This window comes from Strix aluco, chromosome 13 (assembly GCF_031877795.1).
Source record: "Strix aluco isolate bStrAlu1 chromosome 13, bStrAlu1.hap1, whole genome shotgun sequence".
Classification (NCBI taxonomy): domain Eukaryota; kingdom Metazoa; phylum Chordata; class Aves; order Strigiformes; family Strigidae; genus Strix; species Strix aluco.
The window spans coordinates 1236803-1521424 of NC_133943.1; the positions used below are offsets into that span (position 1 = coordinate 1236803).

Here is a 284622-nt window from a genome sequence, read left to right on the forward strand (position 1 = left end):
GTACCGGTTGTCTCCACTCCCTCTCCACGTCGGGGAGGCGGGGGAAGGGAGGGAGGAGGAGGAGGCGGCCGCCGCCGTCCTCCATTTTGTGGCGGGGGCAGAGCACTGCCGAGCGCGGCGCTGCCCGGCGAGGGACGGGGCGGGGAGGCGCGAAGGGAAGGCAGGACGAGGAAGGGGGAGAGGAGGAGGAGGGCGAAGTCCGCGGAGGCAATTAGCGCTAATTAACGGAGGGGGCGCCGCGGTGGTGGGGGCGGGCGGGGCGGGGATTAGGTCAGGGTCTCGGGCTCGGCGGGAGGAGGAGGAGGAGGAGGAGGAGGAGGAAAGCAGCGGGGGGAGCGGTGCTGGCTGCCGTCGCCGCGGCCCCCGGAGGGGCGGCTGTTGACTCCCTCACTCCTTCCAGCCGGCTGCTGGCCCCCACCGCCGGGCGCGATGGCAGTTGGCGGCTGAAGGAGCCCCAGCGCCCTCCCCTGGACGAGGTAAGGGCGGCGGGGGGCGGCGGGGGACCGGGGCCGAGCCGTGCTGCGGGGCCGGCGCCGCGGCTTCGCCCCGGGACGTTCCCGGGAGGCGGCCGGGGGGGCGCTCGGGGTGCCCCGAGCGCGGGGAGAGTGGCAGCGGGGGAGCCGAGCCGCCCCCGGAAGGATCCCGGGGTGGGACGGTGCCGGCGGTGGAGCCCCCCCCCCCCCCACCGCCCCGACCCCGAGGTGGGTGCCCGGGGCGGCGGGGCCGCGGAGGGACCGTCCCGGGACACCCCCCTCCCCGTTCCCGTCCCGGCCCTTCGTGCGCCCCTCGGCCGGCCGGGTGTTTGCCCGGGGTGTGCTCGACCGGGGGGCGAGGAAGGGGGTGAGGAGCGAGGAGGGGGAGCCGAGCCCCGAATGCAGCCTCGCAGCCATGGGCTGGTCTTATTTTGCAGAAGTGGGTGTGCCAGGGAGACAGCTCAACAGGTCTCGACACATTTCTCTGAAAACTATACTTTACAAGGGAGAATTTATTGTAATCCGGCAGTTTTAAGTGTTCGCAGCTTTTTCCTCCTTTGGGCAGACTTGTATCTGATTTTTGACACGTTTCCTACGCTGGATGATTCGCTGTTTTTTTTTGACGTTGGGGAAATTGTCAAATGGAATAACTACATTTTTCCTCCCCTTCACGTAAAGAAAAAAAAAAAAGGCAGAACTGGAGGTAGATAGCTATAATTTTTTTTTCCAGTGGCTGTTGCGGTGTCCACCTTAAACGGCCCAGCAATATTTCCGTGCTGTTGGCAGTCCGTGAGATTTCGGGGGGCTGCCCCCTTCCCGTGCGGGGCCGCGGGCCCGGCTGACGGCGCTCCCCGGGCGTGACCCCCGGCGCCTCGGGAAGCCCGGCCGAGCGACCCTCGGCTGGGGCACACGAAAGGCCGGACGAGGAGGTGTCGAAGGACCAAGAAGGGTTTTTGCGTCGGGCTTCTCCCGCTCGGGACGCTTTGCCCAGGCCAAAGCTCGCTGGGGCCACCTTAAAATTTTTTACACGTGGGGACTTTTTGTTGATCGCAGCCTTAACTTTGGCATACAGAAAGCAGCGGCGGTCGTCGGCAGTCTGGAGAAAATGGGCGACAGAGACGGCGGGTTTATAATTAAGACGACCGTAAACTTGTTGTGAGCACTCTTGGGTCGCTCTGCTTAATGGGTAATTCCGCGGCCAGGCTTTCACCGGGGCATTGCTGCCTCTTACGGGCTGGGGGGAGTGCGAGCCGATGGCTGTTTGCTGTTGGTGTTAGGCCATAGACAAACAGTATAGAAAGTTTGCGTAAGAATTTACAGTTATTCTCCAAATATTTATGCTGTGTGCCAAAGATAAATGTAGTAAATACAAACAGATGAAATTTAGGAGATTTGTTAGATGTGTTTGGAGAATAGCTGTGAGCTGGTAAAATGAAGCTAATAAAAATTCTGCTTTATCTTTAGTTAGCTTTTATTTATAAATTCGAATTTTATTTAAAGAATTGCGCTGAGTTTGCTTCAAGAGTCACGAGTTGCATTTTAAGCTGAACTTATGCGAAGATGGCAAACTTCATGTTTTGTGGTGGGGAGGTTGCGTGGACAATAACAAACCCCTGAGATTTCGTCTGGCTGGTAGGACCGCGTTTGCGCGGGCTCGGGAGGCTGCGGTACCTGTTGTGGCAGATGTGTCCGAACCTGCAGGGAGAGAAGTGAATTCGGGAAAGGTGATAAATGCCCTGCTTAAGATGTAACTCAATACCAGGGAAAGTTGCCTTCCAAAATTTGTAAATTGGGTACTTTTAACAATTCTTATGCCTTCTTACGTGCTAGGATGGGCAACAGAGCTAGAGAGGGTGTTCAGAAAGATGTCTTGTGCTGTTGTCTGATTCTGAGTTGCGTGCAGGCAAACTTACCACTTCACTCAGGTTTAGCAGTGCTTTAAAAAATATACTTCCTTGTTACCGATCAGAAATAAAAACAAGCAAACAAAACCCCAAAACCAGTGGGTTTGAGAGAGACGTGACACATGTCAGTCAGTTCGTAGCTCGATCTGCTGTGCTTTCATTCTCAGAGCAGCTAAACCAGGTTCACCGGGCTAATGATTTAGACTTTTTTTTTTTTAAGCTGTTATTAAAATATCCTTGCTGTGCTAACTTTGAATGCTTCTGATCTTTTTATAGCTAATGTTACAGTAATGGATTCCAAAGAATTGCTTAACTCGTCGGATCAAGACGAAACAAGGAAAAATGCGCTCATCAGTACCAAAGGAGGGATCGTGATGGACTTTCATCCACCCTTCAGGGGTGGAGCTACTGTACAAGCCCCTGTGTCTACATCTCCTCTCCCCACGTCTTCTCAGTCGGATTCCAATCAGCAACCTGCTTTGGCTGACTTTTCAAAAGGATTAGTAAACAATGTGCCTCAGCCAGACCTTTCCAAGGCAGTGTCGCTCTCGATGGGACTGTACATGGGTGAAACAGATGCGAAAGTGATGGGAAACGACCTTGGATTTTCGCAGCAGGGCCAAATCGGCATCTCTTCTGGAGAAACGGACTTCAGGCTCCTGGAAGAAAGTATTGCGAGCTTGAACAAGTCCTCGAGCCTGGCCGAGGACGCAAAGGGAGCAGTATCTTCTGAGGTGCCGCTTGAGCCAGATTTCCCAGGCATGGCTGGCCGCAACGTCCCTTCAGAGTCAGGAACTGGAGTCCAAAGCCAGGTTGGCTCGAATGGTGGCAACTTGAAGTTATTCTCTGAAGACCAAAGCACCCTGGATATTCTCCAGGATTTAGAATTGCCACCAGTATCGCCTGGCAAAGAGCCCAATGGGAGCCCGTGGAGGCTTGACCCGTTGCTAGATGAGGGTGGCTTGCTGTCCCCTATATCTGCAGATGATGCGTTTCTCCTGGAAGGAAATCTCAGTGAAGACTGCAAGCCTCCTGTTTTATCTGACACTAAACCTAAAATTAATGACCGTGGTGACCTTTTACCCAGTTCCAAAATGCCAATGCCTCAAGTGAAAACAGAAAAGGAAGACTTCATTGAACTCTGTACTCCTGGCATAAAGCAAGAAAACATGGGCCCAATTTATTGTCAGGCAAACTTCTCTGGGTCTAATCTGCTGGGTACTAAAGTCTCTGCCATTTCTATCCACGGTGTCAGTACCTCTGGGGGACAAATGTATCACTATGACTTAAATACTGCATCACTCTCTCAGCAGCAGGATCAGAAACCAATTTTTAATATCATTCCATCTCTTCCTGCCAGTTCAGAAAATTGGAATAGGTGCCAGGGATCAGGGGATGAGACGTTAGCTCCTTTGGGAACGCTCAACCTTTCTGGCAGACCTGCTTTCTCTAATGGCTATTCAAGGTAATTAGTTTTTGTTGCTCTTTATTAAAATACTACAAGTATGTTTAGTACAACTGCATGCATGCTGGTGTGTTGGGTTTTTTCTTTTGAAGTCAGTCGTCCCTTTTACATTTGTCGGTGTGACTGATCAGACATAGTTATTCTGCAGTACAACGGGAGCTTTAACCAAGTACTCAACTGTTGGCATTAAAGGGAAGAAAAGACGAGGGGAGCTGGCATGCTTTAAAAAAGAAATAAAAATAAAAATTCTGAGATACAACCTAGAGGGAAAATTGAGTACGTGGTAGAAGGATCCATACACAAGGCAGTATAGAAGGAGGACGGTATGGAAGGAAGTATTTAAGTGTATACAAAAGCTGCTTCGTTCTCAAGGGTTAGAGGATCAATCACTGTGGGTTTTTTTTTTTCTTCCTAGTGTTACTTAAATGTTATGCACAAAAATAACTTGGTTGCTGGGTAAATTTCTAGAATTACATTGAAGCTGAACTAGAGTTTTAGCTTTGCTTGGTATTGCATTTACCTTACATGGACAAGAAGATTCCGAGTAGGAAATACTCAGAGGTTTGTTTAATAACTGCATTTAAAGAGAGAATATCTGCCGTAAGATGTAAACATACCTGGAATTTAACTCTTAAATAGGACTGCAGGTGGGCTTGCTTTACAGGTGTTTTTTTGGGAGCAGGGTCTGTTAGGGGAGCTGGTCAGTATGCGTTTCAAGTGACTTCATAGTAGTGTTTTCTACAAGTAATTCAGAGGTGCAGATATTCATGTAAAACACTTTTCCTCTGCCCTTCAGGAGGAAGTGCGATGGTGGCGGCTTTCTCAAGGAGTAGCTGTGTAGGTCTCCTCGCAGCTGGGGACGGGTTCTGGTTTCAGTACAAACACCCCACAGTCTCTGGCCTCAGTGGAGGAAGAGGTTTTTACTGTGTTTCTGTGGAGTCTGAGTTAGAAAATGGCTCTTCAAGTCTATATACGTAACACCAGTAATTGTAGCTTTTCGTGAAGTATCTGTTTTAGCTTTCTTTTTTTATTGCCCCACTGACAATTGATCCCCTGAGTGTTAGCTGCCAGTCCCGGGGCTCTCCCTACACGTTATTTGTTCCATTTTCCCATGGTTGGAATGAAGTGTGTCAGAGTTCCTCCTTTGTTTCAGGAAGACAACTTTTAACTTGCTTTCATTCTAGATTTCTTCCATAGTTTCTGATTTTTGTAGTGAAGATGTGGATTTTTTTTCTTTGAAATGTTTAAAGCAATTTGTAATGTAAGGAATTCGGAAAAGAAAATTGGAATTTGTGGATAAATTCCACTTTGGTGTATGAATATTGAACGTGCCTTATCATTTATTTTGACAGAGTAGAAATCCTTTGTGCTAACCTTTTGCATAATCAGTCCAACTTCCATGTTGTTTTTAGTTTGTTTCATGGGGGATTTTTGTTTTTTTGGGGTTTTTTTATTTTGCTCCTGCTATATATTTAATGGCAATAATTATAAAATCTGTATCAAAGCAAGAAGTATTTCTGGGTTTGGGAGGTGATTTTTTGGTGACTGAGTAAGCAGATTGCTCACAGATAATGGAAACACCACTTCTGAGAATACTTCTGTAAAGTTGATGCATTGTTTTTATTTTACAGAACTATTTAGGTAGAACCAAGTGCATTCCTATGTGAATGGGTCACACGTGGATGTTTGTCCGGCTTTTGGGGCATCTCATAAATACTCTTTTTTTATATACTGTGCTGTGGTGAAAAACCCACTCAAGCTGCTAATGTGTACGGAGTGTGTCTGATCCTAGAGTAAGGAGGACAGCAGTGCTAGATGTTATCGTTGCTTTTATGAAGCAATGTTGAGGAGTGTGCTGGGTGTGTTTGTGTTGGAGCTGCGCGGGCAGCGCTGGGCGGGCGTGCGGGGAGAGCTGCGGAAGCCCTCGGCGGAGCTCCCGCTGCAGGCGGTGGAGCATCCTCGGCAAACGTCTGCCTCCGCCACGGGACAGCGTTAGCAACGGGGTGCTGCAAGTGTTTATGTTCTTGCTTCCTGCAAGGTTGTCTTATATTGCTTGCTTTTGCCTTAAGATAATGGACTTTTTTTTCTTAATTTAAGGAATGTGTAAAGAAGTTTAGGGCAGCCTCTCGTTGAGCTTTGCATAAAAATTCATTATTTCTAGCCTTTGTGGAAGCTCTTCTTACTTCCCGAGGATTTTTACACACTAAAACTACAAAGTCCGATTCTAAAAACAGTGTTGCTTGGGTTTGCTTTATTTATTTTTTTTTTCCATAAAATAGAGGCCACTCCATCTCCTTTTTAAAATGCCTGAGATACTAATGTATCCTGAATTTGAAGCAAGAATTCTCTTTCTTCCTGAACCTTGTCAGAAATATTTGGTCTAAACTGGGTTAGTTTAAGGTGATGTATTGTGGATTTGTTTGTTTGTCTTACAGAAGACTTAACAAAATTGGCATTTGTTCTAGAAACAAAGGAAGGACTCTCTTGCCAGGTTCCTGTGGTCTTTTTTCTTTTAGTACTGATTGAGGTGAAGGCTGGGATTTTGAGAATTCAGAACTGCTAAACTTTAATCTCCAATAGGAAATATTTCTTGGTGTTGGTACAATTATTTGAGTATTCACAACATTAATTATATATGAAACATATGCAAAGAAAAGCTGCAGTTCTGGCCTGGCGTTTAATCTGTCCGTTTTAACAGAAAGCATGTAATGTCTCTTTATAGACACGCAGTCTTGAATTGGTGTCATGCAATTTTTGAGTGATTTTGCTTCTAAGGATAGCACAGCATGCTGCCTTTAATGAGACAAGTGATAATCAGGACTGAGAAAGCTAATCAATTTTCCTATGAGTGGTAGGAGTTATTCTGAAGTTAATAAGCAGAATACAAACAAATTCCGAAATTTGTTCGATGTGAAGGAATCGGCAATAGTCAATAAATTACTGTCGGTATCTCGGGGTTGTAGAAGAGCCTGCCAGTGCTTGTGCTGGTGTGCAACACTTGGAGCTGCAGCTCGGCGTTTCGGCAGCTAACGCTCAAAATCTCCCTGAGCAGCAGCGAAACTCCGAAGAGGGCAGGACGGCTTCGTTCAGGGTTGCCTTGGCGAGGTGTCCCCTCAGAGCGAGCGAGCTGCCGAGCAATCGCAGTGGAGCGACTGAAGGGGAAGGTGCATAGAATCAGAGGGAGGAAAAAAGTAAGCTAACTGAGAAAACTTGCCTTAGATTTTCTTTAACAGAAGAAGTGAGGCAGCATCTGGAAGAGGAGTGAAACAGGCTGGAAGCATTTGGTAAACGCTTCACTGAAGAATTAGGGGGTTTGATGGTGCCTGTCTCTGATGGGATATTATTTGTGATTTATTACACCGGTGAAAACTGTTAAAATTCAAGGAAATTATTTTAGCAACACACACTTGTAGGATTCTTGCGTGGTATATACATTAAATCCATCGCTCAACATTTTTAATTCCTCTGAGTTCCTGGAGATGTGGCTTGTTGTGGGGGGAGTGAAGGACGATGAGAAACAACACAGCGACGCAGGGGTTTCTGTGTGCCTTTTCTCTTAGCCTGCAGCCAGAATTTACAAGAACTGGGCCCCACTGGCAGTGTTACGGCTTCTCTTATTACATTTGAAATCATTCCTAGTACTTAAGCTTGTGGTGGGGGATAAGGATCATTAAGGAAGTTTAAGAAAGGACAAGAGCTGAGAGAAGCCATGAAAGAGGAGGAGAATCTGGAAGGGGGAAGAAGTTTTGCTGATCGGTCACAGTCCAGAGCCTTGCTTTCAGGAGCAGTTACCTTTCTGCTGTCACTCTTTAATGGGGATTCTTCTTGGGAAGGAAGGGGGGAAAAAAGTTTGCTAGAAATGGTTAAAGGTCAGTTGTCCGTCTGTCTTACTGCATTGTTTCAGCTTGGCTTTTGGCCAAGGCCCGTGGCTTGGCACGGTTGGATGTAGTACTTTAAATGTTGTCTGACTCAGCAGTATATAATGTATGGTACATTTGGAAATGAGTCTTTTTTAATAATTCTATTTTGATATAAAAAACAGACCTGTTATTTGGAGGGAGTGCTCAGGGTTTCGATAGTCTATGTTGTGATTTGTCAGCTTAATGTAATACTGTACTTGGGTTTTGAGTCTTGGAAATACACGACAAAAAATCTAATTGTTTTGGCAGAAAGGGATGAATCAGGAATGTCCTGCAGCGTGTGCTGTAAGGCGCTACGAAAAGAGAGCTAGATAAATGATCGGTCATGTAAGATGTAATCCACTTTTTCCAATTTTAGCTGATCCATTCAGCTAGCTGATAGCTGAGTAGGTTTTTGGGAGTCCAACACAAATTGTTAATTTCTGCTAATTTATTTCCCCCTAAAATGATCTCTATTTTAAACCTAGTTTTAACTTACAAAGCATTGATTTTTGTTGCCCATTACGTATTTTTTTTTTAATCCATCTTAAATGATGGTTGAACCCCATTGTGCTCTTCTGCAGTGAAAGCAAAACTACAGTTGAAGCATCTCTACTCATGAGTCTTCTCACAAATGTGAAATATATGTATTATACAACTCCTACATCATCTGTTTACTGTGTAAAAGCAAATTGTCTTGGAGATGCAAACGTCCCCTCTTACTTTGACTGTTACTGCTCATTCTGGAAATGAAGAAGTGGTAACTATTCTATACATATATGTAACTGCAAATGGGAATTATTTTTTATGTTTTAAGAGGTTACCAAGGCCTTCTGTCTTCCTAGGTTCCCTTTTATTGCCACCACCTAGCAAGTGGGCCTTTGGGAGCTTTCTCTATTGTTTTAATTCTTCTGGTTTTTTTAAATGTTGCCTAACCTCAGGTAGTGAAAATCAGAGGAAGAACCTGGCACTGCTGTCTTGGATGTCACGCTCGTACCAAAGTTTGACTGTTTACGTTTGTTACGCTTTGCAAAATTAGATCTGTTGTTTCTCTCATTTCCACACCAGATTCAGCATCTCTGGCCACAAGCACTCTTCACCTGTGCATATGCTTGACCTAGTTGCATTTCCAGGGCAGATACTGTTGTTCTAGTGATCAAAACTCTGCAGTTAGTCTGGAGTGTGATGGGAAAGGCTCCCACCAGCATGGCTTTGGGCTCAAGTGAGGATACCTTTACAACTCTTCGCTGCCTCATTCGTAAGATGTAGTTCAGTGGGATCGATCCTGTACTGACTAGTTTGACTCCTCTGATATGTTGGTCACAAAAGTTTTAGCCACGCTCCTTTATATTTTGTTCTTTATTGATCTACAATATTCAGTCAAGAAAGCAAACTTTTAACTCATTGTCCTCTTATTGTAAGCTGGTCACAAAAAGAAGCTAATAGATTTATTTTTAAAATTTTTTTAGTAGTGTGTGGCTTCTGAGTCTCTTTGGAGTGCTTCTTGGAGCAAATGAGGGATCCAGTGTTGGCACTTCAGTGCAAAATGTGATTTGGAGCCTTTTTCTGAGGCCATTTTGTTAAAGCTCTTTACCACTGGCCTGAGAAGCATTCGTTCCCGTGCCACTGGGTGTTGTGATCAGAAACTTCACAAGCCTTACAAGAGGAGAGCAACTCAGCACTCGGAAATTTGCCTGGGAGAAAATGAACATACGTTTCTTGGTAGTAACTCTTCTCCTCGCAGAACCCTTGCTTGTGGAGTTCTGCAAGACACAGTTATATCTCCATTCATTTTCTGGGGTAGATGGGGACTGCCTAAGCAGGTGTCCTACCACCGGTGTGCTGGTGTAGCATAACGTAGGCATTCTGCAAATGGTTCCAGTGTCATTATTCTTGAGACAAATAACATACCAATAAAACCCTGTTTTCAGTCCAAGTTATAAGCAGTGGGAAACACTTTGCAGAGCTGTAGTTACAATTATCTTGGGTTTGTGCTATTAAAATAACTGAAAGCGTGTCGCCGCTGGCGTACAGAAATGAACTTTAAAATGTGTTCGTAAAGTGATCAACTTCTAACTGTTCTTAGAAACACAGAAACAAGCGTGTGTGCAGCAGTTTCTGGGAAGAATATTGAGCTGTACAGTGTGCGGCGCAGCAGACCCGGGGAGCTCGTTCTGTTAAGCTCTCTTTGGTTTTATAGTCTTTGTCTCCCAGAGTCTGGCAGTATACACAGATTTTAATCTTATTTACTGAAGTATTAATGTATTGCATTGTTGCATGTACAGATTATTCATGTTCCCATCACAGCGGTTTTCTGCCTGATTCACTATAGTATGATATCCACTTATAATACAGCCCTTGCTTGAATAACCAAGACACTTGTAGACCAGGAGTTAATCCTGTTCTTAATGCTGGGTTCTGGAAATACTGGGCAGATACTGTCAGTGGATGGCCTCATCCCCACGGGACAGAAGTGAATCAATACAGCTGGAACAGATGACACACAAAAAAAGAAAGAAAAAAAAAAAAAGTTCAGCTCATTGTCTTGGCACTGACTTGACATCAACTAGTTTCAAATATATGCAGGAAAAAAACAAAATGCAAAAATGAGTTAACGTTGTCCATATGTGAGGGGAGAGAAATGGTGACTACAGCTTTGCTGGTCACCTGCAAAGGAATCTAAGCAGAGGGTAACCTGCACAGAGCGTGCTCCATCCGTGTGGTGGAGCACTTAAGCGTCTCAGACTTAATTAAAAGGAAACTGAAAGGCTGTGGACGTGCAAGTCTTGCTACCTCGCGGCAGAAGTGCGAGGAGGTGTGGGTTGTCCCCTGTGCGTCGCAAGGCCAGCATCTTGAATTATGGTAGTTACTGGAGAGGTGAGTAATTGTGCTTCCAGAAGTAGTGTGTTGGGTTGGGAAAACAATTCAGTGTAATTACTTTGTCACTCCTGAAGGTTTTTCTTCTTACCTCATCTTCACTACAAAGAAGGTGTAATGTTGTGCACATGCCTCCTACGTCCTTACCTGATTCAGCTTACACTAACCTCGACCGTGACGTTTTCTGCTAGAAGTATTTTCCTGGCTGAAACGATGTCTTCCTGTGTGCGAGCTGAGCCCTGCATTGCTTGAAATAGAACTATATGTACTGTTGCAAAAGCACATCCCTTCTCCTTCTGTGGCCCGCACCGCTGGATTTATCACATGGCCACTTCACGTGTCCCAGAGGTGCGTTTTGGCAGTAGCAGTGAGGTGTAACTGCAGCTTCCCCAGCTCCTGCTCAGGCAGAGGTAATGCTGGCGAGCACCTCCGCTTCGATTTTGTAATGCAGATGATGTCGGTTTTTCTCGCTGCGCTTATGTGAGACTTAAGTTTAGATTCCAGGACACAGTGTTACTTATCCAGGATATCATGTAGAGTTTTATAATAATGGTTCCTTAAATCAATAATCACTACAATTGTGTGGATTTCTGGAGGAAATCGTGCTCCTCAGAAGTCATTTGACACCTTCTGTGGAGTACACTTCTCTACCAGCCAGCTGCATTCTTAGTATAGTCCATATCAACTGGTTATCACTAAAACTCTGTATTCCATCTGCACCTATAGAGCTTTCACTCCATGTTAAGTCTTCCTAGAAAATTATAATTCTGATGCACTTTGAGAATTAATATCCAACTGCTAATATTTTGTTGTGGAGATGTGATGTTATATGCAACTTCCACTTTTTGATCAAATATCTCAATTTTCCTGAGATTGCAAAGGCAAAATGCTGTTGGGGAAGGACTTCCAATATAGTAATAATGTCTGTCTTGAATTCAATTCACTACTACTGTAATTTAGTTAAGAAACTGAGTTTCATATTAGATTTTACAGTAATGCGTTCTTCATACTATTTGTAATAGGTTTGTACAGTTACTGTGTGTCAGAAAACAGCTGGAGATCATGAACATATTTATGCATCACAGTCACACAAGATTTAATATGAAAGTTCTGAGCAGCAGGGCACAACTTACTCTTGCTTTATTCAGATACTTCATATTTCCGGTTGCTTTCATTTGCATAACTAAATTTTAAGTACATAAAGGATGCTAGTTTTCTTTTAAAAAAAAAAAATCAGGTCACAAATGAGTAGTTTACCTCAAAATACTACCTGGGAAACTCGGGAAACTTGCTGTACTGTCAGGTAAGAGTAAGTAAATGAGTATCAATGAAGTATGTAGTTTATTCAAATAAGCAAATAATGGAAGTGATTTTATAGCTTTGCAGTTGGTTTTCTTTGGTTTGGTTTTATTTTGGAGGATCTGAGATCCGATGCTTTGATTGTCAGTCTCTCAAGAGAGCCGTGAGAAGTGCTGTAATGGTCCTTGTCTAAAGGATCTGCTGTGGCGGGCTTCTGGCTGCGCCGGGGACTTCCGCCTTGTCTTGTATTAGAAACTTGGAGCGTGGGGCGTGGTGTTTTGGGGTTTGCTAGGGTGTGTTCCTGTCACCGAGTATTTGAATACCCACTTCTCCTGGAAGTACTTGTTGAGAAGAGGAGGTTGAAGGTGGATGGCCTTTTTGTTCACAAGTGGGCAGGCAGTAGCTTGGCTGCGTCTCTCTGGTGGCGTGAGAAGGGCGTGAAAACAGGACGTCTGTGGTTGGAAGTTCTGTGAAATTTTTTGAAAATGAGTTTTTGGTCTTGGATGAGAATTCTCCAGCCATTTTACAGCTCCTTTCCAGCTGTGTGAATTGTGTATGACAGGAGAGGCCTTCGTTCGCTCTCTTCCTTCCCAGCTGGATGTTTGAAGAGGACAGTGCTGCTTGGGGCGTGTGGGCGTCTGGCCTTGCTTTGGGCTTCAGCACATCTGGGAGTTCTCTAAACCTGCATGCTGTGTCTCTAAACCATGCCTTCCCGTGCCGTCATAACCTGCTTTTCAGAGCACAAGTGTGAAGTTCTGGGGTTCTTCATGTTTTTTGTTGCTAAGCTTCAGAAGAGCGGCTCTGCTGCATGCTGGTCTCTCCTGAGCTGAGAGTCTGGTGTCTGTGACAGAAAAGAGCAGCTGATGCAGTTTATTTTTGTTGTCATCGCTTGGAGAACCTGCTTGCCTGGTGTGTGTGCGATCGTATGTAATGATGTAGTAATAGGGTCTGGTAGGGCTTCGTGTGGACGGGGAGCTCCGCCAGGAGAGCGCTGCCAGAACACGTCAAGCGCCGCACATGGCGGTTGCTTCACGGTGGAGCCTCTCCACAAAGCAGGAGTCACACGCTTGGGGTGTTTCTGGTGGCACGTGGAGCGTGGTGTGCTGCTGGACCTCCGCAGGCCGTGCTGCGGCCTGGGTCTCTGCTGCTCTCCTAAGCAGTCCTTAATGAGTCCTCGTTCATTCACTGACGCTTTTAAGAGCTGGGACACAGGGCACGGCTTTGAAGGAGGTTGACTGTTAAATCGATGTGTTGTCAGGAAGGCATTGTGTGATCTGTCATACCACTTAAAAATGAGGTGTGTGTATGAATACGGTTATAATGTGCTATTGTAAATAAAACATACAGTTTTTCTGTAGCTTTTCACTTGATCAGATGATGTAAATCGGTAACAATATATTGTAAATCAACACATCTACTCCATAGGCACGTTATGTATTGATGTGTGCCTGTGTATGTTTTCCCCTTGCTTATTTTTGTTTCTAAGAATTTTCTGTTACCTTAAAGCCGTTGGCTAAAGGTTTTTAATAAATCGGTGCTGAAAACATCCATGTGCTGCATGCACACATGTGGATCAGTTATGCAAGAATGCAACCGATGCATGTTAACTTAAAAAAAAACAACACTTTGCACACTCTGTAGCTTCATGTCCTGATTTCAGTTTGCATATTACCTGGCTGTTCTCTCGCAGATATTTTTCATGGGTTACTTTTGCTGCCAGGTACTTTGATGGTTTGTTTTGCCTGTTGAATTTCTGCTATATGAATCGCTAGACAATGAAGTGCATTGTCCCAGTATGAGGGTGATGTAGATATAATTAGACTTGTTTTTAAAGAACTCTGCATCTTGGTTCTCTTAAAACTTGGAGTAGATCAGAGTATAAGCCGATATAAAATATTTAAGAAAAACAGCCTTATCTGAAAAGAGGCATTTAAAAACATTTTCAAAGTTAGAGATCCTGGACTTGGTATCCAGAAAAGCTTTTGGATGCTGGAGATGAGTGAAGAAGTATGGAATTTCACTTCACAGTTTAATTGTAGTAAGATGATAAATGTTTATTGAGATAATAGCAGACTGCCTATGAAATGGCCGGTTCAGATTCTTTCTGAATGCTAGAATTCCTTATAATTGGTCTTTAATGAGTGGGAAAAACTTTACTTAAAGATTAAATCAGCAGGTGAGTTGGATGAAAGCAGTTGGCGCAGGTCGCGGGAGCAGAGGGAGCTGGCAGCAGGCGAAGGAGCCCTCTCCTTGGGGCAGGTGCTGGCGTCTCAGGCAGGGATGGGCAGTTTGTGGAAGGCAGGTAATGCAGACGCCGAATACGTAAGCTGATAGCTGGAAGAGGAAGAGGGGGGAGAATATATTTGTAAGCGGTTGCAGTAACGCTAGTGATGGGATTGGAGGGGCCTTTGGGGACCCTCAATCCCAGCCCGTTCTGTCATTGTACCTTGTAGGAAATGCAGCTTGCAAACCATCCTGACGTGCTTCGTGGTGACACGTGGTGACACGCGACTTGCACCAAACAGAAATCTCCTCCTGTCCAGTGTAGCGGCCTTACTCACCGCAGGCTTTTAAATCTACTGCAGGCTTTAGTATCATGGCCTTACAGAGAAGCTACGTAGAGGTTGACACTTGCTGGCGCGTTGCTGGTGAGAGTCCTGTGAGTAGGTGTCAGGGCCGGCGCTGCCTGGCGAGGTGCTTCCGTTTCATACAGCTCACATCAAGCTGCAGGTCTGCACCGCTTGTACACCCAGAAGTTTCTGGGGTAGCCGTGCTGTCCTTCTATAGCACAAGTGAAAATCAAATACGGAGGGTAATTGAATTATGTAATATATGGGGCTGCACCTCATGTATTCAAAAAGAAACTGAAAGTGGGAAGAACAGACATATGCTGTTGGGACTTCCTTTGCAAACATTTAGGGCCTTAGGTGCTTACACAGCCTGTCACGGTGCGGAGAGGCCGACGGGCGCAGCCCTGGGCGGTACGTGATGCACACCCCCGCCTCGGGGAAACAGCAGGGTTGTGAAGGAGCGGGGCTGGGGGTCGGAACGTGTGCTCATGAAACAGGAGATAGAGAAGTAAAGACTGTCCTGAGTTATATCTGAAAGCTGGGGGATCGTTTAAAATAGCCTCAAGAAACCAGCTTTTTTTGACCGTAAGTACCACTAGAAACTGATTCACCTCAGTGTAACAGTTTTCTCATGAACGCAAAAAACTGTTATCAAATTTTAACTTTTAAAATGTTAAAATCTTGATGAGGAAATTCTAAAGAGATATTAGCGAATTATTTTTAGTATGCTGTTTTCACTTATTTCAACAATCACCTCTGGTAGATTCCAGAGGAAAACAACTATGATGAGGCTGAAGGGCTGCACCACTTTTTCTTAATTCTTGAAATTCAGTAAAAGAAATTACTGTGTTTTCATTTAGCCCAGTAGGATTAGGTCTTAGGAATATGCTAAATTATTGTATTGAAGAGATACTTGCTATGAAAAGAGTGGTTTAAAATGGAATAAAATATAAAGAAAGAAAGGTAGTATGTTACACTCACCTGAAAATAAATTAAGCAAGTTTGTTTTCGCTACCTTACTGCAATTTCCAATTGTAGATTAAAATCAAATTTGTAAAGAATGTGTGCTGGTTTTGACTGGGATAGAGTTAATTTTCTTCAGAGTAGCCAAGCCAGTATGGGGCTGTGTTCTGGATCTGTGCTGAAAACAGTATTGATGTTTTCCTTACTGCTGAGCAACGCACACAGAGCCAAGGGCTCTTCTGCCTTGGGGGGGCTGGGGGTACACAGGGATTTGGGGGGGACACAGCCAGGACAGCTGACCCCAACTGACCCAAGGGTGTCCCAGACCCTGTGGCGTCCTGCTCAGCACATGGAGCTGGGGAAAGGAGGAGGAAGGGCGGGATGTTTGGAGTCATGGTGTTTGTGTCCCCAAGTCAGCGTTGTGCGTGACAGAGCCCGGCTGTCCTGGGGACGCTGAGCACCCGCCTGCCCATGGGGGGGGGGTGAATGGATCCCTCGCTTTGCTTTGCTTGTGTGCGCGGCTGTTGCTTTACCTATTAAACTGTCTTTATCTCAACCCACAAGTTTTCTCACTTTTACTCTTCCGCTTCTCTCCCTCATCCCACTGGGGGAGGGTGAGCTAGCAGCTGTGCGGTGCTTAGTTGCTGACCGGGGTTAAACCACGACAATCCTTTTTGGTGCCCAGTGTGGGGCTCAAAGGGTTCGAGATAATGACAGATTTGATTGGAACGTGCTAGATCGAATTTATAGCTGTTACAGCTGTTTAGCTATTAATTGGCAGGCTCCTGTGCTTGCCATGGGGCTTGCTTGCTGTACTGTATTTTAGAGTCTGGTGCTCATTAGTGACTGCTTTTCACTTTCACTGCTTGCTGTACTGCTTATCGTCTGGCTCTGCCGTGCCTGGGCGTGTTCTGATAACGGCAGTGGCCATGTGCCTGGGCTGGGGGGTGGCCAGAGCATCGCTGTGTTCTGTGCTGCTGCACTGGGCAGGCTGGAGCTCCAGTGGGAGCTGGAGTCGAAGGGCCCGTGACCTGTGGATGAGTCCACATGGGAGCAGGACCCCCTGTGAAGGGTCTGTGGCCGTGGATAAGGCCATGCCAGAGCAGGTACATCCTGAAGCCTCTGAAGGGGTTGTGGCTGTGTCTGTGCCTCTGAAGGGGTTGTGGCCGTGTCTGTGCCTCTGAAGGGGTTGTGGCCGTGTCTGTGCCTCTGAAGGGGTTGTGGCCGTGTCTGTGCCTCTGAAGGGGTTGTGGCCGTGTCTGTGCCTCTGAAGGGGTTGTGGCCGTGTCTGTGCCTCTGAAGGGGTTGTGGCCATGTCTGTGCCTCTGAAGGGGTTGTGGCCGTGTCTGTGCCTCTGAAGGGGTTGTGGCCGTGTCTGTGCCTCTGAAGGGGTTGTGGCCGTGTCTGTGCCTCTGAAGGGGTTGTGGCCGTGTCTGTGCCTCTGAAGGGGTTGTGGCCGTGTCTGTGCCTCTGAAGGGGTTGTGGCCGTGTCTGTGCCTCTGAAGGGGTTGTGGCTGTGTCTGTGCCTCTGAAGGGGTTGTGGCCTGAGGAAGAGTCCACGCTGCAGCAGGTACACCTCGGAGCATCAGCAGCTGTGCACAAGGTTGTGCTGGAGCATATCAAAGTGTGTGGCCATGGACAAGTCCGTGCCGCAGCAGGTATCTCCCTGGAGAGACTGTGGCTGGGACGGCGGGCTGTGGGTGCGCCCAAGCCGGAGCAGGGCAAGGGGAGGAGTTTGCAGCAGTGTTAAACCCGAAGGTCTGGTCCAGAGAGACCAGGGCTGGAGATTATAATGGAAATACCTTTAAATGGTTGTAACCTGGGATTTGAGTTGCATGTTACAGGAATTCCTACAGCAGGAACCTCGTATGGAACCCTTGGCCAGTTTGCATGCCATCCCCGCGCAGGGGCCTTGCTAGTCTTCTCTGTATCCTTCCAATTTTAGTAGATGTGCTCGCTTCGGCAGTATATCTACTAAAATAGGAACGATACAGCGATTATGTCTTTTTTGAGAAGAGTATGTCTTTTTTGCCTATTAATTTTATAAATTATATAATCCCTTTTGGAAGGAATGGGGGGACTTGTAATGCTTTTTGTGTTACTTGCTTTGACCAAATGGTGCTGATAAAAGGTTTAAAAGAAAAATGAACATTAAATTGTATGTTCCCTCTCTATTATTTGAAGTAGCACAAAGTATGGAAGAGATCCTCTATCACGACTAGAGTGTCCCTTGGTGCTGTCTATAGACAAGACAGCTGCTACTTCAATACATATTTCAGAAAAAGCATCTTCTCTGACCTGTTCTACTTTGTTACAGACCAGACCAGGCTTCTTAAAGGTCGTTTGACCACACTGATTTCAGTGGGAGGTAATCTTTTCTAAAATCTGAGTCCTGGTCTGTGTGTAGGTCCCTTGGTTTCATTTGCATATAGCTTTATGAATTCTGCCCTTCCCGAACATGTATTTCTACTAAGCCCCACGCATCTGCCATTTTCTAAAGTGACAAGGAAGCTATTCTGACACCTTCAGTTTTAACAAAACCAATCTAACAAGTTTTGTAATGAATTAGCTTTCCATAGTTGGAGAAGACAAGTCTGTTCAAATGAAGTGCCAGGTTATTTGCAAGTTATGTGCATGATTTAATAAAAATGAAATTTAGTGCTAAAACTCCTCGTATAAAATGTAAATGTAAAAATCCGAATGCTCGGAATTCTTTATTTTGAGTAGCAGAGCGTTCTTTTTTTATTTTTTATTTAAGCAAGCAGTTAATATTAGGATGCCTGCAAGATTATATTCTTAGTCACGCTAGATATTTGACAGCTACTTTCCAACCAGAGCGACTGGTTTGACAAATGAGATTGGACCTATTTTATCACTTTAAAGATCCTTCTTTAGAGACTCTTTTAAGACGTTAAAGGTTGGAAAGTCTGATATTTTATTAAATAACAATTAGGAGGTTGGAATATTGCTAATAGTCTGCTTGATTTTGTGACTTAGTTTGTTCCATCTTGCAGATCAAAACTATATGGTGAAGTTGCGCAGCATACCAGCGGGGAGGGAGGAAGTGACTTGTGTTTCTATTCCTGGCTGACCCCAGCCTATAAACCGAGGAAGAGCTTTAAAGGAAATGCAGCATTTAGCTCTTTGAATCTTTCCAAGCATTCGTAAGTGCTACCAACGCTGCCTTCCTGTATGCAGCGTTTCAAGGCATGGATGTCTTAAACTGCCGTCCTCATTTAAAAATGAAGCAGAACACATACCTGACAAGGGACGTCCTAAAACTTCCTGGAAAGAGATGGCAAAACTGCAATTCCAGATTTTATTCAAAACATCCTATTTCAACAATCACAAAGATGTTTATTTCCTAAATTGTTACTGCTGTTGGCTTGAGGGGGATGCCTATTCTTTTGGCCCATTCTTTGTTTAAGAGCAAACTTGGGCTCCTTGTTTGGATCAGGGAGTCTCTTTCTAGGTTCTGTATGAAAAAAGGGAAATGAATGCAACAAAGCTTCTTGCTCACTCCTGTTTTTCCTACTTGAAGCTGTTTGTAATGGTTCTGCTTTTGTGCAGATGGCGTAACTCCTTGTTCGAGCATTGGAAGTTGAAATAGTATCTCTGAAAACGTGGTCTGAGCATTACGGGGTGTGTCCGTGCTCTGGTAGAAGCCACTGTCACAGGACAGCATTTCTTCTGCAGAATGGGGACAGATTTTTGGATTTGGTTGTGTATTCAAAATATCTGTATTAAAAACCCTTGAGGATGCAAAAGGTGGTTGGGTGCCACATACGACTACTTGTGACTTCGGGGTATCCTTTCTAAACACAAATAATGTGCTTACTAAATGCTGCCTGTCGGTTGGGTGCTAATTGTAAGGTAGATTTTTCTTCCAGATCGTGTGTTTAAAATCTGGTGGTTCAGCAATGATGATTCGCCATCATATTGTAAGAAACCCCATAACTAAACAGTGAACTGTGTCGGGATATTTATGGAATTGGGAGGTTAACAGCCGTCCACAGGCGCACGGGTTGCTCGGTATGTCTGGGAAGTTTCGGTCCGTACGGATACAGCCGTCTTACCCCAGTGTTACGTCACCAGCTGCATCGCTCCGTGCTGGAGGTGGCACGGCCGTGCTTGGTGCTGCTTGCTCGAGGTGTCCTGAAGGCCTGTGTGTGGTGCAGCGAGGAGAGGTGGTGCTCTCAAGTGATGCCGTGAGCTGGCTAAAGAGGGTCCTGGTGCAAGGGCTGCTTTGAGGTAGCCGTCACAAGGCTGCGGAGTTCGGCACTGCTGGTGGAGAGTGAGCCCAGTCCAGCGTGCAGACAATTGCAAAAGAGGGAACTACATGTGAATGGGGCAATTGGCTTAAACAAAGCCCCCCCGAAAAGCCAAAACCTAAAGAGGCAGCACCACCACTGAGAAACCCGTAAAGAGCTCGGAGACTGGCTAACAAAACTGAATACCAGAAACGTATCACTTTGTGGTGCACTGATAGCTCCAAGTAGCTTGATTTAATTTAAAAAAATAAAAAATAAATTTAAAATCACCATTTTAAAACGGGGAAAATCACAAACATGGTGAACAAAAATCCCATAAAAGATGTAATTTCAACTCTAAATAGCAAATTGAGAGGGATTAAAACCAGGGATTTATGAAGTGCCTTGTGAGAGGTGCTCGACGTGGCGGGGTGGGGGGCAGCGGAGGGACGTGGGGCACAGGGGGGCTCCCGGTGTCCCTCCCGTTAAAAATGTGGCTCTGTGGGACCTGGAGCGCTGTGAATGAGTCAGTCTGACTTCTGCCCTTGGCAAGGTGGTGGATTGTAAAGCCGTAAGGTCGCTGGGCCCGGGAGTCTCTTGGGAAAGAGCCGTCCTTGCTCCTGGAAGGAAAACACCGCCTCATCTGACGTCCTGGGTTTCTGTGAGGCTGTCAGTGAGCCTGTGGACAGGGGAAATCCAATTGACCTGAATATATTTGAATATTTATTTATTTCCTTTTAAGTCTTTGACATGCTTCCTTGCCAGAGGCCATTTAAAAAGAAAGAAACCAACAAAAAAGCCCAAGTTGTCATGGAACTGGAAGAGTGGCTCTTTTGTGGGCTTGAGAGCTGGTTAGAGAATAGGAAGCGAAGGGTAAGATTTAGCGGTTGCTTTTCAGGAGGAGAAGTCGACTGCCTGGTTCCCTGCGGGTCAGTGCCGAGACAGGGCCTGAAAAGGGAGCGTGTGAGGAGGTTTCTGGGTTAGCTGATACGAAGCTATTTTGGGTAGTTGAGTGCAGGGTAGAAAGCTCTCTGCAAGCGCAGCGAGCCGGCGGGGAGCCTCTGCCTAGAGAATGTGAGGTTCTGTGTCTGGGGAATACTATCTGTATGTTGCATATACAGCTCGGAGCTGGCAGCTGGGACTCGGGAAGGGGTTCACGGTTGGCACTGATGGTTTCATGAAATCCTTAGCTCAGTCTGCAACAGCAGCCCAAGAGGTAAACCAGGGGTTTTATTACCAAGAAGGATGAAGGGAATGGCCTCTGGTTGTGCTTTGGAGCCTTGGTGTGCTCGCATCCCCAGCGCTGTGCTCATCCATTCCAGGCTGCTTGTTCAGGAGGAGGGTTGGATAAGTTTTTAATTTGTAACAAGAAGATTTTTGTCGGATGTGTTTGTCTCCAGTGCTTAAGAAATCGTCCCCAAAAGTCAACAAGCTAAACAGACAAAATGAGGGGAAAAGTGTCAGCAAAGAGAATGCAGCGTATGACAGTGCTAAGAATTAGTGCAATCTGTGGTGGTTGTAGTGATGTCTTCCTGCACAGCAGGGTTTTTTTTTCCCTTGTCATTAATAATGGTATATTCACGTGTGAGTGTGTTCCCCCCACCCCATGTGTTAAATTTCATACTTCATTTTATCTTTAAAATTGCAAATAAATCTAGGTAACAGGAAGCAGGCTATTCAAACTGCTGCCTGGGGAAATTCCTGCATGCTTGAAAGCTATCCTTCACTTGTTCCACACAGTAGTCAGTTCCAAAGACATCTAAGAAATTAAAATCTTCTATTATAAAGATAGGTTACTCTGTCATATCTATTGTCAGTAGTTTTCCCAAGCTGTTCCTGTTGTGTGTCCCCACACACACACACTTCAGATTGCTGTAGTGGCGCTGCGGAACGTTGTTTTGAGTCCTGTGCCGCTGCCACAGACACGCCACCAAAAGCAGTCAGACCCCCAGCTTTGCAAAAATCAAAATTCTTTTCACTTACACCGCTGCTTTCTCTCCAACTTAACTGCAATGCTCGTATAGTATTAGAATAAATATAAATTTAATAGAATTAATACAAATTTTTACAAATCTAAATGTAAAGCTTAGAAGTATTTTCTACAAATACAGCATATGTTGTCATCCAAGAAAACTTAGAAATTGGCAATGTTTTAGCCATTCCAGTAATTTATTTATATTTATTTTCTAATACCAAAGGATAGAACTCAGTGCTCAGGCATGATTATATTTGTTCCTTTGTTAGCAATGCTTTCTGGTACTGTAAACTCCTAGTTTTGAAGATTCATTAAATCTGGGGGTTCTGCAAGGTGAGAAAATTGGCTGTTGGGAAGGAGCTCGTACTCATTGCAGTTGTACAGTTGTGTGTGGTTGGAAAAGGGCTTGGCCGGGGTCTGGAGGGGCAGTCGGTGCTGTCGGGCAGGTCGGCAGCAGCGTGTTGCCATGGGATCCTGACTCGTCCTTCCCTTCCTGGCGCTGATGGAGAGGACTGGCCAGGCCCCTCTGCCCACGGCTCCTCGTGTGCGGTCCCTTGCGTTACTTCTGTACGTTTCCCATGATGATGAATCTGTAACAGTTTTCCCAGAACTGTAATTTTGGTGAGTAAAGCCGTTCTTGATGCAGAAGCAGGGAATGGCGTTGCAAATTCTTGGTGTATTTCTTCCCTGAGGGTTTTTCCTAATTCTTTCTAAGCGGAAAGAGTCATCATGCAGGTACTGCAAAGTATTAATTGCTTGGACTTACCTTACATAACATGTGAAAAGTTAAGAATAATACAAACAAGCTGACTAGACATTGTGCTGGTAGACGTTGCTGTTAAAAGGAGAATTAGCAGCGTTTGCAGCTTGTGTTTTGAAGAACTTTTCATGCAGTAAATGAGACCAGGCTGGGGGCAGCTGATGGCAGTGCCCTCGCTGGCTGCTGCTTCACTCCCGTGAGCGCTGCTTTGCTCTCTTGCTCTTACTTCTGGAGCTCAGTCAAGTAGTAGTTTCGAATTTTTTTGTTTAAGTTAGTCTTTGAGCAGTCTTTACTGTAATATGTCACAATTTGTTCATAAAATGTAAAAACAAAGCTGTGTACCTGCACTTTGTACAGCAGTTTCTCGAGGAAGAGCTGGTTTTACCTTTCTCACTGCCCGGGACTACCCGAGATCCTTCTTTTCACAGCCCCCGGTCTGTGCATCTGAATTTCTTTTGCCTTCTCCAGCAGTAGGTGTTCATGTTCACGTGTCTCCATTATTTTCTATTTACATTGCTGAATGAGATGATTGTAAACTGGGGAACAGTATTGCTGTCCTCTTCTGCAGGTGTCTGTTGTCATCTGCTTTTATTAATACTTTTGTAGCATCACGTCCACTGAAATGTTGACATTTGGGAGGGTTCCTATAGTTATTGCCATTCTGCATCTCAAAATCTGAATCAGCTGTTTGGTTGTATTTTGTAACACTCATTAACGTTGACACATTCACCTTTTGGTTTGGATCTATGAGTTAGTCAAGTCTCTGCTTCCTTTTTGTATTATCGGCGACACAGTGAAGACAAGATCACTCTCGATGTATATGTACACTGTACCTTTTGCAGGCGGGGGGATACTTTTAGTTCAGTGCTTTTTTAATCCTTCTGGAAGCTATTGACATAAAAATAGTATGAATAAACAAAGGTGCAGAAAAATGTAAAAATATATACATATACTTGCAAAAGGATATTGCTGTTCCTTACAGATGGTGATATTTTAGACATCTTTACCATTGATGAGTTCAGCCACATTTAGAAGATGACTAAAGTTCTGTATTTTTCATCCTCGTGGTACTGCTGAGAAAGACAAATGGAAATTGAGATTAATTGTAGCTGGTTTTATGCACTCATGAAAACTAGATAAATATATTTCTAATAAATCCTTTCTTGCACTGGCCTTCAGAAGGTCTTTGAAAGTGGGTTCGGTACAGGGCATGTGTGTTTCTCAACCTGAATTTGCCTGTTGGTAGCAGCACAGATAATGGGGAGAAAAAAACGTTGTTAGGAGGTATGATCCAGGTGTGTATCGGCCAGTATTTTAAGGTCAAGACAAAAATATAATGATTTGATGGAGGAAGGGGAGAAGAAATTAAGTTGGTAACTGTGGGGAAATGGACCCAAACCACGAGTTGTACATGGTTTCTGTTCTGCCAGGCATGCAGGCAGGTGAGTCCTCGGTGGGACGCAGGGAATTCTCGTAGAAGACCAACCTTAGATTTTTAAAAATTACGGTGATCGTTAATTCAGAAAGTTAGAGCTATATTGAGCATTCAGACAACATAATTTTTGCATATTCAACTTCCTGTGTCTCTTATTTATGCATAAATGCAAATAATAAGGAACCAAGCAGCCATTCTGTGTATAAACTCTCCGCTGGGTCTCTGGACGTGCTGCTGATCAACCACCCAGCCGCTGCGGGCGACAGCCCGTCCCGGGGTCACCTCCTGGGCTTGAACCAAAACCTTTCTGCTCCCTGTACTTCTGGATTTAGTATCTGTTGTTCTGAGCTGGCGCATATTGAGGCATCCAGCTTGACCTCTTCCTCTTGTCTTGGCATCTTTTTTGTTACCTGTTGGAATTCACTTGAAGTATTTTGGCCAGTGAAAACTATTTTGTTCCTGTCCTAGTGATGCTTGTCTCCATTATATCACCAACTGGCAGTTACTGAAACTATCTGCAAGTACATTTTAAAATTTTCAGAATGAAATTGATATTGAATTAGATTAGAAGGTACATATAGAAAGGTGATATTTGATACTATTATTTAGAGAAGTAACATGCCAGTTTTGTCTCAGTGTAGACATGCAAATGTAAGACAAACATTTTGAGTCATGGGTTTGAAGTCTGTTGGTCAGTCCCAGCATGTGGGACAAGATTAGAGTGTCTTGTTATGAAAGATGGTTTAGAATAAAGTCATCTTCTGCAACAAACTGATTTTTGTAGCTGTCCATCTAAAGCAAGAGGATATCTAAGCGGATATTGCCTGTCAGCTCCTTACCACCTCTGCAGCAAGCCGTGGTCCCTGGCTGCAGCCACAGGAGTGGGATCAGGGTGTGCTGACTGACATCAAATGCAGATGTGGACTCAGCACGGCAGCACCTGCTGTTCTGTGAATGAGTAACAGAGTCAGGATCAAACCTCTACTCACTGGCTCTTGTATCTGTGATGCCTTTTAGGCTTATCAACAGAATATCCATACGTTGGTAATATATGTTTTTGAATGTGCGGTGGTTTTACACAGTAACTCTGCGTTTGCCTTGAGACCAGCGGGATGGGTCGCTGGTTTGAGCTGTCGGTCGCCGTGGGCAGAGAGTGCCCGTCCCCAGGACGCTTCCACGGCTGCTCTTCCCAAAAGAGTCCTTAGGGCACGTTGGAGCAGCAGCCACTACCCCAGTGCCTACAGGGTCAGTGCATGGCTCAGACCTCAAAGCTTTGTCCGCTTTATGCTAGAAGAAGGGAGGAGGAGCTGCGTGGACAGCCCTTGGGCTGCTGCTCGCTGGTTGGGAGGGAGCGCGGCGCGGGACGGCACGTGCAGGCCCTGGGCGACGCCGCGACGCCAGGACTTCGTGTTCAGTAAAACAGCCATGAAGGCATTGCGTGTATGGTCAGTTCTACTTGCCTTTCGGCATTTGGAATATTTACGAACACCCGTCAGCAGTTTTTTTCTCTTTAATCACAAGGTTAAACTTAAATAACTGAGAGCTCTTAGAAAGAATTAACTGTCTGTGACGTGCACATCTTCTCCAGTTTTGCACACGCTTTGTACTTTACTTGCTCAAGGAGCACAGAGCCCTGAAAGCTAGAGTTTTAAATGGGGAACACGTGCATGGCATCATTGTTTCTCTTTAATAATACAGTTCCTGCTTATGTCTAAATGTTTTTGCCTCATTTGATACATAAGGGTTTTAATTCTACATTAAATTTTTTTAATCATATTTAAAAAAAAAAAAAAGCTGTACTGATTCAGAAGGGACTGTAATAGCCATCGGTGGTGAATATTTTTATCGTTGTTTGCTTTGTTCTTCCTTCCTTTCTGCACAGAAAAGTTCTTTTTTGGATTCGTGGATCCACTCTCCATAGTTATCAGCGGTTAGACAACAAGTAAACAACTTACTGTAAATGGGCCGCGCGCCAGCTGGCCTCCAGCTATCCTGCAACTTGTGACTTGCATTCAGGCTCAGAAGAATGCCTTTTTACTTGGTCATTTCCTTTCCTTTCAAATAGAAAAAATAAAACTTTTTTTTCTTCCCAATTAAATAGCTTTCCTGGCCTAAATATTAAAATCAGGGGAAGATAGCAGAGCTGCTCGGATACTGGCTCGTATGCATTTTGGAAGGGAGCTTTTGACCTTTGCTTAGAAGCCTTCAAGAAACAATCTTGCAAATGCTGGGTGGGGAAGTGGCTGGTCTTGAAATTCATCTCTTTTTTTTTTTTAAACTGTGGAGCGGTGTTACACTAATTTTCTTTCCCTAGTTGAGACATTCGTTGTTTGTGGCAGCTGTGCCTGCCGCAGAGGGAGGTGCTCGGGCACACGCAGCCTCTTGGCCGGTCGCAGTGTAGAAGGTGCCGGGGGAGCACAGCTCCTCGGGGCCAGTGCCTTACTGCTTGCCTTCCGTGTACCTGAAACCGAGAGCTTGCTCTACTTGGAAAATCACCTTTCACAATAGTATTTTCTGCATATTTTGAACTACAAGTCAGGGGAAGGTGACTCAGAACGTTAAATGAAGCACTCCAGGTACCAGGACACATCTGGCCAGGATAACCCAGCGTTTCGCACTTGCGTGGCTAGATTTCTTCCGATATTTGAGCGATCTAATTTGTGTAATGTTAAGTTAAATATGTCTATGCTGTAAGTTGGAGAATAATTAGTCTGAATGAATGCCTGTAATTGATCTTTTTGCTGGTGTAATTATGCTAAAGATCTGCCAGGAAACTTGCCTCCTTTCCCGTGTCTCTTTCCTTCCCCCCTCAAAATATGCTCACATCTTCCAAAAGAAAATACTTATGCTAGGAAGGCTTCAGCACATGGTTTGAGGCTCATGGTTGTGGCTCTCTTTGAACTGCAAAGGATTTTTTCAAAGGCACCAACACAATGTATATATTATTCATTCCAGTGCATTCATTCTTCAGTCTGGGATAAATATATGGGCAGGTTATTTCAATGGCATCCTTTCACCTGATGTTATATATACCAAGGAATTATGACTGTTGGGATGTTAAAGCAAATCTGCTTTTACAGGGAACTTTACAGTAATTGTTTATTAAACAGCAGTCTGAGATGTAATCTCTCTTCTTGGCCTTTAGTTTGAGGTCAAAAAGAAATCAGAGGATGCCTTGGCAATACAGCTGAAACAGCAACACACGTATTCCTGTGGTTAATTTACTTATCCTATAGAACCCTGCTTCCAACTTCATTTTATCTCTTTCTATGATCTGCATAGGTGTATATCCATTTTAAAACAGACTATCTCCATTGCAGTAATGCTGGATTGTAACAGCAGTTGCACTTCTGGCAACTACTGGGCAGGTTTGGCCTTCTTGGGGGTGGCGGAGCTGACTACGAAGGCGGGCGGTCGCGCTGGCAGGCGGCGAGGATGGTGAGGGAGCGAGCGGCTGGGTAGTGACAAACGGGCACGCTTTCTGACTTTCTGGCAAGGCTTTAGAAATCTAAGGAAGAGACCCAGCATTCTGTATCTTGGAAAATCAAAATAGTGGACATTTTTAGAACAGTGAAGATTGATTATAGGAGCTGCCTTCTCTTCCAGTTACCTCAAACAAATGTGAGGTAAAATGCTGATTTTACTGAGAAGGGTGTGAGGAGCTCTCCTGTAAACTTGTGTGTGAAAACTTTCTTTTCACATTGTAATTGAGGACTGAATTTAAAGGCTGCTTTTGAAAACAATAATACTTGGTAGAAACTGGTTTTGAGTATTTTGAATGGTTTTCCTCGTTACTAATTTTCCATTTTAACACTTCAACACTTCAAAGCATATCCAGTCTGTTTCCAGTCTCCACGATCAAGTTAAGATTACTTAGTGGTTTTGCTGGCCTTTTCAAGGCCTTGGTTTGTGTAAATGACAGTCCCTGTAATATTTATAAAACTATGGTTTTTGCTTGGTGGCTTTATTAAAAAATGTTGAACAGGAAAAGTCAGTCTGAAAGGAATTAATTCCATTATTTCTGACTTTACAGTGCTCTCAAGTGACTCCCAGCTAGGGTAAGGAAGCTACTGGTACTGCAGTAGGAGAGAAGTGAAGATTGGTTTATTCTGTGCCTTTAGAGGTTTCAGGGGAAGAAAGCTGAAGATGAGCACACACGTTACTGGATGCAGTTAAGGCTGTAATTAGGCCTCTGCCAGGCTCTGCAATATGTAATCTCCGTAGGGCTTCAGGCATCTGAATGCGTTCTATTCCCATAACACACAGTTTGGAAAATACCTGCACGTATATCTAGGGTGTGTGCACGTGTACACGGCCACATGTACATGCCCTCAAGTCTGGTCATTAACCACTTGCGGTCCGTTAACAACGGGCTCTGTCGTGAGGAGCTGGAATTTCTCACACCCTGTTAGCAGGGACCCGTGGAATTTGTTTCCTCCTTCATCAAAGTCCTTGAAATATTTCAAGTTTTTCTTTTAAAGCTTAAAACCACTACCAGCGCCATGGTTTGAGGCTCAACTTTGTCATGAGATGCTGGAAAATACTCAAGTGGACTGCTGCCTTGCTTTTTTAACCCTTCGGTGCATACGTTTTTCAGCTCAGTACAGATTTTCCGAGGAAAAAGATTCTCACAATTGTAAGCCCTTAAGCGGGGCTAAAGGAAAAGTGCCAGATGCTGCAAGACTTGTGATTAAAATTGCAAGAATAAGCAATACAGGGAAACACTTATCATTCTCTCCTTGAAAAGGCTGGCCTGCTTATCTCCAGTTCTTGGCCTCGCTCAAGCCATCTACAACTAAGATGAAAAAACTACAGACCTTTGGCTCTATTTGTTATTTCTTTATGGATTGTCACAGTGGAAAAATGGTTTAAGTTGTGACTGTTCCAAGCATTTTGAAACACCACAGCTTCCAAAATACAGAGAAGTAGCATAAATAATGGAAGTTGGTGGTTTTGTTATTTTAGTGTTAGCAGTTAGAGACAATTGGTATATTTCTCTCAGAGTGTTTGCTTTGTTTTTCTTCTGGAACTGGGGAAACCTCAGCGTCTGTAGCTTTAGAAGCCACTGGGAAGTGACAGTAGGTCAACACCTTGGAGAATCAATTCTTATGTCTTGAATAACAGAATAGGGGTTAACAGGAAAATCTATACTGTGGGTAGGAAAAGCTGTATCTATAATGATTATGCATTCAGCATCAGAAACAAGAAAATATGAAACTTAAGAAAATAATTCCTTCATATCAATTTGAGTATAACTTATATTCAGGCCTTGGTTAATCTCATCCATATTTAGGTGTGCTGAGGTCTCAAATTGAAGAGCGTAATTACCTAAAGTTCAGTTTTGTGCATTGGGCAGTGGAAGAGAGAAACAGGCTTGAATTACTCTTTGCTGTTAAGTGTCCCTCTGTATTGACTGGGTGAGTGTTCATTGTAGTGATGCTTCTAAAATTAGTACCTCCTTTGGTTCCTGAAGTTAGGTGAAATTAATTCAGACCCTAAATTTTATTTTTTAAAAATTTTATTCTTAGGATGTGTTAGTTCTTGGTTATTTTTATTTTTCATTTTCTGTGGTGGTGGTTTATTTGATGATACCATCTCAGTTATATTTTAAAAATCAGTCATTTGAGACACTGAAACATGAAGACTGTATCCATCTTGCACGATTCAGGTATTACTTTGACCTTTAAAATCTGGTTTGCCTCTCTCGACTAGATCCCATTATTACATTGTCACAAGTACATTAGATTGAGGCAGCTTCCCTAGGCAGGGCGAAAACTAAAAATGCCATGTGTGCCGTGGGATGGCTCCATAAAAACGAGAGGCTCCTTTTCTCCCGGGAAGGGCCAGCGCAGCGCAGATTCACAACTGACACCTCGTTGTGGAACGGCAGTGGCACTGCGTGTACAGTCATATAAACTTGTGCAAAGTGAATCCCTTTTTAAACATGGGCTTAACCACAGGCTGTAAGAGCTTACTGAAACAAAGAGTTAAGTGTGCAATCAATGTTCAGTTTGTTCCTATTAGCAAACTTTCTTGTTTGTCAATTTGACCTTTGTTTAATGTTTCTCAGATGGAACATGTAAGTGACATAACAGAAATGCTGGGCTTGGTCCTTACTTCAAAGACTATATAGCCTAACATATTTTAGTGCAAACTGGAAATAACGCGAGTCTTTGATCATGCAGTTATTTATTTCACCCTAAAAACAGTCCTGTGGTAATTACCTGTAATCAGGGGCTACTGAGAGTCTGGCCTGAGCACGAGCAGCGCTGGAAGAACCAGGCTGATCCCAGCTGCTCTCAGGTTTTGTTGACATGTCTGGAAGCTGCTGTGCTGCTTCGGTCTCAGCCTCCGTTAAAAATAAGCAAAGATTAACCACTTTCCTGGTTCATAAAGAAGTTTTGTTATTGAATTAATTTCTCCGAAGCTCCATGAATCTGAGAAGAGCTTTACAAGGGTAAAATAAGCTTTTGTGTGAGAGAGGATCTCATACAGTGTTGAAGTTTGCAGAACCATTTGATCAATGTCTCTTGAAGATGCATTAACGGTGCAAGTTATTGTTACTGCAATAGGAGAAACACTTATTTAAAACCAGAATGTTGCGGTTTAGATAAAAGAAAAGCACCATAATGTGCTTTTTATTTGAAAAATTAAGACTTTCTGAATGTCAGCATCTCTTCTCTATTAAACTCTGTCAGTATGTTTAAGTATCAGTTATGGACTTTACTTACAAACCCAAGCCAGACTTGGACAACTGGTGCTGAGGGCAGCAAGAGGTTCAGGTGCTCTCTTGGCCATGGCCCAGGGCTCCTGGCACACCTTGCTTTAGCACCCTCGGGAGCAGGGTGCTGGTACGCGCTGAGGAGCGCTGCTCGCTGCTGGGGTGTCCCTCAGAGCAGGAAACGTCAGTGCGTCCACTGCCTTTGTCTTAGGTGCTGTGCTCCACTATCTGAAACCATAACAGTAAATTATTTGGAGTAAAAAGCTTGTTCCTGTGTGCGCCGTGGGAATTTGAATGCTGCTTTGTTTTGTTTCTGTAGTATTCATTACTGAAAATGCTGATTATGAAGCTAGGACTTATGCAAATGGAAGTTGTGCCACAATGGGGTCTTCTCAATAATGTCTGATTGAAATGGATCTTTTTTCTTCCTCCCGTTGCTTTATGTAAATATTTTTAAAAGATAGGATTGATTGATTGACTGTTCATCTGACAGGTAACAGAGATGTTTGAAGGAATTGGCAGAAAAACCTTCTTTTTTTTTTCCTCCCTATCCTCTGTCTTTGGCTCTGCCAGATTTTCGTCTCTTGCATGCTCTTTGCAGGTTCTTATAGCACCTTCTGTGCTTTGAAACCCTTCCTAGCTGCAGCTCAAAAAGCAGTATTTTTATATGGTTTGGCTTCATGAAATATATGGAGAACAGATGAAATACCTGTTTTGTCAGTAGCCTTTATAATTAGACTTTTGTAGGGAAGTAAGGACCTGGGTGGCTAATACATAGTCTTTAAAAGTGGAATTAAACACTGTTTTCTTCAGGTGGTGAGTAGGATGATCTCTAGCCTCTTCTGAAATCATCATGCAGTGAATTCTGCCTTACATATTTCAGTAGTAAAGAGCTTCCCATTTTTGCACAAGGAATAATGCAACTCTTACTGGAACAGACTTTGTAAACTAAACAGCAGTGGCTTAACTTGTTGCAGATGTGAACACACTATATACTGCATTAAGTAAATCTTGAACAATGACCATAGTTAAAACTTTCTATTTGAGATACCAAACCTGAGAGACCAAATTGTTAGTGAAAGATAGTGATAGGGAGTGATGGGTTGTAAAAGACTCATAGTGGCCATCAGGACTTTTATAAGAGTGCATCTAGTTGTAATGAACACTGAAATTCGGGAGAAGAAAACCAGTTTCCCACCAGGAAAGTTTCTAGTGCTTTTCTGACAGAATATTGGAGTCCCCACTGTTTCAAACTTGAAATGAGTACACAATGCACGGAATGTCCTTAAGACACAGGAGATGCTCTCAGAGGAGAGCGATGGTGTGGAGATAGGTGTGTACAGACTCTGGGATGATCTGACTAGTCACCTTCGTGATAGTTATGTGAGAGAGGTAAACAGCCTCTTAATGAAGTTTACAGATGGAGTTTAAATTGGGAGGGGTTCCCAGGGCTGCTCAGGAAGAGAAAATATACAAAGAGGCAGAGATGAACAATGTGGCCAGGAAACCCTGTGAGGTTCAGCAAGGAAGGAATTAAGAGCTTCCTTCATCTGATGGGGAGGGGTAGAGGAAGAGGACAGAGGAAAGTGGATAAAATAATAGGAGAAATCCAGGAGAGAGAGAGAGAAGGCAAGACCTAAATGTACTGTGGGGACAAAAACCCAAGACAAGAAGAGCGTGTAAAGTCTGGGAGTACACAGCAAGGGGCATGTGATGAAACATCTTGATAGTCTCGAGTGTGTGACCTGGATGCCAAGTGGAAATAAAAGCAGATACTGACCTACTGCATGTGCATGTTAGAGCAGAAATCGTAATTGCCTAACAGTGTTGACAAAAGTGATTATAGCGCTTTACTAGATAATTCAATAAAGTTGACTTAAAAGTGCCATGAAAATTACATACGGTAGCTGTAAACATCTTACAGGTCTATGGTACTACTTGATGCTCATCCTTCTGAAAAGATTACACAAGTTTAGATAGCTGATTTTGTGTCAATAAACTTATTACATCCTTTTCTTCCTGTTCATGTGTGGGGAAGAGTGGCTTCATATATATTCTTTGCGTCAAACATGTCAGAGGCCAGTTAAAATTAAATGAAATAGTGTTCTTAAGGGCATCAGAATTGTTTGTAAGACTTTGGAGAACACCTTTCAGACAGGTTTGCTCAGTTTTAAGCTCTGTTGTGTACACACACTGGTCTGGATATGAAGGATAGAATGCACCAAAAACTGAATGTACAGCATGTTCAGAGCGGGAGGTCTCAGCCTGTCCCGTGGGGAACCTTGCAGCGTGCATCACGGTGTTTTGTCCTTCAGCAACTTTCTGATTTTTAAGTCACAAAGAATTGTGAATTTGCTCCCTATCTTTCCCTCAAGAATTACTGTTCTCTCTCGAATGTGATAAAAAAGAATCTCTACCCTTTCAAGTGAAGTTATTGCTCATCGCTAAGTGGGGAACATAATCCACACGCGTCGGGGGTAGCCCCTTACACAGTTCTTTATACTAAGTTGGCGCTGAACCTCAAGTCTGGCCTTTAGCACGGAGAAGAACATCTTGCAGTCATCCTCCTCTGTGACTAAGATCTCAAAATCATCAGAAGTATTTTTGTATTCCAGCAAAGTACTCAAGATACAATGTTTTTATTGGGTTTGTTTGTTTTTCATGCTCTTGGAAGTTATGAAAGCTGATTCCCTCCTTGTTAGATTGTTGTAACAAAGCCCAGTCTCCCTTCACACTGCATTTCTCTTATTAAAGATAGCTCAAGTTCTTCCTCTGCTTGTTTCTTTAGCTGCTGATCAGTTTTCTGAAAACAAGTGGATATAACATTGAATTTCCCTCACAGGAGGTCAAAAACTACTGAAAACATACTGGCTGCCTGAAATTGGGGAAAATGAGTCAAGTAGACATGTTCAAAATAAGAAGAATTGAACCCTCGCTAAAAATTTCTGTTGTTAAATTCAGTGCATTTCTGATCCCATCCATGTGAAACACATCTATGTTTTTAAAGCAGAAACCAATAGTGTTTGAGGACTTCTCTGACCCCAAATAGAAGTCTACCTTCAGTACTGAAACAGTAACTTTTGGGGTTTAAATTTTTTCATTTTGTTTTAGATTGAGTGTTGGCTGAAGTGAATTAACAGTATACACGATGATCTAATATATCAGGAACCGATTACTGTTATATCTGTTAAAAATACAGTACCCATTCACTGATTTATTTATTTTGGAGGGGAAAAGGTTTGCTTCTCCTTCCCACTTCTGTGTTAATGGGGGGAGGAGGATATCTCAGAACTTCTTCAGTAATTTTGAAGTTAATATTATGTGTTACAAATATTTGGTAATATAACAGAAATTTTTTAAGTTGTGAGGTAAATTTTGGCTTTTTAGCTGTCTCTGCTAAAAGTAGATGTCATTTAAGGAGAGTATTTTTCTTGCTTAAGAATCTTGTTTAAACTCTGCTTTAGCCCCTTTTTGGTTCACTGGTGTTTTTTGAGCTTCTGGACTCCTGTTCAAAGTTTAAAGAACAATAACTAGTCAAATGTAAAATAATGTCAATTGAACCAACCTATGACTCAACAGTCAACCAAGTCATCCTGGACCTGCATCAAATGGACTGAGGCCAAAACCTAAAATTGGCATGCGTCCCCGTCCCTCTTCTCCATATATTTCCACTGAAGCAGAGCCCAGAATGCAACACGTTGGTTAATGTTCCATAATAAACTGCTCCATATGTAAATGTATTATTTTCATTGACAAAAAAGTGTGAAAGCCTATGCCAAGGGTAAAGACACATTGTGCAAGGCTTCATACAGACCAACAAGGAAATGGAGTTTGTGTTCTGAAGAATTCACCATCTTGCCTTTCTTTTAGTATCTGTTCCACTTCTAAACAGAGCTTCCTTGAAGGGCTGTAGAAAGAATTAAGGAAGAAACATTCCTTTCTGCTTCTCTTGCCCTGTTTCCATCTTTCCCTCCTCCTCTTCCTCCTCCTCCTCCCAAGTTAAGGTTTTATTTCTACTTCTTATTTGTGTTTATTGATTTGTTTGTCTTTTAAGTGGTTTGTTTTTTGGTTTTGGGGTTTGGTTTTTTTTTTGGCAAAGCAGAAAATAGTTTTGCAGTGCTGGTAAAAGCACAAACTGTGTTTGAATAAGTGTGTGTGTATGCATTCATAAAAATTGGTGTCCGGATTACTGTTAGAGGGTTACACTGGCAGCAGAAGAGTCTTGATTTTTTTTCTCAAAATAGCAGAAGTGAACTTTCTAATTACCAGTCTAAATTTATTTATAGCTTTATGACTCAATTTGACTATGCAAGCATTATCCTGCAGCTTTTAAAATATCTGTTCTGTGACTATTACAGTTTAGTTTAATCTTTGCATTTCTTACAGTACCATTAATATTTTCCCCTGTACGTTAGAGTCAGCTTTCCAGATGTCTCTTGCCTTCTATCCTAGCAACACCATTTTGGCAGCCTGCGACTGCAGTCCTGTGATCGGCACAAGCGTTGACGTTGAGACCACCAGAGCAATGTACATAGCTCATGCTGAGGTCACTAATGGAGCAAATCCTCTTTAATATTTTAAGTTCGGTTCCTCTGGTACCACATTAACAAGGGTGCTGTCATAAGTAAAATACTTTTCTGCTATATGCTGACTCCATAGGATAAGCTAAAATGCTGTGACTGATCAAAGCTCATGGGTCTGTGCTAATAACAACAGAGTATCTCTGTGCAAGAGCTCTGCTGTCTTGTTGAATTCGGTGTGCAAACGTAAGGAAGCAAATGTATGTAAGGAAGGAAATTAAATTAGTGTGGTAAAGGACCTATGTTAAGATAATAAATTTTTGGTGAGTGCATTGGTTAGTTCACAAGGTTCAGAAACTAAGAAATTGCTTCCAAGAAAGTGTCACACAGGTAGAACATACCTCTGTGGCTGCTGAGATCGGAAACGGTGCTTGCAGCGTTCAGAGATTGAATGGGCTAGGAACAATTTTGTGTATTGTGCTTAAAATGAAAAAAAAAAAATTCTAATTCTGTTTAGATTTTTGAGCTTTCTTTTACCGAGTGCATATTAGTTTTGCAGCCTTCCTAATTAGGGTCTCTTTTTGCAGACACACCTGCTTGCACCTTAGTTTGTAAATGCAGGGTGCGTACGTGCACATATAAGGCTGGATCTGTCTGCAAGACTGAGTTCTTGAAAGTCAAGTTTTCAGATGATCCACAACCTGTCTGTAAATATATGTAGATCAAATGCATATTTTGTTATCCAGCAAAGCATAAAGAATTAGGATGGCCCAGGATGATTTGATTCTCTGTTTTTGTGTAAGGTTTTTATTTAAATTTAAAGGTACTGGCTTCTGTCTTATTCTTTTTTTTTTTTTTGCTGCCTCTTTATGTAAGGAAGCAAGGATACACAATGAAATTTCAAAAAAAGACCTTTGGGAAAAATATGCATAAATTGATTCATATAGAAATTAAGTCCTACCCTTGAAGGTAAGACTTTTTGGCTGCTTTACTGGAGCACTGTAATAAATGTAAAAGTTTAGAACATATAATTTAATTATCATATTCTGGTCATAAATACTTCAGGGCTGTAGTACATTTGAAATCCCAAGAGCTCTAGCTAAGGTTGCAGCTGCAACATCAATTACCATTTATCCATTCCAAGAAAGCTTTGCCTGTGCCCTTGAAACCTTTACGTTCTGGAGAGTATCCAAAAGGGGAAAAAAAAGTCGCGTCGCTCCCTTGCGTTAGTGTTTCTTTCTCACTCCTGTGTGAGCTCTAAAATGGTAGCGGACGCCATTTCGGAGCGGGGAGAAGGGGTGTCTTTGGTGCCAGGGGCTTTGGAGCTGCCGGAGGCTCCTCCGAGCCGCCCGGCGCTGGCGACTTCGTTAAAGAGTGCGCGGAGTCACCTGCGCTGGGATGCGCGTCCCCAGGTTGTGGAGTAAACCTGGTGCAGGCTTTGAGAGAGAGAAAAGGGCCCGATGCCACGGGGAACCTGCGCCGCTCGACAGCGGGGTTTGCTTCCCTTGCGCCGTGTGGGGAATCTCTGCGAAGTATTGTTCTGTTAACGTGCTATTGGTATCTGCCTGTTTATTTTTATTTAATAGAGTGTAATTTATGAGAAACGAAAGAGCAGAGCTTGCAATGGCAGTCCCTGCCACCTCTGCCTAGCACAGAGAAACACAAGCTCCCTCTGAAGCCTGTTCTTAACAACACGAGTTCGTCACTGGAGCTCTGCTCCGCACAGAATGATGTATCCGCTTGTCCAGAGCGGCAGATCTGTCCGCTGGCGTGTGGGGTTGGAGGGGGTGCAGCATTCCCGTGTCAGGGCGTGTGCGTGTCCCGTGCCCATGGCCGTGGTGCCGGCGCTCCTGCCAGCTTCCAGAGAGGCGTGGGCTTGGGACGGGCGAGGGAAGGCAGGGCTTCCTGCACAGGCAGAGCCTGCGTGTACTGGGTTTCTAATTAAATACTGTTTCTTCATATGCTTATGGAGAATAGCACTTAGGTTTGCAATTCAGGTTCTTCTTCAGACCTCTGGACTCTACAGCGATCATAAACCTTGCCAGCACCAAGGTTTGACTGGGCCTGTACAGCAACACTTAGGGGAAAGGTATTCGTTCCAATTTATTTTGTTTGCCAATAGTAATTGTAATTTTATACATAAAATCTTTCATAATGGATGTATGTAAAGCCTTTTCTCAGTGTGAACTGAAGTCACTTTGCTTTGGACTCAGTCTGGATACTTTGGTCGTGTCCTTGTTATGCTGCACCTGAGTTGTTGAAAATATAAGCAAAAACATTTATGGTATTTGAGGTGTCTTTGTACAAAACAATGAATCCTACAGTCTGCTTCGGTTGTATTAAAGGGATGGTAAAGTGTATGTTGTTCTGCAGATGGAGAGGTTGATTCTGAGACTTTGCTGCTTCAGGTAGGTCTCATATTTTCAATTTTTCTGTGAATTAGAATCCCAGTACTCCATTGTCAGTTAGTGCTAAAATTTATCCTGATGCAGAGACAATGTCAGGAGGAGGCACGATGGTACCTGCCAACCTGGTTGTAAGATAACCTGTTTCTCTGTCACGAGTTTCTGTATCCAGCAGTGAAGCAAATTTGGCCACATCCTTTCTGGGTGACCCGTTCCTCATGTTGCTGTTATCTTGGTAGTTACAGGCGTGTGCACAGAACTAGACTGTTAGTTCAGAATCTGGTTTCCTGGTTTATCAAGTCATGATATGGTGTTTATCTGGATGCGCGATAAAGGAAATGGTGTTAATCATCTTGGCTGTAAGGGGTCTCTAAAACAGTAATACTGGGTGCTTTTATTCACAGGCTTTGGTTAAATACTGTAATCTGTAGTAGATTTTTAATTTATTATGGCATCGTTGGGGACATGCTTGTAATCAAGAACAGTGCTTTTACCAGAGCAATTCAATTCTCTGTTTTAAGTACAAAGCAGGAAGGAAAACTTTTATACAGAACCTACCTACTTTTAAGTTATTTGGAAGGCTTTCTGGTTTGTTTTGTGGGTTTGCGGGTGTGTTGTACATTCAGGCAGCTGGCAGAGGTGTTTGAGCCCTGGCTTTGGGTAACTCGCCGTGCGTTTAATGCCCGCTGACAGGGGTTGAGCTGCGTGTGCCCTCGGTGGTGGCTGGACAGACCGAAGCCTCTGTGTGTCTGCGTGGAGTTTGCAGGCAGCCTGGGGGGGAAAACATTGGTTCTTACCAATTTTCAGTCTCTTTAAACTTAAGTGAGTATGTTAGAAGAGACAGAAGAGACCGTTGTAACCCGTGGTTCAGGTTCTCGGCAAAACGCACTTTTGAAATAATTTTCAGTTGGCAAATACACATTTAATATGATAATGAAAAGTATAGTGTCAGTAGCCTTGTTTTAAAATTTTTTCCTGCTTGAACTGAAAACTACCTTCCTGCCGAAGAGGGTATATAAAATAATTAATAGTTTCTCTAATTAATAAAGAAATAAGCAAGCAATTCAAAAAATGTACTCAGTTGGTGTGTGCAGCTGAGTGTTTACATTGTTCTCATTGCTGGAAGATAAGCACGAGGCCCAGATGGCATTGACATTGAAAATCATTTCTTCACTGTTGGTTTGGTGACACTACTTAAGCAGATAAGTAACTCGCTTTTAAGAATATGTTAGCTCAGTACTAAGGTGACTTATGCTGGAGAAGCAGGACTTAGAGTGTGCAGTATTTTGTGGCTGTATCATGCAGAGTAAATGCAACTCCTATTTGTAAAGCAGTAGATTAGAAGTAGGAGCAAAAATAATAGTCTTTTTACCCTGCTTTAAACTTAAATATAGTCAAATTTTGAGCTGTCTCTTCCCACCCTAGACATATTGCATCCATTTCTTTCCTTGGAGTTGGCAGTTGGACATGAATCACATTTCCTTACAGATTTTCAGGAGCCATTTGCAAGTGTTCTGGTTTTATAATTCGTAATAGCACCAGGAATACCTTAGTTGTACCTATGTCTGAAAAAAAACTTGTATTATGCATTTCCCCTGAACTTTTCTTCAGGGTAGATTTTTTCTTAAAAAGGTGAAAATAGCTAAGCTGGCAGCTGCTGCTTTGCCTAGCAGCCCCACGGATTTCCTGAGGTGCTGCTTCTCCTGGACGGTAGCTTGCAGCCGTTCTCCTTAAATGCAGTTAGTTTTTAAATGGTTAACCAAGTTCTTTTCTCATTGCATGTGTGTAACTTGCTATTGGTGCTAATTTAATAAGTATTTTTTAAAAGGATTTACCCTTCAGCAGAACTGTACTAGGGCTGGGTATGGTTTTGGGTAAAATGGGATCAAGGTTGATCATCCTGAGCTTTGGTGTGCTGGTAGAGTTGCAAGTTGGAGACTGGAAATGAGTAGGAGTTTTAGTAGCTGAAAGTATTCATCTCTTCATTATCTCACTAGAGGGTTTTTTCCATTTATTAATGTAAAGTAACAGGAAGGTAGTATATTTTTTAAATAATGTTTTAGCGTTAGGTTCAGCGTATGGGAGCGTGCACGTTCTGTGTTGTTATTGGGGAGGTTTTATATTCTTCACAGTAAAGATAGAAGGAGGAAAAAACAAACAATTTCTTCAGTAATGAACAAGTGTGCCGGAGGAAGGTTTCTTCAGAAGAGCGAATTAACTTTCTCTGCCACATCTTTCTGCCCAAACGTCCACAGCCGACTGCAGGGCTGTGGCTTTGCTGGTGGCCCATGGCCCATGTCCCGGCTGGAGGAGCGCGGCGCTGCCGTGACCGGCAAGCATGTCCCCCGGCCCCGACCTCCGCGGGAGGACAGCGTGACCCACGGTGGTCGGGGACCCCGAGGAAGGAAAACTGCACGCTGCCATGAACGTTACCACACCCGACTTCAGTGAGGTTTGAACCTTGAGCCTGGTTTGAAAGTCTCTGGTAAATGATTAACACAGAAATGGCTTTGGTTAAACAACTTGATCTCCACAGAGCTCGTTACTGTGGCTGCATCTTCTTGTCTTTAAGTCTTTCCATTTTACCCCCATATGTTTCCTTGACTGGAAACAATAAATGTATCTACACAAACGAATAAAAATAGATTATATATAAATAGTTTCTGAAAGTATGTGGGAATGGTGCTCATACCCTTAAGCAAACAATACCTTCCCTCCCAAAATAAAATTTAATTAAAGTTTTTACAAATTGGAACCCTTAAAAGTTGGATTTTTTTTTTTTCCTGACCCATCTATGCTTCTCAACTTTTTCTTTTATTTAGATAAGAATCATAGTTTATTAGGTTTCTTTTGAGTTTAAAAACATTTCTGCAAATAACTGCAAGGTAGCTTTTTTATTATTGTATTATTTCGGAGTGTAATTTCCCTCCCTTACCTCTTCCTTAGGAAGTGGTTGTTTGTCTTTGACTACGTATAACTATAGGTAAAAGATTTATATTAAACCTCAAGCCGGTTTGTTGTAGCTCTTGCAGGAGTCCTTATGCACTATAATCCCTCCTGTTCTCCGTGTTTCAGGCAAGCAAAATTGTGTTTTACACAACCAGGGCACTGTCAGTGTCTGGCAGCTCTCCACGCAGTTAGTAAATATTGGCCTTATCTGATACAGCCAGGCTTGAAAAGATATGCCAGAAGCCCAGATTAGATTGCTGGCTACTGCTTTATTAATCAATGTAATAATTTATTTTTAGTTTTGTAAGTCATATCATCTGTTTTCTTTCTCATATTACATTTTCTGTGGTACTGGTACAGAAAATGAGCCCTGTTTAAAAATTAAAGGTGATTGAAAAGTTTCAGTGGAATATGTTTGGTGCTACCATAGTTTCTATGACAGTTGATGAATGTTTCCTTAAAAATGCTTTTGTCAGAAATTTGTAAGGTATAAAGAGTGTAATTTTTGTATCTAAATCAGCTGTCTTCAAAACTACGCATAGAAAGATGTTTCCATCTTTTTCTGGTTTTAATCATTTTAATGAAATGAAGTTCTCAAGTTATATATTCCTTATTGAAAATCACAGACTCCCAGCCTATATTTCAATGTTTAAACTGAGATTTTTAGTATGAGAAAAGGAGCCACTGGGCCTAAAACCTTAGAGAAAAGGAAGCCACTTACAGTAGCTTTTGACTGTCCAGTGATTACTGCTTTTAATAGGGGGCTTTGTTTGGTTTTGAGGTAAGTGTTGATTTTACTTATTTTTATTTAATATGACACTATAAAGTGGAGATACAATTTAATTCCTTTTTCCAAATGGGTCAGTAAGCTGGGGGGAAAAAAGAAAACAAACATAAAAAACCACCATGACAAACCAAACAACAGAAGAAAGTAGAATGTGTTGCATGAAAGGAAGCAAAGCATTGTAGTCAAAATTATTTGTCTCATCAGCCAGGAAAGCTGTGAGGGAGCAGAAGCCAGTGCAGGGTCTCCAGCCCGGGTTGCACTCTGGTCTGTGATTCCCTCTGCAGTCCTGGTGGAAGAGCAGCCCTGCCCCGGGGCGCAGGCGGTGGCCTGGGAAGACGGGGCTGTGCTGCTGGGGCGGCTCGGCCAGCGCTGGGCTCTGCTCTGTGCCAGCTCAGACAGCCCCGACCTCCCCTGCCAGTAACGCTGGGTGGGATCTGCCGGGCACAGCAGGAGCACCCAGAACACGACCCGTGTCGAAGGCGTGCGCCCGTGCCACTGGCGTGGTGAGGAAGCGATGCTCCAAGCAGAGGAGCTGGGTATCACCCAGCTCCGCTGAGCTGGGATTGCAGCGTGCCTTTCCTCAAAGTACGTGCCGGGTCTCGAGCTGGGTGTTAAGAAGGCAGGATTTCTGAAAAGGCTGGCTTGTAGTAACCAAATACAGTCACACACAATAAGAGACAGAAGTAGACGTGAATCCTCAGCTTCCTTAACTGTGAGGTTTCTCTTCCTGCAGACCCACAGCCATCACCACTTTCTTCCTCAGAGGGGATGGGGCCGTGCAGATGGCAGCTGCCATCCTTACAGTATTCATTCCGAGAGCGCCTCTGCACTGGGGGAGGCAGGCGTGCTGTGCAGAAGTTAGGATGAGTGTGTAATTAAAGATGTGTGTGTGTAAGGACATCACATAAATGTAACTGGGTGGAATTACATTCAGCCATTACTTGGCTGTTGAGCACTGGGTTGTGCAACCTTAGTATTTTATTATAGCTTCCTGCTCTTTAAAGAAGACAAATTAATTAGAAAACACAGAAAAGCCATCATACGGATCATAAACAGGATTACAACCTATGGGTGACCGCCACTTGACAGACTAGCTGATGATGGCTGTCAGCCTCTTTGCAGAGTAATAGAGTAAAAGTGTTGCAGCATTTCACAAATACTTCCTGAACACAAAGGAGTGATGTGATGGATTTGAGTTTTCCCAGGTTCTGGAAAGAAGTGGTCTTTCCTGGGTGGGCTTTTTCCTTCCCTTTTCCCTGAGGGTTGACTCATTCTAATTCCCACTGCCAGCCTTTCCTGTTGGAGCCTCTGCACCACCCTTGTTCTGGTCTTATTCTTTTTTCCTTCCCACATTTATTCCAGCATGTTTGAGCTGTTGCTGTGTTCTTGTCGGTTTTTGGTTATCTGCTCAGCCCTCTCTGCTCTGGCTTAGATACAGGTCACCTTCTCCCTAGCTCATATCAGACTCTGGTTTTTAGGGGGGTCTTTGCATGCCTGTACTACCTCATTTTTTTTCCCTAACACAAGTAATTTTCACTTTTCTCTGCCCTCTGGTTCCCTATCTGTCAAAGCGTGGACTTCATTGACACGTTTATTCTGGTTTGACTCTTATCCCTCTGTATTTGAGCGGTAGGATTCCCACTCCTTGTCTGCTTTTATTATCAAACTCCCTCTTGGTGAGAGCAAACGCAACAGCAGAATCCTTTGACTCTCTGGACGGGCCATTTCTCAGTTGATCTCTGGGGATGGGGCCTATGGAATCGACCTGTTTGAAAGTAAAGCCTCCCAGCTGTTGGAGTGTTTTGATTTGGGCTGGAGTTTTTGTGAATGTTTGAGAACTACGGTGTTTTTTGGGTTTTGTTTTGTTTTTTAAATGTGTGACCAAATCTGGTCAGACTTTCTTGAGGAGAGGAAAAGGAATTTTCCATGCAAAAGCCAGTCCACATACAAATGTTAAGCCCACATCAGAGAACGTGGATGTCCTGGAGAGTTTCCGAGTAAAGGCACCAAAGCCTTAAAAAAAAAAGTGTTATTTTCTACCTTCATCTGGAAAGTGGCTGGAACCCTGTTGGACAAAACTTTCTGTGAAAATCACTTTAAGTCAAGCATACAGTATAGAAATTGCATATTAAAAGTTTAAAACTTTGTGAAAATAAACTCAACAAAATGGGCCTTATAAGAGGAGGTGTCGAGGCAGCCTTCAACAGGTGATGCATCGGGTCTGGGCCGTACTGTTTACACGTGCCGAATAAGATTAGCCTCTGAACTTTGGCACAGCTGCTGTTGGTTCAGCCCTTATGATTTAGAAGCAGCTCGAAGGTGATTACGGTGGATTGTTTATTGTTCTAACAATGATTTATTTTTTTTGTTGAAGAACTAGCCATTCATTTGTAGATGGTTGGTATGTTTATGAAGGAAAACCAGATCCTAAAAATAGGAATATATATTCCTCTCCTAAAATGCTGGGGTGAAATGATCATTTATTACTGTGACTGTATGTCAATATATGGCTTAATTTGCACATCTTCTTGCATATTAATATCCCAGTAGAAGACTGTGATGATACTGGAAATGAAGCTCTTGTAGGACTCGATGCAGACTGCAGGGAATGTGTCAGTAATGACAACAGCAACAGTATGAAATATTATTTGAGTCAGTTTTAAAGGCTAGAATAATTGTGCAAGAAACTTGGCTTCAGAAATGTGTAAGGGAAGTAATCTTGACCTAGTCAAATAGGCCATGAAAAATCCATGCAGTTTTACTTAAGTTTTACAAAATTCCTTGTTTAACTGTTTCAGAGTCTAGTGAACTTGGTGTGCAAAACTGTAGTACTTGAGGATGAGGGCAGTCCGTTTCCTGCAGTTATGAATATTATGTTTGCCTGTATCCCATAGATCTTAATTAAAAACGTTTTTATGCTTTTTTTTTTTTTAGCCCTGGAATGAGATCAGATGTAAGCTCTTCTCCATCCACAACCTCAGCAACTACGGGACCACCTCCCAAGCTCTGTCTTGTTTGCTCTGACGAGGCCTCTGGGTGTCATTATGGTGTTCTTACTTGTGGCAGCTGCAAAGTGTTCTTCAAAAGAGCTGTGGAAGGTAAGACTGGTTTGATGAATTTGCTGTTCAAACATATAAAATCCACATACATATCATCCACATTCAAAACCAGTCTGTTTAATCTTATGGGAATCGATGTTTTTGCTGAAATCCTACTGGAAAATCCCATCCATTATATCACTGATCTTTTCATAGTAAATAAGATTGATAATGGTGTATTATCTGAAGCATAGATTCCATTTACATTTATAAAATGCTCCCATTCACTCACAGAGCAAAAGGATGTATTGTTGTCTTGGCTTTTTGTTTCTTTCATTTGCTTTCACTGTTGTTTTTGTTTATTTGTCCTATTTATATACAGATATTGGTCTGTGTGCATTAGATTTGTAAAGCTTGTGATTTTTATGTTTAATGTTAGCTGGTTTGTGTATAAAACTGTACATGAAGCTTGATACATCTGTTGTATGCAGGATTATAATAGTTCTACAATTTTTCCTATAAGCAATATTGGTTAAATCCCATACATGTCCGTGTGTTGTTTGCAGGGGTAACTAGGTAACAGGAACATGTGTGTGAGTTTGGATCATCGAGATTTCTCTCTCATCACAGGAAGAAAATCATTCTGGAAAATGGGGAAGATGGAAAACCAAATGTGAATCTGTAGTGTGTCTAGCACAATAAGTAATCTGTGATTTTAGGGCTGCATAAGGAGCCGTTTTGTAGTGAACCTCAATGTCTGACTCTTGGTTTCGGTATCAGAGAGATACAGAAAAGTTGGAGTATATTCTCGGTGTCTCAAAGGACAGCAATTCCTCTATCCTGAAATCATGTCGTTCTTAGACACAACCTTACAGGGTTTCCTGTCTCGTACCTCCTTCACGCAGCCATTACTGGTATTTTGAAGTGAATCAGACTTACCATTTTTTGCTAATGTTTTTGCAAGTTGGGTTTCAGTGGAGAAGAGGGAAGGCTGTTTTGACAGAGACGAGCCACCATTCGGTCTTTCAGAAGCAGCACTTTCTCCCAGCTCTCTGGATGCAGCAGGGAGCTCTGTGGAAATGCAGAGTCTCTCGGAGGGATTGGAAAAGTCAAGTTCATATCGCAGTTTTTGCTAGTCGCGGGGAAAGGATGTCGGTTCTGTGGGAAGCTGAAGCTGTTTCTGAAATCTAAGAAGAGACAATACGAGCTCAAGTGCAAAGCACTGAGCTGCTCGGGCTCTCCGTGACTCCCAGCCAGTCCTGTCTGGGGTTGTGCTCCCATTTAGAGCCAGGCTCTTTATTTGAAGCAAATACTCATCTGTATCTTTGATTAAAATAAGGTCACCGGGTGTGCCTCAGAAGAAGTACTATATTGCAGCTGGATAAATGTCATAGCAATGGTTTTGCCCGTCCTCAAGCTTAGATAAATCACAAAAGTATTGATAGATGAAGAAATCAACCCAGTAATTCCTTTTGATCAGCAATGTGACTTGCTGCATCTTACCTGTATTAACGTTAAATATATAAGCAGGCTTGTAGCTGAAAAATTGCAGTAATTCCTCAAGGCTTACCTCCACTTTCATTTTTATTGTTCCACAGGTAATCCCAACCTTAATCCTTCCAATAGATACTGTGGATGTTTTCAGGAGCTCTTCCAGGATCTCTTAGTTCTAGTATTCACTTTAAGGAATGAATAATTTGCTTTTGTCTCTTATAGGCATTTTTCTTACTAGGAACATATGTAAGAAGAATTTGTTTCTGCAGTATCCTTTTTATTAATAGCTGCCTGTTAGGCACCTGTTAGTATACAGATCAAGCTGACTCTGCACATTTGTTATCCAGCCTCTAGCCTGAAACCCTTTTTCGTACCTTTGTCTACAGGCATGTGTACTGTGACAGAAATAGTCACAGAAACTGAAAGTATCGGTATCTAGAAAATCAATATAAAGTGTATTTCTTCCAGCGAAGAGCAGAACTAGGGGAGAAGAGGAAGGATGAAAGTGGGACAACAACTGTGTGTGTATACGCAGTTCTGCACGTAAACGGACCTTTCCTCAGGAACTCGCGGTGGCCAGAGCCACCTTGTTCTCGTTCTTATTTTCCTGGTGCTTCAGAGCCCTCGTGATTTGGTTTCTCCGGTCCCAGAACCAACCCCGCTCACCTCCCAGCGCGTTACCCCCGCCCTGCTGCCAACCCAGCTCTTCACCACTCCCCACCTCCGCTTCCTCGCTTTGCTTCAGATCCTCACACCTCCCCTCCGCTTCAGATTCCCCCAACACCTCTGCCTCCTGCTGTGCTCCAGATTGTCCTTATTCTTCAGCATTTTTAATTCCCATCTTCCAAACCCCTTTGTCTGCAATTTCTAACCTTTTTACATGGCAGTGTGCTCAAATGAGCAAAGACTTGTTCAGTCTCACAGTGCTTCAGAGCCCCGGGCGCCGGCTTGTGCTGCCGGCTGCTCTGTAAAATGCCTCCGTCTGCCGTAAATCCCCTTGGAAATGTCTCCGTTTGCTCACTACCAGTTTTTATCAGTGTATTGTTTGTGAAGTATCTGGTTTTTGAGCAGCAAAGATAAGTGAAATGCATTCCTTTGTACAGCTGGCATGTCCCCGGGCGGCAGTCAGACATGAAGCAGAAGGTGGCATCAGCTTCCCTTCATTTTTCCACAAAATGTTCATGTGACAAGAAGGCTTTAATATAATATAATGCAAAGAAATAGAGTAGCTTTCACCTAAAAAAGTCAAGAATAGGGATGTAGTAAGTACAAGAAACCAAACAGTACATTCACAGAGATGAAGCTCTTTGTTAGGAAAAAAATGGAACAGCTCAGGAAAATCTATACCTGAAGCCTCTGTATTGACTGTGTGAAACCCCGGTCTCACGGAACGTCTGTGTGAGACGTGAAATTGTAGTCTCTGTTCTACAGCAATGACAGGTAGTCACTGGTTTGTGTTTCGTGTGTGCGTGCATTTGTATTCGTTCTGTGCGTATTAGTACACTAATGGCAAACAGAACGTTAATCCTGGATCTATTTTCTAGGTTATCTTAAATACAAAGATTATGCAGGGGTCAGTCAGGCTTCCTCTTCCTCTCCTTCAAATGAAAAAGGTAGGAGGGTTAATTCAGAAAAAGGTTCAGGGCTTCCTTGGAATATCACGTTGAAACACTTCATTGGAGAAGTTTGACTAAAGTCATAGCAATGGACTCTGCATACCCATAATTTTCACAGCTGACCTGAAAGAAATTCCTTAAGCTTTTTTCCTGTGAGAAGACTCTCAGACTCCATTGTTAATAACTCACTATTTGGAAAATGTATTTGTTTTTAGCAATATTATACTGTCAGGACTTTGAAATGGTGTAAAAGCCTAGGCTGCAGCTTTCTGCCCTCCAAAGAAACAGCTTTCTTGATCCCCATCTGGGAGAAGGATGTATCTTTTAGTAATACCTTTCTCTAAATAAGTTAGATTAAGAAATTTATTCATATAATTCAAATAATTAAGAAGAGATACTACTCTTCTGTTGTCCTGCCCATAACAGCTAAGAAATAGTTATTTTATGTAGTTCAAGTTTCCATGTTTCTAGGATCAGTTTTGCTCGGAATCTGTGAATCCATAAAAATGGAACTTGGTTTGTCCAATTCAGACTCTTAAGTTAAACAAGGAGGAGGTTTCATGACTTTCAAGATGAGGAAAGCTGTGTCTGTGTATCTCTGGAAATGTTTACATGCATACTCTCAAAATGTGTTCATGAACATTATTTACATCTCTGTCAAACTGTTTAGGGGAATTGGAAATGTGCTGTAGAAGATAGCTTTGAGAAACATAAGAGGAAAAATAGTTTTAAAAATAGAATTTGCCTGATATTAACAAATAGAAAATAGGATTACTACATAAATTTATTGGCTTTAGTGTCTAAGTACGAGAAGACTGTCTGGTGTATAGATACGTGAAATCATATGGGGACTGATCTTTTGCAAGGGATGAAGTACGATAAGTAAAGGTATTATATAGTCCCCAGATCCTTAACGTTACTGAAAGAATGAATGACTTCATTTATTACTCTAATTGTAGAGCTTATGGTTCTTTTGTTTGTCTCTGTGAATACAGGGCAGCACAACTATCTGTGCGCTGGGAGAAACGATTGCATTATTGACAAAATTCGGAGGAAAAACTGCCCAGCGTGCCGCTACCGGAAATGTCTCCAGGCTGGCATGAACCTCGAAGGTAACTTAAAATGTTCAAATTCCTTTTTTATTTTTGAGTCCTAGACAGTAAAGGTCATGCTGCTAAGGAAATTATTTGAGCAGAACTTTAATATGTTAAAAGCGAGTACTGCATTTTACGGCATGTATGAGAATTTTAATGAAAAGGAAGGGGTTTTTACAGGAAAATTTCTCCTGTGCTTTCCTATCATAATCAGTTGCTCTATCTCTCAGTATGTTCAGCAGAAGTGAGTCATACACACAAAACAGGGTTATTTTTTATTCCTGTCAGCACATATATCTTGTTGCTTTTTTACTGAATCTGAGACAGCAGAACTCTAGGAGAACTCCTGCAGGGAAGTGTGATGCCTGCCTGTCCTTACTCAGGAGAGTGACCTGACACTGAAACCACAGATGAGAGGGAAAGCCCAGAGACACAGATCTAAAGTTGGAGTAGGGCTTGTATCTTCAAACTGAAGAAAAGGAAATTATTTTTATTCATGCTGTGGATTTTTCTTAAACGTCCGTGTAAGAATCTCTCTAAAAAAAATAGGTTAAATAAATAAATTTGAATGTACCAGTACATATTTCTTCTCTGCTAAGTCCTGGATGGCTTATGAGAAACTGAAGACCACATCAACTAGAGATTTAGCAGCAGCTGTAAAATGACATAAAACATTTTTATTAGTGTCAGCTATGTTTTATGCTTGATACTTTTTCCTTGAGCTGTAGAGATTAATACAGTACTTGCTAGCATAGTTATCATGGTGATACTTCTATAATCAAAATTGTCAGATAAAATAAAAATGTCAAAAATGTATTTGTAAGATACAAATATGAACAGAGTTTCATTTCAGTCAGTGATAATATCCTTTGGTAAAATGTAAGTGGTGAATTATGTTGGAGAGGTGGGTGATACACATATCGGAGTCTATGTTAGCACGTCCCTTCCTCCTCTTCGCCTTCCAGCCTCTCTCCGGAGGGCGAATCACCAGTTTTCCTGCCCTGCAGGTGGCTCTACATGCCCCTTCCTCCAGAGCAAAGGGAAAACCCATCGCTCTGAAATGCTTCCCCCCCTCTGACATGCTTACAAATATATCCCACCCCCTGTGGCAGAGGCTGGCAGGGAAGCGAGGAGGTCGCTGGTCGGTTTGTTGAGGTGCTGTTGCGATCTGTGTGCAGGATGCGAGGGAAGGTCTCAGCAGCCAAAATCTGCAACAGCGGGTTCTACAATAAATCCTTAAAGTACGTGAGGTTGTCAGCGAGTGTCTCCCCGGAGCTGGAGTTAGCTTTTAGACGCTGCCAGTGGGTTGAACCTTGCAACTCCAGAGGTAATGGCAGCGTAGTCTGCTTGCCTGCTCCTGGTGCCCAGGGTGAGAAGATGCAATGCCCTGCTGGGGCTGGCGTGGCAAGGAGAGGTAACAGCAAACCCTAAAGAAAGTTTAGAGTAATGCGAAAAACCACGATTTTCATTTTGAGTTGGAAAATAATACATTTGGTGTTAAGAATTGTTTCTATTTTTTCTCTCCATAGTTGTTTTCAAAATACATACATGGTATTCATACATTTATCAATGTGACTAAATACCTTATTATGTATATTACTCTAGTAGTGAGCCTTTCCCTTCCTGCACCAATTTATTTGAACTCTTTTTGAAGCAGACCCCAATGTAGCTATCTCAGGCTCTAGGACGTGTTATCTGAGTTGCCTTTCTGCACCAAAGAAAATTAAAACTGAATGACGTCTGATACTTGCCACTTTTCCACATGTAGTTTGGAGCCCTTCCAGCTATAGTTTGTTTGCCTGAATTTTGGCACAGAGAATCCTAGAGAATAGTGGCTTTCTGGAGGATGGATATTGTTACATAAGTTGTTGGAAAAAGGAGGGGGGGAGGAAGTTTTTATGACTGAGAGGGAAAAGAGATCTAGAAAGTCGGCAATGCAAAAATGGAAGAACCCAAGGTAGTGTGAAGCAGTGAAAAACAACCATGAAAACGATGATTTATCGGACAGATCTGAACAGATGGTGAATTGGTCATAGAGAAGAACTCATAGAAAAGAAAACTGGAAGACAGCATAAAGAGCAGAAGAGACTAAAAAAGAGTTCCTTTTATCCTGGCTATTTTGGGGTCACAGTTCAGGAATTACTGTTGTTTAAAAGATAATTAAATTTGCATACTTTTTAGACAGTAATTTCTTTTTGAAAAGTCATCAGGTGTATCCTCAGTGCATGAATGATGGTTATAAGCAAAGCAGGAAATGAATGGCAAGAGATCAAAACTCCCTATAGCATGTCAGTCTGACTTAGCCTTGCTGTCTGGCGGGCTGCTTCATGAATCTGGGCAGTCACATTTTGAATAGCTCTGGATTTTAATACCTGCAGTGAATTTCACTGTTAGGGTTGGGTAGAAGACTAATTTATTTTTAAATAAATAAATGAATAGAATCTACTGTGCAGTATTTTAATTCTTACCTGCTCTTGTGCTGAGACAAAAGTGGCTCCTTGTACATTAGGAACGTGGTACTTGATCATTTTCTGTAATAGTCGGGTTTATCATCAGTCATACCTTTGACCCTATCTGTCACCCTCTTCTGGAACTTTCTTGTTTCTATGGCATGCTTTCTTTGGGTGTAGAGGACTGGAGAAATATAAAATTAACAAGCTGCAGGTACCAGAGATTTATAAAGTAGAATAATGATACTTTGCATTATAGCCTTTATTTCTTTGAATTCTCATTTCCGCTTTCATTGTTAATTGACCCTAGGCATTCCTTGGCACCCTTTCTCTTTCTGATGTGTTTGGAAAAAAAGATTTGTTGTTGGATTTTGTGCCTGTAAAAAGTCATCTCATAATTTTTTTGGCCTTTCCGACTGCATTTCATAGTTAAACTGTTGGCAATTTATGGATTTTTTTCTGTCATCTTCATTTTGAATTTATTTCAATTTTTTGAAGGATCTCTTCCTCTTTCTAACAATATTGGTTGCCCTGCTCTGTGACTGCAGTGGGTTTTGTAATTATAAATCCCATTTTAGAAGTGCATGGTCTCTGTGTCTATCTGGCAGCGTTTGGTTTTCAGCGTGGTGGTGGGAGCGTTTCACCACCTCCCGGGACGGCGACCTGCCTGCGTGGTTCGGGCGCACAGGCCATCTGCCGACGGCAGGAAATGTGTGTGGTCAAATAGGAAGCCCGTAAGACCTCACTGGATGCCAAACTGCAGGGGTTTTGAGGGGAGGAGTTGTTTGTTTTAAACAGAAAATCTTGGATGCTTTTATTTCCATGCCGCGTTTCTCTGTATGGATCATCTTCTGTAATTTGCCCTAAGGAGCTGGTTTTAAATTTGTGGTATTTTTAGATTTGAAAAGAAATTGTAAAGAAATACATTATTTCAACCTTCTTTTTTGTGAGTTACAACTATATATCTAAGTCGGGTCTAGTAGCATAGCCTAATAAAAATTCTTGCATAATACTTTGTCTTATCAGATCTATTTCTTTTGATTATAATTTTACGAGACTTTCTGGGCTGGAAATACCCCGTACCAGGTGTCTGCATTACGCTGAAGGCATGTGCATGTAAATTTAAGTCAAAGCAGTTCCTTTGCTTTTGAGAACAAGGACAGCGGGGCAAAAAATGCCAGAATGTTGAAACGATTTTGGAGCAGCCATTTCAAAATTTAGCTGAGAATAACAAGAAGCCCTTTGCTCCAAGGAAATAACTGTTGCTATTCCCCCATGACAGTCTTGGCAAATGTGGCCGGTGTATAAGCCTTTGGGAAACTGCAGTTTATACAAGGTCCGTGGAGAATTTCAGATCTTTAGCAGTTAGTTTCTGAAGTCTGTCCTCGCCAGTGGGAGAAGTGGGGTCAGGAGGGGGATTTTCTGGGTTGGTAAGCTCCAGAGTTGGTGCATTTCTGATGATCAGAGATTTTGAATAGGTCAGTAGAAGCTTTGAATGTGACAACACATTACACGATGTTTTTATGTGCTACTGATTTATCTCAGAAGTTCCAGAACAGAAATCAATTAATTAATTGAGACACAGGAACAGAACTGGGTTGCATTTTGGTCTCTGTTAAATAGTGTGTTTGGTGTAGCAGTCTGCATCCGGGAGAGCTGAAAGCCGAGTAGGAGACTCCATTACTGACAATATGCTAATAAAATCGTTGCTCCAACTTTTTTTAGTCTACAGTTAACATCTCTGTGTGATATTTTATTTATTTGGCGAATGAGTTTTATGGTTTAATTACGCAGCAATGATTTATATGCAAGAGAGTTGGCAAGAGAAAAATCTCCTCCTGCCCAGCATTTTCAAAAAATGTTTTCCCTGGCTCAAGAGGTTGAGTAACTCCTTAACCATTAAATACATTTTTTTTTTTCCTTTCATCTGTATGGTTTCTATGCTTAATCTTTTAAGGAACTTATAAAGTGCACAGTCCTGCAAGGATTTCCAAACAGGTGTCATGCTGTCACACGAAGTTTCACTGAAATTTTGCATATAAGAGAAATTCTAGGATCAGGGCTTGTATTTGTACTGCCTGCAGACATTATTTACCATTTTGAAACATTAACATAAATGTTTAATTAAAACGTAAAATAAACTTATTTGCACAGGCAGCTTAATTAGAATTAATGCGAAATTATTTACAAATTGATGAAAAAATGCTTTTCAAGTTTCAACTGCCTGATCTACAACTGCAGGAAAACAAAAGCAGCATTTCCTCCATTACGTTTTTATAGCCGTGCGGTCGCTTTCCATTATCTAACCTGTGACTCACCAAAACTTTCCTAGCTCGAAAAACAAAGAAGAAGATAAAAGGAATTCAGCAGACGAGCGCAACGGGAACGCGGGAGGCTTCTGAAACGCCTGGAAACAAGAGCATCGTCCCAGCGTCGCTGCCGCAGCTGACGCCAACGCTGGTTTCGCTGCTGGAGGTGATCGAGCCCGAGGTGCTGTACTCGGGCTACGACAGCACCCTGCCCGACTCCAGCTGGCGCATCCTCTCCACCCTCAACATGCTGGGCGGGCGGCAGGTCGTGGCTGCAGTGAAGTGGGCAAAGGCAATTCCAGGTAACGGGCAAAGGCATTCGTTACAAAGCACAGTTTTTGTATTTGGTATCCTTCAAAGCCTTCGCGGGTAAAGTTTTAGTAATATCCGAGCTAATTTGTGTCCCAGATACATCTGGAGTGGAAAAGCAGAAAAAACACAGATGCAAAAATTTCTTTCCTAGGATTACAAGTTAGGACATTTTACTCGAGCCCTTTGACCACTGAGTGTTAAAATTCATAGTAAAATAGAGATTTGTTTTTAAAAGTAATACAGAGAACTATTTCTGTTAGCTCTAGCTCCACCTCTTCAATAATTATTTCTTGAATATTTTTAGCAATGAGGTTCTCTTGACTTCTGCACACTGGTGCTGCTGTACTGGCTTGGCTGGGTCTGCATTCATGGGTGGTTCTTTTTTTTTTTTTTTACTACCCCTCACCTCACCTTATCTGTAGTTTTTTTTTCTTGCCTGGGAATAGGCATTTGAGCATCCAGTTCCAGGGTGGAAGTCAGGATGTTCATTTTCTCTCAAGCACTGTAGCTACACGTGTGATCAAACTGTCACCTGGGGCGTGTGGAAGGCTTGTTGCTCTTCTGGCTCCCACCTGAAGACCCAGGGAGCAGTTACAGGAGAAGCAGTGTCCAATCTCAGCAGTATGTCCTCAGGAGAGGCCAGAGCCAGAACTAAAGCTGGAGGCGTGTTTATTCCTGACCGAACAAAAACTAGTGGTTTTCTCCCTTTCCCTGCTACTCAGTACCGTTAGCTACCTGTTCTCAGAAACCCGAGCAAAAACACTTCCAGAATGCATGTGTTGCCCAAGAATAACATCACACAACAGGTCTGCCAAAAAAAACAAGAAGTCTGATAATGAAATGTGTGAGTCATAATGGTGTCTCTCTTGAGGGAGGAGAAATAAATTAACAGTGGGAAAGAAGGAATAGTAAACTCAAATCTGCATGTCCAGCAGAGATGTGGACAGATCTGTACGTCTGTCAGGCTTCTCTGCGGTGGGGCATTGCGCTGAATTCACCCAGGTCTGCGTTAGGAGAAGTTCCCATGCACACACTTTCTTCTGGGGCAAGGCTTTAGGAGACCATCTGGTACTCTCAAACACAAATTTAGATACCATTTTTATAAAGCGGTTCTGTGTTCATAATCTCTTGTGAACAGTTTCCCTAATTAGACAAACCCTTCAGGTTAGAATATATGCTCTTAATGAAAATGCCAGTCTTCTCTTTAATAATTACATTAATAGGAACTACTCTTATCATTTTTTTATCTTCTTTTTTTTGTTTGCTAAGGTGGTTCTTCATGAGTATTTAATTTGTATGTACTACTGCTGGCTGTACACCATCAGACACACTAACAATAAGCCAGCACTGGTTGCCAAACCCTTTAGTTGGGATTTCAAAATAACCTTTTCCTGAGGAGGGTTTGAGAAAAGATTTCAAGATTTGACCCAGTAAGTTTGAAGTAACTTTGAAACACTTTGCTTGCATTTTAGAAGTAGTAAATGGTAGTTACTGCTGTCTCCAAAGCCAGAAGCTTTTTCGGAAGCTGTCAGGCATACCGAGTTTTGTTATGTATTAGCCTACTGAATGCTATCGGCACGTCTTCAGGAAGCAGCACTGTTGCGAGCTCTTTAGATGTCAGATGCTTAATAAAATTAAATAAAATCAACTTGAATGCGGGCTTTAATAATGATTCAATATGGCACAGTATTTTCTCGCTAAATGTAGGCGGGATCTAATAGAAACTAGTGTTGCAAATTAAAAGCTGCCTGCATTGTAAGGCTGTTTAAGGGGCCAATTTTCAGATTCTATACATTTCCTCATTGTCTGATTGGCTCTGTTCGTGCTACATGTTCTTAAAAGATTAGAAGCAGTTAAAGATGGTAACTAATGCAATACAGATTTTGTAAATTCAGTGTACAATTGTTGTTGAATAAGAACAAAATTTGACATTAAACCATTTATTGTCTAGTGGACTGCTCTCACAAAAAGTAAAATATACTGTTATTTTTGGAAGATAGCCCAATGAATTATAGTGTGTATTAAATGGAACTGCTGTCTGTTGTAATCTATCTAACTGACCATCAGTTCCAGATAAGCACATGCATATATTCTGATTATTTTTTTTTTTTTTTTTTTTACATATTACATCCCATTTTAATACTTGTAGTACCTGTTGAGACTTACCCCTCTGGTACTCTGTCTGTCCAGAACACCCCTGACATCGTGTCTGTCAGGGCCTCCAGGGTGCATGCGCTTTTGTAGATGGGTGCTGAGAACTTATTTTGAAATGTATATGTGTAAGTATGAATATAATGTATAATGCAAAGTTCCAGACTTACTCTTTCTGTTGCTCTCTTTTGCCTATTTTCTGTGTTATGTATGTTTTGTGTGGTTGAGAGTTACACGTTCAAGCCAGCTCAAGGTTGAGTTGTACTGGAGCTTTCTGCTCCAACCTTTCACAACTCGTGCGTAGCCATGTTGTCCAGAAGACATAACTGGAGTGCTGTGGTCACAAAAGCTTAATTTCTACATATGCAAAGTTTTGCACCTTAACGGTATACCAAGTATTTGAATGTAGCTGTAGGAGCTGGAACATGGCATTGAAGTTTTACACCCATGTTAAAGAGCATTTTTTTCATCCAGCAAGAACGTCCTCATAAGAAACCTCTTACTGTTCTAATTTATTTCTTTCTTCCACCAAAGATCTAATCTAAAATACTTGACTGAATCAGATTAATGTAATATGGTAAAAAATCTTGTGTTATTTCAGGTTACAGTCATCACAGATACAGAAATTGTTATCAAATACACTTTTAAAAGTGGTAATTACACTGATAATACAGAAGTTGTACTGACGATAACCATGGTCCTTTTCCAAGGTATGGGAGTTTTTTCTTTTTTTTGCAACTGATACCATCACACCTCCACTGTTATTCTTCCAGGTTTCCGAAATTTACATCTGGATGACCAAATGACCCTTCTGCAGTACTCATGGATGTTCCTAATGGCTTTTGCTTTGGGATGGAGATCATATAAACAATCAAACGGAAATCTCCTGTGCTTCGCACCAGATCTGATTATTAATGAGTAAGTAAGACATGAGTCGTTCTCCAGGTTTCTCGGGGTGATTTTAGACTCCACGTAGTATTTCTGGGTTTTGCACTTGAGAGGTGAATCACTGGGTAGCAAATTCTTGCAGAGATCACAAATCAGTCTGTCATTTGCAACTTGTTTTTCTTTTAGCAGATTGCTTAGAGTTTTTAAATAAGTCAAATGAAAGAAAGATAGTTTAGATATTAAGTGTATTTATATCAAGAAGTTTTTGTGGGAGGTGTGTTTGTACTAAAACATTCCATATTGTGACTGTTCCTGCACCATTCATTACAATCATTCATTTTATCAGAGCCAACGCGGTTGAAGCTAAAAATATATCTGGGATGGAGTGAAAAGTTTGGCAATTGCATAGTGTTCTGTATGTTTGTTGTATAAAAGTCCTACCAGTTTCACAGAGTTTTTGATCAGTTAAACATTTATATCTGAGCCTGATTAAAATCTGTCTAAAAAGACAAGGTTACAAATGGAAAAACGTCTGATTTATATTTTTTTGTTGAACTTTGTTACCAGTTTTCAAGAAAAGTTGAATTTGCTAGAATATTTGGACATCTTTTTCCTTGCACCTTGCATAATTTTTCCTTCTATTTTTCAAATTCCTGTTGGGCAGTAATTCTGTGTTGTGGAGGAGTGAAAGCAGGAATTCAGGATTGCCGAGGTGATGGGCAGAAGGCTTAATCCAAGGTGTAGTGGGGATAAACTTTTTGCACAGAAATAGGTATAGTTCTGTTACTTTCCGTACGCTGTTTCAAAGGTGTCGTAGCAGCTGAGGTTAGGTTATGCCTTTCTGCCTCCAGTCTGGAGAGAGAACGCTCCATCCAAACCCTCTCCTGCTGGGTGGATTCGGGAATCAGGCCCCATGCACTGACACACTCTCCTGCCTTTTACTTTGAAGCCATTTCAGCAATTGGGTCCTTCAGCTCATATTTTAAAAACCCACTTCTTCAAGCAGGTGGAAGAGTGTCTGTGTAGTCTGTAACAGACCTTTCCAGGGATCTTTCAGTCTTGCAATTCCAGTGGTGCTAGGAATATTTATAAAGCCTGTCGAGGCATTTTGTCTGTATTTTGAATTATTTGCTGAAAATATTCTGTGGATGTAAATCTTCGAGGCTGTTGGCCAGAGCCATTCAAAACCTAGATTACCCATCTGCAGCTTCCCATTAATATGATGCTCTCACTCTGGATTTGCCATTTCTTTTTTCATGAAATGACATAGTCCATTTGTGGGGGCTAAAACTAATAAATATGATTACACAGCCTTTGACACATATAATCAACATGATTTTTAGCATTGCAGTCTCACTGACAATAATTTACAAATTGATGCAAGTGACAAGGTTTTTTCACATCTGTTTTTCTGTCTGTAAAATGGAGGCAATACTAATCCCTTTGGCATGCTGTGAGACAGTCTTAATGGTTTTGTTCCTATTGCACTTCAGTATCAGATCTCACAAATCTTTTCTCTGTTTAAAAAAAAGTAATTGTTACATTTTTCAATGAGATTAGCCATTTACATTTCAGACTACTTTTTCATGTTTATTTATTCCCTTTATTTTTTCAGTGTAAATATTTGTCCAGGCTTTTATAAACTGTAATTATTTCTTTATAATGGCAATTTTTCAAAAGAAGGTAAGGAGCAGACGACAGGTGAGGGCCCATCTGTGTACTTACGTTTATTAAAGTTCTTAGAATATGTCTCTGGAGTAAAATAGTCTCTATGTGGTAGGATAATTGATGTTGTCCCTAATAGGTGTAATGCCATCTGATTTGCTTTAAGTCAGAGGTCTCCTGCTGCTTTATCTGTGGGTCAAAACCACAGAGCTTTACAGCTAAGTATGTGTTGGTACTCTTAAAAAAAAAAACAAAAACAAAAACAAATGCAAGGGTAATCCTATTAGACTAAATATTAATTCTCAGATTCATTCTAGTTACAGTTTCGGTACATAAATTGTTTATCAGAATGACATTTGTTTTCAATAAAATATGTAGACTGAGAGAACTGCAATTTCTTCTCCAGTGTGCTACAGGTTCCCCATAAAACTCACTGGTCGTAACTTTTTATGTACCATTCATCAATAAAATACAGCCACCTCCGAGTTAAACATGGCAAATACTGAATAATACATAAAAGCAGTGCATGAGTTATTAGAAGCTTCTGAAGCGCAGTACTGCAGGGAGAGCCAGAGGGGCAGCGCCGCTGGGGAGGAGCAAGAGAGACATCAGGGACATCAAGAAAAAAAATCCACTTGGATTTTAACGATCAGGTGTGCCCACTCTCACTGCTTGATATGTCCTTCAAAAGGCAGTACTGCAGCACATAATATCCCCTAAAAACCGTTCTGGGGTTTATTCAGTGCTGCTTTCTGATAGGCGTTTTAGTGATCTGTCACCCAAACAGCTGCGTCCCACCACCACCCCTAAAGCTCTTTCTTAAAGTTAATTTATTACTCTACCTTGGACCTGTTTCTAGTGTATCTAAAAAACATTATTTGATGTAAGGATCATATTTATTAAAACCCATTGACCAATATAAACAGGTAAAATAGCATCCTCTAAAAGTCAAATCTACTCCATTGTTTGGTAATTCTAAAAACAATTGTAATATTTAATAATGTTACAGTGAGTTCTCTGAATAATAGGAAAAAAGCTGAGTTTTCCTCATGAATTTTAAAGCTTGATTCCACTAAATACAGTTAGGCATAGGTGTCATGCGTAACAGAATCAGAACCTTCATTTTGATTGTCTGCAGTCGAGGATCATACTCATTTTTACAGCTAACTTGAAGCTGTCTGCATCAGATTTTTGGCTTCCTGTTCAGTAGTTTCAGATTTATGCATGCAGTTAAAGAGGTATAAGTTGTTCAAACTTGTAATTTTTGAGATCTGCAAATGACATTTCTACAGGTCTGTTCTTTATATGAACATTCTTCATTTGTAACTAAGAATTTGTTCTGGCCTCATATCTATTAACTGCAGTTTCAAAGCATGATTTCAGTGGAGAGCTAGAACAGAATTATGTGTCGTTAAACATACTGTGTTAGAATACAACAATTCCAGGAGGTCTTCCATCTCTTCAAGCCACAGCCTTTAGATTGAGGATGTACTTGTTTTTCTTAAAAACATTATAAACAAGTTGTGGAGTTGGCAAAACCTTCCAAGCCTCCAGTGAGGCTCTCGTGCAGACTTGTGTCAGTTCAGCCTTACAAAACAGTGGCAAATACTCACGTGGATGGGCTTTCAGTTCTGTTGTGTAACTTGAGTCTAAACATCGAACAAAATCAGATGTATCACATTATGCTGTAAGTGATAAACATCTCACTGTGTATATGGAATTACACATATTCAAATCTTAATTAGTCTGATTTTTTAAATATATTTAGCCTACTTTTCACCAAAGACATTCCTTTAATTTACTTGTAAACAATGGACCCTGAGAAGGGTCATAAGAAGAGTATAGGTGTTACTAGGTACAGTGTGAACCAGGAAGTGGAACAGACAGGCATCTTACAATCACATTATTTCTTCACATTCCTGTGTATCTTCATTACAACTATAAACTCGAGTTGGTCTCAAACCACTTCCTTTGTGCCACCATGCCGTGTAGCTTGCAGCAGCGTAACCCAGGTGAAGTTCAGGACCATGAGTGCAGGATGAGTTATCGAGTAGCGGTTGCGGAGGAGTCGGTAATAGTTTGTCTCTGCTGAGAGCTAATGCTCGGGGGGGCGGGGGGCACGGTGTGGAACAACAGAGCATACCGTGCCTCCTGCTGTCTTACTTGTATGGTTACAGCTAAGTGCAATTACTTCCATTTTAGTTTTCTTTGGGGTTTCTGGAAACCATTTATTTTACTCCATTTCTGAGCTTTAAATCTTGTCCTCATATTTGGTACAATTCAGTGTCTTCAGCTTCAGGAAGAGAAACTGTGTCTTTGAAGGGTTCTCCAAGCCTAAGTGTTTTAAATAGACATAACTGCAAAATATTTTTTTTAAGATCTAATTCTTTATGGGGTTAATAAGGCTTTCTTTAGTTTCATGTATCTGCCCAAACATCGAAGCAACATCAGTCTGTCGTGCATTTATCCTTGCACCAACCCTGTCCGGTGTTACTCCTGTGTAGTTACCACTTACATGGAGTAGCAAGATCCACTAGCTCATGTTGACACTCCCCAGGGAGCTGCGTGTAACCGGGCTGTACAGAAAGAACCCGTCTAACCCGTTACGAGATTTGTTGTGCTGTGTTTTCAGCTAAGAGATCCTTAGCATTTATAAATATCTTACCGTGAATGCACAAAAAGCTTCCCAGGAATCAGTGGATTTGTTTTGCTTAGTGCTCAGGTAGCTGTAGCTGTGGTAGTGCAATGCCACTGGGCATTGGTTCTGTTGTAGATTCCGCCATAACTGAATTTTCCAGGTGTCATCGATTCAGTCTGTGGTGGGAAAGAGAATTAAACTCTGTTCTTCTTTAAGTCTTAAGATGGCAGCCTAGTCATTTGACCAGTCTTCTCCTAAAAATTGAATATTTATTGAATATTCCATTTTTATGTCTTTACTCCTGTCATTTATTTGGGGGGGGAATAAAATCATCCAATATATTTGAACAATGTTTATCACATACTAGTCGTAAGTTCATACATCTAACAGGCTTGGGCAGGGTGGATTATAAAGTTGCTGTGGTATGAAAATAAATTATTTCCCATAGCATTTGTTGAGTGCAGAAGGGTTCACCATACGTATGCACGGCAGTTTTCATTTTGTACGCTTATGCTGCACCTGTACAGCTTTTAATTTGTTTGTCTACAAAACCAAAAAGCAGGAAAGATGAGTGTGAAGATCCAGCTGTCATTTCTGCAAGAGTACGGGTCACTTCAGCGTTCCTCCTGCTTCCATTTTTTCAGAACTCCTGCCAGTTCCAGTTGATCCAGGTCTCGAAACAACAGCCGCCTCCTCTCTGTCCCCCTCAGAAGCTGACGAGGGGAGCGGGGCTGGCCGGGCAGCGCCGCAGACCCTCGCCCGCTGCGGTGGCGTTAGCGGTGGCCCCTCAGCCAGCTCCTGCCTCAGCCCACGGCGAGGCAGCGGCACCGGGGGCTCCGGAGCTGAGGAGCAGGCGCTGGCAGCGCTGGGCAGGCAGCGGGGGAGCGTTCGGTGCTCCCCGACGGTCGGTCGGTGAGCTCTTGGGTGCTCCCACCTCAGTCAGCAGAAGAGCTGCCACCGCATGGGCCCACCTTAGTCCTCTAGTGTGTAAAACTGGTATTTGCTGCCCCAGCTGATCCTGCACAGGGAAAAGCTACAGAGCAGCTGTGGGCAGGTTTTCATCTCCAGGCAGGCCGGGGGGAGAGGGGAGTCCTAGTCAGCTCCTCATCAAGGGAGGGGCAAAAATGTAATTCAAGTTATTTTAAGGCTTTGGAGAAATTTTAGATTTACATTTCTATACTTCATTTCTGGGTAGAAATAATATGCTTTAATGAATTAGTGTGTGACTATTTAGTAAGCTCATCATTTTACATTTCAAAACAAGAATTACTTTTTTTTTTTTTTAGAGTTATGTCTGTATCAGCTGGCAATTTCATACATAATATATGTATCCTTTTATATATATACACACACACAAAAAGCCCTCAATTCAAGTTGTTGACAGGTTTGGCAGCTTAATAAATCTTAGGCTTCAGACCATCATTTAGTATTTGGAGATTGTATAAACTTGTGATTTGTAGTCTTGTATAACTGTTTCCACTATTTATGGTTCAAAACCTGCTTTTGTTGGAACTGGCCCTGTTACTGTATCAGCTTTAGGCCTCTGGTTACCTCACAGTGTACATGAACTTACAGTGAGCAACAGTAACTATTGCACAGCTGTGTTCATCAAGTAGCAAAGGCCATTTAATTGCTGCCTAGCTTTAGAAATAAGTTCTTGGAAGTTCCAGGTTTTTGGACTCTGCATGCTCATCGTCTTAGCTCTTTGCTCTTCTTAGGTTTGAGCTCAACTCCTTGGGCTCATGTCTCCTTACAGTATTATTGTATGCTGTACAGAATGGCTGTATTGCTGTTACTTGAATGGAAAGAAAATAACAGGCAATTACAGTTTTAAAAGCAATGTTTTATCTGTTCTCTTATTCCCAGAATTTTTTCTGAACACTCTTTTGCAACTGGTTCTGTGGAGTCGGTATCATCTGTTTTTCAGAATGCCAGCATCTTGTTTACTGATTTTATTCTTTTATAGACTTAGCTGAACTGAATGACTCACAGCAGTGTTGAAAATCATCACATGCTTTTATCATCAACATGCATCCCACACAGAAAGCCCATGTACATCCCGTGTACATGACATGGGCTGTCATCGAGCTCAAACTTGCCGCTAATGCCCGTCGCGTGTTCGTTTCTGAGGTAGCTGGTTACAAAGGCAGAGGAATATTAGACACTTACAGAACAAGAAGGCGATTCAAATGGGATTAGATTTACAATCACTGAAGCAGGATCGCTTCAAAAGTGATAAAATGCTGTTAGTCTCAGTTCAAGTCTCAATTTATGTGAATGGCAATAATTGCAAAAGCACTGAAGTGCCGCGACCTGCCCCGTGTTGCCGGGGTGCTCCCGGGTGCTCCCCTGGGCCTCGGCGCCGGCTCTGCCTCCAGCGGCAGCTGCTCCCCAACTCTTGGGGGGTGCAGGCAGCTGCCAGACCTTTCAGCTTCCCTGGGACTACCAGCCCTGTCCATCACCAGAGCTTGGCTTGAAGACTCCACAAAGTCACTACGGTTCTGTAGATAGTTTCTGCTAAGAAGGAATCACATGTGATGTCATCCCTAAGTATAATACCTTTTTTAATTAGCTGTACACCTAGTTTAAGTATTCCATCTGGTTTGTGTGTGGGTGAATTAGTTCCCAAGTTGCTAAATGCCCTCTGTAGGGAGGGGGACCTGTGACACGGAGCAGGGAGTCAGGCGGGAGCCCGAAGCCCCCGCGGCAGCTGGGATCATCTGGTGCGCTCTGGCCAGGAGATGGGCGGGGGTATGTCTGGGACCTCTTCCAGACCCTTCGCCAGCACCACGGGCTGTGCAGTGAATCAGCTTCCCTCTTGCTCAGATGGGGCCCAGCCCCGCCCCGGGCACGGTGCGGAGCTCACCCCGGCGCTCGGGCTCCTCTGAAGGGAGCGGGGCTGTGCTTTACTCGCGGTTTTTGAGAACCGCAATCTGCGTAGCCTTGGCCTTACTGAAAACGTTCGTGTGGATTCTCAGACTCGCGGATGTGATTGCATTTACAGCAGACAGAAGTAAATGACAGGCTGACCCATTTCATAATGTTTATTTTAACCTTTTGCCCAGAAATGGTAATAGTTTTACATGAGGAAAACTGCTGAGCCTTGTCACAGAATGGGTTTCAATTACTCAATTTGAAATATGTGAGATGCCCTTTGATACAGCCCAGAGGGGTCAGGAGAAAATTTGCCAAATGGCCAAATAGTGGCTTTGTGTCAAGTGCCCTGAGAAACATCCTACAACTGAACATCTTACACTTACTCCTGTTTCATGCAGCTTAACCTCAAGTGCACTCTGTACTCTCACTGTTACTCCTCGATTACTGACGTCCGACATCACCCCGGTGTTTCTGGGTTGCTGTATGTGCCTGCACTCCTGTGGCTGTAGGTACCATTTGTGGACAGTCCTCTCAGTGCAGGAGTTGTCCGGCGACATGCCTTTGGAAATCATGGGCTTGTACTTAATTTGCTTTTAATACAGTTTCAATAGCTTGTATTTCTTTCCGTCTTTCAAAACCCATCTGAATTCCTGTTGTTCTCAGGAATTTTTGCACCTTGAGGAAGGTGTGTCTTCTTGCCTTCACTTGGGGTTTCTTAGGGTGCTCATGAGGGTTCATTAGATAATTCTCTTGCAGGGCTAAGAAAGGGAGAACTGGAAAGTGATAGTAGCTTTAGAGAGGTTGGTGTAGTTTCATAACCAGATCTTAACTTATACTGGGATTCAATTTTATCTGTGTCTTTGTTTAGATTATAATGCTGAATAGATAATGCCTTAGAAAAGATGACACATCATTAATGAAAAATAAATTGCTGGCATTGCTGTAGAGAGGTGATGTAGTCATTGCATTTGAAATGTACTATTTTGCCTGTCTTTTTCTATACAACAGTTTACATGGGAAAAGCATGAATCTCTCTTACACTCTTCAGAATGAATCTGTTCTTGTTTATTTCCCACCCAAAACTGTAATCCTGCCGTATTCACAGTAACCAGCTGTAAAAGCACATGTAAAGAGGATTATTGTGGCAGGTGAGGTACTAAATAAAAGGAGGAGTTCCTGTCCTGATGCAGGGCTTCATTAAAATAGAAAAAATAAAAGGAAAAAAATTTATAAATACATGTTTGTCATTCTGATTCCAAGTAAGTGCTTTCCAAGATTTTCCTGTAGTTGTCAATATGTCTTTCCATTTATGGTTAGAAACCTTATTATTGAGGTTTCTTGTATTTATAATATAATTCTTGTATTATTTCAAAGGTAACAAAATTTAATTGCAATACTAGGCATATTTTTAAGAAGTAAAAGGAGTACAAGAAGTATGAAGTCACTTTGAAAATTGAGCAGTTATGGCCAGTTGATGCGGTCACTAGTGAGCAAATATACAGTAAATTTTGGTGAATTTTTCAAAGCCTCGGAGAAATCTCATCTCATAGTATAATATACCTCTGTGGTTCTTTATACGGATTAAATACTTTGGGACTGCCAGACTTGAGGAAGTTTGTTACACAGTGTCTGAACTTGATTTTTCTGTCAGCTTTGTGAGGAGCTGTTGGGTGTTGTCTGTTGATAACAGCTCACTGATGGGTCCTTGGCAGAGACCGGCCTCCTTTGTGACCCGGGGATCTCGTACGTCGCGCTCCCCGCGGGCTGCAGTTCTAGGCCAGCGTTTACATGCCGTGACGAAGGCAATCGCCCTGAACAGCTTCACTGGAGAAAACCAGCGATTGTTTTGCTGCAAGATAGATCACGAACTCGCTTGTCATCTGCCTCTACGGCCCCCGCTGCTCTTGAATGAAGCGTGGAGAGACTTAGGTTTAGAATTTTTAGATAGGCAGACATTGAACTAACTTTTATGCTCTTATTTCTCAGGCAGAGAATGAACCTACCCTGTATGTACGAACAATGCAAACATATGCTTATGGTTGCCCGAGAGCTATCACGGCTTCAAGTCTCATATGAAGAGTATCTCTGCATGAAAACGTTGCTTCTCCTCTCTACAAGTAGGTGAACAGTTAAATACCTATGTGAACAATGTAAGTTTGACTTGCCAGTGTTACAAGCGTGCATGTGTAGTTTAAAATTGTGTTTAGGTATCTGATAGCAAACACAAGTCAAAATGTTCTGCTTGGCACCTGATCATGCGGGGTTAGTGAAGGCAATTCTGCTTTTAGCAAATACAATACATTCGTGCGAAGATATTGTGGATTGTGTTCAAAACTTCCCAAGTCCAACAGAGGGGCCTAACTCAAAATTGCAATTTGAAATTCTTCGAAAATACATAAATCACAAACTGGCTGAGGAGTTCAGAACTCAGAGAAACTGCCAAAGCTGTGAACTTCATGCCCATAAAATACTTTAAAAAACAAACAAAGAAAAAAAACCCCAAAACTAAAACACTCAAACAAACAAACAAAAAACCCAAGCAAAACACCAACATAACCAAAACAAAAAATCTGCCACCACCTGTGAGGAAGTTCTGATCCAGTGAAGCAGTTTCCCCCCAGAAAAGTTAACAAACTCCCCCAGAATTTATTTCAAAATTGTTAAATACAATTACAGCTTTTTGCATTTGCATCTGAAAAGTATATGGTAGATTTACAATCGATATCATTAGATAGCTTTGGTACATTAGATAAATCTATCTAATCTATCAAAGATCTAATATACTACATGACGGTTTTTATGTCTTTTGACAAGATATGCTGTAGTTAAAACAAGTCACGGCTTAGTAAAATTCTGTGGTCTGTACTGCATGAAATGTCAGTGTCAAAATAGTCCTTTCTAGACCATACAGAAATACACCGATATGCCACACTTACGGGGCTGTTTTCGACGTGTGTTCACACTCACTGGTGTGCAGGTATTTTCTCTTCGTGCCCGGTGGGGCCGTTGCTGCCTGAGGAAGCTCAGTTGTAGCCCTGCCTCTGTTGCAACCCAGGGATTCTCAGTAACAGAGAGCATCCGTGTGCGTGTCAGCGTGAGCGGGCACCTCGCCTGGCACCGCTCGGTCTGTCCTGGAGCAATCCCCTCACAGCGGTACCCGCGGGCCCGCAGGACCTGGAAAGCTGCGTCTCAGGCAGCGACTGTGGTTTTCCCGAAGCCTTTGCTGCTTCTGCTTGACAGGAGGTTATTTTTGGTTCAGTGTAGTGACAGGTACACTAGTATGCTTTAAAAGTATCAGTAAGAGCAGCAATGCCAGTAAAGATTTTTCAGCGTAGTACTTCTACATGATTGAAAATGCATAGTTTTAAACATTTTAGACAGTTCATTAAAAATTGTAGACAGTTTGTTACATCGAGGGCTCAAACATTCCTTATCTTCAATATTTCCGGGGAATAACAGCATTAATTCTTCTAAACAAATGAGAACTCAGTAGCTTTGGGCTTTTCCCCACTGGCAGCAGAAGGGTCTCGTAGCCCCGTGCTGAGGCCCTGCGAAGCCCTGGGGGAGGGCGCGGGCAGGAGAGGTGTCGGGCGCTGGACGCTGCCGTTGCCGGTTCCTCCCCGGGCCCATCACCTCGGCAGCCTGGCAAGGGCCAGCCCAGCCTCGCCTGCCAAGCCCAGAACTGGGACAAGGGCTCTTTTCAGAGGAAACTTTCAGCTCCACGCTGACGTGGGCTTTGTAGGAACTTGAAACTTCCCCAAAACTGCAGATTTAAAGTAGTTTCTGAAATCTCTCCCGAAAATTCCTCAAGTGTTTTGGATGTGGTGTAGGCCAACTTTCCTTACGGGAATTGGAAATTTCCTTAAAGGAGTTTCCATGGCAGAAATGGTGAAGAGGCAACACTCGTAGAATTAAGCCCGTTGACGAGTGACGTATGGCAAGCACTGGGGTTAACCAGCAGAAGGCCTCTTTCTTATATTTACAGTGAAAGACAATATATTTTCACATTTCACATTTCTTTCCGAGTACATACATTGTGTAAGGGGCACATTGTGGAACTTCTGAAAGTTGAATGGCTGAAATTTGTATAGCTTTTTAAGCTGCAACTTCACAATCTTAATTTATGTTTATTGTGTTTCTGTGTAAGTTTTCCAAGAGAAGAGGAGGAGGAGTAAAACAGGAATCCCACGCAGGTCTAGACACGCAGCTCGCACATAGACGTAGCTCACAGACCTTTTCCATGTAAATTGCTGAAGCAGCAGTTGACATGCTGTCATCTCCTGTGTAGGCAAGGCAGGCAAGATACTTGACTCCAGCATCTCTCAGATGCTGACAGTGTAGAGAGGGTTGGATTTTTTAAGCAAGGGAATGTGCTTTAGTGGCCTCTTTCCTCTGTGCTTTCAGTCAGCTTTGTCTCAGCTCTCTTCTGTATCTTCAGCTCTTTCCGTTCACCAAGGTAGTCAAAGGTTTCAGATCAAACATCTTAAGGACCACTGGAGTCCTCGTGCTTGGTCTGTCCTGATTTACTAGTCCTTGGCCTTTAGAAGGACCATCCTAGTAGGAGAGAACGGAGGCACAGGGATTTAACATGGATTTGAGGCTGAATAGAGGCCTCGGTCCCCACGCCTTGGGTTTGTACCCCGCAGCTCCTCGTCTGTCCGGCGCTATCTCCATGTCCCGTCCCTATTCCAAGAAGCTCTGCCCAAGCCCCGAGTCCTCCCTGGCATGGGCAGTCAGTTTGTCGTCCAGACTCTGTTACTGCCTTGCCTAGATGCGTTATTTGATCCATGTTGGGCTTGGAACTAGATGATCTCTCAAGATCCTTCCCAAGCCAGGCCTTCCTGTGATCCTACCCTTGCTCTTCCCTCGGCACACGGAATTTCTGTGGAATCTTTCCAATGTCACATTTCCCCAGACACTGGGAGCACAGGAGCTCCAGCCCTGGTGGTGGTTCTTCAGGGCACCTCCAGGGCTTAGTGTTGTTACCTCCACAGTCCGGTTCCCTTCCCCCTGTTTCTTGCCGGGTTACCTTTGGGGTTTTTTATTTTTATTTTGCCAGCAGTCCTATGCTATTTGTTCAGCTAGTCATCCCTCTCAGTTTCTGCTCTCTTTCTTTCTCTCTCAGCTGTCATTCCATTAAGTCCAAGTCCTTTTTCTTTTGGTCATTTTTGTGTAACTAATGTAATGGAACTTAAATAATAACACAATTCATAGATGTATAATGTCTTAAAGGTTCGTATCAATGTTACAGTTCCTAAGGAAGGCCTGAAGAGTCAATCTTTGTTTGAAGAAATTCGTATGACATACATTAAAGAGCTGGGAAAGGCCATAGTGAAGAGAGAAGGGAACTCGAGCCAGAACTGGCAGCGATTTTATCAACTGACTAAACTGTTGGACTCTATGCATGATGTAAGTTCTTAAAGGAATGCTGCAGATGTTCCAGATAAATGAGGTTGGGATATGACAGTAATCTCCTCGATCCTTTTATTTAAAGGGATAAACGTTGGGGCAGGGCGGGGTGGAGGTGGCGGTCACGCTCCCCTATGTCTAACCAAAGGCTAATTGAAGGAGATGAACGTGGTGCCTTTAGATGACTTTTGCAGTGGACTCTGCAGCAATTATTTTTATAATTAATATAATTTTCAGTCTTTAGTTTTTTAAATGATGTTGCTTTAAAATGGAGGGACTCGGAAATTGTAAATGATTTTGCAGTAGTAGCAGAGATGTGAAGTTTAAAAACCGTATTATCTCAGAGACAAACTACTTAAGAATCTAGAGAATTGTTTGAAACTGTGTTAAAATAATGCATCAGTGCTATTTTTAGTATTAGTAGCAGTCTAATTTTGCAAGGAATTTCAGAATTCAGGCTGTCTCCTTCTGCGGTATGCAGTCTAAATTGTGCATATAGTGCAAAGCAGTCCAAGTAGTCTTTAAGCTGGATAAGGCAAGGGAAACTCTGAGACCTCAAAAAATATTTTTTTCTTGATAGCGTACCAAGCACTTGGAAAGATCTTATGAAGCTTATCCATATGTATGATATTTATATGCTAGAATGGGAATTGATACAGAATCTCTTCGGTATTTGTAAAGAACTTGCACGATCTGCTCCCTTGTTTTATATTAGAATGCCATTTGCAAGACTTACTAATTAAAACGAGGATAACGCGTGTCTGCCCCGCGCCCCAAGCGTTACCCGAGCGCCTGGGAGGTGTGTTCGGCTGGGGGCTGGCCCGGGCCTGGCTGCGGAAGTTAGGAAGAAGGAAGGATGTAGGTTAATAGTTCTTCTGTATGTATTCGTGTGAAAGTAATTCTTTGCTTTATCACTTGTAGGTGGTTGAAAATCTTCTGAGCTTTTGCTTCCAGACATTTTTGGATAAATCCATGAGTATTGAGTTCCCAGAAATGTTGGCAGAAATCATCAGCAATCAGATACCAAAATATTCAAATGGAAATATCAAGAAGCTCTTATTTCATCAAAAGTGACTGCCTTAATACAAAAGGGTTGCCTTAAGAAAACATCAAATGATAGCTTTTTTTTGTAAAGAAAAAACCTACAGAACTTGTTAATTTTGTCCTTTCAGCGGTGTTCCTTTTGTAATTATGCACTACATGTGGTTTACAGAGGGCCAAGATTTAGGCTATAGAAGCAGCGGATTTCTCACATTTGGTAAATAATTGGGGAGAAAGGAAAGGAAAATAAATCTTGCTTGTCAGAAATTATCTCTCCCCTCGTGCAACATCCATGGATGCATCAAAACCACCAGTGACAAGATCTGAGGCTGTTACACGAACATTCTGCTAATTAATTTCTGCAGTTGGCTGGAGACAATTTCCTAGGCTTTTTTTTTTTTTTTTTTTGGTAAAGTGTTCTGGATTTTTTTTTTTTTTAAAGTTAAGGTAGCATTTTGGTTTATGCATGTAACCTGAAGAAAGTTTACAAGTGTATATCAGAAAAGGGAAGTTGTGCCTTTTATAGCTATTACTGTCTGGTTTTAGCAATTTCCTTTAACTTTATATACCGTGAACTAGGCTTGTTCATTTTTTCTTACATAATTTTTTTGTAATACTTCAAGATGCCTATTGTACAGCTGGTTTTTTAAGGTGGGGCAGCTCGTAGCTTTCCTAAATGACCTCTAGACAGTAATCCTTGAGTATATGCGTGTGCAAATGGGTTGGGCTTTTCTAACCTAATAGCTTTGAACTTGTCAAAGTGACCATAAAAGTTTGACATTTTTTAAGGGCCGAGGTGGGTGGGAGAACACTCTCAAATCTAATTTAAATAGATGCGAATGAAACAAATACTTTTGGTATATGTGCAAAAGTGTTGGATATGCAGATTCAAAGAAAATTAACCCAGTCCTAACTGGATGTAAATGAGCAGGTTATTTTATATATTGAAAAAAAAAAAAAAGCCTGATTTTTGCATATAATGCAACAGCCATAACTATAAGAGTCATGGGCTGCATTGATGCCAAGAAGATCAGTCCTGACTGCCCATCAGGAAATTTTCAGGAAAATATGCATAGCTTAAGAAAAGTTTACTTCTGTGTGGAGAAACTCACATTTTCTATACACTTAAATCGATCATCATACAAGTATATATGGAAAAATACCATTGACTTAAGAGGCAGACATGTAATTACGCCCAGCGGTTTGGTTTTGTTCCGTTTCTTGTATCGATTCTCGAGATCTCTCCTTCGGCGCGACGCCCCGTCCCCCCCCGCCGGCCGGCCGCGCCGCGGAGCAGAGCAGGGTGGGGCGGCCGCGCCGCCCGCCCGTCGCTCCGGATGTACAGACTCCGTGTGCTCAGAGCCCCCCTGCCCATCTCCACCTGCCACCGGCTCGCTCACCCCCTTTCCTGGAGAGCAGGAAAGCTCCGCTACTGATTTTGTGGTCTTAGAGTCGTACGTCAAACTCTCTGTCTTTGTAAGGCTGCGTCCCTTCATACGGATTACTGGCGTGCCATGGAACCCCCATAGGTCTTGTGGATTTCTCCTCGTTGCCATCAATAACTATATTTTAAAACGTTTAGAAGCTGTAGTAGCCTTTTCTACGTGCACCTTAACAATTTTCTGTATCTCAAAATTTAAATATTTACTAAGCCACTCTAAAATTTGATTTTTACGCAAAGTGGCCAGATTATTTGTGTAATAGAAAAGAGAAAGATCATCTGATAAAATACAAAACCTAATATATTTTTATATTTAGTTATAGTTTCAAATATGTATAATCGGTATATTCGCTGATCCGAGAAAAGAAGGGAAGGGCTACTGCAGCTTTAAAAGCAATTTATTAAATGATTGTAAAATAGCTTGTATAGTGTATAATAAGGATGATTTTTAGATGACAGATCGCTTTATCATGATACATGTAATTATATTTTTTGTAGGGGTCACAAATATGCTGAATGGTAACCCGTACGAGTTGTGGTTTGTCTGGAGGTAGTGCTGACGGCATCGGTGTTTAGTATCCAAAGAAGTTCTCTGTTTGGAAAGGAAAACCTGTGTTCAGTGGGTGCTTTTAGGGTGGGTTTTCAGTTTATCGAATCACTGTGTAAAAAGGCGAGTTGGAGCTTGGATGGAATACTCCTATCTGTATGGCCGGTCACCATTCGCGAGCCGTCGCTCAGCCGGACTCCGCTGCAAAAAATGTAAACGGGAAAGACGCGTGTGCGCAGGCACGCGTGCGGCTTGGAACACACGGGGTTAATTTCATATACAGCCTCGCCTGCCACAGCAAAAATTTGGCAATAATAGGCATACAGGTACCAGCAATATGTAAATACCGAGCGTAGGTTGTTCACGATACACTAGTGCGTTTCTATTGTTCAGCAAAAGTTTGTTTCCAAGTGAAATGGGAAACTAAATTTTCATCCTTTCTTAAATCTCTTTTTGAATGTTATACCTATTAAGAAAAAAGATATTATATTCAGTACTTTGGAGTAAAATATCATCTTTAATAAAAAAAAAGTAATCATGCTCTTCTCTTTGATCTGTAAAGAACATGTACATTTTGTAACAGTTAAGGTAAAGTTCAGTATTTTAATGATAACTTTGAACCCAACTCAATATTGACGCGACCCGTTTGAGATACAGATAGGAGTTTCATACTCTGTGGTTCCAGGTGGGCTCTTCACTTAAAACTGTTTTGACTTTAGCGAATGTTTTTAAAAATTGCATCCCCAGGTACCTCAATCTGAGCTTGCGTGACAGGGCGGGTGCGTGCGTGTGGGTGCGCGTGGGCAAGAGTCTGTGTGTTTGTATACACAAAGATACAAAACTTTCTTTTTTTTGCCAGCAGAAAAGTAACTACAGTGAACGCGAACAAATTATCACCACCCTGAGAGGACCGATACCGTAGGAGAAGAGAGGCTCTCTACCCCCTTTTTGTCTATATGCCTGTCTATTCATTTTTAGTTTATGGATTTAAGGAAAAAAAAAAAAAAGAGACTGTGATGTTAGAAGAAAGCAATCGTCCTGTACGTGCTGTTGAGTTTTGAACTTCACAATTAAGAATGTGTAGTGCTTTCATAGGGAGTGAGGAGTCCATGTTGTGTGTATCCGTAGTCCTTGTAGCAGTGGGTAGTATCTGCACTCTGGATAAAGCAGGGAGAATTCTGACTTTGTCTCTTCAGTGCCTTATCACAAAGTGCACGTCTCCGAGCGAGGGCCGAGGGCCGGCCGCTCGCCGCCGCCAGCCCGGGCCCCGCCGCTGGGAACGGCCGGAGGGAGGGGAGCGGGGGCGAGCTGGGGGGTAGGAGCTGGGCAGCGGGGGGGGCTGGGCAGAGGTGCCAACCGAAGCCGAAAAACGAGCTCGCCGTTTTCACCAGGAAAGGTAGAAAACGGGAGGAAGTGCCTGGATGACCATCAGCTCAATCCTGTTTCCCGCAGTCGAACTGCAGCGAGTGGGGACTTCAGGGTCAAACCTTGGAGGGAGGTTTTTCTAAAGATCGTATCTATCCTGTACTAGTTCAGCTCCATCCTTAGCCCAGTCTGCAACCAGGTGTTGCTGAGCCATCGATGTTACATAGGAACCAAATTTCCAGGGAAGGATCGGGGCCTCTCGACCAGCACGAGGCACTCGTTTTCCGATGAAAGGCTGTGTGTATGAAAATATCCCCCACCTCCAAACTAACTTGCATAACAGCATAGAGTCAGCGATGTGTCATTATTCTATTTTGTATATTAAACAAAAGATATATACTGGGGACAAATCCTATATCATACCGGTGTATGGCATTATTAAAAAATCATTATTTTTATCACAGTAATTTTAAACAGCATAAAAAAAAATTAAACCAGTGACTCCTGTTTAAAAATAAAAGTTGTAGTTTTTTATTCATGCTGAATAATTCTGTAGTAACAAGTCTGTAGTTTTCACCTACTCAGTGAAATGTTGGACTGTAAAAGCTTGTGTGGAATTGTTGAACATTTATTTTTTCATTTAAATTTGCTGTTCTGGTAATACAAAGCCACACATCTGTACAGAAGTTGCAGTAAATGTGAGCCATTTACAGCAATGCCGAATAATGGACAGAAACCATATAATAAAATTCTGCTTTTTTCATTAAATGGTTCCAAATGGTTTTGTAGAGTTCTTGCTGAGTACCTGGAAGGGATTGGGTCTGACAGCCGAGCCCGTTCATTCACGTTGCTCTCGTCGTTCGCCTCATCTGCGGGAATTCCACTACAGCGAATTGCTGCTGTAGTTCAGTTCCAGAGTGGGAGAATTCCTGACAGTCAAGGTCAGGTTTAACAGTTCAATGGAGGATCAGTCCTTGCCTTTCCCAGACCTCAATGGGTTTGCTGCTGCGTCCGTAACGTCCCTTTTCTGGAGGGGAATCGGCGCCACAGTTTTGTAATCAGATCAAACTCAGGTCTGTGCACCCCAGCAAATGGACTCGAGCACACGTCAGAGAGGCCGAAAGCTGCCGGGGTGGCTGAGCTGGCGAACAGCACAAAGGGCATTTAGAAACAAAAGTTAGAATTGATTTAGAATCTGTTTTGTTCTTACCCATTTGATACTTGTCAGAATGCTGATAAAAGCTCTTTACCAGGGCAGGTGCTGATGCCAAAAAGTTTAGTGGTAGAAGGAAAATACAAAATACAGCACAAAGCGTTGGGTGTTCACGTGGTGAATCTTGGTGTTTCCACACGTGGTGCCTTCGCACCCGCTCTGGTGTCGTTGCACCTCCTGATTTTGGGCCCGTCCCGCCACAGCCCCGGTGGGGCCGCGGCTGCTGGGGTGGTGCTGGGGCTCTGCCTGCATGGGGCTGCCCCTCGTTGATGGTGGGGTACTTGGAACGATGTCATTGCTCTGGTTTTTTTATTATTATTACTATTTTGGGGGTTTTTGGGCGATGTGCACAGGGCGGGCAGAGCCCCGACAGCCTCGGGCAGCGATGCCGGGCCGGGGCGCGGGAATCCACACTGAGGGGTCAAACTGCCCTCGGGCTGCTGGGGCGGGGCCCTGCGGGACAGGGTCTTGGCTTTCCAAAAGCGGAATTTAACCAAACTTGGGAAAAAGTATTTCCTAAATGAGCAGCGCTGAAAAATGCCTCCGCTGGGCTGTGGGTGGGTGGTAAAGACGTTGCACTTGGTATGCAGAAAGTCTCACAGCCCCAGACCAAAAACCACTGCCATAAAATTCCTTTCCTGCCAGGAGGCCAGTTCAGTTTTTAAAAAGCAGCGTATCCTCCAACCGTCAGTAGCTAAAACTGCTGAGTTCTGCTCCTTAACACAGCTCACGCCTTTACCCCCATTGAATAGCAGGGCGAGATTCGTGCTATAATAAAATTTCATTTAATAGCAGCATTAAAAGGCCAACTTCCCAGCAGGGAATGATTTCTTTGAATTGTTTGCAATTAAAACAAAGGCTTGTACAAATTTCACTTTGGTACTTCCCAAGCTAGACGGCCGCAGGTTGGGGTCAGAGGCAACACAGGAACGGGATTTAGGATGACTGCATTTATTCGTGTAACAATTAGGAAAAGATGCTCTAAGGAGATACAGCAGATATGAAGATAAAATAATTGCTTTATGGCTGCGGTACCAGCTCCGGGGCTCCCACGCGCTTCACGGCAGAGTCCGTCGGCTCCTGGCTGTCTTCACGTTCCACCCCAAATCCGATCTGTCCTATTGCATTTACGAAATGATTTACATCAAAAGTATCTGTGAAATGAGCGATACAAAACCCGAATCCATTTCATTGTGGGGTTCCTGCATCTCCCCTGGCCCGTTCAGGGGGTTCAGGGGTTGGGGCTGAGCTGCAGGGAGACGGGCAGCCCCCCTCGCGCCCGCTGTCTTATTTTGCAGTTCTTCCAGGAAATTTGGGTACAACTCAGCATGAGGTTGAAATTTGTGATTTTTGTTTTGTTCATGCTATCCCCATAAAATGATGGCATTTCAGACTGGTTTGGAAAAGATGCCATTAAATGCCATTTTTACAGCTTTGTCCTTTACGATTTCCCAGCTCGAGCACTCTTGACTTTGCGTTTGCCTCTGGGACAGCCCACAACGTGCTGCTTTCTCCTTGGCCGTGGGCAGAGGAGCCGTGGGGCTGAGCCCCCGGGAAGGGGGCTGAGCCTCCCTGCCTGCACGGCCCCTGCCCAGCCCCTGCCCGTGCTGAGCTCCGGAGCATCCTGGCACCACGTGCGAGGGCAGCGCGGACCTTTGCTGGGGCCTTGGCCAGATTCCTGGTAATTCCATTTATTGGTGGGCCTGAAAATATTATATATAGTATATGTACATTTTAAAATAAGGTGTGAATATTCAACTTGTCAAAGTGTGACTGGAGGAGCGGTAACTAGAGAAACCCACTGAAGGGGATTAAAAGTTCATCAATCTCAAACGCCCGAGCGCATGGAACAGTTGATAAACACTCGCTCCGAAGCAAACCTGGAGGAGGGGTGATGGTGGTAAATAGTCTTATTCAATACATCTTGGGCTTGGCACAGCGCCAAAGCATAATTAAGGATATTCTCCGAGGTCACAACAGGGAACTTTAAGTTTAAAAAATAACAAGTAAGTGGAATCCTTCTAATTATAGGCTCTGTTGATTCAAGGTCAAACCGCATGAAAAGATTGAGGGAAAACTGCTGATGCAGCATCTAATATGGCCGCTAATTGCGTTGCTAATGCGACAGGACAGGGGTTATACTTTCTGCTTGATGTGATACATGCTGAAAAAAGTGACCCATCGTGCCCAGTGGAGTGAAGTGGGCACGGCTGGGAGCCGGCGCTCGGTGGCGGAGCTGCAACTGCAGGAGGAGCAGAGCAGGGGGCACTTGGATCCCCTCCCAGCCTGCTCCCAAACGCAGCTTCTGCTCCCCCGGCAGCTCAGAAAAGCCATGCTTGGGGTTTTATTTTTCCTTTCCTAACACTTGCTGGGAGGTTTTTTTTTTTGCTTTTGGGATGTTTCTTTGTTTTAAGAATGAGCGTGAGCGGGCTCTCGGCATCGGGCTGCTGCGGCGCTGCTCACCCCACCATGGCAGCCCCTGGCCAGGCACCCTGCGCTGCCCTGGGCGAAGCTCTGGGGCCTGACGAGCCGCCGTGGGCAGGATTTGTGCTGGCAGGGACGACAAACCCTCTCGGGAGCATCCCGGCGAGAGCCACATGGTGCCTGGGATGCCGGGGCGTGGGGCCAGATCAGCTCCCCCAGCGCCCCTGCAAGGGCAGGCACCCAGCAGGGCCAGGGCATCATTTCTAAACTCTTTTCAAGAGTTTTTTCTTCTCCATTCTTTTCTTTTTTCCTCCTTCCTTTCTTTTTCCTCCCGTTTTCCCCCCATCTTTTTTACTCTCCACTTTAATGAGGCGGCCCAAGTTGCACCCAACACACGGCACTTCCCAGCCCGCCCGTCCACACGCGGCCGCCCAGTTCCTCTTCCATTAGTGGGGACGACTCACAAAGAATTGTGCCGAGCCCGCGCTGCTCGCAGCTGGTGTCTGGGGAGGACGAGGAGGGCAAGGACAGAGCCAGGCTCGAGTGCCTTGCGGTCACAAGGCATTCACACGCAAACCTACGTGTGTGCATACAGATATATATATATGTGTGTGTTGCTCATCATAGCTCTATGTGTGTGTGTCCCGTGACTGTCCCAGGGCTCGGTCCGTCAGTGCTGATAATATTTGCAAGAGGGAGGAGGGGGGAAAAAAAAAAAAATAACAGGAAAACCAGACGCTGGCCTGAGGCACCGTGAACCGAATCCCAGGAGATGTGAATAACGTGGTAAAATCCAGCGGAGCTTTAGCCACATCAAGTCACAGCGAGAAGCCCCCCCCCTCTCTCTCTGCCCCGAGGGCGGTTTATGGGGGGCGTCGCGCTGCTCCTGCCACAGGGACGTGTCCCTGGTCACTGCCAGGGCCAGGAGGGGACAGTGCAGAGGGGGGACGTGCAGGTAAAGGGCAGGTACCAGCAACATCCTCTTGCTGGTCACACCATGTAGCATATGCTCCTGCTTGCTCGGTGTGTATGTAAAATATTTATTGCTAAAGAATAATATTAATGTCTTGTATGCAGCACATATCCAGATTATGTTATATACATCTCAGAACTCTGTAGGTGTGCAGGTAGCAGGTTCCTGGAGACCCGCAGGGGAGGCCCCAGCTCTGCACAGTCCCCCAGCCCCCCTGGGAGGGACTTTCCTTCCCGTGGGAGCAGCCGCTGCCTCCCACTGAGACACCCGCACTGAGCCCCAGGTGAGTGCCCGATGTGGTTCGCTACGCAGCCTCTCTAATTAATTACCTTAATAGAAATGTGCCACGTTAATTCGGCGCTGACCCTGAAGAGGCACCTCAAGCCAAGCAGCCGCGCGCAGACACAGGCAGCACGAGGCGAGGGGTGTGGGGGGGCCTCCAGGAGGGGAAATAGCGGTTGGCCCCTTCGGCGAGGTACAGCGACGTGTGGATGGGTGGCTCATCAGACACCTCCCAGACGAGCTCCAGTTCAGGACAGGAGCAAAAAGAAGGGGAAAACCCAGCCCAAAGGAGCTGCCCACCCAGGAGCCTCGGGTCTTGACGCTCTGTCCTGCTGCCGGAGCCCTCCCATGGGAGCAGGTGTTAATCAGCCTCGTGGCTAATGAGACCCTGCCCGAAGGTCCAAGTCCTGGCAAAAGCCCAGGGCTACTGCAGGGAGCTGCTCGCTCCCGGCCAGGCACAGGCTGGGGCCTGGGGGAGCTGTGGGGAGCCCCGGGTGGTTGTAGCTGCTGTGAGGGAGGAGAGGGCTCATCCTGGCCCCATCCCCTCTGCTGAGCCCCGGCTGGGCACTGATGGCTGCGGGTGTGCACCAAGCCCCAGGTGTCCCTGGGGAGGCACCAGCACTGCGGAGCAAACACCGGGCAAATGCTTTACCCACAGGACTCGTGGCCAGGCTGGAGCCATGTCAGGGGATCCCTGTCCCCATGGAGTCACACGGCTCTGCAGCTGCTGCCCGCACGAGGCTGGGGACACAAGTGATAGGACAAGAGGGAATGGCCTCAAGCTGTGCCAGGGCAGGGTCAGACTGGCTCTTAGGAAGGATTTCTTTGCAGAAGGGGTTGTTGGGCGTTGGAATGGGCTGCCCAGGGCAGGGGGGGAGTCCCCATCCCTGGAGGGGTTGAAGAGTCGGGTTGACCCAGCGCTGAGGGATCTGATGGAGTTGGGAACGGTGAGGGTGAGGTTCATGGTTGGACTGGAGGAGCTTCAAGGGCTTTTCCAACCTGGATGATTCTGGGATTCTGTGACATGGACACAGGTCGCCCCAGCGAGAGGGACCAGGATGAAGTCACTGATACAGTGATGAACTGGGAAAAACAGAGGCTGCCGAGGGAATCAGGAGCTCTAAAGCCATAATATTTATCCAATAAGCTATTAAGAAATATTATCTGCCTAAATAATATTCACAGATAATTTGACAAATACTTTTCCCTTGCCAGAAGTACAGTGCTTTTGCTGTCTCCCCTGACAGGTGCTGGTATTAACGCTGCTCGGCAAACGGGCGACTCGTGTTCTTCAAACCACTGAACCATCGGCCACTCTTCAATCGCAGCCGCGTCCGAACCGCTGCCGCCCACAGGAGGGGTGGGGGCAGATCACCCGGCCTCAGCCCCTGGCCCCACCGCATCTGCAGTTGTGCTCCTGCAAGAAGCAATCCTCAATTAAAAACCAGCATTTTTTTAATTCCTCATTTCTCTCATGCTCTTTTCTTCTTTTTTCCTTTCTGGCTTGCAGGCTGTATTCTGTAGCTGAGCTGCAGCAGAACTGTGCGTGTTCCTACCACAAACAAATAAAAGCACCTTTCTACAAGGCTCAAACCACAGCAATTACCAAAAAAATAAAAAAAATCCAACTAACCCAACCCAACGCTTGGCAAACCAAAAGAAACCCGCTCGACGATGCTTTCACACCCTCCCCCTTCTGTGGAGATGCTTCCTCCCAGGTGTGGGTCGGGCCTCTCGCCTGCCCGCACCCCCCAGCCCCCGGGGCCAGACCCTGCCCAGGGCGAGGGGCTGCCAGTGCCGCGGGCTCTGCCCGGCCGGGGGGGTCGGGAGGTTCCCCTGCTGGGGCCGGGGGGCTCCTGGTGTCGGTGCCCTTTGACACCCCCCAGCCCCACGGCCAGCACTTGCTCCATCGCGGCCGCCTGCGGCTGCTGGGATTTGCTGAGCATAATGGGTCTGAAAAAGCTCAAAGCTGTTGGTCTAAATATATCATTGTTGCTGGGGAAATAAATAATAAACAGAGGAGTGATTATGATCTTGTGGTTTAATTGGTTCTCCTTATTGTCGCTGGAGGGCCGTCCCTGGGTGTTTCGGAGGAGCAGACATTTCAGGTACCAGGCCAAGAAGGTTAAAATATTAATTTATTTTTAATATTATAAATAATATTATTAAATTAAATAAAATAATTTATTTAACAACCCAACCAAAACCAAATTTTAAAAAAATAAGCAAAAACAAATATAATAAAGGCAGGCGCAGGCCAGAAGAAGCATGTGCATTTCCCAGTCCCAGAAATATTTATTATAGATTACGGCTGCCGCAGAATTAATAAGCTCTAACAAGGCACGTGCAAAACTCCAGATGAAGCTGGGGCCGGGCGAGGAGGGCACGGCGGGACGCCCTCGGCTGCCGGCCAGGCCGGTGGCTCTGCCCCGGGAGTGAGTTAAACACCATTAGAATCAGCTTGTTTGCACAAGAGCTGCTCTAACAGCGGCTGGAAATGCGAGTTAAAACCAAAACCCACAACCTCTCGCTGCAGCGGCAGGTCCGGGCCGGGCTGCGGGGCCACGGGAGGTCACTGGCCCCACTGGCCCCACCAGCCCCGCCGCAGCCCCAACCGCTCCGGGCTGGCCCCGGGGAACCTCGTGCTGTGGCCCAGCGAGCCACGGCGGCGGCTTTTCTCAACGCTGGCTTCAAAGGAACCCCCTTTGCTGGGTGCCTGGAGAGCAGAAACCAGCCGGGGAGGTTGGTGGTGTTGTCCCATCAACTAGAAATGTTTAGGTGAGGCTCCAGCAGTTTTCTTTCAAACCCCCACTTCTAATAAGTTTTGCATGAAGCTGATTTTTTTGCTTTTGTTAACGGGAGACCTTGCTTCTAATTCTGTTCTAATACTCTCTGAGCCTGCTGCAGCTGTAGCAAGACACAAGTGCACTGGGGTGGTGGGTGCAAAGAGGGAAAGAGCCTTTCCAAGAGTGCTTTGGGACAAGAAAAATCAGGTTTTGGGGTGTTATTTTTTTTCCTTATTTCTCTCTCCTTCTCCTGAAGCAGCAGCTCTAGGTGGGGCGGCTCTTCAAAGCCTGCCTGGCCTTCTCAGTGGTGCTGGGGAGCGGCGGGGGCTCGCTGGGTCTGACGAGCCCGCACGGGCTGGATGTGAAAAGGCTGTGAAAGCTGTGAAATTGGACATTTTTGGTGTGAGGTTGGACATTTCGGGTGTGAAGTTGGAGATTTCTGCTGTGAAGTTGGAGGTTTTGGTGGTGACCGTGCCACCCACCGCAGACTGGACTCACCTGCACCAGGACGGCTGCACCCCCCCACCCCCCCCAGGTAGAACCTCCCGGCGCCCCGAGAGGGATGTTGTCAGAAATTAAAACTGGGATTAAAACGGAGCAGAGCGAAGGGGGCAGGGTGGGCACTGAACCCCCGAGGCCACAGAGACGCTCACAACAGGGAAGGGGGGGGTCTGCCCTCGCTCTGATTCACCTTTCAGCCGTCCTGGTGCTCATTCTCGGTGCCTTTTTCAATGCTTCTTCTCTATCCCCAACTCACAGGTGGTTGGTAACAAAAGCTCTGATCACTTTGTGGGTATTTAATTATCTAATTGTCTCGGGTAACCGAAGGGGGAGCAGCCGGCGGGATGCAAAGCTCTTGCGGAACCGGGGAGCCGTGGGGGGCTCTGGGGGAGACGGGCCACACGTGGGCAGGGACGCAGAAATCCCGCTGTGGAAATGGGTTGATTTAAACTCCGCCGGCACTCCCAGACCACCTTCCCTGCCTTCCCCATAGAATTTGAGCCCCACGGCAGATTTCCAGGGTGCCCGGCTGCTGGAGCTTTTTTTTCCCCTTCCTGAGTGCGTCAGTGAGTTTTAGAGCACAGGTGCGATTTTCTAGACCCCTTTGTCTGAGGTTTAGAAGCAAGAATGAGCTTCATTAACAGAAGGGAGGATTTCTAATAAGTAATAGCTAGGTGCTACCTTGTGAGCTGTCAAACAGTTGTGCTAAATTACAAGCTGCTTTGCCATGCTTGTCTTCAAATAATCAGCTCCTCACCCAGAGAATAGAACTTTAAATGGCTATTTCTTAAAAAAAACCCATTGCTTTTAAACTTTATTTCCCAAAAGCTAAAAATTTGAATTAGCCCAAATGTACAAACTATAATTGCTTTGAGGTTTCTGGTTCGTTAGAATAATTAAAATACCACGCACTTGCTAAGCAGAACACGTCCCTTCAGCACTGGGCTTTCTTTTTTTGCTCAGGTGACTTTCCTCAGCTACAGACCGATCTGACTTCGGTCGATTCTGCATTGAACTGTGATAATTTGACCGATCCCTCTGCTCCCGGCGGGCTGGGGGGGCGGGGAACACGCTGCTTCCTCTCGGACACGGCCGCCTGGGACAGGCCCTGTCGCAGCCACGTCCCCACTGCAAGCTTTGCCTGTGCTTATGGGAGTGAAAAAGCTGGGATTCTTTAGGAGAAAAGCAAGTGAGCAGCGTCCCAGCAGCGATAATCTTCTACCCTGAGCACAGAGAGGCCGCAGCCACAGTGGTGCCTCCTGCCATGTGCTGTCATCACCAGGGTCCCCTCCCGCCCTGCAGGGATGTGGCTCTGCCAGGGCGCTGCCACGGGTGTCGTTTGGGGGATGCTGGGGCTGAGCACCCCCCAGGACCCTGCAGCCCGTCCCGGTGCGGGGTCACCGGGCTGGGTTTGTGTTTTGTCAAGCAGGTCTGGGGGGTGTCACTGCTGCAGCATAAAAAAACCACCTGGGTGCTTCTTTTAGAGTGCGGCCTCCAACCTGAGAGAGGTGACGTTAGACGCTGGGCTCGTTTGGCTTTTAAATATAAACAGCTATTAATACAAAACTCAAAAACCCTCCCAGAAGGATGCTGGAGGACGCTTGTGCCTCTGCCTCAGCCCCGCGGGACGATGCTCCCAGTCCCGCAGCTCCACCGGTGCCCCGGGCCCTGGCGAGGGATCATCGTCCCCCTCCCCAGCTCCGCTCCCTTCTGATCCCCTCCCCAGCCCTCTCTGACCCACTGACATGGACTGTGGGCTGAACAGCCAAATGCCTTTTTTTTTTTTTTTTTTTTTTTCTCCACGCTGGCATCACTTTCCTTGCGTCCGCCTCCATGCCTGTCTCCAGAGCAAGCGACAGTTGAACTGCTGCTGAAAAAAAGATCCTAAAAAAGAAGGGAAGAAGAAGAAGAAGAAGAAGAAGAAGAAGAAGAAGGAGAAGGAGAAGGAGAAGGAGAAGGAGAAGGAGAAGGAGAAGGAGAAGAAGGAGAAGGAGAAGGAGAAGGAGAAGGAGAAGGAGAAGGAGAAGGAGAAGGAGAAGGAGAAGGAGAAGGAGAAGGAGAAGGAGAAGGAGAAGGAGAAGGAGAAGGAGAAGGAGAAGGAGAAGGAGAAGAAGGAGAAGAAGGAGAAGGAGAAGGAGAAGGAGAAGGAGAAGGAGAAGGAGAAGGAGAAGGAGAAGGAGAAGAAAAATGAGAAGAAAAACGAGAAGAAGAAGAGACCAGCATCCCAGGTCCATGGGGCAGATGCCCCCAGGTGCGGATGCCCATGCGAAGGGGACACAGGGCCCTGCTCATGCCCAAGCAAGGCTCCCAAAACGGCCCCAGAAATGCTGAGCAAAAGCCTCCCTGGCCAGTGGAAAAAAGCTTATGTGTAATCAAGCCTGCGCCTGCTTCCAGGGAAATAAAGTTTCCTTGTTTTGAGTAGAAACACAGGTTTGCTTTTCTGTCAGTACCTCAGCCCCTCGCAGGCGGCCCTGCCGGAGGATATTTCTGTGCTCTGTATTTTATTACCAAGTGCTATTCCAGGCTGGCCATGATCTAGTGCTCCAGAGAGCTCTGGAATCACGAGTTTTGTGCTATTTCAATCATTTCTGGAGATCGCACCGAACGCTCTGATAAGAAGCGGGGATCAGGGGCCAGTTTTGGATGGGGAGCAGAGGCCGGGCAGGCCCAGGGCTGTGACAGAGAGACAGGGCTGAGCCTGACGGTGGGAAAAAGGGTTTCCTGGGTGCTGAGGAACTTTTTTTTTTGCCTTTTCAGGAGTATGCACTTGAAGGCTGAAAATATAAATGACATCGCTATAGGAAAGATGTGTCCCTGTGAAACTGCAAAGAGGGAAAGAGCCTTTCCAGGAGTGCTTTGGGACAAGAAAAAACAGGCTTTGGGATGTTATTTTTTTCTTACCCCTCTCTCCTTCTCCTGAAGCAGCAGCTCTGAGCAGGGTGGCTTTGCACAGCCTGTCTGGCCTCAGCGAGGCTGGGGAGCGGCGGGGGCTGGATGAGTCCGGGAGCCCCGGTGGGGTTTGGAGGGGGGAGAGGCCCCTCGCAGCAAAGAGCTCACAAAGGTAAATGCTGCAAGAAAGTGCGGGGCAGAGATCTCTGTGGACATGGGGAGAAGCAGGAGACCCTTTGCATTCTCCCGTGGCAAAGGACGATGCCAATTCTTCACCTTTTGTACGGTGGCCTTGGTCACACGCTTCACACAAAGAGAGGTTCTGCCTTTGGGCATCAAAAATCTCTGTCAAACAGCAACTGGGTCACGTAGTGTGGCTGTCTGGGAAAAAAGCCCTTTCCAGGAGCCCTTCCCCACTGCATCTCCCGTCACCTTGTGTTTCGCTTTTTTGATTTCCTGACATTCCTCCACCAGTTGTGGTCCCCAGCACCAGGGTGGCCGCAGGTCTCGGGGAGAAGGGTGACGTCTGACACGGTGTTTCGGCCGGCTGCAAGGAGCCCACTGACCAAATCCCACCCTTCCCCAAACAGCAGCTCCCAGGGAACTCCCCGCTTCCCCCGGTGCTGCCCTGAGAGGGGTGCAGGCTGGCAGAGGAGCCCCAACACCAAACGAAATCCTCCTGAAAAGTAACCTGAAAGAAAGAGCCGAGGGGAACGCAGCTCCTCGTGCCTGAGCATCACCTGCGGCCCCAGCGCTCCTCAGGGCAGACTGGCCAGAAATAAAGGAAAGGCTCTTGGAGGCACCCCGGGGACTTAAATATTACTTGAAGCTGTTTGGATTTGTGCTGTGAAATCTCTCAGATAACTCAGAATAACTCCTCTTTATTTAAACAGAGCCATCAGCTGGCTGTTGTGGGACCAGCCATGACAGCGCTGCGAGGCTCTAACGAGCATCCCCCTCCCGTCCCTCACTGCCACCCTCTTGTAAGCTGTCAGCAGAAGTGAAACTAAAATAAGCGACATCCTCCTTCGAGGGAAAATTCCAGTGCTTCAATTGCAGTTCACCCCGTAAAGTGCCAGCAGAGCCTGAAATCAGTATCACAAAACTCCTGTGTGGGGATTGGAGCAGCCCACGCCCCAAGGGAAGGTGCTCGTCTTGCCGTGTCCCAGGTGTGCGCATCCACACCCCGGCATCGTGCGGGAAGGTCCGACCCCGCCCCCCCCCAGCGCCCAGAGGAGCCACTGGTGATGTTTTGGTACCTGGTCACAGCACCCAACTCCACCCCGTGTGCGCCGGCCGTTCCGTCTGAGCCCGTGTTAAGCGGCAGCAGGGACCAGCAGGAGCCTGTCTGCAGCCCAAAGCCTCGGCGCTGAGGACAGAGCACCCACGTGCCCCTGTCACAGCACTAATCAAGCACCGCGAGCGGCTATGGAGCACGACTGTAATTAGCTGTAATGGTCCGGGCTGGTATTCAGGCCACCGAGCTCACAGAAGTCTTCTCGAGACAATTACCAGGAGGATGTTTTGTCTGACTGCAGAGCCAGATGGGAATCTGAAAAATTCGTGGAGGGAGTCTGTAATTGTTGCTTTTATTGAGTAATAGCCTGCTTGAAAAAAAACAGCCAAGCCAACCCAAACCCAAGGCAACCCAATCTCAACCCCAACCCAATCCAACCCAACGCCAACCCAACTCAATCCCAACCCAATTGAATCCCAACCCAACCCCAACCCACCCCACCCCACGCCCCTCGCAGGGCATTGGGAGGTGACAGGAGTGCTGGCAGCAGCTTGGGTGCTCCCAAACCATCGAAGGTGCTTCACTTCCTGCTGCAAAACCCTGTGAAATCAGTGAAGAGACAAGGGCCACAACTCACACACAGGTTCGTGGGGACCTCAGAAATGTCACATGTGTCGGTGGCCCCCGGGACATGAGGACCAAGGCTGGTGCATGGTGGCCTGGCTGTGGCCAACTGGTGGGACTTGTGCCATTGACTTGAAACATGGCAAGACTGCACCCCGGGACATCTTTTTCATCAGGTATTACTACACTGTGTCTTTTTTTTTTTTTCATTTAATACGTAAAATGATGGGACAGGGAGTACAGGAGAGACTTTACCTCTCGGCAAGTGTGACTATCCCTGCTTTCTTATAATTTTGACTGATTACTTTAATATTAAGCATCAAATGTCATGTCAAGCTGGTTTAAAAAAATATTTTCTAACTTTAATTTCTCTTAGAATAAACCCGTGTTTACTCCAGTATTAAAGCTGGCCCAAAATGGGAACATTTAATAAGCGTTTCAGCCAAATTTTTCTTTTTGGAAAGTTTTAATTAAAAAAACCCATTCCACTACCTCTGCCGTAAGAGCAATAACTTCTGCTTACGTTTTATTTTCCTTTCCTCCAGACGACATCTTGTAAATACGTTTGCGTGGGACTGTTGTTCCCAATAACTCTCTAGGTGTCCAAAAGCTCCTAAGTGCCGAGGAAGAGGAATTTGCTCCCGTCTCGGAGTAACTCGAGCTCTGAAGAGCCGAAGGGGGACACTGCGCCAGAGGGTTTTGTGGGGATACCACTGGCAGCAGCCTGTGCTGGTGCTCGTGCAGCATTACTGACGAGGTCCCTGACTAACGTATCCCTTAAATATGCCTTTTAAGGTGTTTCTGAGGTGGTTGAAATTCTCATTTGTCCATATTATGCTTTATCTTCAAAGGCTCACAGTCAGGTCCGAGACAGAAGGCCCCGGCTCTGGCCGCACCCCACGAAGGCCGAGGGACCACGCTGGAGGAGCAGCTCAGGCTGGGCAGGTCCGAACACAAGCAAATAGCGCTGACAGATGAAATATTAAGCCTTTTTTAAATTTTTTCTCCTCTCCATTAGCCCCTCAGGTCCCTCTCCTGCACCCCTGGCAGAGGGTTTCTGTACCGCCCGCCCCAGGCCGTGCAGGTGCCAGAGCCAGCTCTGAGCAGCCCCGAGGGCTCGGCACTGGCCGGCAGCACTGGATAAAGCCCAGCCCCATCCTCTGCTTCAGGAAAATCAGCAAACGGTACAAATATTCACTGTTAAATCCAAGGATGAACATGAACCAGCAACTTGCCAGTGAAACACTGGCTTTTAGCCCTCCAAACCTCTTCATCCAACACCATAAAGCAGAAAATACGGGACAGTTTGGGGGCTTCAGCCCTGCCCGAACGGCCCCAGAGAGGTGCTGTGCCCTGCGCGTCCTCAGAGGGGCCAGGGGGTCACTGTCCCCGGGAGATGAGCTGAACCGCACCCGCCCTGGGAATCAGGAAAAAAAAGATCGACTTCTTCCTCTTTTTTTTTTTCTTTTTTTCCCCAAGACAAACGCCCAGGAAGTTTAATGACTGTGACAGAAATGTAAAGAGGTCTGAAATTTCAGTCTCCCTCATTTCTAAGTGACACCACAAAGCGGAGGAAAAGGCAGCCCAGGGCCCCGAGGGTGGGTGTGGATGTGAGTGTGTTTGCGAGCACTTTTCTGTAACTGGTTTCAAATGTCCTTCGCTTCTCTCATTACAGGTCTTCTAAAAATATCAAATATAGATCTTTCCCTCATAATATTTTAAGATACTCTATTTATACATTAATTCTTTCAAAAATAAAAAGTGACACATACAGCAATTCAGTCACTCGGAGTCTTTAAAATTATTACAAAAAGACACGACATCCATCCTCCAGCAGCACGCGACAGCGTCGCTTCTGCACAACAGAGTCTTTCCGCCACCAGGCTGGGGTTTCTGTCACAATTTTCTATCACAAAATAAAATCATTCCAGCTCTCGACATGCCACCCGGCCAGCCTGGCTCTGCAGTCACGCAGGGCTCCTTCTCCCACCCTCCCCCTTAAAAACGACCCAAAATGGTGAGGGATTTGCAAACTCGCCCTGCCGACCCCTCCCTGCACGAGCATCCTCTCCAGGGCGGAAGCAGCGGGGGGCGAAGCTGAAGAGCTCGTCCTTGGTTTTCCGTAGCCCGTAGGTTGGCCACACCAACAATAAACGTCCCGTGAGTATGGAAATAATTTACCTTGCACAATCAGTACTGCACAGACTTGGCACGGACAGACTACACGCCAGGCTGCAAGCAAGGAGACCACCTAAAAAGCAGCGGTGGAGGGTGGCAAACGCAGCTCCAAAATGGCACATCAGCGGCCTGGGCATTGGCGAAAGCATGGATGTCTGTGCAATGTGCATTGGAAATACAAACCAGCCAGTCAAACAAAAGGAGTGCTATCTATCTGGAGCTGCATCTCGTCCTCCAGGAAGGAAACGCAGGCTGCACAGATCACAGATGTTTACCTCACAAAATCTAGATCTTTTCAAAAAAAAAAAAGTTTGAGAGGTTTGGTCTAAAACACTCTCCCCACCACCGTGCCGAGGGCTGCCGAGTCCTGAGAGCTGCCGGGCGGTGCCGTGCCCCGCAGAGCCCGCTGCGCCTCTCGCTCTCGCCTGCAAGAGCTGAGCTCTGCCGTCGGCCTTGCCGGGGCTGCCCCGGGAGCTCAGCCCCACCGACCCCCCGCCGCAGGCACAGCCTGTGGGTCAACGTCCACCAAAAGCACCTCACCCCTTCCCTTGCTGCGCCAGCGGGGCTGGGCTGCTGCACGGGCAGAGCTTCGCTGGGCTGGGTGGAAAGCAGGGAAGGGTCTGGGAGCAAAGGGCTCCTCACTGCCGGCCGCTCTTCCCCCCACGGGTTGGGGTCCCTCAGCGCCCACCGATGCTCCTCACAGCTGCTGAACAGTCTCACCGGAGGGAGCATCAGGCTGGGTGGTTCTCGTGCCGGCTCACAGTTTGCAGGCTGGTCCCCTACGGAGCGCTCAGGCTGCGGCGTGAAGCTGCTGCGTTGCTGGTTTGGTGGTTTTTCTTTTTTTTTGGTGGGGGGGATTGCTGCGAGGTGTCCCAGCTGGGACATGGATGTGTCGGGCATCACCTGCCTCAGCTCAGGGCTGTGGGAGCAGAGCCACTTCCCCAGGACGACTCCCACCGCAGCCCCGGCACCGCGGGAGGAGACACGGTCGTTATGATCCACACAAACATTCAGCGGGCACGGGGGAGCCCTCGCCCCGCGTCGCACAGGGGCAAAGAGCAAAACAGTCTGCAGGACTCCCGCCAGCGGTTGCCATGGATACCATGGAAAGCTCAGCGGTGACGCTCCGCACACCCCGTTATAGGAACTCGACGTAGTTCTCGGGGATCAATCCTGTCTTCCCGTTGAGGGTCCCTTCCAGCCAGCCGGGCTCCTGGGATGGATGGACTTGAGGAGAGAAGGAAAAGGCAGGTTACTACAGGAGGGGGTTACGGTGTAGAGGCCGCTGCTCTTCGTGTGCTGCCAGCGTCAAACTTGCTCTCGGGATAGAGCAAGACCTTTAATTTGGGTTTATTTTAAAATACGGAAACTAATACGTGAGGAGCTCAGAAAGCTGAAGTGCTCTCTCCTGCTCACTCCCAGGACCCCCCCGTGTTCCCTTTCCAGATCAGAGACCACACAGGGAAACCACCTGAAGCCGCACGCTCCGCTGTGGGCTGGTGCTGCAGGGCTGGCCTAAGCAAAGCATTTGGGATAAAAACACTGCAACACAACTTTCCTAATGTAGTATAAAACTTCAGTCTCTGGCAGCAGCAGCTCAGGGGGGCCCCTTGCTTCAGAACAGGGCGTTTTCCGTTTCAGGGGTGATTGCTGGTTAAAAACACATGAGCCTCCCTTCCCCGACCCGTGACTCTCACCTGCCCCAATTTCAGGCCCCCACACACCCAGGACGTTCCCCCCATTTAGCGCCACGACAAGGGCACACAACTATCAAGTGCACAAGATCTGCTGGAAAATCCAGGTTTTGTGTAAGTGAAAGGCCCAGCGCTACGGAGTTTAACTGTGCCTCTCAAAACCCGGGGTTATTTACAACGGGGGCAACAGCAGCCCAATTTCCCCGTCAGACCGAGATGCTGCTCCGCCATGGGCAACCGCAGAGAACCTTAAAGTCAAACAAGAACCTGTCTCTAAGTATTTCCAAGATCCACTTGCTTCACCGGGTTTTATAAAACCCCTTCATCATAACTATATTTCTACCAAGCAGTGCTGTTTCTAACTTGCTTCCCCCAGTTAATGTGAGCCCCTGCTACGCTGCTAAGTGATTAGAACATGCTGTATATTTTTTCCCTTGAATAAACCATTGATTTTTATCTAGCAAACACAATGTATTTAATTCAGACTTGTTCCCCTCCTAGTTGCTCTAATTCCCACGGGCTCTCCAAGGGGAGACCATGTTTATTTATAAGATATCTATGGAGCTGCTTAGGAAAAGTATTTTCTTTAATTCAAATGTATTCCTTCTCTTCTCCCTTCTGCTATATTCTCATATATATCCCAGGGCAAAACCAATGCATGTGGTAGCAGTTTCCCAAATGACAATGCTTAACATATAAAAGCCAAGAACTACTTGGAAAGTAGTAAAAAGTCTTTTCTTTACATTGGGATTATATCTAAACCAGAGCTGCTTACTTCCATGGGGCACAGTCTCTTTCCCTTGGTGCAGGAAACAGAAAATTGATGTTCATTAACATCATCTCCAAAAATCCGACTAACCAGAGCCCACCTAGGCCAGCTCTCAGTATCCAGAGGAAAAAAAGCACACGCTGCTTTTCCACCTCCTGCACGAAACATGATGGCAACTGCATAGAATATTTCTGGTGTCGATACTTGGAAGATGATCTCTCCTACCCAGAAAGCCATCGAGGAACAGCTCTGTATATGGAAAATGTCACTCAACCGCTCACCAGCTCCTCCCTGACAATCAAACCAAGGGTCCGTGCCCACAGCAGGGCCGGGGGGTCCCACCCATCTGGACAAAGGTGGTCACCCAGAGCTGGTCCCCCCATGTGCCCTCACCTCACACCCTGCGGACGTGTGGCCACCTCCACTGCCGGGGCCAAAACATCCGTCGCCCCGTGCCGGCGGCTCCGACACCACGGGCACGGGCAGGGTGGTGAGCGGGACACGGAGCGGGAGGAGCAGAGTGGACACCTCTGCCGGAGAGATCTCCCACGCTCTGCGCCGGGGGAGAGGAGGGGAAGCCCACCCGTGCATCCCTCCTATTTCACAGGTCTCCCTTAGGATTTATTTCCCTTAGGAATAAATTGATTTCCCTTAGGTAGTAAATCAGGATCTTCAAAAGGCAGTTTTCACACTGATCCCAGAGATGATCAGCTGTTTTCAGTGTGGATGCAAGAAGTAAGGCAAGGTACACCTCGGATTTAATGCCTGTGTTTCAGTATTTCTGCTTTCTTCTTTCAGGGGATTTCTAGTGGTGGAAACAGGAGAGTCCTTAAACGGAGGACTGAAAGGAAACCCATGAACTGAGAGGCCAAATCATTCCCTGGGTCACAGGAAGAAACAAACTCAGCAATTTGCAAAACTCAGTGCTAAAATAAGTAACAGCCAAGCGTCCTTCTCCGCAGCATTATCCACCCTGGCGTCACGCCTGCGCCGCTCAAAGGAGAGGTGAGGTGCTGTTATGCTGTTACGGGAGGAAAGTGCCCCTCTGGATGTGGAGGGGAGCGCTCGGCACCGCTTCCTGGCAGCGAGGCTGCCGCCAGCCACGGGCAATGCCACAGCCGTTATCATTTGACGGTGTGTTACGAACGCTCCCAGTACGTGTCCCCCCTCCCACCGCACTCAGCAGCAAACCCCCCTCGGGGCTCGGCGCCGGGCACGGAGCCAGTGCAGCTCCTGTGGCACCGGGCCGGGAACCGCGGCCCAAACACGGCGCTGAAAAATGAGCCCATCTCCTCCCGCTCCCACGAGGTGCCCGGCGCTGCCCCGCGCCCTCCTCGGGTCAGGGACTCACCGTTATCGAACACGGTGCCCGCCGTGAAGGAGAGCTCTGAGTCGTGTTCTGCTTTACAGGCGTACAAAGCTCGGGCTTTCCGCAGCGGCGAGCTGCAAAAAGAAAATATTTATTGGGGTAAGAAATACTCTACTCATACACAACAGCACTCCCCTCCCCGCTGTGCTGAAGGGGGGTCCACGCCAAGGGGTGCCTGTTGAAGAGGCATCCAAGGAGCTCTGCAAGGGTCCAGGGTTACGCTGCTCAGGGGAAGAGTGAGGAAGACGCCAGAGGAGGCTGAAGGCTCCCAGTTTTCACCACAGTGCAAATCCCAGTCCGAGCGCAGGACAGAGCCCATGCCCGGAGCCCAGGAACGGGTAGCCCCGAGCCAGGGGTCCCCGGGAGAGCTCCAGCCGCCAGCCAGGAGGGGTTCAGTGGGGTGTGGGAATGTTTTGTGAGTCTCTGCAGGGCCATAAGCGAGCGGAGGGCGGGCGCGGGGCGCAGGGGGCTGCAGCAGCCAGCACCCACCCTGCCCACCCGCCCGGTCGCTGCCAAGCCCGCGGCTCTCCCAGCACAGCTGCAACAAGGAGAATTTCATGAGGCGTTATCAGCGCTTGGGGAAGGGTATTTCAAAACAAAAAAAACAAGTAGGTCCTTGAAGAATTTGCTGCATTTCTTTAGAGACTGTACCTGAAGATAAAAAAGATTTAACAACCATTAGATTTTACTGGGGAAGAGTCAGCGTGCCTACGCTGTGGGGGAGCGACTCAGAGCAGAGAGAGCCAGAAATGGAGCAAGTCGCCGGCAGACGCAGGGAGCAAAGGCAGCACCTCAGGACACCACCAGCAAAGCGCAGGCAGGCAGGGCTGTCCCCTGCCCCCGGAGCCCCCCACCTCTCTGGGTTTGGGGTCGAGCGAGGCCGGTGGAAAGCTGGGACACTGCCGGCCACGGTGAGGGCAGGCATCCAGCGCTGCCGCAGGCTGCTTGGCCAAGCAAAGCACTGGAAGTGCCCCCAGGAGCTGCTGGGGTCAGGAACAAGGTGTCACTATTTCTCAGGTCAGCAGTTTCCCCAACTTTTATCCTCCCGAGGACTTGAACTTATTCTGAATTGTCTCCTTGCAAGCCCAGGGAAGCGGCACGCTTTCACCTCACGGCAAGAGCGGTTCCCCGTCACACAGCCACCACAAACCAGGGAAGTGGTGAATGGGTTTGGTTTTGCTGTGAAGACAGCCCCGAAGCAGAGGTCTCTCAACTCCTCTCCGAATTCCAGCTGCCTGACACGAGCAGCTGCCAAACACTTTCAAAACCAGGATGAGCAAACACTCCTCCTGCTCGAGAGGGTCCTTCGCTGTTGGGCAGGCACCGCTCACAGTGCCTGGGGAGACTGTCAGATGAAAAACAAAATGTATTTTCAGGCTTACTGCCTTGAGTTATTCACGTTGTTGTTTTTCTCCCCCAAAAACGATCTCTGCAGCCCAGCGTCCCTGCAGCCCCATCCTGCCCCTTTCACCCACCGGTTGCTCTCCAGGCTGCAACTGCACCCATCAGAGCCCGGGGAGCTTTCAGGGACTGAAATGCTGGACCCCAGCGACTGCTCCCATTAGTTTTCTGCCTCCAAGCATGGCACGAGGCCAGCAAAGCACTCAGGAGCTTCACCCATCTGCCCTTGTGCAGTTTCAGGGCTGATGAACCTCTCTCCCCCAGAGGGGGAAGGCTGCTTGGATGGTGTTACTCTGTTGTCAGCCTTTGCAGGCGTGCAGCAAAACAAACAAATAATGCTGCCAGGCAGGCAGCTGTACAGGCAGCATCTGCAGGGCTGTAGGTGCAGGGGAAGAGCTCGGGCTGTGCCTGGAATGAACAAACAGGTTTGACACGTCCCTCAGAGGAGGGATCGGTGCCCTGGCCCTGTGCTGGCGCCTGCCAAGGGGCTAGGAGCCGAGCTCTGCCCGGGACGGCAACGGCCGCTTGCTCCCCTGTGCCAGGGGTGGGCTTGGAGGGGAGAAATCCCGCCCCAGGGCACCCTGCACACAGACCAGAGGCTACCCCGGCTTCCCCGGCAGGAGCATCCCCTGGTACCTGCAGCGCGGGTCCCCAGTGCTGCCCACGGCTGCAGCGCTGGTGCCAAAAGCCCCGAGGACCCCCTGGCAGGGCCCGCTCCCCGGGGGAGATGTGCACAGCCTGACCCGCTGCCCCGGCGTCCCTGGAAACCCTCCCTTAGGCTGTCTGTAACTTTGAGGATTGATTTATTCCGGCGATGCTCAAGAGCCTGAGACACAGGCACCCAGCAGGCAAACGCCTACGTTGCCCCATGTTCTTTACCCTCAAATTGCAGGTAAGAAAAGGAAGTGGCCAGAAAATGGGGTAAGGCAGTGTTTTACAAGGGCTTCTTAGACCTGGCTGCTTGTTAGTCCTACCTGTTGCATAGAGGAGTAAAGCAAACCACAAGAGCCGAAATGGCTGGGCAAAACCACGGCAACCCCCCACCACGCCGAGCACTGCGAGCGCGAGCTGCGAGCGCCGGCTCCGCTGGCCTGACCACAGGGCTCAAAGGGGGGATTCAAGGGGTCCCCCCTGGGGCTGGAGACGTTTGAAAGCTCCTCTCTTGCTGAGTGCAGATATAGCTGTGTTGGGGGAGTTTGAGCAGGATGCAGAGGGAAAAAGGAAAGTGAAGTGGGGGAAATCAAGTAAATTAAACAGAAATATAGCAAAAGCAACAAAAAGCAAAGCGAATTCTGCAACAGACCTGATGGGGGATGAGTCGCTGGACGTAGAGGAGGTGGGCATAGGACTTGATGGCGCGGAGAACATGGGCCAGGACGGTGAGAGGGGTGACGTTGGGCTTGGATTCTGAGGGCTGCAAGACATAACCAGATACCTTATCAACATGCAACCACAGAAACAAACAGCAACTGAGAGACAGTCAGACGACATCCGACGATAGCGAGTGCCTTGGGAATAGTCAGAGCATGAGACACAGCTACGAAATGAAGTGCCAAGACCTTGGGAAATGTTTCAAGGCCAGATCTGCATTTCTCTGGACAACAAGAGCTGGATCTTCCAATTAACCCCTGCTCCATCATCCCGCCCAGTGAGCCCAACACCAGGCAGAGGGTTGTCTTGCTGCTGGCAGCCCAGCCACTTACCTGCCTTGTTTTATTCCCCCCACTGCTGCCTGAAATAGTCAATGGCATTTCTGGATGTTAATGATGCCTGCGAGTAGCCTCCATCCCCCTTTTGTAGGTCAGCTGTTGCGGTGTCAGAGCCTGTGCCCTCATCCACGGTGCCCAGCCACCGCTGCCCACTTAGGTTTCTAAACAAAGGGGTTTGGGAGGCTGGGAGCCCTGAGGAGTTCGTTATCTGCAGGACGGGGATGTCATTTCCATGCTCTCATCTGTCTGAGGACAACGAGCAGGAGAAAATCTCCAGCCCACCCTGTCCCGCAGGCGCCAGCAGCACCCGAGGGCTGTGCTGGGGCCCCTCAGCACTCCCACACACGGTGAGGTAACCGGTGCTCCGGGCTCCTGCCGGGTGCAGACATTCAGCACCACAAACATTTAATTGATTTGTTTTCTGCTGAAGAACTCTTTTTCCCCCCTTGTAAACTGCTCTCGATTCCTCGCTTTCAAGGTACGGCTGTCAACTGAAGTCGAATCAAGTTACTGAACTAGTAAATGCACGCAGAAGCCGGGTGAGAAGTGTTTGGTCCCTTCAAAACTGTTCGATTTAGGTCATTCTCAGGTTCACCAAAAAGCAATTATTGTACTAAAATAACAATGTGAGTCTGATTCATCTGCTGCTGTTTCTGCACTTATCAACTCATCTGTATTCTCTAATTCAGACTGTAAACTCCGTCCCTGATAAAACACCAGAAAAACCTCTCCACACTGAAAATGCCTCTGTAAAAACAAGAAGTTTTGTAAAAGCAACATGATTTCTGTTTTCTGACGGTACCTCTGAGCACATGGGTCTGTGACGAGGTGGGGATACAGTCCAACCACACAGGGACCCCTGGGCTGTCCCCATCCCCGAGCTGGGGGGTCCTGAGGGAGAGGGAAGGGATATGGGGGGGCTCCAGGGCACGTGGGAAAATGTGGCCCACATGCGGAGAGGGGCACAGTCCTCCCTCTCAGCTCCAGGCTGTAAGTATCATTTGTTCCAAATACCTGTCTGGGATTATAAAAACATCTTCTAGTTATGTTTAACTCATACTTCCTCCTGTCACCGCATGGTGTGCAGTGATGTGGCTCCTTCACGCTCGAGGAAAGGCCTCCTGAGGAGCATGGCTTGGACCAGAAGCCAACTTGGAAAAAAAACCCAACTCCAGAAAGGACAAAAGATCCCCCTCCCCTCCAAAACGAACACGATGGGCAGCACCAGCACACACACGGCGGGACAAAGCGCGGGCAGCGGCCAGGAGAGCCTACGCTGCCTCTTAAACCTTTAATAAAAGGACAAAGTCTCTGTAAAAAATGTAACAGGTTAAGCCATGATCATCCAATGATCACAACAGCAGAAGTTCATTGTTTCAGTCCCTGCCTTCTGCTCTTTAAGCCCAGAATGAAATGTTTCATATATTAAGAGAGAAGAGAATATGACAAACATTCTTTCATTTCAAGCTGAATATAAAACCTCAATCTCTATTATTTAAAAGAACCAACCTCCTCCAACATCCAAAGAGGGTCTCCAGGAAATATTTATGATTAATCTTGACTTTGGTGTTTTCTTGTAATTTTCTTCAGGTCAAGTAACAATTTAGCACCTTAAAACGAAAATATCAGTCTTGGCACACCAGCTTCTCCCCAGTTCATGCACCTGCACAACCGACACCCCGACGCCTTCCTCGCCTGCACCAGGTTCACCGCGGGGTATCCGGGTCCTCCTCCGGCCCCGGCACTTGCCGAGAGGCCAGTGACTCTCACCGGCGGATCCTACGTGCCCCTTCCGCGCGCCCGTGAGCGACGCTGCCAGCCAGTGCTCTCTGGCATTCTCTGATGGTGACAACTCAAATGGGAAAGGATACACCTGTGGATTGGGTCCAACGTCCAGGGGGAAAGTGCCCATGTCATAAATATCACCACTGCAATGGCACCTAGAGGACACTAAAGAAGGTTAAATTGTTGGCCTGAACTGCTCTGAGGTCCGTCTCTGCTTAAGGCCAAACTCTTGGCTTCTTTACTCCTCGCAGAAGCTGGATTCAACAGAAACTAATGATTTCCCGTTGTAATTATGGGCAACACCTTTATTACGTCAGAGGATTACATGCATATAGAAATGAGATACAGCAGTGCATTGCAACTTTCACAGGAGGGCTGTAAAAAAGGGAAACTATTAACAGAAATCCTCAAAATGTTCTCCTAATAATTGCCACCATTTAAAAACAATCTGTTTGCATTTCTCTGTCATCAAAACTGTCAGTCTTTCCAAAAAATTAGTAATTACCTGTATTACCTTAACAAATCTGTTAGACATTGGTACTTACCATATATTAAAACTATTTCCAACTTTAAACAGAAGGAGGTGCTACAAAGACCACCAAGTTAGCCCAAATCACAAAAATTAACCCTTGAAGCACCAGTTCTTGCTGCTTCTTTTCCTTTCTAGCAGGTGCAGTTGTCTGGTCATTTGTGATGGTGTCCTACCTCCCCTTAACGCAACAAGCTCTCCAGCACACAGGGCAGGTCATTTTGCTTTATTTTAGCTATGGACAAGCCTGCTTCTGCCCTCTAATGGAGAGCGCATGTTAGACGCATCTGAAGACGTGGAGGGTGCTCTCCTCTGGGCAGCAGGAACTAGAACATTCCCTTCACTGTTAGTGCTGCAGGAGGGGCTGGTATTTTGGAAGCCAGAGCCCGTTGGTTGTAATATCTGTACACAACGGTCTTTGGCTCTGCACAGCGAAGCTACTACAGCGAGCCTCCGAGACGGTACGTGCCTGCACGGCAAATGAATGCATGGGCTTATCCCCTGGGAGGCAGAGGAGCTGCTAGGTGTGCCTCTCGCCTTACCACGGCCTCTCACCGCTCATGCAGACTCCTCCATCCTGGTGATCTCAAAAAGCTCTTCACCAAATGCCCATCACCTGCTTTGCACATGGATTTTCTGTAGGTGAGGAGCGTTGCCTTGGTAAGCAAATCTCCCGGCCTCCAGCCCCTGGCTCCAGCGAGCTTCCTGTCCACTGAACCGTCTGCAGTGCAGGATGAGTCCTGAGACAGCTTAGGCACCTCCAGCCACCGGCCCGTCTTCTCAGTGGTCACACCCCTGTGGGCAGCAGCCTCTAACCGGCCGCAAAGGCCCCACGCTGGGGTAGGAGAGCGCAAACAAATGGCACAGCAACTCCCTTCTCACAGAGGAGCTCGGAAAAGGTGGGACTTGGAGGGGGCGAGGAGCTGGTGACTGAAACGTGGCTGGGCTTGTCCTCCTGAGAGTGGCCACCGACACCCGCCGGCCCTCCCACCGCAGCTCCCACCACCTCTGTGGGCAGCGGGCGTTGGGTGCAAGAGGGCAGTGGGCTCAGGGTGCAAGAGGATGGCTCCTGCCTCCGCTACCAACCCGGTCCTCCTCACTGCACGATGGGAGGAATATCCGACCACATAGGGCTCTGGGACTAGAAATTCCCAATGAGCTTTTTGAGATGAAATCATTTTAAAAGAATGCAGCTCTCGCTACGTGCGAAGTCGGCTCTGTCATCGCTTCACCAACTGCGCGGCCTGCTACACTAATTACAGTGCGTAATGCAATCAATATGATTCTCAGAGAAGAGGATTATTTCTGTGTTGCAGTAAAAAAGCCTCACAGCAAGAGCCAGCACTCGGGCCAGTCTCTATCTAAGAAGCCATTAATAATTTGGGCCAGGATTTTGGTGTCTTTGGATCCTTGGTGGCAAAGAAAACACTCTCCGTGCCCACCAAAACAACTGAGAGAACTATTAATTAATGACAGCACGGGGATTCATAAGTATGAAGACCATCCTGTTTCAATCAGGTTGCTCACAGAAGAGACGAACGTGGGCTTACGATGGCTGAGCTACCCCTGCGCAGCCTTGCGGTCCCGCTCTGTGAGTCTTTCCTGTGATTTCCTCAAGAAGAACAAACGGACATTTCAGGACCCGGCACCTACAGACCGCAGGGCTACGATGTGCATGAAGGGTTCATCTCCCTTCCGTAAAATACAGGTATTCATTTCCAAGATACTACTTGAGTGTCACCTTTCTGAGCTTATGTGACCGCAAGACCCGAGTCCTGTCTCGCTGGAGAAGTCAGTGCACGCGAGCGAACAGACTATTCTGAGGTCTCTGGCATTCTGGAAAATGGTTTTCTTGTAGGATCCAATTTCCTTTCTGTTTCTCATGGAAAGAGCAGAGGTGGTGAGAGGCTTTGGGGAAATGTTGGCTGCTGCCTGCTTTCAGTTCTGCCTGCAGAAAGCAAATGTCATCTGGACTTTTTTTTTTTCCTTCTTCTTACTCTGGAGGACTTTGCGAAGGGCCCTTCCTGTTGGGTGCATAGTGGGAAACAAAACAGAAAAAAATGCTAAGAACCAAAGATACCAGAACCAGGAAAGAAAGAAGTGGCTAAAATTAGAGTCTTCCGAGGCGGGTGTGGATTTTCCCCCACAGAAGCAGCAGAGGGAACTCCACGGGTCCACAGCCCAACACATCCCGAGGCTCTCGCCTTTCCTGCCGCTCCATCTGTGCCCCTCGAACGCAGCGGCCATGACCTGCAACCCAGCGGGGAGGTGAAACTGCCCTGGAACGGGCGGGGAGCAGGAGGACGTTGTGTCGCAGCCAGCAGCCCCCCGGCTGCGGGGGCACCTGCGCCTTCAACTTTGGCAGTCCCACTCTTCCAGCCAACAAGTGCACTTAGAAATAAATTTAGAAGCTAAATCCTCCTCCCTGCTTCCCCTGCCTGCTGCACACTGCTTTTCCCATTCTGATGTTTAGTTTGCTGCCTGAACATGTGAAAAAAGCAGCAATTCTTGTTTCCAGGCTCCAGTCTCCTTTCCAGTTGCTGTAGCTAAAAAATCTCTTTTCTATTCCCTTCTCATAACCTGCCTCTTTTTAATTCCTCTTCCTCTGCAGCCTGCCTACCCAGACTGCCTCTGGCACTTTCTTTACACAGCTCAAGTCCTCAAGGCATCTACAGGTCTGAAGAGTTATTCTCAGCAGGGTTTCCAGACAACTTCTGCTGCTTTGTTCTTCTGGCTGAGAGGACACCAGTTCCACTTCAAAAATGTTTGTAACTTGTTTATTTTTGTGGAACTCGGGGCTGCTTCTGACACAGAACATCTAACAACAATGAATGGGCATAGTCTACTGATGAATTAAAGCCCTTTCAAGAAACCACCTCAAGAATAAATAACAATATTTCCATCCTGACATTATCAATACCTTTACTGATGTATTAAAATACATCAAGAACCACCCAGCCCTTTACCTCCTGATTCGCTCCTATAGACAAAGCTGCACGACATAAGGCTCTTCTCAAAGCTAACCAGAAAAAGCAACTGATCAGAGTATCACTTAACGCTGGGGCACTTAAACTCTGCTAAAACAAGGACAAGATTGCAGCTGACCAGCGGACACGGCTCTGTTGCCTAAATGAAATGGGAGGCAGCCTTGGGTTGAGAAGCTGATGAAGTTCATGCACCGCTGCACGTGCCAGCAAAGCTCCGAGCGCGACGGACGGGCTCTAGCAAGAACTCCCCAGGCGCTGGCACGGGGCACCTTAGAGATGGCACCATGCACGACCCTGTACGTGACCATTGGCTCACAGGGCTTCAGATTGGCAGGACTCTTCCTCTGCTTCGTACTTTAAATGCAAGAAAAATGATGTTAAACTCTCTTCAGTGTTATTCTCTCAGGATTTAGCTTGCTGCATAATCATTCAGGTGGAAAATAATGACACGCTTAGGGAAATAAGCAGCCAAAACGCATTGCAGTCAACACCACTTGACCAAAAAGGTCCAAAAAAGTTCAACTTCTTCATCGGGGACTTTTCCCACACCTCCATTTACTAGTTCCCCTGTCTCCATAAGCAGAGATTACTGAATCTTCTTTTCAATAATATGGACGTGTCCCTCTTTGTAATCTTGAAGATACCCAGCACGCTGGTTTGTCTTGTCACTTTGCTGCTTGGCTTATTTCCCATATGTAGAAATATTTCCCCACCCTAGTAATTTCATAAACCATCTAAAAGCTTTTCCACTTGAATAAGAGAGAGACTGGGAAGAGTTCTGACTTTCGGAAGGAGAGCTGGAGTTTTTGTTGTCCCCCTTAATGGACATTTCCATTTCCAAATCCAGACAGATGATGCTTGATGTTTCAAAGGGATGCGATGACATTGCTGGTTTGGTATAGCCTTCTGGCATGAAGCGGAGAGACTGATGTTAATGCTGGAGAAAGGCTGAGTGAATAAGCAAAGAATCAGAAATGGATGCATGCTCAGCATGAGTAAGCGTTGGAGGCACCGCAGAGAGGGAGCTCGTGGGGCTGGTGCTCATGTCAGTGCAACCGGCGGGTGGGCAACTTCCCCGGCCGGTGAGATCCAGGAAAAAAAATACGGAAAAGCACCTTGTTAACGGTTATACAACTTGTTTAGAACAGAGAATTTGCAGTATCACAACAAGTTACTAAACCATCAGTCACGGCTCTTACAGAAACATCGTACCAGCACTGGAAGTGGGACGGGCAGGACGAAATGGGGCAGGAACAGAGGCAACCACGGGGCCACGCTAACGGGTCTCTGGGTCCTTCACGGCGCCTCGCCTGGACGCGACACGTTCTGCCTCACTCCACCATTTGCTCCGCAGCTGTATTTTCGGCACCCCCCTCCCTGCTTCCTCTCTTCAAAAGGCTCTCAGCAGACTCAAAATCAAGCTGGCGGATTTTATGTTCAACCAAGTGCTTTCAAACTGTGTCAAAGCTCTTAATTATTAATAGAAAAGTTGTAATGTGCCAGTAGGAAGCCAAACGGCAGTTTAGGAGGGAAGCGTTGGTAAATCAGGAGCCAGCATCTTAGTCACATCTTTTCCATTGCGCCACTGCTTCTAATACATGAGGTAATTCTGCAAGTCTGGATGCATTAGTCACCAACAAATTGCATTCACAATTAAGGAGAACTCAACAGTCCTCCAGAAATCTCTCGTTTTGTTCTGGCGTTCAATCCAGTGCTATCTTACATCCCCCAGAAAAGAAAACTATCCCATCTGCCACCCCAGCAACCATATGGGATTCTTGGAAAATGAAGGAAATTAAAGCCCCTGTGGATCACAGCTCCCAGATCAGCTGGGGGGTGTTTGGTAGGATCAAATATTTGAGGTAAACACATCCTGTGCACAGGGTGGCCCTGCTTCGCTGCCGAGCAGGGTTTGCCAACCGTAAGTGGCTCAAACTTGCCATCAGTGGCTGAGGGTGGCCCGGCCACAGGCGCTGCAGGGAAGCTGCCCTTGCTGCCAGCCCCGACCCCCTGCCCGGGGCGGCCACAGGACCTGCATGGCAGCACCAGCCCCGTGTCACCCCGCCTCGGGCTCAGGGCCAGGGAGATCGGTCTTTTATTCTCCAAAAACAAAACTGCTTTTTGCTGGCAGAGCCGTTCAGCTGCAGGGAGCCAACGAGGGGACGACCGGATTGCCTGCAGCCGCGGCAAGGGCAGCCGCAGAGGGAGATGCCGGGAGCTGTTTTGCCCCACATGCTCTCAGACTCCGATGTGAGCCCCAAAGAAGAAGTAACGTTCTGCAAACACCCAAGGAGATTGGTCATTATGGGATGGGCAGCAGCAACCCACCCCGCAAGCTGTTACTGTCAGCTCTCCAAAGGAAGAAAAGTTTCTTTTACTTTTTAAGTAATTTCTGGAAATGGTTAGAAAAGCTACTCCACACCGTAAAAAATTCATTCCTGGCTAAGTAATCTTCCTCGCATAATTTGATAGAGGGCCATTTCCAGACTCAAATCCTAACAAAAAACAAAGGCCGTTTATTTAAGCCTTCATCAGCACCACAAGCTAAAACTCTTATTTTTGTATCGTGCAAATATTCTTCACACTGTGTAAAGAACTAACACCTGCCCACATAAGTCATACACATTGGGAAAAACAATGAGGATTATTTTGGCTTGTAAAAGTGATTTGAGAATAATGGGTGAGTAAAGTCACTGCATAATAATTTTATGCATTTACTTGATTTGCCTGATTTCCTTTTGTATATTTGTTCTTTGTGCTGCTTTGTTTCGCAAGGATTCTGCAAACATCAGTTACAGAGAGCGGATCAGAACACTTCACTCCAAAACCCAAAGACAACAATACTGAAATGATCCAATTTGATCATATTTATCAAAAGAAGTCCTGAATTTGTTCTGTTCTTTCTTTTCTCATCTTTTTTTCACTTGAAAAAACCCAAACTTTGTAATAACACTTTTGCCTCATCAGCTCTCATCAGCAAAATCCTCCTCCTCCAGTTGCACATCCCCCTCCCAGTGCAGCCCAGCTGGGAGGTGTGAGCACAACAACCCTCCCAGTTTACTGGCCCAACCTCAATTCCTCTGCCTGCAATCAAGCTGAGAATGTAGCTTTTTCTCCCTTCCCATTAATCAAATACAGGGAAGATTAATACATTCAATTCTCTTTTTCCGGTTGGCTATTTTTTCACTTCTATTTCTAACATTTCATGTGCTTTCCCAAGTCTCCCTGTGGGCTGCACCCTGTGCTGTGCCCAGAGTCCCTGAGGTGTTTGGGGAGGACCTGGGAGGTCTCTGACCCCCTCAAGAAGGGGGGTGCTGTGAGACTGCAGCAGGTGGATCCACCAGCGCTTGGAAACCTCTGAGGATGGAGACTGGAGGCAACTGATACGACGTTAGTAACACATGGAAGAGCCTAGCCTTGTAAAAGAACTGAAAACCACTTTTCGTCATGTCAAACATAACTAAAGCCATAGTAAAATACATAATTTTAAGTCCCATCTTGGGCTGCCACACTCAAAAGCTACAGATATACTGGACAGAGGTGATACATTGCACAGAGATGATTAGTTGGTGTCATTATTTGAAGAAGCAGCTGTCAGGGACCAAACCAGCATGGTCTGGAAGAGCCCCAACTGCCCTGTGGCCCTCAGTAAACAGCTCAGGCTCAGCCTCAGCTTTGTCGTACAGAGACCTCTTTGCCTCCAAGCTCACGTGAAGGTGCCTGCACAAACCCTTCCTGACTGGGCACCGCTCCTCTGAACCCCGGCAGAGCCACCAGCGAGGCAGGGCGAAGCTCCTGCTGCTGAAGAGCACATGGAAGGTCCACGCTGCTGAGGCCTCCCCACATCCTCTGTCACCATGATGCCACCCGGCAGTCCACAGACGGACGGGCACCCCACAGAATCACAGATTCATCTTGGTTGGAAAAGACCTTGAAAGATCCTCCAGTCCAACCATGAACCTCACCCTGACCGTTCCCAACTCCACCAGATCCCTCAGCGCTGGGTCAACCCGACTCTTCAACCCCTCCAGGGATGGGGACTCCCCCCCTGCCCTGGGCAGCCCATTCCAACGCCCAACAGCCCCTTCTGCAAAGAAATCCTTCCTAAGAGCCAGTCTGACCCTGCCCTGGCGCAGCTTGAGGCCATTCCCTCTTGTCCTGGCGCTGGTTCCTTGGGTCAAGAGACTCATCCCCCCTCTTTGCACCCTCCTTTCAGGGAGTTGCAGAGGGCCATGAGGTCTCCCCTCAGCCTCCTCTTCTCCAGACTAAACCCTCTCAGTTCCCTCAGCCGCTCCCCATCAGACCTGTGCTCTGGCTGCACTGAAAGGGGGGATACATTTTCCCTGCTCCCCAGAGTTCCCCGGCACATTGGGCATTTGTTTCAAGCAGGCAGCTCTGTTTCCGTGCCTGCGGCTCCTTCCCCTCTCCCCCCACTCCCACCCCTTCATCCTGGTGTGGGCAGAAGCCAGAGGGGATTTTCCTCCCCTCCACAGTGGACACGGCTGCTTGCGGCCGTGTTTTTCCAAGTGCCAGTGCAGCCAACAACAAAAGATGAAACACTGCTCCCTCCTCCCATGATTTCTGTCCCTGCCCCACTCCACACCCGGCCGGCCTCGCCGGTGCTGGCTGCCACCGCGTCCAGGTGCCGGCAGCCACGGGGCTGAGCCGCGGCGGGGGGGGCGATGCCAGCACGCGGGGGCAGGCGAATAATTGGCGGCGGTTCTTATGCTACCGATAATTTCCCAGCTTAGCACAGCCCTGTCAACAGTGTCTGCAGAGCGGCTTGTGCACAGCCAACATGCAGCTGGACAGAAAGCGGACAAGGGCAAATTAATCGGCGGGCAGGATCCCTTACAGCGGCAGAAAGGACCGGGGAGATTGGGTTACCTCCATTTTAGGTTAAAGTGGTGGCGTTACAGCTCCAGCTAATTTATGAAGTTAATTAGGCACAAGGATCTTCTTTCAGAGGGAGACAGGATGTCTTTGTGAGCCAGCAGCCCTGTTTTCCTCCTGCTCCTTCGGGGCAAGTTGTCAGCCTTTTGCTGGGAAATCGGATCGCGGGCGAGGAGGGGGTGGCCGGCCCCGGGACAGAGGTGGTCCCCATCTGAACCCCGCTCACGCGCCGCTCCGCCGCCCGCCCCAGCTCATTGCCGGCCCTGGCAGTTGTAGCTGCTGGGCGACTGGGGAGGTTTGGTACGTTTTCAGCATTTTCAGTGCCTGTGTGGTACGGCTGGAAACCAGCACTGCCTTCAGAAAACACTCCCACATTTGTCAAAAGACTTTTACAAGGGAGAGTCTAGGCTACATCCTTGATTTTGAATTAAATCTGCCTGCAGAAAGAATGCATTCGGCCGTTTCTTTAAAATATTTTGACTGTGTTGACATTTATAGGTGGCAGAAAGACCTAATTTACTATCATTTCGCTTTCAGCAGTCTCAGTAAAAATTTTGGCTAGGCTCACACTTGAGAGATTTCTGCCCAAAAGAAACTCCGAAGCAGACTGAGCAGAGTTGCTCGAAGCAGAGCCGGGATGTGGGGGGTGAGCGCTGCACCGCAGCCACGGAGCAAAACCCAGCCCGGGTCCTGCCACCCGGCCCAAATCAAAGGGGAGAAGGGGGATGGCAGGCAGGGAAGGGAACAGCGAGAAAGAAAGGACTGGCCAGCGAGAAGATGAGTCTGAGATCTGCACATCAGCTCCTAACAAAATACAGACTGTTCCGCGGGCTGCCCCAGGGAAGGCTTTGGTGTAGCATCTTTGATTCCCGCATCCATTTCCCCACAATGGCCTTAATGTATTTTCAAATACTGCTTTATTTGAAAGTAAAATTTCCATTAGCCAATATTTGTCCGAGGCAGTTTCTTTGAAGAAAATACAGCTATGCAGCTATCTCCACACTAATTACATGAATTAAGAAAGAAGTGAAAGTGCAATGTCTGTATTTCCTTTCCCGGGCTTTCAAGAAAGCTGGCTTTTAAGCGTATGTGCCGCTGAAGTTTAAGGCACTTTTTTAGATCTTGGAGGGAGATCTAATTTAATTCAACTTGCGAGAAGCACTCTTAGATGTTCCCAGAGCAAATCACACAAACAGAGCAGTGCTGTTCAAAGGCAGAAACTTCTGAAAAGTCTCCTGAGAGGCAGCACTGGGAAAAGCTGCGGTCGGCGGGAGTCGGGCTGGAGGAGCTGCGGGCCGGCCTGGAACACGGCGACTGCAGCGTCCGTCCGTCCGTCCGTCTGCAGCCACCCACACACCCCGCACGGGCGAGAGTGCCCGGAGGAGCACAACCCCCAGGAACGGCAAAGCAGCAGATTCAGAGCAAGCACATAACTCACTCCTGCTGCGAAAGGGAAGAGGCGCCTGATCCCATTAGTGAAAGGGCTCTTAGCCTGACAAATTACCTTTGTTTTAATGGATGAGCCTGTAGAAAATATTTTGATGTATGACTACTAGTTCACATGGGGTTAGCCACAGAACTGGAGACTTATTTTATGAGAATATTTGGTTTAATTTTCAAGTTCAATTTGTGGAAAGTTTCTAGACCAAGAGCCAACTAAAAAGTGAAAGAGCTAAAGCTTTCAGAAGTTGTTGTTCCAAACTCTGGGGGATATGAAAAGCCCACACAGCAGAAAAAAACAGATAAACCATCTGTCTTTGACCTTTTCCTTCTGCGAGCCCAAAGCAACGAGCCCGCCGAGCTGAGGTGCTGGGGGAGGCTGGCATCCCTTCAGCACTGGACTTTTCCTCTTGGCCTGAAATATCTCACCTCAGATGGAAGTTTGTCATTTCCCTCTGCCCTCCCCCAAAGATCACTGCTCTGGTGGCCTACAAGCATCGCTCTTTTTCACATATCTTAAAATACCTCAGAGATGCTTCAAAAATAAATCCAGGATTATTTAAAAGCAACATAGGAGAGAATTATGAAATATATACATGTATATATATGCAAGTTTTAAAATGTATTGCCATCAGCAACTAAGCCTCAAGTATATGTATCTGCAGAGTCTGAGTACGCTGCTTGTGTTTTTCATGAAACAGGTTTAAGGATGTTTGCCAGACCCTCGAATCACTGAAGTTTACTGAGCTTTCTAACTGCAGGCACAATCTAGGACTCCCAAGTTAAAACTGCTTTAAAAAAACCAAGCAGACAGACACCCTTACAACAGTCTGCACCAAAAAAAATAAGTAAATCATAAGATACTTTGAATATTACGTCATGTGGAATAAGCCAAGCAACAGGCTGAGAATTTTAGGATCTTTTCTCAAATAAGAAAAGTAGCAGATAGGTGGTTTCTGTTTTAAGCTGGAAATAATCTCTGCTCCTCTTGAACACAAAGCCAAGCCCATGTCCAAAATACAAAATGCAATGCACCCCTGGAGACGTCTGCCTAAACCCCCCTGCCCGGCCCGGCGCAGAGAAACGCCCCTGGGCCCTCCGGCAGGTAACCGGAGCAGGAAGGTCGCTTTGCCAGCTGCAGTATCTGCCTTTTCAGTGTAGAAATTCGGCATTTTCCCGTTCCCCAGGCCCCAGCCCACCCCACAGTGCCGCCAAGTGCCCTTCAAGCCATGCTCATGGTGAGCCTCTGCAGCAAACTCATTTCTCTTCCTGGCACAGAACCTCACACCTCATTTTTGCTGTGCTGTCCCCAATCTTGCTGTTGTCACCTTTTAATATTTCCTGTGACTCCAAACAGAAGAGGAAACAATTACATTTGGGGTAACTTCACCCTGATCTGCATCAAATGGCACAGGCTGACTTTCTGCTGCTGAGAGCAGCTTCACAGCCGAGAATCCTCTGTCCCTCCAGACAAAATTATGTGCAGATCGGTTATTAGGGGCGTCCCCAGGGCTCTTCCCCATTTCCACGAGCAACGCAGCAGCACGTCGCAGCTCTAATAGGAGACAGAAAAGGTGCAAACCCTGACCAGCTGCACGAGGAGGTACCGAGGGAAGGAAAGACAAAATAATTGTGTGTCGTGACACTGCTTGGAAAGCAATGCTTTGAGCAGCAATTTCCCGGGGTGACCCGGGGTTAGGGACCACCCAGGGCACCTCTCACGCCAGCTCTGGCCATCCCACCCCCCTGGGACCACAGATGCCAAGTGTAAAACCCCCAGTCCCAGCATATGACCGCAGCTGGGAACAGGTCTGCTCGTCTTAAAAAGAAATTTAGATAAGGCTTTTCCCCAGGAGCTATGATTACAAGATTTTACCTAATCCCTAAAAAATGCCATTTTTTGTTTGGCAGTCAGAAGATCCGCCCCTCGTGGCTGGCCTTTGCAATTAAAACCCAGACTAGGCCAAAGCCCAGCGCTTCGGGGTCTGGGCCGAGCTTTGTGTGGCTGCACAGAGCGGGGCTGGCGGGAGAGGCGGCTCTCCAGCCCCAGCAGTTTCCAGCTGTGTGTCACCAAACGGTGCCCAGCACATGCCAGGCGCTCAGGGCTTCACTCCCCCCCCGGCACAGGCAGCAGAGGAGGGTCCTGGTGGGGGGGCCCCGACCCCAAGCTCATGGCCCTGACAACGCCTCTCCCAGCTCTTGGCTTTCGCCGGAGCCGCGGTGGCTCCCAGCCAGCCGGCCACAATGCGGTGGAAGGAAGAAGAAACAGCTTTGTTTTGCCCGAAGCCTCGCAATTAATCAAGTTCCGATTTCCTCGCGGTCTGGCTTTACCTACCCAAAACACACCAGGCAGTTTCTATCACCATGTAAGAGTCCAGGCACCCTGCACCCACCTCAAGGGTTTTTTTACAATTTCGTATGAACAGAGAGAACCAGAAAATGAGGCTCAAGTAAAAAGAAATGTCTTTACTACGGCAAGCACCGCTCGGCTGGCATTAAGAGTTCAATGCAACCCCCCAAGCAGGTTGGCAGCCCCATCCCCGCCAGCTGCTGTCCCCAGGACACCCTCCTGGGCACCAGCTCTCCCACCCAGGAGGAAGAGGACCCCTCTGAGCACAAATTACCCCATTTTTATAGCAACACACGTCAATTAAAAAACCCCACTGCATTTTCCCGGTCTTTTTCCAAATTAAAAGCGGGGCAGAATATTGGGGTGGGCGTAGAGCAGGTGAGAATCCAGGTTCCTCAGGGACAGGAGTACTTGATTTATGAGAAAATTTCTTAAACAGAAGTCCCAGAGATGCCATTTCAGAGAGACATTCTCAAAGTGGCTGACGGGAAGGCAGGATGAGGGTGGGACCCGCTCCTGCGCCTTCTGCACCTCTAATTGCCATTATTCTTCAGGAATATAAACAACATGAGCAAAAGAAAAGAAAGAGAGCCATGAAAGCCTCTGCAAAACAAGGGCAAGTGACAAAAGGGAGAGGAACTGAAGAGGTCGTGCAGGTTAAGGGCTCATTTCTGACACAGCACAACCCCTCTGGATGGCAGACAGATGGGCAGGTGCTGCCTGCTCTCTCCTGCCTGATGGTCTCTGTATGGTTTTACGTTAACCTATAGATAATTTTTTTTCCTTTTAGAAGCACTGCCGGGTTCCTATCTCCTGAACCTCATTCATCCTTCTGAAACAGGCAACATACTTATAGGGAAAATACAGCTCGAAACCATGAAGCGCATCGGTTCTGCACCTCACCTACATCATTTGATAACAGGGGAGGGATTATTTCAGAAATACTCTGACCTGTAAGCCTGACCTCCGAGAAACGCTGGTGCGCAGAGGGAAACAGAAGCTCAAAAGTTCCCTGGCAGGTCCATGCTTGGAGGCTCTTCCACACCCTGGCACTGCCATGCTCCCCACACCCTGCCAAGGGGAACTAGCTGCTGCCCAAACCCAGAGCTGCTCTCAAACCAGTTACCTGTGACCAGTTACACTCCAGGGAGGGCTTTAATGGGCAGAAGAGGAATAAAAAACTCAAAGGGGCTCAGCTGCACATGGACCTTCCTTCCCTCCAGGGGTGAGCACCACCCGCTCCTCCGGCACACAGCGCTCCCGGGCTCTGCAGCCGGCGCTGGCCCCGGGGATGTGGAAGGTGGAGAGGACACGGCTCGACTCTGACGGGAGATCCCACCTTCAACACACAGCAGTACCGGCAAGAAAAGCCAGCTGGGCTTTAAACTGTGCAAATCAGAAAGGGGGAAATGAAATCCTGCACTGCTGTTCACAGAGTGGCGGTTCTGGATCGGGCCGAAGCTCAGACCCCAGCACTAACGGGGCTGTGCAGCTACTGCCAGCATCATTTGTGCAGTCCCAGCAGAAAACAGGAGTGGGCAGTGAAAGAGGGAGAAAAAGAGGGAAGAAGCATTCGACAGGGATGTTACCGAGGTCATACACATAACCTGCCAGCTCCCAAAGCCCTCGTGAGGCCTGGGCCACGCCGAACAGGGCAGCAACAGCCTGAGAGGAACCAAAGCTGCAGGCTGGGGCCGTGGCTCCTGCCCGTGCTGCCGCTGTGGCCTGAGGTGCAAACCGGAGCCCCGAGCCTGCCGGCACCGTACCCGCTTCTTCATCGCATGGGATGACCTCACGGTGCTGCTTCGGGCACCCAGCAGAAGCATTCTGCTGACAAGGATGGTAAATCTTATTGCCAAGTCAGCAAGATGTTATCTGGTGAGTGCAACAGTTCGTTATCTACCAACTTCATTTGCATTTTAAAGGTGTGAAAACTGCAGCAGTGACTAACGAGCATCTCCCTCGCAAGACCGGCTGGTTCCACTTCACCCGACAGCTCATCTAACACCATGTTGGAATTAGTAACTTCAGCTGCAACCGGACATTTTCCTAGCTTGAAACCGAACACTTCTGAGCAGCTGCCATCCCCGCTCTCACTGCTGAATCCGGTGTGATAAAGACGGGATTTACTTAGAGGATGCAAATCCCAAGGCAGGACAGAGGGCACAGGCCAGGCTGCTGCTGCTGCTGCTGCCCCGCGGACAAACCGCCTTGGCCTCTCCAAGTCTATTTACCCAACGAGACATTCAATAGAATATATCACAAACACCCATAAAAAAACCCAAATGAAAGTACAAAGCATCTGAGCATTTCCAGAACTTGGACAAGATGGAAATGACAGTATTTTGTGACAGACCCAGAGATGATCACTGACAGTAACCACAGGTTAATTCTGCGGCCACAAGAAAGCTCAGTTTTGCCAGGACTGCACACGTTTACTGACGTTTTAAAGCACTGTATTCTACAGGAAAATAGATCCAGTCTTGAGCAGAGGTTTCTTCCACTGTACGAGTTAAGCTGGCCTAGAGTCGGGGTGCCAGGACGACTGCCCTATCACCCCCGGGAGCACACATAACCCCTTTGCCGTGCTTTCACCGAGCTCTGCTCAGAGAATGAAATGCCACTGCCTCACAGCTTCTCTGTGCCCAATAAAATAAAAGCTGAATATGGCTGTAAAGAGTTCTTGGGCTTTCACAGCCTGCAAGTAACTCCCCAGACATGCTCTCTATAACAGCCTTCAGGGGGGTCTTTCTATAAATAAAAGAAGTTTATTCTAGCTGCCAACTTCACACGGCATCCAGAAACCAAGAAACTCTCCCCTGAACTCCCAACCAGCACCAGCTTCTGCTGCCCTTTGCACCCGGATAATCTTCCTGCTGACAGTGTAGGGACATGGCTCCTGAAATAAGGATTTGTTCTTACAGGAATGTGGCTAATGAAGCAGGGTACTGTAAAGTTCACATCACTCCTACTACTGACAACTCCACAAAAGCTTTAAAAAAAAAAAGTCAAGCAAAACTAAACAATTTATTTTTGCTGCAGAGATCTGCATTCTGCACAGGCATGGGGAGCAGAGCTGCTGAATAAGGCTGTGTCATGTTTATGTAGTTATTTCTCAGAGTGGAAAAAGTGACTTAAATTCTGCAAGGAACCAGCAGCATTTAAAGGTCTAGTTACTTCTCCTCGTGTGCTTTTGCTTACGTGCATCACAGCTGATCACTGCCGAAGCCATTTACATTTTTAAGAGGTTATTTATTCAAAAAAATACTATCCTGTCCTGTTTGATACATTGATGATGCTACACTGGTTTCTCTGCTGCTAGACATGGATTTGGGATGGCGAGGGACTTCAGAGCAGGGCACTGGGACGGGGCAATGGGGAGAAGGTGCCATTCTTCAAACGGCACATCGTGGCCACTGCTCGGCCCAGGCCCAGTAAGAAGTCACTGAGGGAGGCTGTTTTGCAAATATATAATACTTGAAATGTCTCTCATTTTCAGGCAGGGAAGGAGAAATGTTGCTCAAGTTTTAAGCGGGATGCCTAACGAAGATTTATTCTAGTCCTGTAAATCAAGAGCACATGGGAATAACCTCTCTTCCTTAGATTAACTGGGTTATTTTTTTCATGACCACTAGACCTTAGATCTGCTCCTCATTTCTTTCCATACGCATGGAGGGCAAGAAATAGCCATACTTGGTCAATGAGAAAATAAAGTAAAATGCAAATAGACATGTGATGACTAAATCCAAGTTTCCCAAAGCTATTATTTCCCTGAGGGCAGAGTCCCTGGGGTGCAGGAGGTGCAGCAAACAGGACATGTCGGGGCTGGGTGCTGGAGTGGGGGCTCAGCCTGTCCCGCAGCCCCCAGCGCCTCGGCTCTGGGCACAGCCTCCCCTGGCCAGGTCCTGCTTCCCCATCACCTGGGAAAAGCCCCGACTTTGAAGGTCTCCGCTGCTCCACTGGGATCGCCAACGGGCTCGGAAGGGTGCGGAGAGCGGGAGACACCGTCGAGCACAGGCAGTGGTGTTAGGCTGGTTGTATCTACACAATAAATCGGGCAAAAATGGCCAATAATATTTCATTTTGAGGGAGCAACAGATGATATTTCCTTCATCAAGTGATTTTTTTTTCCTGCATTCATTGTTTTGGACTTGGTTTGCACCCATAAAGCTAATCCCAAGGGCAACCGGCAAAGGCATTGACTTTGTAAAGGGAGCTGCTCTGTAATGACCACACCAGCACAAAACCAAGCAGACACCGACTGCCACGTGATTTTGTCCTACGTTAAAGGGATGTCAAGATTGCCAAGCCACGTACCCCAAAGCTGGGGAATGCTGAAACAAGTCAGCATCAGAGCACTGGGGAAGCTTTGCCCTTTGGCTGCCCGACGGCAGGGCACGCACCGGGCCCCTCCGCCCCCCCGGGGGAAAGCAAGAAGCATTAAAGGACAGATCACGTATGCACCGGGGCAGGGAAATGAAGGCCGTAGGGGCCATACGGCAGCTTTAGTTCTGGCATTTCCTTGTGCGTGAGGAATCCCAACCTCAGGGGATCCCTTCCAAAGTCGGGGGGCTTCTCGGGGCTTTAGAGAGGCCAAGCAGATGCAGCAGGGTCATGCCAGGTCAGCCCTGGGCAGGGCTGAGCCTGCCGGTGCCCGAGGTCTGGGCTATTGAATAGCTCAGTCCCTGCTATTTTTAGAGACACCCACTCACACAGCTGACGCTCGAGTCCCACCCCACAGAAAAAAAAGGTGCATTTCTGTGCCTGCTCTGCAGAGGTAAAACCTTCTCCTGCAACTCATCCCGCTCCCACACCACTGGTGAGCCCTGGGCTCGCCCCAGCCGCTGCTGGGTTCCGAGCACACGCACGGGCCTTGCGCCTGCGGTGCTTTCTCGGGGCGTTAAACCGAAGTCACTCTGCACGGGAAAAACGGGCGAGCTTCTGCCGAGAGCACGAGCAAACGTAGGGAGCCAGCTCTGCTCACAGGGGGACTTGCGGGAAGGTCTCGTCTCTCTAAGCTCAGCCCAGGGCAGCTTGGGAGGCGTGAAGGCAGGCTGAGCCACGGGCAGAGCGCTGCCCGCTCAACCCGCGAGCAGCCAGCAGTGACACGTCACGTACCGCTGGACCTGCGGCGCCGGAGGCAACCAGGCAGGATGGCACAAATCCCTGCCCACCGCCGGGGGAGGAACGGCCGGGCGAGCAGAAATGGCCAGGTTCTCCTGGGGCACCCTGCCACCAAGGCAGCCCAGGAATGGGAGGTTTTTGCCTCTGAGAACACTGCTAAATAAATCTTCCAACAGAGACAGAGGGTCTTATAACTTCAGAAATCAGCCTCTAAGGGAGCATGAGAAACCTGTAAGAAGCAACTGCTCAACGGCTCAGAACCACCCCTGAAGTCCTGTCAGGCTGCGCTTCACTCCAGCAGCGGTAGCAGAGCCGTCCCCCCATGGCAGCAAAAACTAAAAAGCGCTCAGAGCCACCATGGGGAAACATCACTGCAAAGACGTGGCCAAGGACTTCAAAAAAATAAAAGTGTCCAGTTTTCGTATTCTAGTCCCATTTTCTGGGCAGGAAATAGCAGCCAGCCTGTCTTCCCAACAGCCCCCCACCGCCCCTCTCCCTGGGAGCTGCAGCAGGTCATCCCAGCACTTGCCCGTGGCCAGCTGACAGGGGTGCGTGGCTACCACTGAAACAGGGCACCCGCGGGACCTGGGCAACCGTCCCCAGGGCTAGCTGTGAATCTTGGGTGCTCCGCCACCCACCCCAGCCCTTCCTGTGCGCTTCAGATGCTCACTCCCCCTTAAAGAAAAGGCAGGAGTCCCCTGGGTATCGTTCGCACGTTCCTACTCACGAGGCTGGTAATTTTGGGAGACGCAGTGCAAAAATGCAGCTCATCTAGTTACCCTGCTAAACATCACCCGGCCCCACCCTGCCTTCAGAACAGTCCCACACCACAAGATATTAATGGGAGAGGAGAAACTGAAACCCTCGCCACTCCATCTACCTCCTCCAGTTCGGCTGCTGTTTATTTTCCAAACTGTAACACATTAGTTGTTCAGCTTTGCAAACAGCTGTCAAAGCCCCGCAGCAAGTCGCAGGCCGGAGGCCAGCCAGCAGCACCCAGTATTATACCCAACAGCTAATTTCAGACTTATGCTGATTTGAAGCACTAAAAGGTGATTCTAAGGAGGCTGTGGAACGCGGCTACGGCTGCCTGTGTTTGCAGCACCCACCTCCGATTTGGCCTCGGCCAGATTTAAGCACTCGGGGCCCTGCAGGCACCAGAGCTCTTTCAATAATACAGGGGACCCAGGTGAGACTAATAAAGAAATAAACAGAGAAGAAAAATTACAAAGCACAATCAAGGTGTCGGTTATCCACAGCGATAGACCCCACGTCAGAGGCACCACAGGTATGCACTGCAGAGCCACCATAGCAAGGCGCTTTTTTTAAAGGGTTTTAAAACCAGCAATTGTAAATCTTTGCCTTTCATGATCACACAATCTAGCTTGAAAACTTCCCCCACTTCAGCTGAAGCATGTGTCTATGCTAGAAACACTGCACTTTCTGCTTCTTGTTTTGCCATGTTTTCTCAGGAAGACGTTTTCTGGAAGGGCAGGATAAAGAAACCAGACGCTTATTTAAAAACAAATCCCCCTCCCTGGGGCTTTGGTGGCCCCGGGCAGGCAGCCCCGCTCCCTCTGCGCCCTGCCGCCCGCAGTGACAGCTCCTGGCACGGGACAGCAGTCCTGCTGACTCACCGAGTACAACTCCCGCCCAGAGCGGTTTTTCCATAAAAATAAACCCAGTTCTACTAAATAAATGCATTCCCATAGTAAAACCCCGATTGGTGGCTGGGAAGGAAGAGCCTTTGCCCTGCAGCAAAACAATTTCCCTCCTGGCTGGTGAAGGACCACGCTGGAGGGAAGGCAAGTGGGAGAAGGACCATGACACCCATGGGAGGAGGACAGGGGTAAGGGCAGGAGATGGGGGCACCTCGGCCCCGGCACGCACGGGCCGTCGCTGCTGTAACGCTCGTCACAGCCGGGGGCTTGGGGGAGAAGCAGCACACGCTCACGGGGAGGATTTAGGAACCGGCTCAGCCGCCCATGGAGCAGACCCCCGGGATACACGAAGCATTCAGAAGGGAGCTGAGAAGCTTTTGTAAACAAGAGCTCAAACAAATATCTCTAGTTTCAGAGTGTTCATGGTTTTCAGCATCACACATTGAAAGGCAACCTCTGAACGCATCAGCGCTCACTGCAGCAAAAGGAAAACAAGAAATCCCCCAGACTTGCAGTCCTTAACATCTGTAGTCCCAACACGTCTCCCACTGAGATCAACAGGAGTTATTTCCACAAGAACATCAGTTTTCAGCTTAATAAGAAGAACGTCAAAGTCCTTTCCCTGCAGTTTCCCCAAGCGTTTTTGCAGAGGGTGAGTAGCTCCCCCAGCTCCCGTGCAGCTGGGAGCCGCTGTGCCCAACACGAAGTGTCATGTGTGAGGACACCCCACTCGGGCTCTGCCACGGCTGAAAGGATGGAGGTGGCAGCTCTGAACCCCGCTGCGGCCTGTGGGGAGGAGGCAACAAACGACAGGAAGGTGTGACAGTGTCAGGAATGGCACGGGCCCGGCCGCCGGCTCCACGGTGGACATCGCTTGGGGCAACACAACCTCACACCTTCCCCGAGCACAGACCAGAGTTTGGTACCTTGGGACCAGCAGAAAAAAATGTGTTTTCCCCATCAGAGCTGTCACGCTCTGCCTGCTTCAGAGCGCCGGGGTCACCGTGCCTGGCGGGGCCAAGGGCAAGAGACGCAGCAAAAGGCACTAAACCTCAGAATAAAGCAGAAGGCCCTAACTAATGAAGGCATTTCCCCTCGCGGATATCTCCATCAGCCCGTTTTTTTCAGCGATGCATTTAGCAGAAAATAGGAGTAAGTCAAATTCTGGTCTGGAGTAGTTTTTAATTAATTTACTAACCTTTGCTGTTGTCCTGTTAGGGCAGCAGAGGTCCCTTCCTCAAAGGGAAGGAAACACCGAATCCAGGATTCTTTTATATTTGTCCTCTTACCGCGTTTCTTGTTCAGAAAGAAATCCCTTCTTCTTTCAAGGAGGAAAGCAGGACTTCCTGGCCTCCGCACACCTGGAATTTTACAGCTCCTCAGCTGCAGGGTTTGAGTTTTGGCGAGCGCTGGCTCCCAGCTCAGGCAGCTGATCAACTCGTGGGAGGCTGCCCAAAAGCCAACCCCTCCTGAACGGGTCCTTGAACAGGATGGCCTTGGTCCATGGCCAGAAAATTACAGAAAATGGTGAAGAATGCAAGAAAAAAAACAAAGTCCTGAAGCAGAGCTCAAATGTGGGTCTCACAGCACCGGCAGAGAATTTGGTAGAGCAGTTGAAGGAGCGCAAAGGGTAAGGCACCCTGAGACCTTCCCCGCTGCCAATTACCCTGATTGTGGGTCCAGTAATTACAGGGGAGCACCAGAACCCCCTGCACGGCAGTAACAGACACCACAGACCGACCGCAGCGTGCGTAGGCCCAAGGCTTCCCGCAAAGCCCAGATTACTCAGCTGCTTAAAAACCAGAAGCAGCTTTATAGAGATATTATTTGGGTAGTTCTGCAGAGCAGCAATGACAGAGCTGTCGGGATCCCGGCACCGTTCAGACAGGGCTGAGGGACAGACCTGCTGCTGGCAGCCCTCCTCACCCTCCTCATCCTCACCACTGCAAACCAAGACCCCCCCAGAGCACTTCGCCACTGAGAGCAAAGCGCCACGGACCTGCCAAAACCACGGGCACAGACTTGTGCGGGCACAGAGGGGCTGACGTGACATCTATACGTACTGTTTTAAAAGAATAAAATGAAGTCATACGCTTCGTTTCTCATCGAAAGATTGGATTAAAGATATTTGGTTTAAATATTTGGGGTTATACAGAAGAAAATACTTGCTTTGTGGTATTGTTCACCCACCTTAAGACTCACTTTTCAAACTTTAGCTCAGCATTGACTGAGAACTTGTGTATTCCTGTGTGTGTAAACCACATAATCACTGGATTTGAGGAAAAGCACCAAATGCCACAAACGTTGTCAGAGTCACAAGAGCTGCCCTGATAATCACTATTTCACTTCACAAACTTGTAAAGGCCCCTTAACTGGCGGCAAGCAAATGCTTTTGCTGCCAGTCTGCTCACTTAATTCCTCAGTAACAGCAAGATGCCTCCGTTCCCCAAAGCCTCACATAGCTTTAACAGATTTATTCTGCTGAGCTTCTTTATGACTTCCTTTAAAAAAGAAATTATTGGGAAGAGGCAACTCTTGGAATCTGAAAAACTGCAACTTTGGCAAACAACTCCTGTAGGGTCACAGCAAGACTCAGGCCCACAAACCTTGCTCAATTGTAAGTCACATCATTTTTTTCCCTCCTCAAAGGATAAATAAACTAAAAGCATCCTCTGGGGGAATGGTATGTGACCGACTTCCAGAGCTCAACCAACAGTACGGGCATGAGATACCGACGCAACTTTACTCAGTACATAATATACGTCACGCGCAACCTTAATTTAGAGGCGTCCTACCTTTTGGATGCTCTATTCTGCCACCACAACTCTCCCTACAGGCGATTTTCTCGCAGCAGGTAGATCACAGGCAGCAGGCAAGGCAGGGAGCTGAGCCCCACACACCCTGCTCCCGCAGGCAGCACCAGGCAAGGCCAACGAGAGGCCGGGCGGGTCGGGCGCTCATGCAGCTCATGGTTTTAGTGGCAGCAGCGGTGAGGAGAGAGGCAGAGCGGATGGATGGAAGCCAGAGCCTGTCCTCTGTTCGCACGCGCGCCGAGGCAGGCAGCAGTACCGGCTGCCCGCTGGGTACTTACCTTTGTGCCCCTGCAAACCACTGCAGGCAGGGGCCTGAGCTGTCCCCTCAGGCTGACAGTGGGCTCTGCGCCACAGCCCCCCCAAACCCCAGCCCCTGCCACCAGCCGAGCCAACAGCAACAGGTTTCACCATCTCTACCAGCACCCACCCTGGCACTCATCCATTTCAAGCCCTTTGCAATCCTGCTGATAACCAGGAGAAAGCAGTTAAGCAAAAATGTCACTGTCTGCTCCCCGGGGACTGGGGACTTCTACGGTTGAGTGGGAACTGGAAGTGTTTGGGGCCTGTGGGAGGACGGGAGGGGTGGGAAGGAAGGTCTCCCTTAATTGCGAAGGTCGCCGCGTTACAGCGAGGCCATAGAACGCCATGGAGGGAGCAGCATTCCTGCCGGCCGATCCGCAGGGACAGGCAGGGGCGTGCCGAGGAGTGCTGGGGGGGAAACTGGCTTCGGCTTGCAAGGGCTGTGATGGCTCTTGAAGATCTGAGCAGATCTTCACATGTGCGAGAAGGGGAGGTTCTGTGGGAAAATGCTATCGGGCCCGGCAGAGCCGCGGCAGGAAGGAAATTCCCCCAGCAGAGGCGGCCATCGGCGCAAGGGCTCAGCTGTGTCAAGTTCAGGGGACTTCATAAATAACTCAGCCCTCCCCAGGGAGTCATTGCTAAGGTCGCTATTTTTTCCCTTGAACTTTCCAGATGAAGGAAGCAATAGCAGAAGCAATGGCACAGATTTGGCTGGAGATCAACTGTACTGACAGGAGTCATCGAATTTAACTCAGAAGAAAAAAGTCCTTTGTGTTTGCTGGAGTTATCACCAGATGGGTCGAGCAGTTCAAGCAGCAATGAGGAGTTCTGCTTGAAAAATATTCCACATGTGCAAAATAATTAGAGCTGAAACTCACCAGCAGATATAACCCACAGTAACTAATTCCACCACTTAGACCGAGTTAAAAATGCAGGGCACATGCTAGGCACCCATTAAAAATTAAAATGTTAAATTGTATTCTTCAACAAACTGCTGGGATTCAGAGTAAGAAACAGCCGTGATTAAAGATTAAGGACAGAGAGCCTATAAAACACTAATTACCACTGTACTTACAGTGAATTTGGCCTGTTGGGTTTAATTACTTCTAGTTCAAGATCACTTGAGTTCAGGCTGGGCTGGGGAGCGCTGTTGGAGTTGAGGAAGCTGTTTACGTTTGAAGAGATGACGGATTCCAGGCTGGAGTTGATGATGCTGTTCCTGTTCTCCTCTGAAAAAACATCAAAACCCAAGAATCATCAGCCACCACACAGAGCTGCCATCGCACACAAAAGTCACGAGCGTAGTGCTGCAAAGGCATCGAGCGTTCCTGGTAATCACCGCGGCCCTAACACAAATGGGGCAACATCTCACCAGATCTCAGAAGACAGGCAGTCAGCTAACAGAGTTTTATACATTAAACTACAACAAATACCAGGCACTTTTTTTAAAAAAAAAAAAAAAAGATGCAGCTCTATTTTAAATTAATACCTTTTTTAGTAAGAAAATATTCATTTTTCTCAAGGCATTAATATCTTATGTTCCTAAAGGCATCCAAAGTACCACACAACCTGAAAAAAATTAAAATGCAAACTCCATACAGGAATGGATTTCTCTGTGACTGAAATCAGCTGCCACGGGACTGAGCATTTGTGTGACAGCAGGGTAACATTTTAGAACAAGAAAAGGACAGATCACGCAATTGACGTTTATCTCAGCAAAAAATGCTTCAGCCTACGACTTAACGTCAACTGCCATCGATCTGTCCTGGCCAGGTCTATAAGGACAAAGGGGACGGGGTCCCCGCTCCATCTCAGCTCAGCTCTTCTGAAATACAGAGCAGCTGTGGGTCAGAAACTTGGCTTTATATCCAATCTGAAACAGTGCCTCATGCCCGCTCCTGCCGCCGTGCTGCCTGTACTGCGCTGGGCAAACGCCGGCGCTGCTCTGCCGACGGTCTGGAGGTTTCCTGGAGTTTCTTGTTTCCCTTGAGCATATTCTGTTAAGAGACTTCCCCTTATTTGTGTAACTTCAGCAGTGAGGAATGAAAATATTATGCATCCCAAACCGACATCAGCAGCATGGGCTCCCTCCTCAGCTCTACGCCAAATTACCTAAAATCACATTAATTCATTTTCATAAGATGCCTTTTCCGTATAATCAGTAATTGTAATTGTGAGAAGCAATTATCATCACTGATGGCACGGAAAGCAGCCCTGTTGCAGAGAATTGTTACCTCTGTGATGGTGTTTTCCTCAAAGATAGGCACCTGCTGGAAAACATAATGAGTCCTACTTCAATGATAAATCTTTAAAAAATTGTTTTTCCAGTGCACACTAATATGATCAAATTACTACCAAAAAGCACATAGTAACGGGGAATCCCTTATTCTCAATCCCTTTAAATTGTACACCTCGGCCTGTATTAGAAGGAGAATGCGTAGTGCCCACCTGCATCCCATACACATTGAAAGGGTAGAACAGTGCCAGAGGAACTCCTGGCGTATAGGAAAAGTTAATCCTGAACACACAGCAGACAGAAACCACCTACATTTCTGTACAATAGCTTGGCAGGAGTATTGTCTTGGGCGCAGCAGAGCATGACATTGTGGCAACTCTCTGCCACCACTTCAAAGAGAAAAGCCTACGCTGGCAAAAAGTTTGTGGGTGCCGGGGGGAAGAGCAGAGTCTAACGCTCCTTGTCATGCTCTGTCGCCGGAGCTGCAGCATTTTCCTGGTACCTGGACAAAATTGGTGCCTACAGGGCAGCAAGAAAGGGCTAAAACTTGGTTTAGCTCAGGTTGATCTTATCTTCCAGAGATTAGCGAAAGCCAAGGATATGTTAGTTGTGCTGATACACGTCAACATGTTCCTGCAATTGCACTTCATTAATCTTGCTCTCCAATGAACCACCAAGGGAACAAGCACCGCACACACTTCTGTTCCCAGCTGTGTTCCCCCAACATGCCTAGTTGGAGTTTTTGCCCAGCCACGGTTCCCACTCGCCACTGTCTGACATGCCAAAAGGAAAATACAAACAATCTCATCAGCTTTGAGCCATATGGTGGCTCAAACAAGAAGCCAGGTCTTCCCAAAACCACGAAAAGCTCACAAACAAGAGTGATTTCCCCAGAGTGCCCAATTTAAAGACATTTATTGGCCCATTCTTTCCGCCCAGCCCCAGCAGCAGGAGGTGGGGTTGGTGCCGGAGCTGCAGCTGAGCCAGGGGCTGTGGGTGTCACGGGGGGCAGGCTGATGGAGGAGAGCACACCGGGTCCTGCCGCAGCCCCACGTCCTCTCACATGAAGCCCACCTGGGACTCGGAAGACATAAGCATTTTGTGATGAAAAAGATTATCCATGCAGAACGTAAGAAGAGGCAAAAGTGAAGAAAAGCAGAGTGCTGACCTCCACGAATATTGACAGGGAGACGTGGAAGCCAGCAGATGAAATAAGAGAGAAATTAAGCTGCCTACAGACCTCAAAGCCCCAAAAGGCCAACTCAAATCACTCCTCTATTTTCTGCATCTGCCAGGAGAGGTGTTGAGCTGTGCTGTGACAGAGCAGCTCCGTAGTGTGCCGAGGTGGCCGAGCGCAGGGGCTGCCCCCGCTGAGCCCCCCCAGACCCCCCGGCTGGACGGGAGGCTGCGAGGAGTGCGGACCTGAGCCGACGGAGCGTGGTCTAACACCACGTCTTATTATTTCCAAACATTTTCTGCCCAAGGCTGAAGTCTGAAAATAAGCTCTGTAAGCTTAACAAATCAGTGTCAATTGTCTGCCTAATCTCAGAGCTAGCGACCGGCCAAAATTGAATTAAAGCCCCTATCAGCCAAGAAACTGGAAGTGTTTCATCTAAAGAGGAAGGGAGATGAATGGCAGAATCTGAAACTCTTGCTTGATTTTATTTCCTCCTTTTTAAAAGCCTGATACTGTATTTTGCTTTGTTTTTAAAAGCTTCTGTGAAGGATTCTTTGCTGTGAGATTTAATTTGGTCTTACAGCTACACGAGCAGAACTGCCCGTCAGCTAAGGCGTGTTTCCTCTCCGTCACGCGGAAGAGCTGGGTGTGTGGGGGTCACAGCCAGCCCTGCTCGCGCTGCAGAGCACCGACACCCCCCATCGCAGCACAGCCCCAGCCCCGGCCCCCGGCCCCGGCTCCTGGCTGCATCTCCTCTCTGCTGGCACCACAGCCCAGCTCCCGCCAACCAGAGAGCAGATGAGTTAATAACCCAAACCAGCAACTTCTCTCCAAGACCCCCAAAACTACCTTGCCGGTAAGGAGGGGCTTAAGGGAGAGCTGGGCTCACAGATTTTTCTGCAGTCCCCACTTCACTAAACAACAAACTCTCCCATCGCTGAACTGCTCAGCCAGTCTCAGTTCCCCTCTTCCAGCTCAAGAACCAGCAACACGTCGACGTGAGTTTGAGTTTTCACCACTTACCCAAACCCTTGTGAGAACCTTAATGGAAAATAAGTCAAGCAGAGCCGCGGGAGCCTCACCGAAGCCTCCAGCTTCTCCGGGCTCTCCTCCAGCCACGGCCGGAGCGCAGAGCGACTGATAACCTGACCCAGGGCACCTCGGTAACAGCTGTCCACGGGGAGCACAGAAGTGATGACAAAAGCATTCCGCGTAACAAAATACGAGCCAAGGGCCAGAACACTGTTTATAATGACAAACTGATAAGGAACAAAATGGTGTATTTGCTGTGTTAATGACACTTGTTTCACAATACCCAGTTCCTGGGTCAGTTGTGGGCAGAAATGTGAACGTTTAACAACAAAATAATGACTATCATTATCTACTCTGCTCTCTTGCCTGATCCTGTCTGTTGAACATTGTAATCTTTGCTTTTACACAGCTTTGCATGATGAATTTTAGTGAAAATCTTAGAAAGATATTTGACTTCGACAAACAGATTTCAAGTAATGGAAAATTCACTGTCCTACTTAACTTCTTACGGTTAAATTGCTCTCAGTCTTAAAAAATATGCACTCTGTTAATGCTTTGAATGTGTCTAGCTTCAATTTCCAGCTATTAGATCTTACTATGTCTTTGTTTCACAGATGAACGGCTCCTGCAGCATGCCTTCAGTGTTCCCATTGTGCCTGGGGCTCCTCTGAGCCATCTTTACCTCTTTCAATACCTATTTTAAGTCTGACACATGCAGCAGGGATGGCAAACACTGAATAAAAGGGTGGTGACTTCCCATAGACACAGGAGATTATGGACTGTCAGGAGGAAAGGTGAGAAAACATTGCTTCTTGTGGGAATAAATAAATGCAGAAATAAATAAAAGAACTCAGTTCTTCTAGGCAAGGGGAGGACGGTACATGAAGGCTCCGGCAGCCGGGCAACTCTAGAGTCTAACGAGCAACTGCTTAGTTAGCAGCAAATAAATTACTTGGGCTGAATTTTTTCAAAAGCAGCTTTTGATATTTGAGGCTCCACTGACAGCCGTGCGAGACACTATTTCCAGTGCACGCTCTGGGGCTGCCACTGTTTCCTTAAACCCACGTGTATGGTCAGGACATCCTCCGAAATGAGAGTGCCTGATAATTAACAGTAACTCAATCAGAGGCAGACAGGCCCACATGTTTTGAGAGTCAGCAAAGTACACAGCAACCACTCCGTCCACCCCGCAGTTTTAAGTCCCAGGGAGACAGGTTAACTCCAGCCTTCCCCTGCTCCTCGCTCCCAGCGCTCCCCCCAGCCTGAGCAAAGCAGGCTGAGCCCCCGAGCACTTGCTCTGCTCCCCAGGTTAATCTCCTGCTTTTTTAGCAAACTGGGACAGTTCCCTGTGCAACCAGCCAGCTCCAAGAGCAGCCCGGGCAAGGCTTGGGAGCGCGTGGCCAGGAGGGACGGGAAGAGCTGGGACTTGGGCTCATGCTGCAACCTGAAGCAACAGCCTGAGCAGACACATTTCTGCCCCCCCATGAGTAGGGATGGGGCGCTGACTCCTAAATATCTGGAGCATCAATTAGTGACAGAAATGGAAAGATGATCTTCGACATTTTTAAGCTGCCGTGGTACATAATCCTCAGAAAAATGCAGAACCTCCTGGCCGGGTTTTCGTGTCTGTAAAAGGCCAAGTGCCTGAGGGCACCCAAAAAGGGTCGGAGACGTTGGTGGGCGCCCCTGCTGGGCACATGCGCTGTGCCCGCGCGCAGGAGAGCATCTCAGCAGCTGGCGGCAGCAAGAAGGGGATTGAGGAACATGAGAGTGGGGCCCGTCAGGTGGGGAAGGGGCAGCAACACTCTATATCCTGCTAACGCAGCCTCACTGCAAGGCCCTGGCTATGGGCTCGGATGCCAGGCAATCTTCACACTCCACGTCAACGTGACAGAAGAGGAAACCAAAGCCTGATCCGGTTACGGGAGTCGTCTCTTCCACTGACACCAGTAAAATTGCATGGGAATGGCATAGGAATTACAATCCATTAGTCACGACTAGGGCAAAAACTTTGCCAAGTGGGAAAGCCGGGAGCCGTGGCTCGGCACACTTACGCTTCTCGTTGGGCTGTGCCGTGTGGAAGAGCGTCAGCGGTCTCTCGCTGCACGAAGGAGGCTTCGAATCCGTGCTCTTCTTGCGAGATAACAGCAGCTGCGAGTTCGATGGCGGAGTCTCTGGCACCGTGTTAAATATCTGTTAAAAATAATAAACAAGTTGTTCTTTGGCATCACCCCTTCGGACAGAACAGCTGCCTACCTGCCCGGGCTGCACCGCTCCACAGAGCAACATGTAAGGAAGACACATGTTCAACAAGGCAATATTTTGGGTACAATTTCCGAAATTTCACGTTCCCACCCCGCCTCCTTTTTATTCTTCACCCAGGAAGCATGTTGCAAGGTGGGAAGAACCCCGATAACCTGGCCCCAGCAGGTGACGGTGAGAGTGCCCTGGGCACGACGAACCCGCGCGTCCCCACGCTCGCTTCCCCGCAGCGCGGCCCTCGGTGCCCTTGGGGAAGTCTGCACCGCTTCCAGCCACAGCTGTCAGAAAACCGAGTAATCACATTCTTCTTGAGGGGCTGGAATTTTAAAACCACACAAGCCCAAAGGGCAGCGGTTTTGTTTGTTGTTGACGTTTGGTTATTTATTGTGTCGTTGCTGGAACCCCAGGCTCAGATGACAGCGGTGCTGCCCTCTCAAGACCAGCCCTCTCAAGGTCTCCCTTCACTCGAGTATATTTAATACCATCTCCCTGTGTCTTCCCCTGCTCTCCCTGCCCCTGACAGCCCACTGATCGGCACTGCCGGGGGCTGCCAACAGGAAAACCGTATTTCAGAGGCAGCTCGCTGCCCGCCGCGGCGCCAGGGTGGCTCCCAGGGAGCGCTCACCTTGCAGAAAGCCACCAAATGCTGCCCGCCGGCCAGTGCAGCGGCTGCCAGCAGATAATGGCTTTGCCTCGTGTAACAACAACAAAATCCTCACGCGCACACAGAAACCCTCCATGCTGATTTCTACAAATAAACGCTAAAGAGCCAAGAGGCGTTAGACGAAGATTTGAATGCCACATTCCTCCCCAAAAGCGTGAGGAGGCAGGTGGGAAGGGCGGCACTTACAGCCCTCGGAGAGGAACTACGGAACCACGCTCAAGGATTCAAATGCAGAATCACAGAATCATCCAGGTTGGAAAAGCCCTTGAAGATCCTCCAGTCCAACCATGAACCTCACACTGACCGTTCCCAACTCCACCAGATCCCTCAGCACTAAAAATGCCCCGTGGCTGAGGCTGTTGCTCCTCAGCCCTTCTGCCTGCAGGCACCCGGGCGTGGGGTCCAAGGGCGCCGCAGGGCTGAGGTGCGGGGAGCAGCGGGGCGTCGCTGTGCGAAGCCAGGCCCCGGCCCTGCCGAGCGAGCGGCCGTGCATAGCTGGGCACCCCATGCAACAGACGGGGGGATGACGGAGCCCAGCGGCCACCCTGCCCGGGGAGCTCCGTGGAGCTCAGTCACACGTTCCTCCCAGGCTTGCGGCTCCGCGGAGGGAGCAGCAGCCCAAGCCCCGCGTTCTGCAGGCAGCGCCGCTCGTCCTCACCCTGTGTGCACCAGCCCACGGCCATTCCCACCTCCGAGGGGGCTGTTCCACGGGAGTTTGGGGGGCAGCAGCTCCCCGGCTTCTCACATGGCTGTTGCAGCCCTCTCCCTGCTCCCCACCAGCCCTCCCCAACACCAAGAGCCCTCCCTGCACCCCAAGAGCCCTCCCCTGCTCCCCAACAGCCCTCTCCCTGTACCCCAACAGCCCTCCCTGCACCGCAAGAACTGACCCCAGCACCCAGGAGCCCTCCCCAGCACCCCACCAGCCCTTCCCAGCGCCGGCGCTCAGGCCAGCTCGCAGGGCTGTTCGTAGCACATTGCTTACCAAGCTAAAACATCACACAGCTGCACATGCTTCAGGTGCCCATCCCGGCTGCCAGGACCCGTGCCATGAGCCCTTCACTCTGCCAGCTAAAAACAGCTTCTCTGGGGCAGGAACCTCAGCACGGGGGGGCTGAAACTGGTACCGGGGGCACCTCGCCTGACCTGGGCTCCACTGCCCACACCCAGCACGGCCGCTGCCTGCTTTAACATGCTCCTGCTTTCAAATTGTTTTTCGATAGTAAATTGTACTTGGGAAATGTAATGGAATGTATAAATCAAGCAAGATAAAAGTATTGATTTACAAATTGCATTTTATGCGATGATTTCCCACAGCACACTTGAAAATAAACTTCCGGGTTTTTGCTTCGGTTTTTTTGGTCTTTAATAAGAGAAGATATATTGGTTCTTAAATTATGAACTCAGTAACTAAAACCAGCCTCAGCTTACAAGGAGGCTGAATTTTTAAATGCAGCTGGAATGTCGTTATGAAACAATTTTACTAAAAAGCTTCAGCACTTCACATCTTGCACACTCCAGCTCACCGTAACCAACTTTGTATTTCAGTTAAAACGCCTGATGAGCCCCAATAAACCCCCCCAGTGCCCGCGGCCTGCACCGTGCCCTCACGCCGCACGCTCTGCGGCCGCGCTGGCGGAGGCAGGGAGAGGCGCAGGCAGCACAGCAGGCAGGGGACAGGCAGCCTGCGCCCAGCAGCACACGCACCCCACCATCTCCTCCCGCGGGCTCTGACGTGCTCCACTCCCAGCCCTTGGGCTTCCAGCCTGCGCTGCAGGCACCGACACAACTGCAAGGGTTCCGTAAATACGCTTCTGGCTGTGTTATCAACTTCTTTTTTTAAGCCCCAACCTCCTCCCTGAGCGCCCTTCACCCCTCGAGCAGCGAGCTCCCCTGGGGAACGGGCAGGACGGAGAGCCGGGGCTCCAGCCGGCAGGACGTGGCCTCCTGATGGGGCAGAAACATCGGCCTTTCTCCACGATGCTCTGCAACCACGATTCTCCTCGGTGTCCCCAGCCCCCCTCGGCATCCCCACGGAGCTGAAGCTGGAGCGGGGGGAGCGGAGGCGATGTGCAGGAGGGGGCAGGGCTGTTAAAAGCTGCTCTCTCTACCACCTCGGAGCAGCACAAAGCACACAGGCTAAATTTATCCGCTCGCAGTGGAGAAAAGTCAATTAGCAGCTACATTTAAAAAAGCACGGCGCTGATTTTGAAGGTCTAAGGAGAGACCCCCAAGAACTGGCTCACTTTGCCATTATGGTGCACTGGGAAACAGCACAGATCTCTTCCGCACCAAAGGAAACCGGCACTGCTGGACCAAAACCTCCCACCCCATCTCCCTCAGCTCAAACCCCCCACTCTTCTTCACAGGAAAGTTTCTCAGGTTTGTTTCATTTTTTTTAATTTAACAAGAACAGCCGAGACATGCTTCTCACTGCTCAAACCTGTGTTATAGCTCTCCCAGTCACAGAGTCCAATTAACAGGGAGAGAGAGACAGTTTAATAGGCAGAGTAGGAGAGGAGCAGCCAGGATTCATAAATCACATTTACAGCTGGATCGTGTGCGCTCAGCCTGATGCAAGTGGCAATTTCACAGCTCCACACCACCTTCTCCTCTGTCTGCAGAACGGCAAAGACCCGGCAGCACCTTGCCTCAGATGGTAGTTAAAAGGCTTTTTTTGATACCTCTCCCACCTCTGAATGACACACATCTGGGTGCTGCTACACCCTTTATCCTGCACCTCTCCCAGAGCGACCGGCCCATGGAGCTGGAGACGCTGGCGGGGCCGGGGCTGGTGGCCCCTCCGTCAGAGCCCTCCCTCCCAGCACGCGCTGGAGGATCTCCTCCTGCTTGGTGTTAATTACCCCATTATGCCCATTTTATTAGGAGGAAGGTGAAAACCAGAGGGGTTGGGTATCCAGAGGGGTGTGGGGTAACAGCAGAGAAGGGTCCAGCCCTGGTCTCTGCTCCAGCCCACACACAAACCTGCACCTGGACTCGCGCAGGGAACCTGCAGATGAGAAGCTGCTGTGACGTTCAAAATGTCGGCGGTACTAAGTCTTCTACAAAGACCAGCTAAAACTGCCAACAGCATCACTAAACATTTCAGCTAATCACAGAAAAGAATAAAATGAAGACGAGGTGCTGAGGGCTTTGACTTTAGCATTAGTCCTTACCATTTACCGAGGTTAGTGTTTGGGTCTGTGTAATTCCCTGCATGAACTAGTCTCCTATTTGTCATCAATACTGGCTGCATTAACATTTCACCTGGTCAATCTCTTGTCTGGAGGGAACATCATCAAGACAGTAAATCAATCTCTTAATTTTGTAACACTTCAGAACAATGGCCTTTTCCAGAGAGCTATAAAAGTTTAAGCTTTGGAAAAGAAAATGGATGGACATCTGCAATTGTCCAATGTAATAACATTTCTATATTACTTTTGGCTAACATTTAATTTTTAGATCAGAAATATGGTGTTAAATGCCAATCGCTTGAGTAACCAGGCACAGGATACGCTCCTGGTTTGCCTGTCATGGCAACATCCAGAGCCATAGGAGAAAAATCATTTGATCCTTTTAATTATATCCATTTAATATATCATCAGGATACATTTTATAACACATTACCTTAATGCACTGTGTTCACAAGCGTACACAGAAAAGGCTGAGAATCACTAATGGATGTATCTTATTAAGTAGCAATTTGACATTTTGTTGGGTAGTGTTGGGCAGAGTGCCGGGCACCTTGCTCCTGCTCGGCTTTTTCAGGGTTCCTGCCTGTTGTGTTACCTGGCAGGCAAACGGAGCCATCATCCCCTCGTCCCCCAGCCCCAGTGCTACCCTCATCCCACCGCCGTCCCATGTTTCCAGAAGATCTGGTGCCAGTACAACCTGCAGGAGATCACCCAAAGAGCTAATGCAAGTGACAGTTGTAACCGTAAGGACACGTATCAGAATCTTGTATCAGCACTAGCGTGGCCAGCAGGGACAGGGAAGGGATCTCACCCCTGTGCTCAGCACTGGTGAGGCCGCACCTCGATGAGTGGGTTCAGTTTTGGGCCCCTCACTCCAAAAAGGCCATTGAATGACTCGAGCGTGTCCAGAGAAGGGCAACGGAGCTGGTGCAGGGTCTGGAGCACAGGTCTGATGGGGAGCGGCTGAGGGAACTGGGGGGGTTTAGTCTGGAGAAGAGGAGGCTGAGGGGAGACCTCATGGCCCTCTACAACTCCCTGAAAGGAGGGTGCAGAGAGGGGGGATGAGTCTCTTGACCCAAGGAACAAGCGCCAGGACAAGAGGGAATGGCCTCAAGCTGCGCCAGGGCAGGGTCAGACTGGCTCTTAGGAAGGATTTCTTTGCAGAAGGGGCTGTTGGGCGTTGGAATGGGCTGCCCAGGGCAGGGGGGGAGTCCCCATCCCTGGAGGGGTTGAAGAGTCGGGTTGACCCAGCGCTGAGGGATCTGGTGGAGTTGGGAACGGTCAGGGTGAGGTTCATGGTTGGACTGGAGGATCTTCAAGGTCTTTTCCAACCTGGATGATTCTGTGATTCTGTGACATACACAAGGGCTGTGATACCTTGATGTGCAGAGACCTCCTCGAGGAGAACATGTCTGAGAAGCTCTAAAAACCATCTCAGAGTTTACTGCTGTTATTGCGAGTAAAACAAACAATTTGGATCCGAGACCTGGAAACCTGTTAAATCTCCAGAAACAATTTAACTTTTCGGATTACACACAGGGTTTAATGGTCTGTGTCGGATGCTCTGGCAGTAGAGAGCAAACCATAATTTACCAGTTGTTCCGGGAACCTTCAGAAAGGCCCTGTTTTGCTGACTGATTCCAAACTGCACATCGGAAACACCGGGTGTGCAGGGCACACGTTAACCCGGAGGCACCGTGTTAGATCGGCACCACATCCTCCAGCATCCTTCTCTGATACTTTTATGGCTTCAGGGCGAATGTGTTTCCCTGGGGATAATCTCAGGTGGAAGATGAGCTGAATCTCGGGTGGGGCGATGGCAAACGCAAGCAGGAGAGCGGGGGACGCTGAGTAACACCCCCGAAACCCTCTCCCCTGCCCCAGCAGTCAGATAAGCCTACTGAAGCGATCATGTAAACAAGCTGCCAGCAGTTATTCAAACCAAGAGATGTCATCACCAAGCTTGGTTGGTTTTTTTTTTTGGTTACACAATGACAACGGTAATTTTGACGGGAGAGGCATTCCACTTACCTGGGGGAAATATAATGTAATACCAGACAGTTGCTGATTGCCAGGAACCATTCAAATCAATTACATTTTCCCTGCGACTGTACTTAATCATAAACAGTGTCTGTGAGTCACTGGTGTAAAACAATATAAAGCACCAGAAGCACAAGTGCAAGCAACTTGCTTATTGCTAATCACCTACGGCAGCTCCTGCGGGGAACCTTCAATGAGCTCGAATCAATTCAAATTAAGAAATACACTGAAACGAAACAGTCCTAAAGCGGGAGCTGAACCAGCACTAACACCACATTTAAGAGATTTTCCTTTCCCGGAGTTACCTCTTCCCTGTCTCCCTCCTTCCCAGCATCTTTCCCGAGAGCCCTGGAGAAATCGGGACACAGGTTCACAGGGGTTTTGCTCGCAGCATCCTTGGGTGAAGAGGCAGCTGCAGACAGCCCCAGCCCCGTGAGCCCCACAATTCCTGGGAGCCCTGGGAGCCCCACGAGCCCTGGGAGCCCCGGGAGCCCCAGGAGCCCTGTGAAGGCAGCTCATCATCCTGCAACATCAGGCCTGGCTGCAGCCAAGTGCCCTGGGCAGCGGGTACACCCACCCGCAGAATTAATTGGTGATGAATGTATGTAACCAACATGAGGATTCACCCTTCTGCTGGTGCCATAAATTACTTCTAAGGAGAGGGAACCCTCAAAGTGCCAGGACACCCTGGGGTAGGAGCTGTAACGTGGCTGGTGAGCAGAGACGAGCCCCGCAGCCCACCCAGATGTGATCAGTGCAGAAATCTGTCCTCGATTCCCCCACAGATGCCAGCTGACGGAGGACTCGGCTGGCACAGCAAGAGACTCGGTTCAGGAGGAAAAAAACCCAGTGTCTAAAGACATGTTTCTCTACAGGCCCATGAGGGAAGGGCTCCATAAAGCACAGCGAGGGGAAGGGAGATAAAACCCGCTCGTAGCGATGCCGTGACGCTCGTGACGCTGGCGGCACAGCTGAAGAGCTCAGCAGCAGCAGGGAGAGGTGGGGAGCACTCCCCTGCACCGACCCGGAGATGACGGACAGACGGACGGGACCACCGAAGGCCAACACGAGGTTTCATGCTGGTTCCTCCACGCAGGAGCAGGGCTGGGGGAGCTGGGCTTTGCTCACAGCCACAGGTTCCTCCCCGCTGCTCGCACACCCCTCTGCACAGCAGCTCGTCATTAAGCTGTCACTGCCATCACATTCCATGCAGAGGAGAAGAAATTAGCTCCTCTGTCCTAAATAAATACCGTGGCCTTTAAGTGCCCGTGGAAGCAATTTCTCCAAGAACATACAACAACAGACACCATCTCCCCGTCCCCGCCGGCTGCGTGTTTGATGCCCCTTTGCAGCACCATGCAGCCGTGCACCGCGGCTGCTGCCTGCGCCACGTACCAGAGGCTCAGCCCCACACCTCGACCTGCAACAACCCCTTCCAAGATGTCCACAAGCAAAGCCCCACACCAGAGCTGCCACCCTGCCCCGGCCAGGGGCAAGTCTGCCTCTACTTCTTCCTTCGCAGCCTGAATGCACAAATTGGTATTTCTTTCCAGCGGAAACCAAACAAAAGATCATGATCGGGGAACTGTTTGAATTTAGAAGAAAATGGCATTTTTTTAACGCAGCCGGAGGTGGGGGACAACCAGTCCCACCAAGCTGCCTCTGCTCCGCTGACAGACGAGAACATCCTTATGGGCAACCAACACAAATGCACCATAATTTAGGAGATCAATGTTGTGGATGAAGCCACAATTGAACGAACCCAGCTTTAGTCAGAAAAGCAGGAAGCCAGCCTAAGCATGTGTCTCACACTAGTTTCTTTCAGCGCTCATCCCTCCTCAAACTGAGGACAAATTCCTATTAAGCAACGGAAAGGGGAGAAAAAGGGGATTTCTGCGATGAAGACACGGACACGCCAACTCACAATGAGACAACCATAAAAAGGGCTGGTTACCAGCAGCGCTGGTTACACAACCACAGCCCAAGAACCGCCAGTTTTGGAGCCCCTACACCCCATCCTGAGTCGTGCCCATCACTGGGGGTGCGCCTGGGAGGTACCAGCTGCTGCCCTCCCCGGCACAACGCCTCCATCTGTGGTGGCCACGGGGAGCAACAGGGCCCTGGGAGAGGGGGCCGAGACAAATTCGTTGTCATAAATTAACTGCACTGAAAGAAGCAAGTAAAGCCATTACCTTCTCATGGTTTTCTATTAAAATTTCAATCACGATGTTCTGAAACTTGATGTCCATAATGGCAGCGACTGTTTCCTCTTGAGGTCGAAGCAGCGTTGGCCCAAATACCACACCCAGATTAGCAACAGTCATCAGGTTCTGCTTGTGATTATTTGCAACTCTGGAAAAAAAAAAAAAAGAAAAAAGTAGGTGACAGAACTACTCTGCATGAAAACCCCCTCCCTGCCTCATGGCTGGCACAAAGCTTACTCCCCTGTTTACATTTTTTACACTCCTGGTGAGCTCCTTGAAGGCTCAGCCATGTGGAAAAGTACAAATTTAACTATTGTATTACTAGAGACCTTTCAGCCTCAGTGAATTGACTAATCCCATAAAACCCCAACACTATGCTGGCCACTGAGTCTCATGTTGCAAACCACTCCCAGGAAAACATCTTGAATGATTAATGCTTAAAACCCTTCTAAAAACAAATTGTTGGACCTCTGACACACGCTGCTCTCCAACTGAATGAGTGACCTAATATGTTCCAAAATCCCATTCCTTCTCACCCATTTACGCTTTTGCCTGCCCCAGAGGTCAGCCCCATCCAGCCCAATCAAAGCAGGCTGGGAGGCAAAGACGGGGCTTTACCCCCAGGCCCACGTGCATGCACACGTGCCCCTCTCCGCCCTGCCGAGGGATCCACCCAGCATAGACACCCACTCTGCCACGGACCCCCGACACTCGAGCCTTCCCTGCTCTCACCTCTGTCTATTTTTAAGTTCACAAGTGTTGCAGCCCGGTGGGAGCAGATTGGCTCAGCAAAGCGGAACAGCTCGCGCCAAGGCCCTGGCACCCTGGCTAATGTGCATTTTGGGGGTTTATTTTGGAGAAGCTAGAGTCTGGCCCCTGGTCTTAGTGGTGCAAAGCATCAGCAGCCCTAACAGGGCACGTCCTCTGCCCCGGCTCAGCCCAGAGAGCTGACGGGTACCGAGGGCACAGCGTGACGTGGGACGCAGCACCAAGGTCCCCGGACCCAGGGAACCCACACGCTCGGCTGCTCCATGGCAAACGCCTGGGTGAGGCACGGACCAACCTCGCTGGATACCCCGAGCTCCGGTGGAGTCACGTGCCGGAGTCCCACAGCGACACAGAACACCAGGCCACGTGCGTCGGTGACGCAAGGAGGACCTGCGGTGGAAGCCCCACAGCCCTGTCTCTGCGACTCTTTCTTGTGGTTTTCTCCTGACCTCTTCAACCAGGAAACTCGATGACTTCAGGCAGCGCAATCACTAGTTTAGCTTAAGGGGGGTTTTAAGTGCCTTTTCCCTTTACTCTTTCTCTCCCATTTTCCCTGGACAAATGCACTAGGCCAGCACAAAGTGAGGCTGAGATTCAGATCTTGCTGGATTGTCCCAAAAAGTTATTGCCATGAGCTTTTATTATTGATCTCAGAGCCAAGCCACCACAGTGCTCATCTGTGTGCATGCTCAGCTTATTTCAGCACATCGTAAGCTAGGGCTGGCTTAAACAAAAAGATGCTTTCCATCCTTTTTCATCCAAATCTCACTTGATCCAGCAAAAGGAACTCTTCATTCCTCATCCCCATATACAGCTCCTCAGGCAGGAGCCCTTCACTGAGGGGTGCTCAGGGGCTCAGAACTGTTGGCTTCGCTGCCCCCAGCAGCAGCTTCAGCCTTATTTACTGCCCAGGCAAGAAGTCTGTCACCTCCACCAAGTGCTCCGGTTACAATTTCAAAGGTGCAGAGGCCCTGGCGAAAGTCCCTTGGGAGCTTGCGGGAACTCCCTCTTACCCGTAACCTCCCCCGCTGGCAGGAAGCTCTGAATATTTTATCACAAGCATCCGAGAAATCTCCTGTGTCAGTAAACTTCAGCGCTGCAGGAGACGGGCTGCCCCAGAGAAAGGCTCCGGTGACAGAGACGATAACCCGAGGAGGACGGAGCCCTGTGCTGGCGGCGAGGCGACGCTCTGCCCGGCCGGGCTGCTGCCACCCCGCTCGCCCCATCGCCTTCCCCCGGCCCTGGCCCCAGCCCCAGGCGGGCACAGAGCCTCTCCTCATCCTCCATCCCTGGGTGGGCACAAAGTGGAGAGAAAGGCCAGGGAAGTCCAATAGGAAACAAATCCTTACTTAGGAAAAATCCTGCTTACTTACAGGAAGAAGCCTCCTACTTACGTAGGGATTCAAACCTTTTCCCCCCTCCAACCCACCTCCTTATCAAGACATTTGCAAACACCAGTGACACTTTTCCATTGCAACAATATCAGTATTTCAGACACATTTTCACATGCTCCTATTTGGATTTTGAAAAACACAGCTGTAATTCAAATAGGTTTGAAAAGTACTAATAAAATAATAATTTTAACAATCTTCCGTGGTTAGTAAAACAATGTTCATTTATAAAAAAACAACTGAATTGATCTAAGTCTTACAAAATTAGGTCCCTCCATTTCTCATTACCGTTACCCTGTAATACATCACTCTAATAAATTGCACTGTCATTGACTCATTACGGCGAGGCAGCTGTGCACGGTCCTGTTAATTATTTCAGACTAAACTATTAACAGCTTCCCAACCAGGACATGGTCCTGCGGCACCAGCCGCAGCCCTGGCTCTGCCCTTTGCCCGAGGAATGCCCACGCGCCCCGACACGAGCGCTGGCCCTCGCCTCCATCCCGCGGTCGGCACCGGCTCCTCTTCACTCTTACTTGTTTGCTCTGAATTTGTTAAAGCATGGAAGCCATTTTGCAGCTGCGCAAGTCTGGCTCCTTTCTGGAATAAACCCGGGTGGCACATGAACTCCTGGGCTGTACCACGGGTACTTTTCCAGCAGCAGCCTTCACAGTGCTCGGTTACCAAAGCGGCGCTACAAAACACCATTCACCTTTCACATCCTTCAAATTCCACATCCATTACCCACATGATAATTTACTATAAAGTATACCTCTTCATTGTCCTTTCTACTAGGAAATAATGCCACAGTTTCTAAAGATGGGGTGTTCTCATCCCAAAGTGTGCTTAATGTTGGTGCTTTTCGGCAGGCATTGTTAGTGCCGTTCCTGAGCTGCCCTTTAGAAGGTTTCCAAGTATTCGCTGTATTTTCCTTTTAACCTGCTGTTTCTTTCTGGCCCTCTGTGCACTCTGAAAGCAGCTTCACTAATATTAATTTAGATGGGTCCTTCTGCAGTTCTCTCTCCATCCACACTTTGCAGAAGTCACTTCCAGCACAAGCAGGAGGTTGGAAGCAACAACTACCCAAGACATGCGCAGAGCAACCTCTGAACCCCTGCTCGGTGCTTGCAGCGTGCCGGGCAGCTGCTGACTTGTGGACTCTGGGCTGTTCCTCCCCCTCACAGCACACGACAGCTCCCACGGCTCCGCGGGAGATCAGCCCGGCAGCGTGGGACAGGCTGCGGAGCCCCCCGGCTGGGGGAAGAGCTGCACCCACCACCACCGAGCCACCCTGCAAAGGGACCTTAGGCTGAGGGGAGACCTCATGGCCCTCTACAGCTCCTGGAAAGGAGGGTGCAGAGAGGGGGGATGAGTCTCTTGACCCAAGGACCCAGCGCCAGGACAAGAGGGAATGGCCTCAAGCTGCGCCAGGGCAGGGTCAGACTGGCTCTTAGGAAGGATTTCTGTCCAAAAGGGGTTGTTGGGCGTTGGAATGGGCTGCCCAGGGCAGGGGGGGAGTCCCCATCCCTGGAGGGGTTGAAGAGTCGGGTTGACCCAGCGCTGAGGGATCTGGTGGAGTTGAGGACAGTCAGGGTGAGGTTCATGGTTGGACTAGAGGATCTTCAAGGGCTTTTCCAACTGAGATGATTCTGTCCTGCGAGGACCTGACCCACTTGGTGCCAACCCAAGAGGCGTGCTGGCCACGGCGAGCAGCCAGCCAAAGGAGCTGGGGAGCGAGCCCTGTCACCCTGCAGGGACAGCGGGCCGGGAGCCGAGGGCAGCACTGTCCCCGCCGCTGAGCAGGCCGGTCGTCCCTCCTGGGGGTGTCCAGGGACCCCCACTCACTTTGCATTCACTTTCAGAAAAACAAAGGAGGATGGGAGCAGAGTAAATCCATGTTGTGTGTCAAATTAGATTATGCCTAGGTTGCTTGGATACTGTATAATCACCGGCATGACCAAACATAATTTAATACAGAGTAATTGGCAGTCAAGCTTCAGTGCAGAGAAAGCATACAGGAACAGTAAATATTTCTTTGTTGCACTGGCTTGCAGTCAGCATCGGGCAACAGAACTGCAGCGGAGCCGGGGTGCTGCAGGCTGGGGGAAGGGCTGCGCTGGCCCTCTTTGATTTTACAGACACTAATGATTTAAGTTTCTCCAGCCTGGTCAACAGCTCATATTTATTTTCATGGAAATTCAATTAACTCATTTGCTTCTCCAGCGACCTACAGAGAAACCTGTATGGTGGGAGTGGCGGAGAACACTCAGAGGCAACACATGGGAGCTGCCCAGTCCTCCCAGTAACACAGCCAAGACCTGGCACCAGCCCAGCGCTGGGGGCCGAGCAGCAGCTCCAGCGCCGCAGCTTAACACCACGCACAGAGCCAAGGGCGACAGAAAATGTACCAGCTTGAGACTTCAGGGCTGTGAACTGGCACTGGCGGGGTTGTTCAACCGGCACATGCCGTGACCTCCGTGAGCACACTGCTCTGGCCCACTTGCCCAGCAGTGCCGGGCACTAGCCACCACACACCTCCATGGGCAGCAGTGGCCTCTCCAGGGGATGCCACCCAGGGCGCCTGGCTCTGCTCCCCACAAAGCTCTTGCTTTCTGTGCCTGGAATCGCTCTGCATATGTATTTTATATATAAAATGAACATACATAAGCCTCAGCCAGAGAGCATTGTTATTAGTTCAAATATCTTCCCTGATTCAGAGAAAAATCTCTGAGAAAACAAACATCTGAAAGGGAACAAAGGCAGTCTGGAGTGTTTCTATTTCCATGCCTGGGACAAACCTTTGAAAACAAAGTGCTTGTTATGGCTGGCCTAACAAGACCTTGCAGGATGGAAAATAATGCAGCTAATTCATATTGCTACAGGTAAAAATATATTTCATGTCTGCCACCACCATTAGAGCTTCTATTGAACATGAAAAGCCAACCAGGCAGAGGGCTAGCAATCCCCAAAATTATTTAGGCTGCTCTGGGTAGTTTGTTACAAATTAAACACATTTGACTCCGGACGTGAATGAAAGCTAAAAAGCAGAGCGAGCGCAGAGCGAGGCGGGGAGCGGGTCGGTGCGCGGGAGAGCTGCGCTCGCCCACACCGGCAAGACCCAACCAAGGCACCGAGTCCTCGCCAAGAAAACCATGTCTGGGGGGGTACAGCTCCCCGCTCAGGGGGAGGCTCGGCACGATGCAAGCGAAACCCTGCAGTCGTGTCCCTGCCCCCCCAGCTCCCCCCATTTCCATCCATTTCATCTGGAGAGCGCACGCTGCCGGACAGAGAGCAGGCAGCTGCAGCGCACACAATTGGTGGTATTTATCAGATAAAATCTAATGAGTTCTGGGAAATGTTCCTGGGTGCATTCAAGTCATCCCTGCACATTATCGAGTTTAATTGGGCTGCAGCTGATGAGTGTGTAGGTGGGGAGCTGGGTGAGGAGCCGGGCGAGGGCCGGGCTGGCCACCAACACCAGCAGCTCCCCTGCCCGGCTTCCCCGCTCTCCGAGGGGCCGGGGGAGCTGTGCCCCGGGGCTGAGCCCCGCAGCTCCCCGGGGATCCAACCCAGCGCGGGGGACCCACCCCGGCATCCCGGGGACGCCAGCCGATGGGCGGGAGGGCAGCCGGCGTTCTGCGGCAGGCACGGTGTAAAACACTGCAGAGCTCATGCCACCCAGCCGTGCGCGGCCACCAGCTCCTGCTCGGAAGGGAGACGGAATGGCGCTGGCACCCGAGCTGCTCCTGGGACCCGGGAACAGAGGAGCTGAGTTTTGTCAAAAGCAAACGGGTCAGGAAAGGAACAGCTCAAGTTTTAAAATGGCTGATAACAATAGTCATGAAAATATTCCAAGTTACTAAAAAGAGATTTTTAAAAGATCAAAGCTCCTCTCCTGCGATATCAGAATCAGAGGAGACTGGAAATGGAAATTCTCCATCAAGTGCCCTTGCAAACACAAATGCCACCCACCGCTCACAGCTGGAGAACCAAAAGGGCTGTGGCACGGTACAGAGGAATTACACCTGCAGCGCTACGGCAGCTGAGTTGGGCAGTCACGCATCAGGGTAACCGTTCCTAAAGGCACACGTGCACGGGCCGGCGGGGCCAGGAAGGTGGATCCGCAGTGACCCCCGGCAGAGCCGTGCAGCCGTGAACAGCGGCGGGGAGCAGGGAACAGGGGAGCACGACCAGCTCCGCTTCACCTCCCCGGCCGGGCACTCGCGTACGGGAATGACACACTCACAGATTGCGTCACTGTGATTTATCCTGCTGTGTTTATTAAGGCTCTGGATATGCCTGCACTCTTCTGGGCTGCTCTTGGATGCGGGGAGCTCTGCGAGGGCCAGAGGAGTCTGGAGCTGCGTGTTCTGAGCACGCAGGAGCCGGGACGGGGGCACGGGTGAGACACCGCCGTGCGCAGCCCAAGCCTCCCCCAGTGCAGGTTCTGCTGCGCTGCCACTCAAGCGGGGAGAGCCAAGAACCAAGGAACGCAGAGGGAGGCGAACGGAGCCAAAAGGAGGACAGATCACCAGGAAATACAAAACCTCCCAGCCACGACAAGGAGAAACTTTCCAAACGCAGTTGACAAAACCTTCATATGCAACGTCGAGAATTAAAGGGGTTTTCAGCAAGCGGATGCACTGCTCTCAGTTTTCCCTGCTCAGCTGGGACAAAACATGTACCTGCATTGTTGCTGGGCGGTTTGACTTGCTCCAACAAGACTCTCTTTTTCTCCCGGGTGAATCTGGCCACAGCTGGATGCTTGGGTTCACTCCCAGGGAAAAAAAAAAAGCGCTCGTGTCGCACCGAACAGATGCAGAGGCCAAATGTGAAGTTCAGTATCGGTAAGCCTCATCAGCGTGAATACCAGGCATGCTGGGACTTGCAAGGAAAACACATATGGTGCTGCAACGCTCCTCTGAGTCGGGCTTTCCAGACCAAGTTGCCTGGGTGCCCAAAGCCATCCTCTCTGGCTTAGGGCAAGCTGAGCTCGACAGGAGATTGCAGGGGGACGCACTGACAGGGGATCCCGGATGCGCTCACCAGCCCCAGCACGGCGTCGGCACCGCCGCGGGTCTTCCATTGGTGAAAGCCATGGGCACAGCCACGAGTTGATGTTAAAACATCACCGCGGTTCCCACCTGCAGAAGCACAGCCAGCCGAAGGGGACTTCACTCAAACGTCCCCCAGTCATGGAGCCGGACTGGGGGCTGCCAAGGCTGCAAACACCATCCCCTGCACCGCTGCCACCCCACACCAGCAATGCCCGGCTGGAGACCAGCACCCAGCCCACAGCCCGCGGGGCAGCACGCTGGGCACCACCGAGGATCCGCAGCCTTCCCGCAGGGGCCAAACCCCGGTGCCACGCCAGCCAACTTCACCTTCACGGCACACGACCAAGGGGCAGCACCGGGCAAATGCCATTCCCACACCCCCGACCACCAGTCTCGCTTCTTCCCTTAACTCTGGCTGTGTGCGAGCACAGCATTCAGTTACAACTTCAGTCTGCTACACTCAATTATCTTTCCTCTTCGTGATAATAACAGCTATTGTATTCACCGACAGCCGCGGGGCTTTGGCCAGCCCCAGGCAGTGTCTGCAGCCCTGCAAGAGCCAGCCCCTGCCCCGCCAGCCCACACACCCAGCAAAGCCCCCATTTTCCACTGAAAACAGAAATTGCCGACGCTTTCACACTGCAATAGGAAAAGCTACAGAGCCAGCGGGGCAATAAACACCTGAGAGAACAAGTTTATGTTAACAAGAAATCCTGTGAAAGATCCGCCGCAATGGAAAGCAAGGTGCTGAAGCCTACCTGAGAGGTGGAAAACAGCCGAAGGAAAGGGGCTCCCAGAAAGCCTCCCAGCAAGAACCAGCACTGGTTTTAGTGTCCCACTATCCCTCTGGGCTGGCACGGGAAATAATTCACAGCCAAAGGCCAGGCTGCAGGGTAGGGAGCAGAAGTTACCCTCAAGTACACCTCTGTGTTCACACGAGTGCATCAGCCACAGGGCAGAGTAAGAAAGTAGGTTTCTTGACTTTTTTTACTCCCACCTTAGAGGTATTTTGGAGCACGTTTGCTTCACAAATGCAAGGTTAGTGCTCTCCCCTCCAAAACACTGAATTCCTGAAAAGGACTGTTGGAAGGAAAGGGAATATAAAAATAACCAGCTTTGTAGAATAAATTAAAGTCGTGGTTAACAGCAGGTACCATGCTTGTCCCGACTTTGCCAGTGGAACAAGGTTTTGCCCAAGGAATGGAAAAACACCTCCCCCAGATTGTGTGCACCCTGCCACACACACACGGGCAAACCCACTCACCCCACGATGCCCTTCCTACTTTTCATGGCAGCAGATAACCATCAAATTGCAACAGACTTCCACGGAATTGCATTACAGTAACTATTCAATTTGGTAAAACAACAGTCTGTCAATCCCCCACCTCACAGTGGGGCACCCGTGCAGCCGACGGACAGAGCCTCCTCCCACCTCCCTCTGCGGGGTGAGTTAGATCAAGGGAGCAGGAGCCAAGAAAAGCACTTCCAGGGTCCCGTGCCCCCCCTGCATACGTAGGTACGTATGTTAGTCTGGAGAAGAGCAAGCTGAGGGGAGACCTCATTGCCCTCTACAACATACATATATTTTTAAAAATATATGCTTTGAAGTTTGAACGTAGTTACAAAAAGTCTAGGCCTCGACTTGGTGTGCAGTGTAGTCACTGGGAGGCAGAGAGAGGAGACGGGTCCAGGTTGGGCCGGGGATCACTCCCAGCATCCCGGGGAAAACCGCAGCTCAAAGACATCTCGGCGCTGGTGACTTTTATTCTCCTTTCTTCTGTTGAAAAAAGATTTGACTAAAATCTATATAATTGAATTGGTTTAGTACTGGGTCTGTTCAGCACAAAGAGCAATCTAGAGAAGCTCTCATTAAAATGTCTGTGTCCTACTCTGTCTGCGGCGACCGAGCAGACGCCAGCTATTTATTGGAAATCTTTTGCTCATGCTAGATTCAATCTGTTTCTGTACATAGTTTCAGTTTCACTGTGATAAACAATTAAAAAGAATCCAGATAATTACGTGCTATCAACAACCTCTATCCAACAACACAAAGTTCAAACGCAAGCCCACAGGAATTCACGCCCGGGTAATGCAAAAGGCCTGGTGCTTCTCGCGGAGATCCCGGCCGGCCAGCGTGAGCTCGGCAGAGATGTTCAACCACAGAAACTCCAGAGCAAACCCAGCACAGGCCGCGGTACGTGCTGCTAAATGACTGCTCTTGCCAGCGTCGGTGATGTAAGCTTTAGCCTAATTTAAGACACCCGTTATCATGTCTAGAGAGATGACTCTTATGTGTGATGAAGATACAAGAGCTGCGAAGAACCTGATAAGAGAGATGCTGCAGTCTCTGAAGTGCGTTCCTCTCCTGCTAGGAACAGAAATATACAGGTCTTTTGGAGAAGCGTGGAAGAAAAAGCTACCAGAAAATGCAGACAGCTCATCTATTGACAATCCAGGCTAAGGAGGTTAAAAGTTCATTTGCAGAAGCAGAATAAAACCTTTTGCTAATTTACACATTACAGGAAGCCAAGCCCAAAGAAACACAGCAAACACCTACAAGTTTTTTTGTGGGATTTTTTTAAAATTCTGTAGAATCTCATATTAAAAACAAAACCAGAAGAGTAAGAGCGAGCCAGAGCTGGCGAGGCAAGGGGACACGCACCCAGCCTCGTGCTTTGCACCGCACAAGGAGAGGGCAGGGGGAACGCGAAGGTGGTGCTGCTGCCCCGCGAGGCCTCGACGCCTCCTGCTCCTAAAGACCCGCTGCACCACGGCAGAGCTGCCTCCCGCAGAGGGGCTCCAGCGGTGGGCAAGGATCGCCCTCGCCACAAGTCTTGAGCAGAGAAAAGTCCAGGAAAACAAGGGAATGCACTCACAGCGTCATCGTTACCCCAGCTGCTAATTGCAAACAGCTCGGGACCGCGCTCGCTGTGCTGCTGCTGGGTATCTGGTGGCATGTGCTCCAGGAGCCGATCTGCTGGCACGTTATCAATAATCCCGTGGATTATTCTGGGGTAGCAGAAGGAAAATGGACGCAGGCCACTGGCAAACAGAACAAGACCATCTAAGAGACTGCTGTGACGGCCGGGGAGGTCTGAGCCCCATGGACCACGTTCAAGTGCTGCCTCTGGCTTTGTGGGATCTGAAACCACACAGGATTTCTGCAGGGAGGCAGGAGAAGGCACAGGGCAGGCTCCTTCCTCTCTGCAAAGCTCCCTGGTTGAAAAAACTGACCCCTAACAAATTATGTTCAAGGGAAAATTATCTTCGGGAGCCTAATGCAGAAACAGAGAAAACAAGGGAGACGTTACGGCAAAACCAGGCAGATTTCATCACAGCTGGGAAGGCGTGAGAGCGCGGGAGCCCCCACTGGGGGCTCTGCCCGGGGCCTGCGGACCCCCGCGGCCTTTGGCTTTCTGCAGAGCTACCGGTGGTTCCCATTAAATGCTGTAATCCAATTAGCCGGGCAAGACGGGCGCGCTAAGATTTCAAACTGAGCTGCAGAGCAATCTCATCCACCGCCCGCCTCCAACATTAAAAACACCCCAGAATCTGCACAGAGCCCGATCCGATGGAGGAGGGGGACTCGGAGGACGTGGCGCTGCCCCCCCAGAGCCGCACCGAAGCGCTGCCTTCCCCTTCACCCGCCCTCCCAGGCTGCTCCTTCCAAACCCCCTTCTGCCAGGAGCCCGCGGCGCTGCTGCTGCCTTGGTTGGCTTCTCCCACGCAGGAACAGAAAAATAAACAGACAACGGGCTATCCTTGCTAATCATGTCAAAGCATTAAAACAAAAGGGATTTTTATTGATCTGAGTGGGCTTGGCTCCAGTCGGGAAGAGGATGATTTAAAAGAGTCGCTTAGAACTGTATTTTCCAAACCAAGGATGTTCTCGGTTTGGTTTGGTTTAGCACGATCAGCCTAAACTTTCCTTCCTCCATGCCCTGTGCTGGCTCCCAGCTCTGCCCTGTCTGCCCAGGAGGTGTAGGCAATGCACACAGCAGGGCCGGCCTGGGCACACGGACCCGGAGGCACCAGTGCTCCCAGCTGCTGCCGTGGGGATGAAGCTGTGGGGAGATGCGGGCTCACCCCCACGGCACCCCCTCTCTGCCTGTCCCTTAAAACACCCGTTACAATGGCAGAGTGGGGTGGCTGGGGCTGAGGGTGCCTCGGCACAGCGGCTCTGGGGATGCCCAGTGGCTCTGACATGGCACTGGCTGCGGCACAGGACAGGCATGGTGCTCAGCATCCATCCCGGCTCGCCAGCTGCCAGGACCTGGTGCTCCAAAAAGCAGAGAAACAAAACAGGAGAAAAAGAAAAAAAAAGGAAAGAGGGGGGAAAAAAACCCAACCGGTGTGAGCCTGAGCCAGGACAGACGAGCCCGAGGCAGATTCTCCCAGTTCCTGCGAGGCAGAGCGGTGCCTCCAGGAGCCCCCATTTGTGCTCCCGTGGGAGCACCCGGATCCTTTGGGCCACTCGATCTCCCAGCAGTCCCGTGATCCAAAGGGATCAGAAACAGGCACTGGGCAAAAAAATGGCATTTCCGAAGTAGGGCAAGTGGGCGGCAGCATGGGAGAATCACTGCCCAGCCTGGCCAGGCGAGGTCAAGGAGCTTTTGGCAGGCAAATCAGGCGAGGAGCATATGAGAGAAGTGCAGCTCAGAGGCCTCAGTGACAAGTGGAAATTTCCAGAACGTCCTGGACAAGAATGACTTACTGGAAGTAATACATAAATCAAGCAAATGAATAGTTACCAGACAGCAGCATAAACAGCTGCCAGGGGGATGAAATCAGACCTGCTGTGCCAAGAGGCGTCAGCCTCCTCGCCGGCTGCACCTTCGGGGGGAAACAGGGAAAACAGCCCAGGGAAAAGCACATTTCTGGGGAGCAGCCGCCGCCGGCCCCGCACAGACGCCTCGGTGGGTTCCCTGAAGGTGGCGGGCACAGAGCAGGTCCCCGGGGGGGACATCGGCTCCCGCGGGGCTCTGCACGGGCAGCGCGGCCCGGGGAGCACAGCCCGGGGCTGCCAAGGACGGGACTGCTCCGCGCGGAGGAAAACAAGTGCCGGGTTGTATTTTTAGGCAGAAGACTTGGAGGATTTTTTTTCACCTTCTCCTTCCCCAACAATCCCTCGTTCAGCAGGGAGCCCTCCGAAAGGCGCCCAGCTCCCTGCCCAGCCCCGGCCCTGTCCCGCCGAGGGGCCATAACGGAGGGTGGGTTTTGCTGGGGCTGTGGGGCCATGGCCCTGCAGAGCCCATGGCAACCAGCCACGCAGAGAAGTGGAAAACAATTTGTGCTGGAGATAGCAATCACCATCACGTTGGTTAAAACACGTAAATTAGAAAACACCACCACAGCAAAACCAAAGGGAACTAGTCACTGCCGGCCGGGCCGCAACTGTCAACGATTACAGATAATTAATTCTGCTAAACACACGCACACACATTTCTGCTGCAGCCTCCTTCATTGTTTTGACCTTTTGCCAGGAGAGGAGCGGACGCGCGGCAGGGCCAGCCCGGCTCCTCGGGCCGGGGGGATGCACGCAGCAGCGGCGGCGATGCACGGAGCGATGCCAAGCTGCCGGAGGCTCTGGGGAGCTGCTGAAGGGAGAACCTGGAGAACCTGGATCTCACTGCCACAAGAACAAAGCAAGGCTCAGATGTCCAATTAAGTCCACGCAAAAAAAAAAAAATTCCTAAATGCTTCAAACATCATCAGAGTGAAATCCTCCTGGTCTGCACCTCCAAAGCATTTACTCCTTGGAGAGAAAGTACATTAAAAAAGAAGAAAAAACAGGGATGATATCACAGCTCCATTAACAAAAATGGCAGTTTGCTGCCACCAGCTCCGCTCCCGGCAGCATCACCGGCGCAGCCACCACAAGCTCAGCAGCACCGCGCGCACCTCCGCTTCGCTTTCAACTGTTTCAACTTATTTGGCAAGAAAAAAAAAAATTGGTTTAATCAGAGCTGGCACATTCTTCTGATAAAAAAGCATCTAAAACCACAGTGCAGCCATTCTTGGAGACAGGTGCTGGGCCAAAAGCAGATAATCTGCAGCAAAACAAGAAGCAGGCGAGCAGGAGCGAGTTGCTAGGTGATGTGCTGCAGGACAGCCTGCTGCACCCAGGGCGCTCCACAGCACCCAGCAAGGATTGTTTTCCTCCCTTCCCAGCTCGAAACAGTGGGGGAAAATTCCCAGAATAAAGAGAGAGAAAGCCCTGAAGATGGTGTGAGGAGTCCCACAGAGCTTGAGGCTGCTGCCCCGAGGGGTGCGGGGAAGGCTGGGCCCAAACTGCTAAAAAATGCTGCTGGAAAAGGCATTTGGGAGAGCGGGGAGCCACTGCCCTGGGAGAACCCCCCTGCAAACACCAGGAGCTCCAAGGATTAACAGACTGACTAAGCTCTAGGGACTGGTAACTAAAACAGCTACAAGAAACAGGAGAAGATACGTGCGGGTTTGTCTTTCAATTCTTTGACAGACATGGGCTATTCTGGCCCGAGACAAGAAGAACCAGGCGACTTTTAAGATCATCCAGAGTCTCACTAACTTCAGTCTCTGCATCCCCAGACATGTCTGTTGGCAGGGCCAGCAGATGCAGGCATGGGGCTTACTGGGACGGTCCGGCCTGCGGGTTTGAGGCTTTCCTGCAGAGATCCCCTTGGAAAAACACCAGAACAAAGAGATCTCCTCTCTTTCAGGAACAGTAAATCACAGCTGGGTTTATCACAGGAATCCCGACAGCATGAACATGTCCCAAGAAAGAAAATTAAAGGTTTCACCTACTCATGGGTCAAAGAATAACATCATAATAGCAAGTTTCACTGGAACCGGGGTCTGTAGGGCAGAGGAGGGAATTTGCAGCATGACACTCCTGACGCAGGAGCAGGGACAGGGGTTGCTCACGCTCTGTATTTCGCAGCAGATAACTGCCTGGACACCTGAACACGAGACAGGAGGCAGCACAAACAAGCCTAGAGACGCAGTCAGAGGCAGAAATCAACTTCATTTTCTATTTATACACTCCCCTCCCTCCACCCGGCCTGTGCCTGTCACCAGGATCTGTCCTCCCCCCACCTCCAGATCTCCCTTCCCCTCCAGCGTGGGGGGACAAGCCCTGGGACCAGCAGCACTTTGCCCCTGGACCAGCAGCACCAGCATCCCCTCACCTGGCACGAGCCCCTCTCCCCACACGCCGAATTGCAGGGGGGCACCCAACCACCACGGGAAACCCATGACATCTCCCTGCTGCGCAGAAGGAAGGGCACTGCTCACGACCTCAGAGGCACTCATCCCGGCTGGTATTTAATTTGTGTTAATTATTGCTGTTTTTCAAATTATCAGCTGTGTTAGCACGGTTTTATCACTGTTCTTAACCACAGCCCCACGCCACACGAGGAGCCCGGTGTCCCTTTTCATCAAGCAACAGTGAAGATGCAAACCAAGAACCAGGAGATGTAAGGCAACGTGGGACGGCGTCTTTTTCTCTGTTTGACAGATACAGATTGAGTTCTGCTTTTAGTCGAAGAGATCTCCGCAGTAGTACTGTGAGAAATACTTTTTTAGCTCATCTGATAAAAATGCAAATCTTGATTATTCATACATTACTTCAAATAAATAAAAAAGACACAGAAACAGATGAGGCAATCCCCTGCCCGAAGCGCAGCCCCAGCTTGGCAGGGCCAGGAAGGGGCCCTTCGGTTCTGCCCGCGCTGCCTGTGGATGCTGCCGGGTGGCGAGCGCAGCAGAGCAGGCCCTCGCTCCTCGGCTTCCTGCCCTTCTTTGAGATAATTTTTTTCCCATTAAATAACCACTGTGAGCTGTTTCTCTTCCTAATATAGCACACACCACTGCAGCCGTTGTTTGTTTGTGTTTTGGTTTAGTTCCTTCCCTACTAAAGCAGCATGAAACCCATTGTATCACCTGCCTCTCCTCTCCACATCTCACTCAAACACCGCTGGGTTTTCCTTTAAATGAGAAGCACTTCAGTGGTTAGGAGATTCCTCACACATATTTGGCCGACGAGAGAACCTGGAACCGCCTGGCCCTTGGTGTGAGCCCGGAAACGCAGAAGGGTTTGAAACTGAGATCTAAACCAGCTCTTTGGTTTGTAACAGCCTTGCTGGGGAGCCCATGGAACAGACACAAGCCTGGGTCATAAGAAAGCATCTGGAGTCACTGCTAAGCCTATTTCAAGTATCATTTGTTATTTTTTCTCTTAAGCAGATAACTTCAGGTTCTCCCAGACCTTCTTCTAAACAGCCATGCCGATGAACTCCTTCCCCAGGTTTCCAAGCCCTACCTAATCCCTCCTGCTCACGCAGCACTGGTGCGAACAGCGAGGGCAGCTACGACCCCGCAGCCTTGAGGCTGGCACAAACACCTGATGATGCTCTCACTTTTTAAACACTAATCAAAGGTTTCCATGGTAACCAGCAGGAGCAGGAAGATGGGAAATTATAGGTCAGCTCTATCACTGAAAGCAAAAAAATTATTCAATTCCTTTGCCCTCGAAGAGTTTCAAGGTGACCTAGAAGTATTGATTCATCAGGCTGCATAAAGGCAGAAAACACGCCCCAGAGCGGTCTTCTACTGCAGCGAAGAAATAGCTTTTAGTCCTTTAATACCAGGCTTGATCTGAACCCCAGCGAGGAGCTTAACCTCCGCTCTGCCTTCCGGAGAGCCGAACGCCATCCCCACGCCATCCCCAGCAACGCTGCGCTCCCAGCAGCGCAGGGGTTCCTCCTGGTGCCACACAGGCGGGGGCCGGCGGGGCCGGGGGGCAGCAGGAAAGCCCCCTCCCTCCCTCCTGCTCCGCTCCGGCTGCCAGCCCTCGCTTCCCTCGCACACGGGTTTCCAGTTACTCGCCAACCAGATATGACTCAACACCGCGCACACACACACACACACAAGGAAACTTTTCTCCCACTATTAACTTTCAGAGGAAGTGGAAAAAGGAGAGAAAAACATATCAGTCATAAACGTACTTTGCCAAGTGGTTCATCAGCAAGTGCAGCATCTGCCTGTTTTTCTCCGGGAGCCGATGAACGAGGCTGTGGATCTCAGACACCCTCGACTCCTGATTCTCCAGTTCTGCGTTGGAAATAAAAGATGATTTAACTCCGCGTCAGGGGGGTTATGATAGAAAGAGGCGTGCAGGCCTGAACATTACCACTGCCAGACATCCCAGAGACCCAAGGCTCCTATTCCCTACTTCCCTCTATGCCCCGGCACGCTGTGGACCCCTTCCCCAGCACTTCTCCTTTCCACCAACTCCAGCCAGCTGTTCCCAAAAGGAAACTCATGGGCCAAAGTGGCGAGCTGAGCGCAGACACCAGCCGTGGGCAAGGCCGGCTGTGCTCAGGGAAGGGGCTGGCTGTAACCAGAGTGTTTCCCTGATCCCAGCAATGGGAACAGGGGCGCATTCCTGCTCACCGTGCTCCCGAACACCAGCAGGATGTGCCAAACATGGTGCCCGCTGAGGCTGCAGCATCAGTGGCCGGTTGGGCCCGCGGGTGCTGGCAGAGCTGTCCCCACCGCCCGGGGAGGCCACCACCGGCGTGGCCACAGGCCATGTGGGCCCTCCCAGCCCCTTGGTCCCAGTCATGGCTGCGCAGAGCCAGCAGAGAGCTACCTGCTCTCATAGAAAGCACCTTCCCAGGGCAGCCAAAGGCAAGTGGCACAGACATCTGAACTGCAGCTGAGCTCATCAAAAGGCCGTGGGTGGTGTTTGAACAGCGGCCTCCCCCACTCTGGCGCAGGATGGTCACAGTAAGACAGAGCTGCAGCAGCAGCTCCTGCCACCAGCCAGCTCCCTGCTCCCCCTGCACCATCTGTGCTTCCTTTTCATCTGGTTCAGTCCCAAACAACAACATGCCCTGTGTCTCTCTATTCTTATTCTACTTTCCGGGACTTAAGAACAAGGAGGTCGGTGGGGAAGCAGCAGGGCAGAGGTTATGCTCAGCTACTTGCAAATTAGGCTCCTCTTTCAGACGGTGCCGTAAACATCAACAAACTCACTTGCTGCTTTGATGAAGCTCCTTTGAAACTGGTACATCATGAGCGGCCCCGGAAGCATTCTGGAAGATAAAAAGGTAACACACACAAAACACATCTGAGTAACACAATCCACAGAAGTAAAGCTCTGCCCTCACCAGAAATTCAGCTCCATTTTTAAAAGTGCAGAATTAAGCAACAGCAACTCTAATTAATTCTCCCCATCAGAAGGAATAAGATCTATTCTTATATAGACCTACATTCTTATATACAAGACCTTATTCTCATATAAAGAAGTACCTTTGAGTTATTCTTCCTCCCTTTTCTGCACCATTCATTTTTAATTATAGCATTCCTTCAGTAACACAGTAACACAGAGTTTCAGTACATTAGTGAGCCCATGATTTCCAAGTAAGTTTAAAAATAAATTAAAAAGAGAAACAAGCCTAGTCATAAAGCTTGAACAGTCACCATTCCCATTAAATTCCCCGTCCTCCCCTCCCACTTCCACATCCCTTCAGTGGGACATCTTGGTGCTGCCGACATTCTTCAGTGCTTTGCAAACAGTTCGAACTCTGGAGCAAAGGTTGCCAATCATGCAAAATTATGTAGTGTTTTGTGATTTTCTAGGCTGAGATCCACTAAGCTAATTATACTCATCACCCTAATTGGATTTAGCCTCTCTCTTGTGCGCTCTCTCTCTCAAATACAACCCAACGCACAGAACAGCAACAGCAAGCAAGAAGCTGCAGTTGCGACAGGTAGAAGCATGTTGTAGCTAATGAGCTGCTGAGTGCTGCCAACAAACTAACCCTTTGGGAAGAACCCACGACGACAACGGCAGCAACTTGCAGGCAGAAATTATTACTACAATACAGCTCAGCACTCCGTTCTGAAAAAGGACTACAGCCCCAGCCCTGAGAGAAGCAGCGCTCACCTCCTGCCACAGGCTCTTTAGGCAAGAGCCCGTTGTGAAAAGCTTAGGGAAAAATTTAAATCAAGGCAGAGGATGCAAGAATGAGCTTTTAAAATCATGTTTGTATGATACATGCATCTGTCAGAGAGCTGACCGCGTTCCCCAGATCCTACTCAAACGTGGTGGGGGGTCAAGGGAAGAGCCAGAATAAATTCTCTAAGAGCAATCTCTCCTTTGTTTCTATTGAAGTGCTATTGTTAAGGATCTGCAGGAACAGGCAGTAACGCCTCAGACCATCGCCGAATCCATCCTGAAGCCGCATGAGAGATGAGGCTTTTCTGCCTTACCTCAGGTAAGTTTTCAGTGCACTAGTAATGGTCTTTATCTCCCACTCCGCACAGATCTCTGTTTCTGTTTCTGTGGCTGTTTTGGGATCTACAGAAAAAGACAAAAAGGCAAAAAGTGAACCAAAGGGAAGATAATTCCAGTTCATACCAGCTCAGCTGTGTGGGCAGACCATCACATCCCAGTTTATTTGCTATTCCCCAGCGCAGTGACCACAAGCCAATCCCCAACAGACACTTCTGCAGGGAAGCAGAGTGCGTTACACGACACGGGCCACACTCACTTGGACAGGACGAGAAAAAGAAAAGACAAACATTAATCATGAGCGAAGAGATGGGCAGTTTGACTCGAAGCGTGACATTACACGGGGCACAGGAGGCTGTGGCATTCAGCAACAGCGGTGACAGAGCAGGGCACAAACACAACAGGGACCCCGGCACACAGAGACCCCCCAGGCCTCAGCAGAAAACCCCCCGTAGGCTGCGGGCGCTGCCACAGCCCAAAGGAGCACAAGTGGCAGCAGCACCAGGAGGTGGCTTGTTCTCCCACCCGAGGCAAGGGAAGAGTCCGCAGAGCCAGCCCGACCGGCCGTGGAGGGTGCGGGGAGGCAGCTCCACACTCCCTCACCTCTGTGGCTGTTTCATTTGGACGGGAGGGAAGAAGCGGGGCTGCTGCACCCCGTGCTCCGCGGACAGGCTCAGCACAGCTGATGTTGGCACGTTATCTGCCGGGGGACTGGGCTCAGCTCACCGCTCCAGGAACATGTCACCGAGTGTCACCTTCGCCAGCCCAACACCATCTGTGAGGGGGTCTCAGACTGGGAAGGTCCCGTCACCTCGCAGAGCCCGAACACCCGCCGAGCTCCCAAGGACCACCACAACCCTGGAGCCTCTCGCTGCTGCCCAGGTACAAGGGAGGGAGCAGCAACACGGCTTGGTTTGAGCTGCGCCTGCAGCGAAGAGGGGGAGGAGAAGCACCCAGGGTGTTCTGGAGCGCTGCAGGGCACAGGACACAGAGGCAGCTCCGGTTGGGAGGGTCACTGGTGCGGCAGAACGACGCTGCAGTTTGTTTTGACACCTCTGGCCTCTCACTGTCATCCTATTCTGCTTCTCCATCCTCCCCACCGCAGGCTGTTTCTTGCCATCTTTAATTTTTAAATTCCTGATTCACCCTCCTCCACCCCTGCAGCAGACACAGGGCTCCACAGCAGCCCCTGAGCCGCCGTGAGCCTCGAGGAGCATTGGGTATGACAGCAAACCTCCCAGCACAGGGACAACCCAGCCAGGACCCCACAACAAATGAGACGGTGCTGGGCCCTCAGTGGCAGAGATGGAGCTGCCATCCACATGCACCCGCCACAGCCCCTGGCCACGGCTCGTCCTCGCCCTGTCCCCAAGCCCGTGACGCAGCGGAGGGTTGGCTGCCGGCACAGCCGGCGAGCGCAGCTCTCGCAGCACTCCTGAGGGAGGTCTCCAAGCTGCCAGCACCCGGAGAGTCACTGACTGGCAGGAAAGGTGCAAACAGCAATGCTGGGTCACACTTTGTAAGCGTAAGGCCAGGGAGCCTCTGAAGCACCTCTGTTTTTATTGTTGAATACTGCAGCACGCTATTCCCTGTCTCCTCTGGGGCCTTACCTTCCTTTCTGCATTTTTCCCCTCCGATCTTTCCTTTTAAAAACTCCTCTACAGAAATCAAAAAACTGCTGCAGCTGTTCTGGACGATGTAAATCGGAGGCTCCAGACTAGCAGCCCGTCCCTTCCAGCTGCCTGCAAACTCGCAGGACTCTGCAGCTTTCTGCTTCTCCCTGCTTTCTGCAAACCACTGACCCAGGTCTGGAAGACAGACTTGTTTGCACAAACTTCCACAGTGAGATCAATAAGGCGCTATTTTTACTGATTTCTGCAAAAACACCTCAACGCTCTGACAATAAGAGCCCTCGGGAAGCAGAGACCGCTCCCCGCCTCGGCACCTCCACCCATGCCGGGACCCCGTGGCCACGGGGGCCGGAGCCAAGCTGGCCGCACTGGGGGGGGGTGCTCGGTGACCGCTGCCATCTGTGCCCCCGCCCCGAGCAGACAGCACCGCGGATGATGTTTATTTTTGCATCTTTGCCGACAGTTACAGCCAGCCATCAAGAAAGCCACCAGGAGATGGGTGGTAAGTGGCCTGGCCGTGGATACCTCACGCGCGGCGCCGAGGACCGAGACTAAAGATGGCAACTGCTCCAGGCCTGAAGCGAGGAGCACGGCCGAGGAGGAGGGGGAAGCTGGGCACGAACGTGCCCTGTTCACAGGCGTCAGCATGTTGTTTCTCTCCTGCTTGGACGCTGCTTCATGAACGCTCTTTGCTAACTCGCTCCTGGCATCTCTCAGCCTTCAGCCTCATCAGGCTTTGACTGCGCCGAGCCCCAGGGTGAGCAGGACCTGGAAATGCAACAGGGATCCTGCTCCCACCGAAATCCCCGGGAACCCTCTGCGGGGACCTCGGGAGACACGGCCGTGGGTAATTTCAGGGATAGGGCCGTGCCAAGCGTCCCTGGCGAGGCGGAGCAGGCGCAGAGAGGCACTCACCGCGACCAAGGCCAAGCCTGATGCCAGATACAGCTGCCGACGCCATCTGGTCCCACGGAGTCAGCTCAGTGGGTGTTTGTCTTTTCACAGACACATATAATGTGCTTTTGAATTTTAAAGCAATAGGTAAGCAGAGTGTAATTTTAAAACTAATTAAAAGAATGCACTGAATAAGAGTTCGGCTTTCCCTTAGGGCAAAGGGTTTATTTTAATTAAAAAAAAAACATCAAGAGGAGCACTTGAAAAAGTAAACATTTAAGAAATGTATATTCACGCAAAGATCACGTGTGTGTCTCACAGCAATCAGACAAATGAACACCATCCTTCCTCATCAATGCCAAGGCAACTTCCTACTGCACTACCTTTTTAAGGAGGCGATTTTAATAGATTAAAGATAAGCTTGGCATAGTAAAAAAAAAAAACCCAAACAAAAAAAAACCTAAACAAACCCTTTTTAAAAAAAACCCTTTTTAATAGCAAGGCCTTCGCTGAAGTTGAACAAATAACTCAAGACTAGATGTCTTTTCAAAAGCTCATCCAGGAGTTTACAGCCATGATTCATGAAACAGTAGGTGCAACTCTACAGGCGGTCTCACGAAAAGGCTTGGAGCAGATAGTCAGATCCCCCTGACCTTCAAATCTATGAGTCTGCAAAACGTCAGCTTGGGGGTTACAGATGTGGCATCTGTCTCTGCAGCGAGAGACGGCCGCAGCCTGCACCACAGCCAACGCCTGTCTCGCACAAGGACACATTTCCACAGGAACTGGTGTAAATGTGAAACAGGGCCTCTAAAAGCACCCACAGGCCAAATTCAGTATTAACCCTGAAGTTGATAATTGCTCTGAATTACTAATCTGATGTCTCTTAGCAGATACGGAGGAGGCCGGAGTGAAAGGGTAAGGGGAAAGGCAGTGGGAAGTGAACATCCCCAAGCTTTTTACTCCAGCAGAGACTGAAGCAAGCACTGTGCTCACACCGTGACACGGCCAGCCGCTGCAGCATCACCCCCGTTCCGGTCCACTCGTCGTGCGTGGTGACAAACACCACACAGGACAGTGTTCCCCGGCCCTCGCCGCGCTGCCAGACCAGAGGAGGTCACCGCAGCCTCACACGGGGCGATTCTGAGGAAAGAAAAGGGAGCTGCGGCACTCCAGATCTAAATCAAGAAGAAATTAGAATGTGCTTCTTTATGGCAGGAAATAGACAATTTAAATAGAAAATCAGGGGTGGGAGGAATCCATCCCCACTCCCAAAACATCAGTTTTGCTCATTTGTTTTCTTCCCAGAGGCAAAGAGCAGCAGCGGTGGGGGGGACGGGGTTCCTCCCTGCAGCCCCCGGTGCAGGGCTGGGTGCCACGGGGCAGGGAAGGGGCTGGCTGCGGCTCGGCAGCGCGGCGGGCAGGAGGGGAGTCTGGGTGGGAGGGGAGCCCAGGCGGGTCAGACCCCCCCAAACCCACCGCCGGGACGGGACCGCAGCAAGAAACCCACGTGTGATGCCGGGGATGGTCCCGAGGCAGCCGCACAGCCCCTGCCTGATGCCCTTTCCAAGGAACTTCACCTGCTTCCTGGGGATGGAAGAAGCCGCAGCCGTGAGGCAGCTGCTTCCAATTCCTCACTGATTTCTCCTGGGCAAGGGGAACCACTTGGGACACCACCACATCACCCACCCGCGCCTGGGTGGTTCGAGAGATTTCCCAAAGAGCCACAGGGCAGCAAGGGGGCATCATGTAGCCTCCTAGCCCATACAAATGTTCCTCAACAAGCACAAGGATGACTAATCACCCGCACAATCCAGGCCTTGCTGACAACTTCACCATTGGAGGGGTGATAAAGGTAAGAGAGGAGCATCCTGCCCTGGAAGGCTGGATGGTTGCCAGAGAAGCATGAAATCAGAAAAAATCTGCAGAAACTGGGGGAGAAGTAAAGGTGGCGGGGGGAGATCGTGACCACCAACTCAATTCAAGACTGAAAAAACTTGCCCCCACCCCTGCAAGGAGCATGCCTGCTAATTTATCCAGCAAGAGAAGCTAATTTAAATATAACTCACCAATAGGAGGTGGAACAGTAATTACGGACCGAGGAGTGTAAACTTAGACAGGTTTTTGATTAATCATAAATAGGTTGTAGTTCCTCTGTGTGGCGTGCGAGCTTTGTGCGATTGCCCCCTCGCACCCCTCTTTGCACAGCTCTGGAATAAAGGGGGATCTCAGCCCTGGGTACGAGCGTGGCTGTTGCTCTCTGGCCCTTCCGGCTCACGGCGGGGAGGAGCGAGAGGAGCAGGGCAGACGCTGTAAGGCTCCGCTCATCTCAGTGCCGAGTTTCAGCGGCGGATCTGCTGGTACCACCGCTGTCCTGCACGCACACGCTTCCACAATAAACCCTTTCATGGGAGCTCTGACTGCTAAAAGTTTGTTTATTTGTTGGGTTTTGTCCTCATTTTGATGGTGTGTGGTGACGGTGAAGGTTAGGGCAAGACAGCTTGCTCTGGCACAGAGGACCTGCCTCCCACGAGCCCTGGGGGAGGCACCCCTGTGTGCTTCACCCCGCTTTAGACAAAGATGAGCTGTTCTGGCCAAGCCCAAGACTCATGCTGGGCCCGACTCAGCTGCTGCCCACCGGCAGACTCTGCTCCACGGTCGGCCAAGTGCGGTGCCGGCCTCCTGCAGAGACACCTCGTGCCAAACGCCTTCCCGGCCGCATCACCGACACCAGTCACCGCTCGGGGAAACTTGATCTTTTTGCCATTTAAACTGTATGTGAATCAGTAACGCTGCCCACATTCATTTCTAAATATAAGGGAAACCTGAAGTTGTAAGCGCAACGTGGCTCCTCCGTGCAGGAGGGTTGGATCCGAACGGGAGCGTCCAAGCAGAGCGGTGCCGCTACCGGCAGGACGTCGGAGCCTCGAGGGCAGCCGAGAACAGGAGGGAGGTTGACAACGGACACGTTTCGTTTGGCGCTGACTTCACAGCAGCCTGAACGCTGGGGTTGTCAAAGATTATTGAATCACCTGCGATTCGGAGAAGAACAGGGAGTCACGGGTTTGCAAAGCGTCCTGGCGATCACCAGCACAGCGGCTCCCGGCACACACTCGCCTCTGATGGGGCTTCCAGCGTCCACAGCTAAGGAAGATGTGCCGGGACAAAGCAAAACCCCCGACGATATATCACCGTGTTATGAGACACGAGGTCAACAGCTGAGTGGCTTCAGTCGCTGAGGAGATAATGGATGCTGGATGGCATCCAACACTCCGAGTGCCTCCCAGCTCAGGAGAGCTCTCAAACCAAGCGAGTTTGGCCATCTGTCAGAGCCCCGCCACCTCAACCCAGAACTGACACAGCCCGAAACTGCCCTCGCGAGCAGAAAACAGGCCTGGCCGCTTGGCTAGCTCGTGAGACGACGCGCACCGGCACCAAAAGCAGAAGCAGAGGACCCGGCTCGACAGCCCCGCTGCGCCGCGGGGCACCCAATCAATCCCCAGCCTATATTTATCGGTGGGCAGCAAAGCTCTTTAAGCAACGCTCTAACGCAACAGTGCCAAATGTGTGCGCCACGAGACAGCTCTGCCGTAGCTGCCATACTTGGGTGGTTCGCAGGGCGCGTTCACATGCCCCAGAACCTGTGCCAAACTTCTACTAATAAAAGAGACAGTCAGTCCCCAGCTCCTGTGACTGCAGCGAACTTTCCAAATGCCAGAGCAAAACTGGTGCAGAGAGGTCCCCTTGCGACAGCCTCTGATTTAGAGCCTTACCCTTCTGTTTCCTAATTACTCCTGGATTATCAATTTTGCATAGGTTAACACTGACAACTGTAACAGCCACCACGGGCTTTGCTCCGTGAACATCTTAACGGCAGGAGAAGAAGAGGGAACTGGAAGAGGAGAAGGAAATGTGTTGAAAGTGAAACACAACCGTTTAAAACTTTTTGTAAGGAGAAATGCACAGAGAAAGGAGCACTGGCATTTGGGGATGGCAAGGAAAAGTAAGTCCTGTTGCAAAGGAATAAGAAGCGAATGGAAAGAAGAACCACAAATGTCACTCATTTCCCCCAAGGAGTAGCAAATACATTCATACGGGCACTAACAAATCATTAAGCATTTGTTTCCTCATTGTTACAGCTATTTCATGCGTGGTTTTGCCAAGTCTGAGAAGCACGAGCTGGGACTAGTGGAGGGCAGCTGCCGCTGCTCCAACCCAAGTGTGTGTTTTCTCTAAATGGTTCTTCAAATGTCTGTCACGCACGTGTCCGGACAGACAGACTCCCACAGGGCTGCCGCTGGGGGATGGAAATGCTGCCTGCTACTTCAGGGGACAAAATGCTCCGTTCAGTCACACGCAGCCATAGCCAAGCTCAGCACCAGCCTGGGCCACAGATGAGGGCATGGGGAGCAGGGGAGGTTCTGAGAGGGGGCAAGGCTTGAGAAGGGGGCAAAAACACCAAAGAGGGGAACAGCTCACATTTCTTTTTGGGTCAAGTATAACCCCTGGGCTCTAGCTGACACAGCATCTGGGCGGGGAGTCGGGCTACAGATTCTCCAATGCAGCCCAACAAGAGTGACCCAACGCAGGGCTTTGCAGGGCTACGGGGTGATGGAAACCCAACCCCACCATCAAGGAACCACTCCAGAAGTCAGCCGTAGTCATCTACCTGCACCAGGACCAACGACCAGCTCACTGACGAAGGCCTGTTTGCTCCTACGCGTTTCGGTGCTCAGATTAGGCCCATGGGGATGCTGGTTGAGAGCACAAAGGCACTTGTAGGTACCACCTCAGAGGTGGGGAGGGGTTTCTGAGGGCTGCCAGGCAGATGCAGGGTGGCTGCACATCAGGGCCAGTGCTCAGAGGAGCCCCACACTGTCACTACCAGGCTCTGTCACGGTGTGACCCAATGCTTTCTCTCCTTCCGAGCACCCAGAAGCGCAAGACCTGATGCCTCAGGCCCGAGGGAAACGCATGCTCGAAAGGTGGGCAAGACCAGGTTAAAACAGGCACAAGAAGGTCCAAGGGGAAAGTAAGAAGAGCCACAGGCAGCATGCAACACACAAGAGAAAATAATTAAAAAGTATTCTGAGAACAATGTGGCAGGTATGAGATTAAAAACCAAAGCTTTCAGCTATTTCTTTGAAGATTTTAGTTTGCATTTGGGAAGGCTGCCAAAATTCATAGCGCGTGTGAGCAGGACACCAGTGACGGCACCAGAAGACCTTTGAAAGCAACGTCCTCCATGAGTCCTACCTTAGCAACCTGCCAGTGGTGCCCCGGGACCTCCCGGCCTCTAACAGCACGTGGGCCTAAGAGCACATTCACCACGATTAGGTACCCTGACAAGAGCCTTCGCTCTCGCTGGCAAGACTTCAAAGCAGCACAATCTACTTGCCTTTAACAAAATATGAGATACTTACCCATTAATATACTCAACAGCTTTTGAACTCTAGAGTTTACTCCAACAATTCGGTAGAGCCCTTGCTCATTGATTCCTAGGAAAAATAAAGAGCTTATTAGGAGAATGTCACAAGAGCTACTAACATTTCTTTCATTTCTTTGGCTTCTCTAACAGCAAAAATAATTAAACCCTCTCACCAGCTACATATGAAATTATAGAAAAGGGTAAAATTTGGTTTTGATGTCAGGGCTTCCACGTATTGATTAAAAGTATTGCCCCCAATTAGCTGAGGAATAAAAGATTTAAGGACATCTTTCCACCATGCCACAGTCAGGAAGGGAGCTCTGGCTGCACCAGGAAGGATCTGTACTTTATGTACAACACAAGGGCAATTTTGGAAAATCTTGCTGTGCCAAGTCCTTCAGGTTGAGGTCTGAGCCTTTTGCATGTTCTTCATACAGGGAACGAGGCCTTGACCCAAACAACTCACTAGGGCAGAGAGCAGCCAAAGGACGTGGTGACAGAAGCCCCTTCGCACCCCAGCTTGGCTGTGCAGCTCCTCCCCTGCTGGAGCTCCCTCAACTTTCCCCAAGAACTGCACTTGCCTTGTTTGGTTCATCTACCCCCTTGATTCTTTTTCTTTTCCTTTTTTTTTTTATTTGCCCCCAGGTGTTCCTTGGCTCTCGACACCAGTGTACTGCTGCCAGTATTACAGGGAAAACGTCACATTTGAACAGCCCAGAGCATCTTACACTGCCTATGGGCAGAAGGCGGCCCCAGTGAAAGAACACAGGCAGAAATCCTGCCCGCTCAGAGCCCTGCTCAGCCCAAAGTTCCCTGTGAGACCCACATTTCACTGCGAGGGCTTCCGAGACAGCCCCTTGGATCTAAACAGCCTTTGCAAGAGGTTTAGGGGAAGGATTGCAAGGCCCATCTACCTGTTATTGCACACCAGAGGAAGCGCCGTGCGGCAGCACCACACGAAGGGATGCTCAGATGAAGTCCCTTCCCCCATTTTGCACGTCCAGTGCAGTATTTCTGCCCCGATGTTTGCTTAAGCCCCCGCTAACTCCAGCCACGGGGCAAACGCGTGTCCCAGTGAAGGCCTGAGCATATTACAGGGTTTATCTGATGTGGGTCTCCGAGGGTTAATGAATCATTTTTGTTCATGAAAAGAGCAAATAAGCAATTGCTCTGCTGCAAGGCCATCCCCCAAAACAAGACCATCTGGTGAACTGCTCTACCTCTTGTTTCGACAGCGTGTATGCATTTCTTGATAATGCTGAAGCCGATATTATCCAACTGGGCAGCTGAAAGGGAAGAGAAGAGAGGAGAGATCAACCCCGAGCAGAGGGACGGTGTCCCTGAGGCACAGCGCGCAGTCCTCGCTGATGTTCACAGCACCACTGTACCGCTGCTCCGACAGGGCGGGGAGCAAGGAGAGGAGAAATGAGGGGTTCAGGGGGGAAAGGCACGAGTACAGCAGCTTACACCAGGTGTAACCCGGGCAAGTGCAGAACGCTGATCTGTCCTTGCAGCCTCCGCGTCCCTCTGAGGTGGCACCTCCCACGCCTGCCGAGCAGCAGAGCCCCAGGCAGTTGGTCAAAATATTAATTTAGAATCAAGGTGAGATAACCCAAAGAGACCTCTGTCTGGGAAGTTGACAGCACGTTGCTTGGAAAAAAAGGGAATTGTATATATCTTTGACACAATAAATCCTTCAAAATGGCACACGAGGCAGCTTGCTTGATGAGCCCCGGGTAATTCCTATAAATCCTTCCAGCTCTCCGCCCAGCTAACCAAACCACCTATGTGCTGGAGAGACGCCTTCACCTCGAGGCCACCTCCATCACTGCACGCTGGGGACCGCCCGCGCACCTGCGGTACAGGACTGACCCCCCTGGCTTTGCCCAGGGCAGCGGTGCGGGGGCCTTTGCTGCCTTGGATTTCTTCTTGGGGCTTCTGAGGTGGTTTTGTGTGGATGCAGGTTTTCAAGGACAACCCCCATGACAGGTTAGAGCACTGAAAAGTGACGGTAAAAGGGGAACTGGGAGAGAAACAGGTGGAAAAGAGAAGCAGGAGATAACTAAGAGCAGCAGCTGTGAGGGAAAATGGAGTAAAGAAATCAAAAGAAAGGTGAAGGCATGGAGGTAAAACCATAACACAAAGAGGAGAGAGCTGACGGCATGTGGCGGTGGAAGAGCAACAGGGACTGGGAGATGGGAATGAATTTCAGATCAAACCTCTATCTGAAGCATATCCTGTGCCCAGCGGGAGGACACCTGTCCCTGGGTCAGCACCAACCCCAGCCCCCCACCCTGCCTGCACCACGCTTGAGGCAGGCACTCCTGGCCCCAGCTAAACAATACTGTCTATGAACACGCACGTTACATCCCATTTACCCTCACTCTTTGCAGACGTGCACAGTTCAAGAACAGCCCCTTCTTTTATTAGCACAAATGAAATAGTTATTTGGTGCAAATTAGGATGTCCTGAAGGCAGCTGACGCTGCCTGAGAGTAAGATCTAAAACATTTGTGTTAATGGAATGTAAAACTCAATTAACTCATGCTGCTGCAGGTTTTCATATGTAATTTCAAGGAATTACTAATACACGGATCCAAATACCTGCTGGAAGGATTCATCCCTTAGTCAGCTTTGCCCCACTCCGTGGAAAACCCTGCCCGCAGACAGCTATTTGTTAAGGAAAATTACTTCCTCCCTACATAAAGGTTTGGGAAACCTTTCACGTGGCAGAAGCCCCACGGAGAAGGGTGTGCAAAGTCACCGTGGGCTCCAGGGCTGGGCCAAGCATCCTGGGCAGAGGAGAGGGGAGCCAGGACACACAGCCCGCCTGCCCGCCTTGTGTTACCTTGAGCAAAACCCCTTCACCACAGCTGGCCCTTAAGATGATGGGGATCCCTGGTCACCCCTCGAGATGATGGGGATCCCCGACCAGCCCTCGAGCTGGTGGGGACACCTCTTCCCCGCCGCTGTCCCTCCTTCTGCGGCAGCCTGGGCCCAGCAGACGGGAGAAGCGTCGCCGGGGACTGGGGTAGAGCCACGACCTGCTCCACAGGGAAGGTGCAGGATTCTCCCGCCCACACCTGATGGAGTGCAGCCGCCCAGTTCAAGACGTTGAACTCCAGAAGACAGAAAAGGCACAGCGTTAGCTCAGAAGCAGACGACTGACTCTGCGTCCGCACAGACTCGCGGGAAGGCCATGTTGTAAGAGACACAAAACTGCATTTTACCGAGAGCACAGCAGGAAGGGATCAGAGCCCAGGGCTGGCAGCGTCCTCCCAGCCAGGCACGTGCGATTTTACTCCTTTGCATTCCCCCTGTTCACATCATTTATTTAAACACAGATTCGCTGCTGGTGCACGATCAGCTGCCAGCTCACTGCCTGCCTATGGCTCGCATGGCGCAGTCCCTTACTAATCACTTGTTTTGAGCTCTCTGCTGGTGGCGTTTCTTGTGTGATGAATGGCACAAGAACCTGAAACAGTAAAACAGCTCTATTATATTTTTCTGGGCAAGCACAGCGAAGTGCTGAGCCAACATAAGCACACAAGTTGCAGGGTGCCTGTGCCATAGGATGTGTGAATATCCAGAAGCTCCAGGGCCCTTTGCTGGGCACCCGGAGGCTTCTCCAGCACTGCCCCCAACCAGGCTCCAAGCACAGATCCAGCAAAAAATCCATCAGGGGGGCACAGCCCGCCATACCCCAGATCACTGATAAACACAGCACAAGGTTACCTGAGAAGCAAGAAAACCATGGCGTAGACCAACCTTTTGGTACAGGTACAACACCAACCCTTTCATACAGGCAAACCCGGTTCAGCAGGACTAATTCACCTTGGCTTAGTACTGGCCATAACCCTGATCTTCCAGCGTCCCTGCACGGTGTTGTCCAGCCAACACAGATCACCGTTCCAGGCTCCCTGCCACACACTTGAAGTGCCAACCCATTCCATAAAGCAGCAGTTTTTTCCCCTCAGTCCCTCGTGGGTTTGAACATGAGCAGGAGACAGCTACAACGGGGTGGCTGCCCCCCGCAGAGCCCACCGCTCCGCCGCCAAGCAGGCGGCCAGGACGCGCCGTCGCGCAGAGCTGGGCAACCGCAGGGGTAAGAAATCAAGCAGCCCTTCCGGAGGGAAGTGACCAAGCGTAATCCTCCTAAGCAGATGAATAAGCTCTTCCACTCATTGCTGAGCTCTGGATCAGGAAAGGTCGGGGATTTATTTGCAGTAGTTACATCCAGAAATAATATCTGATTAAATATCCAAAGTGCCTCTATTCATCCTTAAATTTAACTTTTAATGAGCATTGTAAAAGCTTGATTTCCCCTCTCACAGAAGCAGCTTCTCTTTATCTCATTCATTTACCCAATGATTCAGTTCAGCAACAGCACAGATCAAAGTCGGATTTGTATCTGCTGCTGTCCAGATCCCACACGTGTTCCATCCGCCCCGGCAGCACAGCGATGCACAGCCCCGAGCTTTGGTCCAGCCCCTTAGACCCCACTTAGCTGCTGCTTGATTCTGCGGCCTGGCAGCTGCAGCCAGACCAAGTCTGGCCCATTACAGCCCCATCCTCGTCCCTGCTCTCCTCCATGCCCTGACACCAGGACTAGAGCAGAGAGAGGGTTCAGCAAGATTAACAAAAAAAGAAAAAACCCTGCTCTATCAAAAACCCCACCAAACAGAGGCCGTCAGCCAGCTGACCTCAACGAGAGCCGCCACTGCAGCGAGGCAGAGGCAGGAGCGTGGTGTACAGGAGGGACGGGACCCAGAGCCCATGCTCAGATGGATTTAAATCATGGTGGAGCTGCCTCCTGCCATCAGCTGGGGCCAGGAAACAGGAGAGGGAAGGCGGCGGGGAGGAACGAGCTCTCGGGGCTGCCACAGGAAAGCATGGCCAACTCTTCCCAACAGGCATCCCTAATCCCTGTCCTGTAGGTTTAAAACGGCCCCTCAGTCCTAACAGGAGTGGACTTACAAACTCTTTTACTATCAGAGGCAGCACTTTCCTCTGTTCATGCATTCAAACCTGTTGCAGGGGCAAAGCCTATGGCCCAGCCTCCCGCTATTCCCCCTCCCTGGAGGCTCATTCCCTAGGGGAAAGATTGAAATGCAGCTCCAGGCCAAGATACATCTCACCAGCTCTTCATACAAGAGCAGCGTTTCAATGCACAGCTGAGATGCACTATTCACACTGTGGTCCAGCAGAGAGATATTTCACATCAGCAAAGGTGATACACATGGCCTGTATTACAGCTGTTGCACACACACACACACTTATCTGACCTTCATGTAGCATCGTATTTCTAGTGCTACTGAGCTGGTCTCATCCTGTTCTATTTTTGCCTAGCAGATTATTTCTATTTAATCCATTAATTCCTTTACTTTACGCTGATAAGGCACATCAGAGCATCGGTAAGGGGGCAAGAAGACTGAATCAGCTCTGTTCAGTCTCAGGCAACCTTGCTGACTCCAGCTGTGTGCATGTCGGTTGTGGCAACGCAAGGTCAAAGCAAGTTCTTCTGCATACCCCACCACACGCTTCTGTGCTGAGCAATGAAGTGCCACAGTGATAAATGCTTTCAAAGACTTCACGGAATGAAGAGCCACGGAGAAAGGGAGACACCAAACAGCAGAGGCCAGACAAAAATGAGTTTTCAAGTCTTACTTCAAGTCTCAAACTACCAGTCAGCTGCCAAGATCGGGAAATAAAGACGGCTGGGGAGGGCCAGGCCACCCAGACAGGCACACAGGGCAGTCAAGGGACACAAGGTCTGTGAAGAGCTTATGAATATAAAGACAACTTTCAATGAGGTCCTGAACTAACGGGGAACCAAATGGATGCGGAAAAAGGAGAGGGAAAGGGTGGGGAGGTGAAGGCAGAGGAGTCCTTCTGTGCTTTTCCATGCAGTAAGTGCAAGTACCTGGAGGATTTGTTTCCACAGAGCAGGGCAAGTCCTCCTGGTTTGCAAACCAGCACCTCTAAATTCAGCTGGCTCTCGCGGACGCCCGCTCACCCCGCCTGCTCAGCGCCGCTTCCTCCCACCTCCCAAAGAAGATTAAGACAAATCACCCCGTAGGCTGATGGCCATCTGGCCACACAGCAGGAGGCAATACCCAAAAGCTCTGTCAAATAAGTGGCCAAAAAGCAGACCTCACTATAGCACCGGGAGCCTCTCTCCAACCAACGTCAGTAGGGGCAGGAAGCAGAGGGATAGAGGTGTTCGGGGTCAAGAGTTGCACCCGGACTCCACTCCATCACTGCACTCAGTGAGTCCTCACAGGAAGCTCCTGCATCAAGGGCTGCGTGGCAAAAAGCCAGTCTCCGAATCAGTCTGAAGTGTAGCTGATGAGGCAAGCAGTTCGCTACAGACATGGTTTTAATGAGGACTAAAGCAGAGTCAGATGTCTGAACACACCAGCGGCAGCCCTGGTCAGAGGCGTGTGTGAAAATATAATTGTCACCAGACAGTTCAGGAGCTCAGCTACGTCAGCAGCCTCCAGCTGAGGGTCCCACCATGCTGCCCGCAGCTGGGGGAAGAGCTACAGAGCAGACAAGGGGGATTTGCATTTTTAAGACGGACCATCAAAATGGAAAAGGTGCTAAAAGATAAGAAACTTTGCCAAAGCCTTCTCAGCTAATTAAACCCCAGCTTTGCACTCGTCTGCGGGTCTCGCTACGCTTTGCCAAACGCTGAGCTGCTTCGGAGGGGCATGACACACAATAAACCTTCCCGAGAGGCACCGGCAGCCCAGGGCTGGGCTGGGAACCCACACGGGAGGCAACCGTGGGAGCTGCCCCCAGTCTGGGGACAAACCTGCCTTCTCCTCAAAGCCACCGCCCAACGGAGTGAGACGTTCTCCTCTGACACCTACACCCACCTCAGATTAAGCCCAGGAAAATCATGGATTCGTATGCCAGCAGCGGCTGGAGCAGCCGGCCTGGTGTGCCCACACCTCTGCTGGCACGGGCCCTCACAACTCACCACGGGCAGGAGCTGGGGCTCGGGGCAGGAACAGCCTGGCCGGGAGGAGCCCGGGGGCAGCCCCACCACCCAGAGAGCCCTTCCCGACAGGAACCCCAAAGAGGCATCCAGGAGCCCCGACCTGGGATCCGCCGCAAGCTTGGACACTGAAGACCGGGATTAGACAATACAAATAACCCTGGGAAAGCCACGGATGCACTTGACTCGAGTTCTTCCCATCCCTCAAAGAGCCGCTGTTCCTTTGCAGGATGACTCCAGCCTCAGTCACAGCCCCAGGAGGATTTCTGGCTGACAGCACGTAAGATGGGAAGGTCACGGTTTGACAAGCGCTTCTTTCAGAAGCAGTAATTACTTCACCAATCCTTTCTCCCACCCCCTTCCTTAATGTTTTCCCTGCTTTTGCATCATCCCTCAACAAAGTTTAGAAAACTTTTTATTTTAACACGTTTCTTAAGCCAAATCACGACGCACTGTCCTGGCAGAGCCAGAGGTTGTGTGCAGGGAACACGCAGAGCGGTGACAGTTCATGGCTGGGGTAGGACCGAGTTGAGCAAGTCCTGTTCTCTGTGCCTCAAAAAACTCATTTTGTCCCTCTGTAAAATAGACAAAAGATGGAGCTGTTCTATGCAGACTTCATACCCAGCTGGGGCATTAGCCACACCGTCCTTCACGAGCGTCAGGATCAGCTGGGTCGCCCAAAGGATCCATGAGGATCAGCTGGGTCGCCCAAAGGAATACACACGGGATGAGATGGATGTGCAGCTGACGACATGGAGGAGCAACAGGGAAGGGAGAACTCACTTCAGAGGGAGCAGAGAGGAGGAGGAGACTGTTCTGTACAAGGGCTGAAAATAGGTGTGAGGAACATTATCTGCAAATTATACCTATTATTGTGAGAAAAATGCTTCTACTCAGGATGAAAATGCCCCGAGGCAGCATAAAAATGAACTATTTACTAACCATCAACCCGGGCTGGGCTCCCACGCGACCAATGACTTTGGGGAAAGGAGGGAAGGGATCAGAGTTTTGAGTATTGCAATTGTGGCAATTCAAACCTACTGAGAAATAGCTCAATTAAGGGTTTTGAAACACAGGACATACGAGCCAGGCCCAGATGCAACCACTCCTCTAGGAAGAAAAACAAGTGCTTTCTTGACCCAAGTCTTAGATTGCCCGAACTACAATAAAAACAGCTTTTTTTTTTTTTTCAGGTGTGCTTCTTGACAATCCTGATCAGGTGCGACCTCCCTAGTTTTTATATTTTTGGTCCAATTTCCCTTTGGAAAAGGCACATTCATCTTCCAGATTCTGGTTCAGAAAGAAGAGCTGGTTGGCCCAAGACGCCACCCACACCTGTTGGCTGTGATAAGTAGAAGAAGCTGGGCCCAAGGCACGCCAGGACCCTCTGCCCCGCTGCCATGGCCCAGGGACACCAAGGTGAGGAGGGGACGCACCCCAAAGTGCCAAGGGAACAGCCCAGCTCCGCTCTCTGTGGCCCCAAGTCCCTCCATCATGTTTCTGTGCCTGTTCCCTGCCAGGTGCGGGACCCAGCTCCTCCCCAGGGCCACCCTGAAGTCCCCAGGCCGAGCCCTGTCACCCCACAGCCCTGCTCCACGGGAGCACAGCCCAGTGTCACCAGCACTAGCAGCTCAGCCGCTCCTTCTGCCCCCCAAACTCTGCACACCACAGCACTGCCACCTTCCCACCTGAAAGGAAATACTTACTGCCTTCGCTCTGGTTGTCCTTGTTCGAGTTGTAGACCTGGAAAACACAAGAAGAAAGTCTTATGAAGACCCTGGCTCCACCTGGGACGGGACCGCTGACAAGTCTGGTGTCCCCCTGGCTGGTGACAGCTGGCAGGAGGACCTGCCTTGACCTCCCACCACAGCCTTCTGCATTCCAAACGCCAGGCTGCCAAAGCTTAGGAGCTGGATTGCAATAACTAGGACAGTTCTTAAAATGAGAGAATGCAAATGGGATGGACTAGGTGAAAACAGAAACTAAAGGGGCTTTTCAACAAAACAAAGGGAGGCATTCTCGAAGATGCACATAAAGGGTATAAACTTAGAGCAGAGCAGACAATTCCCTTTACATCTTACGGGCATTACAGTAACATCCGGCAGGTGCGACTCCGACAAGTAGGAGGAAGCCACCCTCCCTCACAGTCACATACAGCCTGAATGAGTGAGTCAGGCAAAGGGTAAGAGAGGAAAAGAAATGTCATTAATGTAGAGAGGACCTGAAATGCAGAAGGATGAGGCAATGCACCCAACACTGCTCGTGACAGAGCCGCCCTCTGAGTCAGCGCCGGGCCTTCATTCCAAGACTCTCCTGTCTTCAAATATTGGTGCTCTTCCTCCTGTCCCAATCACTACTACAGCTTGGCTACTTTAGATTAAAGTAATGTTTCAATGTATACAGTAAAGAGGGGAAAAACAATAGGAGAAGGTTTTAATCACAGTTTGAGGACGATTTAAAAGCCCAGCATAATGAAAACTGCAGCTGCAAGATCAGCCTTCAGACAGGTTGCATTTCTCTAGCTCCACAGAGTAAAATGTTTTAAAATAATCCTTCATCACACCCGACACCCAACAGAAACACACACACACGCCAGCGCTCCATCAGCACCGCGAGCTGGAGCCGAGCGCAGCAGCATCCATTCAAACAGGAAAAAAGGCCCGTGTAGGCTGTTAAACAAAGCCAGTGGCGTGCACACCCTTCCTCTGTGGGAACAAAGCTGGGAGCCCCCTGCCACCGGCAGTGCAGCACGGGGAACTGATTTAATCACATGCCACCTCCAGAAATAGCAAGTGGGGAAGGAAAGTTTCCAAAGGCAATGTTGATAGCAACACCCAAGGCAGCAACGGCCGACACATCCGAGGGGAGTGGGGAGGAGAGGCTCCCAACTGCCATCAGGCAGGCAAGCATTCCTCGACCTTTCCCACCACAGGCTCCCAATTAACAATATTATAAAACAATAAAATAACAATAAAATCCCCCAGGGCTCGGTTTTGGGGCCACTCCTGTTTAACATCGTTATTGATGATCTAGATGAGGGGATCGAGTGCACCCTCAGTCAGTTTGCAGACAACACCAAGTTGGGTGGGAGTGTTGATCTGCTCAAGGGCAGGGAGGATCTACAGAGGGATCTGGCCAGGCTGGAGCGATGGGCTGAGTGAGCCCAACTGGAGGAGTTTCAATAAGGCCAAATCCCGGGTTCTGCACCTCGGTGACAACAACCCCCAGCAGCACTACAGGCTTGGGGAGGAGTGGCTGGAGAGCTGCCAGTCAGAGAGACCTGGGCTCTTGTTGCCAGCCGGCTGAACAGGAGCCAGCAGTGTGCCCAGGTGGCCGAGAAGGCCAATGGCATCCTGGCTTGTATCAGCACTAGCGTGGCCAGCAGGGACATGGAAGGGATCTTACCCCTGTGCTCAGCACTGGTGAGGCCGCACCTTGATGACTGGGTTCAGTTTTGGGCCCCTCACTCCAAAAAGGCCATTGAATGACTCGAGCGTGTCCAGAGAAGGGCAACGGAGCTGGTGCAGGGTCTGGAGCACAGGTGTGATGGGGAGCGGCTGAGGGAACTGGGGGGGTTTAGTCTGGAGAAGAAGAGGCTGAGGGGAGACCTCATGGCCCTCTACAACTCCCTGAAAGGAGGGTGCAGAGGGGGCGGATGAGTCTCTTGACCCAAGGAACAAGCACCAGGACAAGAGGGAATGGCCTCAAGCTGCGCCAGGGCAGGGCAGACTGGCTCTTAGGAAGTATTTCTGTCCAAAACGGGTTGTTGGGCGTTGGAATGGGCTGCCCAGGGCAGGGGGGGAGTCCCCATCCCTGGAGGGGTTGAAGAGTCGGGTTGACCCAGAGCTGAGGGATCTGGTGGAGTCGAGAACAGTCAGGGTGAGATGAATGGTTGGACTGGAGGAGCTTCAAGGGCTTTTCCAACCGAGATGATTCTGTGACATTCACACCAAGGACAGAGATTCAGAAGCTGCCCGTGGGTGCGAGGGTCTGCATGCTGCCCGTGGGGTCCCTGCTGCCAGCGCCCCCCCCAAGAGCTCCAGCAGAAGCGTGAGACTGGGCAGGTGACACTAGAATGGTCTCAAAGGATTGGTGCCAGCGGCAGCCGGGCACACACACTGCTGACCACAGCAGGCCTCGCCACCGTCCCAACACCCACCCGATCTCCCCATTACCCCTGCCAAAACACCCCACAAAACAGCTGTGTGTCACGTAGTGCTCCTGCGACAGCACCATTAAGCCACTTAAACAGTTGCCTTCCTTGGAGGGCACCAAACCAGAGGCCATTCCTGTGCTCCCCGGCCTGTCGGCTGCAGCTCCACAGACACCTCTGTGGTGGCTGCATGTGCCTGTTGGGGTGCTGAACTGAACAAGGGAACTTCATCGGCATCAAAGAACAAAATGAACCTCTTCTGTGGGTTTATCTTTAACCAAGACCTACCCCTCGATGCCACCCCCTGCACGGCCACAGCCAGCCACGCTGGCACCAGCCAGCCTTGCATCAGCCACCCCAGACATGTTCAGGGAAGGGCAAATCTAATGGCCCAGCTCAAAAGTGGGCGTTTGGGCAGAGACTGACCCCTTTGCTAATTCCCACTCTTCCTAGGATATTTCCCAAGGAGCACTTTCCCCTCCCGGGGCACCTAGCTATGCAACATAAGACAAAGCAGATATTTTTGTTTGCAGGAGAAAATCTATCACCCCACATCTGGAAACTGGGGGATGATTCAGCAGCAAAACCAGCTGTAGTCAGCAAGTGAGTTTTCCTCCAGGAATAGTGTTTATATCAAGAAAATAAAATAAGTGAAAAGAGGGAAGGAAACCAACAGCAGGCTTCTCTGCTAGTGGTGCTGTCTAGCAGCCCTGGCCACAAAGACAATTTTCCCTAAAGAAGTTTTTCTCTCCAACTTCAGTGTTGAGGACTCGTCGAAGGGACGAGGGAGACAGTTTGAGGTGACTCTTACCCAAAGGTTTGCAGGCGCACGGCCCGTCCTCGGGATCCCACGCAGACCTCAAGCCCTGTGCTCTGCCCTGGCTCACTCAGACACCAGCTCCTGTGTTTGGGACACCAAAATATTTTCCAGTCCTCCTGGGTGAACCCAGTTTTCAGCCACTTGCTCTGGCACCTGACACGCGTCCCAGCACAGATTTGCTACCTGCTGTCCTTCCCCCGATGGTTTCCTCTGCTGCCCAGGTGCAAAGGACGGGCCACACAGCTCGAGTTATGGTGCCCGGCACATCAGCTACAGGGAGAAAGGTGTCTGCCTGAATATTCGCTCTTCCAGTTCGGTTACGTGAAACAATAGAGGGGTTGTTAGTCATCAGAGGCTGTTCTTTAAAAAAAGGGAAAAGGACAGACAAGGAACCACAATATACTTATGCCATTAATTGCAAAGTGTGCACACAGTGAAAGGAAATTTCATGCGGAGGTCAACTATGCAACCATAAAACAAGGAGATACTGTCACCCTACATCCATCGTATTAAGGAGAAACCTTTTATCCATTGTCAGTGTGTTAATCTATTAACACCACTCTGCAACATCAGGGTTTTAACCAAGCCCCAATTCTGTACTATCATTTCCTTTTCCAAGAAAAACATTACTTTTAAAAAGAAATCCTTTCCCCGTACCGCCTCAAGCCTTTTGAAGAGAGAGATTTTTCAGGATAAGAGAAAGTTTCCAAGTTTGAAGAAAGGTCTGTTGTGTATGAAGCCCAAGAGCAAAGCTCCTCCAGCACCCCAAGGGCCGACATCTGCCCCGCTGTCAAAAACGCGCCCTTAGAGCCGCCAGACTGGGCTGGCCCGGCCCGCAGAGACCCCGCGGGGTCTTGGCATGGCAAAGGTCAGCTCAGCTTTATGGGTATTAATATTCTGCTCTTTCCAAAATAGCTTTGATAATATGCAGGGGTTAAAGCACAAGGATGCTTTTCAAGATTAAGCCTCATATGCAAGTCAGTCAGCTGGTGGGCCAACTCCATGCGAAAGGCTGCTGCATTTTAAAGAGGTTCTTACTATTCATTATACCCAAGTCTCCATTGATTACTGACAAAAATAAAGTTACAGATTGTTCAGACAGAAGCGTGTTTCCCCTGCACCATCCTCCCTGTAACTCCACCACACTGTTACACTGTCAATTCATCTTTACAGCACCACAGAAAATTATAAGCCAAATCATTCTGCCAAGGGCCGGAGGCCCTGAGCTCCCTGGCACTCCCCGGGCACAGCGCGCTCTCAGCCACCCAATGCTGGTGAACAGGCTCTGCCACCCAGTCCAGAACAGAAAAACTCAGCACAGCTGGGGAGACCTCCAGTGAGCCCCACAGCTAGCGGGTTGCTGGGCCTGTGTTCAGACAGCGGAGATCAACAAAGCTCTCTGTACAGAAGCTGTGAAGCCACCTCTGACCTCCCAGGTCCACCCGAGCCCACCACTGCCTGCGGTCCTCGGGCAGAAGCACCCACCTGTAGATGCAGCCAGCACGGCAACCGTGGCTGTTTCTCCTTCAGTGGCTGTTTCTCCTTCACCATGTTTGAATCCAGCACAGGCTGCTGTCGCACCGCTGCCTGCCCACCCACCATGCCAAGCGAGGTCTGCCCCAGCCACCCGTGCTGGCTGCTCTGCCAGGGCAGAGAACCAAAGGGAACCAAAGGAAACACCTCGCTTGGCTGCGTAAAGGACTAAAACATTTCCCCGTAGGACTTGGACGGCAAAGGACCGAACACTCATGAAATAGTTGTGCGATCTCCACGGCAGTGCCTGCTGCAGACTTGCTGCTTGCAGTGCCCGGACGGGGATCACCAGGGTACGGGCATCACCAGGGGCACCGGCTGCCCCAGACACGGGGGACTGGCGTGCCCGGGGTGGGTACAGGACCCAGGCTGGGAGCACGCAGCCTTCAAAAACCTCCTCTAAACCCTCTTCCAAATAACTTCCAAGCACTATGTCTGAAGAGAGAGGCAGATATATTTTTTTTCCCCCTCCCACAATCCTCTCTCCTGCATTTCTGGGCACAGCTCTGGCTGTGCAGGCTGCCTTGCCACGGCCGTGCCGGTGAGCGCTGGGTGCCGGCTCACGGGGCTCTGATGCTTGTGCCAGCCTAAGAGCGAAGGGATAGCAGGGCTACACCTCGCAGGGTAACAGCATTTAACAGGCAGCATGCGGGAGGTTAGCTGAGAACAGGCAGTTCTGCAGACGTGCACATCACCCAGGATAGAGCCAGATGATAAAACACCATAAAATACGTGTATTTGTATACGCACACACACCATCTTCCTGTTGTCAACACAACTCTGGAGAAAACAGACCTAAACCCAGAAAGCTTCTCATGAAATAAAAAAGCTTCTTTTGCTTTTCAGTGTTAGTCACTGATGAAGGGTAGGAAATCTGAGAGAAGAAAGCATTTGCCAAGAGGTGAAGGGCCCGTGTCCCACGTACCGCGTGTGGGAACAGGCTCAGTTATAAAACTCACAAAACTCAGGCTAGTGACTAACTTGGAGACAAATCCCTACCCTGCAGCACCGCAGTCGTTTTAACATCACGCTCTCACTAATTATTCCCATTTGATTGTATCTTCAGAGCCAAAAGATTTTTACTAGGAAGTTTCAGAAGTGGTATGTATAGAAAAAAATATATTAACCTAGTACAAAACTTGCAGACCTTGATGCCTTGAATTTAGTTTTCTGAATTCATGCTGTAGATGGTCAAAACCAGACTGTACCTTTTTTAGTGGAAGCTGCCGCTGCTTAATTTCTGCAGAATCACTGCTGTTTGGAGGCTTAAAACAAGGCCTTTATGACTTATTATTGTAAAATACTGAGATACATCTGTAAGTAATCCAGAAGCATAAGTTTTCCAAGAGCACAACAGAAATTGCGATTCATTATTATTTTGAAATTTTCCTGCAAAGTTAAAATCCCCCCCCAGGACACCTGAGCTATGCTCTGTTATTAACTCAATATTTAAGATAATCGATCAAAGAACAAGTTAATTCTTCCCGGTGGAATATTTCACCAGCTACACACCATGTTTTGCAGAGGAAACAGTTTTATAGAGATGATTAAGAGGCCTGCGATGTTCAGGGGCGTGCCGAGCCGCCCCGCTCCCTGGCTGCTGGTGCGCCCACTCACTTGCGTCCTCCCCGCAGCCACGGTCCATCGCTTCCTCCTTGATTCACGTCTCCAACACCCCGTGGAGCCAAGTATGGCCAGAAGAAGCAATGCAGACCGCGGGACCCGCTCCAGCCCCCCCCCCAAACTTCAGTGCCATCATTTCCATGTAGAAACACCTACACTGGCGCTGTGGGTAACACAAACATAAACTGTGGATTTTCATAATCAAAAATACCCCAATAGCCACGATCTGTAGCCTAAAATCCTTCTGCAACCACCATTCCCAGCCCGATGCCACCTCCTGCTTGCGCACAGATCAGTCAAGAAGAATCCAACCCATCCGTTTCCCAACCTGATCCTAAACAAACGGCACACACAAAGAGCAAACAGGTATGTGGGGCGTTCAGGATGAAACTGGATTGTGGGAAAAGAAAAGGAAAAGGAAGTAGCTGCGGTTTGGAAGGGGAACTAAGAAAAGATGATGTTGAGTAATTTGATGTTTATTTCCTCATTTCAGGGTTCCCACTGGCCACCCATGATGTCTATTAACCTCCACAATAAATTAACTGTGCTTTCATACAGCAGTTGCATGTGTGCACACATCCTTTATACAAATAGGCTACATTTCATATACAGAGCAGGTTTTTATTTAAAATTCAAAATGGCCCAATGTATCCCTTGGAGGTTGCACAGTGTTCAGCACAGTCCCGAAAACCTTTCAGGTTCCAACATTGGCATGAAATGCTGCCCAAATGGCTAAAATCTAGAGGAAAGAATTGTGTGGGAGGCAGCAGTGATTTCTAGAAGCCCTAACCAGCCGCGGGGCCGGCAACCCTGCAGCGGCAGGCAGAGGCATCACCATTTGATCTCAAATCACCATTTGAGAAGGAACCCACCATTTTGGTCGCCTAGTCTGTGTCCAGGCGTGGAAGATTCCACCTCACACTCCTTTTAGTAGCACTGGAACCTACCCTTCAACCCAGACTTTCCATTCAGACTAAAACTACTGTCAGATTAGGCCAGTCCTGCCAGATTTCCTTGGTCTCCCTGGAGGAGCGCAGTGTTTGCAAAGCCCTGAGCAATAGGAGGAAATGCTGCAGTGTTATGCAATTTCCTTGTGATTCATATTCAGAAATCCTCAAAACAACCACGAACGAGTTTTTCAACTTTTGGCTCAGAAGATGCACAAGCCAAAAGAGTATAAATAGAAATCGTTATATTCCCTCAGAATCAGTAGTCCAGCTGGCTTGCCAGCCACCCAAGGACAGGTTGTGAAGACACGGGCAGGAGGAGCACAGACTTACACGGGTATTTTTCAACCTTTTTGTAAACACAAAAGGAAAACAGGGTGAAAAACAGCATGCAGGCTGGAGTCCAGCCACTCGGATTGACTCAGATGGTGCTTGGTGGGGTGGTGTCTGCAGCGCTCTGAAGCTGCAAAGCAGCCGCTGCACGAGGACCCGCTCAGCCCCGCAGCAGTAACACGCGCTGGGACTCCTGCACATCCCTTTTCCTACCCGTTCAGTTGCCCTGCGTGAGAGGGACGACAGCCCATCTGCTTGGAACAAGCCTTTTCTCTTAACCTCTTTCTCACCTGGACACCAACGCTGCACCTGATGACTCCCCGCAGTCCAGATCCTAAAGCCCTCGTCCCCTTCGGAGCACAACACGCACTGAAACAAATCAAGATCCATCCTGGAGAATTTGTTTCCAATCCTACACAAGGAGTTGGAAGCCTGAGAAGCAGCAACCATTAAGGAAAAGATTTATGAAAATTATCCTGCAATGCCTGGACAGAAATCCCTTCAGGATGATGTGGCACAGTGCTCAGGTGCTTGTAGAAGGCCGGAGAGGACTAACTCTTGTGCTCACTTAAAGCTCTGGCAGCACATGAAAATCCCCTCTGATGAAGTGTAGTGCGGGTGCTGTACGTAAGGACAAACAGGCTTTGTGTGGAGATCTTGGGTAACTCTCAGTGACTTCAAAAGAGCAAAACTTCAGTGAATTATTGAGCACGTTCAGCTTAAAAGATAAGGCGGCGTTATTTTGTTTCTGCTATTTTTACTGCCAAATACTCCATTATTTTCATAGCAATTCAAGGGAAAAATAAAGTGAAAAATTAGCATTTTCAAGCCTAACCTTAGCCCATACGTGTGGCACATTTTCTCTGACTGTGAAGACTATAAGGAGTTACCTCCTCACTTCCCCAAACTGCTGTTGGATGGAAGCACTTTCAGGGACTCCAGAGAAAGGCCAATCTGGGTTATCCATTTCTTCTGGCCAGGCACGTTACTGCTCACTTTTCTTTTCCTGTGGCTATTACTGCACTTGTGTCTTTCCATGTTATTGCCAGAACTGGCCTTCATGAAGCCAGGCAGACTCCAGCCCTCCCTACCTGCCCTCGCCTGGTCACACAGACCGGGAGCCCCTTTCCCTCGGGAGCGACGTGGGAGAAGCTGGTTCCTCTGCTTTGCTCTCCCACGCCGCAGGAGGGAAGAGGGGAGAAGGTGCTTCCCTGCAGACGGACGGCAGCTTGCTCTGGGGAACCCCAGAAAAAACAGCACTCCCCAGGCGAGCGCTCCCCTTGCCAGGAACACTTTGTGCATTGTTTCACTGCTCTGGCTGCCACAGTGACGCTCCTGCTGTGCCATTTCACCCAAACAGCAAGGCAGGGCCACCGGAGCTGCAGAGCATGCCGAATGCCCCGCGTCCTCCTGCCTGCGTGCCCGCGGGAGGTCGTGGTGCCCCCGCTCAGCCCCGCAGGCAGCAGCATAATGATGGTTTCACACCTGGCTTCGGTTCATCTAACACCGCCCTGCAGCTGAAGGGAACCATCTCGCCCTCCGCACGCTCGCAGCCACGCTCTCCCACCTACACAGCCGCACAGGGAGTCTGATCCAGCTGAAAATTAATCTAGCAAGCCAGTTATTAGGATTATTATTACTTGACAGCCTGCAGCCAGATCAGGTTCACAGTGTGGGCACACAAATGGTTGGTCCAGCACCAGAGAAATAGAGAATGAGCAGCCGAGGATGGAGTGGGGAGTAGGCTCCCCGCCTCCCACCGTCCCCAGACGGGGATCGACACGTGCATGGAAATGCACCCTGAGCCACCTCCAGCCTCCGGAGCCGCCGAGCACCCCGACAGCCCTGCTGTTGTCCCCACGCCCCACCTGCTGCCACCCAGAGCTGAACGTGACTCAGGGCAGCACCACAACACCCCAGCAAGCAGGGGCTGTTTGCTCGGCCGCAGGCTCCCAGCCCCATCCCCGCAGAGTCCCATCTCCTGCAGCGTACGCAGGAGTGCCCAGAGCTGGGTCAGAGCACCCGGGGCTCCCCAACATGAGCTGGGGTGGGCACGCCTGAGGAGGGGAAGACAACGCACCCCCTGCCCCCCACAGCAACAGGGAAGCGGGGAAGAGGAAGGAAGAAAGAGAAAAAGAAAAGAGCAAGATGGGCACGGGTCCATACCACGCCAGGCAGATCCTCTGCACCTGACGCCTGAGCAAGCTTGGCACACCAGTGTGGAGCTGCTATGCTGGGACACAGCCCAGTAGCAGGATGCCAGCAAAGCACAGAGCAGGAAGGCTCATGTACAAAAAAGCATATTTCCTTGTTAAAAGCAGGACACCTGGCAACCTTGATGAAATCAGCCCTTGTTTCTGGCTCTGCCTTATCAACCCTGTTCTAATTCTGTCCAAGAGCCAGGTTTTCGTACTACAAGCAGGATTTTCAGAGCTAGACTACACTGTGTTGTGGCTAGAAATAACCTTCCTTGCTCTCTGAGCCAGAACGATACAGATAGGAGTAAGATCTTTCCCAGCCCACATCCCTGCAAACCTCCCTGCAGGGGGAGGGGAGGAAAAAATATGCCTTTGCTTCCCAAGTGAAAGACTTGGCAGGGCAGCAGAAACCCGCTGTGAAATGCTGGTTTATGTCATTCAAACGAGGGCTGTTCATTTGGAAGAAGGTGGCCCAGGGTCCCTGGCAGCTCCTTCCTTCCTTCCTTCCTTCCCTCCCAACCTACTGTTCAGCACTGAACTAATGCATTGCAGTCGGAGCCACCCCCCCACCTCGCTTCCCTCCTTCTCTCTCCCCCTCCTTCAGCTCAGAACTTCCACCAATGCCTGAGTCTGATTAAAAGACAAAAAAAAAAAAAAATATCTATCAAAAGTGAAGCATCTGGGGGCTTGAATCCTCTACACGGGTCTTGCTCTTCTGTCTCTCCATGCTGAACTAAATGATGGTTCTAATTAAAAACAAGCCCACGTTTTATTACAAGTGCAGGCATTCCCAAGAGCTTCCAAAGCCGAAGCCGACCGGGCTACCCGCCAGCCATCTGGACTGCTTAGCTCAGCGCAGTTATATAACCCGCTGTGTTTGTCACCCGAGGAAAAAAATTACCTGGGTCAACCTAAGGAAAAAAATCACCTGGGTCAAACTACCAACCTAGCATGGGTAGGAAAGGAAAAATCAAGCAGCAGACACTTTGGGAGAAAAAACATGGGGGTAGGTGGAAGCGCCGGGGAGCAAAGCATGTTCGATATACAGCAGTCTCTAGAATAATGTAACTAAAGGTCAACTGGTTTAGAAAAATACATTTTTGGAATAACTAAAGCATTTAAAGTTTCACAGAGCAGCATTTTTAAGCAAGTCCAGCGGAGCAGATATGTTCAGATCACTCAAGTGACTGATTAAGAGTGAAAACTTCTACTAGTTTAACAGCTTCCCCTAAGTTTTCTAGGATGCTTGAGCAACAACTTGCACATCCTCCTCCGCCAGCTATCTGCACTGGAGTCCAGCCAGCTTCTCACTCTCCCTCTCTCCCGCAAGCACACACGCCCTTCCTCCTTTCAACGTCTACTGACGAACAAGGAGCCTGAACACATCAAAACCAACCTAATTTTAAATGACAGTGTCATCTTTATTTTTAAAATAACTGTAACACAGACATGCCTCGCGTTCCTCCTCTGTGAAAAGAAGTTTGACACTGCCCAGTTGTTCTGAACAATGGCTGGTGGTTTAACGCCAAGACTGCAACATCTTTGAGGCAAGACCACTTTTAAACCTCGATGCTAGGGGGGACACCGGCTCAGCCGTCGGGGCGGGTGTGCTGGCAGCGCAGCCCATGGCGGGGACCCCGGGGCTCTGGGGGAGTCAGCAGGAAGGGGACCACGATCCCACACTCGTCAACCCTGCCCTCCGCACCCTGGGAGACCTCTGCGAGCCCCAGGAAGCCTCTGTGAGCCCCGGGCAGCTGCCGAGGTGCTTTCCTAGAGCAGCCCCGGGATGCCATGCAGGGCTCGCAGTGCCCCTTCGCCTCCCTGGTGCTGGGAGCCAGCCCGACAGAGACCTGAATGCTCTCAGTGCCCCTCTCCAAAACTGCAGCAGGACATTTACCCCTTTCCAGACATGACTTGAAATTCCAAAGCGCTAATAACGCCCCCCCGGGAAACTACTCACCCTCAGCACGTACACAGCACCACGAGGAGCATTTCTACCACGTGGCATCCACCAAACGCTGGCTGAGGGTCGGCGTGGGGCATGTCCACCCTGCACGCCGCTGCAGCCCGAGCCCGGCGCACGAGCTGCCCTCCCCAGCAGCGCTGTGCCCGCAGCCCGCCTGCTCCTGCCAGAGCCCAGCCCCGCTCCCCGGCTCCGCACGGGCACGGCGCTGCAGGGGGTCTGCCAGCAGCGGCCAACCGAGGGTGGCACGGGAAAGGGACCAGAAGGACAGAAATAAGATGATTTTAAAACAGCTGGAGTTTCGAAGGGCGGACTTTCTTCTGATGCTGCAGGTAGGAGGAGGAAAAAGCCTGGGTCAGGGACCATGGTGGGAGTGTAGCAGGACAGTAAATCACTGCTCAAAATGAAACGCAAGGACCAATAAAGGAGGAAGCAAAGAAAGAGGCCAGTTTTGCAACTGATTGTACAATGAACTTAATTACTTTAATTTTTAAAGTGGAATAAAATACTTTAATAGTCTAATCAAACTGGCAGAGAAGTTTGTTCTACTAACATGGAGCTATTCCATGAATTTCTACATGCTCCTTGAATTGTCTGCTCAAGTATCTCTAAGCAGAGGTGATACAAGAGCAGGGAGGAAAGGCAAGCAAACGTACTCTCTCTGGTCTTTCACTCCAGTAAGTGCTTTGTGTCTCCCCACACAGCTGGACAGATGTGGCTGGCGGGTGGGCAGCCGGGTTCACACCAGAGCAGTGCGAACGTGAAATCACTTGATGCAACCACTCTGCAACCTCTTCTTAAGCTGGTTCACCCATCCAGGCCCAGACTTACAGACACGTTACCACATGTCAGCTGATCCCTCCTGCTCACACACACACCGCACTCGTCGCCAGCACGCTGCAGTTCAAGTTCCATTAACCGGCTTTTGCCAGGGACTCTGCAAACTCAAGTCATGTCTCACCACCCCCCTCACCTCCTGGCCTGAACCGAAGGAAAAGAAAAGCTGCAGCCGTCGGTGGGTGTCCCACACAGAAGGGGGGTGCAGATCTGTGACCTGCGCTCAGAACCCCAGCCCTCCTCCTCCGTGAGTCTGCCTCAGGGGTATCAGCAGCAAGATAATACGAGAGCAGACGTGCAGCTGCCAATGCTTCCCCAGCAGAACCAACATCTAAAGGGAGAGCGGAACCCAACTCATGTCATGGGACCAACCACCCTCGTCTCCAAGTAAAGTCCAACTTTCAAAGCCAATTTGTGCAGCACAGACCTCAACGAAGAGTGTCACGGCAAAGCTGGCTACAGCAAAGATTGTGTTAAAGAAATGACGAGGGATTCATGCACAGGAGATGGAAACCAGTGAGCAGCCACTGCTTTGCTCCTGGATGTCCCCACAGCTGAGCTAGAAGAAAGAGAAGAGGTCACAAGCTTTCTGAAAGCGGCTGGGATAGCACTTTTAGGTGTGCAAAAGCAGTCCGAGGGCCCTTTTCTCTTTTTAAGATGATCTAGAATGCCTCTGTCAGTATTTTTCTCTTTATCAGCTTCTTAAGCACAGGACAAAAAACAGTCAGCCTGAAGCAGCAGTGATTCTGGCTGGGTAAGCTATCAACCACTGAAGCAGCATTTGCTGGAACCATAAATAAAAGCCTGAAGTCAAGGCCTAGGACCTCACTGGCTTAAGCGCTTTAGAAACAAAATAAAAGCTTATAAACTCAATGTAAAGTTACTGCTTTTATAGGCTTAAAATAGGTTATGAAACAGAAGAGGGAGAAGGGAACAGCGCTAAGAGCATGTGATACAAAAACTAACATGGAACATGACAAATTATCATTCAGTCTGAAAGCGCTGGCTGATTCACTGAGGATCCTTTTCTACCACCTTGTCCCCAGAAAGGACAAAGAACTTTTTGAGGCAAAAGTCTTGAACTGTGGGATGCAAAAAAGCCAAGCAGAAGCTCCAGTGGGCCAGGCTTTGCTGCCAAGCTGGCAGTGGGGCTGCACAGGACAGACCTCACCGAGGCAGAGGTGCTGCTCTCAGAGGCAGTTCCGATGCTCCCAGGCGGCACGAGAGCACGGGCAAGCCCACAGCTGCGGTTCAGGGAAAGTTCACTAGGTTGTCTGGGTCAGGGAGCCAATTAGAGGCAAAGAGAAAAAGCAAACAGTAGAAACTTAGAGATTGAGAGGGGGCAGAGTGGGGAAAAAATGTCCTGTTCAGCAAAGAGAGACAGGGAGATGGAGAAGCAGCAACTGGAATGAGTCAGGTCATGGAAAACAACAGAAAGAAAGAATTTGCCATAAGCAAACAAACCCGGACAGGACGAAGGCCACGAAAAAACTGCAAGATAAAGCAGACACAAATAACCATCTTTCACTGGAAAGCCCACAGAAACACACATCCATGGGATCGAGAGGGCAAAAAGATCAGCAGGGAAAAGGCTGCGAGGAAACACTCTGAAGAGACAGACACGGACCAAACCCTGGAGAGCATCAGAAGTGTAAACACGATGATCGCTCCGACACCTCGCCCACAGGCTCTCCCATGCAACGAGAGAACAGCCAAAGACCACCTGTGGTCAAAGATGTTCTGGGTGAGGATTTTTCTACTGCCTCTAATAATTCACCTTCCTCAGTGCCTACCAATTTACAGCCAGTGCCCTCAGAGAAAAGCGCTGCTGACATTATCGGTAGCCAGAGCAGTTGGTCCCCAAGTCCTGCCCGAGGCTGGTGCAGCAGCAGCTGCAAACACGCCATCCTAAGCACAAATCGCTGGTGCCGTCTCCATCAGTGAGGGGTTTTTCAAGCTCTGTTGGAAGCACTTAGCTACAGAGGTAATGAGTGCAGTACCAAAACCAATATAGAAGAAGAAAGTGACCTCCGAGGAGTGGGAGATGAGATGAATTAAAACAATAAAGCAGATCCGCAGCGAGTCCCGGCGCAATACGAGGAGGTTGGGAAGGCGGGTGGCTGGTGCCCAACCGCCCCCCGTGCCGGCGCGGGTGTTGGGACTGAAGTCCTTCAAGTTAATTTATTTTTTGAATGAGCCAAAATGACAGGAATGCCGAGGTTGAAAGCACTGGATTGAGTTCAAAAGACATCATTTCCACTGGGAAATAAATCTCTCACCATTTTGTATAATTAGACATGGAAAATGAAAAACAATTTCAGAAAGAATTCCCAGAAGCAATATCCGAGGAGGAGGCGGGAGGCGAGGGTGCTGCGTGTTGGACAGGAATGCAAGGCTGGGCTTTGTTGTTACGCTGGGGTTTGCTATAAAAACACAACACTACATCTCCAGAGCAGCAACGCTGAAGGAGCTCCAGCACCACCGAGCCACGGTCAGAGCGGGAGCGCGGCCGAGGGGCCGGGACTAGGCCCACGGTGGTGGGAGCTTCTGCTCCTCTCACCACACCAAATCAACCACCACCGCGGGTCCCACCACAGCAGGACATCCCGGCATCCACCGCAGGGACCCCGGGACACCCCAGGCCCAAACCAGAGTGACGCAAGATGGTGGCAGTGGTCACCATGGAAACGCCCAGCCTCAGGCCTGGAGACCACGGAGGGAGAGGAGGGGGGAAGGACCCCCATGGCTGGGGAGGGAGGGAGACGCTGAGAGACCTGACAAATTTTGAAGGTCTGCGCTCACCTCCCCTCAATTTACCCTGATTAAACACTGCCTGCCCCCAAAATTATCAGTTGCTTGTTTGGGGGCAGCAGCGGAAGGAAGGCAGAGGAACAGCGGGGGGAAGCGGCTCTAATTTTGGGCTGTGCCGGGTTTTGGGGACAAAACTGGGAAGTGAGTGCTTTTCCCACCCTGTGCAGTATGAAGAGCCCTGGCCATGGGAGCTGGGTGGCAGGCACTGGCTCTGGGGAGACATGTCGCTCCCCCAAACCACAGCCCCCCGGGACGAGTGGGCAAGGGCTGCCCCAGACACCCCGCAGAGCCCCTGGGCATGCGGGGGGGGGCTGGCCTAGCCCCGCTGGGGCACAAGTGCAATGAGCGGGCTGGTCTCAGCTTGCCATCTAGTGGAGAGCGGCCGTAGGGCCTCCTCCCACGCTCGCCCTGCTCCATTTTGTGCTGCCCGCGGCGCTGGGGGACGAGCGTGACGAGCCCGAGCTCCGCTCCCAACGCGGCGCAGGGACGCAACATCACCCCGTCACCCAGTGCCAGGGCGGCCGCCACGGCCCCAGCGAGGCTCAGGGTGGCCCTCGCAGATGTGGAGCCAAGGAGGAGCTGAGCTGGGTCGTGGCCGGGAGCCCTGAGACGGCTGCAGAAAGGAAATTGAGTCCTTCACGCCCGCCATGATGTGTCTGATCGCCCCGAGCTCCCACTGGCTGCAAGCAAGAGCCCTCGGCACCCTGCAAAACGGGGCTGTTTCACACCCCACCGCCAAGGAAAGGCTCCAAGTTCTTGTGCTGGTGCCACTCAACTGTCCCCCACAGCCCTCAGCTTCGCCCGCTCGGCGGCCGCGCAGCCCAGCATCCTCTCACGGAGGAGCAGACACGACCAAACCTGGGTGGGCAGGAGACCCTGGGAAGGTTTCTAGACATCAGAGTGGTGAGGTCCTGGAATTGTTTTCCAGAACGGGAGCAGAAACCTTATTTGCTCTCCAGAGGACAGAGCTTCATCACACTAAGAGTGCGAGGAGGAACAGGGCCCTTCCAGTACGACAGGTCCGACCCCTGGGAGGTCCCAGGACAAAAAGCTTCTGCCAGGCTGCCCTGCCTTTCCATCCAGTGACCAGCCTCCAGCTTCCCGAAGCACAGGAGGGACTTTGTACTTTGTTCTTGCCTTTGCGAACTTGCAGATTATGTTAAAGAACTGAAGAGAGGGTAAGGGGAGCTGAAGGAAAGGAGAAGGCACTGCTGATGTGTCACCATTTCAGAGTCCTTCCTCCCTCCCTGGCAAGGGCATGAGACCGACTGCTCGCCCCCAGCCCACGGCGCACTCGGCTGTACAGCACTAACAAAACCAACTCTGATAGGAAAGGCTGGCTGTATTTTTATAGACTTGTATTGCTTTAAAGAACAAAAAAGACAAACAAAACAAATCGAGCAAAGGGCAGCACGATGCGAGCGCCAGAACAGCACTGCTCAGATCCCATCCATGTCTTACGCACTCCGACAGGATCACAGCCTGCTGCGTTTGCCGTTTAACACTAACTTCTCCATCACCACTCCGGATTAATATAGCTTAACGGGGATACGAGCGAACATGTTTCATATCCTTAACCCTCTACACACCCTTACCTCGCGAGGATCGCTTTCCTGGAGAAGCGCTTTCATGTCCCAAACACTTCAAATCCAGCACCCCACTTCTGCCCTCACTGACGTGAGAGTGATTTCTAAGATTACCGACCTGATCAGGAGGGTAAGAGCAGGAACCGCTGACACCGACATCTCCCTTTTGGCTGGCATGCTCGCTGCAGACTTGGCAAGCAAAGCCACAACCTTACTAAAACGCTTATCTTGTTCAGTTCTTTGCCACAAAGCAAACAGCCTAATTTGTGCCTCTCTTAATCCTACAGCCTACCACAGCCGCTGCCATGAGCCAACACAGCTTTTATTTTTGACTTCGGCTCCAACAAAGTTTCAGAATCACTCTGGCCTCCACCATATACATTAGCAAACTGCATCACCAGAGGAGAAAAACCATAGGAAACTTATCCTGAATATCCTAACAAAAATGAATGCAATGGCTCTGCTATGGAGTTAGTATTTTCTCCTATTTCCAGCCTCTGTAACATAAAAGAAAACCCAAAGTCAACACAGGGGGTTTAGCCAAATTAATAACAAGTGGTAAGAGTTAACAGACTGATGATAGCTATCTGGAGACTGCTTTGACTGCAAGATATATAATAAATCTTTTCAAGTTGTGACAAATGTCTTGGCTAATGCAGCCCACATTCTATGTTTAGATCTTACTAAAATGTAATACAACATTTGGTTTTAGTTTTTTAATTATAATTAAGAAACAAACTCCAGGCCACTTTATTCTCTCCACAGTCCGAATTTGCACATGGAATTACTGTCCCCACTGTGCCAATCTTTCCCACACTCTATTCAAATCAAAGGAAAACCAGACATTCTTTCCAGTAGGGTTTTTTGGTTACAGTAATATAGTCAAAGCATAGAATGGATATTTCTAGAAGTCCAGAGGTTAAATCCTTCTCTCTTGCTCAAGGAAATCTCTGCAGAGTAGGTAACATCCTACACCCTGGTGTTGCAAGATAAGAACCCAAACAGAACAGACAACAACTCCACTTTTGATGGATCGAGGAGGATAACTGAGGACAAGGAGCTACCTCGTCTGTCAGCACACACCATCTTTACCAGTAAAATGCCTCTTGGATCCATTTCCATGGAGGCTGCATTCCCAGGGCTCCCGCAGCACACCTGGAAGGCCAGGTTTAAACGCCACCAGCATTTCAGTGCCATGAGGTATTGCATTAATGCGCAGCAACAATCCTTGACGTGCTGGACGAGCAAGCTACCCTGAGCTGATGGGCATGATAGGGAAGAACAGAAATACGCAGGTGGCGGCACGAAGACCTGTGTGTTTTTGAAGGAGTTCGCATAACCAGATTCTGAAACAGGATAATCCAGGCCATCCTCCACAGCACCTTTCACGTGTGCAGCACTTCACAAACACGCAAAATCCCCGGCTGCACCTCTGCAACCTGAACCTCACAGCCCAGCTCTACTGTTGTGCCAAATGCTGGTAACATCAGCAGGTCAAAATGCAACTGGCTGACCGTATTCACGTGGCTTTCGCAGCCTGGCAACAATCCTCACATCATCCTCGTTGCAGCTTTCACATCCTCGCAACAAGGAGGTGAGGCAGTGGGAAGCGGGGGAGCAGGCTGCAGCAGGACAAGGCTTGATTCTAGGAGCAAGAACACACACTTTGTTTCTGAAGAAATTGAAAATATTGTCCTGTCTCCGGGTGCCACCAGAATGGAGGTAGGAGTCAACTTAGGAGGCAACAAGACAGCTTGCACGCTGGAACTGGAGAGGCTGCTATGTCTTACACCCGAGTGTCTTCCCACTACAGCTGCCCCAGGGCAGGGCCACCTGGGGCAAGAGCCAAGGTGGCTCCCCCAAACACAGGTCCCTTCTCAACACGACAGAAAAAGGGAGCAGAGGCTGTCCCGCGCACACCACACACATTCAGGCCTTTTTTGCCTCTGTGCCTGCCTGTCCCACAGTGCCTGTTCTTGGAAACAGTACGTCTGCAGGTGTAACTGAGCATTTCTGTCCCAGAAGCACCATTTTGCTGCAGGGAGGAAACCCAACACGGCAGAGCTGTGGTGACCGTCAGAGATAGGTCCACGCTCACAGCACACGCCCTGTGAGGGAGCAGGGCTTATCCAGCCTGGAGAAGGAAAAGCTGTGTGGGGACCTGGCCCACCCTTCCTACGAGGAAGGCGGCAGAGAGGCAGAGCCAGGCTCCTCACAGCGCTGCATGCAGGAGAGCAAGCGACAGCAGGAAAGGTTCAGAGTGGGTATCAGGAGAAACTCTCCTCCAGGAGAATGGCCAAGCAGCAGAGCTGGAGCCCAGGGAGCAGTCACCTTCCTCAGATGTTTTCAGCACCCAACCAGATAAAGCCCTGAGCAATCTGCTGTGAGCAGGTTGGACTGGAAACCTCCTGAGGTCCCGTCCCACCTGAATTACCCAATGGATCTTTGATTCCAGGCTGAGACCTGGCTGTAATCCACAATGAGATGCTTTATCTGAAATCCAGGGCAGCACCCTCACGCACACACAGCCTCCTAGACCTCTGAATGTGTTTGCCTAAGCCCAGCCTGTGCTTTCAGGCACTCGTTGAGCAGCCCACATGTATCCATGTCTCACCTGGCTTTAACAAATGCTTTTTCTGACAAACAAGGACTTTTTCGTGGCCTGGGGGCAGGGGGGGAGCTGCTCAAATCAGTACCAGTCTGTGGCCATGGGGCTGTGCTGAGACAGGACACCCTGCTCCCCGCGAGGACTCTCCGACTGCCAGAGCCTGACTCAAGCCCGGAAGCACAAACACCTACTCCAGAAACGTACGGGCTGTCCCTAACAGCCCTGGCCACTCTTGCAATCCGCAAAGTTTCTCTTCGGATCCTGCTACACTTTTGGCCATGCCAAGGCACAAGAGGCCACCTTCTAGTCCCGCTCTGCATACGAGGGCTGCTTGGCGGCGCTGCGTTTGCTGGTCATCGCTGGACAGCCGCCGCGCCAAAACCCGGCAGGGCCACGGCACCGGCACAACACAGCGCCCGCACCAGCGTCCCTCCCAGGGAACCCAGTCAGAACCAGCCAAAGCTCTTCGAGCTTGGCAGAGAAGCTTGCAGACGCATTAGAAAATAAAAAAAACAGCTATGAGTTTTCTGAAAACCTCCCTAATCCCTTCCAGAGGTGAGGAAGCCTGCGCAGCTTTGGCACGGCGGGAGCGAGCACAGCAGTGAGGAGACTATCGCAGAGCGCAGGGAACAGGGGCTATGCTCCTCTGCTCACATGAAATCTGCAATTCTCTGCAAGACCCAGAAACAGCTGCCAGATGAGCTGCAGGACTCAAAAAGCCCTGGAAATCTACAGCGTATTTTCTTCCACTGCTCTTTTTGCCATGTTTTCCTTTCAGCACAGCACAGCAGCGTGTTTGTGCTGGCCAAGCCTACCCTCCTCCTTTCCACCGCACCTTCAAGCAATCCAAGCACAGGAGATACAGTATTACCTCAAATATTTAACCAAGGGATTAAACTATTCTCTTGGCAGAAGGCGTGAGCTGCCCCACGGATACAGCTCTTGCACCGGCTGGCAGGCGCTGCGTGACAGCCTGCTTCACAGCAAACAATCTGCCCCAGGCTACGAAAAGCTCTCCACAATTTTCTCCAACGCTTTTTCGCTAATATTTCTGCTCACCGGTTCCCGGCCATCCATCGCCTCCATCCACAGCCTTCGGTCCTCTTCTGAAAGCGCCTGCATGGTGATCACGCCGGGCCTGCGGAGATAAAGGGAACACCATAAATAAACTGCAGGATGGAAAACAAAGATGACAAAGATAAATTTCCCATGAGAGAGAGAGGACAACCCTCTCCCTGGCCAAGCCCCAGCAGCATGGGGCTGAGCCCAGCCTGACCTCTCCAGGGATGTCCCTGCAGCTCCTCGCCAGGGCCAGCAAATGAGCAGAGGGTACCTCCAACAATTAACACGCATTTTCAGTGGTTTTGGCATAAGAGAGCGGGATGCCAAATTCTTCCTCTGGTTTTCAGCCAGCCAGCTCACCTGCGCTTGGGCTAAGCACATCCACACAGCAGCAGAAGGCAAGGAAGGCAACCAAACAAGCAGGAGCCCCATGCACCCCAGCCCCCCACATCCCACCACCCTCCCAAGCACCGGCTCATGGTGGGGGACCTTCTGCTTTCCTCCCCGAGCACGTCCCTATGCTGACGTGACAGGCAGTAAGGGCAGCAATGCGATCCTGGGCCGCGTGTCCCTGCGGCAGCTGTGCGGGGGGAGCGCTGCGAGGAGTCCTGGGGTGCCCCTGGGTGCTCACTCCTGCGCGGCCCTGCCACCCGCGCCGTGACACAAACAGCTCGTGAGCCGCACTGTAAATCCAGCCTCCAAAAAATAACTCTGTGTTTGATTACTTATTTTAATGAGAAGGGGAAAGAACAGGCCCAAATGCCTGCAAACAAAGCACGGGGAGCCAGGGGACACCACCAGCCCAGCCCTCACCCGCTGGCCAATGCCACCTCTAGCACCCATAAGCAGAGCTCAAGCCCTTTTCCATTTCCCTACAGGGAGTTAAAACTCAATTATCTAGCTCTGATAAGCACAACCACCAAGGGGGTGGTGGATTTAACATGGTGGAGAGTATTTGCACCACTTCAGGTGCGGGCTGTGTGTTTGCACGAGAGAGGAACCTGCCACAGAGGGGGAAGCCAACGCTCTACCCCCACGGGTCGCGTCACGGGCTGACGGTTCACTGCGCCTCTCTTGGCTGCAAGATGTCTGGCTTCCCCTCCTCAACACCCCCACTTGCCTCGCAGCCAGCAGACCCAGACCTAGCTAGTCCTATGCCCCCCCCACCCTCGCGCCTTTGGGGCCGGGTTCTCCAGCCTCTGAAGCAGGGGTCGCATCCTGCCCTGCCGCACAGCGCCTGCGGGAGCGGGAGCGGGCAGAGGCCCTGCTCTCAGCGAGACAGCCCCGATCTGTTTGTTTGGTCTGGTCGTTCTGCTCCCTCCCAGGCTATTTCCAGATGCATTAGCGAGCACAGCAGCTATTTCTGCAGGAGGAGAGCGGGCAGCAGCCCTGGCAACAGGGGAGATGGAGGCACAGCCAGGGTGCTGCGTGACTCGGCGGGCTCGGGGTGGTTACCTGTCTGCTCTCCGCAGCAATGCCTGGGGGGTTTCACCCATCGGAAGTACGACAGCAGAGAACCCCTGACGCTGCTCTTCCCATCCGCGGCAAAGCGCAGCGGCTCTGAAAAGGCCACAGAGAGCCAGGATCACCCCTCGCGGGGCAGCAGGCTGCCAGGGCACAAGGGAAGGAGTGATTTCACCTCGGGAGCTGCCAGTCAACCACCTGCGGACAGCGCTCAGCAGAGCACAGAGGCTCCTTTTGGTACTAAATCCTCAAAAACTGATAAGGCTGGGGAAAAGGGGTAATTTCTAGCTCACACTTCCCAAAAGTGATTCAGCAGGAGAACATGAGTTGCAACAACACTCTGCAAAAGTCGTTTGGTCCTTGGTAAGAGTCGATCCTCTGTTAGAAAAAAAAAACATGAACAGGGCTCCCATAGTGGTGGGCCTGGCCTGTCTTCTGGCACTTCTGATGTAGGTACGGGCAAGGAATAAAGGATTAACCCTTCTCCCTAACTCTGCTCCCCATCCAACCACCCCAACAGCAGGCTTCGGCACACACACGGCAGTTCAGCACCATTTCACCAGCAGAAGCCGTGCGTTCAGGCTTGCACAAACCCAGGTCCAAGTAAACCAGACATAATAAGTTTGATCTCCGCTAATCCCATTGGTGACTCAGTCAATACTCACCAGCTTAGTGGTTTGGAAGTTTACTCATTTTGAAGGGAAGAGGAAACCACTTAACCATCGCCCCATTTGAGAAAGAAAATGTTCAACTTCCAACGCCAAATATTTTCAAAACACTGAACAAAGCTCCTTGTTGTGCAGATACAAAGCGATTCAGGAATGGTCCCTGGTACCTGCGGAGCTGCAGGGGCACTGGCTACAGGCTGACAGCAAATCTTTCCCCCACAGCAGGAGCAGGCTTTTCCTTGGGTGACCAGAGGACTCAGCTACACCCTCCTTCAGCCAGGGCTTAAGTCTGAGTTTAAGGCAAGCTGCTGCTGAAGGCACAGATACCCCAGGTGGAAAGCCCTGGAAGGGCTCTAGCTCAACTAGGGAGACATGGGGAAAGGAAATACTGGGATTTCTTTAGCCAAGACCTTAAAACAAAGAAATTTAAATGGCTCATTTGTTCACAAATCATTCACACTGGCCAGCTAGCAAAGCACGAGGTCCTGGGGAGACAATACTGGTATCTGGTGTGCCAGGTTCCCTCAAGCACAGCGCAAAAAGGTGATAACATGAAAATGTTTGTTCTGCCTTTGAGCAGATAACAACTCTTTGGGCTACACTTCAAAGTCAAACTTATTTAACAGCATGAGGGGAGGGGCTGTGAAACTGAATTAAAAACCTATTTACATTGCAAATAGCTCTGCATTTCCTCCCACAGCGTTCATTTGCCAAGGCATCCATTGCACCACTTTCCTGAGCAGAACCGTCCTCCTGGTTGTGATAAATTTAAAATGCACCCCACACATTACGCCTCATTCATTATTTATTTGGACGATGCCCATGGGGTACCATGTGCTTAACAGTCAGGTAGCATGGCTGGCGCTGGAACAGCATCCTCCTCATGCTATCAGCGCGCAGCCGTGTCCCGCTCGCTGCCTGCAGCCAGCCTCATCATCACCCAGCTGCCCTGAAGATCAACCGTTTCCGAAAGTGCGCTCATTAGATTACAGATATCTCAATTATTCAGTGTAGAGCCTGAGACAGGGAAGGCCCTTCTCTGACTTCCTTTCCCGAAAGATAAACAGAATGTATCTGCCTTTGTTCCCTCACCCAACACACAACTGATCCTGAACACCGGAGCTAGATTTTGCCGCTGTAGCTCCCCTGCCCTCCCACAGCGGGACATGGTGTGGACAAGAGGAGCCTCCTTCACCCAGGGGGGTCTGCCGACCCCAGCCTGTGGCAGCAGGACAGCGGGCGCCCTCCTGGCTCTGACAGCTAAGATGCACGAACAGGAACTGTTGTGGCAAAGCAGATAAAGGACCCACTGATTCACTACTAGATGCTGCATCACGCATTTCATCCCCCAGGCACCAAAACCCTTCGCCTTCTGCTGGGATGCAAGGGGGGAGAGGGACATTTTGGGATCAGAAGGAATCCATTTCTGAACTGATTGGTGCGGGTAGCAGAACATGGTAAACACTTTGCAAGAAAGTATATTTTCAATATGCTATGATCTAAAAACTAAAGAGATTTTTCCATACGAGACCACACAGGAAATTTGAATTTTTCTCAATATCTCAGCTTTTGTGAAAAACAGCCTGGTTTTAAGGAGCTGTGACGCAGAGAAAATGAGAAGTCCGATAGCTTTTCCTTCTTTCAGAAAAACAAACAAATAATGAAAGCAATAGAAAGAGATAAGAACTTTCAACTCCTGCAGCAGCTTATCATACCGAGACGATCTTAACTGCTGAATGAAAAAACATAAGAGGGGACTAATACCAGGGTCTCGAGGGCCGAGCAGAACTGAGCGCACGGAGCATTTGCAGTCCCCACCTGAGCAGAGCGGTGCACCCACATGCACCCCAGGGCACCCCATGGGCGTGGGGCGCTGCCCCAGGCACCAGCAGCCAGACATGTCCCAAAAGATGAGAAAAGATGTAAATAAGGGGGAGACTTTGTTCCTGAATTCAGAAAAGTCTTGCTTGTCCACGCAAAGCTTAAAGCACCGCCGGTACAACCACCGCCATCTCGCTCCGCAGGGGCGGGGGCCAGCGGGGGTCTCCGTGGCCGCCAAGGGGGGAACGAGCTTCATCTGCTCGCTGCCAGCCCGCCAGTGAAAACCCCATGAATCGCTTTAAAAGGTCACTGGAAAGGCAACACCGGCAGAGGAACAAGTACAAGTTGTATTGCATGTGCTGTCCAAAGCATCGGTGAGAGCTGCCGGCCCCACCGGCGCTGGGGAGCGGGGAGCGCGCCCCGCCACAGCCGGGGTGGCACTCGGAAAGAAATACACAGGTCTGAAAAACACAGACCCCGAGCAAGGCCAACAACCTTCCCACTGAAAACCATCTGGTCAGGGAAATGCTCGGGCAGGCGCCTCGCAGCTCACCCACCCCAATGCCAACCTTTGTGCAGCCCGAGCGCGGTGCCGGCCGACTTGGGGCACACGGGCAGTACCCCAGGGGAGTGGCGCCACGTGCAGAGTTTACTGCCCTTACGAACAACCAGGAGACCAAAAACCCCAAACCCCCACATTTTGAATACCTCTTGTTCCCATAAAAGCCAATTGGTATTAGAAGCGCTTCGCTTCTGGCCTAGAGCAATGACCTACATTATCCTAAATTACAAAGCCTTTGTCATCAGCCAAACGAGATACTCCTCCTCCTAAGGCTCATTTTGTAAGGCACTGGCTGTCATCCCTGTTTACCTTGTTTACAAAACTGATTTAATGCACCGAGACTACAAATAAGTTTAGTTAGAAAAAAAGAGCACCGGCGGTAAAACACAGCATCCATCACACAGGGAATGTATTTCAGCCAGACACTAGAACACACTAGAACACCATTCTGGGGCTAATTTTGCTGTAACAAAGCAATAAAATATTCCTAACTTCCCACATTGAAAATCAGAACTATTTCCAAATGCAGTGTCAGGGGTTTCTTAGACCTCTCAGACACCTGTACCGCAGCTTTTCAGTCTTCAGTGCTGGGAACTTCGGCGTCTCCTTATCAGTCAACAGGAAAAGGAAACAGTGTTGTAATAACAGATTAGGCCCAAGATTTTCAGCTCGGTAGTGCTGAATCATCTTTACAGGAGAAAAAACAAATTTTTTTCCCCTCCTAACGAGCAACATCTTCTCCGGGTGTTCTTTAAAAAGCTCCCAGCCTGCGCCCCACGTTGCAGGCACAGCAGTTCCCCAGACGCCAGGCTGAGCAGCGCGTTGCCGTGCGGCTGGCGGGAAGCGGGAGGGCCCAGCCGAGGCTGCTCGGCAAACCGGGAGCGGGACCAGGGGCCCTCGGTGTGGGCACACAGCGCCGGGGTTACCGCGTCCTACCACGCCGCGCGGGTTAGCACGGACAGAGCTTGAAGAGCTACGTAAATGTTACGGTGATAGGAGATAAAAATACCAGAGTAGGAAGTGAAATTTCCTCGTGTGTGCTTCGCTGTGTGTGAGGCTGTTAGCACAGGATTTGATACAGAAGCAAACCCTAATTACTACAGGTTTTATACTGCCAGCTCCAGCAGGAGACAGAGGGATAACCTCGGTCCTGAGCCCCACCGGTGCTGCTTCATCCCCCTACCCCTGTTAGTAAGACAGACACAACCTGTCAGGCCATAATAAAACAAACTAGTAACTAAGCCAGTCTGTGCACAGAGAGCTTCAAAAATGATGGAATACGCTTTAGGAGAGCCTGGGGAGAAAGTGGACTTCACATTGCCCCTGTGGCACCACCGCAGACAAGTAACTCACTGTCAGGGACAGAGAAACACTGCAGCGGAGCACAGGCTGCCTGTCCCCTGCGGAGCCCCGGCGGGACGCCGGCTTGCAGGTGCCTCTGCGGGGTTCTCTAAGAGCAGCAGTGAGAGATGTTTTGGGCACAAATGCTGTGAGGCAGTGACATGTCACCTATCCAGCACCGCTGGAGGCAGCGGCGGCCTCTGCGTGTCGCACAGCTGCAGGTCTCGAGCCGGAGCCTGCAGATCCCCCTGGCGTGATGCTGCTGCAGGGGGGCTGGCTGCAGGTAGCCCAGAAAAGCCAACCGACCAGCGAGGGGATGCGTATCTGGAAAGATACAGAGGGGGGGCACAAACCAAAATCTGCCAAAACCCACAGCGGCAAGCAATGCCCCTTGCTCTGGCCGAGGAAGGCAGACGTGCAGCCTGGCGTGTTCTAGCTCCACGCGTCCTTCGGAAGGGACAATCCAATCTACCCGTCCATAGGAAGCAAGCGATGTGTGCAGAAAAATCTTCCTGCTCTCTTAATCCACCTGCTTAGGCCTTTGAAGGGCAGTTTCAAACCTGAGGAGAAGCGCACTTGGGTGGCATTACTCACCCTTCCCTCTGAACACCACAGACACACGTGGTTTTCTCAGCATCACAGTGGTCTCCTGGGCTGGCTTAATGACAGGTGACTGCACGCACCTACCAGTTACAAGATGCTTGACCCTTCTTGCTGGACATTGGTTACAAGTCTAATTTGAATTTAGAAGTTGCAAACAGAAAAGAAAGGGGAAAACTGCTGTAAGTCAAAACACAGTACATATGTGAGACAGAGAAGCATCTTGGGGATGTTTGCCTTAATCACATCCAGACTTCCTGCGCGGGGCTGAAGAACAAGACATCAAGTTTCTAACTTCTCTATTAGTAGAGACAATAAAAAAAACACAAAACAAAAAGCCAAAGAAGAAAAATAACCAAAAAAAACCAGCCCAAGAGAAAAAGCCCACTACACAAATCAGCCTTCTCTGTTCCGCGAAAACAGAGGCAGACCCCGCTGCAGCTAGGCTTCGGTCAGAGACAGCCTGTCATTTGTGGTCAGCAGGCTTGGGGGGAGAGTGGGGGCTGGAGTTTTTGCCAGTGCTCGGGTCCTCAAGCCAAGGACAATCTCCTCCAGCACGAAACGGAGAGCAGTGCCTCCCGAGGCGTCCTCCTGCTGCTGCCGGGCCTCCCGAGCCGCGGGCACGCTTCTCCCTCCCCGCAGGGCCCGGCTGAGCCCAGCATCTCCCGGGCACCCGCGCTCCCCCCAGGGGCACGCAGCGAAGCCGGGCCAGGCTCCGGCAGGACGGCTGCAGGGTGGCATCTGCGTGCTGCCAATCCCCGATAATCCCGGGCTGACAGGGAAATCGTTCGTCGATACACACTGCTTTGGAAGGCAGCCAAACCCCGAGAGCCGGGCAAGGGGACGGCGATCTCCAGCAAACCCTGGCCACCAACAGTGTCACCTGAAGCCCCGACGGTGCCCAGACCTCCCAATGCTCAGCATGACTATCCCGGGCACATCACACTCTCTTTTGGCCATGGCAAAACCTGCTGGCTCCTCTTCCTCTTAGGTTAACTATGTTGGATATAACCATTATTTTGGACAACTGGTGACAAATTCTGATACCAAAACCATGCAGAGTTGCCCGTCTACTAGGGGGAAAACCAGCCTTTTATTTTCTGTTTTCTGCTCTCGCCATCCTCTTGGGCAGTCTCTTGCAGCAGAAACGTGTACACGAAATGAGCAATTTCTCAGGTTTCCCCTCCTTTGCCGCTCCCCTGCCATTATTTACATTTAGCAGGCATGTTTCTGGAGTAGCTCTTGATCCCTTGCCTAGCAGGCTCCAGACATCAAGGGAAGGTTCAGCTGCTTCTGAACATGCTGCAGAAGAAAACTATTGTGGTGGCTGGCTTCTCCTCCTCCCGGTTTTATTTTGATTTTTCACATTTTAAAAAAATATCCTCGGGACATAGGAAAAAAAAAACACAAACCATGTCAGCAGAAATACTGCAGCGTTCTGGAGGAAAGCACAGCTACAGAGAGCAGGAGGCAGCCCTGGGGTTATCTTATCCCTCCGCCAACACAGGCAGAGCTCCATCATCCCAAGCCCTCCAGGCCCTGGGCTGGCAGCGCGAGGGGCTGGCACTGAAGCACAGGCTGGGCAGGGAAAGGCACTGCGGGATATTCCAGCGTTATTCAACAACTTGGGTTTGGATGGGCTCGGGTTTTCCCCAGATCTCCTGGACATTCCCACAGCGGCCGGCGGAGGGGAGGACAGCTAGAACACGAACAGGCACACAGCTGGGAGGGCAGAGACATCCAGTGACTTTGGGGTGAGCTTTTGTAAACCACATAAACGTCCTGCAGCGAGGAAGACACGGGGCAGCGACTAATACCACGTGGAACAGCACCCCCAGCCTGGTCCCCCTGTTTATATATGTGAGCCATGCATGATGCTAATTAGATATGATAACAGGCACCCGTTCCTTAGGCACTATGGAGTGAATCCACACACACATCTGCTTCAGCTGCTACGTGATAAATCACATCAGAAAGCATTTTACACCTTCAGGAAGAAGTGAAGGGCCTGGAGGTGCAAGCTGGACTTCCATTATCGCCCAGCCATAGCAGACCAGTAACAACCACTCTGCAGCACAAAAGCTGAAGTTATTCTAACACATACCCAGCGCTGGAAAGAAGCATCATATCCCTGCCAAAACACCCACAGAGCATCTTTTCCATCCTTGCAACCATTTACCTTACGTGGCCAGAGACTGCAGAAGTGCTAAAACACCATTAAAGTTTGAGAGACTTGAGTAAACTCGGCACCTTGTAAACCGAAGCACTAGCTGAATAAATTGAGAGCACCTGGCTGGAAGCACCAGGGAGAAGCGTGTTTCCATGGACTAATGCTTTCCATTCACGGAGGGTATGACTAAAGGAGAAGGGAAACACAGAAACTGCACAAGAACTTCCCAGAAAAGCCAAGTACAGATGAGTGCACCCCTTCCCTACGCACGGCCAGCGCGCGCGTCCCCTCGGCACCCCCGGCCGCAGGTACGCCGGGGCCACCGTGCCCCTTGGCGCTCACCGATCCACAGCTTCCACATCAAAGCAAAACCTCTTCTCGATGGAGTCGGTTTTCCGCCGCGTGCAAGATTTGAGGATAACAGCTTCGTCTTCTCCCTGAGAAGAAACAAAACCACAGATAAGGCCGAGAACAATCAACCAACCATGTGCGTGTTCCCAGCACCCACTGCGCTTTCAGTGAACACGTTCAAACCTGGGGGGATACAGCAACGTCAGCCTGCTAGAAATATATATTTATATATCTGACATGAGGACTTGTCTTTCACCTTGCAAACATGTTTAGTCCAAACTCTCTCACGAGGAGCCCTCCTTTCAGAACACACATGATTAAATTTGTGCATTAAGGACCCTGCGACCCACACTTCAGGCAGGCAGGGAGTGTGGAACCACAACTTTTGGGCAAAGTCGGTTTTATTTTCCATTGCTGAACAACGCATCACAGACCTGGCTGTCAATTTTCACTCCAGGCTGCATTTCTGGCAGCATTCTGCAGACGAGAACTCTTAACGAGAGCAAACATATCTTAAAATCTTTATTAGATAACAAATCAACGACAAAGCCATTCTCACATCCAAGTTGCACTGGATTTGGACACGCCGAGCAGTGATCCGGCAGGATCCGCGTGCACTGCTGTCCTCTGCTGGAGAAAATCCCTGCTCAGTCCCTGCCAGCACAGACACTGCTCCTTCTGAAATTTTTAAAATCCACGGATGACTCAATAGAAAATTAATTCTCAATGAGTTCCTGGAGATGGCCACTTTTCTGTGCTCTCTGTGCTGTTCTTGGTGACACCTTGGCTGACCACCCTGTTCCCTGACATCATCATTTTTCCAGGAAACATATTTAGAATCATAGAATCGTTTAGGTTGGAAAACACCTTTAAGATCACCGAGTCCAACCATTAATCCAGCACTGCCAAGGCCACCACTAACCCACGTCCCTAAGCACCACACCTACACAGCTTTTAAATCCCCCTAGGGATGATGACTCCACCCTGACCCTGGACAGCCTGTTCCAGGGCTTGACAACCCTTTTGGTGAAGAAATTTTTCCTAATATTCAACCTAAACCTCCCCTGGCACAACATGAAGCCGTTTCCTCTTGTCATGTTATTTGTTACTTGGGAGAAGAGACCAACCCCCACCTCACTCCAACCTCCTTTCAGGGAGTTGTAGAGGGCCATGAGGTCTCCCCTCAGCCTCCTCTTCTCCAGACTAAACCCTCCCAGTTCCCTCAGCCGCTCCCCATCAGACCTGTGCTCCAGACCCTGCACCAGCTCCGTTGCCCTTCTCTGGACACACTCCAGCTCCTCAGTGTCTTTCCTGTGGTGAGGGGCCAAAGCTGAACCCAGTATTCGAGTGTGGCCTCACCAGTGCCGAGTACAGGGGGATGATCCCGTCCCTGCTGGCCACACTACTCCTGACACAAGCCAGGATGCCGTTGGCCTTGGCCACCTGGGCACACTGCAGCTCACATCCAGCCGCTGTTGACCACCCCCCCAGGTCCTTTTCCTCCGGGCAGTTTTCCAGCCGCTCTGCCCAAGCCTGTGGCGCTGTGTGGGGTTGTTGTGACCCAAGAGCAGGACCCGGCACTGAGCCTTGTTGAACCTCATGTGATTGGCCTGGGCCCATCGACCCGGCCTGGCCAGACCCTCTGCAGAGCCTTCCTGCCCTCCAGCAGATCAACACTCCTGCCCAACTGGGTGTCATCTGCAGAGTTACTGAGGATGCCTCGGTCTCCTCATCCCGATCATTGATAAAGATAGTGAACAGAACTGGCCCAGTACTGAGCTCTGGGGAACACCACTTGTGACCAACTGGATTTAACTCCATTCACTCTTTGGGCCCGGCCATCCAGCCAGTTTTGATCCAGTGAAGAGTGCACCCGTCCAAGCCTTGAGCAGCCAGTTTCTCCAGGAGAATGCTGTGGGAAACGGTGGCAAAGTCTTTACTAAAGTCTAGGCAGACAACATCCACAGCCCTTCCCTCATGCCCTAAGCAGGTCACCCTGTCACAGAAGGAGATCAAGCAGGACCTGCCATTCATAAACCCATCCTGACTGGGCCTGATCACCTGGTTCTCCTGTACGTGCCTGACACTCAGGATGAACTGCTCCATAACCTTCCCTGGCACCGAGGTCAGGCTGACAGGCCTGTAGTTACCCAGATCTTCCTTCCGGCCCTTCTCGTAGATGGGTGTCACACGTGCTAACCTCCCGTCACCTGGGACCTCCCTGGTGAGTCAGGTCTGGTGATAAATGGTGGCAAGTGGCTTGGTGAGCACCTCCGCCAGCTCCCTCAGCACCCTGGGGTGGATCCCCTCCGGTCCATAGACCTGTGTGTGTTTAAGTGGTGCAGCAGGTCACTGACCATTTTACCCATCCCTGTCTTCCAGCTCAGGGGGGTGGGTACCCAGAGAACAACTGATGTCACTATTAAAGGCTGAGGCAATGAAGGCATTAAGTACCTCAGCCTTTTCCTCATCCTCTGTCACTATGTTTCCCCACGCATCCAATAAAGGATGGAGATTCTCCTTAGCACTCCCTTTGTTGCTAATATATTTATAGAACATTTTTTACTGTCTTTTATGGCAGTAGCCAAATTAAGTTCTAGTTGTGCTTTGGCCCTTTTAATTTTCTCTCTGCATAACCTCCCAACATCCTTGCAGTCCTCCTGAGTTGCCTTCCCCTTCTTCCAAAGGTCATAAACTCTCTTTTTTTCCCTGAGTCCAGAAACCTCCTGGACTGGTTCCTCTCCACTGCACTGTATTTCCAGCCGACGTCTGGGAGGTTGAAGTCCCCACAAGAACAAGCGCTAGCGATTGTGAGACTTCTCCCAGCTGCTTATAGTATATTTCGTCTGCCTCTTTGTCCTGGCTGGGTGGTCTGTAACAGACTCCCACCACACTATCTGCCTTGTGGGCCTTACCCACAGCTCCTGCCCATAAACCCTCGACTCTATCAGCACCATCATTAAGCTCTAGACAGCCAAAAGATTCCCTGAAATACAGGGCTACCCACCACCTCTCCTTCCTTGCCTGCCCCTTCTGAAGAGTTTGCAGCCACCCCTTGCAGCGCTCCAGTTGTGCGAGTCATCCCACCACGTTTCCATGATGGCAACTGTGTCCTAGTTTTCCTGCTGCACAGTGGCTTCCAGCTCCTCCTCTTTGTTGCCCATGCTGCGTGCGTTGGCACAGAGGCACTTCAGTTGGGCTACTGTTCCCGCCATCTTTTTGGGGGAGAAGCCCTAATTCCTACATGGCCGTTCTCAGGTGTTTCTGTGGTTTCTAACACATCGGTAACCCTCGCATCTCTGCTGCCACAAAAGACCAGAAAAAGGACCCTGAACAGACCCGGGAAGACAGACCTGAGGGAACTCCCTGCAGAGCTTCCCCCAGGGGCCAGCAGAGGCCACGTGCCTCCGGTCCTCCCCAGCCTGCCCTGCTGCTGGCACTGGGTTGCTCCCAGGCTGCCCAACTCCCCGCCCGGTATTCAGGGAATGCCCCCACTTCCACCCCACTAATATCCGGCTGCAGCCACAGCCCGAGGCACATTCACGAGGGGTTGATACCACGGGCAGTGTCCTCTGTGACCCAGCAGCGATGGGTCCCCTCCTGCAGCACCGACATCGCCTGTCACTTGGCTCCAGGCAGACCCCGAAATGCCCCGGCACTGCGGCCACAAGCCCCTGGGCTGCTCCACGCCCCGACACCCGTGTCAGTCATCACCGATAGACCCTGCAGCCCGGAGGGAGCTGCCCCAGTGTAGGCAGGATCAGGCAAGCCAAGAGACCCCCGGGCGAGCAGCCGCAGCGGCGCAGTGGCTGGCACAGCACGCCAGAGCAGGGCTCCTGCCCGGCGTGAGAAGGGCTCGTGGTCATGCCGGCAGCGCCCGCGCCCCAGGGAAGCCGTGAGATGAGAAGAGGCTGCATGAAACACAGCGCAGCCGCTGATGATTACAGGGCTGGGATATTTTAAGGCTGAGTTATAATGAAGATGCTCCGAGGCAAGAGGAAATGAATTTTAAAAGCTGTCCTCCCCACGGCTGGCTCCCTTTGCCAGCAGGGAGCCGTGCGGCAGCCTGTCCAGCCACCCGAGGCGCTCCCCTGCAAGAGGATAATGTTTGCAAACCGTCCCAGCCAGGAACATTCCGGGGGGGATCTATTGTTCCTGCTGTATAGAGGAGCAAAGCCAGATCCAGCTACAGCTGCCCCAGGAGCAGTGGGGCACATGGCGTGCGCTGGCCCCCCACGCCCCACATCCACTGCTCCCCCCCCTTCCCTGCTCCTCCACAGCCCCTCGGGGGCCAGGGCAGCTCCTGCCTCTCCTGTGGCTCCACCTCAAACAAAAAAACTTCACTAGCCAAGTCATAGGCATTGGGGAAGGAGAAAAATCATGAGCAGGTTCTCCTCTCCGGGCCTCAGAGCAGGAATGAGGGGCTGGGGAGCTGGCGCCGACGGAGCTGGAGCATGGTGGGTACGCAGGGCACGACCCCGCTCTACTCCCAGCCCCCAGACAGCCCCAGTCTCACCGGGCATGGTGCAGCGGCACCACCCACCGTGTGCCCAGCACCGCCAGGAATGGCAAGAGAGGAACCGAAGACGCAGCTGCACACGTTTCAGCTTTTAAAGGTCTCTCCTTTCACAAACAGAATTAAATAAGTAAAGGACAGACCTAAAAGCAAGAGGAGAAAGGCCCAGTCTCAGCCCAGAGGCAGCTGCTGCAACCTTGTCCTTACAAATAGCTGTGTGCAGACACCAGCCTGGGATATGGAGCTGGAGCATGAAACAGAGCCATGACCAAGGGGCTCTATCCGCTTGGGAAATCAGCTCTGCCTTCAGCACAGCTGACAGTTTCCAAAGATCTGTGAGGCTTTGGGAGTTTGCTTGTCCTTTTTTTTTTTTTTTAATTCCCCATGAGGCACCCGCTCAGCCTGGAATGAATCTGACCTACTTCATCTGTTTTTGTGTCACCTTGCTAAAAACAGTTCCCCTTGAGCACTGGGAGAACGTGCGGGCAGCAGCTCCGCGGTCCCTCCCAGCACACCCCCAGGATACAGTCCTGCTGCCTGTCGACACTCACCCCTTTTCCTCCAGATTTCTGGTCAAACGGCACCATCGTGATCCGCTTCGACTCCCTCTGGTACGTGCAGTAATGCTTCACCCAGGAAGTCCCAAAGTGACCTACAAAGCAAAAGCCGGTTTTATTCCCAGAACTAGTACAGTTTCAGTGCCCTCCCGTTAATAACCTGTTGTGTTTAACAACCATTTAACATGACAGATTTCTGTACCTATGGTTCTGGTTGGACTTTGCAAGAGGATTAAGCATTATTACCCCCTGCTCTGTTCAGGAGAAAGACTTTTAACAGGTCCTGGCAGTGATCTTCCCTCCCAGGGAGAACCTGGCTCCCACATTGCCACCTTAATATCCCACCCACCGGGCCGATCCCTCTCTCCCACAGATTTTGGAGCCTCCTGGGTCATCCTTCATGCCCCACATGCTGACGAACCACCTTCCTCCGCTGCCCACTCGCCGCATTGCCCTGGCAGGCAGTTCCCCACCCCGACACTTACGTTTCTCCTGCACGTAGAGGTAACCCTCCATCGTGTAAGGGCTGATATTCTTGTGCTCATGAGGGTTCTCCTTCATTTTCTTCATCAAAGACTCAACCTCTGACCTCGTTCCTTCAAAACGATTCCTTGTCTGCAAATTAAAACAGGAATGCCTTCTCCAGTGTGTGGGCCCAGCGAGGAGGGACCCTGCAGGGGTGGAACCCCAGAGCTGGGTCACCACAGCCCCTGTGGGAAGTGGGACCAGGGAGGCCCACCCTCAGCCACAGGACAGATTTTCTTCCTGAGCCTGGATTTAAGCTAAAAGAAAAATATTACGACAATTGGCAAGTTGTTTGTATTACGAGTTTTGTGAAAAAGTTGTTTCAAAAGAATTAAACCTGTCTGTGTCCCTGGGAGAAAAAGAGTAATTTTATAACAAGAGAGGAAAGCAAAGCTGCAATTGTTTGGCCAAAGCCCTGCACACCCGTTCAGCGTGCAGGCACCGACCGCGCACTGCCCACGGCCGCAGCCAGCCGAAGGGCTCTGCTCCACAGCCCGCAGACTGCGACAGCAAAAAGCGCTGCACTTCCCAGAACCAACAGCGCTTTGAAACACTTGCAAAATGGTTTGAAACCCTCACTAAAAATCACAGGGCACACAGCAACGTCTGCCCAGGGACGTTGGGCCTCTGCGCTTGGTATGTCCTAGGGAACAACCTGCCAAGCAGGCTGTGTACAGGATGAAGCATTATTTACAAAAAAGAATTTGCTTTCAATGACACAGTCAAAGCCTTTGCTTGATGGCACACAAAAAGGGATAATACAACCTTTATTAAAATTTATCAGAAGTGTTAGTTAGCCCAGCGGGATAGTCACGGCGACAGGCACTTACGTTCTGGATGCTGATTGTCAGCTCTGTCTTGAAATCGCTGAAGTCCTTTGCAAGCTCGTAGCCGTGGTGGTAGAAGGTGAAAAGCCCCTGCAGAAAGGCCAGCAGCTGCGTTGGGGTAAAACGAATCAAGACGGTCAGTAGAGACCCACAGCTGCATTCAGAGCAACCGCTGCCAAGGGGAAGCGTCCCTGCAACGCCCCAGGGTGGAGGGGCCAGCTCCATCCCTGCCAAGATGCCCTGTTCCTCGTTTCACTTGCAAAACCTCCTCTGAAGGCAAAAACTCCCAAAGCCGAGTCTGTGCCTCCTTCCCCCAAAACCAAGGCAAGCCCCTGCCCCAGGACCCCTTGTCCCTCCCCAAGCCCCGGGCGCAGGGAGAGCAGGGCCGGGAGGTGTGAGGCAAAGCAGGCAGCACGCTGCCCGTCCCTGCGCTGCACCGCTCCCCACGCCGAGCTGCTCCCGGCTCAGCAGGAATTACCTTTGCAAGGAGTCAGGGAGGTTTGTCACTTCCCAGAGGAGCTTTAAAGGACTTAGTACCTGAGCAAAGGTAGATCTTAGAAAACTTTTTTCTTCCTGTTTTGTCACTCCCACACTTTCTCCCTTGTGGATGTTACAGTTCTATTTTTTTTCCCCCCAAAATCAAGCCTATTTTAATGTTAATTGCCAGCGGGCCCTGCAGTCCAGCCCACCATGACAGAGGTGTCCACACAATAAAAAATGAAATGTTCCCGTCGTGCACGTGGCCACTGAGTCAGCAGCTCCACACAGCGGGGCTCACACAGGTGCTTCCTCCCCCCAAATCTCCCTCTGAGGGAGGGCTGGCGGGGTGAGGCTGGAGACCCCCCAGCCATCCCACTGCAGGGATGCCCCACACCGAAGCCTCATTTCCCCCAAGCCCCAGCTCCTCCACGCAATCACCCAGTTTTTTGGAGGCTGAGGCGGTTCAAGCGCTCACTTACAGGTTCCACGAACTCAAACATCTTCCTCTCCTGGACCTCTTGCACCTTGGAGACATACTCGAGGGAGACTTCATAGAAATGCTGCCGAACCAGGTCCACCTGGCTGTCTGCCTGCAAGCGCCGGGGGGATTAAAGAAGAAACACAAAGTTACTACTGACCGGGAGCGCTCGGCCTCGCCACCAGAGGACATCTGGGTCTAATGGGAACGTGTCCGTGCAGAACAAATTCAGCTTCAGACCCCAGTCCAGGGCTGAACAGATGGCACAGCTCTTTCTTCAGCTAAAAATGACTCATGTTCTCACCTCCCTGACAGCTGTGTAGAAAAGCACGCATTAGAAGCGAGAAAAATGAGAAGTCACTGCATACTTGACAATAAAAGGCAATTCTCTGCTTTCTGGAAAGCGCCACAACGGGTGAATGTCCGGAGCGTCCCAGGGCCGAACCGGGCAGCACACGCACCCACCACCCTCTCCAGCGAGCGTGTCACTATGGTGGGTCAGCAACAAATCCCCTCTGCTTTGCACGTAAAGCCCAAGTGAGCGAAAATAGAAATATGCCCCAAAAATGCATAAAAATAAACCTTGGCACGCAAGCAGAGCAGAGCTGCTGCACTGAAAGCAGGGTGAGGGACACAGGTATCCCCAGCACACGCTGCTGCCACGTTTGCAAGTGACACTTTGCACAGAGCAACCCAGCGTGTCAGCGAGACCCTCGCTGGGCCCAGGCAGAGCCGCGCCCCCGGGCAGGAGGATTCGCTGCACCGCACATCCCATCGGGGCTGGACGTAGGGCTGCTGCCTGCAAATTCAGGTGGCAAACACCTGCCAGCATTTGGGCAGCAGCTGGCTCCTGCTTTTCTGTGTGACACTGCCACGAAACGGCCCGCGTTCCCCACGACCCGCCAGCAGCCTTTGTGCTGTGCGCCCGCGGCGCGCGGGCTGAGCTATTTAGCAAACTGGAGTTCTGAAAAGCAGAAAATATGATGCAATCAAATAACTTTGCCAGGAGTTAAGTGGCAGATTAGGTTCTGTGTGTTATTTAATTGGTCAACAGCCAAAGCAGCAGAGAATTCCCATGGTTTCCTCCTCTCCCTGCCCCGCTGCAGCAGTTGCACATGTGGCCGCTATCGCCCTCCAGATGTAGACAGCGGGAGGAGGTTAGGAAATATAAAACACCAGATCTCCCGGACACAAACGCTCTTCCCTTAGGGCATCAGTGTGTCTAGTGAAGCTTTGGACTGCTCATAAACGGGGGTGTTAACTTCCCTAAAACGATATCACCCCGTTGGCACCTTTTGTGTGCATACATCTGCCGTGGCTGCAGCCCCCTGCCCGGGAAGCCCCTCAGTGGGCAGGGAGCAGGGCGGGCAGGGAGCAGGGCGGGTGCCAGACGGGGCGAGTGCTCCCACGTGCCACTGGATGCTTCATCCACGTTTCACAACCCACACACTGAACTGCTCTTTCACAGGCACCCCCCTCCTCGGTGGGGCTTGAGCCACCAGAACCAGTGAATATCTTCTAGCTCCCCAGGGGAGAAGGTCCCAAGACTTGAACTTGGGAGCTGGCTGCAGCCTCCTCCAGCCTTCGCAGCCAAAGTCAATGTTTGGGGTGGAAAATGCCAGCAGATGGCACCAGCAGCCAGCGCTGCTCCACACGCACCCGCAGCGCATCCCGCTGCGCCAGGCTCCCGGGCAGCCCCTCCAGGCCATACCCTGCCCAGGGCACGGGATCACACCTCTAAAAGTCACTGCTGCAACCTCACAGGCACAAGCGGCTCCTTCCCTCCCCAGAAAGAAATCCTTCCGTTCCCGTGTCTCACAATAGTGGTTCAAACACGAACTAAAACAGGCTTAAAGGGTTAGTTAAAAGCCATGAGAATGGGACTCTCCATCTTCTGGGTTCTTAAGTTATTTACAAACCCAGAACACCTACGCAAGGACAAAGCTTGCAGGCATGTCAACCCTGACTCTCACCCCTCTTCAACCCTGATTTGGCAGAAGATGATTATTTGTGCCACAGATAGATCCGTTCTCTTGAGTCCCCAACTCTGCCGGGCACCATACCACCACCGGAACTATCCCAGAGTAGGAGCCATCCCCAGTGCCCACCAGTTCCCCCAGCAACAGCTCGGCAGCACACCAGCATCGTGCCCAAAGGCAGGGACACACACCCAGCAGGGACCAGCCCAGCTCTGGGCCAGTGCAGGGAATTCCAAACTTGGAAGAAGTGACTGAAAACTCAGCATACTCATCCAGGAAGGCATTTGGCACGGCAGCTCACTGCATCCTGAGTCAGTAACAGGCTCCTAAAGCAGTTTTAAAGCCTGATCACTCCTCCTGTGAAGCCCAAAGCCAGCGCAGCCACTTTCAGAGAAGGAAACTAGACATCCGTGATTCGTGCTGGCACAAGGGAAGCCTGCAGCAGAACCAGTTCCCTTCTGTTATGCTCTTTAATTACAAACTCTCTCTCCTTTTTGATTACTATCCTTTTTGGGATCTCTCTGATTTACTCATCAAAATAGCTCCGTCCCCTTTGATTAAAGGAAGAGGGGAAAATCCACCGCTCGCAGCCAGAATGAGGGGAAAAAATTAGTTTACAGCCAGAAGAACCAATGCTGTAAGCTGCGCAAAGCATTCAAAAAGCTGAGTTACAGCTAGACATGGAGGACCAGAGGTTGCTCTCACCTCCTGAAGCTGGGATTCTTTCTTCTTAGAAGACAAGTTTAAGTGCTTTTCTAGGACACCACAGTACTTCTCCGTCTCCTTGTCGTATTTCTTTTTGGCATCCTACAAAATAGAACAAAAAGTGTGATGCTGAACGCAACGGCACCAGAGCAGCCGTGAGGCTCCACGGCATCCCTACGGCATCAGGCAGCACCGCAAGTCCCAGGTGGAGTTACCCCCATTCTGCACAGCCCGAGATGGGGCCCAGGGGCATCACCTGGAAGCGGGTGAAGCTGCTTTTACCCGTGAGCACCAGGCAGCTCCAGGAAAGCAGCTCACACTGCCAAAATCCAAGACTCGGGGGAGCCCCTCCTCTATTCCCAGGGCCCGAGGCTTGGCAAAACATCCAGATCCAGGGCAGGTGCAAAGATACCCAGCGAGGAAAGCGTTTGCTACCCGCTAACCAGCACATCGTCACAACTTCACATCCCATCCCTGGCCGCCCCTTGCATGAGCTTATCCTCTGTGTCACTTGGGACGATGACACGGAAATTTGGCTGCTTGTGGCCCTAAAGGAGGATGTCAACCTTAACTCTTCTTTCGCACCTCTCATCCCAGCCTCGCCACCCCGACTCACCAGTACAAAATCCACCGCTGCCACCTGTTAATAACCAGCCCCTTATGAAGCAGCCCTCTTTGTCTTTTTTTTGGCTGCCAGAGCCAGGACAGCCTGGCTGGGCTGGGCCGTGGCTCCCGTGCCAGCGGGGAGCCAGGCACACTGCTGCCATGCAAACATGGCCCCGCCGGGCTGGCATGGGCTTCTTGCAGGCAGCAGCAGGTTGTTATAACAACAGGAGAGCCGCAGACAGAGGTTTTCATTTCAGAACAAAGACAGGAAAGAAAAGGGGGCCAGGCTGTCTCACAGACGCCCTCAGCCACACCGCAGCTTCCCCGGGCTCGCCCGTCCTGCCACAAGTGGTCCAGATTCCACTCAGTGACATGGCGGGGGTGGAGAGCACAGACTGGGGGGCTCAGGCAACGGAGAACCCCTCTAAGAAAATGCTAATTCATGCTTGGAGTAAGAAAAAAAAAAAGTTCACTTCAACTGGCATGCGATTTTTGGCCCTTGGGATGTTAGTTGGTTGTAGGTGGACTCAGAACACTGAGGCACTTTCCCAGGAGCTGAATCATCCCCATGTGCACCCCGCAGCGGCGCAGCACCCCCCCTCCCACACCCCTGGGGGTGATGCAGCACGTCAGGTCCCGGGGCCACCACCACGGCCATCACCGCACGGCTCTGGGTTCCACTCCTCAGCCCCAGCAGGGTGTCCCAGAGGGCATGGTGCTTGGGGCAGCAGCAGCTCACCTTGGCAGCCCCAATCTGCTCCTTGCGAAACTTCTCCAGCGGCGTGATCAGCACCTCGCTGGCATTCTCGATCTGTGGGCAAAGACCAGCACAACTCACCCACCACCTTCTGCCCAGCTCAGCCCCAGACACCCAAGCCACTCACAGCCTTTCCCAGAAAACTCCCCTGCAGCCCACAGGAACCTCGACACTTCACCCCCTCCAGTCCTGCATCAGCTGAGGTCCAGGGGGAGGCCGATGGGCTCGTCCCACCAGCACCGGCCATTTTCCAACAGCAAGACACCATTACTGATGGTCTTCAAGTGTGCCCCCAAATCCAAGTTCACCCTCTCTCCCTCTGCTCTCCCCTGGGCAAGGGAAGGGGCACCCGGGCTTGCCGCATGCCACAGTGCCCCGAGCACCACAACCACCCACCGCAGCAGCACCGGTGCCGCCAGCCGCCCCGTTCCCAGCAGACAGGGCCATACCATGCGCATCCGCTCATCCTCCAGGTTCCGCAGCACTGTGGCAAACTCCTGCAGAGACTTGGCTGGAAGGGACCCATCCACACAGTTAAAAACATTTAACAACGTTTTCTTTTCTTTTTAAATTAAGAGCGGGACTCGACAAGGTTTTTTTGTTTGTGCTTTGGGGGGCTTAGGAGGTTGGTGGTTTGGGGGGTTTTATCAGCTTTGCTTTCTCCCTAGGAAGGTTTCCTGGTAGCAGAGCATCCCCTGCGGGGTGTTCTCCCCTCCAGAGAGGAGCACTGCACCTTCATCTCAAACCTGTCTTCCCCCGCAGCCGGTCACTGATCTGGCTCGGCATCAGCCTCGGCCGCGCTCGTCGCATGAGCAGCAGCTTGCCAGCACATGCGTCGCAGCAAGGGGACTTGGATGAGAAAGCGATCTGTGCTGGGCACAAATAAATAAGCCAAGATAAATCAGGGCTAAAGCTCATTTGCTCTCCTGCCTCCAGATGATGTGCAGAATAAACTCACAAAGTTCAGCTGGTGTGGAAGCAGGATAACATGGAGCGAAGCGGCTGAAGCTGCTGCCCTGCGCCATGAGAAGCTCCATGGTGGGAGCTTGGAGGGTGCTGCCAGGCTGGGCACTGCTGGCTGCTGCCCACTCCTTCGCTCTTGCAGCCGGGCAGTGAGGCTGCTGCTCCCCTCCTGCACAGCACAGCCTCTTGCAGGGTATTTCAACATGGCCACATCTCCAGATCCCTGCTCTCCAACACCAAAGGGACGGATAATCTAAATGGTTTCAGATACAGGCAATCTTCTTCCTTCCCTATCTGGCAGGGATAGATTTAGGCCAAGAAACAACTGATTTCCTTGGGAAGGCTTTGCTGATGCTGAACCAGGAGAAACCTCTGCCAAGAGGAACCTCTGCCATTTCCAGAATGCAGGAAAGCACCCAGACAAATCCCCAGGCCCCTCAGTGTCCTCGTGTGTGTTTCTCCCCCATGCCCTGCTCAACTCAGGGATCTGGATTGTGGCTTCAGGGCTACCCAGCCCCCAGGACTCACCTATGCAGATCTCGTCATCCGTTTCAGCATCGCCGATGCAGAGGAACTTAAACTCATTGAGGGAGTCTGCAAACTTGCGCTTGGCCGCCGACAGGTCTGCCGAGAGAGCAGGAGAAGGGAAAACACAGACGTTAGAAAAGGGAAAAGCCCACCAACAGCACAACACAGGCGGATGCGTCCCATGGAGGGACCCATCCGACGGGACCCCCCCAGCACCGGGGAAGCCCTAAGAGCACTGCCATTCTCCTGCACTCTCCCCCAGGGATGGGGCTCTGAGGGGTCCCGGCCAGCACTCGCCAAAATACACTAGAGGAGATTAAACCTCAAAATACCGTGAGAAGTATGTGGGAGCTCAAGCCCAGTGCCACAGGGCAGCGGGAAGCTCCCCACTGCCCCCCAAGAGACGGCACCTCTGCGCAGCCTCCCCGAGCTGCTGAACGAAGGCACCACGTACGGGTGATAACATCGAGGTTTATTGCTTTCCAAGCTGCAGATTCTCTCCGAGATCTGAATCCTATTAAGTTCTTACTTGCAGTGACCTGAGCGGATCCAGGATTGGCTTTTTGAACCGGCCCCGTAACCCTGCGCACGCAGACACACGCTCCCGGGCACCGCAGGGCAGCCGGCTCGGAGGGGAACTTGAGCAAGGCGAGGGACTGCAGGCACATGGACAGTGGTAGGAAGACCTAAAGCTAATTCCCCTGAGCATTTCTTCATTCAAAGTCCAAACATTCCGTGGTTTTTCTTCCTTTCCAAGCACAGGTGGAAAACATGCATGTGTACATAAAGACTGTTTCCTCCTCTCGCACACCAACAACCAAAAGATAACCGCAGAAGAATTCAAGTGCTTTGCTTTCCCCATGGGATAAGGGAGTTCGCAGCTTCCTCCAAGCATTAAAGCTGTTCTCTGAGTGTCTCTACTTAAAGCCCTGGAGCTAATCCTGCCCACAGCTCCATCCCTGGGAGAGGGAAAGCACTGGGAGCTTTCCCGGTGGAAAAGTACAGCGGAGGCTTCTCCAAGGTGCAGTCAAGGAGCCACAGCCGCGGGGGCCCGGGAGCGGAGTATCCACGCTTTCAAAGCATGGGTCAGACAAAATGGCATTTGCATTTTGCTCCCTGGACAAAGCAACAGGCACTGCTGATAGCCTGTCCATGCCCGAGGCTGCCGGGAGCCTCTGCACCTACGAGAGCGGACCAGCCATTTTTTGGGGCAGGTTCTAGGGTGCTCCCGCAAGGTTCCAAAGAGGGACTCATGGGAGGTGGGAGGCTTTGCTCCAGCTCCATTGCCGTGAAGCAGGTGAGGGACACCAGAGGCACCAGGCCAGCCCCTGGGCAGCTCTCCGGGCGCACCAGGGAGGGGGGCAGCTGGCTGCACCCCCGGAGAAGGGCAGGGCAGGGCTGGGGGCCGGCTGGCAGCACCCCCATCCTCTCCTCCACACGCCTGTGCTGGTGCTGTCTGCAGTGGAGCAGCCCCTCTTCCCTTACCGGGGCAGCTGGAGGGCCTGGGGACTTTAACCCACTCCCTGGAGCCGGGTGGCCTCCTGCCTCCTCTGGAATACTCACAGAGATGACGTTAATGATTTAAGGAGCCATTTCCTCTCCCCCAGCTCCGTGCTGACCGACAGCCACACTCTCCCCGCCGCATACCATGGCCTCACTGACAGCCCACCCGCAGCACACATGGCACAGTCCCAGCCAAACCAGCCCTTCTGCGACACCCCCATGCCCACCGGGCAGGACCCTGGAGCCGAGGCTGCTCTGGCACAGGATGAACACCCGAGGAGGGCTCAGCTCCGGCGGCCCAGGGCAGGGGCACTGCCAGCACTCCTCGCCAGGGCCGTCCCGCCCTGCAGAGAGCGAGGAGAAGGCCGGGGCTCTGCAGCCACCAGGCCCGAGCCAGAGCGAAGCCACGAAGTCTTCGGAGCTGGCAGCACCCGGCAGTGATGGCCCACAGTGCTTATAAATAGGGAAGGGGGAGAGGGAGCGACATTCCCGGTGCGACAGCGATAAAGGAGGATGGTGGGCAGCCACTCACTGAACGACACGGCCAAGTCGCAGGGGCAAAGTGGATGCTAAAATTAGCAGCAAGTTCAGCCAGAAAAGGAGAGAGGGGCACCCGCAAGCGAGGAGCTGGCGTGGAGGGGCCCCATTGTCCTCTCTGTCAGACCCTCCCACACTCCTAGCACACCATTTTCCTAAAAGCTTGAACCTCTCATCTACATTTTGGGGAAACAACCCTCCAGTGGAAGCAGCCAAAGCTCCCAGCTGCACTACAGGCAGGGATGCGTGGGGAAAGCAGGGTGCCCCCTCCGTGGGCCAGCTCAGCTCCTGAGGCTTCTTATTCCCCGGGGCTGTGGACGAGCAAACCCAAAATCCTACAAAGGCTCCAGACAAACTTCTGCTTCCTCTCATTCACGAGTAAAACCACCCAGACCCTGTACGTGAGTCACAGCCGGGCTGCGCCAAGGGCTGTGAAAGTTTTGCTTCCAAGTTCTCCAGCTGGCTTCATCAACCACAACATCAGGGAAAACCACCACAAAGCCAGAAAAATCCTCCTGCCTGAGCGACACAACAGCTCGGGGTCCAAGGACAGAGGCCGGGCAGGCAGGGATGGATCCAGGGCTGTGCAGGCGCTGGCAGAAGCAGCGAGGCTTCAGCGTGCCTGCGGGGACAGGGACGGAGGTTCCAGCCCACAGCCCTGCTGCCAACAGGTCTGTCCCGGGCCCGTCGTGAGCATCTCCAGGGGTGGCAAGAAAAGCACCATGTCTGGCAGAGGCATCCCGGGAGGTGAAAACAGCTGCTGAAACACCAGGAGGGTCTGGGGTGCTGCCATGGAGCCACATGCCTGCCTGCACCCAGGATCCGAGACAAAACCACGTGGAGAAAACACTGGCCAAGCAGTAGCAAAACAGATCCGTGTCCCGCCTGCGAGGCAGTGCCCATGTGCGTGGGAAGGCAGCGGGGCTCCTCTGCCCGCACACACAACACGGTGAGCGCGCCTCAACTACCGGCTCTGGTCAACAGGCACTGGGCTCCAGCAACAGCCACACGTGGTGTCCAACAGAGCACCGTGCCCACCTGTCCTCCCCTCCACTCCGTCCTCCTCCTCATCGTCACCTCCCAGGGCTCCCCAGCCACAGCCCCAGGCTGGCGGGGACGGGATGATCCCTGTGGGAAAGTCCACTTGACAGAAAACAGGCACAGGCAGTGCCTGCCAGAGGCCCAGCTGCGTAGCTACAGCAACCAATAATCTAAATAAAATGCCGCTTTAAAAGTGATGTATCAGCTCGTTACTGCAATACAGGGTTACCCACTCAGCCGTTCCTGGGAGCAGCCGGGCAGCGCTCCCCTTCCCGAGCACTTTGTTCTTCCTGGAAGAGGGTTTGTGACCCAAACCGGGTGCAGTGGGGGAGAAAACTGCAGAGGACGGGACGAGTGACGTGGAAGGAGACGTCACCTCGCAGAGGGACCAGCAGGGGCCTGTCCCGGCCAGGAGGGAGCCGGAGCTGAACTCCGAGGTCTGACCCCATTGGCAGGTCGGAGAGCAGCAATCGAAGCACCCGGCATCGCTCATCCATCAGCATGGCAAAGCTGAGCAGCAGCAAGGGCACAGGCAGGGGATGGGCCTCCGGGCTGCTCCCTGCCCGCTGTGGCTCCATCGCTTCCTGCACAACTCGCAGCTCTGCTTTTTCACTGACCAGTCCTTTCGTAGATGTTCAGGAGTCAATTTTGGCCGTGGCCCTGGGATGCTGCCACTCCGCCCCCATGGCAAGGGACGGAGCATCTCTCCGAGATCTCCACTCACCGCAGGACCAGTGCAGGGGAAGGCTCCCAGCAGGACAGAGGGCAGCTGCCTGCACCTGGAAGCTGCCTCCATTAACCCCTTTGCCCATCCCTCCTCCCTCATGCCCGCGTCTCCCCTGGCACCCCACACCTCTCCTCCTCCCTCCACCAGCCAGGGAGCCGGGTGATCCCTGGTGGAGTTCCCGTCCCAGCCTCACACCTCCAGGCACCAGGGGTCCCTCCAAACCCGGCTGATGCCAAGGTTCCTCCAGCTCACAGCAGCCCTGCAAGGGATCAGCAGCAAGGGAGCACTCGCACTGTCACTCCTCCTGGATCACCCCGACAGCCCTCCTCCTCCTCCTGCTCCTCCTCAGCTATTCAGAGTTAAATCTTCTTTCTGGGAAGTGGTTGCTGTTACTGTAACGAGACTGAAGTGGCAGTTTTTTACAAAAAAGGCCCCTTCCAAAGGAATTTGGAACTATTGAAAAAAGCCATTTACAGACAGAAGACGTTGTGATTTCACAACCGCGTGTACAGCGCCCCGGGTGCAATGGGGACAACCCCGTCCCAGCCCCCAGGCGCGGGTCTCCCCCTCTTCCCGGGGCGCGGGCGCCAGATCTGCCACATCCACGGTTCGTGTGACGGCACCAAGAGCTTCAGCCACTTTGGGGAAGTCATTCGCGCCGCAGGCTGCCGCGAGCCACAACCCTGCCACGAGCTGCTCCCTCCCACTCACCGGCTCCCAGCTCTTCCCCCAACTTTATTCCTCAGCCGGACATCTCACCTCTGCACAACACCCCTATCCCCCCTCTCTTTGCATTCTGTGTTTAAAACAGTTTCAGGCTTTGCCAAAGGGACCACAGAGGTAACATGAGCTGAAACCTGAAAAGCCTGGGACTTTTTCCCTTGAATCAAAATTTATAAGGGGCTGAGGAGAGATTGCTACTCCCCCACTTGGGTGCTTTTCCTGGCTGGGATGGATGGCTGGGAAACGTGACCACAGGACACAGAGGGGAACCATAACACACCAAAATGAGACATCCAGAAGACAGACATCCCCTCCTGCCTGCTGCCCGCCGAGGAGTGCGGTGCCCCGGCCAAGCAGCGCGTGTTTGAAAGATCAGTTTGGCCAGGGAAAAAGTTACGCTGCTGGCTCAGAAAGCAGGGGCTCCCTGCAAAGTCAGCTTTGCAGCCAGCTTGTTATTTAAGCTGGAAAAAAGCAAAAATAGCTCTGGCTCAGCTGCACTATTGGGGCACCCGGGACAGAGGATGCTGTGGGTGGGTCAAGTGAAAAACAAACCTGGTGAGCAATCCAGGAGCAAAGGGTTAATGCTGCTGCAAAGGGGGCAAGAAAAGGATGCTGAGGAGGCCAGTTGCATGCTGCAAGGCATGTTCCAGCGCTCTGGGTGCCTGACAGAGGTTGTGCTCACACAGAGCAGTATTTCTACACTTCCTGCAAAGAAAATTGCTTAATAGCCTATATTTAATGCTCAACTGGGCAACAGGAACCGAGACTCCTGCCCCTTCCTTCCCCCGCGGCAGGGAACGGCAGGGAACAGCAGGCTCAGGCTGCGTCTCCCGGAGAGGGACGGGAGGGTCCCCAGCAACGCAGGAGTCTGTCCCCTCCTCTGCCTGGCTGCCCACGGTGGCACTGCCCGTCCCCCCCTGGCAGCACCCGCAGCCCCAACACCCCCTCGGTGTGGCGGTGACCACTCCCAGTGGCAACCACGAGGCCAGAAGCCATCAGCTCCCCCCTCGTGGGTTTGACAAGTTCCTCAACACTTCTCCAAAACAATGTACGGTTTCACCTTCTGGCTACTTTTTAAGAAAATGCCTCCAGCCCTTCTTACTGCACGTGTGCCCGTGGGTGTGCAAGAGGGACGCACACCACGGGGTGTGCTGACAGGAGCTGGGCCTGCTCCCAGCGCCCTCACCGGGTGCCAACACACGGGCCAGCCTCTTCGCTCCTCCACGAGGAGCTGCCCTTTCAGTGCGATGGGTGAAAATGACGGGTCCTGCCTCCCCGGGACTACAGAGGTGAAGCCTCGGGGTCTGCAAAACGCTGTGGGATCTGCACACAGCAGACTCTGCACAAATGCAAGGTCTGACTGTCATCAGACATCGTCCGCCCGGGCTATGGGGGTAACACACACAGACACACAGAGCGCTGGCCGGTGACAGACCCTGGACAGAAACACTTCGGCACAAACAGCACAAATCCTGGAGCGACAGCTCAAGCAAAGGGAGCGGCATGGTCTCACTGTTTGCCGGGGATCTCACCGCGCAGGTGCCACCACCCCACGGCGGGTTGCCCTGTCCACAGCCACGGACACTGCTTTGGGCAGCGCTGCCACCACCAGCACCCGCAGCAGAGCAGGGAGGGGACCCCGAGGCAAACCCAACGCAACGTGCAAGCTGCTGCACGCGAGCCACGAGCCCCAGGTGCAAACATGAGCCCAGTGTGCAAGCCACAAGCCTAGCATGCAAGGCAGCAGCGGTGCTGCCAGCCCCGGGGAGGGGACGGGGGGGAATTGCAGCAGAGCAGCCAGGGGCAGCTCCTTGTCCCGCAGACCCCACGGGGTCACGGCCGGGTCTCCACGGGGTCCCACAGCGCACAGCTGCAGCAGGGGCTGGTTCCCCTCCACCACCACCTTGGTGGCCTGGCAGAAGCCTCCTGCGCTGATGCTGGGGCAGGATCCAGCCGGAGGACCTGCCCTGCGAAACAGCCCAGGTGCAGGAGCCCAGAGAAGGCAGATCTGGGGGGTCACTAGCAGAAACACCCCCACCCCAGTCCAGCTGCGGGTCACAGCATGGCTGTCCCACACCTCCCCAGGCTGCGGCAACCGGCACCAGGCAACGCCACGGCAGGCAGAAGCCAGCTGGGCTGGATAATCCAGGGAACAGCCGCTCTAATCAGCAGTCAAAACAGCCAGATTGTGGCCCAAGGGTGCTTAGGAAGTGGCAATATGGTGTCTGTCCCTGCAGCGAGTACCCGCTGTCGGTGAGCACCCGGCGACCTGGGGCTTCGGGCACAACACCGGAGCAAAGCCGCCGTGGGGTCGTGCACCATCCACCCCCCAGTGCTGGGCGATGCCCGGGGATGGGGGTTTGGGAAAGGTCAGGGCTGGAAACCGCCAACTGGATCCAGCCCACAGACACAACGCCAGCTCTCTGCTGAGGTTGGGACGCTCTGACCCAACCCCGGCCCTGCAGTTCATGTGGGAATCCGGCAACAAGTGCCTCGTGCCTGCAAACCAGCGCCTGCAGCCACCAGCGGCGGATTTCAGCCCTCACACGGTCCCAGCCCGTGTGCTGCTGGGGTCGGCATGAAGCATTGGGGCAGCATCATCCAATGCTTAATTTGTTCCAAGAGGTTTCAATCCTCCCTCTTTGCGCTTCCTCACAGAGGTCAGCAAAAGCCCCACTGCTGCAAGACGCCACAGCTCTGGACCCAGCACAATCCCCAAACTGCTTTCATATATAATTAGCAATGACTTGTTTATTAACTAACTTCTCTGCCGGGTGGTTGGAGTTAATCAGTGATTTAGAATGGGATTGCAGCTGCTGGCAGGTTCTCCCTCTGATTCATCGTTTGAGTAAATATATAAAACCAGATGAGCAGAGACTACCCCACCTCCAGCACAGCTTCTGCCATCATGTTCGTGCACCAAAGCCCACGGAAAGGTTGTCATGGCTCGGCACGTGCCGGAGATCGAGGTTTGAGGGTGCCCAACCCCGCAGGAGGTGATCCCAAGGACCGCTGCAACAGGCACGGAAGCCCCCAAGGCAGGGAGAGCATCGCGGCCTGGGACCCGCAGCACCCCCAGACCCCATTTTGTGCTTTTACCAAACTCACGGCCTCCAGTCAAAACGCCGCGCCCAGCCTTATCTCAGCAGCGCATGCGGGGAGGCCAAATCCCACCTCCTCAAAGCCCAAAACTTCATTTTACAGTGGAAAGCTTACAAATATGTACACCCTATGACCCACGCTTCAAGGGAAAAACCCAGAAATGCTCGGATGCGCTAAAACACAAGAAAAATTGAACTGGCCAAGATGGCCCCAAGACTGACGACCCGGGAGGTGCCACAGCTTCTGCTCAGCCTTTTACCGCAGCCATGGGAGCACAGTGCACCGCTGCCCAGCCAAGGCATCACCGTATGCCTCGCTTCACACACTCAACGTGGCTTCAGACGGCAAAATGTTTGCCAGAGGGACAGAGAACCCATTGTAGAATGAATGGGACTATTGACTGGGCTCAAATAGCAGATCAGATTTGAGTAACACGCTGAAGACATGAATTATTTCCATGGTATTTTAAGAGATAAAAGTTCCGTGCTTTGTGAAAAACAAAGTTAGCCCTTGGAAGGACTGCCTGGTTGCACAGCTAAAATTATCCCTGCGCTGCCCACCAGCCCAGCACCCTGGCCACGTCATCCTGCCACCCCCAAATCAATAACATTTGGAGTTATCTTGGGAGCCTTGCCAGGCCAGGACGTTTTTGCAAAGCTTCCCAAGATTCCTGATGAAAGGCACTGAAAATCCAAGGGAAATGAAGTTGGGTCTCCTGGAGAGATAGCTGGATTTCCAGGAAGATGGAGGAGGTTTTGCGTCCCGGGGACACGAGGTGGCCCTTGCCCACAGCAGCCGAGGCCACAGGTACCTGCCTTCAGCAGCCCCGTTCGAAGGCGAAGCTGCGGGGAAAAGGTGGGTTTGTTGGCAGTGGTTGACTCTGCCGGGGTTTCGCCGGGCAGGTCGTGCCAAGGAAGAAAGGGGACAGATGTAAAAAAAGAGATAAAGCTAGAAGGAAGCCCCTGCCTAGCTGTGGGCTGGGGCTGATGCCCACTTTGGAGGGGCAGGGGAAGGCAGCCCCTCTTGCTGCAGCGAGCACTGCCTCGCCAGCTGTAGCCCTGGGCACCGGCTCATTGGAGCTCCGGTGGCGAGCTGGCGCTTCACAGAAAACTTTAAAATCAGTGAAAACAACTTCAGGGAGATAAGAGCTGCGTGGGACGCTCAGAAACATCTGGTGACGGATGTATGAGGCATCACAGGCTCCCGCCTGCTCCTCCCATCGCCTGTACTAGAAATGGTCCAAACCTGCAAGGCGTGTTTTGGGAATGTGCTCCAAAACGCCCGTGGTGGTGGCTAGAAGCTGGGCTGATGGCAACGCCGCGGGCCTGCCAGCACATCCCGCAGCAGGGGCTTGGGGCACCGGCAGCGCAGGGGGCCAGGACCTGCCTCCTCCGACTCACGCTGATCCGGCCACTCTTCTGTTTCACAGAATCACAGAATCATCTCGGATGGAAAAGACCTTGAAGATCACCTAGTCCACTGACTGTTCTCAAGTACACCATATCCTTAATTATCCATATTTCCAGCAGCCGCCTCCTGGTTTGAGGAAGGCGATGGCTCATCAGAGCCCTTGCTCCTCTGACCAGACTCCAGACCGGATCTGTCTCCATTTCTGAACATTTTAGCCCGATGCAAAGGCCGCTTTGCCGCAGACGCTTTGAGCAGGGCTCTCACCACCGCTCTCCATCCTTCCTGTTCAGCTTTTCTTAGCATTTGCCCACCACTTCCTACAGCAGCAAAACCCAAACAGCAACATTCGTGACTCAGATCTTTATCGCAGGGTGGCTGAGACCTTTCAGAAACCCAGCGCATGCAAACGGCCGTGCCCATTCCCCCCTCCCCATGCCAAGGCAGCAGGGATGGGTTAACGAAGCAGTCCCCACTGCTGCCAAGGGTGGCACCCAAAGGGACCCTCACTTCAGCACCAAGCACACGAACCCTCAAACAGCGATGGGCTCCACGACCTCTCCTGGGAAAGGAGGATGTGGGGAGGCTCCCATCTGTCCTGCCCTCCATGGAAACTCTGGACTGTTTCCCTCTACTTGCCCAAACAGGATTTTTCAGAAGTAACTGCTCTGTTTAGTGCCCAGCACAGTTCAGCCCTGCCCCAGTTCTGCGTTAAGCGCGTTATTTGTGGGGAGGAAGGAGGCGCGTAACGAGCCGCAGCAGCTCTCAGTTCAGAGGCCCGGGTGGAGAGCGGGCAGAGACGATGCCAGGCGGGAGCAAAGGGAAGCGATAGAAAATAAAACACCTTGAGAAATCCAGGAGCAACCTACACACACCGGTTCAGCAGAGCACCGCGAGCTGTCCTTAGCTGAGGTTAGGACGAGGAAGGAGAACACAAAACCTGTGAATGATGCAAATGACCCCAGAAAGGTTTCCTCTTTCTGGAGACGTTGGCCAAGACAGATGTCTGCAGCTGCAGGAAGGCCCATCCTCACTCACAGCAAGGAGCACTGGGGCTCAGAGAAACACAGGCGAGCTGCCAGTGATCAGAGCCCTCCTGGCAGCGGCTGGGAACCACCATGAAACCCCCGGGATGGTCTTTGAAGATAAGAGGCCCAAAGCAAGATACCGATACCCCAGCAGGCAGCTTCCAGGCTGACCAGCACCGTGTCAGGAACTGCCACCATGTCGGGAACCAGCACGCCAGATCGGCAGAGCCCTCCGTGCCCACCGCCTGGGGGGGGGGGCTTCCTGGTGCTTTGCACGAACGTGGCAACACCCCAGTGCTCCCACAGCCCCCCCAGAGCATCGCTGCCCGTGGCTGCATGCCCAGAATGACCCATTCGCACCCAGGGAAGGGGCAGCAGCTCACGCTGGGACACAGCACGGTCCAGGTGTGCAAGGAAGGTCAGCATCCTCGGAGTGCCACCCCCATGCTCCTGCGCTGGCCCTGAACACCGAGAGCATTTCATGCACTTGGCAGCAAAACAAAACAAAACAAAAGGAGATTTCTCCACTTCCCCACCCAACTACCAGGCCTGGCACTTTTCCCCGTGTTTATTTTTGTTCACATCCTGGTGTTGTTTTACGGCAGAACCCCCCCACCCCGCCCCAACCTGTGCCTGCGGCAGCAAGTGGCGGCCGAGCTGGCGGAAAGTTTGCCAGCAGACGGGCAGCCAAGCAAGGGGAGGGAGCTCAGGTGGGAGCAGATGAAGTCTGCGAATAAAATCCCATGTAAATACTCAACACTCAAACACAGAGGAGGGGATGCATCGAAACGGCAGACGTGGGTGACGGCTGAGGTGCCTGGAAAACTTCAGGGACACGGAAATGAAATGGAAAACTACTGCCCGGGCTGGCGTTTCCACGGGCAGCCGACTGCACACGCCAGAACTGCTGTGAGAAAGCAGCAGTGAAATCCCCGTGTCACAACCAGGGCCGGAGCATTTGGGAACGGCGCTGCTCTGAGGAGAGCGATGGCGCAGCCATGGAGAGCGGCCGTCCTGCTGCTCCCCACTGGCTCAGCTCTAAGCCCAAAACCATGGAAGATCTTTCCAACTTCTTTCAGGCAACAAGGATTTTGAATGTTGCATTTACCCCCGTGCCTGCAAGCCGCCCCACTCTCCCACCAGCACCGAGCAGGTCGCACAAATGCATCCAGCCCTACATCTACGAGTAAACCGCCTCTGCGGCACGATGGAAATGCCACGTTTTACTCACAGCTCACCATTATTCCCCCCAGCTCCCTCGCTGGGGGAGCGCGGGCGAGTCCGTGATAGTGTAACGCTAATTATAATTTGTCCTCCGAGCCTTTCCCCGTTTCCCCCCTTATCAAGCCCTGGAACGACCCACAGAAAGGCGGCAGATTACCCTCATTGCCACAATAATTCATCAACTGGAGCCTGGAATCACATTTCATTAGAATAAAATGCCCTGCCCAAGACAGCTAATCGATTTAGAGGATGCTAATCCAGAAGAAATTTGCTCCTGACCAAGGCAATGACCATTAGTGGAGTAGAAGGCCAGGCGGGGGTCTCGGCAGGGCGGGGGGGTCCTGGCACAGCGGGGGCACGTTGGCAGAGCCCCTGGCCAGACACCGCGCATCGGGCAGGAGCAGATTGCCTCAGCCACGCATTTGGATTAGCTCATTATTAAATCTAATTAGTTAATAGCCAGCCTGGCAGGGGGCCAGCTTGGTTTCTCAAGGAGCAGGCTCTGGAGCACTGGGGTCCCGAGGGGGGACGATGACTCTGTGGACCCCACACCCCATCCCTGCAGGCAGAGTCCCCTCCGGCACATCCCAGCCATCCCACAGCACCCGCTGCCCGCAGTGTGGGGCAGGGCCTCGGCTGTGCCCCCCTTGGCTTGGCACCCACCCTGGCCTCTCGCCAGCGGCCGGCGTGCCCACAGCCATGGCAGGAAAGCGGGGTCAGCTCCCAGGCCCTCGAAAAGCAGTTTTGCAGCAGCCTGCTTCCTTCTCCTCCCAAGAAGGCTGCGGAAATCCTTTTGTCTCCAATGCTCTTCCACCTCAGCTGTAAGAACAGGAAAAATCCCACCGTGTTCGCAGGAACATCGCCGGCAAGTGAGTCAATTTTTCCTGCTTCAGCAGGGAGAAAAAAAAAAAAAAAAATCTCTAGCAGAGCCCATGGAGGCATGCAAGGTGAGAAACGGGACGCATGGCCCAGAGTGCATCGCTGTCTTTAACCTGGGCTTTCTCCCAACCTTCGTGGCCACCGACACAGAAAGGGCTGGGGAATGCAATCCTGGAAATGCTTCCCAGCTCCCTACAGGCCACCCGCACTCAAACGCTCCCTGCGGCAGCACCCACCTCCCCGGCTGGAGGGAGCGGAGCCGCAGGCACCCACTGCTTCTCCAGGGCCAGAGCAAGGCCAGCGCCTGCTCCCCAAACCCTGCAAGAGCAAGGCAGAGCTGCCGCTGCCCCGGCCGCGCAGGGGAAAGCAGGGGAGAGCCACCCAACCGTTCTGCTCTGCGGTGGGGTTTCTTTTTTTTTTTTTTTGTAAAACATTGCTAAGCAACCAGCGCTCGGTGAGGACATGGTTCTGGACAAGATGCTGTTTCAGCTAGAAAAAAGACAAAACAGCGAAGGGATGCTCTACCGGGCAGTATTATTAAAAAGGCACATGTCAGCTTATTCTACAGGTCACTCAGCCCGTGCAGAGAACCCTTTATACCTCCCTGAGACACCGATGCAGGATTAGAAGCTGCTAAAAAGAAAAAAAGCACATGGGTGCTCACACAGATGCCCACCCCGTGCGGCACACCGAGCGCACCGGGCTAACGGCAGTGAAACGCGGGTCACAGTAATGTCCCTGCATGTGATGTCAACCTCGTGACGGCAGCACTACGGCACAGCACAGCTACGCGCTGGGGAGCTGGGCAAGCCCTGAGGAAAAAGAAAGTTCTTATTTTATGAGCTATTTACGGCCCGGCTGTAGATAAACAATCCGTATCTTTTTAAAATAGATTATTTTACGCTGCAGCCCAGAACAAAGGGAGCATTTTTGTCTTTCAGGGAATAAAGAGTCGCCTAGCCAGGCTGGCGCGGGGCAGAAAGCACACGATCCCCTCGGTGCCTGCTGGCTGCCCCCGTCTCCGCTGATGGGGTGCTGTGGGGAGCCCCGCACCCCGGCCGTGGGTCTAAACCACAGGGAAGGGCGAGGAAGCAGCAGCCGGGCCCTCCGGCAGCCCCTCGCCCCCGCGCTGGCGCAGGCAGCCCCGTCCCCCACGCGGCACGGCTGGCGCTTGCCGCTCCACGTGCAGGAGCCAGATGGTCCGGAGGCTGGTGTAACTTCCCACCAACTCCAGCTTGAAACCGGTTCGACATCACAGCAGAGACGGCCCCTTCCCCCTCCGCATCACCGTCCCCACACCACAGCACATCCCACGGCTGTCGGCCGGTGTCCTGGAGGCACTGGGACCCCCATGCTCCTGGTGGGAGCGGAGGCAGAGAAGTGCAATTCCCGGTTCCTCCAAGCCACACTTGAGACCACCCTCGCAATTAAGGGCCAGGGTGATGCCCCAACAAGCACGCCTCATCGGAAGCATGCGGCCCACGGGCTCAGGGCCACCAGGCGCTTGCGGGGAGCAAGTGGAAGAGCCTTCAGGATGGGGTGGAGCGGGGAGAGTGCCAGGAAAAGAGGGAAAACAGCCTCGGTTCTGCCGGCCACGGTGACAGCCGCTCGCGTGCCCGGGGGAGGAGGGAGGGATGATTCACGCCGAGCAGCCGAGAAGCGAACAAGCTGTGCGGGTTTCGGTACGAGCTCCCCCTCGCTTTGCCCCCCCCTTCCCGCCCACTGCGGTCACGCTACAGCTACTCATCACGCCGCATCCAAACCTGGTTTAAAACTGGCGGATCAAAAAAAAAAAACAAAAAAAAACAAAACCCAAAAAAAACCCAAGCACAGTGACAGGATACCCAGCAAAGCCCAACCTCCTGCTGTCCTGCTGCCGGACAGCGCGGAAGGGCTGCCCAAACCACCGCAGGGTTTGCTTTGCCACACCGCCGCTGCTGCCCCTCGGCCAGGGTGGCGGTTTCTGAAGCCCCTTTGCTCGGGTGGGGGGATGCAAACCCCTGGAGCAGCCCTGCCCCGTTCTGTGCATGGCTACACAAGGATTTTGGGGTGCCTGCAGGGAGGGGTGAGAGCAGAAGGGTCTGCATTCCCCCTCTGCCAGCCGGGGAGGGGGCTGGCAGCACCACGAGGGCCGAGCCTGCTCACCATGTCCCGTCCTGTCCCTCTGCAGGCTCCTGCCTGGCTGGGATCAGCCAGGGAAGTGCCGTGTGTGCCAACCTGGAGAAAAGCACGGGGCCAGGCGGCAGAGCCCCGGCACCGCCGCCTCCTACCCTCCCCGCAGCAACCATGGGAACAGCATTTCCTCGTACGCATTTTCAACGTCATTGTGAGTTGCCACCCCCAAAGGAAAAAAAAAATAAATAAATACAGGAAACCAAAAGAGCCCACCACCCCCAGCCCATGTCCCGGGGCACACAGGTAACGCCACACACACACCACATGCACCGCTTGGCATGGTGGGATGGCAGGAACAAACGGAGACACGAGATGTGGCTGTGCTGGCACAGCTGCAGCCTTGGAAAAACGGCCTCTTGACCCAAATCAGGCAAATCTGCTCCGTGCTGGAAGTATGAGCAGGACCCAGTAGGTACCTGGCTCCTGGCGCTGGAGGAACACCGGGACACCCCACCCTGCGCCTCCGCATCCCCCTCTCCAGGTCCATCCAACCTCCTGCTCAGATTTTTCTCTCCAGCAGCGCAGCCCCTGCGTCTCAAAGCTGCTGTTTCTTCCCCAGTCCATCCCCCGCCAACCCAAAAGGGTTGAGTTTAACCTGACACGGGACACCTGGTCCGTGCTGGTGCCACGGCCAGGCAGTGGCATCCACCGGGCCAGCAGCTTCTCCAGACACCATCACCACACCGGTGTACTGGGACATGCGCCCAGAGGTGCTCTGTGGCACACTTCCAATTAAAAAGATCTCTAAGCCCCGCTGATGAGCCTTCTGCCAGTGTAATTTAAAAGACGTAATCACAAACACACACTCTCCTGCATGCCCAGGCCCTTTTGCTCACCAGCTTCCCTCCCCAGTGCTGCCGAGAGCCTGGATCTGCATGCAGCCCAGTGGCACAGCAGAGGTGGGGTCACAGCCAGAGGGACTCGAGGAGCCGACATCGCTCAGGAGCCGGGCTCTCCCCATCGCTCCCCACGCACAGCAGCACCCAGGGCTCACGGCTGTGAATGGGGGGGACCCCGGGGGACCCCTGGGGAGACAGGCAAACAATGCCTGGGGGTGTCGCCACGAGCCTCCTGCATGGATCACGACCATGGGAACCACTGCAACGCCCCGGCAGGGTGAAGGGCTGTCGCACCCTGAGTTTTCCTTCTTACAAACCGGGCTGGGCCCCACGGGATAAGTGTGCCGCGCTCCGGAGCCAACGCTGGCTGCAGAGCCATCCCTCCACGACTCACGGTGCGGACCCACCAGCAGAAGCAAAGAGCATCCCCCAAGCAGGAACATGTTCCTGTCGCTGAGTTCCACCAGAGAGGAAGAAAAGGAGCTTTCAACTTGGGCTGAAAATAATGCAGAGTATTATCATTTGTATTACCCCTCGTTTGAATAAAATACCAGACGAGCTATTAAATATGTGACTGCACAAGCCACACAGGTCATGCAAGGGAGGGAGAAGTCCTCTTTGCCTTTGGCCCTGCTGGCGCAGAACTGGCGGAGCTATAACCACATACCTCTCCGTATTCCCCACACCAAATGTTTCCTTCGGCCCTCCAAAAGGAAGAGAGGGGAAAAATACATGGGGGAGCCACCTTACACCTTCACTGGGTGAACAAAGTGGGAAAAATCAGAATCAACTCATCTTAGCAACCAAACCCCAAAACCACGTGCTTTCCCCCCAGATTGGCCCTGCGGTTTGCTTGCCCAGCCAAGGCAGAGAGCCCAGGGCAGCCTCGTGGGGGGCCTGGCCATGCCCCACCACTGCCAGGCTCAGCGCTGGCAGAGACACCCCACCCCTGCGAGCACGGGGCGAGCTCTTTGGGCGAAGCTGGGTCCCACCAACCGGGAAGGGACCGGGGCTTCTGCCCGCACGGACGCGGCGCTGCCGCCGAGCCCCAGGAAATCCTCCCCGCCGCAAGGCAGCAATTTCCTCAGCCCTTGGAAGATGCGAAACAGGCTTGTGTGGCAAGCGCGGCGTGAGTCACTGTAGCAGCCCTTGCACCCCATTGCTGCTCGTAGGCGGCCAGCACCGAGCGCTCGATGGCGGCAGCCAAACCCCATTCCTCACAGCACAAGCAGAGCAGAACCAAACACAAGCAGCCACAGCAACCCAACGGGGGGGGGGGTTGTTTTTATTTTTGCACCCTCCAGAAAGCATAACACTCCTTTTCCTCCAAACCCAAGCCTGCAGAAGTACAGCTGTCTCCTGGCCAGGAGCACAGCTCTAACCATTCATGTTTGCACCTGCAAAAATAAGGGCCATTCCTGGAAAGACCAGGCCTAACCCTCTGTATCCCAATCCTTTCTTTCCTCTGTGTGCGGGCGATGGGAAGGTTTGGGCTGTTACTGCTTTCTTCAGGGACAAGAAGGACAAAAGGCTGAAAATAATCCAAGAAGGGCTTCAGGTTTCTCCTCCCCAGGGCTGGCGGGTGCCTGCAGTGCTGGGGCACACAGACCTGACACCCCAGAGAGCACCGGGTTACAAAGCCACCCAAGCCACGGCTCTTCCTCCAACACACCCGCAAGGCAAGCGAGGCCACTTCGCGTGCACGGCACCGCGTTCTCTGTCTGCAGCTCTACCCACCCAAGCCAGGGCCTCCCCAGACTCTGGGGTGCCGCTGCCAGGGGCACCAAGTGTGCCAAACTGGGGGGCGGGCAGGGAGAGGCAGCAACGGTACCGAAGTCGGCTGGGGCAGAAGGGAACTGAAGGCATTGGCCAAATTTGAATTGTTTCCTTATTGCCAGCCTGAGCCTTGTTTGTATCAAAAGGGAATTAACTGCTCATGTTAAACACTGGACAGAAGTTTCACTTTCCCTTCCAGGCGAGCTGTGGAGTCGGCACCAGCCCCGGGTAGGGCATGGCCGCACCACACCACAGGCACAGACGTTTTGTAAAGGCTCAGTTTCAGCAAGAGCCTGCCGAGACGTGAACAGAATCCGTGTGCGAGCGCAGGGTCTGTGGGCCGAGTCCAGCACACTGACGGCACCACCAGGAACCACACAACCACCTCACTCTGCTTTTTAAGCTGCACAGCAGCCACAGAGCAGGATGTGTCCCAGAAAAAACCCCACAGCCGCAGCAAAAGCCCTCCTGGTGTCACCCATGGTGGCAGCACAGGCCACCCCCGCGACCCCAGCGCTACACGGGCAAGCGCAGCTCATCCCAACAAACAGCCAAAGGAAAAAGGATCCAAAACCCCAAACCAGCCCGACTGGGCCTCTCGGGAGCACGGGCACCTACACCCTTCCCACGAGAGCCCCGGGCACGGCACAGCCCAGCCGGGGTCCGGCCCTCACACCCCTCACCGGGATGAGGTTTGCAGAGCCCCCACCGTTCCCAGCCCGGCCCCGCCGCCCAAATTGCAGCCTGCAACGTGCGAGCACAGCAGCGGCCGGGGCGTGGACGAATTTGGTGGCTTCAAATTAGTGCTTGGGAGCTGGAGGAAGAAGCAAAACAAAACAAGAGCAGAAACGTGGCAGGGCACCACCGGACTGCAGTCCTGGCATCCAAAGAAGACGACAGACCCACAGCCCCATCCCCACGGGGACAGAGCACGGGGAGACCTGGGGGCTGCGGGGAGGAGGAAGAGGAGGAGAAGGAGGAGGAGGAGGAAGAGAAGGAGGAGGGTGTCCCCGCTCAGCCCCTCACAGCAGTACGGGGGAGGCGATGGCTGCCAGCCACCTGCAGCCCCACATCCTCCATCGTTACGTGTGCGCTGCTCGTTTTCCAAAGCAAGCACCATCATTTTCTTTGCAGCAGCCATCGGGGCAGCTGGGCTGGATGTCCCCCTCCCCAGAAGCAGAGGGGCTGGTGGCGCTGCCAGCACCACAGGCAGCTGCCACACCAGGACCAGCCGCCGGCCAGGACACAGCTCCCTGCCTGCCCCTTCTGCAGGCACAGGGAACACGGAAAGGGGCAAAATGCTTCCGTATCCCTGGTACCAATGGTCACCCCAGCTCCTTCGCTGGAGAACAAGTTTCACAGCATCCGAGTTTCAAGTTTATTATTTATGTCTCACTTGAGGTCTCCACATTCGCAAAACTTTCTGAATAATTTATGTATGGCATGTAAGGGAGAAAGAGGGACATGCTTTGCTGAAAACCAGGTCACTCCTAATTCCAGCCAAGCAGCAAAAGGAGACAATAGAAATAGGCACAAATACTCACTGGGTGGGGAAAAAAAACCAGTATTTCTATATATACATATATACACCCACACTCCAGAGATGCCCTCAGCATCAGAGGATACTTAGCAAGACCAGCCCTTCAGCAAATGAGGATTCTTTTCAACCTTCTGAATTTATTCCTTATTAAATGAAGGAGAAAGCATTGTGAATCAGTCCCATTTCTTGCCATACCTTCACAGAGGGCAAAAGCAGGGTAGCTCCAGAACAGCTCCTCCACCAAACCCAGAGAGAGACTTTATGGGCCTTTACACCAGCCTCACCGTCCCTGCACACCGCTCCTGCCTGTGCTGGTGTTGGCAGAGTGGGGGCTGTGCAGGGGTCCTCCTCCCTCCTGCATCTTCCTCCCTGTCGCATAGCCACACCACAGCCCCGTCCAAGTCGCCCTCCGCCTCGCTCCTCGCTGAGACAAAGAGTTACGTTCCCCTCGCGCCTGTCTTAAAACAAAGAGGATGTGAAACATTCAGCAGAAAATGCAAGAGGAAGGAAAATGAGAGAGGATATTGCCAAGACTTCAAGTAACTTCAGTTGCAGGCTGCCTCACTGTGCCAAGAGCCAAGACGCCCTCCAAGCCCCTCGCTCCAGCGGCAGCATGCCCCAAGCTGGGGATTTGCTGCTCCCTGGACCTGCCCAGCCCCGCATCCACACATCATCCACGACGGCCAAGGAGCGTACGTGGAGGTGATGCCGGCAGTGAGGTAAGGCCACCCTGCCCAGCCACAGGGAGACAAATCATTTAGAGACACTGGAGAAAAATAAAAGCCGGGTAAGAGAACCGAGCGCCTAGTCGTTGTCAGAAATGGCCACCAGGTCCCACCTGCACCGACTCACGGCAGTGCCACCCCAAAGCCCTACAGTAGTGAAATGGGAACAACACCCAGCAAGAGCCAGCGCAGCAGCTCTCCACCCCTGGAGCATCTCCACCCCCGCGGACGGATGCCCAGAGGGTCTGTAATAGCCCACGCACCACGGCCAGAGCTCAGACCTGTCACACACCGAGGACAACGCATGTGGAAAGAGCTGGGCCGGATCCTGTCTGGCGCCAGGTCGCTGCTGGAAAAGCCAGAGGCATCACAGGAATTGCGGGAGAAGGGGCCACACGCAGCAGAGGGACGCACGGGGCGGCCGAGCATCACAGCCAGGGAGGGGGACACTCATCCCCAGCCCCCAGCACCCCCAAACCTCCCCACAAAGGGCCCTGCAGCCCCTCTGTGGGGAGCTTGCAGCCACACACGCATGCGAGGCAGCCACAAGGCCAGGCAGCGCCAGTGCTTGGGCATTAACACTCCAGCAAAATCACCATTACTCATGCCCCCACTGACCGCAGCCAGGGCATCAGTGGAATACACCCCCAGCCCTGTACAGGAATTAAGGTCTAATCCAGGAACGCATTCAATAGAGGCTTCAGAACAATTCAGCCATAAAAAACATCCTTATCTCCGGAGGCCGGCGAGCCTTCTTCCTGCCCCGGCGCAGGCAGCCAGAGCACAGCGGCCGCACAGCATGGCCACGGAGTCCCCCAGCAGCCACGAGCACACCCAAAAATACCCGATGTGCAGTGTGACCAGGCTGAGGGCACAGCCAGCCCCCTCGGCCAGCACCTGCCCATCGCCCCAGTAAAAGTCCCCGCTGACTAAGCCCAGAGACAAACACCCTTGGGACCCACCCATTAATTCTTAAAATCTATTTTCAGTGTAGAACGATGCTGTAGGGTTTGTTCTGCGATAAAATGAACGCTCCAGGCAGGGCCAGGCACAGGCTGCCTTCAGCTCGACAGGCAAACACACCGCAGCAAAAGGGAGCTCAGACCTGCAGAACCATAAATGCACTGATAGCTATCGGGTTGGGTTTTTTTCACCCAAAATGCCAAGAATTGGCACAATGGGGGTCCCTGTAATCCAGACGTTCCCAGGTGCTGCACGGGGGAACTGCACCTGTGGGGCTCGGTATGAGATCTGAAGGGGAGGGGGCAGGAATCAGCCCACAGCTGCAGCTCGGCCCTCCCGGGATGGGATGGGGTGGGGGGCTCGGCCGGAGCATCACCGACCCACACGCCCTGGGGGTGACACGGCCGCGCCTCAGCTCCCGAAATAACCCCAGCGCATCCCCGAGGCCAGGCTGGGGTGTCAGCGGCGATGCCACGGAGGGGTCCACAGCACGGGTGTGCATGGACATGCCCCTCTCCCACAACCAAAGCAGAGCAGGGCAGGGCGAGCTCAGCGAGGTGACAACTGGTGCTGCCGGCGTTCTGGGTACAGGAAACGTACTGGCTGGGCAGTGATTTGGGCCAAAGAAAGTTAAAAAAGAAAAAAAACCCAAATGACCCCGTAGAAGGGGGAACAGTGGGAACAGAGCTGCTGCTCGGGGAGCAGCCCACCCACCACAGCACCCCGAGGGTGCAGCCCACCCAACCGTGGCAGTGGGTGGCCACGTAGAGGTGGGGATGGCCACCAGCCCAGCCTGGGCACGAGGGGGAACTACAGGGACGCTGCCGGCCGCGGATGAGGGTCTCACCATCCCCGGAGCCACAGCCTGCGTTGCAGGGTCCCCCACCTGCGCAGCCCCCACCACAAACGGGGGGTCTGAAGCTTTGCCCTCCCAAGCCCACGGCTCTCCCACACCAGCTGTCTCCACTGGGGATGGAGGGGACAGCAGCGGTGGGGTCAGCCCGGGAAGGGGGCACTGGGCATCCCCCACCCCGCATAGAGAGAGGACAGAGGACAACCGGGGTGGGGTGGGGGGGGCACAGTACCCACCACCCCCAAAGGACGCAGCCCCAGAAGGCCCCGGACTGGGACCTGGGGGACCACGACCAGGCACGTCCCCACGGACCAGCTGGACCCCAAAGGGCTGCGGGGACACGAGTGGGAGCAGGTGGCCCGTGACGGGCCAGGAGGCCACGGAGCACGTCGGGCAACGACGGGCCAGACGGGACCGCGGCGGGCCGGGGCCGGGGGGCCGGCGGAGGGCGAGGGGCCCCGGCAGGGCCGCCCCCGGCCCCTCACTTACTCTTGAGGGCGGCGACGAGCGACTTCCCGTCCTTGATGAGCTCCTTGATGAACTTGTTGGTCTTCTCCAGCTCGGCCTCGTGCGAGCGGAGCCGTTCCCGGAACTGGGGACTGTCCAAGCAGCACTCGCTGAACTCCAGCGGCGGCAGCCCCATGCTGCCCGCACCGATCACCACAAAAAAAAAAAAAATATTAAAAAAATTAAAATTACACGGGGTTTGGTGGGGTTTTTTTTAAGCCGAAGCGCGGGCCCGCCTCTCCGGGGAGCTGGCGCCCCGGGAGCGGCCGTGCCGTGCCGGGCCGGGCCGGGCCGTGCGGAGGGAGCGGAGCGGCGCGGAACGCTGAGGGACGGGGGGCGGAGCCGGCAGAGCTGGCGGAGCTGCCACCGCCCGGGCAGGGCCCGCGCGCTGCCCGCCCGCGCCGCCGCCGCCGCGACACGCCCCCTTCCCCGCGCACGCCTCCAGCCAATGGGCGGTGCCGGCTCCGCCTCTCCCCGCCCATGCCGCCCGCTGCAGCCAATCAACCGGCGGTCCTCGCGGGGGCGGGGCCGACAGCGCCTGAGGGAGAGCCCGCCCGGCTCGGGCCCGGTGCGGCCTGAGGGAGCGCCCGGCCCCCTCCGCCCTCACCTGGGGCCGGCCGCCGCCGTGGGGGAGCCCCGGGCTGGGCCGCGCTCAGCCCTCGCTGAGAAGACCGTGGGGGGGTTACTCGAGGGCCTCTCCCGGCGTCTCGCCCCGCTCCCCGCGGCCGCAGGGCTGCGAGGAAACCCGCATCCACCGCCCGCTCAGAGGCCGCCTGGTTGGGCCTCTCCAGGCTGCGGCTTTCCACGTTTTTCCTCCCATTAAACATCAGCATCACAGATGATTCCCCCGGGTTTCATGGTGTGAGTTGAGCAAACAAACCCTTCATCTCTAGTAAACGGCTGGTCAGGAAGGAGCACCAGCAGCAGCCAGGTCCCCAACCCCAGCATGACCCTACGAGCGCATCATCTCCAGCCCAGCGAGATGGGGCAGGACAGCGCGGCAGAGCCGTGCACAAACCCGGCGGCTTCTCCCTGCAGCCCCTTTCCTTCAGGAACACGCCAGGAATTTGGCCCGAGCGCAGCAGCTGCCTCGTCACCTCCTTCCCTCGGCTGGGAGCTTCCAGGAGCAAACTGCAGCCCACAAAACAATTGTTCCCCGTCATGGTTTTGGCTCTGGCTGCCATAAGGTAGATGGCAGCTAAAGAGCGATAAAACGGGAGAGACTGACAGTGCCGGCCCCACGGATTTGAGAAAATCCATTCTCACTGTAAATGACAGCGCCGAGTCCAGGGAGAGCAACCCTGCTGCCTCCCCACCCAGGCAGAGACGCACGTAGGAGCCTGCGATGGCCTCTCACCCCAGACTGTGACAAACAGACACATTTGGGGCTAATCCCCGGATGGCTGGAATTCCCTCTTTCTCCCCAGCTCAGCCATTCAGGCTGGCGAGGAGGGCTCGGGGCGGCCGCCGCTCGGCAAACACAAGCCCGCGTGCCGCGCAGCGAGCGCGTTCCGGATCAAGCTGGGCGACAGGGCAGCATTCCTGTCAAGTCAGCCATGAAACATGATGCGGAGCCAGTGCCAGCTTTATGCTTTTTTGCAAACTGGGGAAGATGGATGCTCTTGCACAAAGCTTGGGCTTCACAGAGGGCTGACAGAACAGGATCCAGCCCGAGCCTGATGCTAAAAAGTTAATCCACCTCTGTTTTCCAGTGGATGGGTCCAGGCGCAGCAACCTGATACCAGCTCAACCTTTTTGTCTCAGCTTTTTTTATTCACTGGCAGGTCTAAAGCACGATTTTCTCAGTCTTCACACCACAGCCTAATTCAGGCTGAGTCACTGCCTTCAGATATGGTTGGCGAGCCACATTTTTTTGGATGAGGTCTCCTAATTATAAAAAAGGATGTAATACTAATTACATGCTTATCTTGTAGGCAGGATATAAAGTTTAATTAGCTGTCATTTGCGCCATATGCATACAGCCCTATAAAAGCACTAGATATTATTTGGATTACACTCCTTAATTCTACACTGTACAAAGCCACAGGAGCACATACTTCGGTTTTATCCTTCTACATCATCATTGTTTGTATTAAAAAGAGTGTTCCAGCACTTGCAGCTAATACAGAAGAACCTGTAACTAGATTTATAGGACACTGCCTTAGAGGATCAGAATATCTGGGACTGGAAACTGAATTTTTTTCAGCACTTTTCCAGAGCCACAGAAAGTAACGATGCTCAAACTGTCATTTTCTGGTGAGGACAGGATCGAGGCATGACAAAGCTCTGTCACACATGAGATACCACACACACCGTGGGACTAGAACCGAGGCCTTGGGCAGGCAGCGATTAATGTACCAGCTCATGGACTCATCTCCCCTTTTTCCTGCTTACACTGCACTGCATTCATCAGGATACACTCGTCGTGCTTGAGCTCCAAGTGTGGGAGCAGAGCGGGGCAGCAGGCACTGGGGAGGAACAGCCATGGACATCTTCTGGCCCAGTTTTCCAAGGATTGTGCATCCAAACTGTAAAAGAACACCACCGAAGGGACAAACAAGCAAAAAAAACCAAGCTTCCACATCCTCCTGCCTGCAGCTAATAGCTTGCATCCCTCTTCAATCCCCATGCGTTTGCCTCCCTGCTTTGATTTATTTTTTTAAGCGACTTGGTCACCTCACCTCCAGGTGAGCTAAGGCAGTTGGGCGCTGTGTAGGGGCCCTGTAATGCTGCCCACCGATCGCCATGGTGCAGAGCTTGGCCCACCGGTCTCCCACCAGCACCCCCTCCATGCCTCCCCAGGGCTGTGCTCACACGTATTCCAGCAGATGAAAGCTGTGGCCGCCGCACTCCCACACTCCCACCCCCGAGCCCATCCTTGGCCACACATTAACACATTCTCCCTTCCTCAGTCACCAACCCGCATCCCACAGCTAACTCGCTCAGGGAGCAAAGTCAGCAGAAAATTAATCCAGCATTAATAAAAAAAAAAAAAAAAGAGCAGTTTCTACCTAGTTTAGCTCACTCTGGGATCAAATAACCACCAGTGCTGGTGCAAGCGTGGGGGCCACCCCAGCCCCAGCCAAGCGGGAGGAAGAGGAAGGCTGCAATCGTGTCAGCTCAAGTCAGCCCCAGCTGCTCTTCCCAGCCCTCCCTCACACCAGCGCTACCTCTGGGCGAGTCAGGCGACCAGCTGGATTAAGCAGGTTGGTTTGAAAATTAACAAGTTTTTCTTTTAGTTTTCAACTGAACCAGCTCCCTGATCTGCCAGAGCACAATATCCCTCCACCTCCATTTTCCTGCCCCATCTTTCTGCTGCTTGCAGTGGTTACAGCACCTCTGAAACACTCATTGCTAACACAGCAGGAACGAGCCACTTCTCCTCCAGGAGAGCTTTCTGCCACTTCAATGAGACTGGTCAGATAAAGCAGGAGCAGGAGCGACAGCAGGAGGTGGGGAACCAGCCCCGTCCCCGTGCAGCAGTGCTGAGCGGCCCTGTCAGCTTGTGGCACCTCACGGTCCTGTCCCCGCAGCCTCGGGGCAACAGCCACCCACGGGGAGGCTGGTACTAGACCCACTTATCATGCCAGCGTCTGGCATCGGGGATTCTGGAGGCTCCTCTCCGCCTGCTGACACCCCCGGCCCAGCAGCATTCCCAGTCACATTCCCATGTGACAGTGTTACAGGGGGGAGGGAAGGTGGAAAACCAGCCCCTCATCAGCTCTGAAAACACCAGACGCTCGGGCACACTAATGTATTTCTTTAAGCCCCAGGAGACTACAATGGGCATCTTGACTGTCAGAAACCAGGAGCTACACGAGAGGTTTCTTGGAATTGCCCTCAAGCAGCAATGTTTAAGGTCTATTTATTATGTGACTGTATATCACACACACGTCTTTCTTGCTCTCAAGGATTTTTTTTTTTTTATTGAGCTGGGCACAGATGAAGCATTGTATATGGCCAAAAAACCCAAGTGTTCCAGATAATATATTAGACCATCGCAATGAATCTACATGAATTCCCTGTTGTAAACCAAAGGGCATGTATTGACCTATTGTACTGACAGCCTTCTGAGAGATCAGATCCTTGAGCTTGGACATTTTGTTAGCTCTGAATACAACTCCAGAGGAGACACCGAGAGCTTCCCATTCTCCAGGGCAGCCGTGTCAGCCTGGAAATCGGCTCTGGGTATGGTCTTACTTGATAGACCTTTTCCGTGTGGCTACAGCAAATAGCCTTGGAGACACCCTCAACATACGCTCCCTCCACTGAGCATTCAGGAGTTTTACATACAGCTAACATGATTTGTGACATGTGTATACCTCTTACAGCAGAACAGTACCTTTCCTTCCTGAGTCACGCCTCTAGCGGTCACACATGAATTTCCACCTCCTCGATTCCTCTTTTCCCTTCTTCAGCTAACTTCTCTTTCCCTTGCAGTCGCTCCTCCTGGCCTTTAGGCAGCTTTGCGGGGTGGGCGAGACAACCCAGGGGACAGGTCTCTACACTGAGAAGCAGTGACATGGTTGAGCCCCTATGTGGGGGCCAGGTCTCCCCAAAGTGAAAAGCAGGCAGGACTGGAGTCCCCGCTCCCAATCTCCAAAACCTCGTCAGCTCCCAGCTTATACTTGTTAACCTCCAATAATTTTTTTTTTTTTTTGCAAAACTCATCATTAGCCATTTGTGCTACCAAGTCTTCCTGGGTTTCACAGACACCACAGGTTTGGTAACAGTTTTGGAAGCTGGTTTTGAATGGAAATATCAATGTGAGATGCTATTAGTCAGTCTGCGGTCCTACTTGCAGTAATCTTCTCCCCATCTATCTCCTTCCAGGTCCCTATATCTGTTGTTAGTGCCTTGGGCAAGCAGCTATTCTCCCCCGCAGAGAGCATATTACCATAGCTATACTGCTACAAGCCTGTCGTCTATCTTGGGCTAATTGGCTTCGCCTCCTGCGTTTGCTCTGCAGCAGTCACACCCGCTCATACATGCCTGGGACATGCCAGCTACTTACAGCACGGTCTTTGCCAAGCCACTCTCCTGGCACGTGCCTCTGGGAGGCATTGGGAGCACTGAGAAGAGAGCAGAAATCGCAGTAACAAAGCCCACAGGCATCGCATCCGAGGGGAGCTGTCTCCAGACGAAGATAGCGCCGCGTCCTTTCATCTCCCTGGCAGGTGTCGGAGCGGGTAGACCAAGCCCCAGCTGCCAAGGGCAGCAAGCACAGGAATGCTCCTTGGGCTTGAGAGTTCTCTGGTGCTTGCACTTCTAGCCCATTTAGGAGGTTGGTTTGCCTCGATTCCTTGTTAAAAATAAAAAAACCTTTTCAGTACTCTTCAGCTAAGACACTGAGAAGCCATATATATATATATCCTTGACCCTTCACCTGACCCCTCAATTCTGCCAACTGGGCCAGTCCTTTCACTCTGTCAATATGAGGCTTGCTGCGGGGGGTGGCACTTTTCCCAGCTCTCTTGATTTTTGGCACAATTCTCCAGAGTGCTGCTTGCTTCCCCCTTCCCCAATTTCAGTGGCAGCCTACTTACATTTTTACTACTTCGTTAAGGTTGATACTCTGCTCCAACACCTGCCCTGACTGCTAACCTCCCTTCTGTTCAGGTCTGTGACCCCAAAACCAGCCTGCTGTCAGCACCCGAACCAGGACCCTCCCCAGAGCAATACTCACGGATCCCTTTGGCTTTTCCTAGCCTGGTGTTACGCTTTGACTTTTGTTTCCAGGATGATGATCCCTGTGGCGCTGGAGCCAGGTTTCTACTCTCAGTCTCCTTTGTCCTCCCTTAATTTGGTGGTGGTGCTGTTGTTGATGACTATTAAAAGCACCATGAGATCCTTACGCTGAAGTACCACCAAAGAGCAGCTTTTAGAATCATCATGCTTGGGTCTGTGGTCACGCTGCCCTGCCCAGGAACTGGGCATAAAATAACTTACAAAACAGAAACCTCATTTTAAAGAGTAATGCTTTAACTGGGAGATTGCAGAGGCTCAGTTACCCGGCAGCACAAATCCCTGTTTGACTTGAGCCACAATGACCCCTTCTCTATTTCATTTTAGAGCACCATTCACACTGTAAATGTTAACGGCACTGCGCATACATGCAGAGACAGAACAAAGCGCTGCATTATTACCCGTTATCTGCAGCATGATTTAATCCGTGTCACAAATCATGAAGACAGTGGCTGCGTGATCATAACTTCTGGAGATGTAACGATCGTTCAAGCACAAAGATGAGGGCAAGAAATTACCAGGTCAGGGAACTAGGATGTCTAGAGGCATTTAGCACATCTATCGTGATGCAGAAAGAACATACATAAAGCAACTTCACTGCTTACATGTGTGCATTTGTATATATAATTACCTTCCAGGCAAAACCAGGGCTAACGGCACTGAAGATCACCGTTTCCCTGCTCATGGTCCAGGTTACATCTCAGCCCAAGAGAAAGGTGGGCTTCCAGCTTCAGCTATACTCTTCACCCCTGGTTTTTTCACTGTGCTGCCCAAGAGCTTCACTAGCTCCTTTCCTGCCCAGGCCTCACCTGTGCAGGGATTCTGTGGAGCAAAATGGTAGTTATTTAGCAAGCTGGGAAAAAAAAAAAAAAAAGAAGAAAATCCACTCTCTCTGCAGCTGCCAGAGCAGTAGCAAAGGAAACGTTACTACAGGCCCTGCAGGGAAATTCTTACCGACACAAAAATGACAAGTGATACATAAGTAAGAAGAGTTTCAAGCCTGGGATTCTTTGGGTGAACCCCTTGACACGTAGCACACCACAAGGAAAATCCACCATGAGAACTAGTGCAGTGGTGCTCGTCCTCTGTTCAGCCCCACAGATCTCAGAGACCTGGGAGAGCATCCCAGGCCTCTCCTGCAACTTTTCTTGCATCTAAGCAAGCTCAGATAACATCCTCTGAGAGTAAGAAGGGCTCAGAGCAGCAGCTAAGGGCTGAAGTTCAGGATTAAACTGACAGCCACATTGAAATTCCTACAGGACTGCGTCACAGTGATGAAAAGGTTTCTGAAAGAAAGAAAAGTGTTGGTCAGATGTTCTCTAAATTCCCTGGGAAGCTTTTCCTAGAGGAAAATAAAAGGACTGACAGGTGCATTTTGGGCAGCGACAAGGCATTAACCAGGCTGCCCAAGCTACAGCTAAACACACAAAGGCAAAGTCAGAAACAAGTTCTCAATTAAATGGAAAAGTGAAATTAGTCATGCCCCTGGGAATCACTGTAGCACAGGAAGCTGAAATGGAAAAGTAATAAGGGAACCAAGGGCTATGAAATCTTCAAAGATGTTCATGGAAGAAGTATTTAAATAACAGGGTTAATTATAGATATGACAAAGTTTCATTGTCAGGAAAGGCCAAACAGTCTGTCTATTCTTACTCTCACTTTTTTCGGGAAATACGAAATCTCATCGAAGGCCCAGCCAAGCAGCTGCCACTCATTTCCTCTGCAAACACCAAATAGCAGCCTCGATCCGTGTTCTACATGGGAGCTTTGGTCCCTTAATGCTCCGTGGAAAAGCACTTCCACAGGTTGTTACACAGGGGTTTGCGGTGGGGAGAGGGAGCAACAGGCTGAGGAGCGCAGGACCCCGATGGGCTGGGGGTGTAGGAGCAGGTCATCCTCTCCCAGAAGGACTCACTGATGTGCCCCTTGGAGATGGAGTAGCAGCAGTCAGCACCCAGAGGTGTAACTGGCTGGTTTTATACCTCGCATTTACCAAAGGCTGGACGTCAGCTGCTTTCCAGCACACACACATGCCACACACCCCCTCTGAAAGCCATCACACCGATTCATACCAAGGAATTTGTACATTCCTCAGCTCTCCTCTGCAAGGGACGCCCTTAGAATCTGTCAGGTTAAGGGACAAAACCAGTCTCACGCAGCCGAGGCATCGGATTGAGCCGGAGCTGTGGCCTGGAGAACCCGGCCGTGCCGGACAAGCCACAGGCTGCGTAGCCAGGCGGGGAAACAAGCAGCACATGAAACCCGTAAAGCGATTCCCAGCTTCTGCCGTTTGCGCAGAGCTCCCAAACCCCTCCGGGTTTGGAGGGGAGCCCCCGCCCTGGCGGGTTCTCCTCGCAGGAGCCTGGTTCAGCTTCCTGAGGCTGGCCATGGGAGGGGTGTGGGGCTCTGGGGACTCCGAGGCGCAGTCAGCTCGCAGGGCACCAGCCTTGGACAGCACCTTGCTGACCGCGGGAGCCAGAGCAGCAGAAATACAACACACATCCCGAGCTTTGCAAGGCAGGCAGGGAACCACTTGCTGAGAGAGGCAGCTCAGAATTAAGACTGTGGAACTTAAAGTGATGTTTAAACCTACACTTTTAAGTCTGTGGAGATTTGGCCTCCCAGTTTCAGAGAGGGGCAGGGGAGCAGCCTAGGACAAGCAGGGTGTGATTTTCAAGAGCAGCCAACACCCACAGCTCCCTTTGGGCTGGAAGGGCTCAGCCCCACAGAAGGGATTTGCTCTACACCACACAGCACCGTGGAGCCTTCCCACCCACGACAGCAGCAAGCTTTCACCAGGGTACATACCAGTGACAGTTGCCCAGGTGAGCACTCGCAGCAGAACCACGTCCCCTGCATCACAGTTGGAAAAGACCTTGAAGATCCTCCAGTCCAACCACTAACCTCACACCGACCATTCTCAACTCCACCAGATCCCTCAGCACTATGTCAATCAAGCCCAGACCCACAGCAGGAAGGCCTTTGGCCACCACCAGCATCAAACACCTACCTGCCCCATCCCAGTACACCCCACAACCTGCCTTTGCCTGCGCAGGAGCTGGAGGCAAGTCCCAGTGCTGCAACAGCAAAGACCCCAGCACATACCCCTGCACCCAGGCTGGCTGCCCAGCACAGCCACCCCAGCCCAGGGCACCACAGAGCTCCCCAAAGGCTACAGCCAGCTGGAGCAGTGGGATTTAAACCCTGCTCCGCCCTGTAGCCCATCAGCACTGACACCCTGCAGCTGGTCCCTCTCCCAGCAGCACCCTGGGCAGGGTGAGCCCCTCACGGAGAGCACCTGGAAGCCCAGAGTCACAGAATCACAGGATGAACCTTTGAAGATCATCCAGTTCCAAGCCCCTGCCCCAGGCAGGGCCACCTTCCACTAGCCCAGGTTGCCCAAAGCCCCATCCAACCTGGCCTTGAACCCTCCCAGGGAGGGGGCAGCCACAGCTTCTCTAGGCAACTGGCTCCAGCATCTCACCACCCGCATTGTAAAAAATCTCTTCCTTATGTCCCATTTAAACTGAGCCCAAGGGGCAGAAGAGCCTTCACCCGTCCTGCAGCTCAGTTTTCTCTCACTTTGGTGTTCCAGCCTGCACGCTGCTGCCTGCCCCGCGCTGCTCCAGCTCCGCACGGCCCAGAGCAGGGATGCAGCCGGGAAGGAGCACGCCACAGCTAGCTCAGACCCCCGTCCAACAGCCCCCCCTGGGCTCGCTTTCCTCGCGTGTCAAAGTACAGTGGCAGGCTGTAATAAAACTGCAGACACGCCGTGGATAAACAGTCCCTAGCGATCCCCAGGCCGAACTGCGAGCTGCCAGGGCACGCGAGGCAGATGGGAACTGCTTCTTGCAGGCGCCTTCTGGGGTGGTTTGAAGCCATACAAAACCTCCGACCACTTAAGTGGGGTTATATTATCATAAGACAATTCCAAGGAGAGGAATGTTTTCCCAAAATTTGTATAACCACTGGAAAAAAGTCACAAACCACTGTGAAATTGAGCTGAAGCTGTGTTTCCAGGAATTAGAACCAGAAGTTCCCAAACCAAACTCCAGTTTCCTTTTTGGAGGGTTTCCAGGGATGTCTGCTGTGCATTAGCCCTGGTACGACCCGTAAGATGGATGTAAGCGCTGGCTCTCCCTGTGTAAATATTAATTTCCTCACAGTTCTGCTCAGTGGTCCCAGTCTCGGTGTTCCCTCTTTTTCTGTCTGCTCCTGGAAGCTGGATGGAGGTTCTCCTCTCCCCTAGCACTCGGTGACCACCCCTCGCACACGCTCCTTTTGCCCCGGTGCCAGCTTTACATCAACTCCCCACTGTTGGCTTCAGTGGAAATTGTTTTGATTTTTGTAATTACAGCAAGGCCACTGCCTTTCCTGGATAAAAATGCCTTCAAGAATAGCTAATGGTATCTCCAAAATCCTGTGGAAATCCCTACTGACTATCCCAACTTTGCCTGGAAACCCAGACAAAGGGGTTTGCCCTTGGGGCTGGGATTGGGAGGCAGGAACTGGCCACTGCAGCTCCCTCTGCCCGGCTCTGCCAGAGGGTGCAGACCCCCCAGCATCGTGCCCACGCTGCCTTTGCCTGTCGTTAGCTCCGCACTTGGCTTGGACCCTTCTCTGCAGTCTCTGAGGTCGGTGTTTCCTTTCCCTTCTCTCAGCAGAAGCCGGGGAAGGGCAGCTGAGGAGGAGGGTGCCGTGGGGGTGCCCAAGGGGCTGGGTGTGATGGGAGACCTCGGGGTCTCCACGGGGCCAGAGCCGAGGGGAACTGGGAGGGAGAGGAACAGAGACGCTGCAGCAGAGCTGGTTTACAAGAAAAGAGAAGAAGAACCAGGAAACAGATTTGCATTTCGTTAATGAACTGAAGAAGGAAGACGAGGCGCTGCCCTGCGGGGAGGTGTGCGGGCCCCATCCCTGTGCCTGGCAGCCCACCCCAGAGCTAGAGAGGGACCGCGGCTTTGAATTCAAGGATGTTTTGTCCTGCTCCAGGGAGGCGGCTTCTTCCGAGCGGAGCGGATCAGAGGCTGAAGCTTGCCTCCCCTCCTCAGCATCACGCAGAAGCAGCCCACAGCCGGGGGCTCGTGGCAGGTGGGGAACGGGGACCACCCCGTGGCACTAGGAGTGATCTGGGGGGACGCGTCTGCTCCCGGTGAAAGCGTTTTGCCTGTGAACTCAAAGGGCCGTGTGGGAGAGCAGCCCCCGCGGAGCAGCGTGGGGTGGGACACAGCCACAGAAAACACCCAGTTGTGTGAAACTGATTGTGGGGAGGCATAAGGACCAGTAAAGTACCGATACCTGTGGCGGTGCGTTTCTCTACGCCCCAGAGCTCTCCAGGGAGATGGGTGAGGACTGACGGTGTGGTTTCAGCGGTGCTGGCAGCGGATGCACGGCCGGATCCTGGCGCCTCACTTAACCCGCTTTTACTGTGTCAGCACGTAAACACATGGCCCAGCCAGAAACCCTGCCTGTCCCCACAGATCGGTACGGCGGCTTCACCGTGCGCCTCGGGGACAAGGGGACTGAAGCTGCACAGGAGGCGGGCTGCTCTGGGAGCAGAACAAAATTATCCTCGTCATCTCAATTATTTTTCAATCATGTATTTCACCTGTTCAAGGTTATGGCATGAAGTGTTCTCACGCTGCACAGGACACCCCAGCCAATGCAGCCCTCGGGGCAGAGCCGCAGTAAGCAGATCCACCTCCTCGTATTCACCTTGGCGCACAAAACCCCGGCGCGGCACCGTGTTTACTTTCACGGCAGCGTTTGCAGAGGACGTGCCCTTGAAACGTGCAGATAAGATACTGATGATTGGGAGCAATTCCATTTGCTATTAAAAACATTAAGCGACTGGAGAGCTCCTCATCTGTTACCTGCTGCAAGGGCACGCAGGACACCGTGGCAGCCCCAGGAGGTCCCGAGGGCATCGCTGCCCACCCTGCCTGCTCCTGGCCCCGCAGCAGCCCCGCGGCAGCCCCGGGAGGTCTTGCGGGCATTGCTGCCCACCCTGCCCACACCCACAGCGCAGACGTGCAGCCCGGCTGAGGGTCAGCCTCCCGGGGTCAGCACCGAGGTGCCCATCCCCGTACAACTCTCCTCTTTCCAATCCCACTCCTCTGCGGCTTCTCACTCGAGTTCCCGGGAGAGCAGCAGCCCCTTTCCCTGCAAAGCCGTCCTGCTGAAACCAGTAACAATTCCTGATTAATGAGTCTGGCCCTGCTTGTTCCTCTCCGGTTTGGGTTTCTTTGCTTTCCCCTTCCTGTGGTGGGACGCAGGAGGGCGTGAGGTCTCTGCGAGCCAGGTTGCACGCCTGTTTATATTCACTTGGCTTGTGAGATGGGGTTTGAAACGGGCCTCTCTTAAACTAAAAATACATTATTTACTGTACAATTAAATATTTGTTTCCTAGTGGGTTGGACTCAAGTGAACTCTATTTTCTACAACACTGTTTAAGTATGACTTACATTCTTCCCCATTGCCTTCAGTTTTGTATCATTAATTTTCTTGCTCATTATGTCTTTATTAGCTGCAGTGAGGTTTTCCTGTGACTTTACATAGTAAAAAATGAAATGGAAAAAAATTTCAAAAGAACAAACCCAAAGATTTTAGAAATGACTTTGAAATTGAATTCATCTCTCACTAATTTGATCTGTAGGAAGCACAGCGGCAAATTGAATACAGAATATTTCTTAATTATTCAAGAGCACTTCCCCGTGCAAGTACATCGGCCCAGTCTGGGCATGCAATTATTATATTTTATAACAATAGTACCACGGCGTACTCAAGCGGACTGTCACAGCCTTTGCCTGCAGATTATCTGACTCACCAAACCCTTCCCTCGGCGCCGATGTTTTGCTCCAGACGGGCCGTTATTTCCAGCAGCAGCCTGGCAGGGCAGGGCAGGGCTTCCACTGGCCGAGCACTGCTGGGGGCTCCCCACGGCCCTGGCTGCAGCATCCGACACGTCGTTCCAGGGGGATGGGACCGGCTCCCCGATTGCACCCACGTCTCCTCTGCGCGCTCTGCGTGCTGGCCACGACCTGCGCGGGCTGAGCCCAGGAGAGGAGGGCTTGTGGAGCACGGCCAGTCAGGGGCCAAGGTCTGGAGCAAGCCCTGTGTATCTCGGGTACCCCCCACAGGTATCTCGGCCTGGCCACGTAGGACCCATCGTTGCTGGGCATTAGGTCACAGAGCAGAGGTTTTGCCTGAATTTTTTGGGGGGGGAAAAATCAAATGCACCAAAAAATCATGTCAATGTTTACGGCAGGTTGCCCACATTTGATCCAAGGTGACTCCTGCTGTCTTGTGGACATACATTTCTTGAAAATAATTCAGTGTGAAAACCCAAATGATTTTCCTTGCTTGTGGAATCGGGTGAGTTCCTCATTCATTCCATACTTCCCAGTCGGACATTGGTGCAGCCAAACCCCCCCCGGCCGGGACAGCCGCCCCCCGCACACTGCACAGCCCCGCGCTCAGCACCCGAGAGAAGGGCGAGCTGCGATTTTCCGGGTTAATTGCCAGGATGCCAGTGAAGGGGAGACACAGAGATTCCTTTGTGCCGGCTCCAAGTGCCTCTGTTCCAGGAGAATGGCTTATAACCGACCTTGCTTTGTGTGGCCAGCCCTGGCCAACACTATTTGCACAAGTGGCTGAGCTGACAAAGACAAAATCAGGAATTCTTGGAGATTTTGGGCAGTGAGGTATCTCCTGGAGCAGCCCCCAGACACTGAAGCCCCAGTTTTGTTTTCTTCTTGGGGTTCAGATCAGAAAATCCAATGCCACAATGAGCAGAGCATCCCCAGGCTGCCCTCCCTCCCCTCCTGCACGCCCAAGGCAAAGAAGAAGGCAGCAAAGCAAAAGAAATATCAACCAGTGACATGCGTACGGAGAGCCGGGCTCCTTCAATTCCAAACATCCGTGTGACCTCCCAGGCTCTGGCGTGGTCCTGCCGGGCCCGGCCCCCCTGCAGTGCCTGCACCCAGCACCCACAGCCCCGCCAGCACCGCAGCCCCGCTGGCCGCAGCCCGCTTACGCCAAAACGAGGAAAGACAAATCTTATTTCCGTTGTCAAACATGTGGGAAATAAAATTAGAACCAGTCAGTCAAATATGAACGTGGTGGGGCTAGTGATTGGCATCACACGCTTTCCAGATGTGTTAATACAAAATATAAAAATGCATTTTAAGACGTTTGCCGCTGTCCTGGGTGCGGGGCTGATGGCTGGGTGCCGGGGGGAGTTTGGAGCTCACCGACTGGGTGAAGGTGGCAGAGCATGGCCCCACATCCTCGTCATCACTGGATACTGCCCCAGCAGTACGGGCTGCTGGAATCAGGAGACATAACCAGCTCTGTTATGGTGGAAGAGGTCAAAAAGACAGAAAGGGTAGTAGTTCAAGAGCCATTGCTAATAGATGAACAAAATAATTTATATAAACCGGACTTGGTATTTGTCAAAGCAGAAAAAGCTCTGGTGGTAGATGCCACAATTAAGTATGGAAGTAAATCAGCATCATTGGTGGAAGCAGCATGGGAGAAAGTAAAGAAATACCAATGTCTCAAAGATTAAGTGCAAGAATTGACCAGCGCTACTGGGCAGGTCCTCGTGCAGCTCTGGAAGCGGCTGCTGCGTGACGAGCCCTTCCCAAAGCCGGAGGAGCCTGCGGCCGCCCCCTCTCACCAGGTGGGAGACGCTGGCAGGCGGTGGGAAAGGGCACGGGACATGTCTGGGGATGGCAGCTCTTCCCCGGTGCCGCGTTTTCCTGCAGCCCGGGACCTGTGGCCTCAGCACCATGACCCCCAGCAGAGGTTCAGCGCAGGGACCAGTCGGGACGGCTCCAGCGACGCAGGCTCTGACGGGGCCAAGATGGGACTTTTCCACCTTTCCTTCAGAGCCAGCTCTGCCGAGGACGGCCGCCGCTCAGGCTAACAAAGCAGTTTCCCAGGCAGGGAGAAAGCTGCCTTGGCTCGCCTTCTGCGGAAGCGGGGGCAGCTCCGACAGCTATGGCAACCACACAACGATCAGAGGGAAGAGGAGAGGGATGATAACGAGCAGATAGCAGCTACGGGCCTTACCTCGGGTGGGGTTTGTAAACAAAAGCAGCTACAAGTGCAGCTGTAAGAAGCAGCAGGCAATGCACCGCCTCCCTGCCTGCAGGAATTACCTGGATGTCAGCGGCTCCCAAAGTCAGGCAGGTTAAAAGCAGCCTGAGCCGGGTAATCTGAGCCCTGAGGAGCCTCCCGGGCTCTTTGCGTTTATAGTCAGCAAATTTTGGAAGACTGGAAGGAGTGAAAAGCGAAGGTGCCGGTGGGCTCCTGGCAGCAGCGGCCTGTCAGCCCGGTGCTGCGCTCGGGACAAGGCTGTGGCAGCTGATTGATGCTGGGCTTGATGGAGCAGGGCAGGGTCAGACTGGCTCTTAGGAAGTATTTCTTCCCAGAAGGGGTTGTTGGGCGTTGGAATGGGCTGCCCAGGGCAGGGGGAGAGTCCCCATCCCTGGAGGGGTTGAAGAGTCGGGTTGACCCAGCGCTGAGGGATCTGGTGGAGTTGGGAACGGTCAGGGTGAGGTGAATGGTTGGACTGGAGGATCTTCCACCCAGATGATTCTGTGATTCTGTGAAAGGAGGAAACAACACCGGGTGGCGGAGGAGTAGGAAAAATGGGTTCTGTCAAGCTAACTTGATCTATTTTTAGATAAAACCATAATTAAGTCAGTACTTGATAATAGCAGTACTTTTAAGGTAACAGGGCTTCTGTTACATATCTGATTTGCAACAAATGCAACATGGCACATATTAAATGAATCAAAAATGTCTGCTGTCCCAGAAATGTAATTACAGGAGAAGATTCCTCATTTGGTTAGTGTATCCAGGAGAGTCCTCTGGGAATCAGCTCTTGACTCCAAACTAGTGCTGAGCGCAAGTAAACAATGTTCATTTCAATATATAAGGTCATCTGTTAACGAACAAAGGATGGGAGTCATTCTTCAGGAGGGGGTGCTCCCTCCTGGGAAACGGTGACTGGGAAAGGCTGGCGGGATCCTGGCGAACGAGCGGGGACTGAGAGCGATGTGCAAGACCACGGGAAAGACAAACAAAATTACCCGACTGCGTGTCTGGGTGGGAGAGCGGCTGGTTCTGACAGAAATCAGGGTGAGTGGGACAATCTTGATGAGGAACAGTCTGCCTGCCGCAGCCGCAGTGGGCGGGCAGAGGCCTGGCACCACCTGTGGCCACCGTCACTGCGGGGGCAAACACGAGCCCGGAGCCATGGCAGCGGTGGGAACGGGGTCCTGGGCCCACGGGGGTGCCACCAGATGTGCGCAGTGCCAGCTGTGCCCGCTGCGCCACAGCTGCCCACCCTGCTGCCACCCAGATGTGCTCCAGCTGCGGGTGCTGCCACCCACCAGTGGCCTCACCTGTGTGGGCCTCGTACGCTCCACGGCTGCCAGATGTGCCACAGCTGCTCCAGTTGTGCCCAGTTCCAGCTGTGCCCCACCTCCAGCTGTGCTGAGCTCCGCTGTGCTGTGCCCCCCAGCAGCGCTCGTTCCCCTGTGCCGCAGTCCCCCCTTTGCCGGCTCCCAGCTGAGCGCATCCCCCAGCGGTGCCCCCCCAATCCAGCTGTGCCCAGCTGCGGCCCCGCGGCGCCCCCTGGCGGCCCCTCCCTCTCCTGCAGCAGTGTCTCTGCTCGGTCGCCTCCTTCATCCCTTCTTTAAAATCATTAAAATTATACAGTAATTGTTTTCCCCTTGAGCCCTCCCCCGGCCCGGAATGGTTCCAGAGGGGACAAGGGGCTCCACAGGCGCTTTTGGTTTCTACACCGTTATCACAAACCCAGCGTTAATTTGCTGAGAGTGCGAAAGAAAAGCTTCTACCCTGATGGTGTTCGTACAGCAAGAGTCCCCCCGAAAAGAGAACAGAGCCTTCAGTAGGTGTCAGAGAGCAATTCCTCATTTCACAGAAAAACGGTTAATAAAACTGGAAAAAGAAAATAATTTTATGTGTTATCCTTCTACGTTTATATGTTTTCGACCTGGATTTTTCATGAATCTGGAATAACTCACTTCTCTGTAAACCAAACACCTACCTCTGATTAAAGTTTCACACCGCAGGTCCCATCCTGTACCCGGCCCGTGCTGCCGTGTGCCACCTGCCCGCGGGGCTGTGCAGCTCCATGCTGGCTGCCAAAACTGGCTTCTTCCACGGCTACACTTGGGACACTTCCTAGGGAGAGGGAAATGCAGGTTTCTCTGAGACTCCGGCTTGTCTGGGCAAAGGTGTGTCCATGCACACACCCCTCTCCCCTGCCCTGCGCCAGCTACACAGCACGGAGAGTGCCCAGGGGGATCAGCCCCTTCCACGGGCACCTCTGGCCTCCAGCACAGAAACTTTAATGAGTTTTTTTCACCCAAAGACCCAATTTCAGCAACCAAACACTCCCTGACAGCATCTGCTCCTCCTGCCGCCCACCGCGAAAGGGCACAGATGTGTCCACGTGTGTGTGGGGACCAGCCAGATGTGGTGTCACATCCCAGGCACCCCTTTCGTACCCCACTCCTGCCCCCCACCGAGCCGGGCTGCCCTTCCCCACCACCACCCTTCAGCCTTCACCTGGGGGGGCTGAACGACATAAATGGGATAAAAATAATCAGCCCTGCCAGGGGCTGGAGGCATCAGGATGTCCCCAAGGACCTGTCTCCTCTGGGACGCCCCAGGGCAGGGACCTGTGCATGCTGGGGCACGGCCTCTGGCCTCCAGCATGTTGTGGGGGGGACCCCCAGCAGCCCCCCACCCCCCCATATCTGTGCACACCCATCTCCTCCAAGCACTGGTGGGGGACGATGAGCAGTTCGCGGGGTCAGGCCTCACAATGGTTTATGTCAAGGCTGCTGCAAGCTGCGAGCGTTTTTTTTAATGGACTTATCTCCCATCAGCTTCCTGACGGGCTGTTTCGGGGTGGGGGTGGAAATGAGCAGAAAAAGGGCAAACAGTGCTGGGGAGACTTGGACAGCAAGAGCCCTGGGGGACACAGGGCAGGGGGTGCCCACGGGTACAGGGCAGAGGGGCAGCTGGGCATGGCCTCCGCACTGCAGCCCGTTTGCCATTGTCCCCTGAGTGCACAGACAGGGCTTGGGGACAGAAAGGGCTTTGCAGCAAGAGAGGGAAAGGGCTGGGGAGGACACGGGACAGTGAGCCAGCAGTGGGGTTTAACCCCATCCTGCGGGCGGGCAGGCAGAGGTCCTGCGAGGCCCTCGGGGTGGGGGGGGAGGCAGACTGGGTTAAATCCTCGTCTTTCACCTGGGCTGGAGTCCAGCCCCAAAATAGCAGTCCAAAAACAAGATCACATGAGAGGAAAAAAATAGCAAGGCGACAGATTATCCATACTTCCTCGTCCTATGGGGTGCAGAGCGGCGGCCCGCGCTGCCAGCCGCAGCGGTGCCCGTGTCCGTCCGAGGGACGCTGCCCTGCTCCGGAGCCGCCCGTGAGTGGTGCGAGGGCGTGCGGGTGTGGGTGAGCATCGCTCCGGGAGCTTCCTCAGCCTCCCCCCAGGGAGCGGGGCGAGGGGCAGGGTGACCCCCAGCAGCATCAGCCTCCCCGCTGCGCCCACGGTGCTGCTGCCTGCGCCGGTGCCACCATCACCACCCAGCCCCGTGCACCCCAACCCGGCAAGCGAGCAGCCCTTCCAGCATCCCCCAGTGCCCCCCACCCCGGGCACAGTGTCCTGGCAGAGCCGGGGCCCGCGGGGGCTTTGCAACCCCTTCCCAAATAATCTGCAATGCGCAGACCTGAACTCCTGGCCAAGTTTGCCGGCTCAGATGGGTGTGTGGGCTGGGGGAACAAGTGGGGTTTCTTTTTCCTCTCGCCAGGCTCAGAGGCAGGGAGCAGGCAGGGAGGCAGGAGGGGGACACGTTCCTCCCCAGCGCTACTCCCAGCTTGAACTGGGCTGAGCGGCACTCGCCAAGGCATTTCAGCGATACAGCCCCGAGAGGGATGAAACCAAAGCCTGGGGCCTGGGGGATCTTGTGGGTCTCGTTGGAAGCGTGCAGAAAGTTTTGCCTAAGTCATCTCTGCTGCACAATGGTGGTTTGGGGGGGGGGAGAGGGGACGCTCGGCTGCCCGCACAGGCACTGCCTGCGTGCGGCTGGGACCCGGCAGAGAGAAGCACCTCCTGCTTCCTCAGGGCAGAAAGCGGCTGGATGGTTAATTATTCACTGTGCTTCCAAACAACCCCAAGAAGTGTATGATGTTATTTATGGGACTCATAAATAACTGGGGAGGGCGGGAGGAGGCTGAGCTGGCTGTGAAGGCAGTGACCCCCCTCCCCGCACAGCAGCAGGGCCCCGGGGGCCGTGGAGGCACCAGCAGCATCTGGGCTTTGGCCAAGGCGCTTCTCAGCGCAGGGGGGACGTTGCCTCGCGTGAGAAAATGGAGCAACGTTTCCTAATATTCCTCATACCCTGACAACCCCAATGCCTCTCAGCTAGGAAAGCCCGGGCCAAAGCCAGGGCTGGTCTTTTTTGAGGTTCAGAAATGTTTGGCTAGAGCTTTCTCATTTTTTCTTTCTATTTTCAACGTGGCTGAAATAGCAGGAGGAAATCTTATGTGAGCTTGTTCAAACTGAAAGAAAAAAAAAAGAATATTGACATGCTCATGCTAGAAAGGCCCCAAGTGTGCCGGTGCTGCTGGATGCTTTAGGAGCCGTCCCCACGAGCTGCTGTTAACCGCACCCAGCTAGGATGTGTTTTTATCAAAACGTCTGGGCTCAGTACGCTTTCAGCCCAGACTGCCTGTCCAAACATACAGGCTCTGTGTGAGCCAGGACTAAAAGCCTATTCTAAGCGAGCCTTAGATAACGCAGCTTAAATACCACATCAAAGCAGCCGTGGAGGCGGGCCAGGCTCTGAAGTCACGGCACTTGCTTCTCCAACGCTGCAGCCAGCTAACGCGCCGCAACCCGCAGCCTCCGCACGCCGCACGGCCTGCGCCCCGCGAGCCCACCATGGTCTGACACCCCACAAGCCCACCATGGGCTCCCCATGAGCCCACTGTGGTCTGGCACCTCACAAGTCCACTGCTGGCACCCCACAAGCCCACCACGAGCCCAGCGTGAGTCCACCATGGTCTGGCACCCGGCACCCCAGAAGCCCACCATGGGCTCCCCATGAGCCCACCACAGTCTGGCACCCCATGAGCCCACTGCTAGCTCCCCGTACGACCACCATGGGCTCCCCATGAGCGCACCACAGACTCCCCATGATCCCACCACAGTCTGGCACCCTGTGAGCCCACTGTGGGCTCCCCACAAGCCCACTGCTGGCACCCCATGAGCCCACCATGGTCTGGCACCCCACAAACCCACCGCAGGGTCCCCACGAGCCCAAGGCCCCGGCAGCGGCACCAAGCCCAAGCTCTGGCTAGACGGCCCCGTCCTCGGGGAGCCGGGGCTGTATTTTTTCGGGCTGGCCACCCTTTCCAGAGCGCTTCGGCTTTTCCAGCCAAGCTCTCCCCAGCCCCCAGCCTGGTGCCAGCACCCGGTGAGGTCCCACGGGTCCCAGCTGCCCAGGCCCCATCCCTCGGCATTGGGCGGAGCCCCCAGCCCCGCTGGTGGGGTGCACCCGGGAGCTGATCGGGGGGTCCATCACCTTCCCCGGGAGGGCCCCGAAACAACCAGCACTTGCACAGAACAGCACGGAGCACAGGGATGGGGATGGGAAAGTCAGTAAAGAAACCCTGCTTGGCCGCCAGCTTTTGGGGGGAGGGTTTTTTCGGGGGTTTTGAGGGATTTTTTCGTTTTGTTTTTTTGGTTGGTTTTTTTTTTTCCCCTCTGACCCTGCTGCGCCGCAGTCCGCTGTTTCCCCGGCGATGGGAGGCCCGACAGCAGCCCCCGCCCGCGGGGCTGACCCAGCGGGGCCGGCAGCGCAGGCAGCGCAGGCAGCGCAGGCAGCGCCGGCAGCCGCCGGGCAGGTGACCGGTCCCGCTCGCTCCGGGGGCGCAGCCGCGATCGAGCATCGCCTCCCCCTTCCCTTCCTTCCCCCCCCGGCACCCTCCTGCCGCCGCGAGGCAGCTTTCATCATCATCATCATCATCATCATCGTTTTTTAATTTTTTTTTTTTTTTGGCTTTATTCGATCCCGTTTCTCCCTGCGCTCGACACGGCGGAGCCGCAGCCGGGAGAACCGCGGTAGGTGCCGCGGGGGGGTGGGGGGGGGCTGAGCCCACCGGGGTGCCCACGCGTGTCCTGCGAGCCCCCCGGCTCCCCGCGGGATGCCGGCACAGCCCGGGGGGGGGGTGGGGGTGCGGGGGGACAGGGCCCCTCTCCAGGGCCAGCTTTAGGGTGTCAGGGTGCAGCTCCCCCAACTCGGCTTGGCCCAAAACCCCCAAACCCTGCAAGTGGCTGGGAGAGGAGGGGCTTGAAAAACGGGAGCGTCACTGCAAATTGCAATCGCAAAATTACTGCCAATTAACCTAAAGCTTGGGCAGGAGCCTGGATCAGAGTTTGAATTGGAATATAAAAACATTTCAATTGCAAAACACAATATTTGGACCATTAAAAAAAAACCCAAACAAATCGGGAGTTTGTTGAAGTGACACAGCATGATAAAACGCTTTGGTTTTGATGGAAAAAAAAAAAAAGGTTCCTTAAAAAAAAAAGAAGTCCTTGGGCCTACTCTAGCCAGACACCCAAGTCCTACTGAAAAATATTTTTTGACTTGCATAGGATTTTATAAATTCAGATCTTACTAGAATTAATTATGCGTAGCCAACCTCTGCTCCCTCCAACCTTTTCCTGCCCAAAGGGGTAAGCGCTGAGCATCGCCGCCTCCTCCTCTTCCTCCTCCTCCTCCTGCTCCTCTGGCTCGGGGGCTCCTGTGCTGCTCCCGAGGCCCCAGGTCCCAGCAGCATTTGGGACGGGTGGTTCCAGTTGGGGTCAGGATCCAGGCTGGGAAATGCTGGTGAGGGAGGTGAGAAGAAAACGAGCAGAAGCAAGGTTTGAACAAGACAAGATGGAAGAAAAGCGGGTTAAATTAATTTTGTACCGCTTGGCTGGTTTCCTGACTGGATGCCCAGTGACACCCCTGAGCCAGCTCAGCACCCCGCGTTGGGCACCCACCGCCCACCCTGACCAGGGCCTTCAGAGCCTGAGCAGCGGGCGCAACCCCTGCGGCCCAGGTGGGACGTCGAAGGTGCCGCGGGGTCTCGTGCACCAGCTGCTGCCCCCAGTCCTGCCCATCGCTCAGAGGTACCGGTACCCCCCAGCGCACCCCAGCACCCCCCCACCCCTCTGGGTGGCTGCTGTGGGCACCCCAGGGGGGAGCATCACCTTGCCAGCCCCCTGCTCCCGGGTTTGCTCCCAGTTCCAGTGAAAGCAGCATCCCAGCATCACCCCGGGCCGGGAGCCGGGCTGCTAATGGGGGTATCGCGGAGCCCAGGCCCCTCCCAACGCCTGTGGCAATCGGGGAGTGCGCGAGACTTATGGGAAGTTCTGCACAAACGGGGGTCTAAAGTTTAATCGGGTCTAAGGGCAGGCCTGGGCTCGGTGGCGATAAGGCAGCAGCACAATGTCCAATTGTTCTCGCTGCCGCAGCGGGTCGGCCCCGCTTCCTCCGGGATGCGCAGGAACACGCACATCGGATTAGGGCTGGAGAGAGTTCGGGTCCACCAAGGTCTCCAGCCAGACCCAGAGCATTGCAAGCCCTTTGGATAAACTTTTCTTCCCAGCTCCACCCCCGCCCAGGGGATAGACTTTCCCTCCCAAGCTCCCTAAATGACTTTGGCCTTCCTCCCACTCCTGAGACCTTGATCTTCCTCCCAACCCAGGCAGCTCATCACGCAGCTGGCTCCGGCTCCTTCCACTTTGTTCCCTGTCAGCTGCGTGGCTCAGCTCCTGCCCGCTGCTCCTCGAGCTGAAGCCCTGCGCCGCCCGGGACCCCTGGCCCCGGGGAGCTGTTAGCCCTGTGCCTCCCTGCCTCGGCTTCACGGGGATTTTTCCCCTTGGCTGAAGGGCACGAATGAGCCCAGTCGCTGGGGGAGGTGGCAGGGGAGCGGTGGGGACGTGCGGGGGCTCGGCCATGCACAGCACCTGCGCCCGCCCACCCGGGGCAATTAGAGTTTGCAGCAATTTGTCTTTATATTTGGCATCTTTGGTTTGGCTTGGAGAGCAGTTCGCAGCTCGGAGCAGGGTTGTAATGAGGAGTTAGAACAAGTCAGGAGGCCCGTGAGGATAACAGCCGCGGCCGTTTTATTTCAGTCTCTTCCCTCTTGTTTCCATGTGCTTCCAAGGATGCGCTCACAGAAGAGACCAAAACCAGAATTTCAAGCACCTTCTTAAATATTTCTTTTCCCTTTGATGCCAAGTCAGAAATTAAAAAAAAATAGCAGAACTTGGCACTTTAGAAGGACCTTTCCCGCTCCAGTGCACTCCCAGCATTTCCTCCCCACCGCGGCCATGTCTGCCCGTCGCAGGGAAATTCCCAGGGTCATTTCGGAAGTGCCACTGCCCCTTCCCTGCAGGCATCAGCCTCCTTTCAGCCGGGTGCAGTTTTCACAGGTGCTGGATGTGGCCCCTAATTAGCGCAGGAACCCAACGAAAGCACAAACGCTTCCATCCATTGCTCAGCCCGCCCATATCTGCGTGAGCCAGTCTGGGGGAGGAGACCCCAAGAAGGACTTTTAAGAGACTGTGCAATCCTGAACCACAAGCACACACATTTCAACAGGAAATAAGCCTAGATTTAGGGTAGTAATTAGCAAAAGAAAGTTGTAACTTTCCAATGAGGAAGCAATCACCAATTTTCATTGTAACGGTGTGATAATTGCGAGCTGGTGATGGAGCCAGCCCCGATCTCGTGCTGCCCATGGAGCCGGGGCTGGCAGCAGGAGGCTCTGGCTTCTCAGGGCTGCAGCCACTCTCGGGGTGCCCAGGCCCACCCTGCAGATGAGGTTTGCTGTGGGTGCTGCTGGCGAGGGTGCCAGGGCGGCCATGCACACCCTCCTCTTGCCCTGCCGCAGGACCACATGGCTGCATTGCAGCATGATTTTCCTCAGCATCCCCTGCAGTAAAACCCCCCACCTGCACTGCACCACTCTCCCCTCAGCTCTGCAACCCCGGGATGGGAATGAAGGGTTATTTCTTACTCACTTTATCCAGCACTGGTCAGTCCTGGCTCTTCCCTTTGAGTCTTTTTTTGTCTGCAAATATTTGCCTCAATTTGCCAAACATGCTAGGATCGCGCTGGGCCGGCGGGTGCGGGGTGATTTTCCTCCACGCAGGACAGAAACAGTTTTCCAGCACTTGTTTGCTGTGGGAAGTGGCCGCGTGGCTCTCCGGGGCGAGGAGGAGTGTTTGCTGCCAGCTTGGCCAGAGCCAGCACAGCCGGCAGCAGCGTGGGCTGGGGACCCGCCGTCCCACCGAGCCCTGGCTCTTCAGTTCAGGCAGTTCACGTGGTGCTGGACCAGAGCCCGTCCATTTTCAGGTGCTCAGCAAAGGCCTTGCAGACCAGCGTGTGCCTGAGGAGGTGTGTGCATCCTGGGGGGCAGCTGTAATGTCCCATGTCCCACAGGCTCCAACTGAGACCACTGCCAGGCGCCAGTTACAAGCTGGCAGCATGCTTGGCTATGTGAGAGAGACCCTCTCGGGGCCAGGCGCCCCATTCCGTGTGCACTGGAGATGCTGGTCCCTGTGGGACACCAGGCACCCCCACCCATCACCCCCAGGTCTCCTCACAAACAGCTGAGGATGCTTTAGGTGTAGGAAGAGGGGTGAAAAGGCACCTTCTCCACCACCCACAGCTTCAAAGTGAGCTGCAAGCACTCCTTTAAGAGCCAGATAAACTACGCTTGCGGAAGGGTCAGACTGGCTCTTAGGAAGGATTTCTTTGCAGAAGGGGTTGTTGGGCGTTGGAATGGGCTGCCCAGGGCAGGGGGGGAGTCCCCATCCCTGGAGGGGTTGAAGAGTCGGGTTGACCCAGCGCTGAGGGATCTGGTGGAGTTGGGAACGGTCAGGGTGAGGTTCATGGTTGGACTGGAGGAGCTTCAAGGGCTTTTCCAACCTGGATGATTCTGGGATTCTGTGATTTTCTGCCCTTAACAAAACAGCAGACTTGCACCAGCAGCACGATTCCGGTGGCCTTTTCTAAGCCCAGATCTCTCTGACCTTCGCAGGCTCCCTGGACTCGCCACTTCCCAAACACTGGTGTCACCTTTGGGTGCCAACGCCAGCCACAGCCAGCACAAACCTCTGCTCCGTTCAGGGGGCCAGTGATGGCAGAGCCCGTGGACAGTTGTCTCACCCCCCCGAGAGCACAAGCGGCTCCGTCGGCGGGAGCATGGCCCTGAGGACGCTGGCGGGAGGGCGAGCGGGCTGAGGACATAAAAGGGGGCTGAGGACATCAATGCACGGGAGAACAAGTGTATTACAGAAACTCCTATTAGCTTTTGGCTTCTGCTTGGCAGGAAATAAGATTATCAGGCAAGAGCTGCTGCCTCGCGGAGCCTGGCGTCATTTCAGGGCGCAATCCATCACGAGAGGCCGTGGGAGCGGGGAAGGGCTGCAGGAAGGCGCAGGGAAGGTGGCTGGCGATGCCCTGAGCCCTGGCAGCCCCGGAGGTCCCGGGGCAGCTCCTGTCAGAGTGGGGGGGTCAGCCTCACCCTGTATTCTTCAAACACCACTTTGGGGTAATTGCACAGTGACCTCTGAAAATACAGCTGGGTCTGCCTTCATCAAGGTTCTCAGCTGCCAGAGCAGCACCTTCCTCCCAGAACCGCAGGAACGCCAAGTGCATTTGCCCATTGCGTTAAACAACTCCCCTTTTAACCATCCTTAATTTCATAACCCCCAAAAGCACAGCAGTTTAGGTGAAATGAATGTACTTCTTTCCAAATGAGGGTTCAGAAATAAGAGGTTGCAAGGAATGGTGGAGAAAGACGAGCATTAGCAGCAGGTCAAACCAAACCTATCACCAGCCACAGACAAATTCCCAGGAGGCAAATCCCGACGGATCCCGGGATCCCTCTGACAGCCTGCCCCAGCGCAGGTGCAGGCTCAGCCCACGGGGACAGTCACGGCCACTGGGGATTTGTAGTCGGAGTAGACCCACGGGAAGCATTTTCCACCTTTCACCAGCAGAAGGTCAACGCAAGGGGCAGCGGGCATGGCCCCAGGCGCGGGCAGAGCTGCAGCAGGGAAGTTTGAGGCTTTTCCACCAGACCTGAACTTCTTCATACGAACCGGCTGCCACCAGAAACACGTTGAAGAGCGATGTGTGCCGGGGTGTGTTTGTCCGTGCGACTGAGAGAGACCACAGCCAGGGCCTTGAGACACACGTTAGCACATGCCTTGCATCTTGCAAATGTTCCCTAAATGAGAACGTATATTTGGGGGGGTGCCCGGTGAAGCCTGCCCTGCCCTGGCTGGCCCTGGGTACCGACACATCACCCTCTCGAACGCAGTGGGTGGCATTTTTAGAAATCCTGGATATATTTTCTGCCACTGCAGAACTGTAAGTGATTATCGTTTGGGCTGGAGGCCTGGCTGGGTTTGTCTTTCAAACGGCTCACAATAGAAATCTATTTGCAGAAGAATTTGTTGAAAACCAGTTCGGCGAGAGAGAGGGACTATTGCTTTGTCATGGTATCTGTGCCCCGGCATGTCGTCTGGCCTTTGTGAATGCAGCAGTCCTCCCGCTCTCCCCGTTTGTTAAAGGAGAAAGATGCTTCACTCAGTATTTCTTGGTAATGGCAGTTACTATTTTTTCCAACATCAGTGTCTGTTGTTTTAACGCTGTTGGAGAACAAACGCAGACGCCGAGGCCTTGCAGAGCAGTTGCAGAAGCAGTCGGTGACTTGCAGATTTTATATACTCTAAACGCTGGAAGTGTAACGTGTTTAACGCGGCGCGGCGGGGTGGCACTGCCCTCCCGAGGGACGGGGACTCCCGTTTCGTGCCTGGCTCGGAGGCAGCAATGAACTTCAGCCAGGGAGGAGGCAGGAGCGGGTCTGCAGGGTGCAGAGTACCTGAACGTAACAAACCTCTGGCTGCCACAAGCCCTTCTTTTCTTTCCAAAAGCTTGCTCACACGCTAAGGAAAACAGCATAACAAAAATCGCTTCATTTTCCCAGCTGCTAAACGTGGCAGATAAATGCTAACACAGGCCCTCAAAGTGTGCCATGGTTAATATTTATGGATTTCAAGAATAGCTAATACACAGCCAGTGCTAAATATTATTCTGTTAACCCCAGCACAGCATCTTACCACGCATCCACAGTCCAGCTTAAAGCCTAACCTTTGTTTTAATAAGGTAACAAAACCCACTCTTCTGGGTCTTAACTAACTCAGAAGTGAATTCAGCAGAGCCCCCTTTCCCCTTCTGTTTGTGCTTTCCCAAACCCCCGGGTCTGACCCTTCCCGGGATGAGACGGAGGCACTTTAAGAGGGATGAAATCACCCTGGAAAACTGCATCCTCCAGCGTGGTGCCAGCAGAGAAAGAAAGATAAGAATGAGAGCAGAGCCGAGGGGAAAAACAGCGATTAAAGTGATCTGGTGACTGAAATAACACTGCACACAGGGCCGCTTACTGATGTGAAAAAGACAGCTGTTCCAGAAAGCTGAGGAGCATAGAAGGGAAACCATCACACTGAGCGAGAGAGCCTGGGGCTCCCTGCACGCCTCACCAGGGTGTCTGCTGCCTGGGTACCCCCTCACCAGGGTGCGTACCCCCTTACCAGGGTTCATGCTGCCTCAGCATTCCAGACCTTGCCTGGGGCCAGCACATGGAGCTGCCCGGGCATGGACCAAGCAGACATCTCATAGGCAGCACTTCCAAGCCCGAGGCATCCGAGCCCGACAGCTAACCCTGAGGACAAAAAGAGGCAGAAAAGGGCTTTTCCGCATGAAGCGTTCTGCAGGGCACGGGCGCCGTGCTGGCTGCTGTGCCCAGGGTGCCAGCCCAGGTCTGCACCACTGACTCACAGGGTGACATCCAAAACCCTTTTGTCCCCTTCAGACTCATTTCTGGAGCGGTGTTGTCCTCTCTGAGTTGTCCTCCCAGAGATTTGCACTTTGCCCACAACGGTCTAGACACACGGTTCATAAATGACTCATGACTTGCTTACGCTCGTCAAGTCTGTCCTTGCTTCTGGCTCTTAATTTAGATCTGTGCTTCATGAGCCAAAATCTGGGCGTCAGCCTTGACCTCGGATCTTTTCTTCCCACGTCTCTGGAGCAGTAAAGCCGCCTGTCCCACCTGCAGACAAGCCCCGCCAGCGCTCGCCTGGGCAGGGACCTTATTTCTGCTGCAAGCCTGAGCTCGCCTCCAGCAGCTCCCACTGCTGCCCTTTGCCACCACCAGACACCGTGTCTGGGCAGCTTCTTCCCCAGAGGATCCTCAGGCATCCCCAGCGCTGCTCCGGGACAACCTCCCGGTGCCCAGTGCTGCCCGTGCCCTTCCTCGCTGAGCTCACACCTCCTCCTCCTCCACCCGTGTATCTCTTTGCGTGGACAGGGCAGCAGGGCCGGGCACAGTCTCCTCCTGGCACTGCCAGACCGTGCTCCTGTCCCCAGCCAGGGCCCTTCCCTAGGGCCTGCGAGAGCCGCGACCACCCCACAGTGCAGCCGGCCCCGGCGGTGGCCCGTGCAGGGTTCATGGTTGCCCTCATGGGCGTAGCTCCCGCCTGGCATCCCCAGCTCAGGGCATGAAGGCGGGCAGCTCGCCCAGCCTCTAAGCCAACCTTCAGGGCACAATCACGCTCCCTGGCTCAGGGGGGCCCCCAAATTTTACGCCGAGCCTGTCTGATCGGTGCTCAGCCCACGGACCAAGAGCAGGAGCCCCGAGCGAGCCATTTCACTCGTTTGCTCTCATCCCACGCCGCCCGGGCGGACAGGAGGGGGAGATCTTTACCGTGACAAATCCCAGTCTGTGCAGCAGCAGATGAACTCCAGATCCAAGCTGTTCACTTATGCCAGAGACACTTTGCACACCATAAAGCCCCTGAAAATTATGCCTGTCACAGGAGCTCAGCGCCGGAGCTGCTTTTGGCGCATCCGCGCTGCCTGGGACAGTCACACACACGCGACCTTCTGCGTCCCTGCACCATCCAAGCAGGAGATGGAGCACCCTGCCCCCTCCGCGCGTTTCCAACCCCCCCAGACCTTGTGCAGGGCCGTTCCCATCGCCGTGGCCTGGCAGCTCCCCAAAGCTGCCCTGCCTTTCACCCACTCTGATTATTTTTTTCCCCAGAGAGGTCACTCGTTAATTCTCTAACAGCTGCACATCCTCACAGGGCATGTTGATGTTACACAGAATACTACTCAGTTTGGTACATTTTCCACTGGAATTTCCATCTCCCTTTATATTTTAATTTCAATTGGACGTCAAATCTTGGACATAAAATACAAGTATTTAACATCAAGTAAAACACCCTCCCTTCCCCTTCCTTAATATTCCCTTTGCTGCGGGGTGTTCTAAAAAGCTTCCGACCGACGGGAAGAGTTTACTAACAACTGCCAAACTCTCAGTGGGGTTTTTGTAGCTTACGGCTGCCCTGGTGCGGATGCGGTCCTCGGCGGGTGCCCACGCCTGGGTGTCACACAAACTGCAGTGAACTCCGCAGGCACTCGGGGGGTGCTCATTTACTCCGCGGGGACCCCGCACCCCAGCGCGGGGGCTGAACGCATGGCTCCTCTGTAAGAAAAAGATAAAAAACCTGTTGGGGTCCTGGCCACGGCGTCCCTGGCCGGGCAGTTCACCAAATCGTGGAGCTGGCAGTTCGGTCCCATCGCCCAAGCCCGGCTGCATCCATCACCCCTTTCTGGGGGGGGCCCTGCATGCCCAGGGTTTCTGTTTGGGGTGCTGAGCTGGAGCTGTGCCTCGGGGCTGGCCAACCAGCTCCTGCTTATGGCAACTGGCAGCATCAGGCGTTTTGGGGGATGTTATCGCAGTTTGGGTCAGCCCTTTCCTGCCCACGTAGCGCTGTGCGAAGGGGATGTTTGTGCCCCAGGACCAGCCAGGTTCCAAAGGGGAAAGCTGCGTATACTGAGGTGCATTCATGTAATTTTTAAAAATTCAGCCGAGCTAGGACAAGAGTCTTAGGAGTTGCACTGGGATGGAGACACTCCGTAAACATGTAAAACATTAACATCAGCATGCAAAGTCCCTGCAAGCAGATACCTGCAGCCTGGTCCTGGCACTCCGGTTATTCCTGGGCCGTGAGCCGCCCGCTGCAGCACAGCAGGGATGGCAACGGAGCTGGTGCAGGGTCTGGAGCACAGGTCTGATGGGGAGCGGCTGAGGGAACTGGGGGGCTTTAGTCTGGAGAAGAGGAGGCTGAGGGGAGACCTCATGGCCCTCTACAACTCCCTGAAAGGAGGGTGCAGAGAGGGGGGATGAGTCTCTTGACCCAAGGAACAAGCGCCAGGACAAGAGGGAATGGCCTCAAGCTGCGCCAGGGCAGGGTCAGACTGGCTCTTAGGAAGGATTTCTTTGCAGAAGGGGTTGTTGGGCGTTGGAATGGGCTGCCCAGGGCAGGGGGGGAGTCCCCATCCCTGGAGGGGTTGAAGAGTCGGGTTGACCCAGCGCTGAGGGATCTGGTGGAGTTGGGAACGGTCAGGGTGAGGTTCATGGTTGGACTGGAGGATCTTCAAGGGCTTTTCCAGCCAAGATGATTCAGAAATTCACTTACATCCTCAAGGCTTCCTTTTTTCTCCCAAAGTTTTTTGGCTTAGTTTGCGGTTTTTTTCCACCTAGATGATCCGGGGCATCTTTCCACCTCCTGACATCACTAGCATCCTCAGCTGCATCCCTGTGGGCCAGCCTGACCCCTCAGCTTTCCCCTAAACTGGCTGTGGAACTACCGGGCACGACAAACATCCCCGTGTCTCTGGCCTGCCCACTCGGGAGCTGGAAATAACCTGTGTGGGTGTCACCTCTGCGGGCAGCGTGCTGCGAAGCGCTCGGTCCGGCAGCTGGGTCTCATCAGGTAGTTCAAATTGCAGACTTCTCTCCTGCAATGTGCTTTTTCTGGTAGTTTGTTGTTTACGGAGATGGGAAGGGGTAGAAGAGCCTTCAAAAAAATATCCGCTGGCCTCTGAGGGCACCGTTATGGAAAGCCGCGGCAGTGTCCGAGGCAGGGCACTGTTTTCCTTGGAGCTGCCTTCTTCACAGATGTCACGGCAAGGACCAAATTGGTGCCCACCTCTTTACGGATACAGGTGCCTCCGTATACCCCTGTCTGGGCCAGGGAGGACCAGAATTAAGGCTGGATCTTCTACCAAGGTCTGGCACATCCCAGCGTCTGATTCATGCTCCTTTCTAGGCTGGACATGAGGATGACAGAGGGACAGCCCAGTGCCCGTGGGCCTCCAGAGCCACCCACTGCCTGGAACCAAGAACTCCCCAATTTTTGCCTAAAGACCATGGGTCAGAGCAGTGACCTGTCTGGCTCTACGGACAGCAGGAGGTGGAGGTGCACAGCTTCTCTCACTAGTTTACTCCAGTGACTAGTTATCCACAGCTAATTATTCTGGGTTTTTTTGCTGACCCACTCATCTGCACTTAACAAGATTCAGCTTTGAGCTCGCCTTGCTCCGTTCTTTCATTTGACCCTCTCCTTGCGTGCCCTTACGCGCGGCAGTTTTACACTGGAAGACATTTTCTCCAGCCCTAAAGTCGTGCAGATAAGAAAATTATTATTTATTGGAGGATTTTCCTGATAACAGCAATTATTATCTCAAGCTTTTGTTGCACTGTTAAGTTACTGAGCAACAGTGTGCACAGGAAAACACACCCCAAGCTGTTTACTCAGGCAGCTCAGAGAAGAAAACAGGAGTTAGCATCCATAGCTACTAGATGCTAAATTTAAAGTAAGATATTGAGCAGCAGATTTAAGAACAGAATTCTTCCAGCCAGTTTTTCTTAGAACTTAATGAGACAAGCTATATAGCCCTTATACAAATATTTCAGAATGAATATAATTAACTCCCTGTGCATTTTCAGCATCGTAAATCACTGCTGAGCTTATGGTGAACCCAGAAACCAAGTGATTTTCCTTGGAACAACCAAGACTGAGACTATGCTGGAGGAAATTTGATTTCTGAGTGATGATATGTCTACTGATGGTTAACCACGAGGATGGATGTGGGGTTTCACTTGGCCTGGAGATGAAACCCTCAATTCCAGCATCCTTTGCTTCTTTGGGGAAGGACGTGGTATAAAGACTGAACCCAAACTCAAATCCCCGTTTTGAAGCCTGAGCCAACCCTTGATTGAGCTTGGCCACCCTTCAGAGGGCCAGCTGCAGGAAGCGTTGCATCTGACACCACGTGAACAGTCCTGCTTTTCACTCCTAATTCGAGCCTCACGCCTTGTTAGCAACAGCACACCGGGATTTCGGACCCGTCTGAGCGCTGAGAGGTTGGCGAGGGCTCGTGGGTGACAGAGGGTGACCAAGAGGAGCAGTGACCAGGCACGTACCTGTAACGGGGCCATCAGCTGGGAGGTTTTGCTTGGGGTGGGCTCAGGTGGGATGTGGTACAACAGGAGAACCAGGTCAGCCCTTTGGCATAAGAGCATCATATAGAGTGAAATTTTGGGGGGGTAGAGCCTGTCATTTGGCGTCACCTGTTGGCACAAACAGAGCAGGTCCCCGCATCTGCGTCTCCCGTATCAAAACGCTCCAAGGGACAGAGAGAAGGGAGGGGAGCTGGAGAAAAGCACCCGTAACCAGAGCAGGAAAACAAAGCCGTGAGAAGCCGGCCTGTGGCCAGGAGCGGTGGCGGCCGGCGCTGCCGTCTGTCCGTCCATCCGTCCGTGGGCGCGCGGGGCGGGAGCCGGCGGCCGCGGGGCAACCACACCTGCAGTGCCAGCCCAGACAGCCTGGGCGCTCCCGCTTTGTGGTCTGACATGTTGCCCAGTGTCCTGCGTGGACGCTGGGGGCGGGTGACATTTGAGACCCGGGTGAAATGTCACCCAGCTTTAACCTCCCTGCCTGCCAAGAACGGGGCAGCGGGTCCCGAGCAGGGTGTGGATGGGGTGTCAGGAATGGGGCAGCGGGTCCCGAGCAGGGTGTGGATGGGGTGCCTGCTGCAGGGACCCCCTCCACATCAGGGAGCTGCTGAGCGGGAGCTGAGGGGAGGGAGGTGCCGCTTGACCCCTCCATCACCGTGCCAGGGCACACCGAGTGCCCCCCTGCCCAGAAGGGTTTCCTGCATCACCACAAAACATTTCAACCTGCAACAAGCAATTAGTTTTTACAGCATCCCTCGTGGTTTCCACTCCCTCCAGATGCTTCTCCCCTGGGAAGCAAAACACGGGCAGACCCACAGAGGAGAGGTGTGTGCAGCTCTGTGCTTAACCGCCTGCTGCCCCGTGGCAAACACCTGAAACAAGGTACCTGCACCCAGGGCATCATCCCTGGGGCCTCAGCAGCCCAGAGTCATCCTCCTCAGGTGCCAGAGACGAGACCATGAGAACTGTGAAACTCGTGGCACAGGTCCGTGGCTGCTGCTGGCCAGTCCCAGGCGCTGGTGCATCTCGGTCTGCGCAAGCGAGGTGCCAGGCAGCAGCACTGCAGTGGAGCAGGGCAGAAGGGACGATGCTTTGTGGTGGTCTCAGCGTGAGCCTGCAAGGGGGAAAAAGGCACTTGTGAAAGGCAGGTAGTGTGTGCCATCTCCTGCAGGGAAGGGGAAGCCCTTGGTGTTACTCCACTAATTACCCTTTTTTAATTAGGATGCCTCTTGCATTGCCTCTGCTGCAAAGCCCAAAGGTGTCCCCTCGGACGCGCTGGGTGCAGCACATCCTCCGCCCTGCGCTTGGCTGGAGAGACTGAGCTTTTGCGATTCTCTGTCCAGCGTGTTCTTTCCACACAGCAGGTCCCACGCAGCTGGCTCGCTCTGGGAGTCAGCGCTTAAATCCCCCACACGAGGCAACGGGATTTGCTTCTGCAGCCAGCGGTGCTCGTGTACGTGTCCGTGGTCTCGGTCTGAACCCAGACAGGACGCGTGAGGCAAGACCCTCCTGGCAAAGCTCCTGCTCTCAGGCTGGATCAACTCCTGGCGCTGGGACTGTAATTAAGTTAATCACTAGATTGCAAAAGGGCGTGGGTGGGGAGGTGGGAGAGGCTGCAAGATAATTAGAAAGCGGATCATCACCTTGTTTTCCTGTCTCCCCGCCGATGCCACCAGTTTGCCAAGGTGTTGCACTGGATGTCCCAGCTTGAAGAAGCAGCTGGGCTGTCCCGGCCTCACAGGAGCCACACGTGGCTCTGAAGCAAAACCTCGGCTGCCGGCAGGCCGTGGCTCAGCCGGGCTCTGCGCGGGACAGTCCTCACCCGTGCGGGTCTGTCCCCGCGACACACACACATCCCCAGGGCTGCCTCTGCTCACAGAAAGGTGAGAGAGGAGCTAAAGCAGGGCCGGGATGGCATGAAATGGCCAAACCCAGCCTGACCGACCTCCTGTCCCTCCAGCGTGGCAGGGAGGGAGCCTCGGGCTGGGCAGGGCTCCTCGCCGGGGCTGGGACCGCATCCGTCGGTGTCTGCCGAAGTGCGAGGGGTGCTGGGGGGGCTGCCCGATGCTCCTGCACCTCCAGGAAGGCGACCGCGAGGACCAGCCCCCCTGAACAGGCGTTTCCCAAGGTCTGGAAGTGCCCCACGTGTGTAGGGTTTCTCCTGGGGCATCCCTCGTGGTACAGGATTTTCTGTCTTCCCCCAAGCCAGGTGCCCCTCTCTAGTATGGTCATTTAGTTTTAAATGCTGCCTCGGAGGGATGGTGAGCAAAGGGATGGGTTAACCCCTGCTGCAGTTCATCACTGAGCACCCCCTCAGTGGGCAGGATATGACCTTTTCTTAATCCGTCTTTACCATGATGCTCGTGGTGGTCAGCATCAGCCTCTTCTCAGCAAAGAACTCGCTCGCTCTTGCCGTTAGTAATTCCCACTCAGTAAACTGCTAAAAGTTTCACATTTACGCTCCTGTCTGTTTTACCTAACACAAATCCAGCGCGACCAAACCCAAATGACTGTGTTTTCTGGCAGAGAGCAGGCCACGATGACAGCAGACACTAGTTAAATTAGTTTCTACAGTTTTGGTCACACTTCATACCACATATTCCCCTTACAGATGGTAACACCTGACTGATAAATATTTCATTAAGCAGTTAATCATATCGCTAGAGATAAAATCACCTCGCCATAAACACTGACTAGACACAAGCCAATGCATTCCGCTGATACGCACAAAATGATCTATTACATATTTATCATATGCTTTGCCCAATCATTTATCAAGTCCTTCTAAGAGGATCCACAGTCCAAGGAATCTGAGCCGTGCCTTGCACCGCCAGCCCTCGGAAGGGAGGACAGCCCTTGCAGGCTGCCTGTGCTGATAACCCCAGACCCACTGTGCTGCAGCTCCGGGAGCAACCAGAGCACGAGGAAACCTCTTGCTGATCTCTAATCCTTTCCTGGATGAGGAAACCCATCCCACACAACGGATCGCTAAAACTTATAATAAATAAGATCCCTGTTTCTCCGAGAGATGTTTACTCCATACGCTCAGGCAGCTCTTGGATTGCCCCAAAGCTGTACCTGTCAGCCCGGCACTAAGCTCAGGGTGCTTCAGGAATCCCTCGGGTGGAGGAAAGCCAGAGCCTGAATTCCTGAAAAATATTTCACCTGTTGTAAGTGTTTTGGATTCCCATATGTAGTGTCTGAACTGCCTGGGAAGTGGCTGCAGTCAAAAGTGGGAATGGGAAATGCACCCATCAGGAGGTAACGCTGTCTGATCTCAGCTGAGTCACACACCCTGGGATAAATACTATTCCTGCTTTAATGGAGAAAATAACATTTTCCAAAGTGAAACCAACTGCAGTGTTTCCACTGAACTCACCAGAGCCCGATTCAGGAGACACTAGTCTCGTCAACTGAAGTCTGACAAAACCTTAAAAGACTCCTGGGCTTCGCTGGCCTCTCACCTGTTTGGAGTTTTCTGGATGATCTTTATCTGATCAGCTAGATGGCAATTGTGATTAACTGCCCTTTTCATCAACACATCCAGACTTGTTCTGAAGGGGTGCTTAGCAGAAGCTAGACACATTTCTCTCCAGTCCTGTATAAAGGAATTTTATCCAAAGCTGAGGACAATTTTAATGTATTTGAGTCAACCTCCAATCTTGTCTTAACCCATGATAGGTGAGATATTTCTGGTTTCCTCCACGTAGTAGCCAGGTAATTTTATATTTAAGGAAAAAAATTAGGCTCACCTTAGCTGGTCAGCTCACAGCTTCAGGGGCAACCAGTGGGACAGAGGCACCCTTGGGGGATCAGCCGCAGACACCGTGTCAGCTCCACCAGCCTCTGGTGCAACGTGCTTTCACAAACGTGCAGAATCGCTGCAGCTGATCTCAGGAAAATGGATCTATTCAAGGAGGTCAGGAGGAGTCTAAAGAAAAAGGAGTGGAAAGGAAGTGTTGGAGAGATGGACAGGAAAGAAAAAGCAGAGGAATTTTAGCCACAGGGTAAGGGACTCCATCTCCCCACAGCTCCTCGCCGCTCTTGATCTCGGTGTACTTTGCAGTCTCTGACGGGACGGCTCACGAAGCCACTCACCAGTTGGGCTGGTGGAAGGAGGTTTGGGGATGGTGGAAGATGCTCATCTCCCAGCTGAGAAGCAACAACTTCCCATCCTCGTGGTCTCCAGCTACTGCATGTGTACCGAGGGGTGGCCACAAAAGGTGTGGGGTTAGCTCCCCCCTGAAGCAGGGCCCACCACAGGGACAGCCCCGCGGGCAGAGGGATGTGCCCGGCATGTGCCCAGCTCTGCCGGGAGCCCCACGGGACGCAGCGTGGCTCCTCCTCGCTTGGCTCCTCTGCTGAGCCTGCTTCTGAAAACGTGGGGCGCTTGCGGTAGTGACGGGGGGTTTAGGCTCAGCTGGCCACTAAATTTGTGTCACAGGAGCCACAAAAGAGGCACAAAAGTCCCCATGAAGCCACAGCCCAGTCCGAGTGCGTGACCTGGCCATCCAGACACGCAAAAAACTTTCGGGCCATTAGCAATCCCCCAAGTTGCCAAACTCTCCTCAACACCACCTTTGTAACGCCAGCGAAGGGGAGCACAGCACTATCGAGTGAAGGCTGCGCTGATTTTAAAACGGGAAGGGAAAAGGACCTCACTGCTTTTCCATGGCCCCCAGCGTGCGCTGTTATTTCAGAGCTCACACAGAGTTCGTCAGTTATTGGCAACCTAACCGGCCCTCAATGTTCAGACTCAGATGCTTGCAGAGTTTGGGATTTCACATCAAAGCCACTGGTTTGGCCACTGCAGCAGCAGCGGTCGGTGATAAAGTTTGGAACGAAACCCAAACTTCTCAGAATTTCACAGCTATTCCGGTCCCGCGCCGGGCTCATCACTCCTCGCTGCTGCAAGGAGCACGCACGCCGCAGCACTCCAGCCACCAAAGTTCAGTAGGACCTGGTTTCGGGTTTAACTCTCTTTTTAAGTTGTTTTTGTCTTCAGAAAGCTATTTGTGAGCTTCTGGGGTTCTGATATCTCCCTCCACAGCCCAGGAGGAGGAGCTGAGTGCCACCAGGCTGCGGGCAGGACCCTCTGCTCCCTGCGCCTGCGGAGGGAGCTGGGGCCACCCAGGTGATGATGCTGTTCATCCTCAGCGGTGGTTTTGTCTTCAGGCAACACACGGGAAAGCTACGGGAGTGAAGTGGATGAGCGTATTATGCAGGGGTGGGAGGAAAGAGGAGTGCCACAAGCACAGCTGGTCTTGGACTCCCCAACTCACTCCACTTACTGTCCTAGTGTGACCGGTGGTGTCAACCGCTGGGCAGCAGCCATCCCCCTCATACAGTAATCTCCTCTTGGAATATTTTCCTTTGTCCATGGGGCACCAAATAACCACTGGAGTGTGGTGTCTCTCAGCTTCGCGTCTTGGAGAGAGCTTTCTGTTCTGCTTTGAGCTATTTAATAATTTTGCTGGGCTTCTACCCAAAGAAATAAGGCCTTTTATGTTGTCTTTGGTTCAGGTTCTCTCTCTCACTCAGGCTTTTTAATTCCCATAAAAACCTAACATGTTCCTGCCAAAAGTATAATAGTAGGGCCATGAGTGGTGGTGTGCGTAGAGTACCGACTCCACAGTCATAAAAGTATGAGAACAGCAATAGCATTTAGCAAGGAGAGACAATGGGACTGGAAAATAGTGTTCATTCAGCTTCTCTTGTGGACTCAAAGGCAGCGGGTGAGCACTGGACGCGTTCTAAAAATAGCAGAAAAACCTTAAAGGAAATGTGAAAACGAAGAAGCCATCTCCAGTCAAGCTACGGATAAAGGTATCCATAGATGCCCTGGGATGCGCAGACCTTGAGGTGGCCAAGGGGAGCACCCCCGCCTGCGCCTCGCTCGCACGGGCTGCAGCCTAAGTTTGCCGAGATCCTGATTGGACCTCTTGGCTTTGGGATATCTGTTTCTCACTTCTATCCGTCATCAACCCAGGAGACTTCTGAGTGCCTTTTACCCTCAGCTAAAGGGTCAAGAAAAGCTTTACTTCCAGTAAATTACACAATACCACTGATCTTGATTAATGCTCAGTAAAGCACTAAAGCCTTGTGTACCACGCTGAGTGACATGAAGGCTTTGGTTCAGAGAAAGCTTGGCAGACAGACAGCATTAAAAACCGAACTGCTGCAAGAAATGTATGATCCCTTGACAGAAAAATAAGTTTTGCGACTAGACACTCTGAGAAATACTTCATTTCAGCTGCCTGACAACTGTGTTAAAAAGAGATTTTGAAGCTATACTTAGCTAGTCCATCACCTGCTTTGGAAAGCCACCAGGAACCATAAAACTCCTGAGCGCTTGTGCGTTGCTTCACCAACCTCATCGCAGGATTCCAGGTTATCACCCGCAGGAAGCACTTCCCAAAAACCCCGTCTGTGTCGAATGGGGAATCTGTGAAACTTCACGACTTCCAGACAGACAGAGTTTGAGCGCACGGGGGCTCGGCTGGACTCGGCTTCTGCGCGATTCAGGAGCAAGGGCACCAGCAGAGGCGGCTGTAAAACTTGGTCAGACTCCCTGGGAAAAAATTGATACTTTGGGCTTTGCAAATAGCTCCAGAGCAAAAGCGAGCTTTGGGGAGATGCACAATATGGGGAGGAACTGGCCCGGGGATGATTTTTAAACCCAGATAAGAACCAAAACAGCTTCCAGTGCAAAAGAGCATATAGCCGAGGAGGCGCTGGGCTGTGAAAAAGTAACACTTGGTAGGCGTTGGTCCAGCAAACATGACTTATCATCAAGATCAAAATGGTTCTGGAGAAAGGGCAGCAGGGAAAAGTTTAAAATAATTTGCCCCTGCATTTTGACTGTGCGTTCAGCTGTTGTAGTAGAGATTTAATACCTCCATCTGCAGCAAAACCCGGGCTGATAGGAGGAAAGAGAAACTGTCATAAACCAGCAGCTGCCAGAGGGAGCTGAGGCCTGGGATGGCAGGGGATAGTTTTTTCTTTACGGTTGTGTTTTCCTCTCCCAGGAAATCTCTCTGTTCTGATAGAGACCCTAAGGGGACACATCTGAGAGTAAGGGATGAAGTCGACATACTAACCAAAGCTGGCTGCCATGGCTGGGTGCCTTTTCTACAAGAGTGGTGAAATCTTTATTTCCAAGGCTTCAGCTTTTAGCAATCCAACTTGCAGACATTTTTATTGTCCGCAGGCTTTTGGGATCCACATGAAGGAGTAGTTTCCCTGCCTTGCAGCTGCCTTTGCAAATTTAAATACTCAGGAGTTTACAGCCAAATGTTTAGAGATTATATGTGTATGTGTGTGTGTTGCAGAGTTGCAGTCCTTACTGTCTCCCAGGTCACTCTGAGTACCGTGACAAACCCACACGGTGTGATACTGGCTCCATCCTAATGTACCAGTAGCACAACTCCATGCCAAAGAGACATTTTTACAATCTATAAATATATATATATATATTAAAACAGTGACTATATGATATTTTCCATAATCTAGCTATGGGAATACATGACATTTAAAGTAATTTCCTGTATCTAGGTTTATACTGTGCCCTGTCTTTTCCTGTTCATAAATCCACTTCTCCGTAAGCACCGTGGAACTTTGTATATGAACGACAGCACATTCATGGGAGATTTTAAATGTAGTTTCTAGGCTAGAAACATTAGGATAAATTTGAATATACCTGGAATACGTGTGGGGCTTTGGTCCCCACCCACACCCAGCCATGGCACCTGCAGATCCCACGGCCACGGCTGCAGTGGCAGTTCTCACCCTCCGACATTCACAGCGTCTTCCTCTTATCGGTCTGACGATGCCTTCAGGTTTTGGCACGGCCTCTGCTTAAATGTGGATTATGACCACACAGTCTCTTGAAAAATGAGGTTTCAGTGTGATCTCCGTGCGTTTCCCCGGAAGGAGCTTGGGGAAGGAGCACTCGCACGAGATGGAGCTTGTTGCTCCCCAGCAACTGGTCATGCCCCGTGCCCGGCTACACCCTTCTGCCTCAGCCAGAGCTTTGCCTTTCCCTTTTAACTACTTTTACTGAGATGCAAGGGTGCACACCATGGTATAACCTAGACTCAGAGGTCCTTTTTTCCATATACTATTGATCCGTGTACAGGTGAATCCCCTGCTTACTGCCCAGGTAGTAGCAGCCTCCTGCCCCCCCGCTCATCTCCCACAATATCGAACGTTTGTTCTGACCATGTACGTGCCTTGGCCAGGTGAGATGCAGCGTGCCAAGAGATGAAGCAATATTTGCTATCTGGCACAGAGTACATGTTGCAATACCTAGTCATAATCGTTTTTGAAAGTTATAATAGTGGAGAGAGTTATTAACCTGGGCTCCCTTCCTGCCTCTTGTGGGTTTCAATCAGACACTGGGTGTTTTTCAGACTTTTTTTTTTTTTTTGAGTGTGCAATTTTAGTACGTACGTCAATAGAAAGCAGAAAGAAAACAGAATTTACTATGATAAAATTAAAAGGACAAAGTCCCTACCAGCCAGCTACACCCAGTGAGGAGACGACCCCCCCCCCTCACCTCCCACGCCAAGGAGCATCACCTCTGGGGCTGTGTCACTGCCGGGGCCATCAGCTACAGCATGAATCACCTGCAGCCCGTCCGGCTACTGGCCGGGGACCACCGGGCTCCCTCCCCTCCCTTTAAAACCTGGCAGCAGCAGCGTGTGCCGAGCACTCGGTCCCGCTGGCCCTGCCCTACGGCCCCACATCTCTTGCAGCCCGGCTGCCGGGAGAGGCTGAGAGATGGCCGAGGGGGAGATCACTACCTTCACCGCCCTGACCGAAAGGTTCAACCTTCCCCTGGGGAACTACAAGAAACCCAAACTCCTGTACTGCAGCAACGGGGGCCACTTCCTACGGATCCTCCCAGACGGCAAAGTGGACGGCACCAGGGACCGAAGCGACCAGCACAGTAAGCAAACCCGACGGGGCTTCTTGGTGCTCCACCTTGTTCCTATCATTGTCTCATCCTTTATCAGCCAGGAAGGGGGGAGCTGGAGGAGACGGTCTCCGTACCAGGCTCTCATTTCTCCTGGTGGCAACACACCTCCCAGGAGGTCAGCACACCACCAGCCTGCACGCAGAGCCCAGGGAGGCGCGGTGTGGGTGCTATTTCACATCTGCAGAAGTAGTAAATCTGAAACTGGTTATCCAAATAATCGCAGGCAGGCTGGCCATACAGGACCAAAGCACTCACAGCAGCACGGCTGGCTTATGCAGCAAGTCAGCAGCAGGGAAAAAAAGGCTTAGGAGCAGCCCCACATCCTACACGCACGCAGCCACCACACGTAATTCTGTGGTATCTTTGCATTTGCTCTGGGATGCAGCACAATAGCGGGGCTGCGCGGATGCGGCGTTTCCCCGCAGCTCTGCATCTTCAGACGTGAAGTTGTCAGCCGGGGCGGGAGGTCGGGCCCACATCCCTCTGCGTGCAGAACAGATTTTATCTGCGTGTTCTGCACACAGTGTCCCCTCGCCCTTGGGGAACCTCCCTCTCCTCTCATGCAGCAAATGAAATCCCTGCAGGATGCAAAACCCAATGGAGGCAAGAATCAGGTGAAAAAGTTATGTTGTGACTTAGGGCTTTAGAAATGCCCTCGTGCTACCATTCACTTTTTCCCTGGAAACAGGGATGGCCTATTGCACGCTGAAACAGTTACAATATATATTTTACATGCATCTGTGTGTCACAAAGATTTAATGGGCCGGGCACAGCCGGAGCCTCCTCTTGCCTGTCCCCCTTCCCTGCAGTCAGTGATGCCGGTGGCTCCAGCCCACGGGACCCCGGGGACCTGCTGCTGGGATGAACTGGCCATGCAGATGCCAACACTTGTCCGACCATTTGCGCATCCCGCTGCCTTTCTAGGAGCACATCCGTTCTCCAGAATTGGCATCAAAATTTACCCGAGGAAGCTGACAGAACTCACTTGCCAAAAGTGCTGGTTTTGTAAATGCTACTAGAAAGTGCCGCAGACTATCTGACATAGAGCAAACCTTAACATAAAAAATTCATAATATCCTGTACAGCAAGGAACGGTGCATGTTTGTCCTGTTCAGTAGCTGTCCATGTCACCAAGAGCTCCTTCCCTGCCAGCCACTCTCAGAGCCCGAGCCAAGCCGCGGTGCTGAGGCTCTCCTGCTTTGCCCAAGCCACGACAGCCGTTAGATGAGCGCTGAGTACCTGCCCCGACACCAGGGAGCCCCTTGCCCCCAGCGCCTCGCCCTGCTGAGCCTGGCCAAGCCCTCAGCAGCAACCAGGGGGGCTGCCCAGAGCAACCCGCCCGGCAAACCACTCAGACAAAAGAGTAAGTGTCTGTGTAAGGACGAAGGCTCAAAATCCAAAGAATCGGTTGGGAAGTTTTAAGCTTTTACGGCTCTCGCACTTCCAGAATGCTCAAGAGAATTTTTTTAAACCGGTGCCTGTGGAGAACTGGACTGGCAGTGCAGCAAAGCTCCCCGCGGGCTCTGCGGGCAGCGTGGCCGGGCTCTTCCCCACCACCACACACCCGAGCTCTCAGTTCTCAGCGGAAACCTCTGGGTACACCATATCCTGAACATTTACTGGAATATAACTGGGACCTGCCAGGCTCCTATCTGGTTAGAAAGAAGGGCTGGGAGGAGCCAAGTCTGCCTTACAAAGTGCTAAGAAAAGCACTTTTATTTTCTCTAAACCACAAGTGTACATGTGGCTTTCTCCCCCAAACTTAACCTTTCTTCTTGTTATTGTTGTTTTAATGAAAGGCAGTTTATAGCAGAGTTTTAATTATAAACACTGTTTCCCCGCCACTCGCACAGCACGCGGGAGAGCTCCAGGATGGGCGAGGATGAGCTCACCAAGGCTGGATAAACACAGCGCGAGGCAGGCGGCCTCCAGCCTGGAATAAACCGGGTGCTAACCCTTCTTAAACCCCTGTGAGAGGAGGCGAGGACACTGACCTAAAGGATCCGCAGAGGATGGCACGGGGCTCACAGGACCCACAAGCTGGGGAGGTTGTGTGAACAAAACCAGCATCTCTGCAGCATTTTGCAGAGCTCAGGAGTCTGCTGGGGGATGCAGAGATGCCCATGTGCCCTGGGGAGTGAGGCGGCATCTCCTGGGACATGGGGTGCTGCTGAGGACACGGGTGCCCAGCCCCTGCACCCCAGCCTTGAGCCCATTGTCTCTCGGCATCTTCCCTCCAGCAAAGCAAGCCCATCAGTCCCCACGGCCACACCATGCACAGAGGCAGCGAGTGCAGGCAGCACACGCAGGCAGCAAGCACAGGCAGCATTCCTGCACATGGCACCCACTGCGCCCCAGCACGCTCACACCTCGCCGGCTGCTGGCCTGGGGCCACATGTGTGGAAACCTCTGCCAGAAAGGAACCTCCTGTAAATGATCTCGTAAACTTGGATATCCGAACGTACAAATATTTACAGAGAAAACTCCTGGAAGGGCTGCGTGCCAGCAGAGCAGCCCTGCCGGCAAGGTACCCTGCCTCCGAGCACCAGCGGCTGCCCGCGGTCCTGCCCCGGCGCCCCGCAAACGCCGGCGTGGCTCAGCACCACTCCCCGGCGTGCGAAGGGAGCAGCCGGGCCGTGCCCTGCACCGGGGGATGCTGCTTACACAGCTGGGACGAGCACCGGCCAGCACGGAGCGAGCCAGACCCATACGGGAAACCTGGGGGTGACAGCGGGGAGCGAGGCCGCCGGAGGGGGACGAGGCACAGGGCTCGTTGGGGAGCCAGCGAGCAGGGCTGTATTAGAGCCCTTGCTGGTGCTCTGCAAACTGCCCACGTGCGCTTTGTTCCAGATAAATATCAAGAATTCATATTTTGATCTTAAATGGCCTCGCCGGGTGCTAGCCCCAGGGTCCAGGAGGATCTCTAAGGAGAACAGAAGTCACTCACGCCAAGCCCCTGCCATCCAGCCCTACGTAAGGATTCCCTGACCCATGCCAGCGCATCTCAAGCTTGCACCGTGAAATAAAGAAAACTTACCAGGACACTGCAGACCCTCAAGGATGCTCATTTCCATAAACAGCCTTATTTTTGGTGTTTCATCCCATTACTTCATGGAAGGAAATGCCTGTACAGACCTGTAAAAAACACAAGAATTTGCACACGAGCTCCTTCCTCTGGACCCTCCGTTCTCCCTCCCTCTGTGTCCGGAGACTTTAATGTCCCCATCATCAGCTGGAGGGTCCCCCCCCTCCCCTCTCTCAGAGGCAGTTTTTAGGAGAGCATCATCATTTTTATCGTCGGTTTTATCGTCCTGGGGCTGCAGCACCACAGCGAATGCAAGGCTGGGGGCTCTCCCACTGCCGGGTTTGCCAGCTGCCAGACCCCAGCCTGAACCAGGCAAGCATTTCTGCAAATCTGCACCCACACGATTTACTAATTAACCATCATTTACTGAGCAGGAAACGCCAAAAATGAAGAACGTGAACCATTACAGCAAAGATCTCACCGGGACAGGGGCTTCTGCCGTGCCAAGAGGTAACATTACCTTGTACCTCGTCCAAATAAGGGTAAAATAAATTTTAAAAGCAAGGAAAGAGCTGGAGCTGAGGCATCCGTTCATACTTCATTCAAACCAACCAAAATATTTCTGTTACAAATCTCTACAGTAAAAGCTCAGGAAAAAAAGCTGCCTGGGAGATCATTTGGAAGAGCTGGATTTTGCAAGTCACACTGACTATCCCCGCAGCCCTTCGCACAGGCCCGTGGGCCACTAATTGCTCAGACTTCAGTTTTCCTGCCCACCCATGAGAGCAGCGTGGGGGCCTCTCTGCGCACACGGTGCTAGAGAGCTCTCCTCCCAAAGCTCCTCTCCAACAAACAGCCTCTTCCCTCGCCTCTTCCTGATGAATACATTAAACAAGAACTTGAGCCAAGTTTTAATCATTTTCCCAGACCCCTGTAATTAGCAAAGTAAGAAAAAAAGGCACCCATGGAGGGGAAAAGAAAAAGCAACCAAACAGAAAGGTTAAATCTGCTGCGTTAGGACCAGGATGCTGAGCAGAGGAGGGAGATGGCTCAGACACCCCGGCCTGCAGCTGACCCGCTCACCTCCTGCCATACAAGACCAATAAGAAGCTTTTTTTGGCCCAGATTTTCCAGCTGCTTCGGTGACGGGGATGGCGAGCCGGTGCCCCGTGGGCTGCACAAACCGATGCAGCATCACCACGAAGGCATCGCCCCCGCCAGCCTGTTACCGCCACCAACTAGGACAATCCAAGACATGGCCCTTGGCTACCTACGGGAGGAATTGTTTTTAGGATGAAGATCAGCCCTTTCTATTTCTCCACTACCCATCTACGACACGTTGGGTAGCGCCAGCCGCGGCACGCAGCTGGATGGGCCGCTGTGGATCGGGGTTTTGCAACGCAGGCATCTGAAGTCTGCCCGCCCCTGGTTTAGCTCTTGAAATACTTCTTCATATGTCACTCCTTAAGTGTGTTGTCAAAACCACATGAGAAATTTGTAAATTAGAGCCAGAATTAAAACCCCAATCTCCTGTGTCCCATTCCAGCGTCTTAACCAAAAGGCTGCCCTTCCTTTGATGTAAAATAAGGAAAAAATTGGTCTTGGGTTCCTAAAGCATGGCTGTGGGGTTTCTTTGAAGGAGAGGGTACAGGGAGGCACTTTTATAACACACTGTACTGTTTCCTATAAACTCTTTAAAAGCCAGGCTTCAGAGCAAAAGCACCCTGTTAATTTTCCTAGCAGCTCGGACATTATCTCTGACAACTTTTTTTTTTTTTTTTTTCCTATTTTCCTTTTGCTTTTGTTGTTGTTTTATTTTTACTTTCAGTTCAACTCCAGCTCAGCGCGGAAAGTGTGGGAGAGGTGTATATAAAGAGCACCCAGTCGGGGCAGTACCTGGCGATGGACACCAACGGGCTGCTCTATGGCTCGGTAAGTAGGAGGTTTATGTGGGACCAGACAGGGAGAGAGTTTGAGGTTTGCAGAAATCTCGTAGCTCTGAGTAATGCAAACCGCAAGCAACAATTAGCCTCTGTTTGTTATTTTGGCAGCTGGACGGGCCGCTCTTCATCCAGCTTTATTTTGGAGGGGGGAGGAAATAAATAAATAATCAAGTAACACCATTTACCGCCCTGCCTCTAGACAAATATTGTATTTCATATCTGGAGCAGCAGCTGCTTTGCATCCCCTCGGCAGCTGCCAGCTCTGCACAGGGGGCCATGGGGGACCCTGACAGAGTGCAGGGCCAGTGCACCTCCAGCCCTGGCTCTTCCAAGCCCAGCAGCACCTTGCCCACACCTCTGCCTGCCTCCTGCCCCCTCTCCACGGCTTTGCGAGGCGGCTCAGGGCTGCCAGAACAAGCAGCCCCAGGCAATGGCCCACAGCCACTGAGCAAAGACCTCCCCGTGTTTTTCCTCTGCACCCTGGTTGCACCAAACCCTGTGCTGGAGGCAGCCACAACATCCCAGTGTGAGCGGGATCGTGCAAGGCGGGAGCTTAACCCCCATGCCCAGGAACTGGAGGGCACAGAGTCACTGAAAGTAATCTCGGTTTTGAGAATAGTCCCATTTCTAGCCAAGTGTGCGACACGTAATCCTGGTCGGAGGCTGCTTAGCCCCACCAAAGAGCTGGTTTGTTCCCCGTGCTCATGCCCTGAACCCACAGCTGCCACCGCACAGGTTAGTGCCAGAGCAGGAGCCGGTGCCAGGACCAGCTTACAGAGTGCAAGGCTGAGCTCGGTGACCACCGAATAAAATGCCCAGGTCATGGAGAAGTTACTGCAGGGTTTCTCAGGGGTCTAAATCAAGGCTACTTACCTCTGTGCTTTAAATATGAGCTGTACTGGGGCACGAAGAGCTGGGAGGTGGCTCTGGCCGGCCTCTGAGCCAGGGAGCACCCGGGCTGGGATTGCTGCGTCCTCCTCCCTACGGCATCGCCCCCTCTCACTGTCACTACCCGGGGCTCTCTTTCAGCAGTTACTGGGCGAGGAGTGCCTGTTCCTTGAAAGGATCGAAGAAAACCATTACAACACATACGTCTCCAAAAAGCACGCGGATAAGAACTGGTTTGTAGGTCTGAAGAAGAACGGGAACAGCAAGCTGGGGCCGCGGACTCACTATGGCCAGAAGGCAATCCTCTTCCTCCCACTGCCCGTCTCGCCCGACTAAGCCCAGAAGCTCAGAGACGACCCCGAACCCCAAACCCCAACCGCTGCTGCCTCCTTCTCCCTCTCTCTCTCTCTTTTGGCTAGTACGACAGAGCCAAACATTAGAGCTCCGAGCTTTAAGTAAAGGCTTTACCAAAAATAGACAAGGCAGAGCTCCTCTGCTCTGCCCAAGGCTTTGGGGAAAATCCCTGACACCCCCCAAGGCCCACTGGCACCCCCACCTCCCCTGCCCGCTGCTGGCTCGGGCCGTGACCATGCTGCAGCTCCCGGGGACATGCAGGAACCTGCCCTGGGCCAGCACCCAGAAACGTGGCCAAAGGGCACCCCAAGGACACCCCAGTGACCAGAGAAACGCACGCTTTTACCATCCCCAGCCATTCTAAGGCAAAATACTCTGTATTAGCATATTTATCCACCTAGGTATGTAGCTTCTAATATGCCCTTCAAGCAATTTCAGCCCAGTTACCAAGTGCCAGCCTGGTTCAGTGTTTGCCAAGATCCTCAGCGTATTAAGCTAAACCAGCATCAGCCAAAAACTCCAAGCCCTAGACATCCTAACCTCCCTTACAACGTGAATATTGCTATATTTCGTGCTAGTACCTGCCATATGTTATTTGTATTTATTTATTAAGTAAATATGTCTCTTCTACAATCTGTGCATAAGTAATTCCAGGCACCAAAGCCCCCTGGTGCTGTCCCAGTGAGGATGGGGCAGAGTGGGAGTGACTGAGGTCTGATGTTGAGGATGTGATGGTGCAGCAGCAACGGGCTGGCAGCGCATCACACCCCATTCCCGGGGGCTTCCTCCCACACCCCCCGTGTCTGGCTAAACAGGGCTCTAAAAATGGCCCCTTGGTGACTCCCAAACCCTCCGTGAAGCTGGCTGCCTGCTCTCCTGGCACGATGCAGATCTCCTGATAAATCCAGGGAAAACAGGGCTTGCTGCAGCTCGCCCAGCTGAGGGATGAGGTAAACTTTTATCTTCTCCTTTACCCTGGGCCACAAGCTGGGCTGGGGACAGGCACAGAGCCATGGAGCCTCATGATTCCAAAACACTTTTCCCAACACTTCCCTTTGTACGGTCCCACCCGTTGGGCCTGACTTTCCTTATGCAGCAGTAAAGGGGCGAAAAAAATGGTGTAACAAGGTAGTTAAACATTACGTTGTTGAAATAGTGGTGTCAGTGGTGAAAAGCACTCCGGTTTGGAAAAGGTGGGTAATCTAATTCATTTTACCTTCATTTTTGTATAATAGACCCTTGGAAACTGCAGAAGTAGGTATTTGCCTCTCCCCAGCTTTGCAAAGTGAAAATTTTCAGGCAGGGGCGAGCTACACGGCGCGTTTCAGAGTTGAACAATGGGGTCCATGTTTCCGTAGCAAACTTTCTGCTGAGAGAACACAAACAGCTTTCCTGTTTACAGAACCAGGGCCGTGCACAGCCTCCTGGCCTGCACGCACGCAACACCTTCTGGCAACACGGAGGCAGGGCCTGCAGTGTCCGCTAATTAGATAGCGTAATTTATTTTTTCCTGTCGCTTGGGTACTGCCGGGATCCCTTCCCGGGCCGGTGTCACCTTGCTGCGGTGGCTGCAGGAGGGGTTTCACAGACACACTTTGTTCCTGAGCAAACACGGCCAGGGATGGTCACCTGCCCCACAGCCAGCAGCACCGGTTTATCGATTGTCTCATCCTGATTTGCAATTAATAAATGAGCTGACAGCCCCCGCCAGCTGACACGCTGAGCTCCTGGGGGGGAACTTGCATTAGGCTGGAGAGCTGGGGGACCTGCCGGCCCTGCGGGGCACCCACAGCCTGGCTCTGCCAGTTGGCGTGAGTCCCAAATCCACATTTCTGGCACAGCCCTGGGGCCTTTGCTCCAGAGAACAACTGAGTTCACCCTCCCGGCTTCCACAGCCTCGGGTTTGTCCCACGAGGGCTCCCCTGCTCACTGTTTCCATTCCTGCCATGGGGACAGGGACAAGCGCTCCCTGCTCCCAGCACACCCCAGATAAACCAGGGAGGGAGGAATAAAAGGCACCGTGACTTGCCTATTTCTGCAGCAGCAATTAACCACTAATTACTGCACTTGAAAATTGCTCCGTTTATTACTGTACTCCTGAACTTTTGCACTTGCTGGCTCGGAAATCTTCCCCCCAGCACCGATAACATCACGGCTAATCGTCCTCCCAGGCAAACAGGAGTCGTGGCAGGCAAGGAGCATGTGGCAGGGCCCGGCACCCTCCTCGCACCGTCGCCACGGCCCATCAGTGCCGCTTCTCACCTGGGGGAAGGGCGTGGAAACCACACCAAAAGGCAATTTCTGCTCCTCGCGGATGCCAGCTGCTTCTCTGGGCCTTTGCAGAGTGAAGTTCCACCCAGCTGCCCGTGGGGAGGTCAGGTGTACGGTCTGCAGGTACGTGCTGAATGCTTGAAAGACTGCAAATAGCAGTTTCCAGTTTTCACTTATAATCCCCGACAGACAAAAAGGCACATTTTTACTGTATATACAACTAAAACATTTTAATTAAAAGAAAGAAGAAAACAATGCTTGTGAAAAATCTACTCTGCACAGGCACCTTCCCTTCCACCCCAAAAAATTAAGCGCAGCAGTAGGATAACTTTTGGGTTTTTCGATATCCCCATATCACAGGGAAGCGAGCTGGTTATCCCTAAACTGGCAAACCCCTGTGATTATTTTGCAATGTTGCCTTCTTTTACACATCTAAACCCATGTAATATAACTCATACCCAGCGTACACATTCCCACTATAAAAGGTGAACAAGTAATGATTCATCAGCTCTGCTTTTAATTACCTGAACAGGGAGGTAAAACACTCTCTCAGCTCCCAGCGAAGGCAGCTCAGGCCAAGGGTGGGCGAGGAGCAGGCGCACGGCTCCCTGCAGCCATCCAGCTGATAAGAGATACCCCGTGGGGGCATCATCATCATCCTCACGCGTGCCCATGTCCTACACCTGCAGGGACACTGTTCCCACACCAGGCTGAACCCCTCCGTCTCTACCTTCTGTGCTGTGATGAACTTGTAACTGCTTAACTGCAGTGGATAAGAGTTGAGAAGTTTGACATTTAAACCAGTAAGAACTGAATATCTGCCAAAAGCCCAGATTTAGGCCAATGAGCTGCAGGAGAAAGGAGAAGAGAAGGACCCAGCCACTGCTGATGTCCCCGCACTGCTGCTCTGGCAGGTCCGACACCTGGGAAAGGCTACAGACAATGTTCCAGTGGCAAACACAAAACTGGGCAAGACAGAGCCAACAGCATCCACACCTTACTTAAACATCGCGGTTGCTTTCCCTGTGAAACCCTGGGTTGTCACTCAAGTCAAAAAAATGAATGAGTGCATGACCAGGAGATCCAGGTTTCTAATTAAACTGGAAAGTTGGGAAGGGTCACGCCAGATTTAGCCATGCTGTCTTCCAACACCTCATTAACCACACGGCATTCCTCTCGTTAGACTGCTGCCGCTCAGACATTACCACCGCAGGTACACACTTGATGCC

General features: G+C 50.9%; 3 protein-coding genes, 1 long non-coding RNA gene and 1 other non-coding gene across 12 annotated transcripts; 2 read left to right on the forward strand and 3 right to left on the reverse strand.

Annotated features, from left to right (window-relative positions):
- Window positions 1-291: 291 nt before the first annotated feature.
- Window positions 292-74357, forward strand: NR3C1 (nuclear receptor subfamily 3 group C member 1). Of its 4 annotated transcripts, none has more exons than XM_074838927.1 (9): window positions 292-476; window positions 2654-3842; window positions 44187-44350; window positions 48396-48512; window positions 53277-53555; window positions 56490-56634; window positions 65771-65901; window positions 69036-69193; window positions 70115-74357. In XM_074838927.1, the coding sequence occupies exons 2-9, from the start codon at window positions 2668-2670 to the stop codon at window positions 70265-70267; spliced, it is 2322 nt and encodes a 773-aa protein (XP_074695028.1). In that variant the 5' UTR covers window positions 292-476; window positions 2654-2667; the 3' UTR covers window positions 70268-74357. The 4 variants fall into 4 exon arrangements, with proteins under 4 accessions (XP_074695028.1, XP_074695030.1, XP_074695027.1 ...); XM_074838926.1 differs by lacking the exon at window positions 292-476 and adding an exon at window positions 1185-1659; XM_074838928.1 differs by lacking the exon at window positions 292-476 and adding an exon at window positions 1185-1628.
- On the reverse strand, window positions 17313-17419 carry LOC141929541 (U6 spliceosomal RNA). Its single transcript, XR_012625055.1, has one exon. It is a non-coding gene; the product is annotated as a U6 spliceosomal RNA (small nuclear RNA).
- Window positions 74358-88227: 13870 nt separating the features above from the next.
- ARHGAP26 (Rho GTPase activating protein 26) lies at window positions 88228-234111 on the reverse strand. Of its 3 annotated transcripts, XM_074838128.1 has the most exons (23): window positions 233677-234108; window positions 212146-212241; window positions 211104-211165; window positions 210637-210708; window positions 209292-209393; window positions 206609-206719; window positions 205653-205757; window positions 204783-204912; window positions 204292-204392; window positions 199216-199310; window positions 190245-190323; window positions 169480-169516; window positions 161992-162057; window positions 160767-160841; window positions 152797-152884; window positions 151558-151616; window positions 150525-150630; window positions 134313-134472; window positions 126018-126156; window positions 120594-120747; window positions 95231-95341; window positions 92509-92600; window positions 88228-89921 (listed from the first exon to the last, which is right to left on the reverse strand). In XM_074838128.1, the coding sequence occupies exons 1-23, from the start codon at window positions 233828-233830 to the stop codon at window positions 89833-89835; spliced, it is 2283 nt and encodes a 760-aa protein (XP_074694229.1). In that variant the 5' UTR covers window positions 233831-234108; the 3' UTR covers window positions 88228-89832. The 3 variants fall into 3 exon arrangements, with proteins under 3 accessions (XP_074694229.1, XP_074694230.1, XP_074694231.1); XM_074838129.1 differs by lacking the exon at window positions 95231-95341 and having other exon boundaries at window positions 233677-234110; XM_074838130.1 differs by lacking the exons at window positions 88228-89921; window positions 92509-92600; window positions 95231-95341 and adding an exon at window positions 97712-99974 and having other exon boundaries at window positions 233677-234111.
- Window positions 234112-251806: 17695 nt separating this feature from the next.
- On the forward strand, window positions 251807-281755 carry FGF1 (fibroblast growth factor 1). Of its 3 annotated transcripts, none has more exons than XM_074838574.1 (4): window positions 251807-251914; window positions 274689-274882; window positions 279766-279869; window positions 280910-281755. In XM_074838574.1, exons 2-4 carry the CDS (start codon window positions 274714-274716, stop codon window positions 281102-281104), a joined length of 468 nt encoding a protein of 155 aa, XP_074694675.1. In that variant the 5' UTR covers window positions 251807-251914; window positions 274689-274713; the 3' UTR covers window positions 281105-281755. The 3 variants fall into 3 exon arrangements, with proteins under 3 accessions (XP_074694675.1, XP_074694677.1, XP_074694676.1); XM_074838576.1 differs by having other exon boundaries at window positions 280913-281755; XM_074838575.1 differs by lacking the exon at window positions 251807-251914 and adding an exon at window positions 254004-254614.
- Window positions 269233-280899, reverse strand: LOC141929307 (uncharacterized). The gene is made up of 3 exons (XR_012624997.1): window positions 280754-280899; window positions 277950-278047; window positions 269233-269863 (listed from the first exon to the last, which is right to left on the reverse strand). It is a non-coding gene; the product is annotated as an uncharacterized LOC141929307 (long non-coding RNA).
- Window positions 281756-284622: the final 2867 nt, after the last annotated feature.

Excerpts from the sequence above, each read along its gene's own strand:
- FGF1 (XM_074838574.1), top strand. The coding sequence starts at position 274,714 with ATGGCCGAGGGGGAGATCACTACCTTCACCGCCCTGACCGAAAGGTTC. Across the intron at positions 274,883-279,765 it reads GGACCGAAGCGACCAGCACA|TTCAACTCCAGCTCAGCGCG; the intron begins GTAAGCAAACCC and ends TTTTACTTTCAG. Across the intron at positions 279,870-280,909 it reads ACGGGCTGCTCTATGGCTCG|CAGTTACTGGGCGAGGAGTG; the intron begins GTAAGTAGGAGG and ends GCTCTCTTTCAG.
- ARHGAP26 (XM_074838128.1), bottom strand. The coding sequence starts at position 233,830 with ATGGGGCTGCCGCCGCTGGAGTTCAGCGAGTGCTGCTTGGACAGTCCC. Across the intron at positions 190,324-199,215 it reads GATGTGGAAGCTGTGGATCG|GCCCGGCGTGATCACCATGC; the intron begins GTGAGCGCCAAG and ends TTATCTCCGCAG. Across the intron at positions 134,473-150,524 it reads CTGATGAACCACTTGGCAAA|AGTTGCAAATAATCACAAGC; the intron begins GTACGTTTATGA and ends TTTTTTTTCCAG.
- NR3C1 (XM_074838926.1), top strand. Across the intron at positions 48,513-53,276 it reads GGCTGGCATGAACCTCGAAG|CTCGAAAAACAAAGAAGAAG; the intron begins GTAACTTAAAAT and ends AAACTTTCCTAG. Across the intron at positions 65,902-69,035 it reads GTTGCTTCTCCTCTCTACAA|TTCCTAAGGAAGGCCTGAAG; the intron begins GTAGGTGAACAG and ends TCAATGTTACAG.